General features: G+C 42.0%; 5 protein-coding genes and 10 non-coding genes across 36 annotated transcripts; 10 read left to right on the forward strand and 5 right to left on the reverse strand.

The window, feature by feature from the left end:
* The first annotated feature begins 38,021 nt into the window (after positions 1-38,021).
* On the forward strand, positions 38,022-82,035 carry VSTM5 (V-set and transmembrane domain containing 5). 4 transcript variants are annotated; one of them, XR_007121213.1, is made up of 5 exons: positions 38,022-38,198; positions 79,001-79,327; positions 79,441-79,581; positions 79,715-80,699; positions 81,421-82,035. XR_007121213.1 is itself a non-coding variant. In XM_047693979.1 (4 exons), exons 1-4 carry the CDS (start codon positions 38,108-38,110, stop codon positions 79,756-79,758), a joined length of 603 nt encoding a protein of 200 aa, XP_047549935.1. In that variant the 5' UTR covers positions 38,022-38,107; the 3' UTR covers positions 79,759-81,405. The 4 variants fall into 4 exon arrangements, 1 of the variants encoding a protein (XP_047549935.1); XR_007121214.1 differs by having other exon boundaries at positions 81,424-82,035; XR_007121215.1 differs by having other exon boundaries at positions 79,715-80,426.
* Positions 82,036-88,371: 6,336 nt separating this feature from the next.
* MED17 (mediator complex subunit 17) lies at positions 88,372-111,291 on the reverse strand. Its single transcript, XM_047692063.1, has 12 exons — positions 110,858-111,291; positions 108,583-108,749; positions 106,481-106,700; positions 102,534-102,670; positions 102,362-102,446; positions 101,845-101,997; positions 100,577-100,707; positions 99,768-99,952; positions 96,664-96,801; positions 91,951-92,068; positions 90,141-90,300; positions 88,372-88,930 (listed from the first exon to the last, which is right to left on the reverse strand). The coding sequence occupies exons 1-12, from the start codon at positions 111,105-111,107 to the stop codon at positions 88,719-88,721; spliced, it is 1,956 nt and encodes a 651-aa protein (XP_047548019.1). The 5' UTR covers positions 111,108-111,291; the 3' UTR covers positions 88,372-88,718.
* Positions 94,922-142,377, reverse strand: C10H11orf54 (chromosome 10 C11orf54 homolog). Of its 7 annotated transcripts, XR_007120984.1 has the most exons (10): positions 142,125-142,368; positions 137,659-137,808; positions 134,919-135,017; positions 130,190-130,263; positions 129,907-130,008; positions 128,775-128,951; positions 126,539-126,688; positions 118,763-118,879; positions 117,541-117,801; positions 94,922-94,973 (listed from the first exon to the last, which is right to left on the reverse strand). XR_007120984.1 is itself a non-coding variant. In XM_047692068.1 (9 exons), exons 2-9 carry the CDS (start codon positions 137,711-137,713, stop codon positions 117,628-117,630), a joined length of 948 nt encoding a protein of 315 aa, XP_047548024.1. In that variant the 5' UTR covers positions 137,714-137,808; positions 142,320-142,377; the 3' UTR covers positions 117,270-117,627. The 7 variants fall into 7 exon arrangements, 6 of the variants coding, with proteins under 6 accessions (XP_047548024.1, XP_047548022.1, XP_047548021.1 ...); XM_047692068.1 differs by lacking the exon at positions 94,922-94,973 and having other exon boundaries at positions 117,270-117,801; positions 142,320-142,377; XM_047692066.1 differs by lacking the exon at positions 94,922-94,973 and having other exon boundaries at positions 117,270-117,801; positions 142,139-142,369.
* Positions 142,378-142,488: 111 nt separating this feature from the next.
* Positions 142,489-153,261, forward strand: TAF1D (TATA-box binding protein associated factor, RNA polymerase I subunit D). Of its 8 annotated transcripts, XR_007120986.1 has the most exons (13): positions 142,489-142,913; positions 144,116-144,274; positions 145,202-145,580; positions 146,874-147,049; positions 147,569-147,629; positions 148,012-148,440; positions 149,187-149,238; positions 150,241-150,288; positions 150,511-150,545; positions 151,315-151,363; positions 151,741-151,778; positions 152,782-152,895; positions 153,145-153,261. XR_007120986.1 is itself a non-coding variant. In XM_047692072.1 (5 exons), the coding sequence occupies exons 1-5, from the start codon at positions 144,237-144,239 to the stop codon at positions 148,165-148,167; spliced, it is 810 nt and encodes a 269-aa protein (XP_047548028.1). In that variant the 5' UTR covers positions 142,489-144,236; the 3' UTR covers positions 148,168-148,794. The 8 variants fall into 8 exon arrangements, 1 of the variants encoding a protein (XP_047548028.1); XR_007120989.1 differs by having other exon boundaries at positions 142,489-144,274; positions 152,852-152,895; XR_007120985.1 differs by having other exon boundaries at positions 142,489-144,274; positions 148,012-148,181; positions 149,185-149,238.
* Positions 148,713-148,838, forward strand: LOC125080300 (small nucleolar RNA SNORA40). The gene has a single exon (XR_007121322.1). It is a non-coding gene; the product is annotated as a small nucleolar RNA SNORA40 (small nucleolar RNA).
* LOC125080293 (small nucleolar RNA SNORA18) lies at positions 150,059-150,189 on the forward strand. Its single transcript, XR_007121315.1, has one exon. It is a non-coding gene; the product is annotated as a small nucleolar RNA SNORA18 (small nucleolar RNA).
* On the forward strand, positions 150,334-150,405 carry LOC125080306 (small nucleolar RNA SNORD5). The gene has a single exon (XR_007121327.1). It is a non-coding gene; the product is annotated as a small nucleolar RNA SNORD5 (small nucleolar RNA).
* Positions 151,107-151,244, forward strand: LOC125080283 (small nucleolar RNA SNORA8). The gene has a single exon (XR_007121306.1). It is a non-coding gene; the product is annotated as a small nucleolar RNA SNORA8 (small nucleolar RNA).
* Positions 151,488-151,622, forward strand: LOC125080285 (small nucleolar RNA SNORA1). Its single transcript, XR_007121308.1, has one exon. It is a non-coding gene; the product is annotated as a small nucleolar RNA SNORA1 (small nucleolar RNA).
* LOC125080281 (small nucleolar RNA Z40) lies at positions 151,948-152,020 on the forward strand. The gene has a single exon (XR_007121304.1). It is a non-coding gene; the product is annotated as a small nucleolar RNA Z40 (small nucleolar RNA).
* LOC125080291 (small nucleolar RNA SNORA32) lies at positions 152,447-152,572 on the forward strand. Its single transcript, XR_007121314.1, has one exon. It is a non-coding gene; the product is annotated as a small nucleolar RNA SNORA32 (small nucleolar RNA).
* On the forward strand, positions 152,925-153,051 carry LOC125080284 (small nucleolar RNA SNORA25). The gene has a single exon (XR_007121307.1). It is a non-coding gene; the product is annotated as a small nucleolar RNA SNORA25 (small nucleolar RNA).
* CEP295 (centrosomal protein 295) lies at positions 153,229-208,122 on the reverse strand. Of its 6 annotated transcripts, none has more exons than XR_007120983.1 (30): positions 207,929-208,121; positions 203,629-203,756; positions 202,187-202,387; positions 194,745-194,869; positions 193,927-194,020; positions 191,614-191,709; positions 189,261-189,401; positions 185,961-186,144; positions 185,329-185,496; positions 182,643-182,864; positions 178,820-178,912; positions 178,563-178,666; positions 176,275-176,412; positions 175,756-175,853; positions 171,776-175,271; positions 169,959-170,127; positions 169,673-169,816; positions 164,671-164,823; positions 161,215-161,297; positions 160,603-160,705; positions 160,034-160,201; positions 158,696-158,832; positions 157,633-157,804; positions 156,461-157,074; positions 155,571-155,711; positions 154,127-154,223; positions 153,812-153,976; positions 153,625-153,730; positions 153,444-153,566; positions 153,229-153,353 (listed from the first exon to the last, which is right to left on the reverse strand). XR_007120983.1 is itself a non-coding variant. In XM_047692060.1 (30 exons), exons 1-30 carry the CDS (start codon positions 208,062-208,064, stop codon positions 153,315-153,317), a joined length of 7,767 nt encoding a protein of 2,588 aa, XP_047548016.1. In that variant the 5' UTR covers positions 208,065-208,122; the 3' UTR covers positions 153,229-153,314. The 6 variants fall into 6 exon arrangements, 5 of the variants coding, with proteins under 5 accessions (XP_047548016.1, XP_047548015.1, XP_047548014.1 ...); XM_047692060.1 differs by having other exon boundaries at positions 153,444-153,543; positions 171,824-175,271; positions 207,929-208,122; XM_047692059.1 differs by having other exon boundaries at positions 153,444-153,543; positions 185,329-185,493.
* On the reverse strand, positions 160,794-160,863 carry LOC125080298 (small nucleolar RNA U2-30). The gene has a single exon (XR_007121320.1). It is a non-coding gene; the product is annotated as a small nucleolar RNA U2-30 (small nucleolar RNA).
* On the reverse strand, positions 161,013-161,092 carry LOC125080299 (small nucleolar RNA U2-19). The gene has a single exon (XR_007121321.1). It is a non-coding gene; the product is annotated as a small nucleolar RNA U2-19 (small nucleolar RNA).
* Positions 208,123-238,106: the final 29,984 nt, after the last annotated feature.

Here is a 238,106-nt window from a genome sequence, read left to right on the forward strand (position 1 = left end):
AAGGAAAGGAGCATCCTTCAATGGAAACAAGGGCAGAGATTCAAAAAAAAAAAAAGAAGAAGAAGAAGAAGTTTACAAATGATAAGGAAAGGATCATGTTGTACATTCTAATGGCTAAAGCCTTTGACAATAAAAATGATTCTTAAAATCAAAGAAAATTCTGCCACATGTCAGGAGTGCTGTAACAGCAAACATGTACCAACCGGGAAGTTACGGTAAAGGAATGAATGAAATGGAAAGCTTTTGAGCACATACGCAGTTTAAAGGTCAGCGTGGACTCAGAATATGTGAGACTAATGTAATTAGAAATCAGGTGGGAGTTATTTATTTAGTCATTCCATAAATATTTGTTGAGCATCTACTATGTGCCAAGAACTCTTCTAGATACTGAGGATAGATCAATGAACAAAATGAAAGTTCCTGCTCTCATGGAACTTTGTAAGAAAGAAGAAATAGATGGAAAACAATGGGCTTACCAGGTGCTGTTAAGTGTCATGGAGAAAAATAAGCACGGCAACTGGGTTAGGGAATAATGGTGTGGGCAGGGCAAAGGAACATTGGTATTTGTACTCCGTGGTCAGGAAGACCTCTCGGAGGAGGTGGCTTTGGTCAGAGGCTTATTAAAAAAGTGAAGAAGTGACTCTTTGAGATTTGCAGATTTAAACACAATGAAAAGGCAGCCAATGAAAAATTTGAAATTTTAAAAATTTAACTTTTGTTTAAATGTTTAAATATTTTTGGTTATTTAGTGTGGACTGGGGCAGAGGACTTGGGCTGCAAGACAGAGAGTCTAGCAGGCTCAAGGCCCCTTAGGGAATGCTGTCACATTAAGAAGGCCTGTAAGCCAGCTGGGACACCAGAGCTGCGGGAATTTTCTCAGACACAGAGATTCTCAAGGAGCAAGTTTCCTGCTTGCTTTACTTCTGTGTCAGCCAGCTGCCAATGAAGCAGAAACGGGTCTATTTTGGCAAAAGACACATGACGATACAGTCATCACTAATAGATGGTAAGTGTATTTGATTTTAAAGCCTAAAATTAACTCATGTCTCTATGAGGTAGAAATGATCTGGGAAATACAAACTTCGACAATTTTTGCCATTTTGATCTTTAAAACTGACGTCTTTGGCGAGCTGCAGTGCTGGTAACTCATTCCCTTCTCTTGTAGTTCTTCGCGGAAAATAGACATTTGCTTTGCCTTCTAGAAGCTGGCAGGAAATCTTGAATGCTGTCATTTGGGGCCCTTCTGATGAGCCACATGTACCCTACACTCAGCCCCCAGGGAACATCCCTTCCAACTTCGAGAGCACATTTGTCACGCATCTGCGGGCACCAGCCTGACACAGAAACTCTCATAATTCAAATCCAGTGGCTTGGTGTGATGAGGCAGAAACAAAGCAAAGCAAAACTCAGGGGAAACTCAAAACCGGCCCAGCTGTCAGCTCAGATGGCCTGACTCATGGCCTCTGTGCCCAGGGGAAGATGGGTTGGCCTCTGGTGACACTCCCACAAGCCAAATCAAGCGCTCTGAGCTGGACTGTTCTGGGAGGAAAATGGGAACATATCCCTTAATTACTTAATATCCTAAGAGTCCATCCCTGTGATGTGGAACGTAAACTCTGGGGCCATTACCTGGGTTTCCAGCTCAGCTTTGCTGCTGACTGTGGGACCTGGGCAAACTGCCTCTGTCCCTGCTTCATAGGATGGTTGTTAGGGTAAAATGAGATAAAATGGGAACTTACCATGTGCGTGGAACATAGTAAGTTTTTAATCAATGGAAGCTAGAGGTGTTATTTCTGCCCCCTCATGATCTCTTCCCTAGATGCCTGCAGTAGTTTCTCAACTCAACTGGATTCTTGCCTCCAGTCCTCACCTACCATCCCATACAATTTTGCCAAGTCATCTTTCAGGATGATTCTAAAACCATCAGTGATTCCTCTGTCAGGATATGTCCAGATTCATGCACAGGATGTATCAAACCCTTTACCATGTGACACTTCTTCACTCTGCCATGCCACACACCCAGCCTAGAAGGCCCTCTCTCACCTTGATCACCTGCAAAACTCCCAACTCATTCCTTAAGATTCAATATAAGCATCAATTCCTTCAACCTCCCCGTGCCACTCATTGCACAGTCAGGCATCTATTTCTTTCTTTTTTTTTTTTTAAGGAGGCTCCACACCCAGCATGGAACCCAACACGGGCCTTGAACTCACGACCCTGACATCAAGACCTGAGCTGAGATCAAGAGTTGGACACTTGACCTGTTGAACCACCCAAGTGCCTTTCAAGCATTTATTTCTCTGCTTCCCGCAGAACACTCAGTGTTGGCTTTTATGATGGCACTTACTGCCATTGTTTGCCCGGCATTCTTCCCCTCTAGGCTGTTCTGTTTGGCCAGACCATGGGAGGGAGACCAGGTTCGAGGACCAGAAAGAATGGCAACTCAGACTCAAAGAGTGGTGCTTTTACCTGGATTTCCAGCACTTTAGCCAACTGGTGATGCGTGGAACACCCACAATGGAATGTCATCCTCTGCTCTACTGTGCCAAGGACTTCAGGTGTTATTCCGAAGAGAAAATTGTTGTAAGAAGGGGAAATGAGGTGATCAGTTTTCAAGAACTGATTGTAAGGACCAATGCCAGAGGCAGGAGATGAGGGAGAAGAGGTTGCAGTTTCCCAGACTAAAGAAGATGACAGCCTGAACTAGGGCAATGGCAGTGGGTTGGAGAGAAATGGAGAGATTTGAGAGACCTCAGGGTCCCAGACACAGTAACTGACTAGAAGCACGGGTGAGGAAGGAGTTGACTGGGGATGCCATTACTTGAAGTAAGCCAGAAAGTAGAATTCTACAGGAAGAGATTAATTCAGTTAAAAAAAAAAAAAATTACAGGGTGCCTGGGTGGCTCAGTGGGTTAAGCCGCTGCCTTCGGCTCAGGTCATGATCTCAGCGTCCTGGGATCGAGTCCCACATCAGGCTCTCTGCTCAGCAGGGAGCCTGCTTCCCTCTCTCTCTCTCTGCCTGCCTCTCTGTCTACTTGTGATCTCTGTCTGTCAAAGAAATAAATAAAATCTTAAAAAAAATTACACACAAAATCAAGGGTACATAATGATGCAAATGGTGAGGGAGATTCCTTGATTCCCACAGGAAGTGCCCAAATTTCAGGAGTCTCACTAGCCTGCAGGGAGGGAGGAATTTGCTAGGTCAGGGAAGCCCAGAAATGAGGGTTTTCTCCTTTTCACGTAATTTTAGGACCAGGATAAGAACCCTGTAAGATCCTGTCACTGGTCCTAAGGTTAGGTTCATAATAACTTGCTGCACTACAGTCATACAAGACATTTACTTATACAAATGCGAGGTTTCAGAGTAGTAGGCTTGACTCCGGCTTACCAGACTGTGCACCTTCTGCTGACAGAGACAATATCTACATACGAGAGAGAGAGAGAGAGAGAGTAGGTGCTCAATAATTGTTTTTTTCAAAAAAAATCAATAGCATCTATAAATACATATAATATTAACTTTGTAAGGTTATGTAAATTTGATGAGATAACTAGGTAAAGTCAGACTAGTGTTTATATACAGGAAAATCTTGCTGGCATCTATTGGAAATGAAAGTAACCATGTTTAGACTTACCCAAAGGGAGCTAACCTATTTTATCATATTCGTTCAATTTCAATATCAATATCAATTCATTCAATTTTATCAATTCATTTTGACTGAATATATAGTTTATATAAGACATGTCAAAGCAAAGACATATCAGAGACACATATAATCCAATGATCAAATGCTGTGGATATAAATAAGAAATAAAAACAGGATGAGGGAACTGAGGTCGACAGGTAAGGACGAGTTTGCGTATCAGGGAAGCTTTCCCTTAGGAGGTAATAACTGAACAGATACTTAAATGAACTGGGGTATTACACGGACATCTGAGGAAAGAGAGTTCTAGGCTGAGAGAGCAGCAAATGCAAAAACCCTAAAACATCAACAGCTATAGTCACATTTTCCTATGTCTTGTAATGTCTAGTCATTCTTTTAGGAAGCTAGACATTATAAAGTTTATATTATTGAGTGCCGCATCTTGTTCTATAAAAAGTACTCGATTTTTTTTCTGGTCAGGTAGGTAAATTACCTGGAGTTCAGCTTGATCCTTTTGAGCCTTGTTTTTAAGTTTGGCTTGTGCAGGTCTAAAGTAGTCTCCACTTTAGGATTAGTTTAGCCCTATAAATACGGCACTAGCCCTTTGAGGTTTTTACTGAATGCTCTAGGAATTCACTAGAACAACCCCTCAACTGATTAGAACACAAACATCTTTCTAGCCATAAGCACTGGGAATTTTTCAATTTCTAGGATCTAAGCATTCTCTGTTTGGTCTCCTGGCAGTTTATCCTATGCATACATAGTTTGGTACTCAGCAACAGACTCGAAGGGACACTTAGAAAGATTTCTTCCTCTGTGCGGCTCCTTTCCCCCTCTTCGTTACTCTGCTTTGCCAGTTTTAGCCACCTTGGCCCCTCCAAACTCGAATTTCTCCTCGGCTCAGCAAGGTTGCCATGTTCTGCTTGGATTCTCCCTGCCGCACCACAGTCTGGAAAGCATTTCCAGACAGCAAACTGAAGTGATCATAGGATTCACTGTGTGTGTGATTCTAGTTTTCTGATTTGAAGTTTCAACAGTTGAGTCTGGCTGTTATGTGAATAGAATGAGAGATAAGAAGAGTGGGAACATGAGACCAGTTAGGAGACTAGAAAGTGGTCTTGGTAAGGGCAGAGTAGAGCAACTGAGGAAATGAGAAATTAGATTCTGGATATATATTTAAAGATGTATTTATTTATTTTAGAGAAAGAGCATGTGAGTGAGCAGCAGGAGGGGAAGAGGAAGAAAGAGAGAGAATCCCAAGCAAACCCCCCACTGAGCACAGAGCCCAACACAGAACTTGATCCCAGAACCCCGAGATCATGACCTGAGCTGAAATCAAGAGTCAGACGCTTAACTGACCAAGCCATCCAGGCACCCTTGAATACATTTTGAAGGTAGAACCCACAGAGTTTGCAGAGAATTATATATAGAAGTGAAGGAAGAGAAAAACCAAGACTTTTTGACGTGAGCAGCAAAGTGAGTCGTGGTACCATTTACAGGATGGAGAACACTGAAGGAACTGGTGGGGTGGGGTGGGGGGAGAGAAGAAAAGTCTGGTTTCAGGCATGGCAAGACTGAGTTTCTTACCAGTATCCCTGGGGAGATGATACATAGGCAGTTGGTTATGTGTCTGGAAGGTAGCGGAAAGGTCAGGATTAAACACATAAATCTGGAGTACAGAATGAACTTAAAGTAAGAACTAGGAGAGATCACCTAAAAGTGAGTATAGGTAAAGAATAGGTTCAAAGCCTGAGGCTTGGGGACTTCAATGTTTAGAAGGCAAGAAACCAGCAAAGCAAACTTATTTTCCCTCCCATCATCATAATGTCATTTCTCCATGGCATCTAAGATGTAAGGCTTCCAGAAAGGATACAAGGTCCACATCTTAATGCAACCCTGAAGAGCCATCCTTTTTTTTTTTTTTAAAGATTTTATTTATTTATCTGACAGAGAGAAATCACAAGTAGGCAGAGAGGCAGGCAGAGAGAGAGGAGGAAGCAGGCTCCCTGCTGAGCAGAGAGCCCGACGTGGGGCTCGATCCCAGGACCCTGAGATCATGACCTGAGCCGAAGGCAGCGGCCCAACCCACTGAGCCACCCAGGCGCCCCCTGAAGAGCCATCCTTGCGTTATCACCCCAGAAAGTACAACCACCCTAGATGGCCCACGTGTGCCTGAGACCCAACTGATTTGGAATTGGCCAATGTGAGTTTCTAAGTATGACATAATCTAGTGACAAATGCATAGGATAAGCATCAAAGATAGGAGTTCCACTCCAGACAATGGCTTTAATTAACCGAACTCAAGCAAATATCAACTTCCCTTAGTTTCAATGAAGACATTGAACTAAGTGGTCCTTAAAGTCTCTTCCAGAATTTTATTTTATTTTTTTAAATATTTTTCTTTCTTTATTCTATAGAGAGAGATCACAAGTAGGCAGAGAGTCAGGCACAGAGAGGGAGGAGGAAGCAGGCTCCCCACTGTGCAGAGAGCCCGATGCCTGACTCGATCCCAGTACCCTGCCATCATGACCAGAGCCAAAGGCAGAGGCTTAACCCACTGAGCCACCCAGGTCCCCCAGAATTTTATTTTTTAAAAATCTGAGAGAAAAAGTGCTAAACACCAGGAAAGAGATATTTATAATTCCATCTTCCACTGAAGATATGACCCCTAGACAGCTCTGAATGTTCTGGAACAAGCAGTGCCTCTTCATATCTAGCTGCTACTGAGCCCTGTGCCCCCCTTCCAGAAAGGTGACTATCCAGAGAGGACCCAGCAGCCCCTACAAAGGGAGGAACTTCTCATCAGAGCTCTCAGGAGTTTCCAAGACTCAGGGTACCTGTCAGAGTGCAGTCCATACCACACCAACTACCACAGCAGTTATTTGGAAAGAGAAAATTAATGCAAAGAGTGGTTAGCTAGGTGTGGAAGAATTGAAAGGGCAAAAAGAAAAGTCTAAGCTATCACTGAGGTAACAGATGCAGGAAGTAGTTCCCACCCCTAGGCCTGGGGAAACAAATGGAAGTGGTTGGAATTAGTAATACCTAGAAACTTGGGAGGAAAGACCTGATGGGACTGGGGTTCAAACCTCGGAGGAAGAGGCACTAGCTTCCTGGCACTGTTGCCCCATGTCAGGCAGGGAAGAGTTGTGCCACGAGGCTGATTCTACAAATGTTGGGAAAACTGGCAGTTGGATTCACCTGCTGCTATTGGACTAACTTGGCCCCACCATGGTGAAGAAGCAACGTTGCTGGTGTCATGCTGGGAAGCACCAGAAGCAAAAGGACAGGGTCATGTCCATGTCCACTTTTCCTCTTCCAGCCTTCCTCTAGCACTACCTACTGGTGCTACCCAGGAACAGCCAGCAAAGGAGAAAGGTGATTTAGTACAAGAGTGCCCCCTTGTCCATGGGGCATATGTTCCAAGACATCCAGTGGATGTCTGAAATGGCAGATAGTACCGAACTCTATCTACTGTTTTTTTTCCCTATACATACATACCAATGACAAAATTTAATTTATAAATTAGGCACAGTAAGAGATTAACAACAGCTCTTGATGAGATAGAACAATGATAACAATACAGTGTAACAAAAGTAATGTGAATGTTTTCTCGCTTTCTTTCTCAAAATATCCTAGTGTATTATGCTCACCTTTCTTCTTGGGGTGATGTGAGATGATAAAATGCCTACGTAAGGAGATGAGATGAGGTGCATGACAGAGGCCTTGTGACCTAGCTTGAGACATCTACTGACCTTCTGTTTCCTGAACATGGTTGACCTGGGTTAACTGAGACCGTAGAGATAAAACCACAGATAAGGGGGGACTCCTGTAAAGAAGAGCACATTTGAAGCTGGGAGATAAGAGTTTAATTACTGACCCACTCATTTATTTTGAAATTACTAAGGACAACACTGGGTTTGTAATCTGTAAGACACAATGTAGTATTTTTTAAGTTCTCTGTTGAGCAATCGAGAGCTTCCTGTGTTTATTTTTAATGGATGTGAGTTCCTACACTTCAAGGTATGTTTTTGAGCCCAGTAAATAAATGCTCCCACGATACCCAGAAGGCATCTGCATATCACATTCCATTACACACCATCAACTAATGTTTGAGCAGCTATCATTCACTGCCTGTTATTCTAGGCACTGGTTTCTTACCCACTGGTGCCCTGGCATGTTGTTGAGTCCTCTAAACCTCTTACACGATTCACAAATCCCTTTCCCAACATCCTCTTGCCATTTACATTCATTATCCTGTTGATCCCCCAAACCACACATAGAAACAGAGATGAATATACCCTCGTCACTGAGTGAACAAAGCACGATTTGGAAAGGTGGTCAGTTTACACTCATATTTGCAATTAGCTGAGCCATTATTTACACCCAAGTCTTTTGATTTCAAATCTGGGACTCTGTGCCCACAGTAGGATGTCCTTCATGTGAATAGTTTATCAGGTTGGCTGGAGGCATAGACCTTCTGGGGAAGATTCAGAAATGATTTCATAGTCTCCCCAAGCAGGCCCAGATCCCCTATAGCCCCACATCAGTACACCCAACCAGCCCAGCCACCCCACGTGACTGACCACACATAGCATCTTATGTGAAATCCTACCAGGTGGAAATGCCAGGTGGCCTGACAACTCAGAGGCAAACTAAGGGCTTCACCTTAGGGAGAGCTTCACCCTAGCATGCAAAAGAGGAAAAGAAGAATGTTCCACTCCTCTCCCTTTTGCTACCCCCATCCCTCCTACATTCCACACATAAATATTCATGGCACCTCACAACAACATCCCCAATTAATAGAAGAGGGGTCGATGAAGAAAACCAGTCAGTAAGGAAAGCCAGGTGAGTCCCATGTTCATTAATGAAAACAGACATCATACCCAGGGCACGGAGGTGGTGAGGATGCAGGGTGGTGTAACGTGGCTTTGATGTTCACAGATGATTTAATTGCCCTCTATCCCCAATAGCAGACAAACAGATCAAAAAGTAAAGCTCCTTGAAAAATGGGCCATGGACTTTTATCTCAGAAATTTCAAAGACCCTTTACAAACATTCATTAGGACCAACCTCATTCCATTGGCAGTGAGTGGAAGGCCCAATATTAGCCATTGATTGTACTCTACCTCTACCCCTCCCAGCCCAGCCTCACACAATCGCCTCTCTAGTCGCATCTGATCAATGAGCCATTTTGCTTTACTTCTTTACTTTTATTCAGCCTTCAGCAAGATAGCCAGACGCAGTCTTGACAAGGAAGCAGCTATGTTGATGTATGGTGGCCTTCTCCCTTTCCAGAGAGAGTAGGACGATCACTGGGAGAGCAGATACAGCAAGAAAGAGTGGCAGGGACTGAGGCGAGTCTCTGGCTTCTGTCCTCAGGGCATTTGGTCATCCCCAAAAGCTAAAGAATTGTTGATCTCACCATACCATATATTCTGTTTACCACAGTTAAGTGGCTTATTTTGACCACAAGCTATACTCTCAGTATCTCATTTTCTGGTGAAGAGGTTACCTTTGGAAACAGAAAGATGTGGGTATTAATCCACTTTTGTTACATAATAGCTAAGTGACCTTCAACAAGATGGATTACTCTTGGAGCCTCAGTTTTCCTCATCTGTAAAATGGGAATGACAATAATAGTATCAGTCTCACAAAGTTGTGAGAACTAAATGAGGAAACTCACCTGAAGCACTTAACCTATGCCCAGCACAGATTAAATGCTCAATAACTATTTGCCAATATTAAAGTTCACCACAATCCCCTGAAGCAAATATTAGATATCATTAGTCCTTTTTTACAGATGAGGTAAAGGAGGATTCAGAGAAAAAGTCATTTCCCAAGGTCACCAACAGGAAGTAACAAAACCCAGACTCAGTGGGGGTGTAACTGACCTGGATCCCACACTGGTAACCACCATCATGTATGGAATGGGTCACAGAATACAACTGGGGGGCTCATGGCCTCCATCCCAACCCGGCCATGCTCCAGTCATCCTGACAGGGTGCAAGGATCACTCAGGGCAGAGCAGACACAAGGAAGCAAAAGGCTGGAAGATTTGATTGGCAGACATGAAGTTCAAACCATCAAATATAAGTATCAAAGCAATGACAAGCAAAGAAATGCTTTGGTCTGAGATACTATTAACGCTTTTATTAAAATGGAGAAACTGAGGGGCACCTGGGTGGCTCAGTGGGTTAAGCCTCTACCTTCAGCTCAGGTCGTGATCCTGGGGTCCTGGGATCAAGCCCCGCATCAGGCTCAATGCTTGGCCGGGAGCCTGCTTCCCTTCCTCTCTCTCTGCCTCTCTCTCTGCCTCTCTCTCTGCCTGTCTCTCTGCCTACTTGTGATCTCTGTCTGTCAAATAAATAAATAAATAAATTGAGAAACTGAGGCTCAGAGGGGTTAGGTGACCTGCATTAAGCCACATAATGAGTAAGTAACAGAGCCAGGACTGAAACCCAGACTTTCAGGCTCTTACCTGCTACGTGACATGGCTACAAGCCTATAGACAGCCCGTACCGTTGACTCTTTCTGGGGCTACATACAGAACATGTCCTTGCTTCAAATGAAGGAGAAAAGGAAATATATCAACCTTTACTGAGCACCTCCCATAAAATACCCTGCATATATTCATTTAATCATGACAACAACCCACAGGGGAAAGTTTAATTTTACAGAGAAGAAAATAGAAGTTCAGTCTCTAATTCAGGTTAATCAACCAAGGTCACCACTTGGTAAGAAGCAGGGAACTCGAAACTCCACTTTGGCCCACCCTGCTTTCCACATCACACTACCCCTTGGGGAAGGCTTGGGAGAGCCCATTTTCTCATGGACATGGCAAGCTCTGGATATCCTTTAGCCATCTGGATTTTTTTTTCTTCAAGAACTTGGGCAAGATCAGCTCAGGCTGTTGAGGGGAGAACTGTCGTCAAAACCCATATTACTAAAAAAAAAAACAAACAAACACATATTATACCCACTGGGAAGCTGTGTTCAAAGCTCATCAGGAAGGTACATAAAGACCCGCCACCTAAAACCAGCCTCTTAGATGCTGCAAGAGGAGTGGAGGGGTACCAGGGCTGAGATGACAGCCTTGAGGCCCATAAATTTCATGGAGGAAGATTTGTATCCTCATAGCTTCATCTGGCAAGTGACAATAATACATAGTAATGGTGCTTACGGCAGAAAGCCATAAACTCAGAGGACTGAGCTTGATTTAATTTCCAAACTAAAGCTATTTTTCTTCTATGATTACAGCTCTTAGTTTGCTCCAAGATTATTGACTCTTTTTCCTTTCTGGAGGTACATTTTGGGCCAAAAACCTCATTGCAGGCTGCACTAAACGTTATGCTCTCCAAGATGGGGCTGGAGGGGTTGGGTGGAGCTACAAAGCAAGCCTCTTCTTGCAGGGGTCCCAAATCCCAGAAACCCCAAGACCAAACAGGATCTTAGTGCAGCCCCCTCATAAGTCACTTTGGTTCCCATCTTTGGAAATTGGTCCCTTGTTGGCACACAGATGTCTGGGTTTTCTCTGCAGTCTGGGAAAAGTTTGAGCCCATGCTGGGTTAATCAGTGCCTATGAACCACAATGAGCATTTTTCTCTCCTTCCTTTACATTGGTGAAATGCTCTGGATTAAACAGGTTATTCACAATACATAAAACTGCCACTTTTCAAGTCAGGTCATGTTAAAGGAATGTCAAAAGAGGGTGGATAAGAGAAAGATTCAAATCACTTTTAGGATGTCTGTAGATTTCCAAAGGATTAAAGGTTTGCTGTGTGGCCAGCCCAGAGGGTGTGCTGTCTCTTATCTGAATGGGGAGCTGAGACGCAGCTCAAATTAAGAGGGCTGTCTCCCCGTGTGTTCGAAGAAGAAAAATACCATTAGTCATAATAATCATGTGTACTTATATAAGACCTTTCATCTGTGCCTCTCAAAGTATTCTAACCACCACTAATTATACCTCCCAACGCACCTCTGAGGTAGGTAAAAACTATTATACCCATTTTACAGGTGAATAAAGGACTACCAAGGGAGGAGGAGTGAATTATCTGGGGCCACACATAAACCAGTGGCTGAGCAAGCAATTCCTGCCCTCCAGGTCAGGGTTAGAGCTGCCCAGTTCCTGTCGGCTCTTCTCCCTGAAGAACTGAACTCTGGGAGAGAGTCAACGATGCTATTGGGATGCCACCTCTAGGGGCCAATGGAATCAACTCCTCTTAGTCCAGGCTCTTAAAAAAAGTAAAGCAGGGGCGCCTGGGTGTCTCAGTGGGTTAAGCTTCTGCCTTCAGCTCAGGCCATGATCTCAGGGTCCTAATCGTGCATCGGGCTCTCTGCTCAGCGGAGAGCCTGCTTCCCTTCCTCTCTCTGCCTGCCTCTCTGCCTACTTATGATCTCTCTCTGTCAAATAAATAAATAAAATCTTAAAAAAAAAAAAGTAAAGCAGCCTATTTATGGAGAGTGTAAAGGCAGAGTAGTCTCAGGCTTTGGTCATTGTCCCTTAGGATAGATATGGCTGGTGATCCGAGGGATGTTCAAGACTCAGCTTGGACCATGACTCAGCTGCCATGGGCCCTGACCAAATTGTTCCTTTCCAGTAGTCACAGAGTTGGGTCTCAAGGTAAATCTGAACCATAGACTTTCTGCACAACGGCTCTTCCTAGTGACCAGGGCTCTATCTTCTTGAAGTGCTATATCCCCCATCGCCCCTCACCTTCCATTCCCCGTTGTCCACACAGCAGGAACACCTAGCGGGGATAGCTCACCGAGTCTGGGGGACTCGGGAGAGCCCAAAGGAAGGGCGAGAGAATGCCAGCGGAGGGATGGGGAAGGGAAGTATTTTAGTTAGAGGTAACAGCCGCATGAGGTTGAGAGGTGAGAGAAAGCCTAAGTGTGAGGGACCCCCAAGGCATTCTTGATGGATGATGTGCAGCGTGTGTGAAGGAGGAGTGAGTGGTAAGAGCCAAAATAAGGAATTTTACAGGAGAGCATCAGTAGAGAGTGGTGAGCTGTGGAAAAACCCAGTCATTCTATATTTTTGGAGTGGTTTGCCTTTGGGGAGCCCAAGAGGAGTCCCAAGTGTGGGTGGACGAATGCTAGCTCAGCTGGAAAGTGCAAACTTCGAGGCCCCCGCGGGGCACCCAAGTGCAGATCGTCAGAGCCTGGGCTAGAGATGGCGATTTGGGGTATTCAGAGGCGCCATCTTTTGTATTTCTAAGATCTCAACAAAAGGTTTAACAGTCACACTTTGTCTGCAGCTTTTCCTGGCAGCGTCCTTGATTGGCTCTTTGCTCGAAAGCCAGTTATTAGTTTTAGCACCGTTTGCCATCTGGACAGGCTGAGGAGATTCAAAACAATCTTGTCCTGGCTTCCTTTTGCTTCGCGGTGTTTCCACCAGGTTATCCCTCTCTTCTCACGTTGCACAACAAGCCACAGGGAGAAATCAGGAGGCACATTCAACTCTTCACTTGGAAATCCCATCAAGTAGATCACCCACTGCATTCAATATATTGTCTACTGTCTACTTCCACTTCAGGCGATGGTCATTTCTGCCACTCCATAAGGATCGCCTGTCTTCAAGTTTCCAGTAAGATTTTCCTTACTCTTAAGCCCTCGCTTACGACCTCCTCAAAGTCCAAACTTCCGTGAACCATGAGCACCTAAAGCTTTCACTTAAGATTCTCTTCAAAACCCTATAGCCTGGGGCACCTGGGTGGCTCAGTGGGTTAGAGCCTCTGCCTTTGGCTCATGTTAGGATCTCAGGGTCCTGGGGTCAAGCTCCGTGTCAGGCTCTCTGCTCTGCGGAGAGCCTGCCTCCTCCTCTCTCCCTCTGCCTGCCTCTCTGCCTACTTGTGATCTCTCTCTGTGTGTCAAATAAATAAATAAAATCTTAAAAGAAAAAAAACCCTATAGCCTGCTTCCAAAGACACTCCCAGTTGAGGTTTTTGATATGGTAGTGCCTCCCCTCCAAGAACCAAAATCTGTATTAGTTACCTGCTACTTTAGAACAAATTACCCCAGAACTTAGCAACCCGAAACAATGAACATTTATAAATTCATGGTTTCCCATTGTCAGGAATCTGGAAAGCAGTTGAGCTGAGTGGTTCTGTGTGGTTCTCTCTAAGATGTTAGTCAAGTTAGTTGACAGCCAAGGCCGCTATCATCTCCCAGATTGTCTGGGGCTGAAAATTTTTCTTCCAAGACCAGTCTCATGGTTGTTGGCACACCTCAGGTCTTCACGAGCTGTTGACTGGAAGCTTCAGTTCCTTGCCTCACGGGTCTCTCCATCGGGTAGCTCACAACATGGCAGCTGGCTTTGCCCAGAGTGAGAGATTAAAGAGAGAGAGGGGAAAGACACCCAAAATAGAAGTCCAAGTCTTTTCCAACTTAATCTTAGTGGTGACATTCCATCACTTTTGCCCTATGCTGTTGGTCACACAGACCAACAAGTGTGCAGACCAGTAGGCAGGGATCACTGGAGCCACCTTGGAAGCGAACTACCACAGCTGGGAAAAATTAACTCCTCCAGTTTTGTCTCCTTTCTCCCTCCTTTGTTAGTTCCTAGCTTCACATCCCTTCTGGGGCAAAGACTGTGCTAGGCACTGGATACAAGGACCACGAGACCCTGCCCTTCCACAGGTGTTTGTCTTGTCTAGTCAGTGGAGATGAAATACGAACACAAGTAAGAAGAAAGAGAGAATTTACATCTACACTCTCACCTCTTATGGATGCACACCTGTGCATTTCATGTCCATGATAATCTGACAAGGTGGACACGCCGATGTCCAGTTTTATGGATAAAGAAACTAAGACTCAGAAAATTTAGGAATATTGCCCACATTCTCTTAATTAGTGAATACCAGGAATGGGATTTTAATTTAGGCGTTCAGGTTATGGAGGGAGGCATGAGGAAGGAGCCTGCGTAGAAACAGGAAATAGCTAAGCTATCAAGAAGCACTCGGTCGTTCAAGCACACACTATAAACTATTGGATGAAATGTTGAGACAGGAGGAGAAGCAGCTACTGGTGGAGTTGCAGATATGAGTGACAGTTACTAGGGAGCCATGAAGGAGATTCTGACCTTTCCGCTCAAGCCCTTGAACCTGGCCTTTCCTTGCCAGGCTCTGCTGAAAACCTCCTCACACTTGAGTCCCCATAGTCACTGACTCGCTCAGCTCCCACCTCGGCTGTCATTTTCAGGTTGTCACACGTGGGATTTAATAACCCTGGGCATGAAAACCTACTGGGCCTGCCTGCTTGTTCCCAGAATCCTTCACTCTGGTTGTAGCCATAAGGTACCACACACCTATTCTGCCCCCAGTGGGTCTCTCTCTCTCTCTGCTCCCCACAACACACACAGCCCATGAGGAGAGCTGAACCACAAATACAGGGTGGTGTGACATAAGAAACACAGTCACCAGCTTTTTGGTGGGTCTTCCTGCCCCTGCAAAGCCCTTCTTTTGGGGTCAAGCAGGGGCCTCCCCTAGCAGTGTAAGTGGTTCTATCAGAGGAAGTTGCCTGCTTGGGTGTGTTTAATCGGATTCCTTAGTCTTGAGGTACCACAACTGGCTTATATCAGTCATAGGAACTGAAAAGCCATATTCCCTTTTCTTCCCCCCCAAAAGGTTTTTTTTTAGAGGTCAGTGATTTATCAGTCTTGTAAAACACCCAATGCTCATTACATCACGTGCCCTCCTTAATGCCCATCACCCAGTTATCACCTTCCCCCCACTTCAGCTTTCCAGCAACCCTCAGTTTGTTGCCTACGATTAAGAGTCTCTTATGGTTTGTCTCCCTCTCTGATTTCATCTTGTTTTATTTTTTCCTCTCTTCCCCTGTGATCCTCTGTTTTGTTTCTTAAATTGCACATATGAGCAAGATCATATGATAATTGTCTTCCTCCGATTGACTTATTTCGATTAGCATAATACCCTCTAGTTCCATCTATATCATTGCAAATGGCAAGATTTCATTTTTTTTAATGGCTGAGTAATATTCCACTGTATAAAGATACCACATCTTCTTTATCCATTCATTTGTCGGTGGACATCTGGGCTCTTCCCATTGTTTGGCAGTTGTGGACATTTCTGAAAAGCCATATTTTCTTAGCACATCTCAGTGTAGCAAGAAAATGTTGACCCCACTTCCATCTAGAGGGTTGGTTATTCAATTAACAGCTGTCTCTCCTACTAGACCTCGTCGGTTTGACTCACCACTGTATTCCCAGAACCTCACACACAGTAATAATTAATTACGTTTTGAAGAATGGATAAATAAATGAAACCAAAGAATGAAAGAGTTGAGGTGGATAGAATTCACCTTGACCTAAATCAAAAACTAGCTTCATGGGGGAGAATAGTGGAAGACAGATGGGAATCTGAGAAAGTTCAAAGGCAGAAAGTAGGAAGCTGAGGGAGTCTCTGCTAGATGTCTTTTACTTTTTCTGTGAGTTGGGGGGTGAGGGATTATCTCCTAAAAGGGAAGGGTGGCAAGAAAGATGAGAGAGGGGGTGAGGAGAGAACTGAAGTTTTGAAACTTATATAGGGAACGGGATTGAACGCCCACCAGAGAGTCATGGAGAGTTGGCTAGCAGCAGATGGCTCTAGGGACTCAACCATACACCAACGCCACCAATGTTGGTGAAAGAGGGCAACAGATGCCATCAACTAAGAAAGGGAATGGACAGAGAGGAAGCCTAACTCAGGGAAGAGTTACAGGGGGTCAGACTTGCACACAGAGGTAGCCATCTCAGGTCAGCAGAATTTACCAGATTCCTACTACATGCTGGACCTTTGTATCGAGTACAAAGAAAGATAGGAGAGCCCCTGGTTTGGAGGAGATAGAAAACGCATCAGATGTGAGGGAGTCATGAATGCCCAAGTAAAAGCGCAGGAGGTCTCATATAGTGGCTCAACTGTAAATGCAAAGAATGACAAGTTCAGAGGTGTTTTCTCTTCTCTCTCTCCGTTCTTCTTTCAAACTAAACATCACAGTTCAGCTCCTTGCCTCTGTCCCCAGCATTTTTTTTCAGCAAGTACAACCTACACTAGGCAGTCTTAGAACACCACCTCGTGGTTCTTTGAGGTATTAAACATTGAGCTTCCAAAGGAAAGTGTTCTAGATTGTTAAGACCAGGAGAAAAATGTACTCAATCTGCAGTATTTATTGCCCCCAAAACATTGTAACAAGCACCAGGAGTATGAACATATGCCCTCAAGTTTCTTCCAATAGAATAATAAAAAATTTATCTGAATTGAAAGTCTATATGAAAGCAAATTTAATGAGAACTACAATCTGTTGACTGAACTATGGTTCTTTATAGAAGAGAACATAGCATCCACTGTTAAATAGAAAATAGAAAATCCAAAATTCAGCCCATCCATGTAGACTCTTTCTCTCCTGGGCCTACTCTAACTTCTCTAGCTCTCCCAGTTTTGCTCTGAACAGACACTACAAAATACGACAAAACCCAGGTCTTCATGGGGTGCCTGAGTGGCTCAGTCGCTAAGCGTCTGCCTTTGGCTCAAGTCATGGTCCCAGGATCCTGGGATTGAGCCTCGCACCCTCTCGCATTGCCCCTGCTTGTGTTCCCTCTCTCACTGTGTCTTTCTCTGTCAAGTAAACATATAAAATCTTCAAAAAACAAAAAACAACACATCTTCAAAGGTGTGAACAGGGTAGGTAACTATGCGGGGAAAGAGAACCAGACTGAAGCCAACGGTCCTGAACTTGAGCTGAAGAAAGCCAACCCAACTTGAGCAAAATCTTTTTCATGCCCCTGAGCTTCTATTTCCTCACTAGTTAACTGGAAATAAAAATGCCTACTTTTCAGGGTGGTTATAGGAATCAAATAAGATAAGAAAGTGGGAAATGCGTTTCAAAGTACTGGTCAAGTTTTGGTTATTGCTATTCTTAGTCTATAGAATGGTACCTTCCTTAAAGGAAACATGCATCCCTTTGTCCTTGGTGAGCCATCACTGACCCAGGTACCTGAGCGAAAGGTGAGGTGAATGCAGAATCCTTATCAAAGACACTTTTTCAGAGCAACTAGGTGGCTCAGTGGGTTAAGCAGCAGACTTGGTTTTGGCTCAGGTCATGATCTTGGGGTCGTGGGATCAGACCCCATGTGGGGCCTCAGGGTTCTGGGATTGAGTCCTGCTTCTAGTTCTGCAATGGGTGGGGAGTCGGCTTGATAGTCTCTCTCTCCATCTCCATCTGTCCCTCCCTTCACACTGTCTCACTAAAAAAAAAAATGAAATGCCTAGGAAAAAATGTGACAAATATTGTATCAGATATTAATGAGGAAAACTAAAATTTATTGAGAAACTTTAAAAATAACTTAATTAAGAGATATACCTTTGTGGATTGGAAGTCTCAATATTGTAAGAGTCAATTCTTCCAGATCAATTATAGAATCAATGCAATTCCAGTCAAAATCCCAACAGATTTTTTAGTAGTATTTGACAAGTTCATCCTCAAGGTTGTATGAAGACACAAAGGGCAAAGAACAGCCAAGATACACTTGAAGAAGAATTATAAAAATGAAGGACTGGCATTATCAAAAAGCAAAAATTATGTTATATTATGTTATGAAACTATAGTATTTAAATATCAAATATTATATTTAATAATATATTATTATAATTCAATATCTATAATAGATATTAATTATATATCCATAACATATATTTTATATATAATATATGTAATATGTCGATATGGATTAATATATTAATATTAACACATTAATATATTATTATATATTAATACAGATTAATATATTATAGATATATATAGAAATATAATATCTAGATACAGAGATATCTATATAATATCTATCTATATAACACCCACGTATTGTTTTAAATATTATATTTAATACTAATATATTAATGTTATTAATATACTATTATACTATGTATTATAATATAATATATAATATAATATAATATATATTATCCATAATATATAAATTACTTATCCACTATATATTATATATCTATAATTTAATATATATTATGGATCTATAATCATTATATATTTATATAATATAGATATTATCTATAATGTAATATATTAATATATTATGGATATATAATTGATATATGTTATAGATAATAATTATATCACATATTATAATGCATGGCATAATATTATATTAATAACATTAATAATATTAATATTAAATATAATATTTAAAAAAATACATGGGTCCAGACCAATAAATAGACCAATAAAATAGAGTCCAGAAAGAAAACTCTGTGTTGTATGAGCACTTGATAGAGGCAAGCAAAGGGTAGGGGTTTTTTTGTTTTGTTTGTTTTTTTTTGTTTTTAAGATTTTATTTATTGGGACGCCTGGGTGGCTCAGTTGGTTAAGCAGCTGCCTTCAGCTCAGGTCATGATCCCAGAGTCCTGGGATCGAGTCCCACATCGGGCTCCTTGCTCGGCAGGGAGCCTGCTTCTCCCTCTGCCTCTGCCTGCCACTCTGTATGCCTGTGCTCGCTCTCTCTTCCTCTCTCTCTCTGATAAATAAATAAAATCTTTAAAAAAAAAAAAAAGATTTTATTTATTTATTTGACAGACAGAGATCACAAGTAAGCAGAGAGGCAGGCAGAGAGAGAGGAGGAAGCAGTCTCCCTGCCGAGCAGAAACCCGATGTGGGGCTCAATCCCAGGACCCTGAGATCATGACCTGAGCCAAAGGCAGAGGCTTTTAACCCACTGAGCCACCAATGCGCCCCGCAAAGGGTAGTTTTTTAATAAGTGCTGCTGATACAATTAGCTACCCATATAAGTAAAACAGAAATCAATTCCAGGTATATTCAAGTTTTTAATGTAAAAGGCAAAAAAAAAAGAATAAACATATATATATATAAATATATATATATATAAAATGTGTATATATATATATATTTTTTTTTTCTTGGCCAACATTTTGCCAAGAGAAAAATATATAAATATCCAATAAACTTCATTCCAGGAAAGTACTAATTACAACATTGGTATAACACATACTCACCAATAGGCAAACATTTTAAAAGCTGATATTATTAAGTGTTGTTGAGGATATAGAACAAGTAGAATTCTCATACACTGCTGTTGGGAATGTAAGTGGTACAACCAATTTGGAAAACTATTGGAGGTGATCTGCTCAATTTGAATATATGTATATTTTTATTCCTAGTTACACTCCCTAGAGAAACACACACATGTGTGTGCATGAAAATATGTACAAGAAAGCCCAGAGCAGGGTTTTCAGGAGCCAAAAACCTGTAGAACATTCAAATACCCATCAAGAATGTAACAGAAAAGTAAATTACAGTAAATTCAAAGAAATCCAGGTCAGAAAACTTTTCCCATGAAGGGCCAGAGAGCAAATATTTTAGGTTCTGTAGGTCTCTATCTTGTAATTTTGGTTTTGTTGTATTTTTTTCTTTTATAACTTTATAAATGTGACAAGCATCCTCAGCTCATGGGCCATACAGAAACTGCCACCAGCTGGATTTGGCCTTGGGGCCATAGTCTGCCAACCCCTAATACAGCAGAAAATAATGCAGCATTGAATGGATTACACTTTGAGACCCCACGGGTGAATCTTACAAACATAACACTGAGCTAAAGAAGTGACACAAATACATGCACATAAGACAAATCACTTATACAGACACGCCAGGTAAAATTCACAGAAATAGAATTCCATTTATATAGAGCCACAATGAAACTATGGGGTTCAGCAATGCATAAATATGTGTTAAAAGCACAAAGAAGTACACCTGGGTGGCTCAGTCGGTTAAGCATCTGCCTTCAGCTCAGGTCATGATCTCAGGATTCTGGGATTGAGCACCAGATTGGATCGGGCTCCCTGCTCAGTGGGGAGTCCACTTTTCCCTCTCCCCCCAGCTCCCGGCTCAGGCACATGCACTCTCTCTAATAAATAAATAAAATCTTAAATATATGTATAAATAAATAAATAAATAATAAATGAGCTTTTCTAGTATGCAGGCTGGGTCTGGATCCCATCCGCTGACCGCAGACGCCCTGCTCTCTCCTCTCTGCTGCACCACTCCTTGTGGCTGCTCCCTCATTTTCTCTCTTCTGGGCTCAGGGGGGCAGCCTAGAAGCTAAGCTCAAGCCTGTCAGACTTGGGCCCTACAGGGCTGTCCTTTTATCCCCTCCTAATGAGAACACCGAACTACCCTTGGAAACTCATTTTTTTTTCTAGACTGCTCAACAGAACTATGTTAGGGATATTTAATGCTAAATAATGTGAATTCCTGTGAGCCATGGCCTTTCTTCTCTTTGGGCCCAAGAAACCAGCAGCCATCTTGTGACTCAAAGGTCTAAAGAGAGAAGCTTTCTCTCTCCCTGTCTTTTCACACAACCTGGCAGCCTGCATTTCAAGAACAATCCCATCAGTTCAGAGACTCTCCCTGGACTACTTGGCTGGGTATAGTAGTCACCCAACGAGGCTCTCTGAGGAAAACAAGCTTCTGATTTTTAAAATTATGCTCAAACCAACTTCTTGTGAAAGTGAGTCCCTTGCTCTGAAAAGCTAAGCCAAACCTACTTGTGGGCTTAGACCTAGCCAAGCATGTTTGGGCAACTGTTGGCCAGGGGCCAATTTTATATCAGGAACAAGTACCATCTTGGGAAATCATTCATCCTAATAGAAGAGTCCCTCAAATTTGGGGAGTCAGTGATGATGGAGGGGAGGCGTGAATCCTAATGCTGGGAGAGGTCTTCCTCTCAGAGTGTATGCTCAGAGCTGTAATAAGGGCGATGTACCAGGAAGCCAATGAATGATTTGCCTAATTGCTCTATAGGACATCTGCTCTGTGGCTTATGCAGGAAACCCAGCATAGCACCCATGGGACTGAAATGCACTTTACTCTCTTGGAGTGAAGGCTGCAGCTCTTAAGGGCGTGCAAGAAAAATGGTGCCGGTAAAGCTTGCAGAGATAGGTGGCTAGAAAAGCTTAAGGGATCAGAGGTCGCCTCAGATCAATTCCATTCCCTTCCACGTGCCAGACCCTGAGGAGCACAAATGAACTAGCCTAGCCCTTGCCTTCCCAGAACAGACCAGCTGATGGGGGAAAACAGATAACATCAACAAGATAGAGATTGGTATTGTGATAGAGACATACCCAGAATGTCACAGAAGCATGATGGAGGGGCACCCCATCTTGCAGAGAGGTTAGGCTTCCTGAAGGAAATGACACATGAGCTGAGCCTTTTTTTTTTAAGGATTTTATTTATTTATTTATTTGACAGAGAGAGAGAGAGAGATCACAAGTAGGCAAAGAGGCAGGCAGAGAGAGAAGGGGAAGCAGGCTCCCTGCTGAGCAGAGAGCCCGATGCGATGTGGGGCTTAATCACAGGGCCCTGAGATCATGACCTGAGTCAAAGGCAGAGGCTTAACCCATTGAGCCACCCAGGTGCCCCATGAGCTGAGCCTTTAAATAAGAACAAGAATCTACTAGTGAAGAAAGTGAGAAGAGCATTCAAGGCGGGGACACCAGTGTAAGCAAAGGTTCAGAGCATGAACAGGATGGGTCAGTTGAGAAATGACCTGAGAGTTCACAGGTCAGAAAGTAGGAAGACAGGCAGCAAGGAGCTAAGGCTGATGGTAAGGGAAGGGCCAGGCTTTCTATGTCAAATTAATCAATGTGTTAGATTGTATCACATAAGCTACTAAGGATGCCCAAGGGGCTTTCTGAGAACTTGACCTATTTATTGGTTCCAAATCAGAGTACGTATCTCTGATTTCTTCAAACTATCAGGTTCCAGAGCGAGCCTTCTAATGTGTGAATCCAACATTATTGCATGAATGAATGAATGAGAGGAGTTATTCAAGGACAAATTGAAAGGTTATCCGGCTACACTGAGGCTCCAGCTGAGATGACAAATCATGAATTTGCAGAGTTGCCAACCTGCACTGTTGCACCATTTTCTCCAGCAACCAACCAGGTGCAGGAGCAGGAAAGCCAGTGTAGGAGATAGATACAGAGTCAGAGTTTCACCATATCAGATCAGAGAGTGAAGGTTGTCAGAGATGTCTGTAAAATTCTTACCTAATAAACAATTTAGGACAGTCAAAAGAAGAAAAAAAAAACAAACACCAGCAGAATTCATTCTTTCTTTAAGCAAGTTTAACATGGGGTCCTATCACTTGCCGCTGGAAAAACCCCCGACTAATAATGCGCATAGCTCAGGACTCCAGTGTCTGGAGGCTTCCCTAAGCTTTCAAATGGCAGCAGGAAGGAGGCTATAAGAAAACCACTTGAGGGCGCCTGGGTGGCTCAGTTGGTTGAGCGACTGCCTTTGGCTCAGGTCATGATCCTGGACTTCCGGGATCGAGTCCCGCACGGGGCTCCCAGCTCCTTGGGGAGTCTGCTTCTCCCTCTGACCTTCTCCTCTCTCATGCTCTCTCTCACTCATTCTCTCTCAAATAAATAAATAAAATCTTTAAAAAAAAAAAAAAAAAGAAGAAGAAAGAAAAGAAAAGAAAACCACTTGAGATGTCAGAAGTCAAGTTGTTCCTGGGAGCAGCAGCAGCATAGGGTAGGTCATGGGAGCGGTCACTGAAGCAGATGGAATGAAAAGAAGAAGATTGAGCTGAGAGGCTAGGCCATCCTACATATCCTGAAATGACCCAGGTCAGTGGCAGGCGTGAGGTAGAATTCTACCTCAGAGAATGAGGGCTAATTGTTTTCTTTCCCCTCAGAACCTCTCCCATACCCTGTCCCACCTAACCTTGACTGGTTGGTCTGTCCCTGAATTTGCTTGGAAGCCCAACCACCCAGCTAATGGGAACTTTTCACTCTTTGTATCTCTGGAAAAGAAGCCAGAGAAAATCCAGTGTGCTCACTCAATAGGGAAGAAATCTTGAAGTGCCCCTGAGGGAGGCTTGGAGATGCAGTCTCCAGCCTTCCACTCCCATCCTGCCCCAGAATTGTTGTGGCTTGCCGGGAGAGTCTCAGAAACTTCAGGTTATCACTTTGTTCTTCTCTCTCCAAAATCTCAAGTAACCATGAGGCGCTGGGGAAAAAGATGTGAGCATTGAAGAGCAGTAGATCTGAATTGAATCCCAGCTCTGACCTTGGACAAGTTACTCCATATTTCTGAGCCTCGATTTCCTTCTCTCTAAAATTAGGATAATAATTTCCACCTCATAAGGTCGTTGTCAGAGTTAGATGAAATAATTTGTATCATGTTACTACATTAGTGCCAACACGTAGTTCCCACCTCCACCACCATCAGTCCCTGCCCGCCAACCCCAACTGCCTCAGAGGCCCCTCCATTAGCCATTATTGGGCATGGGGATGGCCACACGGGGCAATGGAATCAGAACTGAATTAGTTCTCAAGAGCCTGCATTCCAGATGTGGATTTCGTCGTTCAATTGGACACAACACTCAGCCTCTTGGGCCCTCAGTTCTAGCCCTGCCCACCTCACAGAATGGAGGTAATGTGATTTACAAATATTAGCAAAAAAGGACATAAACAAGTTTATGTTAAAGTACCAGCAAGAACAACAGCACAGAGTGCTACTTTCCTGGAGAGTATTGCATTTTTCTCTGCAGTGAAATGTAATCAGCCATTCATTTAATAAAACTGAACTGGGGGGCACCTGGGTGGCTCAGTGGGTTAAAGCCTCTGCCTTCGGCTCAGGTCATGATCCCAGAGTCCTAGGATCGAGTCCTGAGCCTCTCTGCTCAGCAGGGAGCCTGCTTCCTCCTCTCTCTCTGCCTGCCTCTCTGCCTACTTGTGATCTCTGTCTGTCAAATAAATAAATAAAATCTTTAAAAAATAAAAATAAAAAAAAATGAAACTGAACTGGACATCTAGTCTACCATGAATTCAATCCCTGTGCAAAGAATAATTTCACAAATAACCCTTCTTCTTCCGTGATACTAGATACGTGGGTTGAACATTCCTCATTCCCTCATTCTTTCATTCATTTAATAAATCTCTCTCCAGCTCTGAGATTTGAAATGAACCACAGTATTTATCTCTTATATGAGATATTTCAGTCTTACTAGTAATTTCGTTGACTGTCATCTCCTGGTGACTAGACTGTGAGCTTTCTGAGGATCAGTAGGATCCAGGCAAGGGTCAGTGTCCATTAACTGACCAAATGAACCCAAAAGACTGACCATTTCATAAATAACACAGCTGACATAAGCTGCTTCTCTGACCATGAGCTATATTCACAGGGGCTCATTGTCACCTTGGTCTGGCCCAGGAGAGGGAACTGGACTCATCACATTTCCATCATCCCAAGCAAACAATTCTTGCCCTCCAGATGACTCAGCAGTCTCTAGTCCCTGGCCTGGTATCAGCCCCTAGGATGGCCCCAGGCAACACCATCTCTATGATGAGCACAGCCTGGCATGTGCCCAACCCATGATATTAGCACGCCAGTCCCTTTGCAGCCTACAGGCTCAGGGGCCATTAGGGCTGTCTGGGGCTCTGATATTAATGAGTGATGCTCTCAGCACAGCTCAGCTCTGCTTCCTGGGCATCAGCCCATCAGCAGGAGACAAATCTCACTGGCAAGTATACTTCCCTCCAGTCCTGGGCCACACCCAGGCTGCCTGCTAGATGGATGACATGGGATTTGGCTTCTCTCCCTCCCATTGGCCTCCTCCCTTCTGCCATCTCCCATCTCCATCCTCCCTTCCCTTCCTTGCCCCCTTCACTTTATTTTTGTCCCTTCCCCCACACATACATCTTCTTACTCTTTAGCACTTTTCCTGCTTTCTCATTGTCCCTCTCCTCCTTTGCCCTGTACCTACCTCCCTTCCTCTACTGTCACTCTTCTTCATCTTTGTTAATTTCCAGCTCTCTGCCAGTTTGCCTCTTTCTGTCCTTTTGCTGTCCAGTTTGCCTGTCTCTGTCTCCCTTTCTGGGTTGTCCTCTTGCTCCCCACCTTTCCCACCCCTAAGTCCTCACCTTCAATCTGCAACCATTATGAGATAGGAAAGCAAGGATGGTTCAGGGCACAAGAGAAGTCCAGTTCTAAAGGAATGTGAGACACACAGAGGGGGCTAATCAGAGGAATCTGGGCAAGTATTTGAATTATCTCTCAGACAAACTTGAAACCAGGATAAAAAGGTGTCATCCCAGCAACCTTCTCAGGTCCCCTCCCTCTTTGAGAGCTTTGTACTCTCCCTCAGTAGACCTTGCTTTGTTGCCCACCACTTCGCCTAGTCTACCTCTTCATCCTTCAAAGTGCCATGACCAAGAACCGCAGGCACCAAAGGAAAAATCCTGTAACACTACTTACGTCTATTTAATTCATTTGTTCTCAACAATTATGTAGAAGTTACATTTGAAAATTTCATCATTTCAAGTTTGTATTGTTAGAAAATTTTATAACAAATAATAAACTTATTTGACTAATAAACCCAGGTAGAAGAAAAGCTTTATGTCTGTGTTACATTCAATATTGATAACTTTATAAAGACATGTCCTCTTTGGGGCACCTGGATGGCTCAGTTGGTTAAGCATCTGCCTTTGGCTCAGGTCACGATCTCAAGGTCCTCAGATCAAGACTTGAGTTGGGCTCCCTGCCCAGCAGGGAATCTACTTCTCCCTCTGCTCCTCTCTCTACTCCTGCTCTCTCTCTCAAATAAATAAAATCTTTTTAAAAAGGGGGGAGTCCTCCCAACCCCCCAAAATAAAATACAAGTTATCACTTTATACCCACAAGACAGCTATAAATTTGACTGGACATAATTTGGCAAGGAGGGAGAAGCAACCAGAACTTCCACACATTGCTGTTGGGAGTGTAAAATGTTACAACCACTTTGGAAAACTGTCCTTTACTTTTCTCATATACTCGACATACCAGCAAACTCAACATGACCCATCAATTCCATTCTTTGGTATATACCTGAAAGAAGTGAAACCTATTAACACATACAAACAAAGCATGACTATCCACAGCTAGCCAAGGTCTAGAAAATACCCAAATGTCCATCAATAAGAAAATAATCATGGCATATTCATACAATGGAATATTACTCAGCAGTAAAAAGGAACATGCAACATAATGATTAATCTCTGACATGTTATGTTGACTGAAAGAAGCCAAACACAGAAGAATATAATTCCATTGATATGAAATTCAAAAACAGACAAATTGTTGCAGTTGACCTTGACTGCAGGCTTGTGGGTCTCTGAAACAGAGAGCCATTTTTCCATGCCATTAAAACTAATCTATGGTAGGGGCACCTGGGTATCTCATTGGTTAAGCATCTGACTCTTGATTTTTGTTCAGGTCATGATCTCAGGGTCATGAGATTGAGCCCCACATCGAGCTCTGTCATCATAAAGATGTATCATGATATACCTCACCATTTTCCAGTGGCTGGACGGGTCCGTCATTTCCAGTTTTTCACTTTATAAATGGCGATGTCATGACAAACATAAATGGAAAAGTGTAGATACTGAAGTTTTTCATATTAAATAAGAAGTTTAAGAGCAGGGATTCTGGAGTCCAGACCATCCAAATGTTTGAATCTCAGTCCCATCACTTATTTTTCGCAACCCAGGCAAGTTACTTAAGCTTTCTCTGCTTCAGGGCACCTAAGTACCTCAGTTGCTTAAGCATCTGACTCTTGATTTCAGCTCAAGTCATGATTTCAGGGTCATGAGATCAAGCCCCATGGTGGGCTCCGTGCTGGGTGTGGAGACTGCTTAAGATTCTCTCTCTCACCCTCTCCCTCTGCCCTTCCCCACCTTTCTCTTCTTTTCTAAAAAATAAATAAAAACCTTTCTCTGCAGTGCTTGGGTGGCTCAGTGGTTTAAGCCTCTGCCTTCAGCTCAGGTCATGATCTCAGGGTTCTGGGATCGAGCCCCACATTGGGCTCCCTGCTCAGCAGGGAGCCTGCCTCTCTGCCTGCTTGTGATCTCTGTCTGTCAAATAAATAAATAAAATCTTAAAAAACAAAACAAAACAAAACAAAATCCTTTCTCTGCTTAAATTTCCTCACTGGAAGTGACGGTATTAATCATAACTCCCCTCATTACATTTTTGTGAGTTAAATGGGCCCTTAGATATAAACCACTTAGAACAATGCCTGGCATTTAGTAAGCCCTCAAAACGTGTTAGCTATTACTGACAGTATTGTTTGAGGAAAGACCTACAACTCGGCTTAAACAAGTGAGGTTACAAACAAATGAGAAAAAAATAATTATTGTTGGAAGACTGGAGGAGACGGGAGAGGGTTACCAATTTACTCCAAAAGTCTATGTTTGGGGCGCCTGGGTGGCTCAGTGGGTTAAGCCTCTGCCTTCAGCTCAGGTCATGATCTCAGGGTCCTGGGATCGAGCCCCGCATAGGGCTCTCTGCTTGGCAAGGGGCCTGCTTCTCCCTTCTCTCTGCCTGCCTCTCTGTCTACTTGTAATCTCTCTCCCTCTCTCTGTCAAATAAATAAATTAATTAATTTAAAAAAAAGTCTATGTTTGGTTTGGCAGAGTCTAGACCATGGAGGGCATATTCCATATCTGCCTTATCCTTTGACCTTGGCTGACAGAACTCTTCAGTTACCACACTGTTCCCACAGAGCCAGATAGAACCTTGAAATCCCTTTCATCACTCCAGCTTCCCTTAGTGTTTCAACTGAGTTGAGATAAGGGAGGGCTTTTTGACGTCCATGTTCGAGAGCAATGGTTCTCAACCCTGGTACACATTAGAGTCCCCGAGGTGGTGGTGTAGGCAGACTGCTAAGATAGCCCCAGTGATCCCCACCTCCGGTAGGCAAGCCCTCGTGAATCCTCTGTCCCTGAGTGTGGGCTGGACCTAGTGGCCTGCTTCTAATGAACAGAACATGGCAAAAGTAATGAAATGTCATTTCCATAAATGGGTTATAAAAGACGGTGACTTCCATCTTGTTGGCTGATTCTCTCTCATGCAGACTTTAATGAAGTAAGCTTCCATGTTGGAGAGTCCCGAGTGGCAAAGAACTGAGAGTGACCTTCAGCCAACAGCCAAGAAGGAATAGACTCTCAGTGCAGGGCCTGTAAGGAACTCAGTGAGCCTGGAAACAGATCCTACTACAGCTGGACTTGACAGCAGTCTTCTGAGAGACCCTAGACCAATACCTTGACTACACCTTTGTGGGAAACCTTGAAGCAGAGGATCTAGTTAAGTGTCCCTGAGTACAGAAACTGTGAGTTAGGGACGCCTGGGTGGCTCAGTTGGTTAAGCAGCTGCCTTCGGCTCAGGTCATGATCCCAGCGTCCTGGGATCGAGTCCCGCATCTGGCTTCTTGCTCGTCAGGGAACCCGCTTCTCCCTCTGCCTCTGCCTGCCATTCTGTCTGCCTGTGCTCGCTCTCTCTCCCTCGCTCTCTCTGACAAATAAATAAATAAAATCTTTAAAAAAAAAAAAAAAGAAACTGTGAGTTAATAAATATATGGGGTTTTTTAATTTTTTAATTTATTTTTTAAGATTTTATTTATTTATTTGACAGACAGCGATCACAAGGAGGCAGAGAGGCAGGCAGAGAGAGAGGGAGGAAGCAGGCTCCCTGCTGAGCGGAGAGCCCAATGCAGGGCTCGATCCCAGGACCCTGAGATCATGACCTGGGCTGAAGACAGAGGCTTTAACCCACTGAGCCACCCAGGCGCCCCTGTGGGTTGTTTTGTTTTGTTTTTTAAGATGTTATTTACTTATTTGTGAGAGAGAGAGAGCATGAGCAGGGGAAGAGGCAGAGGGAGAACCAGACTCGAGCCCGATATAGGGCTTGATCCCGGGACTCCGGGATCATGACCTGAACTGAAAGCAGCCCAGTGCAGAGCTATGCTACTACAAGGAGCTCAGCTATTGTTCCCCTCCCTCCAGCCCTTCTCTGGATCCGAGGGCCTCTACCAGACTGCCCACTCAGACAACAGGCTATGAAGAGGGTCTACAAGCTGTAACTCTAAGAATATTCCTAAACAGTTATTCTTTGTAAAGTGTTTTATGGTCCAAACTAGAAAATAGGTGTCCCATCCTTGGGGGGTGGCACCTCCCTGACACTGATCATTTGATATTGATTGGTCCCCTGTGGTTGTTAACAGGTGGCTTACATGCTAACATGGACAACCTCAGGAGCGGACCCCACTGTCCGGCCAGCCTTCACATGGCCTTCAAAGGGGCTTAGGAGTCTCCTGGGCCACACGTACAAACAAGGGTTCACAGTCAATTTACTGGAAAAATATAGTAACACTGACTTGACCAACTTATCGTTTGATAACGTAGAGAAACAGAATAATGGAGTGATGGGGAGAACAGTCTCATAAGCCAAACAGCCTGAGCATAAGTTGAAGCTCTGGCACTTACTAACTCTGTGTCTCAACTTTTCCATCTGTGAAATGGGTAGAATGATACAGCACTTTCTACATGGGATAGATTAATTGATTGAACGACTGAGTGAGTTACTACCTCTGAGAGACTTAGGACAGCCCTGACTTTCCATTGGTAGTAATCGACCTGTATCTTCACAGCAACCTTGTGAGATAGTATGGTTAATGCTCCATTTACAGAGGAAGAGGGGTGCTTGGGTTGTGTAGTCTGTTAAGCATCCCACCCTTGGTTTCAGCTCAGTTTGTAAGATCAAGCCTGATGTTGGGCTCCCTGCTTAGCAGGGCGTCTGCTTAAGAGTCTCTCTGTCCCTCTCCCTCTGCCCCTCCCCTTGTCTCTCTCTCTCTCTCTCTCTCTAAAATAAATTAATAAATCATTTTTTTAAATTGCACAGATGAAGTAACTGAAATTATTGCCCTCAGGAGCTCCTATCATGCGTCCCCCACGGCAGGTACAGTGAACAACAAGAGACTAAGGTCTTTTTTGTTTTAGCTCAGGAGAAGAGGGGAGTCACAAAAACAACTAAATTAAAAAACAAAAACAAGATTTTTTTTTTAAGATTTTATTTATTTATTTGACAGACAGAGATCACAAGTAGGCAGAGGCAGGCAGAGAGAGGAAGGGAAGCAGGGTCCCTGCTGAGCAGAGAGCCCGACGCGGGGCTTGATTCCAGGACCCTGAAATCATGACCTGAGCGGAGGGCAGAGGCTTTAACCCACTGAGCCACCCAGGCGCCCCCAAAAACAAGATTTTTAAAGAATCCTTTAAAAAATATAATAAAATAAAATAATAAAAAAATAAATTTTAAAACCCCAAGATGATATCAGATAATCATCGTGCAATGAAGACAATAAAACAGGCTGATGTCAATAAGCAAAAATGGAAAATAACCCAAATGTTCATCAGCAGGTGAATGAATACACAAGCTGCAGATTAGCCATGTAGTGGAAGAACAAGAAATGAAACACTGACACATACAACAGTGTAAGGACCTATTTTATATTTTTATATTTTAGCCAGAGGCTTCCATTGAGGTTAAACAATAACTTTGTTGCTTAACCCTTAAACTGTCCCTACTCCCCTTCCCCCAGGGGACTTACTTAAAAACAAGTCCCGGAAACCAGCCTCAGGTAACAAAGCTCAAATACAAGGGTGGGTCAGGCCAGTTGGAGACATCCGATAAGTGAGGGGGATACATACTGTCTCCCTAGTTATCAAGGAGTATGGGCCCCGCCCTTTGGGATCCTTTTGGGCGCCAATCCTAACCAAGGTGATAGGCTGGGTCAAATGTCTACTTAGGGTAAATTGTAATTCAATTGGTCACCTAGCATCACTGTGCAGCTTTCTCTGTGTGTTACAATCTCATTGGCCACCTCTGCGTGGCCAGGCCCAACCACATGGCCTTTGCTCTATAAAAGTTAGTCTGGAAAGCAGGGAGGTGTCGTCCTCTCTGTAAGGGGCGGCCCCGACCGGTGTGTTTGAAGGTCAGTCTGATTCTTGATGCTTGGCGTGAAATAAAGCTTTGCTTGACCTTCGCTTTGTATCAGTCTCGCTCCTTTAATCACGGACCCATTATTGGGGCATAACAAACAGCATGGGTGAAACTCAAAACAATGCTGGGTGAAAAAGAAACACTGCATGCTGTATGATTCTACTTACGTAACATTCTAGAGAACGCAAACACATCGGTCTTGACAAACCAGTGGTTGCCTAGGGCTGAGGGCAGAGAGAAGGATGGACGGGCTGCACAGAGAACTTCTGGAGTGACAGAAATGTTCTGGATCTCCATCGTGGTCATTGTTTCATGGGTGTATCCATATAATGAAACTCATCAAATTGCACACTTTAAACGGATGCCATTTCCTGCACATTAATTATACCTCAGTCAGGTTGGTTTTAAGACATGGGACCGTGACTATGAAGGTCAATAGGACAGGGCTCCTGGAAGCCTCTCAAAGAGAAGGTTTGTGCTGAGATAAGAAGGATGTTCAGGTTGTAAGAAATCAACGAGATCAAGCCTAAGGGCACAGGCTTCTGTTCAATCCCAGGCGAGCCACGGGCTGGGAGTGGTTGGCCCCTGAGGCAAGAAGGAGTTTCAGTGTCTAAGAGAATTTCAAAATAAGAATAAGACCCACCTAAAAGTTTTTATTATCCCCAGGCCCTGGTAATTCTAAACAACATCAGCGAGAAAATGCTCTTCCGTGAAGACTGCTCCTATGCTGGTATTTTCCACAATGGTCCACGGGATCAGAAAATTCTGTGTGGCGTGCAGTTCACGGTAATTTTTTGTTGAATACAGTGGTAAATTGTGATTGTAAGAATATGACTCTTGGGGCGCCTGGGTGGCTCAGTGGGTTAAGCCGCTGCCTTAGGCTCAGGTCATGATCTCGAGGTCCTGGGATCGAGTCCCGCATCGGGCTCTCTGCTCAGCAGGGAGCCTGCTTCCCTCTCTCCCTCTCCGCCTGCCTCTTTGTCTACTTGTGATCTCTCTCTGTCAAATAAATAAATAAAATCTTTAAAAAAGAAAAAAAGAATATGACTCTTAAACTTTGATCAGACCTATGTTACTCTGCCAGGACTCCTTCACCGGGCCCTGACTTTGTGACTTTTTTCATTGACTTTTATTGAAATTGGGCTGGGCCAGCTCAGTGCCTGCTTTGTAAGGTGGGAAACCCAGCCCATCCAGGCGCGGGAAGGTAATGTCAGACCCTGTGGGCCAGCTAGCTCACAAACACTGGCTGGTTCAGGAAAACCATTTTGTCTTTCTCACTTTTAGGTTTGTTTTGTTATGTTGGACTGAAGACCATATTCTGAGATTAAGCACATGGCATCTGCCCCAGGCCATTAACTCAATGCCTCACATCTCATTTTTACCAATGAAGAAACTGAGACCCAGTGATACAAAATCATTTCTGGAATGGAACAGCTAAGACCAGGATTCAAGTTAGACTTTTTGCCATCTGTTGGGTCCTCGATGTTGGGTCCCCCAATAATGGGTTCCGTGATTAAAGGAGCGAGACTGATACAAAGCGAAGGTCAAGCAAAGCTTTATTTCGCACCAAGCATCAAGAATCAAACCGACCGGGATGCCTGGGTGGATCAGTGAGTTGGGCCGCTGCTTTGGCTCAGGTCATGATCCCGGGGTCCTGGGATCGAGTCCTGCATCAGGCTCCTTGCTCAGCGGGAAGCCTGCCTCTCTCTCCACTTCTGCCTGCCTCTCTGCCTGCTTGTGTGCTTTCTCTCTCTCTTTCTGACAAATAAATAAATAAATAAAATCTTAAAAAGAAAAAAAAAAAGGAATCAAACCTACCGTCAAACAGAACCCCACTGATCGGATGTCTCCACCTGGCCTGACCCACCCTTGTATTTGGGCTTTGTTACCTGGGACTGGTTTCCCGGACTTGTTGTTTTTTTTTTTTTTTTTTAAATATTTTATTTATTTATTTGACAGAGAGAAATCACAAGTAGGTAGAGAGGCAGGCAGAGAGAGAGGAGGAAGCAGGCTCCCTGCTGAGCAGAAAGCCCGATGTGGGGCTCGAACCCAGGACCTGGGATCATGACCTGAGCCGAAGGCAGCGGCTTAACCCACTGAGCCACCCAGGCGCCCCTCCCGGACTTGTTTTTAAGTAAGTTCCCCTGGGGGGGTGGGGCAGAGTCAATTTAAGTTTTACAACAAAATGGCAGTTCAGCCAGGGTGGGGACCGCTCTGGCTGAATTGGCCCTTACACATCCGCCACACTGCCCCCGCTACTTATTTACTGAATACCTTTAATATGCCCAGCTCTGCATAAGATTGTCCATAGAAGATCTAGAAGAAATGGTCTCTGCCCTTTAGAAGTATCATCTTTGAGCCCAAGACTAAAAAGCAAGAATGCCTCAGGGAAATTTATTCCATTACTGAGTACCCATTACACACCTATTATGAGCTGGACATTGTGATAACGGACCCAGGGTTTTCCGTGGAATCATCCCCCTTCCCACCTGTGTCTTACTGACCTTCGCAGCAGCACCAGTAAGTGGTAATAGCGGAATCCCATCTTACAGCTAGGGAGACTGCTGTAAAGACATGTTAAATTATGGGGCGCCTGGGTGGGTCAGTCGTTAACCGTCTGCCTTCCGCTCAGGTCAGGATCCCAGGGTCCAGTGAACCAGCCACATCAAGCCCTACATTGAGCTCCTGCTCCAGAGGGAATCTGCTTCTTACTCTCTCAGTCAGAGTGTCTCTCTCTCTCTCTCGGGCGCAGGTGCGTCCTATCTCTCAAATGAATAAATATTTTTAAAACCTTAAAAAAAAATGTTAAATCGCTTGCCTAAGGTCACACAGCTTAGAGTAGAAGCACTGGGCTTTTCCTGGGTCTGTCTGACTCCAGAGCCACAGTTCCCACTGTGTCCCCGGCCTCTCTATTCTCCTGCCATCAGGACAAAAGAGAATACGCTCACCCTTAATGGGACTACTGGCTAATGTGGGAGAAGGCTTGCCTGCGTCAGTCACCACAGCTTCTGATCACAGAGGCTGCTCACTCAGGCTGCATGGAGCAGGCAGTGTGGACCAAACCAGTTCGGTGTAAGAGCCTTACTTAGTACACTATAAAGCACCATAAAAATGCAGCTCCAAGGAACCAACTTTAACACAGTTTCTATAGGTCTTCCGTACAGTAACATTCCATCCCCTTCCATCTCAGCCACCCATCTCGCACCATAACAACGTCCATGCGCAATACACAACAAACATATTTTCTTTCTTTTTTAAAAAGATTTATTTATTTATTTGAGAGAGAGAGACTCGGAGAGGGAGGGAGGATCCCAAGCAGACTCCACAGTGTGAGTGGAGTCCAACCCAGGACTCGATCTCACGACCCCCAGATCATGACCGAAACCGAAACCAAAAGAAGTCAGATGCTTAACTGACTGAGCCACCCAGCTGTCCCAATAAGAAGCCTATTTTCTTTCTTCTTTTTTTTTTTTTAAAGATTTTATTTGTTTATTTGACAGAGAGAGATCACAAGTAGACAGAGAGGCAGGCAGAAAGAGAGAGAGAGAGAGGGAAGCAGGCTCCCCGCTGAGCAGAGAGCCCGATGCGGGACTCGATCCCAGGACCCTGAGATCATGACCTGAGCCGAAGGCAGCGGCTCAACCCACTGAGCCACCCAGGCACCCCTTTTTTTTTTTTTTTTTTTAAAGATTTTATTTGTTTATTTGACAGAGAGAGATCACAAGTAGACAGAGAGGCAGGCAGAAAGAGAGAGAGAGAGAGGGAAGGAAGCCTATTTTCAAAAAGAAGCAAGAAGTTAACAGATCATCTGAAAGCAATGATCAGTTTTCCAGAACAAAACACCAGAATGTATGGTTTGACAAATTCATATGTCCTTACAGGAACAATGGAATAACATATTTAAAATCACAGCATATTTAAAGTTTAAAAATCTCACAAATGAGAACTCTATGGGGACCTACGGCTGTTATAAAGCTTGGACGATATAAACACACATCATTTATTTCTCTTGGAAGTAAAAAATGGCTCCAAAGTTTTTGAGAAAATAAGCACTGGTGGGTGTTGATTTTTTTTTTCTTTCCCAGAGTGGTTGGTTGGTGAAAAGAGTCACCAAATACCGAAAAGTGCCAGTAGCATATACTGTGGCAGAGAAGGAGCCGATATATCAGGTTAGGTGTGAATTATATCCTTCTGACAAAAACAAGCACCCTCAGTATTGAATATATGGACCCCTTCAAGTCTTAGTCCCAATCTACTTTTCTAGTCTTCCCCACTCCTCCCTCTATGCCTCAACCAGACTAAGGCCATGCCTGGGATCAAGTGGCACTTACTTGATATTGGTGAGGGTACCTGAGGGGCTCAGCTGGTTAAGCGGTTAAGCATCTGCCTTCAGTTCAGGTCATGATCCCAGGTCCTGTGATCGAGCTCCATGTGGGGCTCCCTGCTCAGCAAGGAGCCTACTTAGCCCTCCTCCACCTCATTTGTGCTGTAAATAAATAAATAAAATCTGTAAGTAAATAAATAAAACTTTTAAAAACAAACCAAAAAATAGGTATTTGTTGAAAGAAAGAAAGAAAGAAAGAAAGAAAGAAAGAAAGAAAGAAAGAAAGAAAGAAAAGAAGAGAGGGGAAAGGAAATGGTCAATGTAATCAAGTCTTAAATGGACTCGTGCTATCTCCCTCTTCTAGGCAATACTACTCTAAAGAAAAGATCTGCAATCTAAGATTTTTTTTTTAAAGATTTTATTTATTTATTTGACAGAGAGAGATCACAAGTAGACAGAGGGCAGGCAGAGAGAGAGAGAGAGGGAAGCAGGCTCCCTGCCGAGCAGAGAGCCCGATGCGGGACTCGATCCCAGGACCCTGAGATCATGACCTGAGCCGAAGGCAGCGGCTTAACCCACTGAGCCACCCAGGCGCCCCTGCAATCTAAGATTTAAGTGTCATTGAACATGACCAGAAAAAGCTTCTAACTAATGCAGAGCAGTGGTTTTCCGCCCTGGCTGGTATCAGAATCCCTCAGAGAGCTTTTGAAATATAATAATGCCAGGCCCCATCCCCAGAGCATCTGACTCCATTGAACTGGAGGCACACCCTGGTCCTGGTGCTTTACTCCCAGTGTGTGGACAGGATTGCCCATCTCTGGCCCAGGCCAGTCCCCTCAGAGTTCCAGAGAGTTGATGTCACATCTCCATGGCCAGATTCAGCGTCACTGGGTCACTCTAGCCTTTATCAGCGCTCAATCTCATGAAATTCTTCCTTTTCTCTTACCTTTCTCAGACTTCAGTTCTTCTCGTTTAACAAATAGTTATTAAGCACCTGCCATGTGCCAAGTGTCATGTGTACTCCAGTGAGCAGAACAGTCCATTTCCTCTCACCTTGACCTCAGCAGGAAGAGCCCTCAAGCCTGGACACCTTTCCCGATTGGGACCAGTCGGTCTCCACTAGTGAATTTCTCAGGACTAGGAGCCCTGCATTAGTCATCTTTGGAGCTGCAGAACCTAGCACATTGCCTGGTATGAAGGCAGATTTGATCCAAGTTGGATGAATGATTCCTAAATCCTCACACAAGTAATAAAGAAAACAGAAAAGGGTCAAGAAGATTATTTTCATTCGCCTGGACTTTCTCAATTCTACATCATAGAAATCTAGTTTACATTCTCCCAAAGAGGTTATTTACTTGCTTATAAGAGGTAAAGGCAAGTGTACAGAATCTTGGAGCTCAAATCATGTCAATAGGGCTCAATCTCTCTTGGCCGCTCCCAGCTGCCTCAGGCTGTGTCATCTTGGCGTCTTTCCTAATTCAGGGCCTCTCCACGAGACAGGCAAGATGGTCCTCCAGGAGTCCCAGGTCTGTAACCTCTGATTTTAGCAATCCAGGCACGGACTCTGAGGGCCCCAGGTGCACATTCCTGAACCAAACACTCTCTGGCTGAAACATTCCCCCAGTACTCTCTGAGTATCTATCATGTGCCAGGCCCTGTGCAAACAAGCAGGCAGGTTGTCAGCGAACAATTGTATAGATGGAGGGATGGAGAGAAGGTTGGTTGATGGATGGGTGAATGGTTGATAGATGGGTGGATGGGTAGATGACGGGTGGTGGATGGATGTCACTAGTATCGGAGCCTGAGGCTCCCTTGTTGTCCCCTGTTCTCACCCCTCCACCCCAGGCTATCCCTTCATTTTCCTAAAAGCCTCCTAGACCATGAAGCCATTATGATGATGGTCTCTCTTGGTCCTCAGGCAACAGCTGGTACTTTCCCTCCCTCCCGCCATCCAGCATCCAGCATCCAGCGTCCAGCATCCAGCTGAATCTGGAATCAATACCAGTGAACTGGGTGTGAACGGAAGGAGACTGGCTCATTATTTGCCATTGTTTACTTCTGAGTGTGTGCATTCTCACCGCTTCCCATTCTGTCTCTCCTCTTTCCTTCCCACTTCTTCCCACTGGCTCAGCCACAATACAACCAGCTCATCTGCATTTGGCCCTGGAGGACCTGCGGACTCAGGGGAGGAGGGCAGAGGCGGCGGACGGGAGCAGCACCGCGGCGGTGACAGCGCACAGCCGGGCCGCGCCGCGCCGCTGGACGCCCATGCCCGGCCCGAGCCGCCCAGGGATTGCTCATGAGGCCTCTGGCAATCGGGAGTAGGAAGAACCGCGGCGTATCCCTGGGGCTCCTGGCCCTCTTCCTGGCCGCAGCCCAGTGTCTGCAAAGTAAGCGCGGGGCGGCAGGGAGGCTCGGGGCGCAGCGGGGGCCGGCGGGGGTGGCGCTGGGGGCGGAGAAGTGGCTGTGGGGCTCAGCCCCCCGCCCCCCTGCGGGGCGCAGCGGGGAGCGGCGGAGCTCGGCTGGGCTCCGGGAGGGTGGCGGTGCGGACGGACGGGGGCGGTGGAGCAGCCGCTGGGCTCGGGGCGCAGCGGGGGACGGCGGGGTGGCGCGGGGAGTCGCGGCGAAGCTCGGGAGGGGGGGTGGCAGCGGGGAGGCTGGCGGCGCAGCGGAGGCCCGCGGGGCGGCGCGGGGGACAGCGGAGCTGGGGGGGCCGGCAGGGGGCGACCCGGAGGCTCCCAGCGCAGCGTGGCGGGGGTGGGGGGGGCGGTGCGGAGCTGCCGGCTGGTCCCTCGGGTCGCGGCCCCCCGGCCACAGGCCCTAGCCCACCTCGGGGGCCCCGGGTGTCAGGGGACGTGCTGCTTCCCCCGGGGCTGGGCGCGTCCTCTAGAGCACCGACCGCAGGCGGAGGGACCCGGCCAAGTGGAGGCTCTCCTGGCCCGGCACCCAGGGCCACCCAGGGCCACCCAGGGCCGGTCCGGCCCCGCCCGTCAAGGCGTTATCAGAGCCGGAAGCCGACGGGGATAACCGGCTCCCGGCCGGGTGGCCGTCGCCTCTGCAGTATTTTCTATTTCTTTTTCCTGGAATAACCAGACTTGCAGCTGAGGTGTCCCCGACCCCAAGGGCACACGGGGCCCCGCCCCCTACGGTGGGGATCCCTCGCCCTCCCGCAGGGTTCCCCGGTTCCCAGGACATTCTGTAGGCCTCTCCCCTTACGCAGAGGAACCCACAGCCGACCCTCTTGAAGAAAGGGGGTCTGGGGGGGTTGGGTTTGGTGTTGGGGCCTGAAGTCAGGCCGAAGGTGGTCCTCGCTACTGCGCACAGAGTGGCGGGCGTTGGGTGGCTAGGCCAGAATCTCCCTAGTTTGATGAGCCTTAATGTAACTCACAGCGGCACAAACTCCGCCGACACAAACCACAGATCCTAACACAGCTTTCTTTCTCATCTAATCATTAACATCATTGTCATTCCCGTGTTACAGATGAGTCCGCTGATTTTCAGGGTAAGGACTGCGGGGCCAGGGGAGGTGGGAGCACGGACAGTAAGAGCTGGCACTAAGCACGTGTGCGTTCACCATCCCTGGGACTCGACAAGATTTTTATCCCCGAATCCACAAGGCAACCCTCCAAGTGCTACACGATCCCTGTTTCACGAGTAAGGAAACTGAGGCACGCGGAGGTTGTTGCTTGCACAAAGTCCAAACCGGGGCAGTCTAGTACTGGACCCTTACTGTGCTCTGACCAGAGCCCCGCTTGGGAGACTCGCAGATTTCAGAAACCTAGAAGGGCTGGGATAGGACCCAGACCTCTGGCTGCCTATTGAGCTAGAAATAACCTTGTTAGTTGTTCAGGTCGGTGGGTGTGTTTGGCGTCGTAGTGGCATTTCCATTGTTTCTCAACCCTCCAAACCTCTTCCAGCCGCCATTCTTACCCAACACCTACGGATGCTGCGGACACTCGGGGACCAGCCCTTTGCCGAGCTTTCACTCATGGCACCTGTGCCTGGAGGAGGCAGGCCACTGTGGGGAAACTAGTTCACAGCCATGCCCTCAGGTGGGCCAAGGAGTGCGGAATGCAGGATGCTGTCCTTGGTGTTCAGAAACCTAGTGTTTACACATTTTGTTTTCAGTTCTATCTGCATTGACAAGCAGTGATCTTGCTCTTTCCTCTTGACTGCTACCCCTACGTCATCACAGAAATATTCTAGTTTGGGGGCTCCTGGGTGGCTCAGTGGTTAAAGCCTCTGCCTTCGGCTCAGGTCATGATCTCAGGGTCCTGGGATCGAGTCCCGCATCGGGCTCTCTGCTCAGCAGGGAACCTGCCTCTTCCTCCTCTCTCTCTCTGCCTGCCTCTTTGCCTACTTGTGATCTGTCAAATAAATTTAAAAAAAAATCTTTAAAAAAAAAAAAAGAAATATTCTAGTTTGTACTTCACCAACCCTATCTGGATGGACATTGAAATGGACATTGAAATTTTCCGCGTTTAGCCCTCACGCAGGTGAAAGCAGCCCCCTCCGGCAGAATGGCAGGTTCATTGCTAGCGAGAGGAGCGTCAGGACAGGGAAGGCTGGGGCCACCTCCAGGATGACAGGGTAGCCCCAGGCCAAACACTTCCTTTCCACAGGGATAGTGCTCAGAAAAATGCTTGGAGGAGTAAATGAAGGATTGAGGGAGGGGTAAGGACTTTCAACCAGAAAGTCATCCCGATTTTTCCATTTCTGATCTCCATGGGAGATCTGAGGAACTCCGTGCTGGTCTGGGAGGAGGCCCCAGTGAGGAGACGCCCCCTTTCTCCATTATCACCAGGACCTGAGGACGTCTCTATATTTCATTCCCTGTAAGACTTTTCCCTTTAACATTTGTGTATTTGTCTGAGAATAATTGGCATACAATGTTATAGTACCTTAAGGTGTACGCCATATTGATCTGATAATTCTATACATTACTCAGTGCTAATCACAGTAAGTGTAGTCATCATCTGTCACCAACAACATTATTTAAAAATGATTGACTGGGGGGCACCTGGGTGGCTCAGTGGGTTAAGCCTCTGCCTTCAGCTCAGGTCATGATCTCAGGGTCCTGGGATCGAGGCCCGCATCCGGCTTTCTGCTCAGCAGGGAGCCTGCTTCCTCCTCTCTCTCTGCCTGCCTCTCTGCCTGCCTCTCTGCCTACTTGTGATCTCTCTCTCTCTCTGTGTCAAATAAATAAATAAATAAAATCTTTAAAAAAAAAAAGATTGACTGGGAACTCCTGGGGGGCTCCTTCGAATAAGCGTCCAACTCTTGATTTCCGCTCAGGTCATAATTTCAGGGTCCTGAGATTGAGCTACTTGGATTGCTTCCATATCTTTGCTGTTGTAAATGATGCTGCAGTAAACATAAGCGTATATATATCTTTTCAAATTAGTATCTTTGTTTTCTTTGGGTAAATATCCAGCAGTGGAATTACTGGGTCATGTGATATTTCTATTTTTAATTTTTTTGAGGAACCGCCATATTGTTTTCCACAGTGGCTACACCAATTCACATTCCCACCAATGGTGCATGAGGGTTCCCTTTTCTCCACATTCTCACCAACACTTGTTTTTTCTTGTCTTTCCGATACTAGACATTCTGACTTGTGCAAAGTGATATCTCATGTGGTTTTGATTTGCAGTTCCCTAATGATTAGTGATGTTGAGCATCTTTCCATGTGTCTGTTGGCCATCTGAATGTCTTCTTTTTTTTTTTTTTTTTAAAGATTTTATTTATTTATTTGACAGAGAGAGATCACAAGTAGGCAGAGAGGCAGGCAGAGAGAGAGGGGGAAGCAGGCTCCCTGCTGAGCAGAGAGCCCGATGCGGGGCTCGATCCCAGGACCCTGGGATCATGACCTGAGCCAAAGGCAGAGGCTTTAACCCACTGAGCCACTCAGGCGCCCCCTGAATGTCTTCTTTGGAAAAGTGGCTATTCAGATCTGTTCAGATCTGAACACATTTCAGGCTCTTTGGTTTTTTTGGTGTTGAATTGTGTAAGTTCTTTATATATTTTGAATATTAACTCCTTATTGGTTATATCATTTGCAAATATCTTCAATAGGTTGCCTTTTTTTTTGATGGTTTCCTTTGCTGTGCAAAAGCTTTTTATTTTGGTGTAGTCCTCCTCCTTTGTTTTTTTGCTTTTGTTTCTATTGTCTGAGGAGACATATCTAGAAAAATGTTGTTAAGGCTAATGTCAAGGAGATTAGTACCTCTGTTTTCTTTTCTTTTTTTAAAAAGATTTTATTTATTCATTTGTCAGAGAGAGAGGGATCACAAGAAAGGGGAGCAGCAGGCAGAGGGAGAAGCAAGGATCCCAACCTGGGACTCCATCCCAGGGCTCTGAGATCATGACCTGAGCCGAAGGCAGATGCTTAATCGACTAAGTTACCCAGGTGTCCCCAGCCTCTATTTTCTTTGGTTTTATGGTTTCAGGTTTCACAAGTAAGTCTTTAATCCATTTCAGTTAATTTTTGTGTATGATTAAACAGGTGGTCCAGTTTTATTCTTTTGTGTATAGCTGTCCAGTTTTCCCAACACCATTTATTGAAAAGACTGTCTTCTTTCCATTGTACATTCTTGCCTCGTTTATTTTAAGTTAATTGACCATATAATCATGTATTTCTTTCTGGTCTTTGTGTTCTGTTCTACTGATCTATGTTTCTGTTTCTGTGCTAGTACCTTACTGTTTTGTAGTATATCTTGAAATCCGGGATTGTGATACCTTCCACTTTGTTCTCTCGAGTGGCTATTTGGGGTCTTTGTGGTTCCATACAAATTTTAGGAGCAGTTATTCTAGTTCCGTGAAAAATGCTCTTGGCATTTTGATACGGATTGCATTGAATCTGTAGATTGCTTTGGGTAATACGGACATTCTAATGCTATGAATTCTTCCCATGATGGTATATCTTTCCATTTGTTTGTGTAGTTCTCAATTTTTTTCATCAATGTCTCATAGTTTTCAGGGTATAGGTCTTTCAGCTCCTTGGTTAAATTTATTCGTAGGTATTTTGTTCTTGTTGGTGCTGCTACAAATGGAACTGTTTTCATAGTTTCTCTTCTGCTATTTCATTATTACTGTATAGAAATGCAACAGATTTTTGTATATTAATTTGTATTCTGCAACTTTACTGAGTTCACTTATCAGTTCAAATAGTTTTTTGGTGGAGTCTTTAGGAGTTTCTATATATAATATTATGTCATCTGCGAAGAGTGACCATTTTACTTCTTCCTTACCAGTATGAATCCCTTTAATTCTTTGTCTTGTCTGCTTGCTGTAGCTAGGATTTCCAGTACGTTGAATCAGAGCAGTGAGAGTAGACATCCTTGTCTTGTTCTTGATCTTAGAGGAAACACTTTCAGTTTTTCACCATTGAGCATGATGTAAGCTGTGGATTTTATGAATGGTCTTTATTATGTTGAGGTATGTTCCCTCTAACCCCACTTTGTTGTGGTTTTCATCATGAACAGATATCACACTTTGTCTAGTGCCTTTTCTGCATCTGTTCAGATAATCATTTGATTTTTATCCTTCCTCTTGTTATATGATGTATCACCTTGAATGACTCGCAGATATTAAACTGCTCTTGCATCCTTGGCTTAATCCCACTTGATTGTGGTGACTGACTTTTTTACCATAGGGTCGAATTCTTTTTTAGATTTTATTTATTTATTTGACAGAGCAAGAGCGCACAGGCAGGGGGAGCAGTAGAAGGAAAGGAATAAGCAGGCTCCCCACCGAGCAGGGAGCCAGACACAGGACTCGATCCCAGGTCCCCAGGACTATGACCTGAGCCAAACGAAGGCAGATGCTTAACCATCTGAGCCACCCAGGTGCCCCTGTATAGTTGAATTCTGTTTGCTAATATTTTGTTGAGGATTTTTGCATCTATGCTCATCAGAGATACTGGCCTATAGTTCTCTCTCTCTCTCTCTCTCTCCCCCTCTCTCTTTTTTCTCTTTGGTAGTGTCTTTTTTTTTTTTTTTTAAAGATTTTATGTATTTATTTGACAGACAGAGATCACAAGTAGGCAGAGAGGCAGAGAGAGAGGAAGGGAAGCAGGCTCCCTGCTGAGCAGAGAGCCTGATGCGGGACTAGATCCCAGGACCCTGAGATCATGACCTGAGCCGAAGGCAGCGGCTTAACCCACTGAGCCCCCCAGGCGCCCTTTGGTAGTGTCTTTGTCTGATTTTGGTATCAGGATAATATCTCATGGCCTCATAGAATGAATTTAGAAGTTTTCCTTCCTCTTCTATTTTTGGAAGAATTTGAAAAGAATAGGCATTAATTCTTCTTTAAATGTATCATAGAATTCACCTGTGAAGCCATCTGGTCCTGGACATTTGTTTATTGGGAGTTTTTTTATTATGGGTTTCATTTGATTACTAGTAATTGGTCAGTTCAGGTTTTCCATTTCTTCTTGATTCAGTTTTGGAAGCATGTATGTTTCTAGGACTGTATCCATTTCTTCTAGGCTGTACAGTTTGGTGGCATATACATTTTCATCATACTCTGTTATAATTCTCTGTATTTCAGTGTTGTTGGTTGTTTTTTCCCCCTCCTTCATTTCTGATTTGATTAATAGAGTCCTCTCTCTTTTTTTTCTTGATGAGTCTGGTTGATCAATTTTATCTTTTCAAAGAACCAGCTCTTGGTTTCATTAATTTTTTTTCTACTATTATTTCAGTCTTCTTCATTTATTTCTGCTGTAATCTTTATTATTTTCCTTCTTTCCACCAGCTTTGGGTTTGTTCTTCTTTTTCTGACTCCTTTATGTGTATGGTTAAATTGTTTACTTGAGATTTTTGTTTCTTGAGGTAGACCTGTTGCCATAAACTTCCTCTTGGAACCGCTTTTCTCTGTCCCAAAGATTTTGGACAGTGGTATTTTCATTTGCATTTGTCTCCGTGGATTTTTTTTCCCCCATTCCTTTTTTATTTCTTCTTTGAGTTCTTTAGTAGCATGTTGTTCAGCCTCCAGGCATTTGTGTTTTTCCGGTGTTTTTCTTGTAATTGATTCCTAGTTTCATATGGTTGTGGAAAAGATGCTTGATATAACTTCAGTCTTCTCAAATTTACTGAGACTTGTTTTGTGGCATACTATGTGATCTGTCCTGGAGAATGTTCCATGTGCCCTTGAAAGAATATGCAGTCTGTTGTTTTGGGGATGGAATGTTCTTTCTATACATATTCGTTAGTCTGTCCGGTCTAATGTGTTGTTCAAAGCCACTATTTCCTAGTTGATTTTCTGTCTGGATGCTCTGTCCATTGATTTATGTGGTGTGTTAAAGTCCCCTACTATCCCTGTATTATGTTAATGTCTTCCTTTGTGTCTCTTAATAGTTGCTTTATGTATTTGGGAACTCTATGTTGGGTGCATTGATATTTACAATTGTTCTATCCTCTTGTTGGATTGATAGCTTTAGCATTGTATAGTGTCCTTTTATCTCTTGCTACAGTCTTCATTTTAAAGCTTATTAATGTCTGATAGAAGTATTGCTATCCTAGCTCCCCCCCCCCCCCGCCCCGCTCCATTTGAATGGTTTTTGGTTTTGTTTTTTTTTGTTTTGTTTTGTTTTTTAGAAAGAGATTGTGTGAGCCAGCATGGTGGAGGGAAATCTTTTGTATGACTTTTTAACTGATTAATCTACTGCTTTGCCATATGTTTGCTTTTACTCATGAAATTTTTTCCCTTTCACAATTTTTTTACTTCTAGCGATGGCCTTTTCTTTCCACTCAAAGAATTCCCTTTAATATTTCTTGTAAGATTGGTTTAGTGGTGATGAACTCCTTTAACTTTTCTTTTTCTAGGAAACTCTCTCCTTCTATTCTGAATGATTACTTTGCCAGGTAGGGTATCTTTGGTTGTAAGTTTTTCCCTTTTAGCACTTTGAACATATCATGCCACTCTCTCTGGCCTGCAAAATTTCTGCTGAGAAATCAGCTGATAGCTATATGGAGTTACCCTTGTATGTAACTGTTTTCTTTTTTCTTGCTGCTTTTTTTTTTTTTTTACTTTTGTTCCCCCTTATTTTATTTTATTTTTTTATAATTTTATTTATTTTTTTATAAACATATAATGTATTATTAGACCCAGGGGTACAGGTCTGTGAATCGCCAGGTTTACACACTTCACAGCACTCACCATAGCACATACCCTCCCCAATGTCCATAACCCCACCACCCTCTCCTTACCCCCTTCCCCTAGCCCCTCTCAGTTTGTTTTGTGACATTAAGAGTCTCTTACGGTTTGTATCCCTCCTGATCCCATCTTGTTTCATTTATTCTTTTCCTACCCCCCAACCCCCCCACATTGCATCTCCACTTCCTCATATCAGGAGGATCATATGATAGTTGTCTTTCTCTGATTGACTTATTTCGCTAAGCATAATACCCTCTAGTTCCATCCACATGGTCACAAATGACAAGATTTCATTTCTTTTGATGGCTGCATAGTATTCCATTTATATATATACCACATCTTCTTTATCCATTCATCTGTTGATGGACATCTAGATTCTTTCCATAGTTTGGCTATTGTGGACATTGCTGCTATAAACTTTCTGGTGTTTCTTGCTGCTTTTAAAATTAAAAGTTCAATTACTTTTTTGTCATTTTAAGATTTTATTTATTTACTTCAGAAAGAGAGAGAGCATGTGTGTGTGTCCCTCCCCCCCTGAGGGACAGAAGGAGAGGAGGAGGGAAAGAATCCTAAGCAGACTCCACAGAGTGCAGAGCCCTACACAGGACTTGGTTCTACAACCCTGGGACCATGACCTGAGCCAAAACCAAAAGTTGGACGCTCAACTGACTGAACCATCTAGGCACCCCTACTTTGGGTCATTTTTTTTTTTTTTAAAGATTTTATTTATCTATTTGACAGAGAGATCACAAGCAGGCAGAGAGGCAGGCAGAGAGAGAGGAGGAAGCAGGCTCCCCACAGAGCAGAGAGCCCGACGCAGGGCTCGATCCCAGGACTCCGAGATCATGACCCGAGCCGAAGGCAGCGGCCCAACCCACTGAGCCACCCAGGCGCCCCACTTTGGGTCATTTTAATTATTATGTGTCTCAGTGTGAACCTCTGGGAATTAGTCTTATTAGGGGCTCTCTTTGCTTCCTGGATCAGGATGTCTGTGTCCTTCCCCAGATTAGCTGTTACTTCTTCAAATAAGTCTTCTGCACTCTTGTCCCTCTCTTCTCCTTCTGGGATCCCTATAATGCAAATGTTATTACACTTGATGATTTCACAGAGTTCCTTAAACCTGTTCTCATTTATTATTATTTTTCTTCTTTTTTGCTGTTTAGCTTGGTTGCTTTTCATTGCCCTGTCTGCTGTAGGACTTTCTTTTTTATTTATTTATTTTTTTAAGATTTTATGTATTTAGTTGACAGAGAGAGAGAGTGAGACAGCACAAACAGGGGGAGCAGCAGCCAGAGAGAGAGGCAGACTCCGCTGGGCCGGGATCCTAAAGAGGGCTTGATCCCAGGATCCTGGGATCATGACCTGAGCCAAAGGCAGACACTTAACTGACTGATTCATTCAGGCGTCCCCGCTGCAGGACTTTTTAAAAAAATATATTTTAAATTGTCTAAAGTCAGTATGCATCAGTATCTGGTCAATAGCTTTGCTATAATCTCTGTTGGCCCGGACTGAATTCAGGCCTTTCCTGAGAGGATGTGTGTTGCTTCTGTCCATAGCCAGAGGCAGCTTATCTGGGGAGTAGGAAGGACTTCTTGTAGGAGGTGAGGCTGAGTCTTGAAATAGGAGTACGTGTATACAATAGGGCAAGATGGAGAAGAGAATTCTAGGTATACAGCAGGCACTCAGAAAATAGGTATACTGTTCCTTCTGGGGCCTGACGGGGTCTAGACATGCTAAACAACAACAACAACAACAAAAAAAAAAAACAGAAGAGGAAGTGGGCTTCTGCCTTAGCCAGCATCTACCAGGATCTTGCCAGAAACCCCGCTCCACAATCCTGGCGATACTAAGCCTCCTGGTCCAGTGCATTCAGAACCCTGGTCTGCCCGCAACTGCGTTTTCCCTGGAAAATGGGTTTGTGGCAGGAATGTATTTACTTATCAAGAAAAAATGAGGGTAGGAGAGAGGCTAGACTGGCAAGTGCAGAGTTGGAAAATAATTTTCTCCTGTCACTGGTTTGCTGGGCGGGGGATGAATCAGTCAGCCTGTGGGCATAGGGGAATGACACAGTGGACCGTAAGGGGAGCACAGGACGTTCCTCCTTCACATGTGGTGCAGGAAGCACGTTGGCCTTTCCCTGTGCTGAGGTGCACCCTGGCGGAGCTCAGGCCTGTGCCATGCTGACCCCACAGGAGACATCCCCGGGAATCCCTAGTCGGCAGAAGAGGAAGAGTCTGGGTCCCGGTCCCAGTGCTGGCTGTAAACCCTGGATGCAGACAAGTCACCTTCCTCCTCCGAGTGCTCATGGCAAGGAGGGTGGGCTGGCTTGGTGCTTCTCTACCAGGGTTGCACATTAGAAGCATCTGGGGAGCTTGTGAGAAGTAAGGACGCTCACAACCTACTCTAGAGAGTGAAGTGGGTGTCTCCAAGGGCAGGACCCCATACTGCTTTGTTTTGATTTTAAGTTCCTTGGGTGAGTCTAATGCGTGACAAGGCTGTGCCCCTGGACTAGGCTATTTCTGGGTCCCTTCCCTTAGTCTTGTCCTAGGGAAAGAGCCTGTTACGAAGTGTGCGTAGTTTCTTCCACCTTCTGTCCTCAGGAGGCCCACCATTGTGGAACTGAGTCTCACTGACATCTTTTTTTCTTTCAAGATTTATTCATTTACTTTTTAGAGAGAGAGAGAGCATGAGCAGGACAGGAAAGGGAGGAGGAGTGAGAATCTTGAGCTGACTCTGCACTGAGCATGGAGCCTGATGTGGGACTTGATCTCATGACCCTGAGATCATGACCTGAGCAGACATCCAGAGTCTGTCAGTTAAGGGACTGCACCACCCAGGCACCTGTCACTTATGTCTTATTCATGGTTTTATCCTGACAAACCTATAGATATTTCTCACTTGGCTTAGGGTAGGAGACAAGGCTGCTTTGCTGGGGAGTTATGATTGCTCAGGAAACAGTTCCTGAAGGGCGCCTGGATGGCTCAGTCAGTTAAGCGATGCCATTGGCTCTGGTCATGATCCCAGGGTCCTGGGATGGAGCCCCACAGCAGGTTCCTTGCTCGGCAGGAAGCCTGCTTCTCTTGTAAGGGCCTATTTAGCCAGAGCAGCCCCACCTCAGTTGAACAGCCATTTTGTTGTTTATGCAGTAAAACTTAAACTGACCCTGCCCCCCTAGGGGAACTTACTTAAAAGCAAGTCTGGGAAACCAGTCCCAGGTAACAAAGCCCAAATACAAGGGTGGGTCAGGTCAGGTATCGATAACAGCCCGAATGCAGGGATGAGTCGGGTCAGGTGGAGACATCCAATCAGTAAAGCGCACATACTGTCTCCCTAGCTACCAAGGAGTGTGGGCCCCGCCTTTTGGGCGCCAATTCTCACCAAGATGATAGGCTAGTTCTAATGTCTACTATGGGGTGAATTGTAATTCAATTGGTCACTTATGTGTGACTTAGCATGACTGTGCAGCTTTCTCTGTGTGTTACAATCTCATTCGCCACCTGTGTGTGGCCAGGCCCAACCACATGGCCTTTGCTCTATAAAAGTTAGTCTGTGAGGCAGGGAGGGGTCGTGCTCTCTGTGAGAGGTGTGGCTCTGGCCAGTCGGTTTGATTCTCGATGCTTGGTGCGAAATAAAGCTTTGCTTGACCTTCACTTTGTTATCAGTCTCGCTCCTTTAATCACGGACCCATTATTGGGGGACCCAACATTGGGAACCCAGGGGTCTCTCTCCCAGTCCCTTTGTTTGTGTTCCCTCTTTCTCGCTGTCTCTCTCTCTCTGTCAAATAAATAAATAAAATCTTTAAGAAAAAAAAAAATAGCTCCTGAGTACCTACTGTGTGAGATGCCCTGTGCCCACAGCCAAGGATATTCCGCTGTAGGGGATGACATGGCCCAGGGGCAAAGTCAGATTCCAGACTGATGATTCGATGTTAGAGGCCCTGGAGGCACAGAGGAAGAGATTTACTTCTATTGGTTGGTGTTGGGAAGAGTTCTAGAAGTTGAACAGTAAGCCTGGGAGGCCGAGTAGGAGGTTGCCAAGGAAGGAGAAAGTTCTGAGCAACGGGAAATCACAAACACAGACACACCTTTGCCATCTCTTCTCCCTTTGTGCCAGTAGCAGGGGGATTGTTCTTTAGTTAAACTTGGTTAAATTTAATTAAATTTCTTCTTATTTCATCTTATAAGTTCCTTAGCAGGTAAAAGAATGGAGCTTGGGAAGACTTTGGATCTTAGGTGGAAGGTGCTGGAGTAGTTCCTCTGATAGACCCTTACCCTGGTGATAGAGACTCAGGAGGGAGGTGTGGGTCCCTTGGCACCAAGCATGACTAGGAGACCTACGTGAGGCTCCCCTGATGATTTCCCCTTCTGCACCTGTATCAGATAGATCCCTGCCTCAGGCTCCGCGGGGGAATGGATCGCAGACCCGCTCTTTCTTGTTGCCATCAATCACACCTACCACGCCCAGGATTTCAGGGGTTGTGGAACCAGAGCTTACTCCTCCAGGTCAAGGGGACTGTGACAGCCCCAGCCTGAACGAGTTGTCCACCCATCCTATCACACCCTGGGAGAGCTCACCTGCTCCTTCCAGCAGGGAGATGGGCATCATTCCTCTAATGTGAATCCACAGCAGGCTGGGAACTGTGCCCCTGGAGCACCCGGGGGGGACCTCAAGGGAGCACACACCTGAGACAGGCAGGAGCGGTCTCCCCACTGAGATAGAGGAGACAGAGTCCCAGAGTGGGCATTGGTCTGGTGAACTGGAATTGGGTGGTGCAGAGTCTTGGGATGGGGATGGAAAAGTGAGTTGAGAGCAGAGCCAGGAGAGACACGGCCAGGTGTGTGGTCTAGAAAGATCACTTAGAATAGCCTCCAGCAGACTGAAGAGCAGAAAAGCCAGTCTGTCCTGAGTTTTTCTGATTGTTAGTCACAGTCACAAGACAACACCGTGTGTGGCCGTGTATTGAGCTCATGCTTTGCGGTAAGTACTGCAGAAGCAACTTTCTGTTCACCTGCGTCATCCTGCAAACAGGTGCAATTCGCGCCCATTTTACAAGTAAAAACTGAGGCTCGGGGTGGTTGAAGAACTCGCCTAGAGATATTCATTCCATTAGGTGCTTACGAAAAGCCCACAGGGCCAGGCACTGACCTGGGCCCCCAACAGTGAACAAGGCAGACCCACCCCTGGGTTCAGAGCTCACAGCTGATCTAGAAGGATAAGCCATTCATCAAGAGGAATTACAAGGGACTGGGGTAAGTGTGTTGGTAGGAACAAATGTTATGGGAACACAAGGCTGGGAACCTAAGATTAGGGAAGGCTTCCTGGAAGAAGTGATGTTTAAACTAAAATCTTCAGGATGAAGAGGAATTGGCCCTTTAGTCTCTCTGAAGGAGCAACTTCATACCCTAACCGCGGTACCCCGTCAGGAGTGTGCCTGATTCCTGTGATTGCTCTGTACCCCTCTGCCAGGGGCCTTTAGTCATCCTAGAAATTCCCGAAGAACTGTTGGGATGTCACCGCATCTTGTCTCTTCCTTAGTCCTCTGTGCCACACACATTACCTGCAGAGGTGCCTGAGAACCCCACTTTCCAGTTCCCCAGGCTGGGCACTGGTCCAGGCCCGACCATGAGTCATACAGCCCGTGGCTATTCAGAAGAGTTCAGCGTCCCAGCAAGGGCTGCTCTTGCTTCTGGTATGAAGATTCCAGGAGGAACTCCACCAGGAGGAGTTTCAGGTCATCCAGCCTCTTAGCACACTTCCACAAGGAAATCACAGATTTACAAATGCCCATTCCAGTCTATACCTGCTATGTGATTTGGGGCTGGAAGAACCAGGCTCCTCCACCAACACGCCAGCTCCCCGTCTCAAATATATGGCTTCAATCCCTGGTCCAATTCCAGCTTCTGCTTACACACCCCTGGGGATGGGGAGCTCACTACCTCAGTGAGCAGCTCCATGGCTCTTCAAAGAATTTTCATTAATTTTAGCTGCTATTTATTGAGTGATCACCAAGTGTTAGAAACTGTGCTAAGCTCCCCACCTGTATTGTCTCACTGAAACCTCATTCTGCTGCAGGAGGTGAGCACAGCACTATTACAATATATTTATTTCATAAGTACAGTAACAGAGGGTGACAGAAACTAAGGAATTTACCCCCAGGTCAGACTGTTACTGGCAGACCTAAATTTTGACCCCAGAGTCCATGAATGCATCCATTTTACCCACACAGCCTCAATTCTGTTTATCAGAACCTGCCTCCATTGAATCTTTACCAGCCGATTGTCATTCTGGCAATGACCAGTGGGCCCACGTCTTCCTTCTCCAGGATGAGAAGTTTGACAACAGAGGCAGGTCCCCTGCGTGGCATAAGTGGTGTATGCGGGGTTCAGAAGGAGAGGAGGGGCTGGGCTACGGGGATATTGGGAGCATCCTCAGTGCCCCCTGTGCCCAAAGGGCTTGCAGAATCATAACTGCCAAAGTTCTAGCCGCGTGGTCCTGGGACCAGCAGCAGTGTCACCTAGAAACTTGTTAGAAATGCCAACTCTGAGGCCTCACCCCTAACCTACTGAAGGAGAAATGGGAGGGGCCCAGCCACTTCATTTTCACAAGCCCTTTAGGGACTCTGATGCCCTCACATGTCGAGTACAACCACATTATAGCTCTGGAGGATGCGGAGGGCAGTGGAATTCCTCCCTAACCCTAAAGCATTGCTAGAAATTATAAAGTTTGAGGGATGCCAGAAAAATTCTTTCCCCCCTCATAGCTCACTGCAAGGGCTGACGCAGGTGCCTCAAACGTTCCGCTCCCACGTGGCAGCCCGTCTTTGCTTTGACTTGAGGCTTTGTCAGTGCCCCCTGTGAAGGCCTGGGAGCTCTGGCTGCTAACCCCTTAGCGTGGATTCACTCAGTCGTTACCAGTCTTGGCTGCACAGTGGAGACTTTTAAGAACCACAGGGGGCTCGAATCCTTCTCCCACACCGCCCCCAAAGATTCTGAATTCAGTAGTCTGGGGTAGGAATTTTTTTTTTTTTAAGATTTTCTTTACTTATTTGAGAGAGAGAGGGCACACAAAGAAGGGGAACTGCGGGCAGAGGTTGAGGGAGAAGCGGGCTCCCTGCTGAGCAGGGAGCCTGACCCAGGGCTCCATCCCAGGACCCTGAGATCATGACCTGAGCCAGACACAGATGCTTAACCTACTGAGCCACCCAGGCGACCCCGGGATGGGATACTCAAAAGCTTCCCCCAGGTGATCTAATGTTCAGTTGAGGATGTCAGGGTTCCATCAGGACCTTCAGCTGTGGTGGAATGAGTAGATGAGATTCGGTGGCCGATCTTGGTGCAGTCTGCTGCGGCCAGGAGCCCGGCGGAAAGGCCCTCTCTGGGGGCGAGTTGGGGGGGCTCTGAGAGTGCCTGCAGCACCTCAAGGACCAAATTAACAATGGCCTTCCACACAGAGTGAGTGACCCAAGCTGGTGCCCTATAAATGTTACTCCCTTCACTTCCCTGGCCACGTGCTTGTAGAATGAAAGGAGAGTGGACTGAATTCACCGGGCTTGGAATCCGGGCTTTGTCTGGGTGAGAAATCAGGAAGGGAGGTCCTTCTGTGACCTTTGGAATTGTTCCTGGGTGTCAAGTTCTCACACCCACATGGTTTGGGGTTTGTTTGTTTTTAATTGGATCATTGACAACTGAATGGTGATGGTCCCTAATTATAAATGAGGAACTGGTGGGTCAGAGAGGGAAAGGGCTGTGCAGAGCGACGGAGCCCAGGTATGGTGCCATCCATACGGCACCCAGCTCTCTTGGTTACGTGGCGTATGAGGGCTCTGGGCTCCCCCACCCCACACCCTGCCCTCCTCTGCCACCCTCTGCTCCCACCGGCAGCTGTGCTCTTCCCAGCATCTGAGGAAAAGCCAGAGCTACCGTCTTAGAAAGTCGGAGACGCTTCCACGGTGTGGACCGAGAAGGAGCCAGGAGGGGACGCCAGGATACCTGGTGAGTCTGGGGGCCCAGAAAGCACAAGTGTGTTTCAAGCAGGAGAGGTGGGCCGCAGTGCCCAGCTAAGCGTGAAGAGGAATTTGGAGGTCTAAAGAGAGTAGAGGGAACTGGTCAGAGTAATCACGGAAGAGGGAGTCAGTTTACATGAAAAAAGCCATTGTGAGATTGGCAGTAGGGAGGGCCATCTTGAATGTGATACTCTGAACGTTCTGGAAACTGGGCTTTGTTGTGGGAGTGTCTGCTGTGGGACGGTCTCCCACGGTGTTGACTGCTCAGGTTTGAGCAGAGAGGAAGTAGAGCGTTGTTGACCCAGGTCTGTGCAGATATGAAAACACAGAGGACAATGGTGTCTAAGGAACTAGCCAGAGTGCTTGGAACACCACGGGCTTTGGAAGCCAGGCTGACTGCGGAGGGGAGTGAGGATTACGAATTGGGAGAGTGGCAGGAGTCAGAGAGGAAGGATTGATGAGCCCAGTGGGAGCAGTTGACCAGTAAACAGAAATGAGAGAGGGCTGTGGTCAGAGTGGCTGTTTCCTCTGGAGGCTGAGGAGAATGTTCTGGTAGGCAAGGATGCTGGATGGGGCATCCAGGGGGCTGTTGGAGGTACTTACAAAGATGCCATACCCCTCACCCCAGTAGAGTTGCTAACATGTGTGAAAACTGAAGAAGAAAGGTTGGGGTGGGGGCGTCTGGGTGGCTTAGTCTGTTAAGTGGCTGCCTTCGGGGCTCAAGTCATGATCTCAGAGTCCTGGGATCAAGCCCCATGTCAGTTGGCAAGGAGTGTGCTTCTCCCTTTTCCTTTCCCTCTGTGATCTCTCTCCTCGCTAATAAATCTTAAAAAAAAAAAAAAAAAAAAAAGACTGGGGGACTTCTCATGTTAAAAAGAGAGGGTAGAGTCCCTTCAAGAGAACAGGATTTTGTTTTGCAAGGTGGTGAGCAGTAATCCTCTAAACCAGTGCTGTCCAATAGAACTAGAATGCAAGGCCATTTAACAAGTAGAAAGAAACAAGTGTAATTTAATGATATGTTTTTAGCCCAGTATACCCAAGATATTATTTCAAAATGTAGTCAATGTAAAAAAAAAAAAATTGCATTCTGTTTGACATACTAAGTACGGTCTCTGAAATCCAGTGTGCATTTTACACTTGAAGTACATCTCAGGGCGCCTGGGTGGCTCAGTTGGTTAAGCTACTGCTTTCAGCTCAGGTCATGATCCTGGAGTTCCAGGATTGAGTCCTGCATCAGGCTCCCTGCTCAGCAGAGGGTCTGCTTCTCCCTCTGACCTTCCCCTTCTCATGTACTCTCTCATACGCTCTCTCAAAAAACAAAACAAAACAAACCGGAAATACACATCTCCGTGTGCACTAGCAAATTCCAGCTGTGCGGTAACATGTGGATGGAGGTGCCTGGGTGGCTGAGTCAGTTAAACTTCTGCCTTCAGCTCAGGTCATGATCTCAGGGTCCTGGGATCAAGTCCTGCATCGGGCTCTCTGCTGGGCAGGGACCTGCTTCTCCTTTCCCTGTGCTGCTCCCCCTGCTTGTGCACACACACACACACACTCTCTCTCAAATAAATATCTTAAAAAAAAAAAAAAAAAAATATGGCTAGCAGCTTCCATTCTGGCAAGCCCAGGTAAGGGGGACTGTTGCTTCCAGTGACTTGGGTCTTGCAAATCTCCACCGGCACTGAATCTTGTGCTATTTGGGGAAACCTAAAAGATGGGTAAATCTCCACCTCTAAACTCGGTATTTTACTTTATTAGAGGCAGCTGTGGGGCACTGAAAGCACCTTGCGTTCCAGCCTGAGCTCTGATTTTCTACTTGGCAAGACCTTGGCCTCGTGTTATGCCTCCGGGCCCCGTGTCCTCGTCCTGAAGTAATGATCAGATAAGTGAAGCAAAAAGCGTAGTTTTTTTTTCTTTTTATTGTATTACGTTAGTCACCATAAAATGTTAGTTTTTGATGCAGTGTTCCAGGATTCATTGTTTCTGCACCACACCCAGTGCTCCATGCAGTATGTGCCCTCCTTAATACCCTACCACCAGGCTCACCCATCCCCCCACTCCCCTCCCCTCTTAAGAGGAAAAAAAAAAAAAGCAAAAAAAAACAAAAAGCGTAGTTCTTGAACTCAAGTCTCTGGCTGGCCTCCCAGAGGGAGACAGCTTGTTAAGCACTTTGCTAATAGTGCACAGGTGAATGACTAACGCTTTCAAGTGCGAAACACCTGCGGCTCAGACCCAGTCTTGGCATGCATTTTACTTATTTTTAGGATTGCGCCTTTTTTTTTTTTTTTTAAAGATTTTATTTACTTATTTGAGGGAGAATTAGCGCATGAGAGAGGAGAAGGTCAGAGGGAAAAGCAGACTCCCCAAGGAGCTGGGAGCCCGATGTGGGACTCGATCCTGGAAGTCCGGGATCATGACCTGAGCTGAAGGCAGTTGCTCAACCAACTGAGCCACCCAGGTGCCCAGAGCCTTTTTTTTTTTTAAAGTCATTCCCAAACTTGCTAAAATGGTCCCAACTGTTCAGAAGGATATAAAGTGAAATGTAATGCTTTTTTCCCCCCACACATCCCATCCTTCCACGAAGACCACCACAGCCCTTGTGTTTAGGGAATCGTCCTGGAGATTTTCTGTGCATATACAGATGAGTGTGCGTGCGTGTGTGTGTGTACATACATATCATTAAACAGAAGTATCTTCTATGTACCGTTCTGCCTTGTGCTTTTTCATGATTTTTGAGATAATCTCTTATCCGTGCATATAAGTATAGTGTATTTTTTTAAATGCCTCTGTAGTATTAGAATGTGAATATTGATCATTTGTTTCACCAGGCTTGATACAGTAAGAAATACTTATTTTGTCTCCTCTGCCTGATTTCTGACGCAGAGTCCCTACAATCCTAGTAATTTCCTGGGTGATAGGAGTGCTGGGAGCCTCTCCTGTTAGAATATTTGGCCTTACTCCCTGGTTCCTGATGTAAAAACCTCCTAAGACCCTTGGAATCTCCAGAGTGCTAAATCTGATTTTTTTTGTTTGCTAACAAGGTGGCTTTTGGAAGAGGAAGGCTGGTTGGTGGAGGAACTAACTGTGGGATGAGAGGGTTGGAACTTTCAGCCCTAACCTCCCTCCCCACCTTCAGCCTCTGGGGATGGGAGAGAGGCTAGAGACTGAGTCAGTCACCAACAGCCAGTGCTGTCATCACTTCTTCCCACGTAAGGAACCTCCCCCAAACCTGAATTGGGGAGGCTCTGAGAGCTCTGGATTAGTGAACACAGCAAGGCTCAGAGGGAGCCCAGAGAGAGCACGAGGCTCCGCACCCAGTCCCACATACCAGCTGTGCATCTCTTCGACATCACTGCTCCTGAGCTGTGTCCTTTATATTAAAGATTTTATTTATTTCAGAGAGAGGGCAAGCACGTCCATGTTCAAGTATAGGGGATGGGGCAGAGGGAGAAGCAGGCTCCCCGCTGAGCAGGGAACCCGACGCCCCAGCTGTGTCCTTTATAATGAACGGGTAATAGTGAGTAAAGTGCTTCCTAAATTCCCTGAGCCATTCTAGCAAATTATTGAATGTGCAGAGGGGGTGGTGGAAACCTGTGATTTATAGCCAGTTTATGGGGGGGGGGCATGGACTTGTGGTCAGTGTCCAAAGCAGGGGCATCTTGTAGACAGACCCTTAACCTGTGGCGTGTGTGCTAACTCCAGGTAGCCAGTGTCCAACGTGTCATGAGTAGCCTAAGAACCCGTTTTCCTTTACTGGTCCCTTACCAGTGAGCATGTAGGATGTCTCCTGTCTTTCTCTGCTACAATCGACCACACTGTGCTTCAGTGATCAAATCTACATCTGTGTGCCCTTATTGTTTGTGGGATCAGTTCATAAAAGTGGAGTTTCTGGATCAAGAGGTAATTTTTCTAGATTCTACCGTATTGCCCTCAAAGAAGGTTACGCCCATCTACAATTCGCACAGTCATGTTTGAATGTGACTTCTGCATACTTCTGACAACAACGTTATCAGACTTCCATCTTTCCCAGCGGATAGTGGCCCAGTCGTTCAACTTTCCCAGCCCGGGTTTTGTTAGGCTGTGATAGTGGCCCAGAACACCTCATTCTGATCAGGCGGTTACCGACCGAAATGATGGCTAGCGCTATTTTGCAGTGATAAATAGATCTCTTTTCTGGTTGGGGGACGACGACAGGAACCTGAATAAGGGGCGCAGCCTGCCAGCCTCTGCCTCAACCTGCCCCTCTGTCCATGTTGTTTGGGTTTGGGTGACATCTGGGTGACTCCCCAAGGAGTTGCCAGGAGCTCTGTTGAGGACGAGCTAAGCTTTGGTCCCAGAGTCATGGGGCGCTGACGGGGGAATTACTACCTGAGCTAACAGGAGGGATAGAAACCCTGTAAACTGTGTGCAGAAGTCCGTCTTCCATACTTCATTGCATCTAAACCCAAAAGCTCCAACACGGGGGCTTTTACACGGAGCTACTTGCAATAATCCAGGTTTGCTTGTTTCAAGAAGGACAGCGGTTAGACAGCGATGTGGATGTTCTTGTTGCAGCTTAAAGCTGCTGTTTCTCCTCTGAGCTTTTTGACCCTCAACAGATCAGGGGCTAGGAAGGGGGTCTTGCCAGCACCTCTGTAAGCTCCACCCAGAACCCCCCTCCCCAATCCGTGATCTCTCCAAAGGGGCAGCAGTTGGACAGGGAGAGTATGCGTGTCTTTATTTGTTCTTTCGTGCCGGGCTATTGTGAGTGCCCACAAAGTCCCAGGCACTGTGCTGGGCTCTTCGGCTGAGCTGGCTGATGGGAAAGGAGTTCCAGGGCAGACCTACTCTGCACACATGCCCTTTCTCATGCTCCCCCGCCACACATCCACACCCCCCACCCCAGCCCCAGCCATCCCAGCGCAGGGTCTCCAGCTGCCCCTCCACTGTTTGGCCTCCAGTCATGGGTTCTCAGGAAGGTGATAGGACCGGCACAGGTGGTGGGCTCCAGGCAGTGCAAGCATGTGCACAAAGAATAAATCTGGGGCGCCTGGGTGGCTCAGTGTGTTAAGCCTCTGCCTTCGGCTCAGGTCATGATCTTGGGGTCCTGGGATTGAGCCCCGCATCGGGCTTTCTGCTAGACAGGGAGCCTGCTTCTCCCTCTCTCTCTGGCTGCCTCTGCCTACTTGTGATCTCTGTCAAATAAATAAAATCTTTAAATAAATAAAGTCTTAAAAAAAAAAAAAAAGAAAAAGAAAAACTCTGCCGCCAGATGCCCCTTCCAGAAGCCAGGTTCAGCTGCTGCTGAGCCTCTGTCATCTGGAGGATTCAACTCCCACACAGTCTTCAGCCTGTCACAGATCCCTCTGGCTATAACCTCCCTTCTTACTCAGCAGGTCTGGGCGCAGAGGGTCCCGTCCTACTGCCCAGGGTGGGCTCACAGTTCTCCCAGCCCAGTGTGCACCTCCTCTCTTTCCCACGCTTTGAAAATCGTACTCTGCATGCCTCCGTTGCAGCAAGTGTCCTCTTCCCTCCCCTTCCTGAGCCTTCCTGGCTCATTAGCGGGACAGCAAAAAAGTACACAGGGTTTCATTCTCGGCTCTGCCACTTACCCTGACCTGGGGCACATTCCCTAACCCCGGGGAACTTGAGTTTGCTCCTCTGTAAAATGGGGATATTAATACTCTTCCCCAGGCCAGCACCCCTGAGAGCCAGTGCCCTGGGGTGGAGCACGGGATGACAGGTGGGGGCAGCATTCAGTGACTGGAGGGGTGTGGTGGGGTTGCTGATGGTAGAAATGAGCTAGGGGATGAGCCCAACGGGTCAGGGAGGGGTAGCTTTGGTCCTCCCCCTGCCCTACCTCTACACCCCACCCCTGGCTGCCTCAGAAATCCGCTCTTGTATCCCTTCGAGTTTTCTCTTTCCTCTTTGACATTTCTCCGAGGCTCCGGGTGACCAGCTGTCCTGGTTTGCTTTCAGCACTGAAACTCCCCAATCCTGGAAAAACTCTCAGAGCTTGGCACACCTGGAGGGTTGGTACCCTCAGACCCATGGCACAGACCTGAGCCGAGGAAGGCAAGCGTGGGGGCCTATGTGCTGTGCCCTGCTGGGCCTCACACGTGTCCTGTCCCCTCAGCCTCTCAGCCTTCCTCCGGAGGCTTTCTCACCCTCCGTTCTGGAATGTGAAGGTACTTCTCCACGTCTCACAGTGAGGAGACCCCGGGTGGAACCACGCAGATCCTGCTCACCCCAGTTGTCCCGATGAAGGTGTCCCCTCCGTGATCGCGGAAACCCAGAGGCCACGTCAGCCACCTGTCTGTCTCACCATTAGCTGATGCACTTGTTCATTGAAACTGTGGTCTGAATAGTATGGACTTGCCTTGCGACTTCAGGAAGTCTATCCATCTTAAGTCATCAATTTTTTTTAAAGCTGCCAAATACAACCTCCCTAATCTGTGTGTCTGAAAAGGCATAAGGAGCTGTTCGTTCCTAGAATTCTATTTCTGCCCATTTCCATTTGTTTGCATGCTCCATTCCAGCCGAATTTACTGCTGTCACGTTCCCTCTGGGTGGTTATGAGTGGGGCTCCCCAGCGCCAGGAAGTCAGGCTTTCAGGAAGCCCCTGGGTTCGTGCTCCAGTGACTTCCCTGCTAAAATCTTTAGTTCTCTGACTCCTTCCTTAAAGGAGGCATCTGCAACTATCCAGGAAATGGGTAGAATTGAGGACTTCTCTGCTTGTCACACAGAATGCAAGTGAAGAGGTAAAGCGAGGTCAACCCTGAAACTTTCTTTAAACCACCAGATTGCTTGGTCTAATCAGCAGAACCTTAAAAAGTAAAAAAATACACTTCTTAAAATATATTTTATTTCTTATTTCAATAAATACCTGAAATCCGGAAGCATGTAAATGTGTAATTTGGAAAATAAATTCTGTGGCCATCCAATCTCTGAGGCAATCCCTTCCATTTTTCTATAGTTAACATGTACATATTTATACAAATATAAATAATCATATGCTGCTCTGTAAACTTATTTTTTAACTTAGTACCACATTGTAGGTATTCTTCCTTGTCTATACAGAACTGCTGTTGCTTAGTGGATGCTGGCATCCATTTTACAAGTAAAATCTCATTGAACCAACCCCCTTGAATAGAACCTTTGAGCCAGGTCCGAGTACTGGTGTAGCTATTAGCGTTCTCTAGCTTGTTCTGAATGATTTCAGCATGAGGTGCCTAGGTGGTTACTCATTAATTCAGCTTCTTAAACAGGTGACAAGCAGTTTGCCTTTAAGTTCTTGGAACTGTTAATTTTCCATCTTAGCTATAGACCATTTATTACTAATTATATGTGGCAGATAGATAGAAGAAAGAACTCTTTGTTCCAAAAACCTAGTTAAATGCCTGGTTAGTCTGATTAGTAGGAAGGTCTTGTTTATTTGTTTTATTTGTTTTCTTAAGATTTATTTATTTGAGAGAGTGCGGAGCAAAGAGAGAGGGAGACAAGCTTACTCGCCACGGAGCAGGGAGCTCACTGTGAGCCTCAGTCTCAGAACCCTGAGATCACGACCTGAGCTGGAACCAAGAGTCCCACGCTTACTGATTGACCCACCCATGCCTCCCTGATTAGGGGGAGGTTCTTACAGTCAAGAGAAAATAAAGAAACCAACCATCTGGTTGGCCCATTTCCAGGTGTATCAGCACCTCAGACACTTGGGCTTGTTATTTTTATTTGCTTTTCAGTTTAGTACCTAAAAGGCTTAAAATGAAGGCCTCTAAGCGTATTGAAAGGGCTGGTAGTATCCTAGGGAACTGATCTTCAATAACCTTGACCAACATGTTTCACACAGACTATACAGGAAATACACAGATTTGTCATGAGTTCCAAATGTGGTTTTCTGAATCTTACAGTAATCACTATTTCAGCTGCTGATATCTGGGATCAGAGAAATCCAGAAACCTAGATAGATAACAGCTACAAAGTAAAGTGGGAAAAACAGTTTTTGTATTTTTTTTTTATGGAGGTACAACTGACATACAATGTTACATTAGTTTCAGGTGTACAACATCGTGACTTGACAGGTCTTTATGTTATGCTGTACTCATCACAAGTGTAGCTACCATCTCTCACCATATAGCACTGGCCACACCATAGATTCTACTCCCCATGCCGTCCCTTTCATCCCACGACTTCTTCCATAACTACAAGCTTGTACCTCTCACTCCCCTCTTTACCCATTTTGCCCATCTCCCTACCCCAACCTCTCGGGCAGCCATCAATTTCTTCTCTATATTTATGGGTTTGATTCTGCTTTTTGTTTGTTCATTTTGTTTTTCAAATTTCACATATAGGTGAAAGCCTATGGTATTTGAATTTCTGGCTTATTTCACTTAGCATCATACTCTCTAGATCCATCCATATTGTTGCAAATGGCAAGATCTCATTCTTCTTTATGACTGAGTAATATATTCCAGGGTGAGTGTGTGTCTGTGTGTGTGTGTGTGTGTGTGTGTGTACCCTGCCACTTCTTTATCCATTCATTTATTGAACATGTGGGGTTCTTCCATATCTTGGCTGTTTTAAGAAAAAAAAAAATGATGGGCACCTGGGTGGCTCAGTGGGTTAAGCCGCTGCCTTCGGCTCGGGTCATGATCTCAGGGTCCTGGGATCGAGTCCCGCATCGGGCTCTCTGCTCAGCGAGAAGCCTGCTTCCCTCTCTCTCTCTCTCTCTCTGCCTTCCTCTCCGTCTACTTGTGATCTCTCTCTGTCAAATAAATAAATAAAATCTTTAAAAAAAAAAAAAAGAAAAAGAAAAAAAAATGCTGCAATAAACATAGCGGTAAAAATATATTTTCAAGTTAGTGTTTTTGTCTTCTTTAGAATTCCAGCAATGGAATTACTGGATCATATGGTATTTCTGTTCTCAGGGTTTGTTTGTTTTTGTTTTTGTTTTTTTGAGGAACCTCCATACTGGTTTCCACAGTGGTAACACCCGTTTACATTCCTACCAACATTGCATGAGGGTTCCTTTTTCTCCACCTCCTCACCAACGCTTGTTATTTTTTTTATCTTTTTCTATTGTGACCACTCTGACAGCTGTGAGGTGGTATCTCACGGTGGTTTTGATTTGCATTTCCCTGATGAGGGGTGATGTGGAGCATCTTGTCACGTGTCTGTCGGCCATCTGGTTGTCTTCCTTGGAAAAATGGCAACTCAACATCTGCTATCCATTTTTTAATTGTTTTGGCATTGAGTTCTGTAAGTTCCTTATGTGTTTTTGGATAATAACCTCTTAATGGATATGTCATTTACAGATATTTCCAATAGGTTGCCTTTTTGTCTTAGTAGTTTCCTGTGTTGATGGTTTCCTTTGTCTGTTGGTATAATCTCAATTCCTTATTTTTGCTTTTGTTTCTCTTCCCTGAGGAGACCTATCTGGAAAAATGTTGCTAAAGCTAATGTCAAAGAGATTACTACCTCTGTTTTCCTTTAGGAATATTATGGTTTCGGGTCTCACAGGTTTTTAATCCATTTCAGCTGAATTTTGTGTATGGCGTAAGAAAGTGGTCCGGTTTCATTCTTTTGCATGAGGTTGCCCAGTTTTCCCAATACCATTTATTGAAGAGACTGTCTTTTCCACATTGTATAATTTTGCCTCCTTTTGTCATAGGTTAATTGACCATATAATCATGGGTTTACTTCTGGTCTTTGTGTTCTGTTGCATTGATCTGTGTCTGTTTTTGTGTCAGTGTCATACTGTGGTTTTGTTTTCCTTTTTTTTTTTTTTTTAAGGTTAATTTGTCAGCGCACCCCCACAAGCAGAGGGAGAAGCAGGCTCCCCACTGAGCAAGGAGCTTGATGCAAGACTCGATCTCAGGACCCCGGGATTGTGACCCTATCTGAAGGCAGTTTCTTAACCCACTGAGCCACCTTGGGGCCCCAAAATCATACTGTTTTAATTACTATAGTTTTGTAGTATATCTTGAAATCTGGGATTGTGACACCTTCCGTTTTGTTCTTTCTAGACTGTGCTTTGGCTATTTAGAGTCTTTTGTAGTTCCATATAAATCTTAGGATTATTCTAGTTCTGTGAAAAGTGCTGTTGGGGCACCTGGGTGGCTCAGTGGGTTAAGCTTCTGCCTTTGGCTCAGGTCTTGATCTCAGGGTCCTGGGATCAAGCCCCACAGTGGGCTCTCTGCTCAGCAGGGAGCCTGCTTCCCCCACCCCGCCCCCGCCTGCCTCTCTGCCTACTTGTGATCTCTATCTCTCTCTATCAAATAAATGAATAAAATCTTGGGGAAAAAAATGCTGTTGGCATTTTGATAGGAATTGCATTGAATATGTAGATCGCTTTGGGTAATATGAACATTTTAATGCTACTAATTCTTCCCATCCATGGTATAGCTTTCCATTTGTTTGTGTCATCTTCACTGTCTTTCATCAATGTTTGATAGCTTTCAGAGTATGGGCCTTTTACCTCCTTGGTTGAATTTACTCATAGGTATTCTTTTTTGGTGCTGTTGGAAATGGAACTGTTTTCATAATTTCTCTTTCTGCTACTTTATTAGTGTATAGAAATGCAATAGATTTTTGTATATTTTGTATTCTGCAACTTTACTAAATTTATTTATCAGTTCAAATAGTTTTTTGGTAGCATCTTTAGGATTTTCTATATATCCTATAATGTCATCTGCAAATAGTGACCATTTTACTTCTTCCTTAGCAGTATGGACCCTTTAAATTCTTTATCTGCTTGCTGTCGCTAGAATTTCCAGTACTATGTTGAATCAGAGCAGTCAAAGTGGACATCCTTGTCTTGTTCCTGATCTTGGAGGAAACCCTTTCAGGTTTTCACCATTGAGCATGATGTAAGCTGTGGGATTTATGTATGGTCTTTATTATGTTGATGTATGTTCCCTCTAACCCCACTTTGTTGAGGTTTTCATCATGAATGGATGTTGTACTTCATCCCATGCTTTTTCTGCTTCTATTGAGATAATTATGTGGTTTTTATCCTTCCTCTTGTTAATGTGATATATCATGTTGAATGATTTACAGATATTGAACCATCCTTGCATCCTTGGCTTAATCCCACTTGATTGTGATGAATGATGTTTTTCCCATATAGTTGATTTCTCCTAATATTTTGTTAAGGATTTTTGCATCTATGTTTATCAGAGATACTGGTCTATAGTTCTTTCTCTCCCTCTCTTTTCTTTTTCTTTCTTTCTTCTTTTTTTTTTTTTTTTTTTTTTTTTTTTTTGTGGTGTCTTTGATTTTGTTATCAGGGTAATTCTGGCCTCATAGAATGAGTTTAGAAGTTTTCTTCCTCTTCTAGTTTTGGAATAATTTGAAAAGGATAGGTATTAAGTCTTTTTTTTTTTTTTTAAGGTTTACTTATTTGTGAGGGAGGGAGAGCACAAACAGGGGGAGTGGCAGGCAGAGGGAGAAGCAGGCGCCCCATGGACAAAGGAGCCTGATGTGGGACTGGATCCCAGGACCCTGGGATCATGACTTGAGCTGAAGGCAGATGCTTAAACAGCTGAGCCACCCAGACATCCCAAGTCTTCTTTAAATGTGTTGTAGCATTCACCTGTGAAGCCATCTGGTCTTGGAATTTTGTTTGTTGGGAGTTTTTTGATTACCAATTCAATTTTATTACTAGTAATTCTTCAGTTCAGATTTTCCATTTCTTCCTGATTCATTTGTAGAGGAGTGTATGTTTCTAGGAACTTATCCATTTCTTCTATGTTGTCCAATTTGTTGGCATATAAATTTTCATAATCTCTTATAATTCCTTGTATTTCTAAGGTATAGGTAGTTATTGCTACTTCATTTTTTATTTGATTCCTTTCTCTTATTTATTTATTTTATTTTATTTTATTTTTAAAGATTTAATTTATTTATTTGACAGAGAGAGAGAGAGAGATCACAAGCAGGCAGAGAGGCAAGCAGAGAGAGGGCGGGGGAAGCAGGCTCCCTGATTCCTTTCTCTTTTTTTTTTTTTGTTTTGTTTCTGGTTTTGGTTTGCTTTGGTTTGGCTTTGGTTTTCCTTTTTTTTTTTTTTTCCCCTTAAGTCTAGCTAATACTAATTTGGTTTATCTTTTCAAAGTATCAGCTCTTGGTTTCATTTATCTTTTCCACTGTTTTTTTTTTTTTTTCCCCAGTCTCTATTTTACTTATTTCTGCTCTAATCCTTATTTTCTTCCTTCTACTCGCTTTGGGCTTTGTTCTTTTTCTAACTCCTTTGTATGTATTGTTACATTGTTTATTTGAGATTTTTCTTGTTTCTTGAGGTAGGCCTATATTGCTATAAACTTCACACCTAGATCTGCTTTGGCTGCATCCCAAATTTTGAATTGTTGTGTTTTCATTTTTATTTGTCTCTATGTATTTTTTTATTTCCTCTTTGATTTTTTCATTGGGGTCTTTCACCTCCCTGATTAAGTTTATTCCTAGGCAATTTATTCTTTTTAGTGCAATTGTAAATGGAGTATATTCTTAATATGTTTGTGCTACTTCAGTATAGTATATAGGAATACAACAGATTTCTATATATTATGTATTCTGCAACTTTTTTTAAGACTTTATTTAGCATCATGATCAGACTATTACACTTAGCAATCAACAACATGGTTGCCAAAAAAAAAAAAAACTACATTAAAACTCTTTGTTGGAATGCTTTACACTTTCCACAGAACAGAAACTAAAATCACCTGTTATACAATTAATCACAAATACAGTCCTTAAGTTTTTTGCCCAGACACATGAGTATTGTTTAAAACATGTCTTCTTTTTAGCAGCTAGGCCCTGAAACCACTGTGCTTGCTGAGTTCACAAATCTTTTGTGACCTGTAGCATCCCTGTCACTTCTCTGGCTCTCCTCTCCTTCTAAGCTTTGTTTCCTGGCAGTAATTAAAACCTTCTGCTACTGCCGTAGCTATTGCTGCTGCTGGAACCAGCATAACCACCTTGGTTTTGTGGTTTGGCAAAGTATTGGCCTCCACCACCATACGGGCCAGAGTTTCTGCCTCCAAAATGTCCTCCTTTCATAGGTCCAAAATTTGAGGATGGATTGTTGTAATTGCCAAAATCATTATAGCTTACGCCACATCCAAAGTTGCTTCCATCATTACCAAATCCATTATTGCCATTACCATTGCCCCATATGCACCACCACCTGGACTGCCACCAAAGCCACCTCACCCACTGAATTTCCTCTACAACCAAAGCTGTCATGGCCACCAAAACCTCCCCCATGTCCTCCTCCAAAGTTTCCAGAACCACTTCAGCCTCTCTGGCTGAGTGAAGCTCTACCCATCTCTTACTTAGATAGGGCTCTCCTTACTTCCCAATCATGGCCATTCACAGTATGGTATTTTTGAATGACAGTCTCATCTACAGAGTCATGGTCATCAAATGTTACAAAAGCAAAACCCCTTTCTGCCACTGCCTCAGTCAGTCATGATCTCAATCACTTTGATGTTCCCATACTGTTCAAAATAATCTCTTTAGATGATGTTTTTCAACATCTTCTTTAATGCCACCAACAAAAATCTTTTTCACAGTTAAGTGGGCACCAGGTCTTTAAGAATCTTCTCTAGAGACAGCCCTCATTGGTTCTACAACACTTCCATCCACCTTATGTGGCCTTGCATTCATGGCTGCATCCATTTCCTCTACAGTAGCCTATGGGACAAGCCCAAAGCCTCTGGAGCATTTGGTGTTTGGATCTCTCATTACCACATAGTCCATAAGTGTTCCCCATTGCTCAAAATGGCTCCTCAGACTCTTTGGCTTCAAAGCTCAGACCTCCGATGAAGAGCTTCTACAGCTGTTCAGGCTCTTTGGGAGACTCTGACTTAGACATGATGGTGGTGGGAGGGAGACTTTAACAATGCTTACTCGGCAGTGACCACGGGCAGCAAAGCTGCATTCTGCAACTTTACTGAATTCATTTATTCTTTTTTTTTTTTTAACATAATGTATTATTTGTTTCAGGGGTATCAGGGGTACAGGTCTGTGAATCATCAGTCTTACACAATTCACAGCGCTCACCATAGCACATATGCTCCCAATGTCCATTGTCCCCAATGTCCCTCCCCTCCAGCAACCTGAAGTTTGTTTCCTGAGATTAAGAGTCCCTTAATGGTTTGTTTCCCTCCCTGGTCCCATCTTATTTCATTTTTTCCCTCCCTTACCCCCCACGACACTCTGCCCTACCTCTCAAATTCCTCATATCAGAGAGATATGATAATTGTCTTTCTCTGATTAACTTATTTTGCTTAGCATAATACCCTCTAGTTCCATCCATATCATTGCAAATGGCAAGATTTCAGGTTTTTTGATGGCTGCCTAGTATTCCATTGTGAGTGTATGTATGTATGTGTATGTGCATGTGTGTGCACGTATACACACACATATGTATACCACATCTTTATTCATCTGCTGATGGACATCTAGGCTCTTTCCATAGTTTGGCTATTGTGGTCATTGCTGCTATAAACATTTGGGTGCACATGCTCCTTCAGATCACTACGTTTGTATCTTTAGGGTAAATACCCAGTAGTGCAATTGCTGGGTCATAGGGTAGTTCTATTTTCAACATTTTGAGGAACCTCCATGCTGTTTTCCAGAGTGGCTGCACCAGCTTGCATTCCCACCAACAGTGTAGGAGGGTTCCCCTTTCTCTGCATCCTCGACAACACCTGTTGTTTCCTGACTGGTTAATTGTAGCCATTCTGACTGGTGTGAGGTGGTATCTCACTATGGTTTTGATTTGTATTTCCCTGATGCTGAGTGATTTTTGAGCACTTTTTCATGTGTCTGCTGGCCATCTGGATGTCTTCTTTGCAGACATGTCTGTTCATGTCTTCTGCCCATTTCTTGATTCGATTATTTGTTCTTTGGGTGTTGAGTTTGATAAGTTCTTTATAGATATTGGATACTAGCCCTTTATCTGATACGTCGTTTGCAAATATCTTCTCCCATTCTGTTGTTTGTCTTTTAATTTTGTTGACTGTTTCCTTTGCTGTGCAAAAGCTTTTGATCTTGATAAAGTCACAATAGTCCATGTTTGCCCTTGTTTCCCTTGGCATTTATTTCTAATATCTTGGTGGTGTCTTTAGGGAAAAACATAGGGCTTTGATCAGACAAAACTGCATTTAAGTCCCATCTTTTCCATTTCCTAGCTACATGGGCATGTTTGCTGACTTATGTAAAACATTAGGGAAGGATTGCTAAGTACAATAAGTATATATTCTAGTAACTGGCACATAAAATCTTGACTAAATTATAGTTCTCTTATTTGTTACTTTTTTTTTTTTGAGGATTGGAGGTTTATTTAACAGCAGTGGACTCAGACGAGGTTGTTTTCCAAAGGTCTGAGCCCCGAGCGCAAGCAGGGAGGGGGAATTTATACCCTCTACTTCTACATACTTGGTAATTTTGGTGTGCGCAGGAAACGGGGTAGGAAAGAAGAACCCGAAAGGGCTTTGAGACGGGGACTAGAATTCCCTTGCTGTTTTGGCCAGCCATCATAGAGTACAGTTTTTCCCAATCATTCCCCCCTTTGATGCCCTTTTAAACACCTAGGGGAGGGCATCATTATCGTCTATTACCATGGCCCTGCGAGACTAATATTTGGGCAGTGGCTCGCCTGGTAACAGGTTTTCTCTGAACTTCGCAATCCATCTTAAGGTTCCTAAGGCTGCCCAATAAGCAGTAACAATAACAAGTGTCTGGGAGAAAGTCCAGTCAGAAGGGGCAGCAATGTAAAATTCATCTCTTGAGGTGAGGGTGTTGGTGTCATGCCTGCAATAGCCAGGGACCACGGTGAATGGGTGTCCATCAGTTGGTGGGGTCTCGTTGAAGGTAGAGCTAGAGCAGGTCTGTAGGATCTGGTAGGGCTTCCCACTGGCGTGGTTCATCCAGCTGGTGAGATCCTTCTTTACTCTAGAGCGGTGGACCCATTCGGTGACACCTAAGACCCTGAGGGCAGTAGAGGGTGGTTAGAACAACAGTGTGGGGCACTGTCCACTATGATTTGAGAAGGTCCTTTCTAAAGCTTCTCAGGAGATGGGCCTTCTAGTTTTTCCCAGGGCTTGGAGGTGTTGGGACACCTCTAAGTTTCCAATCTGTTCAAGGTCTCCTCTAAGACTACTTACTACCGGGTGGGGGGGTGTCCTGCCATAGAGCTTTCTTGGTGAATTATAGCTGCAGCAATCTTTTAAATCCCACTGACTAGAATAAACAATATCAATGACCTCCAACAGTTATGCTCTACAGGAGTGCGACGTTCAGGTCCAGGCATAAGGGTAGCTGGATTTTTAAAGTCTGACAGGTTTTAGGTATTATTTCAGGCACCTCTATCAGTGTAGCCTGGTATTTAATAAGTTGGCCTCCATCATCCATTGGTGGCCTTTCGTTTCTAAGACAAATCTGGACCTGATGCAAAGTCATTACAGTCAGGGATTGTCCCATAGTGAGCTTTGAGGCTCCTTTTATGAGGAGGGCTGTTCTATGCTTAGCTAAAGCCTTTTTTTGTTTGTTTTGGTTTTTTTTTTTTTTTTGGTTTTTTTTTTGTTTTGTTTTTTTAAAGATTTTATTTATTTATTTGACAGAGAGAGATCACAAGTAGACGGAGAGGCAGGCAGAGAGAGAGAGAGAGAGGGAAGCAGGCACCCCGCTGAGCAGAGAGCCCGATGTGGGACTCGATCCCAGGACCCCGAGATCATGACCTGAGCCGAAGGCAGCGGCTTAATCCACTGAGCCACCCAGGCGCCCTTAGCTAAAGCCTTTGTTTGTAATTGTACCTCAATAGAGGTGGCTTCTAGGATAAATATGACTAAGGGATGAAACCACTAAGAAGCCCTTTTCTTGAGTTGTCCAGCCTTAACAATATCATAATTACAAAGGATCATAAGCAAGTGGGAGAAAACTTGTCAAGAGGTAAGGGGAGTCCCACATGCATCTATCCAATAAAATCATAAAGAAAGTGGGGTCATCTATTATCTCCACAAGTCCATAGTTAATCCTATGGGGTGGGGTATGTTTCTGGCTTTTAGGCAATTTCTTATCCTAGCCCCACAGAATTAGTTAAGGTGATAGTTAAGTTATACAGTTGTTGGGGAATCAATCCCATTTTCCAGTTGTTTAGATAATTATGTGCCCATGCGGTTATTATCCCCACACAATAATCAGCAGAAGATTATCTATATATGAGTTACTGTGGTAATTTCTCTTAAGTTTACCTCTAGTTGTCTAGCTTAGGTAAACAACAAGCATTTAAAGACAACCAAATCTAGAACTTAACATCCACAAAGGTGTGTTACTGAAACATAATTTTTCTTTCTAAAATAACCCTCATTTCCAGAGATAGCCAAATTAGGACTAATTTATTTGAAAAACAAGTCCAGTTTAAACAGATTTGGCCTAATTATTTACATAAGATCAGCAAGAACAGTGAGTGATCACACAGATCTTTTAGAATCTGCTTTGCTGGAACTTCTTATAAGGAATCTCGGTTGAACTTTCAGTAGCCTTTCCAGGACAGAAACCAAGCCATGTACTTGCCATCAGACATGCCTGCAACACCTGTAGATTTGGGTAGATTCTTCTTCGTGAGGTCCCCAAAGTATCCTGAAGTTCCTGTACCTGCCAGGAAGTGACCTTCTTTACTCACCTGGTGAGGCTGCAAGGTATCAGGCCAACAGTTCCAAGGGGCTTTATGGCTCCAGGTTTCATAAAGTCAACCTTAGTTCCTTAAAGCTGTCTGGTCATATCTGAGTCTATGTATGTCTTTCTCAAATATGACATTCCAGTCAAAGCCTTAGTAAAATAACCAATGTTTCCCATAGTGTCCTGTTACACGGAGAACAGATTCTTATTGAACTTATGCAAATGACTAATTGCCATGGAAGAAGGAATACTTACTGAGACCTTTTGAGTTTCAGAGGGTTCAGAAAGAGAGAAAAGTTGAATGAATATTTTTACGTTTCTGTAAGTCACAGGTAACTTAAGTAAAATTTTTCTTAGTCTGGAAGGGCAAACATTAGAGAGCGAGCAATGTCTAAAATAAGAGGCATAACGCTATAATCTTTTAGTTCATTTACTCCCATGTTACTAATTCTGGTTTAGTTAGTTCTGGAAGTTTTTTCCCATTTCAGTTTTAGGGTTTCCAATATATTGGATACCTGTATTTATCCTGAAAATCCTTTATATGAAACTCCTTTAAGGTGAAACTCATTTTACAAGAGAATTAAAACAATTATAAATGACAAAAACTCAGAATAGATATGGTTAAATAGCTGATGAGAGTTTACAATTTAGCTGGTAAGGAAATCTCGTTATTTCTGTAACACGTAACACTTCAATAATTAAATATCAAATGATGACTTATCGAAACATTGCAACTTTGGGAAATGTATAGAACCTCTAGAATCATATAGCATTTACCCAGATGTAACCCAAGGTTGATCATTTGTTTAACAGTACTTCCTGAGTAACTTAGCATACCAGGGAAAAGCCTAATGAGTTAAAGAGATTTCATTTACAATTTAAATCTTGTCAACATTTTCTAAAATCTTAGAAAGTCTTAAAGCATGTGCCTAAATATAATTAGGGATGTTAAACACCTGATAGGGGCAAAATGTGGAAAATGGTTTTTCTGGACAGGCAAAGAGGAAACAACTATTTACGTTTTCTTCCTGACAGCAGATCAATTAACCTGAGAAAAGTTTGTCCTTTTGAACAGAGCGAAAACCAGCTTTCTATACCAGTGTCTTTTTAAAAATTCAGTTCAATCTTAGTCCATCGTGGCCATACTTAAAATTATTTTTCTGAAGATTTCCCTTCACAAACCTTCTACAACTTTCCTTTGCATTTAGGTTTTGTCCCAAGCCATTTTCCTTCCAAAAAATCATCTCATTCAGGATAAAATTACCTTCTTTTCCTTCAACAAAATGCATTCCCATTCCTTCTATCTTTCTTACATATCTCCTACTTATCCACATAGAGTTGTTTCCCTTATTTCCATCAGTCATAGTTACAGTTAGCATAATTTTGTACTCTTAGAAACACCTTAATAGCTAGCAATGGCTAAGTATTAACCCTTTGTGAACTGTTACAACAGAATTCTTTAGATGGCAAATTTATGAATCAGTTAAGCACAAGACATATTTACCAACAGTTTTTTTGTTTTTTATCTTAAAGATTGTATTTATTTATTTGACACAGAGAGAGAGAAAGAGATCACAAGTAGGCAGAAGAGGCAGGCAGAGGGGGAGGGAAAGCAGGCTCCCCACTGAGCAGAGAGCCCAATGTTGGACTTGATCCCAGTACCCTGAGATCATGACCTGAGCTGAAGGCAGAGGCTTAATCCACTGAGACATCCAGGCGCCCCTTACCAACAATTTTAAATACTCTTAGTTTCTTTGCAGTAAGTCAAAAGCACAAACCTATGTCCAGTAATTAATAACTTAGCATTTTATCCTATTTGAAAGACCTAGATGTTCAACGAATTTCTTTTTTTTAAGATTTTATTTATTTATTTGACAGAGAGAGATCACAAGTAGACGGAGAGGCAGGCAGAGAGAGAGAGAGGGGGGGGGGGAAGCAGGCACCCTGCTGAGCAGAGAGCCCGATGCGGGACTCGATCCCAGGACCCTGAGATCATGACCTGAGCCGAAGGCAGCGGCTTAATCCACTGAGCCACCCAGGTGCCCCTGTTCAACGAATTTCATTCCATTTGTCATTCAACCAAAACTTTAAAGTTTCAGGTTACCAAAGACTTCAAAAGCTGTATTAACAATTACCCATGAAAACTTTGAGACAATTAGCCATCAGTTTAGTCATTATTTTGGTAACACATTTCAACAGAGACAACGAGCTTATTTGACCTTCAGTAAACCTTGATAGAATAACAATTTCACGTTTGCCTCTGATAACTTAAAAGACATATCTGTCTGAATTAAACCAACAAGCTTAGTTTAAATGCTGAAATATGTTCCACTAGGATCTTCCCCATGGTCAATTTTCACCTGAGATACATGGGGAAATCTGGAGTGGGTGGTGGTAGTTCCTAGGGTTGTTCTTCTTGCTCCTTGACAGTGGTGCCTAAGGCACTAAGGATGGTCTAGAAGCCAGTGATGCAGGCCGCACCCAAGGTGGTGCAGAAACAGGAAAAAGAAAGATGGGGAGGCAGAAGAGACAAAGTGCTGCCACCAGAGGGCAGGGAAAGGGTTCCTGGTTCAGGAGATCATCAGCTCCAGAGGAGCAGATGCCATGTTTTCACACCAACAAGGGCGGGGATAGACAATCCATATTAGGCCAGAGAAGACAGGGAATTCCCTAAAACAAAGGAGGTTTGGCAGCTGCTTGGGAATATTCTTTTTTTTTTTTTTTTTTTAATTTTATTTATTTATTTGACAGATCACAAGTAGGCAGAGAGGCAGGCAGAGAGAGAGGAGGAAGCAGGCTCCCCGCTGAGCAGAGAGCCCAATGTGGGGCTTGATCCCAGGGTCCCGGGATCATGACCTGAGCCGAAGGCAGAGGCCCTAAACCCCTGAGCCACCCAGGCGCCCCTCCCACTTTCTCTTAAAGGTAAATATGAGAGCTGTTATTTTTCATTCTGTTTCTGTCTGGATCAAGTATCTTATGGGCTATCAGAGCCGCTAAATTGGGTATCTCCCCACACATGCCACTTACCAGAAGCAGGAGCGCTGTCTTCCTGCAGCTCACCTTTAGGCCCCAGGTCAGTGGAGGACTGTGGTCCCCACACTTTCTGACGGGTTCTTCCTTGTCCAGAGCTCATCGCCATTGCTGCTCCTGATGCCCACTGGCCAGGGCCTCCCTGATAGGCTTTGCTTCCTTACAGACTCTGGGCTCTTTTACTCGGGTTACAAATGTCCTACTTTGGTCTTTCCTATTAGCACAGAATCGGACCCATGGGGGCAGAGTTTGGGCTATCTGAAGCCAAGAATCAATATATGGGAATTGGCCAGGGTGTCTGGGAGTCCTGACCATAATTTTGTAAATGACCTGGACAGTGGGTAAGTCTTAAGGCCCCTCAGAGGGCCATTTGACCCCAAAGGTGGCGCATTCCAATTCACATAATGTGCCGAATTTCCCAAATGTTTTGATCCCATAGTCTCCTGAGAATCGCTTCTTAAAAAAATTTTGAGCATACAGTCTAAGACCATAGGTTTTGAATCCGTCATCATGCTCACCATGATGAGCAGGGAGGTTCCCTTGGCCACCCTGTGTGTTCCCTCCCTGTGTCATTGGCATGAAGACAAACGAAGGGTGGGTGTCCCTTCAAAGGATAGACCAGTCAGATGCCCCCCTGTCCAGCATCCCAGAGGACGCCTGGGTGCCTCTTAGCCTTAGCGAGTCCGTATGAACCCCAGACTGGCACCCTAAAGGGGGGGCTCACCTTAGACCCTATGAGGTCACCAGGGAAGCAGGTTAGGGCCATTCGGACTTCATAGGCTTCTGGGGACCCTAAGGGTCCCCATCTGTGGATGGAGCCACAGAATCCATATGCCTGACAAGCCAGGCCAAACTGCACATTCACTGACACTTTCACAATAAGTTATTACAGTTCCTTCCCTCCAGAAGGCCCTGATCTGTGGAATTCCTTCTGGAAATTCCTTTCTGGGATTCCTGACCTGAAGGACCTCCCCCCAGGAAGGCCCTACCTGTGAGATTTCTAAGAGGTCTCTGGGAGGTGATCAGTCTCGCTTCCACCCTCAGGGGTGGGCCTGACTGGGTCCTAGGGCCCCAGATTTTACCAGAATCCAAAGTCAGGACCAGGTCCTCAGCTGCCAAGTCTCCTTTGAGTCTGGGTAGGAACAGCAGGGCGGGCCAGCCTGAGGCGACCAGGCAGGAGACTGCCAAAAATCAGGCAGGGCATACCTTCTCCCTGAGGATCCCTCATTCCGGCACTGCCCCACCATTGCCCCAAACCAATGGGCCAGGGCGGTTGGGTTTCCTGGTCAGGGAACCAAATGTTGCAGAACTTGGACTGGATCCTGGTGGAAGAACCAAGCAGCACTCGGAGACCTTGAAGGATCAGAGGTTTATTTAACACTGGCGAGCTCAAAGTTGTTCTCCAAAGGTCTGAGCCTGTGTGTTACCTTTTATTTTTTATTTATTTATTTATTTTTTAAAAGATTTTATTTATTTATTTGTCAGAGAGAGCGAGGAAGAGAGAGCAAGCACAGGCAGACAGAATGGCAGGCAGAGGCAGAGGGAGAAGCAGGCTCCCTGATGAACAAGGAGCCCGATGTGGGACTCGATCCCAGGACGCTGGGATCATGACCTGAGCCGAAGGCAGCTGCCCAACCAACTGAGCCACCCAGGCCTCCCAATGTGTGTTACCTTTTAATTGTGCTAATGTTTCATACCACTTCAGCAGCAACAATTCTATCAGGAAATCTCAGCCTTCTTGTTAAGTATTTTGTCATTCGCTTATTCATTCGGTCAACAAATACCTGTTGACCTATCACTATGCATCAGGGACTGTGTTTGGGGACACAGAGATGAAGAAGGGCTGACCTGGAATTTGACCTCTTTTTTTTTTCCTGAGAGAAAAGGGTAAATGTGCCAAAATGTTCATAACTAGTAAACTAAGGAAAGGATACATATTAATTGTACTTGCCTTTCAAAACTTTTCTCTGAATTTAACATGTTTTAAAATAGAGTTGGGAGAAAATGTATTTCTGTTACTTGGCAGTTGTCATTCTTGAAAACCATTACCGGGGGGCCTAGCTGGCTCAGTGGGTTAAGCCTCTGCCTTCAGCTCAGGTCACGATCCTGGGGTCCTGGGATCAAGCCCCGCATCAGGCTCTCTGCTCAGCAGGGAGCCTGCTTCCCCGCTCCCCCTCTGCCTGCCTCTCTGCCTACTTGTGATCTCTGTCTAATAAATAAATAAAATCTTAAAAAAAAAAAAAAACCATTACCACATCTCAGTTTTTCACACGCCTTTTATCAGACTATTCATAGTCGCCTCTCCAAGAGCCTTAGGAGAAGACCACTAAGGGAATGTGCTGGGGATGAGAGGGGCCAGTGAGACCTGCCTGGAAAAGGAACAGGTGTGGTTACCTGGAGCCACACAGCAGGGGCTTGGGGCAGCTGGACTCTCAAAGACTGAGGGGGAAATGGAGGTGGAAACCAAGGGCAGTGCTCCAAGTTTCAGTCCTGCCCTGTTCATTATCCAGTCCAGCCAACTCTGTCCAGTCGTCTCAGGGTGTGGGCCATTTGTCACATTCTGTGCTCGCCACCACCAATTACTGACTACTGATCCGAGCTTAGAGGTTAAACATTCCAACAGAGCCCTTGTGTGACTCTCTGCTTTGCAGAGTGAACTTTGCCAAGCTCATTAGTCCTGTGGACAGTGAGGTTTGCTCTGTGTTTGATGGCATTGCAGTAGGTTGTGGATGAGACCTTGATGAGATGATGTGTGGAACGTGGTTGGCACAGGGCTTGTGCGTGGTACCTACGTAGTACATGTACAACGGTGTACACACCTAACCTTATTCAATGGCAAATGACACATCTGCATGCTCGCACAGAAACCTCTGATGCCTCTGCCTCCCCCATACCCACATCTAGTTTGTCAGCATGTTTTGTCCTCCCTGCTTCCAAATACGTAGCCTAAATCAGACCACATTCATGCTCTGCGAGGCTATACCTCCATCTCTTGTCCAACCCCTGTAGCAGCCCTCTGATGGCTCATCCTGCTTCAGCTCTTGTCCCCTCACCCCCCAGAATGTTCTGCACAGCAAACATTGTCAAGCTTAATGGAGAATATCACCTTCCACCTAAGCCCCCCTATGGCTCCCATCAGCCTTGAGTAAAGCCCCACCCCCACCCCTCACAGCATGGCCTGCGTCCTGCCTGCTCTGCAGCCTCACTCTGTCTCTCCGCATTGCTCACTGCATTCTAGCATGCTGGCCTTTCTGTCCCTGAGACACACCAGTACTCACCCTCCCCTCAGTCTTTGTGCTTGCTCCCTCTGCCTGAGATGCTCCTCCTGCGAGTGTCCACACGCTGCCTGCCTGCCCTTCTGGTCTCCATTCAAATGTCATTTCCTCCATGAAGTCTTCCCTGACCATTCTCTAATTCTGTGTGCCATCTGCACCCTCACCTGTCAGTAGTGCTTGTCATAATCTAAAATGATCTTGTTTATTTCATCCTTGTATGTCTCCCTTATAGAATGGAGCCTCCAGGGAGGTTCACTGTCCATCGAGCACACAAGAACCTTGTGTCTTATTCAGTTTTAGTCCGTAACAAAATAGCACACGCTGAGGGGCTTAAGCACCAGAAATTATTTTCTTGCAGTGCCAGAGGCTGGAAAGCCCTAGATCAAGGTTCTAGCATCTCAGAGTTTCTGGTGAGTGCTCTCTTCCTAGCTTGTAGACAGCTGCCTTCCCCCTTCTTGCTGCAACCTCAGTATTTTCTCCCATTTCCCCCCTTGCATCCCTGTGGAGAGATAATGAGAGAGAGAGAGAGCACTCCGGTGTCTCTTCTTCTTCTTTTTTTTTTTTTTAAAGATTTTATTTATTTGACAGATCACTAGTAGGCAGAGAGGCAGTCAGAGAGGGGGAAGCAGGCTCCCTGCTGAGCAGAGAGCCCAACGAGGGGCTCGATCCCCAGGACCCTGAGATCACGACCTGAGGCTTTAACCCACTGAGCCACCCAGGCGCCCCTCAGGTGTCTCTTCTTATAAAGACACTAATCCTGCTGGATCAGGGCCCCATCCTTATGACCTCATTTAACCTCCATTACTTCCTTGGAGGCTTCATCTTCAATTATAGTCCTGCTGGAGGTTGGGGCTTCAACATAGGAATTTCAAGATTGGGCGGGGGAGGGGGGCATTGGGGACACAAATACTAGGCCAGCACCAGAACCTAGACAACAGCATGGCACGGAGCAGGCACTTAGTAAGTATTCGCTCAATAAATGAACGACTCCGGGCAGTCCACTCCTATATGTGGACTCCTATATAAGTTGCTGTCAGTTCCTGTATAAATGCCCCCGTTTTGGCACCCGGTCCCGCAGGTCAGGGCGTGTCACTGTACATCCCCCAGTCCGCCATCAATGCCACGGTGGAGGAGGACATCCTGCTCTCGGTTGAGTACTCCTGCCATGGCATCCCCACCATCGAATGGAAGTATACGTCTAACTGGGGAGCGCAGAAGATCGTCGAGTGGAAGCCAGGGACTCAGGCCAACATCTCCCAGAGCCACAAGGACCGACTCTGCACCTTCGACAACGGCTCCATCCAGCTCTTCAGTGTGGGCGTGAGGGATTCCGGCTACTACGTCATCACCGTGACGGAGCGCCTGGGGAGCAGCCAGTTTGGCACCATCGTGCTGCACGTGTCAGGCAAGACCGGGCGGGGGGTGGGCCCCCCGCTGAACTGCCAGCCTTGGTCGGGGGGAGTGCTTTCATGATACTGAAAGAGACCTTGTCTCCCCGTTCCCCTCCCCGCCCCGTAGAGATCCTCTACGAAGACCTCCATTTTGTTGCCGTCTTCCTCGCTTTTCTCGCTGCTGTGGCTGCGCTGTTAATCAGCCTCATGTGGGTGTGTAACAAGTGTGCATACAAATTCCAGAGGAAGAGAAGACACAAACTCAAAGGTAATTCTTTGGGCCCTGTGATCATCCAGTCATGCTTTCATGGTTGTGGGGGTGCATGTTAGCCTGGTCTCCCCGAGAACCCCCCCCCCCCCAGCTGATGGGCACCTGCCTGGGCTTGTCTCTTGTTTTGCAGAGAGCACCACTGAGGAGATCGAGCTGCAGGATGTAGAGTGTTAGCCAAGGCTGCGCCCAGTTACATTCCTACCTCAGAGGGAAAGTGTTATTTTTCCAACAAAAGGAGCCAACATGGCGGAACCACCCTCCCATCCTCCTGTTGCCCAGCCTTGACCAGCCATTCCTGAAGGCGCTATGGTTGTGAACAAAATCAACTGTGTGGAGTTGAGGACTTGGGTTGGACAAAGTCAGTTCTAGCACTCACAAGTTCAGGGAGGCCTGGCTGCTTGCTCACTGCGCTCTGGGGCTGAGGCCAGGGCGCATCCAGACTGAGCGTGCAGCCAGCCCTGAACAAGCTCTCTGTGTTCTTCCTTCCCAGCCTGTCCCTCCCACCTCTGCCGTGGTAGCTTCTGTGAAAAGTTCTGCCACGGTCTGCCTGCCGGGCAGAGGTGGAAGCTGCAAGGCTGCCCTTGGGCCCTAGTGAGGTGCTCAGAGCAGGGCCAGGCCCTGGGCCAGAAGCTTTAAGGCGAAGAGCTTCACTTGTGCCTGAGGGACCAGCACTAGAAACAGGAATTAGAGAGATTGCCTTTCTCTTCCTCTCTTATTCTGACATTAATTGGATTTTCCCCCTCCTATGGCCTCAATTTAGACCAGTGAGAGGAACCCGGATATTCTTAGCCACTGTGGGCAGCAACTGGTGTCCACAGGGCTTCCTGACAAGCTGGGTCATGGTGCTTGTGTGAAAGTGAGCCTGCGTGGGGGCTGGTTATGACTGGAATGTTACCAGAGGCTTCAGATCTCTGCTCCTCAGTCACCAACTCTTTGTCTCCAGTCAGGCCCTTGCACTCTCCCAAGTGGGCTTAGGGATGCTTGCCGCTCACCTACCTCACCAGGGTATCACATGAAGCCCACAGTATGCATGGAGCTCCCGGGCAGTTGAAGAAAAAGCATGAGGATTCTTCAAGGATCTGGAAAGCAATAAGCCTTCTACTGAATGCTGCCAAGTGAGAAAACACTCTGGGGTTCTGGGGCTCCAGGTGAAATGAGGGACTGGCTCAGAGCTGGCCTTGGCTCTCATTCTCTCAGCTTGTTAGTCACTGTGTTTACTTGAAAGTGTCTCCATCCCGCCTTCCATTTGGCAAGTTCTAAAGTAGGAATGAATTTATTTTCCATTCTTCTTTCTCTCTCCAACATTCTTAGCTACAAACCAAAGGAAGCACCCCAGTTACAGTGGAGGCCAAGGTCAGGAGCTCAGTCCCCAGCCTCCAACTGCAAATTCACCCATGCAGACATGAAAGAGAGCTAGAACATTCCCTCCTCTTTTCCTTAAGTCCCCAATGTCCCATCTCTTCTGCTTGCCATGTGGCAAGCAAGAAGTTGCCTGGGGAAGTTGGTAAGAAGCCTATCTCTAAATAAGCCAAGGTTACAAGAAGAGCTCTTCCTAGAGGAGTCAGACAGGAGCTTTGTGATCTTCCAGAAGGACTCTAAAAGTACTGTTTGATTCAAAAAGCAAGAGTGCCGTTGGTCCACAGGCCTCATTTGTAGCTGGAGTGCCGGTCACAGAAGGTTCTCACCTTCACCTTGGGGCCACCTTCAGTACACAATTGTGTCCTTTCCCCGGGCAGCATTCAGAGGAGCCAGGCCCCAGAGCCTTGAGGAAGCTGGGTGGAGTACCTGAACAAAGAAGGTCAAGGGTCATCTGATTCATTCATTTCTTTCACACAGAAGGCCCATCGGCAGGAAACCGGTTTGGATCTGGGCAGCAGCTGCTGGAGTTCTGTGTCCTCTTCGACACTCCCTGCTTTCCAGAACTGAACTTCTTGGAGCGTCAGAAGTCAGGTGTGGCCGTCTTCAGAATATAAGGAGGCGTGGAGAGATGCCTGGCTGGCTCAGGAGGTAGAGCATGTGACTCTTGATCTCAGAGTTGTGACTTCAAGCCCCATGTCAGGTAGAGAGATTACTTAAAAATAAGATCTTGAAAAAGAAATGGCAAAGCATACTGAGGGAGAGGCAGGCCTCTGTGGGCAAACCCAAGTGTAAAATAACGCCCCCGCCCCCCAAACTCATGAAAAGTTAGCCCCTTGCTGTTTCTTTATTTTGCACTTTTAAAGCTCCCTCCATCCAGAACATTCTTGTGGAAAGTGTTTGAGGCCAGAACCTGAAAGGTTTTTGTCTGTTTTTTCAAAAAAAGTATTAGGTCCTAGAGGGTAGCTACTGGAAATGTTAAGCTAAAGTTATGTTTTAAGCTGTGAAAATTTAAAGAATGAAATAAAGCCTGGAAATAAAAGACCTGTCCTTTGTGTGTGACCCCACTCCTGCCAAGCACTCTGAGGCCCTGGGGGAGGTTTCCGTCAGCTGTGGACACAAGCAAACCACTCAGCCTCAGCCACGGGTACTAATACTGATTCTAACTGTAAGCATTCTTTAGCAGTCTTGGAAAACAACCCCTCATCAGCCCACCATTCTGCCCTGCATCTTCCCAAATTAATTTGAAGTTTTTGCTTCCAGAATATTAATCGTAATTCAATAGAGTCCTTTCTGCTTCTAGAAAGGGCTGAAATAATGATGTGGCCAGTGTCCCACCTTGCTGGACAGCATGTGAGATGCAGGACGGAACATTCATGCTGTCAACAGAACGTCCTTGCAGATTGCGATCTGAGAAATTAAGAAGGCATATACTGTACTTTCTCATTTCCCATTGGAAATGGGAGGAGGGTGGAAGGGGGGCGGGGGCACACAACGGGTGGGGCTCACTCCGGACCAAGGCAGCGTGGGAGAACCAGGCGATCAGGTGCTGCTGTGTCCATGAACACAGCTTACCTTGTCCTTGGCACCTTTCCAACCCCTGCAACGTGCTGCTCCGTGGTAAACTGCCACTGCTCTCTAAATATCAGGTTGGTGTTTTAGCTTGGTTTAATTGCAAAGGTGAGAAATCTTTTTTTTTTTTTTAAGAGATTTGAAAGAGAGCGCACATGCGTGAGCATGGGGGTGCGGGGTGGGGGTTTGATCCCAGGACCCTGAGATCAGGACCTGAGTCAAAGTCAGACACCTGCCTGAGCCACCCAGAACCCTGAGAAATCCTTCTTTAAAATGATACCAGGGCACGTAGGTGGTGCAGTGCATTGTCAGACTCTTGATTTTGGCTCAGGTCCTGATCTCAGGGATGGGGGATCGAGCCCCACCACTGGCTCCAGGTTCAGTGCAGAGTCTGCTTGTCCCTCTCTGTCCACCTGCTTGCTCTTTTCTCTATGTGAAATGAATTAATCTTTCAAAAAAAATACTAAAATTAAAATGATACTGGAGTCTATATAAAGTCAAAAGTAAAGTTCTCCCTCCCTCTCACCTCTCCTCAGAGGAAACAATAGCATCCTTCTAGACTTAGGCATATATGAACCTGTCTCTGCATACACAAGTCACATGTTGCAGTAATCCGCCATTTTCCTTTCAGGCAAATGGGATTCTGTTAACACACGTTGTCCTACAATTTGCTTGCTTTCCCTTCATGTTTCTTGGGCAGGATTTCGTGTCTCTACTTATTCCTAAACTTCATTCTTCTTGCCTGCACCGTGTAGTCCCTAGCATCAATACATTCCACTTGTTCACCAAAAAATTACTTTTCTCCCAAATGATAGCTACAAAAATACATCTTTCTAAATACATCTTTCCTCTTCTTGTTAACTAATGCTTTTGTTGGGTCCATGGTCAAAGGAATGAGACTGATACAAAGCAAAGGTCAAGCAAAGCTTTATTTCGCGCCAAGCAGCAAGAATCAAACTGACTGGCCAGGGATGTCTCTTGCAAAGAGGCGACGACCCTCTGCCTTACAGACTAGGTTTTAAGGGCAAAGGCCATGTGGTTGGGCCTGGCCACGCAGAGGTAGCCAATGAGATTGTAACACAGAGAAAGCTGCACGGTCCTGCTAGGTCACACATAAGTGACCAATTGAATTACAATTTACCCTATAGTAGATATTTGAACTAGCCTATCACCTTGGTCAGAATTGGCGCCCAAAAGTTGCCCAAAGGGCGGGGCCCATACTCCTTGGTAGCTAGGAGACAGTATTCGCCCTCACTGATTCAATACCTCCACCTGGCCTGCCCACCCTTGTATTTGGGCTTTGTTAACTGGGACTAGTTTCTGGGATTTGTTTTAAGTAAGTCCCCTGGGGGAAGTGGCGGGGGGGGGGGGGGGGGCGGGCAGGGACAGTTTGTTTTACTGTATAAACAACAAAGTCATTATTTAACTGGATGGCATCACTCTGGCTAAATAGGCCCTGACACTTTCAGCCCTGTTCCTAGGAATCCTTCCCTCTTTCAGGACTTCAGAGTCATTGTTTTCTCATAGTGGTGGGTTTTCTGGTGAAGCTAATCAGAGACCGTTTGGGGGAGGAAGAAAGAGCATTGTTCACATAAAATAAATCTGAAGTTTTTGCTGTAGATTTGACCTTATAATGTGGACACAGAGGGAGGTTGAATTCCTTGGATGCAACAGACCCGTGATTACGCAGGTGAGTCTGGCCCTTAAAATATCAAGTCTTTAGGGGCACCTGGGTGGCTCAGTGGGTTAAGCCTCTGCCTTCAGCTCAGGTAGGACCTGGGATCGAGCCCCACATCGGGCTCTCTGCTCAGCAAGGAGCCTGCTCTCTCCTCTCTCTTTGCCTGCCTCTCTGCCTACTTGTGATCTGTCAAATAAATAAAAACTTTAATAAATAAATGCAGGCAAGACTCTAAGCAAAGTGTACATTTTTAACCTCAGGAAGCATTGGTTTCTGTTTTAATTGATATACAATCAACGTGCAATGTTCTAGGAGTTTCGGGTGTGTAACAATGACTTAGCAGTTCCATATATTACTCAGTGCTCACCCCGGTAAGTGCAGTCACTATCTGTCACCATAATGTCATCACAATATTGACTATTCCCTGTGCTGTACTTTTAAACTGTGACTTATTTTATAACTTGAAGTTTGTACCTCTTAATCCCCTTTATCTGTGTCCTGCATCCCCCGCCCACCTCCCCTCTGGGAACCACTCATTTGTCCTCTGAGAGTTTGTTCCTTTGTGTTTAGATTCCGATCCTATGGTATTTCTCTTTCTCTAACTTACTTCACGTCGCATTATACCTTCTGGGTCTATGTTCTCACAAATGCCAAGATCTCACCTTTTTTTATGGCTGAGTAAGTCCATTGTGTATATACACCATTATCTTTATCCATTCATCTCTGGATGCACACTTGGGCTGCTTCCATACCTTGGCTGTTGTGAATAGTGCTGTAACAAACACGGGTGCCCATCTCTTCACTTTCTTTGGGTAAATATCCAGCAGTGGAATGACTGGATCACATGGTAGCTCTAATTTTAGTTTTCTGAGGAACCTCCATACTGTTTTCCACAGAGGCTGCACCCGTTTGCATTCCCACCAACCGTGCACGAGGGCCCCCTTTCCTCCACACCCTCACCAACACTTGTTCTTGCTTTGGGATTTTAGCCAATCTGATGGGTGTGAGGTGCTCTCTCACTCTGGTTTTATTTGCATTTTCCTAATCATCAGTGATGTTGAGTCTTTTCACGGGTTTGTCTGTTTTTCTTGTTTGGAAAAATGACTAGATACTCTGTCCATTTTCTGGTCAGTTTTTTGGTTGTTTTGGGGTGTTTTTTTGGTGTGGAATTTTATCAATTCTTTATATATTTTGGATATTAAGCTTATTGGGTCTATCATTTGCAAATATCTTCGGTAGGCTGCCTTTTTGTTTTGTCGATGGTTTCCTTTCCTGTTCAGCTTTTTATTTTGATGAAGCCCTGATAGTTTATTTTTGCTTTTGCTTCCATTGCCTGAGGAGACATATCCATAAATACGTTGCTAAGGCTGATATCCCAAGAGATTATGGCGTATGTGTTCTTCTTGGAGTTCTATGGTTTCAGGTCTCACATTTACATCTTTAATCCACGTGAGTTAATTTTGTGTATCATGTAAGAAAGTGATCTGGTTTTCCCAACTCTGTTCATTGAAGACCGTCTTTTCCCCATATATTCTTGCTGTCTTTGTCCTATATTAATTGACTATATAAGTGTGGGCCTATTTCTGGGCTCTCTACCTTGTTCTATGTCTGCTACTTTTCTATCTCAAAATCTCCTTCATCCCTCATTTCAAGCCAAATATAGTCTGCTCTGCAATAAATGTTTTATGATCAGTAAACAGGGAAACAAATACATAATATGCAAAAGTTTTCCTGGTTCCTAATCAAAGAGAGCCAGAATATTGGGAGCAGAAAAACTCCTTGGCCCTTGGAGCTCAACTTTTAGAGACGTAAAAATGGGCACCAGTATTTGAGGCTCCCTTACTATAATGTAGTCCTTCTCCTCGTTTGGACATTTAGATTGGTCTCATCTTTCACTTTTACAGACCTCCTTGATAACCTTTTCACAGCAGTCTTTGTGAATCTGTGCTCTGTGAAGTATGCCTCCAGGAGGAATTTCTGGAAGTAGACTGGTAGACAGGAAGCAGCAAGCTCTAGAACAAAGACCAAGCTCCGGTCACTGATGGAGTGTCAGTTGCACGCACATCCCGGTGCTTGCTATTTCAGTTGGAGGGTTTGTCGGGGATGAACGACCTATGATGTCCGTTCCCATCCTAAAGTGCAATTCCAAGAGCCTTTGGCCCCAAGTACATAAGGCTGCAAAGACGTGGAGCAGGAAGAGAAGGGAGAACGAAGGTATGGAGACGGACCACACAGCATGGCTATCAAAATGAGCTGGAGAAAAAGACAATTTTCATGGCCACAGATGCACTCAATCTTTACCATCTGTGAATGTGAACAATGGAGGACATTCTGAAATGCTTTCTCCTACTGGTAAATGAAAATACAGGTGGCATCTTAACTGCTTCCCAAATTCGAAAACGCTTGACTTTTAGGAAACAGTTGTTGGATGTGTGGTATCTGCACAGCACTTTGGAATTTCATGCCCCTTACCAACCATACTGAGGGAGGCCTCTGAACCATCACTGAGGTGAGCAGGGGGCATCCTTGTCCTCGCTGTACACCTAAGGGAACTGGCTCCGAGGGGGCAGCCTTGCCAAAGGGATGCAGCTGAGCAGAGAACCGACATCTGAACGAACCTCCGGCCGGCCTGCGAACACAGGGTGAGGGACTAACTGCTTTTCTCCGACTGGTCTCCCAAGTTTCACAGCGCCTCTTTCCAACACCAGGTCACTCAGGCTGCAACATTAAGCTGGAAAATGTGAATCAACACAAGGCCCTAGAGCTGCCATTTCCTGCCCCTCCCCCACCATTACCTCAGTTTCTGTAGTGCGTCATGGCTCTTCACTACCCAGTGATTTAAAATAATGGGAACAGGAAAGCGTACAAAGATGGTGTCAGTCTTCAACTGTTCCACTCTCCTCAGATGAAGTTTAAGAGAACAGGAGGTCGTCCCTGTGCATGCGCTCTCTGCTCCGCTCAGCGTGGTCCTGTTGAACTAGCTCATGATGAGAGAGAAGACGAAGCATCCAGAAATGTTTGCTTGATAGCCATTTTATGTCTATTATCATAAAATGGGAGGGCTTTTGTTTGGTATCCCTTTAAAGTTTAATTTTTCTAATTCATTTTTATTTACCAAAATATCAGTCTGCAGTGGATGCAAATTTTTTAAAAACTTAGTCCTCTGGCAAAAGTCCATGGAGATTTGCTGTATCAGAGTGTGAGCCCTTAAAATCACGTAAGACTCCTCGTGGGAGAAGAGCTGTCCAGATGAGCTCAGGATAATTAGCTAAGGCAACTTTTGTGGGCTACCATGAAAAGGTTTATAATTAGGATTCAGACCGATTTTTTAAAAAAATTTCTGTGTAAAGAAAGATTAAAAGGGGACAAAAAAGCAAATACGAAGATGTTATGGTATTTGGGGCTTAGAAACTCCATTTTTCTTTTAAACCTTTTAAAGTTACTTCAGAGTCACCTTATACATGATTAAAAGGGTTATCTTTTAAAAAACTGAAAGTATTTCTCATAAGGAAAACACTGCTTATGTATTACTTATGGTGGTTCCAAAAGACCCGTATCCACCTAAGTCTCTTAGGAAGGAAGGTTTCTCAGGCACATTTTAGGATTGGGGGCTAGTTCCAGGAAATTCAAACAAGTCATTTGTAAAATGTAATCAATCCACCGATCCATTAGTATTTTCCCCTCAGGAAAGAACGTTAAAGGAATAAGACAGGATGAGACTCTCACTGGAAGAGAAGGCCAGGGTTCCTCAGGGGAGGCTGGAGAAGGGCAGGGGCAGGTGGGGAGAGGTGTGAGCACATCTGGTCCAAATGGGCGGAGGTCGCTCATGTGGGGGAAGAAACCAAAAGGGGACCCAAGGAAGCCCTAGAGGTCCATTACACCCTCTGTGCCTTCAGCTTGCACCTTCCAGGAAGCTCTCAAAGTACCAGTCTTGGTATCAGACCTGGCCATACCTAAGACAGCTGGAGGAAGAAGTACTTGGTTTGTTGAGACAAGCGCTGGCTCCCCCTGCAGGCACCGTGTGCTGTTCCACTTGCTTCTGGGGTGAGTGTGCTCCTGGAGGACCACTGACTCACAAGAGTGTTTAAATATTCTTACACAATCTTTTCAACAAATAGTGGAATGAGACGCGTTGGCTAAAGACACAGTATATTTAGGTTGTTAAGAGTTCAGAGAAGATCTGGAATTTTTAACCATATGCTTTATTTGATGCCAACATCAAAGCGATATTGAAAAGTTGAATTCAAACCCATAAATTAGTAACCTTTCAAGTTAACTGCATAAAAAAAGTTGTTCTGCATCTCCCCTACTATATATCCTATCACTGTACATAAGTGTCTGCATTTCAAAGCACTGTCACTTATAAAGTGAAATGTTTCAAAATGCTAGGTAAACATTTGTTGTTTTTTTTTAAAAATGCTCTTTTGGAAAATTTCTCTTCCTTGTGCTTAGAGTTCATCTCTCTCAAGTCAGTTTCTGGAAACTTCTCTGGAAAAAAATAAACTAGAAACGGTTCTGGAAACAAAAATCATAGCAGGCAAGGGCTAAGTGCAGACATAAGCAGCTCCATTTTATAAACAAAGTTTCGACCTTCCATTTTATTCCACTGAACTTCTCTGAACGGTCCACGAAGATGATTCCATTTGCTATCTTGTAAAACGTCACTTTTTGGAAGATCTTTACACTGGTTACGGGGAAACTGAACCATGATCTTGCTTCCACTTTCAGGGCCGTTACGAACTGTGGAGCAAAACCAAAATATCAATACAATTTCCTTTTTTTAAAGATTTTTTTTTTTTTTTAATTTGACAGATCACAAGCAGGCAGAGAGGCAGGCAGAGAGAGAGGAGGAAGCAGGCTCCCCGAGAGAGCAGAGGGCCCAATCCCAAGACTCCGAGATCATGACCTGAGCCGAAGGCAGCGGCTTAACCCACTGAGCCACCCAGGCGCCCATCAATACAATTTCCTAACTAGAAAACAAGGGTCCCACAACTTCATTCTACCACGAATACAAAAACCTTGTCTACCAACTTGAAAGCTCTTGTTAAAAAGAGGCTGTCAGTTTTAATATGATAACCGCACTCCCCCAAAACCCTAAAAGCTTGCTTATTTATATATACTAGGCTGGTATAAATATTCGTGAATTACTGTTTGTACCATAAAAATGGGGCAAGATGAATTCTGGCTTAGGAAAGTCAAATGTCCTATGTATTTTCACAAGACCAATCTATATTTTTTCTAAAACATGTAATACACCTGATATGAAACTCAAACATTCGGAATCAGGACTGGGAGAGATGCAGACAAGATTTTTCTGAATTAAGAACTTCAGGTTTTAATGAGGCTTCATCACTCAGCAAAGAAGAAATGGGCATTCTGAAACTCTTATCAATAAAGACCTGGCAATGACCAAGCCTGCAGATGCACAAGCTGTGATTCTGTGGGCTAAGTTTTCTAATTACTCTTTCAAATATTTAGAGCAGGTATTAGAAAAGACCATACTAAAGCCAAAGATCATTTTCAACTAGATAACACACGTGTTTATTAAAGTGCCCTGGACAGAGTGGGGGCTTAAAAATCCCCTCTCCTCTCTGTTCCATCCCTTTACCTCTTGGGGACCAGATGTGACTTGGCCTATTTGCAGCAGTACATTTCCCAAAAGCATTTATCCATCAAAGGTTTGGTTTTGAACTGCAGGGTAACAATGCTGAAGGTAGTTTTCAGAGCTCTTAGGAAAATGTGTCACCAAACAACATTTTTTATGACCACCAGAAAGAGAATCAATAATCTGTTGCTCTGAATAAGAGCCGTGATCAGATAAATGTTCAGCATAACTCCTATATGAACTCACTGCAGAGAGAAATTACTCTGAAGTATGTCTAATGAGTATAGGGGAACATTAAGGCCAAATTCCCGAAGATCTCCTCCCATTCAAGGCAGCGGCCCGTACCTGAAATAGCATAGTCCCCACTCGGGGAGGCCACGGTGATGGCAGAGGCATTGCCAATGCTCTCTATGGGCCCAAGCCCCACATGATTGCTGAAGCTGAGCACCTGCCAGCCCATGACCTTGGCGAGCTGCTGAACTGCATGCACCTGATGCTGTGACATCTGCGAATGAAGAAAAGGAAACTTTTTGCATCTTCACCATGGAGATTTCCTTTGCAGTAACCTGACATCACGATTGTAAACTTTTCTTGGGGTGCTCACTGCCTAGCACGGGAATCTTCCTCTGTGACTGTTGCGGGGAGGATCCCACCTTCCACTGCAGAGGCTAAAATAGCCTGAGACTCATCTTCCCTGTCCACTGGCCAGCTTGAGCACAGGAACAGGACCAAAGCTTAGCCAAGTGGAGACTCCCACCTGGGCCACCGAATGTGGAGCAACATCGGAAGTAGCAGGGGGTGACTATCTTCTAGTTACTCCTTCAAATCCACTCACCACCCTTCTCTGCCCAGGGAGGATCACCCGTATGGTTCCATCCTCTGGCTTTGGGTTGGGTTCAGGTAACGGGAACCGCTCAGGTAATGGAAGCCAGAAGGATGGCGGGGAAGAGAGTAAGGTCGGGGCACTTATAACCCCAGTACACTCCCCTGTGAGGTTGTATCCTGTGACAGAAGGTGTCTGCTTTTCTCAAGTGGCCTGGTCCACAGGACTCTGCTTCAGGACACCCATAAGCCCCCCTCTTATCTCTTTAGCCTAGGACTGGTGACCACTAAGCCCCCCAGGCCTGCTTACCTGGTTATTACTAGCACTAGGTCACCACGCTCTCCCAGGTGTTCTCCGACACCCACACTTTTGTAAATCCTTAGTAATACGAGCATGCCACCTACTTCCTGTTAAAATCCTGTCTGATGCACTGGGGCCATCTGGAGTGCATTCGGCCCCTACTGAGGAAGGAAGTAGCAAATCAGGATCTTCAAGCCTTCCCATCAATTCTGGGAGCTACCCACCATATATTTCTGTGTATGCATGCTTAAGGTGACCAAAGTCATTTTAGGTGTAAGCAAGCAACCAAGAGGCGCTGTACCTCACAAATGCATTTCATTTGCTTGGCACCAGAGTCAGGATAAAAGATTATTGCTTCTAGAATGGAGAGCATCAGTATTTTTTTTTAAATTTTATATGAAATATGTGAATTTTGTGAATGGTATATCAGCATTTCTACACCTATGCTTTCTCCCGCAGCTCGGTTTTTCACTGGATCATCATGACTCCATGAAGAACAGAGGAAAAATACTGTTCTTAATTTTATAGAACAGGAAAGAAAGGTCCAGAAATTTATCCAGTGTCACAAAGCAAATGTGTGGTGGAGCTGGAACCAGAACCCAGCACTTTTCATGCTGCTCCTTAATACTGAAGAATTTTTTCTTAGCGCTTAAGCAGAATATTCCACTATTATGGCAAATGGTCACTATAGTTTTCTATCTGATCTGCCCTTCTGTGGTTTTCTGGGGTTAATACTTCTTCACTTTTATGAGGTCCCAAAGGGGTTGTAAACCGTGGCAGACATCAGAAATAAAAAAGTTTGTAATCTCAGAGCTGGTCCTTCATCGTCAACACAAACTGGAAATAAATCTAGGACAGTTTATCAACATTTTCAGTTAACCCTTAAGTTGTAAAATGTGCACTAGAAATTAAATAAATGGAAGGAAAAAATGGCTTTCTTTTTATAACTTAATATACTTGAACTACTTCTTACTCACTTTGTTCTTTAAGCGCTACTAGAGGCAGAGGCTCAGGACTGCCATCAACCCTTACCTGGGACAGAAGGAAATCCTGGAGCTCCTGCTCCTGATGAGACAGTGTAATCACCCTCCCATCTCTGTGCACAACTCGGATCTGCTCAACTCCGATATTCAACTGCAGCTGGATGGACCTTGATAGACACACATACTAAAAATCAGAAATGTTCAAAATTACCTTATACAGTCCCACAAACATTAAACCTTAACATCAAAGAAACAGAAAATACCAATTTGGATAACCTGTGCTAACACCCATAGGGGCAAGGTCCATAGGACTCTCTGGGGTTCGACGTAACCATCAGACTCCTGCTGGCCTTCCCGAGGCCACACTGAGCACCAGTCCGCTCAGAAGGCTGCAAGCAAGGAAGCAGGGCTCACCACCAACCACTGACCGCTGCTCCTCTTCTCCAGCAGTCCTTCCACCTTCGCTGCAGTGAGCAGAGATCCACACTGAGCTCACGTGGGACCTGCCGTCACTTAGAGACCTCATTCCCAGAGGGAGCCACATGTTCTCATAACAATTCCATAGGCATGCTTTCCAAGGGCCCCACAAAAGATACTGCCCAATTTTAGAAGTCACCCCATCTGGGGAAATCCACAGGCATCCCTATCAGGCATTTCTAATCCCTACCAGTCCAGACCCATTTTACCAGTTTGGGATCATTTTTGCCAAAAGCAATGTTGCCTAGTAACACAGAGGGCATCCTTTCTAATCAAGTTACTCAGGGACAAAAGCTAGAGAATTAACTAAAGAGCAATTTTTTTTAAATTATTTATTTATTTATTTATTTGACAGAGAGAAATCACAAGTAGGCAGAGAGGCAGGCAGAGAGAGAGGAGGACGCAGGCTCCCCGCTGAGCAGAAAGCCCGATGTGGGGCTCGAACCCAGGACCTGGGATCATGACCTGAGCCGAAGGCAGCAGCTCAACCCGCTGAGCCACCCAGGCGCCGCTAAAGAGCAAATTCTCATACAGAAAGGAAAAAGATTTGTTAACTCTATGCCCTCTTGAAATAATCCTCAAACCAGTCAGACTATGCACTCTATTAACCCGGCTTACGTCAAAGAAACTCACAAAATAACATGCAATGACATTCTTCCAAACCAATTCACAAATTTTTAGCATAGCATATGACATGTACAAGAAACGTGAAATTCTTCAAATCTAACCATCTAGATGAATAGCGCAGAAAAAATAGCATTCTATCTTTCCATATTTGAGAGTACCTGCTTTATAGACTTTATTTTACAGTGAACATTTAGGAATAAGACATTTAAGCAATTATCTCCACAGAAGTACAATTTTAACAAAGTAAGTTTACACGTTTCTTTCAAAGAAAACGACAGAATTCAAAGGTCTTTAAAAAAAAAAAAGCTTATACATCTAACCAAATTTTAAAAATTCTGAGATGACTATTGGTAGGGGCATAGTTACAGCAGCTACTCTGAAAAAGCAATTTAGTAACATTCATGAACATTTTAAAGGTCTGTATCTTCTGGCCCAGCAATTACACCTGTAGGACTTTATCCTACAGCTAGACTTACACGTGTACAAATTATTTTGCTGGCATCCCACTAGAATGTTCAGCAGCAGAAGGCTAATTAAAAGTTGTGGTACACACAATGAACGCAATAAAGCTGTAAAAAAGAAATCTGAGGTAGTGATAAGGATGTTTATTCACCAATATAGTGCCACTGAGTTGGAAAAAAAAAAAAAAAAAAGCAAACAAACTGGGAATGACTGCTGGTATAGGGTTTCTTTTGGGGGTAATGGAAATGTTCTGGAATTAGATAGTGTTAACAGTTCTACACCATAGGGAATATACTAAAATCCACTGAACTGTACACTTGGGTTTTTTTTAAGATTTTATTTATTTGACAGAGATCACAAGTAGGCAGAGAGGCAGGCAGAGACAGAGAAAGGAGGAAGCAGGCTCCCCGCCAAGCAGAGAGCCTGATGATCCCAGGACCCTGAGACCATGACCTTAGCCAAAGGCAGAGGCCTCAACCCACCAAGCCACCCAGGCACTGCTGGTTTTTTGTTTTTTTTTTTAATCTTTTTAAATAGGCTCCACACCTAAACTGGGGCCTGAACTCACAACCCTAGACTAAGAGTCAAATGCTCTACTGACTATGCCAGCCAGGCATCCCTGAACTGTATACTTTAAAATAGTGAATTTTAGGTTATGTGAATTATATCTCAATATTTTAAGGCACCAAATATTGTAGGAAAAAAGCAGGATATATATATATGCTTGTAAATGCACAGACTTTCCTGGAAGGATGTGTAGAAACTGTTTTAAATGCTTGCTTTTGGGGGAGCCTGGGTGGCTTAGTCCATTAAGCACCTGACTTCAATTCAGGTCCTGATCTCAGGGTCCTTGGATCAAGCCCTGCATTAGGCTCTGTGCTCGATGGGGAGCCTGCTTCTCCCTCTTCCTTTGCCCCCTCCTCTGCTGGCTCATGCTCTCTCGTTCAAATTAAAGAAAGAGAGAGAAAGAAAGAGAAAAAAGAAGAGAAAAGAATAGGAAAGGAAAGGAAAGGAAATGCCTGCTCCTGGAAAGTTCTGAGAGAACAACTTCGAACTTTTAAGTAGCGTAAGTTGACCCCAGCTACAAAAGATGAGGAAAGGGTGTTCTATGACTTCCTTTCCTTCCTGATGCTATCACGGTTATGTTTATCACTAACTCTTCTTCACAGAAGTTTATAACCACTGGGTCCTGTGAACCAGTCTCACATTTGTCTGGTCTTAGATCTAAATGTAAGTAACTCAACAATGATAATTTTTTTCCTTTTCCACTCCTTTGTGCTCTTTCTCTTAACATTTTATTATGGACCTTTTTTTTTTTTTTTTAAAGATTTTATTTACTTATTTGACAGACAGAGATCACAAGAAGGCAGAGAGACAGGCAGAGAGAGGGGGAAGCAGGTTCCCCGTGGAGCAGAGAACCCGATGCGGGGCTCGATCCCAGGACACCCGGATCATGACCTGAGCCGAAGGCAGAGGCTTTAACCCACTGAGCCACCCAGGCGCCCCTATTATGGACCTTTTTAAACACAAACATAAGTATATAGTACTATAGATTCTGTATATATAGTAACATATCCAAAAGAAATATCATGAAAGTCAATGGCGCCTTCACCCAGCCCTAACAGTTAAAATGCAAGCCAAACTTCTTTTATCTTACTCAACCACTACTCTCCCACCACACCCCAAGTCACCCCAATTATTCTGTTTCTTTAGGTATAGGGGAAGAAAACCATGATCTACCTTCACCCCATCATCTTTTCCTGGAAGCTGCAATACTGATTTTGTATTCTTTTATCTTCTGTATTCAATCTTTTAAATCATGTTCATTGACTATTTTTCATTTTTAAAAAACAGTAAATTAGAGTCTCAGTATTAAAAAAGTGCAATTTAAGGGTATTATACTTGAGGTATGTGGGTGGCTCAGTTGGTTAAGCAACTGCCTTCGGCTCAGGTCACGATCCTGGGCTCCAGGGAGCGAGTCCAGCTTAGGGCTCTCTGCTTAGCAGGGAGTCTGCTTCTCCCTCTGACCCTCCCCGTCATGCTCTGGTGTGTTTGCTCACTGGAGAGACCACTGTGACTGGTTAGGTCTGCCTGAAACAAACAACTACCGTTTGAAAAATAACAGGCATTCACCGGCCTTGATGAATGTTCGCCGCTGGCTCACTCAGACTGGCCTAGGGAAGGGTGCTCCCACTATATCCCGCCCGTTGTTAAATGTCAAAGAGGCTCAAATGGAGCCCAAATATGCCTTTTGCTAATTTTATTCTATTAACTTCGTTTATTTCCCCCAGTTTTAGAGATGTAACTGACATATGGCATTAATTAGTTTAAGGCATACAGCATAATGATTTAGTAAGTGTACATATTGTGAAATGATCATCATAGTATGTTAACACCCATCACCTCACATGCTACCCATTTTTCTTCTTGTGATAAGAACTTCTAAGATCTACTCTCTTAGCTACTTTCAAATATACAACATGGTATTATGAACAATAGTCGCCATGCTATGCACTGCATCCCAGAACTTGCAGGTTGTAACTGGAAGCTTGCACCTTCTGAACACCTTTACCCATTCTGCCCCCCATCCAACCCGCACCCCTGCCACGTCTGGCAACCACCAATCTGTCCTCTGTATGTTAGCTTGTGATTTTTGAATGTAAATCAGGAACAACACTTCTCTGTGAATGATGGGGTCAAAAGTCATTTCATGCCCTTCACGGACACAGCTCTCAGCCCCATTTTAAGGGCATAATCATGAACTGGATTAGATTAAGTTTAGCACCACGCCATAGTTTTGTGGCCATGAGAGAGCCACAAAACTCAGGCCATTCTAGGCACAATATGGAGAGTATAGGCTCCACTATAAATGGTCCTACTCACTTTAAATACCCCAGCCTCAAGACCACAGCCCCCAGCCAGCAACTCAAGCAGATCAGCCTGAGGTGGTGTAGCTTCCCCCTCAACGAGGAGGTTTTTTTTTTTTTTACAACTCAGACACATGACATTTACATACCAGGGACTATTTCAGACATTCTTACCTCTCATCCTGATGCTCTACACTTGATGAAATTTACCGGAATGTTATGTCACCGTAGCAAATAAAATCCAAAAATCTCAATGTAATCACTCAACAAACATCAACACATAAAAGCAACTTAACATTTTAAATGAATGACTTATTTTTGATACTTACTTGCATATCTGTTCATAGCCTTGTGATGTGATTAAAACCTTCACGCTAGACTCATAGACATCATTAATATTTGACCAGTGAGCCTGTATCTGAGGGTCCTCAATGCGACTTGCTAAGCTGTCAATGGTCGCAGCAGTTCTTTTAAAGAGAAGAAGTCAACATTTTTAAAAAGGTACCATATAAACCAGTAAGATTATAAATACTTATCAATGTTACGGCTATGTGAAAACAAGAGGACTACTTTTCAAAAATACCACATTTGAAAAGCAGAGACTTTTCTTTAAAGAAAAAAAAAGTCAGATGAGGGGATGAGAGCCTTCTTCGGGCCGCCTGGGGCGGGTGCTCAGTGCTCCACTATGACACGTGCTCTCACACAGGCTGACTTCCTCTGAACTCCAATTTGTTTTCTCTCAGGAAGACTTACCAGAACACAGGGAAGAAAAGTACTCTTAGGGTACAAACCTCAGCTCTAAAAAGAACATACACCACTCACAGATGGCAGTCCTTGGTCCCTGGTAACATGGGACACGCCCACAACTGAGGCCTATCACTCACGTAATGACAACTGTTTTCATGAGAAGCCAGTGACACTTTGTGCACAATGAAAATCTTACACTCCAAGAAAGATAAATACTATATATACACGAGAGAGAGGATTCAAGTCTGTATGTACGCACCAATAACCCTATCAAATACATACCATTATTATCCCTATTTTTCAGTACAGCCATGTTTAGTAATGTGCCCAAGGTTACACAGCCGTGAACTGGGGCACAAAACTGGTAGCCTAACTCCAGAACCAAAAACCCAGGGGTATAACACTACAGCCAGTAATCGTCCTTTAAGCTAATCAATAGCCACTGCCCAGAAAAAGCATAAATCATGAAAGCTAACCAAACTATTGAAGGTCCTTGGGTTCCAGTTTTCTGATTCTAGCACTTGATTGGGAAGAGAAGGAAAAAGCCAGAAGACATGCAAACAGCTGCTGAGGTCAAGGGGCATTGGGATCTGCTCTTTTACTGCTTCTGCTCTGGTACGGGTTTCTTTCAATCCATTAACTTTCTTTTCCTTTCCTGGGATCATTTCCCTGAGAGTGCTTCAAAAATTCCTAGGGCAGGTTGGGCTATATCCAAGAGCGTTCATTCTTGTATTATGTTTCAACATACTGAAAATAAAAAGTATCTGGCAATTGAGAATTGGTAAAAGAAATCAGGGACTATTTACAAGATGAGATATTACGTAGCCATTAAAATATCTCTGAAAAACATTAAATGAAAAATTTGAAAACTTTACAGTATTAAGTGAAGGCAGGACATAAAATTTTATGATTCCAGATTTTCTATTTTTTTTTTTTTAAAGACACACACACCCTGGCGCACACACATCAAAACACATGGGCAGTCGGTCTTGCTGTGTATGGTATCGATACAGATGAGGCTGATACACTGGAACATCACTTTTGTAACTGGGGGAAAACGGGAGCATTTTGCAAGCTTTGCTGCTTCCAAGACTGTGACTAATACTCTGAAATGCATAATGGTTCTACAAATAGCTACTTCTAGGGGCGCCTGGGTGGCTCAGTGGGTTAAGCCGCTGCCTTCGGCTCAGGTCATGATCCCAGGTCCTGGGTTCGAGCCCCACATGGGGCTTACTGCTCAGCGGGGAGCCTGCTTCCTCCTCTCTCTCTGCCTGCCTCTCTGCTTACTTGTGATTTCTCTCTGTCAAATAAATAAAATCTTTAAAAAAAATAAAAATTAAAAATAGCTACTTCTATGTCCCTGACTTTTGGGTAAAGGTTTCTATAATTGAAATGCACACGTGGAGGGGCACCTGGTTGGCTCAGTGGGTTAAGCCTCTGCCTTCAGCTCAGGTCATGATCCCAGGGTACTGGGATCGAGTCCCACATCGGGCTCTCAGCTCAGCAGGGAGCCTGCTTCCTCCCCTCTCTCTGCCTGCCTCTCTGCCTGCTTGTGATCTCTCTCTCTCTGTCAAATAAATAAATAAAATCTTAAAAAAAAAAAAAAAGAAATGCACAAGTGGAAGGAACAATAGTAATCTACCATATTTGATTTTTATAAGGAATTTCTGCATACATTGTTTAATTTGATCTTAAGACCAGACTCCTGTATCCTTAACTGACAGAGAAACACGTAGAGGGCCACAGACATGAAAACTAAAGTTAGTTAGCAGGTGACTGAGCTCTGGCTTAGACACTTTTTTTTTTACTCCAGAAGCACCACCCTATCTTCTCTAACATGTCTTCCTAATTCATTTTACTAAAAGATGCAGACATTAAGTTTCCATTCAAAGAATACAAACTAATGTGCCATTAAAACCAGGACTTGTGTTAGTAGGAAAAAATGAAAATCAAAAACTATCACCCGGAGCAGAGTGGGCCCATACTAAAGGTCTGGAGTTCTAGCCAGGCACAATTTTGAAAAGTAAAAAGAGCCCTCTTCACCATGGACCAAAAATAAAATACAAGAGCACCTCCAGCACTTGAAAAAGATACACTGAGGTCAGATCATGCTAAGTTCTTTTGTAAATGATGTGTACAGAAGTAAGATGAGCGTGAGGTTTGGAGCTACACAGACTTGGGCGCAGATCCTGATTCTGCCACTCTCTTCAGCTGTCTAACTGTGAGGAAGCTACACAACTTCTCTAGGCTTCAACCTTCCCATCAGTGAAAATGGGCTCACACCACCTATGCCAGAGAAGGAAGAGCTAGATAAGTCAATATATGGGAAAGTGCCTTCTAAAGTCTTAGGAAGTGGGACAAGAAAAGATTAACATCAGTTGAGGAACAGGTTTCTGGTGGATGGGTCACTGAAGAAGGTGAGGAGTTCTAAGGCACATTCCTAGCGAGGTGTCTTTCAAAACTGTAGCCAGTGTCAGAAACCATCTCGAAAGCGACATGAGCCCCGGAGCTCAGACTTCTCCAAACCTGACAGGACCATCCCCAGATGCAAATGCTTTCCTTGCAGTCACCCTCCTCTTCCTAGGAAAGAAGGTCATCTCATGGCAAAAATAATGTGTATAAGGTTACTAATAAAGGAAAAATGACTGTAGTTTCCAAGAAAAATAGCTGCTTTGTTCATCCTTACCTGCTCCTCAGGAAAATATGCTTTGCTTGTTTAATGATTTTTTCTAGAAGCCCTTCACTGGACTGTAATGAATTAATTTCATTTTTATCAAAAGCCTGAGGACCTGAAAGTCTCATTCTCTTGTGACCAAAAGGGGCACTTGCTGGATGAGGCATCACGATGGAACTCAAGGTCTGTTTATGAAACTGTAACAAGAACAGCCATTTATTATTAATTTTTCTGTTGAAGTATAATTGACAACTTAGATTAGTTTAAGGCACACATGATTTTTGTATATATGGCAAAATGATTCATAACAAGTCTAACCAACCTCTGTCACCACAGAGTTACAAATTTTTTAAAAAATTGTTAAAAAACAACTACTGCTTATACGTTAAAGGCAGAGGAGACTGGAATACACACTTCTGTGAAGTTTCTCAGGGGGTTCTTTTGAAATGAGCCTAAACTGTGAGCCAGCTCCCTGGAAACACAGTTCTAGATAACCAGAGTAGAATACATCCTGAAACAACCCAACTATCCTGTTCACAGGCTCTGGAAAGACACCGTCCCCATCACACAACCAGAATCACCCTTCCCTCCCGTACCCTGCCTGCTCTTCCAACGCGCCTAGACGTAACCTGTGGTGTATTTCCACCACCACAAGCGATGCTCAGGAACAGACTGATGATCCTGCTTATCTGTGTGTTCCCCCAGCACAGAGCAAGGATCCTGCACATCACAGACAGTGACGGTCACAGAGAGGAGCTTGAGCACGTGTGCTGCACCAGACATGCCTCCCACCATGCAAGAAGGAACATTTCGCTCATTACCTCTCTAATTAGTAGATGCAAATTATGCTCTAAGACATAAAGATGGTCTTCCGGACTTGGCTTCTCAGTAGCGGACTTTTGGGATTTCTTATCATTTGAGGAATGGCACAAAGAAATCAGTAACTGCAAGCCTATTTATAAAAAGAAGCAGGACAGAGGCAAATCAACCGAAGACATAGGAATGCACGGTTGTCTTCAAAAAGTACAACCACAGGGTGCCTGGGTGGCTCAGTGGGTTGGGCCGCTGCCTTCTGCTCAGGTCATGATCTCAGGTTCCTGGGATCGAGTCCCGCATCGGGATCTCTGCTCAGCGGGGAGCCTGCTTCCCTCTCTCTCTCTCTGCCTGCCTCTCTGCCTACTTGTGAGCTCTGTCTGTCAAATAAATAAATAAAATCTTTTAAAAAAAAAAAAAAGTACAACCACAGCCCGTTCCCCAAAGATCCATTTGAAACTGAAGATCAGGCTTCATGATTAACATTTTCAGACCAAAATGACTACCCGCGAGTATAATAAACTATTACGCATTTTAACAATTCAAATTCTTTGACGTGCAATGTGGCTGTTGACCTTAAGCTATGGTTAGACAAGTGAACAGAAGGTGTATGTTAACATAATTAGTTTCTTCTTGCCTTTAAAAAGAGCAAAAACAAAACACAACACCACTTTTGGGAAAAACAATAAAATACGGGGTTGGTGGCTGGTCTTACTGATGAGAAGACAGATACTCTTCCTTGTTGCCATGAAAACCAAGATGGAATTTTTCAATTCTAAAAACCCATTCCTTTGACAAGACCCAAGAAGATACATCTCAGAATTTATATAAAAAACAAGCACACAGCTGACTACAAATTGCTCTCTGAGGCAGGTCTGACTGCTCTTGAATAATATAATTAAAATCCCAATTTCCACAAATTTAGGAATATTATAGATACTGAATAACCACTGTTATTTAGACAGCAAGACAGGATCCCTGAAAAAATCTTCCATAAATGGTGTTAGCACAGACCTCACAGCCGCTTGCTGCCAAGTAACAGCGTTACTGGTACAAATGTTTAACATACACGGCTTAAAATCCAGGAGTTAAGCTACTTAGGACACAGGACAGAATGAGATCTGTCCTGCATGCTTTACGAGCTACCATTATAGCTAGGAGGCTGCCTCTTTGCTCTGTTCCCCCAACACAGCCAAATATATAGTTACCCCACTCTGTCCTGCTCCCCAAACCACAAAATCCTATTTACAAATTTGAAAGGGTCGGCTGCTCTTACTTGGAAAGGGCTGAGAGATAATCTGGTTTTTCACCACAATGTGAGGGATCTGTGACTTAATTTGAACAGCTTCCCGAGAGAGCTGTGCAAAAATTTCTTTACACAAGAGAACGTTTTGTGCTGCTTCTAATTTCGTCTGCCAGTGTGGGGAACCTGAAAGACAGGAGACATACGTATATATCAGTTATCTAACTATATTGCACATGAATTAAATGGTGATCTGAATACATATATCAAAAGTTCAGAAAACACTATACCAGAGCATATTGTTTCCAAAACACAAAAATTTTCCTTTCTTTTACAGAGAAAATTGGTGAAGAAGTTCAATCTTAAAAAAAAAAAACAAAAAAAACACTGCACAGCTATTCACTAATGGTTAATGAACAGGTTATAAATAATAAATTTCCAATTGTTCTTACTCTGAAGTACCTATTTTCCCCTCTACATTTATCATCAGTTTATTTGGAAACATAAGCTCAGACACAACTATAAGTTAGAGGACAGAACATAACCACACCTGGTTTGGATTTGGGCAAAGGTCGTTTAAAGAGGTTGACTGTGCCCAGATCACCTATGTCTGGAGCTTGTTTCTGAATTGAAACCTATGAGACAATAAAAATATGAAAAGGTGTTAGCAAATAAACTTCTGGGGTAAGTAATAATTACTTAAAATACTTGATGACAAATACCTTGATATAGGCAGACCCTTCTAAATCACTAGGAATCTGAACATCAAGAGGACAGTAATCTTCAGGTATCTTTTTATCCAGATCAATATCTGTATTCTTTATTACTTCAAATGTACCGTGATGGGGAAAGAGAGATCCTAATGGGGTATTAAAAACAGGAAAATAAGAACCAGTTAACACATTAATTTAACATACATTAGTAAATAATACTATTTCACTGAATATAACATTACTGAATCATAAATTAAACTCTCACCCAAAATGTGTTTTGGGGGGCATGGGGGAAGGATAGTAAGCAAAGGGAAGAAAGGAAGCAGGAAAAAAAGGTATTTACCTTAAAAAAAAAAAAAAGAAAGAAAGAAAAAGAAAAAGAAAAAAGGAAAAAAAAAGGTTTTGTCATCTTGAACTCATCTTCAGAGTAGAATTCTACCTTCAGAATTCAGAATTCCTCAATTCACATCAATGCTGAAACACTTAGGTGCTCCAGTGTCTTGACTTAAACCACCTCAACTTGAGTACTACTGATGGGGTTTGGGGGTCAATAATGGCTTACTTTGGCAAATGAGTCCTTTTAAAATACGACTTTACTATTGTTATCACGTTGTTACCACAATAATCACAGCCAGGGCTCGCTCTTTGCTTCACCCCTTGACATTCAAAGCTTTAATTCTACTGAGCTGTAAATCTTGTAAACATTTACTGTGTAGCTTCTCTGAATATCCCTTAGCAGCTTACAAGCCATTACCATTGTTACCTCCAAAAACCTATTATAGCTCAACAACAAAGAATTATACAAGATGTGAATTCAAGCTCATCAAACTTTGGTACACTGCCAACAAAATATATTCCTGCAGCCTTGGCTGAATGGGAGAAAAAGGCAGCAAAGTGTTTTCACTGCCCTCTCTCTTTGCCCAGGATGTGAAAACAGCTTAGATGACTTAGGGGAGAAAAAAAGAATTAAGATAAAATGGAAGAATTTTTTTCCTTTTATGCTTAGTTTTTAAGGGTTACAGGTAAGCTCTTAATTGAGAAGATATTTAGTCTCTTGACTAAAACGTCATTTATGGTTTAATATGTGTTAACATATAAACTCAATCTTTGGAGTTTCTGCTAAATGTACTGATCAAGCGGGATTTATTCTAGGCTGCAGGAGTGGTTCAATATTCGCAATCAAGACGATGCACCACATCAATATAAGAAAGGATGAGATCCTCTCAATAGATGCACAAAAAGCATTTGAAAAAATACAGCAAACATTCTTGATAAAAAACCCTCGAGCAAGTCGGGAGAGAGAGAACATACCTCAACATGATAGAGGCCATGATCAAAAGACCCACAGCTACTATCACCCACAATGGGAAGAAACTGAGAGCTTTTCCTCTACCCTCAAGAACAAGACAGGGAGGTCCACTCTCACCACTACTATTTAACATAGTACTGGAAGTCGCAGCCTCAGCAATCAGACAACAGAAAGAAATAAAAGGCATCTGAATCAGCAAGGAAGACGTCAAACTTTCACTATTTGCAGATGACATGATGCTTTATTTAGAAAACCCAGAGGGGCACCTGGGTGGCTCAGTGGGTTAAGCCTCTGCCTTCAGCTCAGGTCATGATCCCAGGGTCCTGGGATCGAGCCCCGCATCGGGCTCTCTGCTCAGCAGGGAGCCTGCTTCCCCTCCTCTCTCTCTCTCTGCCTGCCTCTCAGCCTACTTGTGGTCTCTTTCTCTGTCAAATAAATAAATAAAATCTTTAAAAAAAAAAGAAAAGAAAAGAAAAGAAAACCCAGAAAGACTCCACCAAAAAAATTGTTAGAACTCATACATGAATTCAGCAAAGTCATGGGATATAAAATCAAGAAGGAGAAATTTGTTGCACTTCTATACACCAGTAAGCAGCAACAGAAAAAGAAATCAAGGAATGATCCCATTTACAACTGCACTGAAAACAGTGCAGGAATAAACCAAATCAAGGAGGTAAATGATCTGTACTCTGAAAACCACAGAATACCTATAAAAGAAACTGAAGAGGACACAAAGAAATGGAAAAACAGTCCATGCTCATGGATTGGAAAAACAAACATTGTTAAAATGTCTAATACTGAAAGCAATCTTCACATTTAACACAATCCCTATTGAAATACTGGGCATTTTTCACAGAGCTAGAACAAACAATCCTTAAATTTGTATGGAACCATAAAAGATCCTGAATAGCCAAAGCAACCTTTGAAAAGAAGAGCAAAGCTGGAGGCATCACATTTCCAGACTTCTAGCTCTATTACAAAGCTGTAGTCATCAAGACAGCATGTTACTGGCAGAGAAACAGGCCCACAGATAACAGAACAGAAAATCCAGAAACGGACCCATGTAATCTTCAACAAAAGCCAAAATGAACTAATGGGACTCCATTAAGATAAGAGCTCCTGCAGAGTGAAGGAAACAATCAACAAAACTAAAAGGCAACCGATGGAATACAAGAAGATATATGCAAACAACATACCCAATAAAGGGTTAATTTCCAAAATTTATGAAGAACTTCTCAAACTCAACACCCTAAAAAAAAACCAAGTAATCCAGCCAAGAAATGGGCAGAGGACATGAGTAGACATTTTTCCAAAGAAGACATCCAAGATGGCTAACAGATACATGAAAACATGCTCAACATCACTTGTCCTCAGGGAAATACAAATCAAAACCACAATGAGATACCACCTCACACCTGTCAGAATGGCTAAAATCAACAACACAGGAAAAAGCAGGTGTTGGCGAGGATGTGGAGAAAGGGGAACCCTCTTACACTGTTGGTGGGAATGCAAGCTGGTGCAGCCACTCTGGAAAATAGTATGGAGGTTCCACAAGACGTTAAAAATAGAGCTACCCTATGACCCACCAATTGCACTAGGTATTTACCCAAAAGATAACAAAAATACAGATTTGAACGGGCATGTGCACCCTGATATTTATAGCCGTGTTGTCAACAAAAGTCAAACTATGGACAGAGCCCAAATGTCCATTAACTGATGAATGGATAAAGATGTGGTACACAGGCAAACACACACACACTGGAATATTACCCAACCATCAAAAAGAATGAAATCTTACCATTTGCAACAATGTGGATGGAACTAGAGTGTATCGTGCTAAGCTAAATAAGCTGGTCAGAGAAAGACAAATACCTTAACATTATTTCACACATAAGTGGAATTTAAGAAACAAATGAACATAAAGGATTGGGGGTGTGGAATGAGAAACATATCATAAGAGACTCTTAATGTTAGAGGGCTGGTGAGGGAGGTGGGTGGAGAATGGGTTAGATGGTGATGGGGATTAAGGAGGGCACTTGTTATCATGAGCACTGGGTGTTGTATGCAGTGATAAATCACTGAATTCTATTCCTGAAACCAATACTGCATTGAATGTTAACTAACTAGAATTTAAATAAAAATCTGGGGGAAAAATCAGTATAAAAATAAAATTTTTGCTAAATGTACTCAAAGGTAACTATATAAATAGTTTAAATTCAATTCTATAAATCTATGTCTATGATAAAAGTAATTCCAGCTTATCAGGTTTATGTGTACAGAAATTAAAACTTCAAAATGTAACATGTAACCGAGAAACAATATATTATACAATATGCAACATTCTAGTCAATCCTGTGTAGTTTTTTGACACACTGTAGTTTAAAAGCATAGTTTTTTTAAAAAAAACTTTTTTTTTAAGATTTTATTTATTTGACAGAGAGAGAGAGAGAGAGAGAGAGATCACAAGTAGGCAGAGAGGCAGGCAGAGAGAGAGAGGGGAGGAAGCAGGCTCCCTGCGGAGCAGAGAGCCTGACGCGGGTTTCAATCCCAGGACCCCGGGATCATGACCCAAGCCGAAAGCAGAGGCTTTAACCCACTGAGCCACCCAGACACCCCCAAAAGCATAGTTTTTAACAATGATCTATACCTGCACTTCTGTAGCTCAGATCTCCCAGAATCTTATCCCCAACTTTTCTGAGTTTCCAGTGTTGCCGTAATCTCAAAAGCTCAGAGTTGAAGTCTCTTTGCAGCTTATTTTCTTGGTTTTCAGTAACTGATTTGGTCAGTCTTTCTGCCCCCTTCAATAGGATCTGGGCTGCTCCAGCGAGCGACTTCTTTTTCGATATCAACTGCAGTGTCTGTGGATTCTATCAGAAACAATAGTGTAGTTCTGCATTTTTAAACGATTTCAACATTCTCTTAATAATAACATACCTACTGAAGAGAAAACTGAGAAATTAAAGACAATCAGGTAACACCGTTTTTTTGAAAGATAACCACCTTAACCTATTTCTCTGATCAACTCAAATAAACTTATGTTAAACCACAAACACCACACTGGACTACAAATCAGAACTTGCACCAGCTCTGCCCAGCTTGGATGGGGTTCCCCTCTCACACTGTGCACATGCCCACCCCAACCCATGTGTACACCCTTTTTTGGCGCTCATTATACTGCTGGTGAAAGTCTGTAATCCCCACTCAAAGGTCATCCACATGACGGTAAAACCTACCATGCCCAAAGACCCTAGAACAATGCCCGGCACATAATACTTGATTTTTGGAATAAATGACCTCAGTGAGTACAGCTGTAAAATTATCTTACATTATGGCAAGCTACTAACGTGCCTTTGGAACAAAGACTGAAGACTGCATTAATTAAAATTAATGCACTTTACCGCATGCTGATTTTTGGAAAACTGATGAGAAATCATAATTATAAATACCCAAGATCACCACCAATCTGTGCACTCCAGTCAGCAGATACACTTCGAAGAAGACAAATTTAATATAAGAAAGGTTGACTGTGTGAGTCAAAATCATCAAGTCTCATAAAACATTGTAATAATCTTTTGACCATATTAAGAGACCTAATTCTAAGTTTCCGGAGAGCTAAGGAAATTCCTGGAAACTCCTGGGCGGGAAGAGCATGGGAAGGTGGCGAAGGCTGTGGGCTCGGAATAAGGTGCTAGCGTTCTTGTCTTGGCCGCTAACCACGGACTTTATTGCATCTGAACACGTGGGCCTCAGTTTTCACCCCGTAAAACAAAGGAACCAGACTGAATAGTCTCTAAGAAATCTTCCAGCACAATGCTTCTGGACCCTGAAACTATTACCACATGAGCAGTTCTAGTCAATTCATTTCACTTACAAAAGGGTAAAAACAACCGTTACTTCCTCTCTTTGCCACTACCCTGGTCATGGACCTGATGCTTGATTTCAAGAACCTCCTAAGTGGCCTCCCTGGTCTCAGGCTCTTCACGCACCAATTCCTCCTTCTGTTGTCTTTCACCTTCTAATGTTCAAACACTGAACATGCTCTTCATCAAACCTCAACAATCTTACCTAGCTTTCAGTTGCTTCCATAATGTGGCCTAATTTTTCTAACCAGGCCCCAAAAAGAGGTTGAAGGGGAAAACTGAGACTTGGAGAGAATCACTTGTTGAAGGACCCAAGGCTAGTGAGGGTAGAAGCAGGATTTGAACCCAGGTCAGTCTGACTCCAAAGGCATTTTATCATCACGTTTTTGTGTAATACACTACAAATAAATGACCCAGGCTATAAAAATCTGTTAAGAACTGGGAAACTTTAGGGGCTCCTGGGTGGCTCAGTCAGTTGGTGGCCAACTCTTTTTCACCTCAGGGTCATGGCATCAAGCCCCACGTTGGGCTCCATGCTCAGCATGGAGTTTGCTTGTCCCCTTCCCTCTGCTCCTCCTTGAGCTCCTGCTCTCATCTCTCTCTAAAATAAATAAATAAATCTTAAAAGTGGGGGTAGATTTGGTAAGCCTTAAAATATTACATTATTAATGAAATTTAACTCTTCTGAAGGTCACAGGGGCCATTAATAAAACAGTAAGTAAAGGAGATGCTATTTTTATGCCAGTTTGTTTTGAACCCATTAGTCTTTAGATCTTCATCTGGACTTAATTTTGCATGAAAGGTAAAGGAGACAGTAGGCCCATAGCCTGAGAAGTGGTCCTGGGACTTAATAAAATGGTACCATTATTCAGTTGAAGCCCACACATACCTGTTTTGGAGGAAGTGCGTCCTGAGAGACTGGATCAAGAGTCATAAATTTTTTATCCCTAACAATACTGAGGACATCGTAGAGAACACACATCTCTGTTAGGGCACTTCTCAAGTTGTTCCTCACGGAGTCCCAAGGCCAAAGAGAAGGCTGAAATTTTACCAACCCTAAAAAGAGAAAGGAAAAAAGAAATTCACAGGTATGAGTTATAATGACTAGAAGACAAATCTTATTTAGATGTTACAAGTATGAAAAAAGAAACAATAACTTATTTAAAATTATTTCCTGTTTTATCCCATTCTGTCCACCCTTTCTTGAATCTCTGTAAATATTAAGTTAGCATTTCCTATAATGCAAAACAAATTTGGTATCTAATCTCCACATACTGCAGTATTTTTTAAATTTATACAAATAACCTTTTTCTACCAGATCTTAAAACTTGAATAATTGGAGAGCATTTCCAAAATATTTTAAAGTATAAAAATACAAATAACCTATAATGGCAACATTCAGATACTAAACAATGTTAACATGCCTTCCAACCCTTGAAATCATTTTGCTAAATTTCACCACCACATGCTCACTGCCTAGAGTTCAAATAGAGTTATAGAGTAAAAAAGTAAAAGTTTTCCTTTATTCCCCACCCCTAATTTTCTCCCCTCCTGAGAGGTAATCAGTACTGACAACTCGGGTGTGCCCATGCAAATACTTTTCAATGCATTCACATATATTTACTTCCATTTTTCTATTACTTGTTTTTTTTCCAATTACTATGTCCTAGAGAGAGACTTCCATGCCAGCACATATAGATCTATTTAATTCTTTTAACTCTGTTTGACATTCTGGAGCATGGATATTTTATACAGTAAGTTTAACCATTCCTACTTCATGGACAGGTAGGTTGGTTTCACTAACGCTAGTAGTGGTAAACACGTTGAACACACATCTGTGTACAACTTTTTCTGAAAACTAAATTCCTAGCTGTGATTTAGTGGGTCAAAGGAGATGCATATTTAACACTTTTGACACATACTGAACTGCAAAACTGGCTTCCAAAAAGGTTTTACCAATTCACATTCCCAACACAGATATTGTCTTTTAAGTTGCTGCTAATGGTATGCACGAGAATAGTTTTTTAATATTTTAATTTGCCTCTCCCTACTAGTAAGATCCGGTGTGAGTTGTCTTTTTTTCTCCCAGTTTGCAGGGAATCTTTGAACATCAGGGACAGCAACCACTATGTGTCCAATAGGTTACAATAGTCTTCCCAGTCTCTCCTTTATTTTCTTTGTTGGTGGCACCTTTTATCATTACTTTAAAATTTATGTAATTAATCTCTCTCTGGCTTTATAATTTGTGTTTCCTATTTTGCTTAAGATCTCTTCTACTCCCAAAGTTCTAGGTCTACAACTTCCTTCCAATTTTTTTATATTCTTTTCATTTGCATTTCAATCCTTGTGAAAGTAATCAGGAGTGTGAAATGAGATAGTATCTATATTTTACTCCCAAATGGACCCCCAACTGTCCTAACACCACTAGCTCGAGAACCCATCTTTAAATTCCTATTTACACAGGGTCTGTTGCACATACCCAAATCAAGAATTTTTTAATCCCTGATAATAATGAGAATCCAAAACCCACTCACGCTTTTTCTACTATTCTCTCCTAATTAGCCTCCCTCTTTTCAGTTTTGTTTTCCCTGTAACCCATTTGCTACAACGGATCCAGAGTAATCTTTTTAACGTACAATCACCTGTCTCCTTAAAATCCTTCCAAAAGCTATCAGCTGTCTTTCTAAGAAAAGCCAAATGCTTATCTGGGCCTGGTGGCTCGACACGATTTGGCCCCTGCCTACCTCTTAAACCTGACCTCATATTCCAGTCAACACAGACCTCTCTCTTTTCAGCAGGTGTTATCAGCATCATCCCCATTGCTCAGGAAAGCAAAGTAACTCGGACAATAATGGCAGGAGGCCTCTTAACCAAGTGTGCCACATTACAGACTTGAGCACTTCATCAATGAGTGTCTCAAATGCTCCAACTCGAGAAACGGTGCAGGAGGATAAGGAGTATTAAGAGGCAGGCAGCGCCATAAACTGCCCAGCTGCGAAAAGACCCCAGTGAGCACGATCACTATTCCGCACCGGAGTGTTCTGACACCCACGCAACCACATCTCTCTACGCGCCGGAGAGCCGAAGTGGCATTACGCGGGCGGGTACCGGGGGGGGGGGGGGCAGACCCGCCGGCGGGCGAGAGCAGCACACACGGGCCTTACCTTCCTCATCGTCCTGGTCCGCGCTGGACCCGGCGCCAGCCCAGTCCTGCGCGTCGCCCTCGGCCCCCGCCGCCTCCTCCTCCTCGGAGCCCGAACCCTGGCTGAAGTCGATCCGCTGGGCCAGGCGCGCCAGGTTCTGCGACATGGACAGCGGCTGCAAGTACGTCTCAGTGCCATCCAGGCCCACCTCCTGGACCTGCTTCTCGCAGGCCGACTCGATGCTGATGCGCACAGCGCGCACTCCAGACATGCTGGCGGCGTCGGAGGCAGGCGTCGGGAGGACACCCGCGCAAGCCGAAACCCGAGATGGGAAGCAGAGGCACCTCCGACAAGAGCCCGCAAGCCGGAAAACCAAACACTGCTGCGGGGCGGGAAACAAAGCCCAGGGCCAAGCGGCTTTCCCAGAGTGCACCGCAGTACCCTGGCCTGCCTCGAAGTCTCCTGGGGGCGCCGGCGCTCTGGGCTTCCGGGGCATCGCTTCCGGCTTTCCCAGCGCAGCGTAGGGAAAACTTCCTGGTCTGTAGGAGGCGTGGCCGGGAGTGGGAGGGAGGAGGAGGAGGAGGGACTTTGGTGCTGAGGGTGTGGATTGACTGGTCCGCGGTGTCCATCTGCATTTTATTTTATTTTATTTTTCTAAAGATTTTATATATTTGTCAGAGAGAGAAAGTACACACAAGCAGGCAGAGAGGCAGGCAGAGAGAGAGAGGAGGAAGCAGGCTCCCTGCCAAGCAAGGAGCCCGATGCTGAACTCGATCCCAGGACCCCAGGGCCATGACTCGAGCCGAGGGCAGCGGCTTAACCAACTGAGCCACCCAGGCGTCCCTCCTTCTGCATTTTAAAGTGTTACTTGCTTCAAGTGATAGAGTATGGGAAGTTCAAGAAGGCCGAAAAGAGGCAGGGAAAAGGAAATGAATGGGTCCCTGGGTCTTCGCGATTAGAGTTCCTCTGACAATGCTGAGATTTGAGTTTACACCTACCGAAACATGTCTGAAGAGTTATGAAATAAGGACGTAATTTGAGGAAAAACATAAATCGTGCTTATCACTACTTAAAATTGTACTGCACCATTAGTTTATTATGTTTTCCTCTTAGCTGTAACCTCCTGGAGAGCGACTATCTCCAGGAAGCGTAATAGACACTGGCACGTAATCTGAACTTAATTTTTATTTCATGCCTGAGTAACTGAGAATAAGTAGTACTTTAAAAGATGAAGAAGCAATTATATAACTTCAGAGTCCTCAAGAGTATGTCATTAGTATTAATTCCACAGAGGAGGCTAGATTATTTTATATTACAAAACTCTAAGGAATTACGTGTTTATCGTTTTTTTAAGGATTTATTTATTTGAGAGAGAGAGAGAATGAGTGTGGTGGAGGGGCAGAGAGAGAGGGAGAGGCAGATCCTGCGGAGCAGGGAGCGGGACACTGGGCTGGATACCAGGACGCTGAGATCATGACCCAAACCAAAGGCAGACCCTTTACTGGCTGAGCCACCCAGGCGTCCTAATAGCATTTACCATTGATGAGGGATAGAAGCAGAAAAATGTTCACCTTTAGCCCAAAAGGCTGACCTATAGCCTATATAGCTTTGATAAGGATCAAACCGGAACTGGCTCATACATTCTTAAAGGGTCTCATTGACTCCCTTTAGATCTCACACATAGTTAATATCCAGCTGACTGACAAGCACCAGAGAACTCTTGAAAAAGATTTTTGAAAAAGAAGTCTCAAGAATTCATTAATTCTTCCTTTCTCTCGTTTCTTTCAGAGACAGAGAGTGTGCTGAGTGGGTTGATGGGGGGGCAGAGAGAGGGAGAGAGACTTAAGCAGACTCTGTGCTTAGTAAGGACCCTGAGGTAGGACTCTCATGACCCTGAGTTCATGACCTGAGCCAAAATCAAGAAGCAGATGCTTAACTGAGATACCCAGTTGCCCCTCAAGACTTTCTTCCTGACCATTTGTGGCCCCCATCACTCATGAGTCTTTTCAAGTTTTGTATTGACCAAGATATTATTTAAGTTTTTGACTTCCTTTCCTAAGATATTTAGGAAAATAGGATTGCTATGGTGTCAGTCTCTACCAAAACAATGTATGGGGGTATCTGTTAGGAATGTGAATTTTCAAAAGAGAGACCTATTTTTTGGAAGCTCAGCTGTGATTCTTATGCACAATCATATTTGAGAAACACTGTACTCTCTATGCATAAGTTTGTAAAAGGTTTGAACTTTAAAATTTGATTAATATTTATCATTGGCTCTATTTGAGCCCATCACTGTGCTAAGTGTTTTAATCCTATTTCTTATTTCACCTTTTTAAGGTTCTTGTACTTCTGCATTTTGGTCCTGGCACCTGTTTTCTTATTTGGGTTAGGGCACACACCCAAGAATCAGAATCTAGGCTGGGTTCAGCTGGCGGGTTCTACTTCAAGATCTAGGACCACAGGTCATTCAGAGAACTCTGTACCACAAGTTTCTCATTGTTCTTGGACTAGCAGGCTGTTCAGGGTATGTTCTTATGGTGATAGCAGAGGTACAAGAGGGAAGATTTGCCTGCATTACCTGACATCCACATAGCCCATGGCCATGTCTAAAAGACAAGGATGGGAGAAGGGACACTCTCAGCCTTTTCAGTTGAAGGAACTGCAGAGTTACAGGGAAAGGGGTATGGATAAAGGAACAAGGTCAACAATCTGTCACGTATGGTAAATAATCCAATTACATTCCCCATCTCACGTCATAAATAAAAATTCCAATTAAGTTAAAGACCTAAGTATAAAAACAGAGTGAAGTCTTCTATGCAGACTCAGATATATATGAGACTAAGTCCTGTTTAAAGGAAGTGTTCTATGAAAATTATTGGTCAGATTTTGAGGGTTCATGGAACGCAAATCTTCCTCGGGGAAGAAATGAGCCTCCCCAGCCCCACCATCTTTCAGGACTGAGGAGACAAGAGATCTGCTAGGATCTCAATTAAAACTCCAAGGAACACAAGGAGTAACAGGTTCTAAGTAGGGGCCTGAGTCTTATTTAAAATGCAACCTACCCCAATCCAGCTCGATCTCTGATTACATTGAGGAAATCAGTCTCTCACTTTATCTACCTTACAAAAGAAAGGTAGAGACCCTTACCAGTGGGAGTTACCTAGAACAACCAATATCCAGCTTATAATAGTAGTGGTTGTAGATACATAAAAAGGCAAGAGTGACTGATAATCAAAACCTAAAACAACAGGAACGTATCCGTGGATGATCAAAACATTGGAGATGGTAGGCAAGAACTTTAACTGATCAATACTGTTAGATGAAAATGGATGTAAGGGTTTCAACAGGGACTGGAAATTATTTTCTAGTGTCTTGGGTTGATGGTCCATCACTGTGCCAAAACCACACTCTTACTTTAATAAGTTTATAAATTTTGGTATCTATATATCCAATACCCCCTGGCCTTGTTGTCCTGATAAACCTTTGTTTATCTTGGTACCTTGCTATCCCATATTTTAAAATCAACTGGTTCTATGAAATGCCACACTGGCATTAGACTGGCATGGAACTGAATTTATAGATTTGACAAGAAATGCTTCTGATGCGTCTATGATATTGCATTTTCCTAGATATAAGTATTTATTTTGCGTATTTTAAAGTTTTCAACAGTTTTATAATTTTCTCCATGATTATATATAATCTTTGTTAAATGAAACTATTGCTATATACTTTTGATAACATTGTAATTGATATTTTTCAAATTTTACATTTTTAACTGTTTCTTACTGGTATGAAGAACTGCAGCTCATTATTATACATTGGTTTTATATTTTGGAATCTTGAATTCAGTCTAATAATTTCACTATAAAGTCTCTTGGGTTTTCTAAGAATCAATCACATCTTATGCCACAAAAATTGTGTTTTTCTTCCTTTTCAGAATAATGATTCTTTCTTGCTTGCTTTTCCTGGCTAGAACCTCTTCCAACAGTTGATATTAGGCATACTTGTCACATTTCTTCATTTCTTTCTTTCTTTCTTTTTTTTAAGTAATCTGTATACCCCACACAGGCTTGAACTTACAACCTCAAGATCAAGAGTCACATGCTCTATGGACTGGGCCAGCCAGTCGCCCCATCACATTTCTCATTTTAAAGTGAATATGGCATTAACATATAACTTTGAAATACATATATACCATTTACAAAACTGCTTCTTAGAGCATGTACTAGGTGTTAGCTAGTTATCTTATTTTGTTCAAAACCTCCTGTTTCTTTTCTTTTTTTAAGATTTTATTTATTTGAGAGAGCGAAATCGAGAGAAATCACGTGCAGGATGAAGGGCAGAGGAAGAAGCAGACTCCCCGCTGAGCAGGGAGCCCAGTGTGGGTCTTGATCCCAGAACTCTGGGATCATGACCTGAGCCAAAGGCAGATGCTTACCTGACTGAGACACCCAGGGGCCCTACTGTTTCCTAAACATACCAAGTCCCCTCCTGCCTCTGGACTTTTAAATCTACCAGGAAAGATGTTTTTCTAAATAACTTCATGATTCACTTTCTCATTTCTTTCAGATCTCTGCTAAAATGTCTCTCTTCCAGAGTCTTTTCCTGATCTACCTTTATATAAAACAGGTAATAAAGAGTCTGATGGCGTGTTTTATGTTTGACTGCCGACAGCTTTTAAGCCTCACTCCTGGGGTGCCTGGGTGGCTCAGTGGGTTAAAGCCTCTGCCTTCAGCTCGGGTCATGGTCTCAGGGTCCTGGGATCGAGCCCTACATGGGGCTCTCTGCTCAGCAGGGAGCCTGCCTCCTCCTCCTCTCTCTGCTTGCCTCTCTGACTACTTGTAATCTGTCAAATAAATAAATAAAAATCTTAAAAAAAAAAAAGCCTCACTCCTCCCTCTTCCCATTCTGTTCCATAATTGAGCAAGCTGATAAGCCTGGCTGCTCCTTCTTTGACACTTGTGGGAAGTTTAAACTGCATATGGAACCCTTCACCACCATAAAAAGCCCAAGTCAGTCTCCTTTCCCTGTTCTCTCAAGCCATTTTGGACCTGTTTGGGAGCGGTCCTGCTTTCCCCAGAAAGCGTCATTACACAAGCAGTAAATCCTTCCATACCCTGTTGGGCTGTGTGTGACTTTATCCAATATCCAAACCAAATTTTGGGTGACGAGTCCATCTTGTCACATGTGAGATGGACACAACAGTCCACCCTGTGCTTTATTTTTTTTAATAGGCCTTAATACCACTTGTTATCTTCTATATCTGTTTATTGTGAGTTTTCCCCTGTTATATAAATGACTGAGTGATCGAGCCCCACATCTGGTAAAGCATCTGGCATAACCTTCCACACACTCATTCGTTCAACAAATACTTACTTACTTTGGCCAGGCCCTGTTAAAGGCATTAGTGCTACACTGGTTAACAAAGCCCTTCCCTTCCTGGATCACATCCCAGCGGGCAGAGTAGGTGTCCAATACGCTTTTGTTAAACCAACGAATGGTAAGATTTTTTTTCCGTCTGGAGGTAAGATATTAAAAAGAAACATTATATTGTGAATATAAAATTTTTATTCAATTTTTTTTTGCTTCAGACTGGTACTTATTTAAAAATAACATTTAGGAGTTTATACTTACAGGACATGTTATAGGTAACATCCAAAGAAGACAATCAAAAAATATTTTTTGGGGGCGCCTGGGTGGCTCAGTGGGTTAAAGCCTCTGCCTTCAGCTTGGGTCATGATCCCAGAGTCCTGGGATCGAGCCCCGCATCAGGCTCTCTGCTCGGCAGGGAGCCTGCTTCCTCCTCTCTCTCTGCCTGCCTCTGCCTACTTGTGATCTCTCTCTCTGTCAAATAAATAAAATGTTTAAAAAAAATTTTTTTTGAAGATTTAGTATGTATTTGGTATTAAAGAACTCCTAAATTTGCACATGGCTATCATTAGCAAGATTAAGATTAGACAGTTGATTTCTAACAATTATTATAGAAGAATATTGAGGAAAATTTCGATAATTACAGTCAGTAAAATAGTATAATTTTTTATTTTACAAAGGACAGTGGTCATGTTTAGCAATAGCCTCATTGGTAAATTAAAGCATACTCACTTCAGTGTTGTATTTTGATGCTGTTTCTTTTCCCTTTCTTTCTGGCAAATAACCGACAAGGTACCAACTGCTTCCAATTGGCAACCCAAACAAAGGAGGCATCATGGCCTACCACCTAGTTGCCAATGTTTGTGAAAGGCAAACTGCAAACTTCTGAGTATGGTTCAGCCCCAGCAAAAGGGGTAAAGTTGCTTCCTCGGCCCACCTTATTCCATGGAAAAAAGTATACTCTGATTTCTGAAATGGATTTTTTAAATTCAGTACTAAGACTCAGCAACTATCAACATTTGCAAAACTGATTTTTTTATACCCAGAAATATCCACTTAGGAGTTGTGAGACTAATTTGAAAAATTTAATAATGTTATACAAATGTAAGTTATTACCAGTAGACAGTAGGAATAAATCATATGATTCCTGATCGTCTTTATACTTAAGGTATAAACATAAGACTGATTTTGCTGTTATTAAAGAATACAAAAATAATGAAGAACATTTTCATTATGTATCTTGGTTTCCAAAAATCTCTAAGGTAGTTCCATGAAATAATAGTGTAAATGTCAACATACCTTTCAGTTAAAGGTCAAAAAATGGGATTTAAGTAGTGAGATCATTTCTATTAGATTTTATAGTAGTATCAATTAATGAGTTAATTAGTTAACTTTAGTTAATTATTTCTTTTTCATTTGACTTAATCTCGCCCAAATGAATGGGTCTCTTTTGGTTGATCAATGCGATATAGAAACTCTGCAGGCAAGAAGTATCCAAGATATTCCACTGTGTCTGGGGTAGTATCATAATGGTAGTGTCCACCTTCTCCATGATGACTAAAACAATGAGTGTGCTCCAATCGCAAATCAAACCCCTACGACGAAAGACAAGCTATCATTAACATTCAAATAATCATTTTGGATAAAATTTGTTTGAGGGGGAAGGAGACATTTTTATTAATGTTACAATAGTTTTTATTTTATTTTTAAGTAAGTAACATATTCACTTAATTCAAAATTCAAAGGGTGAAGAAGGATAAATTCATTAAAATGTGTCTTTCCATCTCCTGCCTTTACTACTTACTCCCTTTCCTTGCAGGCAACCACTGTAAGCAGTTTCTTATAAATCCTTCCAGAAAAAGATTTATTTTATAATTTTTACTCAAATAGTAGCACCCTATACATACTGTGCTGAATATTGCTTTTCTTCATTTAACAATACACTTGAGATCTTAGTGTATCAGATCATAAAAGAGCGTCTTCTTTTTTTCACCTACATGGCATTCTATTGTACATACATAGCACTTCCCAACTGACATTTAGATTATTTCCAGTTCTCTCACAGTAATGCTTTCATGACTGACCTTTTTTAATTAATAATTTCACATACTTTTGCATATATTTAATGATAAATTCCTAGACATATATGTAATTGTTAGATCAAAAATATGAACTAGTCAGTATTCTGGTAGTTACTTTCTTTGAATTGGTCTGTATTACATCTTTTTCTAGTGTATAATATTAAAATATAATGAATAGTATAATAAGCAACAAATAAGATAGGAGACCTGAATCTTGGTCTTGATTCTACTATTTAATAACATGACTTTAGGTGTTGCTTAAAATACCTGTGCCTTCATTTGCTCAAAGGTAAAATCTGCCCTGCCTAATTCATAAGGTGGTTAGCTACCTGCTCCCTTATCTTTCATGATAATTCTGGAGACCATCTTAGCTCTTAAATAACAACACAACAGTGCCTAATTTCAAAAGAATAGCCTAAAAATTCAGCATTATCACTGTATGACACTGCAATATGGGAAACAGACATAAGCTTACTGGGTCTCTGGAGACAAAAACTGGCAGACAAACCAAAGGAGCTTTCATCTCATAAAAGCGCAACCATTTATTCACCTCTTCTTCAGAGTTCAATGGGCAGGAAGAAAATTCTGCAGGCTACAATAGAAGATCATTATAATTATATAGAATATTATTAAAATTTTATATATAACTTTATGAAGTTAAAAATTTAAGCCTTCTTATACATTTAATTATTTTAGAAACAAAACAAGTTACAAGGGTGCCTGGGTGGCTCAGCGGGTTAAGCCACTGCCTTTGGCTCGGGTCGTGATCTCAGGGTCCCTGGATCGAGCCCTGCGTCGGGCTCTCTGCTCAGCAGGGAGCCTGCTTCCCTCACTCTCTCTGCCTACTTGTGATCTCTCTCTGCCAAATAAATAAATAAAATCTTAAAAAAAAAACAAGTTATATACCCTAGTTTTCAAAAGGATCACCAATCAAGCATATAAGCTAAAATGTATGAGTGAATAAATGAAGGAAGGAGTCTATTACTACCTTTTTTATTTTTTTTAAGATTTTATTCATTTATTTGACAGACAGCGATCACAAGTAGGCAAAGAGGCAGGCAGAGAAAGAGGGGGAAGCAGGCTCCCCACTGAGCAGAGAGCCCCATGTGGGACTTGATCCCAGGACCCTGGGATCATGACCAGAGCCGAAGGCAGAGGCTTTAACCCACTGAGTCACCCAGGCGCCCCTACCTTTTCTATTTTTCATAGCCTCTCAGTTTTCCTGGAAATATATCCTCTTCCTAATTTTAAATCTCATTACTGCTACCAGTAGATGGGTGGGGGGACGGGGAAGCAAGGCATTAGAAATTGGTAGAAGCATCAAAAATAATAAAATACTAAGGAATAAACTTAATCAAGGAGGCAAAAACTTGTACTACAAAGCATTGCTGAAAGAAATTTTAAAAGATTGCAATAGGGGCACCTGGGTGGTTCAGTCTTTCGAGTGACCAACTGGATTCCGGTTCAGGCCATGATCTCAGGATCTGGAGATCAAGCCCTTAGTCGAGCCCTATGTGCAGCCCCCCACTGACCCCTTAAGCCCCCTCTCCCATGGAGCCCCACTGGGAGGGCTGCAAGGAGCTCTGGGGGCATAGCAGGGAGTCCACTTCTCTCCCTCTCCCTTTGCCCCCCACCACACTTAATATACATGCACACATGTGCGCACTCTCTAAAATAAATCTTTAAAAAAGATAAAAAGATTCCAGTAAATGGAAAAATAACATGCTCACTTCGGCAGCACATATACTAAAAAAAAAAAAAAAAAAAAAAAAGGAAAACTATCCTGTGTTTATGAACTGGATATGGTTAAGATGTTAATACTACCGGGGCACCTGGATGGCACAGTAGGTTAAAGCCTCTGCCTTCCGCTCAGGTCATGATCCCAGGGTCCTGGGATTGAGCCCTGCATCGGGCTCTCTGCTCAGCAGGGAGCCTGCTTCCCACTCTCTCTCTCTCTGCCTGCCTCTCTGCCTACTTGTGATCTCTGTCTGTAAAATAAACAAATAAAAAAAATCTTAAAAAAAAAAAAGATGTTAATACTACCAAAAGTGATCTAAAGATTCAGTGCCATCCCTATCAAAATCCCAAGGAAGTTTTTTGAAGATATAGAGAAGAATCCATCATAAAATTCATATGGAATCACAAGGAACCTGGAAGAGCCAAACTAATCTTGAGGGAAAAAAGAAAGTGGTAAGTCTAATACTTCTTTTTTTTTTTTTAAGATTTTATTTATTTATTTGACACAGAGAGAGAGAGAGAGAGAGAGATCACAAGGAGGCAGAGAGGCAGGCAGAGAAAGAGGAGGGAAAGCAGGCTCCCCACTGAGCAGAGAGCCCAATGCGGGGCTCGATCCCAGGACCCCAGATCATGACCCGAGCCGAAGGCAGAGGCCTAACCCACTGAGCCACCCAGGCGCCCCTCTAATACTTCTTTTTTTTTTTTTTTAAAGATTTTTATTTATTTATTTGACAGAGAGAGATCACAAGCAGGCAGAGAGGCAGGCAGAGAGACAGGAGGAAGCAGGCTCCCCGCTGAGCAGAGAGCCCGATGCGGGACTCGATCCCAGGACTCCGAGATCATGACCTGAGCCGAAGGCAGCGGCTTAACCCACTGAGCCACCCAGGCGCCCAGTTCTTGATAGCAAACTTACTACAAGTAATCAAAACAGTGACAATGGCATAAAAACAGACATAAAGATCAGTGGAATAGAATAAAGATCCCAGAAATAAACCCTTGCATATACAGCAAATAATTTTCAATAAGGGTATCAAGACCATTCAATGGGAAAAGGAGAGTCTTCAAAAAATGGTGTTGGGAAAACTGAATATTGATGTGCAAAAGAATGAAATTGTACCCTTAATTTATATGTAAACAAAAATTAACTCAAAATGGATCAAAGACCTAACTGTAGGAGCTAAAATATAAAACTTAGAAGAAAAAGTAAGGGAAAAGTTTCATGACATTGGATTTCACCATAATTTCTTAGATTTGACATCAAAAGTACAGGCAACAAAAGGAATAAACAAGTGGGACTACATCAAATTAAAAACTGCACTGGGCGCCTGAGTGGCTCAGTGGGTTAAAGCCTCCGCCTTCGGCTCAGGTCATGATCCCAGGGTCTTGGGATGGAGTCCCACATTGGGCTCTCTGCTCAGCAGGGAGCCTGCTTCCTCCCCTCTCTCTGCCTGCCTCTCTGCCTACCTGTGATCTCTTGTCTGTCAAATAAATAAAAAATCTTTAAAAAAAAAAAACAAAACTTCTGCACTATAAAGGAAAACAATCAACAAAACGAAAAGACCATTTATGGAATGGTGAAAAATACTTGCAAACCATATATCTAAAATATACAAGGAACTCATACAACTCAATAGCAAAAAAAAAAAAAAAAAAATTAAAAAACAGACAAAGGAACTGAATTAGACATTTCTCCAAAGAAGACATACAAATGGCCAAAAGGTAAATGAAGAAGTGCTCAGTATTACTCATCATCAGGGAAATGCAAATCAAAACCATTAGATATCACACCTCACTCCTGTGAGGATGGCAATTATAAAAAACAAAACAAAACTAAAATATGGAGAAAAGGGGACCCTTGTATGCTATTAGTAGGTATGTAAACTGGTACAATGATTATGGAAAACAGTATGAAAGTTCCTCAAAAAATAAAACCATATCATCCAGTAATCCCACTTCTCCCACTTCTGGGTATATCTATCAGTGGATGGATGGGTAAAAAAAGTGTTTTTTTGGGAGCCTGGGTGGCTCAGTTGGTTAGGCAACTGCCTCCAGCTCAGGTCATGATCCTGGAGTCCCGGGATCAAGTCCCACATGAGGCTTCCTGCTCAGCAAGGGGCCTGCTTCTCCCTCTGACCTTCCCCCTCTCATGCTCGCTCTCATTTTCTCTCATAAATGAGTAAGTTCGTTTAAAAATTGTTTTTTTTAAAGATTTTATTTACTTATTTGACAGAGAGATCACAAGTAGGCAGAGCGGCAGGCAGAGAGAGAGAGAGAGAGAGAGAGAGAAAAGCAGGCTCCCTGCTGAGCAGAGAGCCCTATACGGGGCTCAATCTCAGGACCCTGAGATCATGACCTGAGCTGAAGGCAGAGGCTTAACCCACTGAGCCACCCAGGCGCCCCTAAAAATTGTTTTTTATGTGTGTGTGTGCACGTGTGTGTGTATGATTTAATTATATATGTGCATGCATGTATATAAAATGGTGATATGTTTTTCAGACTTAGAAAGGAAGGAAAACCCATAATTTATGACAACGTGGATGAACTTGGAGGACATTATGCTAAGGTGAAATAAGCCACACATAGACAAATATTGCATGATAGCACTTATTGGAATCTGAACGGTCCAATGTAGAGAAAGAGACTAGAATGGTGGTTGCCAGAAGCTGGGGGTAGAGAAAACAAGGTGTTGGTCAAAGGGTACAAAAACTTTTCAGTCACAGGATGGGTGAGTTTTAGAGATATGATGTACATTATGGTAACTACAGGCGTACCATGGAGATACTGTGGGTTCTGTTCCAAACCACTGCAATAACGTGAATTTGCAACACAGCAAGTCGAATGAATGCTTTGGTTTCCCAGTGCATGTAAAAGTGATGTTTACACTATACTGTAGCCTTTGAAGTGTGCAGTAGCATTATATCTTTAAAAATGTACATACTTTAAAAATACTTTCTGGCTAAAAAGTGCTAACCGTCATTAGAGCTTTCAGCAACTCATAACCTTTTTGCTGGTGGAGGGTCTTGCCTCCATGTTGGTGGCTGCGGAGTGATCAGGCTGGTGATGTTTGCTGAAGGCTGGGATGGCTGTGACAATGTCTTAAAATAAGACAGCAATGAAGACTGCCACGTCAATTGACTCTTCCTTTCAGGAATGATTTCTCTGCAGCATGTGATGCTGTTCAATAGCATTTTACCCACGGGAGAACTTTCAAAATTGAAGTAAGTCCTCTGCTGCTTTAGCAACTAAGTTCATGTAATACTCTAAACCCTGTGTTGTCACTTCAACTATCTTCACAGTATCTTTTCTAGGAGTAGATCCCGTCTTGAGAAGCCACTTTCTTTGTTCATCCATGAGAAGTAATTCCTCATCTCGTAAAATTTTATCATGAGATCGCAGAAATTCAGTTACATTTTCAGGCTCCACTTCTAAATCTAGTTCTCTCCCTGGATCCACCATATCTGAAGTGACTTCTCCACTTAAGTCTCAAGACTTGACCGTAGGACCCTGAGATCATGACCTGAGCTGAAGGCAGATGCTTAAGCACACAGGCACCCCTCACACATGATCTTAATACCATCTAGAGTGGTGAATCTTTTCTAGAATGCTTTCAGTCAACTTTGCCCTGAGCTGCCATGAATCTATGGCAACTATAACCTTACAAAATGTATTTCTTAAATAATAAGACTTGAAAGTTGAAATTACTCCTTGCTCCATGGGCTACAGAATGGATGTTGTGTTAGCAGGCATGAAAACATTAATCTTGTTGTGTGTCTCCATTAAAGCTCTTGGGTGACCAGGTGCATTGTCAATGAGCATGAAAGGAGTATTTTTTTCCGAGCAGTGGGTTTTGACAGTGTACTAAAAATGGTCAGTAAACCATGTTGTAAACAGATATGCTGTCATCCAGGCTTTGTTGTTCCACTGGTGAGCACAGGCAGGGTAGATTTGGCGTAATTTCTAGGAGCCTAGGATTTTCAGAATGTTAGATGAGCACTGGCTTCAACTTCAGGTCACCAGCTGCATTAGCTCCTAACAGGAGAGTCAGCCTTTCCTTTGGAGCTTTGAAGCCAGGCACTGACTTCTCCTTTCTTGCTACGAAAGCCCTAGATGCTATTTCTTCCAACAGCGGGCTGTTTTGTCTACATTGAAAATCGGTTGTTTAGGGTGGCCACCTGTAGTAACAATCTTAGCTAGGCCTCTGGATCACTTGCTGTAGCTTCCACATCAGCACGCTCTGCTTCTCCTCAAACTTGTATGTTACAGAGACAGCTTCTTTCCTTCAGTCTCATGAACCAACCTCTGTTAGCTTCAGATTTTTCTTCTGCAGCTTCCTCACCTCTTTCAGCCTTCATAGGATTGCTCTGGATTGGGCTTTGGCTTAAGAGAATGTTGTGGCTGGTTTGATCTTCTATCCAGACCACTAAAACTTTACCCATATTAACAATAAGGCTGTTTTTCCTTTCTTATCATTTGTGTATTCACTGGACTAACACATCTAATTTTCCTTCAAGAACTTGCCTTTGCATTTACAATTCCCTAACTATTTGGACAAGAGGTCTAGCTTTTGGCCTTTCTTGGCTTTTGATATGCCTTTCTCACTAAACTTAATCATTACTAGCTTTTAATTTAAAATGAGAGAGGTGCAACTCTTCATCTCACTTGAACATTTAGTGGCCACTATAGTGTTATTAATTGGCTTCATTTCAATATTGTTGTATCTTAGGGAACAGGGAGGCCCAAGGAGAGGGACAGAGACAGTAAATGGCCAGTTGGTGAACTGTCAAAACATACCAACATTTACTGGTTAAGCTGTCCATCTTATACGGATGCAGTGTGCGGCGACCTAAAATAATTACAATAGTTACATCAAAGATTACTGATTATAGATCACCATAACAAATATAATAATGAAAATGTTTTTGGAGTGTTGCAAGAGTTACCAAAATGTGACACAAAGACAGGAAGTGAGCAAATTTGCTCTTGGAAAATTGGTGCCAAAAGGCTTCCTTGATGCAGTGTTGCCGCAAACCTTCACTGTATGAAAAATGCAGCATCTATGTAATGCAATAACGTGAAACACAATCAAACAAGGTAGGTCCATAGTTAGTAATGAAGCACTTGCATATTTAAAAATCCTGTAATTGTTTGCTATTTATGAATAGATTTATCTGAAATTCTGTTTTTAATAATTTGGAAAGTTAAGTATTTTCCCAGTGTTGTGTTTTTCTTTGCAAAATCAACTGGCTTGCTATTTAAAATTATCAGGATGGGATGCCAGGGTGATTCAGTCAATTATGCATCTGACTCATGATTTCCACTCAGATCTGATCTCAGGGTTATGGGATTGAGCACACTGGGCTCTGTTCTCAGCATGGAGTCTGCTTGGGATTCTCTCTCTCCTTTCCCCCCTGCCCCTCCTCCTGCTCACGCTCATGCTCTCTCACACTCTCTCTCTAAAATAAATAAATAAAATCTTTTTAAAAAAATACAATAAAAAATAAAATTATCAAGATAAAAAACATTAAAACCAAACAACTTTTGATGATTTTACTGAAAAAATGGAAAGGAAATTAAGTTGTAATAACTTTAATACTATTCATTCATTCACCTCCAAAAAATTATTTTAAAACCCAAATGCCCCAGGTCTTGCTTTATATACTAATACATCCTTAATGTCTTCTAAACTTGTGCAATTAGCCCATAAGATTATAAATCTCATAATGAGTGCTTTCCCCAAAACCACAACCATCTTTTTTTTTTTTTTTTGAGAACGAGACAGAGCGAGAGAGAGAGAGACAGAGAGGGGCAGAGGGAGAGGGAGAGAGAGAATCCCAAGCAGGTTCCATGCCCAGCACAGAGCCCAATGATGGGCTTGATTTCACAACCCTGAGATCATGACCTGGGCCAATAATGAGTTGGATGCTCAACTGTCTGAGCCACTAGGCACCCCACCACAACTATCTTTTTTTTTTTTAAGGTTTTATTTATTTACCTGTTAGAGCACAAGCAGGGCGAGCAGCAGGCAGAGGGAGAAGAAGGCTCCCTGCTGAGCAAGGAGCCTGATGCAGGACTTGATCCCAGCACTTTGGGATCACAACCCAAGTTAAAGGTAGATGCTTAACCAACTGGGCCACCCAGGCATCCCATCTACCACAACCATCTTAATAGCAAAGTCTATGTATGGAATTTGGAATTCTGGCAATAACAATGATAATCCATGTCTAAGGCTTCTACTCACATCTCTCTGGATCTTAAAAACAAAATGAATGAAAAGAAAGTTTTAATTTATTAACATGAAAGAAAAAAAGACCCTAGTTAGACATTATCTCACAGTGTGATTTACAGTATTGTTTGTCATTTTTAAGTTTTAAAGTTATACAATCATAGTAAAAGTATAGGTACAGGGTATCTTTAAGGAGAGAATTCTCAATGTATATTAAAAAATCCTAAGATCTTAAGTATATGCACATACATACCCACATACACATGCACGCATGTACATGAAGGTCCTTACCATTACGTGAGTCTTTGCTTTTCCCTTCTGAATTATGAAAGTACCTCCCATCCCTACAGGTTTATCTCCATAATGTTTTTCAAGAGTCTGTCTCATACAAGTCACAAAGTTAAGTTTTCCAGTTCTTCTTTTGGCTTTCACCTTAATGACCTAGAGAGGACATAAATATGCATACCATTATCCTAAGTTGCAAAACTTTATGTGAATAACTATCAAAGTGAAACACATAGTCTAATGCCATAAAGCAAATATTCACCTGTTTGCTTAGAGCACCCACACAGGAGTTTAGTGAGATGTCTCAATCCTGTCTTGATCAATGATATATATTATAAACATATATAATATATATTATATATATAGTAAATTATTATTCACTCTAATAAGTCTTATTCATGCTTTCTTGGACAGAGAGAGTTACAGCAAAAGTCCTCACCTGAGCTCTAGAGATTCTTACCTTTATATGTCAAGGTGGTAAAAGGTTGAGAATTCCTGGCTTAAAGGGGTTAGTTAACCTTTGGTAATTCAGAGAGGAGGAGAGAGTGATTGCATTTTCTCTTTTCCCTTAAAACTCTCGATTTGTATTACTTCCACTTAATTAGGTCTTTTTTTTTTTTTTTTTTTAAGAAGGCTCCACACCCTGCATGGAGCCTGTCCTAAAACTTGAACTCACAACCCTGAGATTGAGTCTGAGCTGAGATGAAGAATCAGATGCTTAATCAACTGAGCCACCCACGCACTCCTTAATCAGGTCTTTTATTTTTTTTTTTTTTATTTTTATTTTTATTTTTTTTTTATTTAAAGATTTTTATTTTATTTATTTGACAGAGAGAGATCACAAGTAGACAGAGAGGCAGGTAGAGAGAGAGAGAGAGAGGGAAGCAGGCACCCTGCTGAGCAGAGAGCCCGATGCGGGACTCGATCCCAGGACCCTGAGATCATGACCTGAGCCGAAGGCAGCGGCTTAATCCACTGAGCCACCCAGGTGCCCCTAATCAGGTCTTTTAAAGTCACTACTTTGTTTCTCAAAGTAGCTAAAGTAGCTACCTCTATTTAAAAATCTAAGAGTGCTCACAACTGCTAACACTGTAATCATCTTTTTGTGTTCTACAGGAAGTAAATATGAAGTGAAGCATTAATTTTCCTTCCCTCCTCCTTGCTATAATATTTTGCTACCACCACTTCTGTCTAGATCAACATCTGATCCATCAGGAATGAACAAATTTCTTCTAGACTAACTGTAGGTAGGCACTATCTATTTATTTCAACTGAATGGTTCATGTATTCAGCTCACTCCACACATGAATATTCTGTTAACCTTTTATTCCGCAGAAAAAAAGGTACTGCTTACTAAGTTTTTTGTTTGCTCACTAAGTATTCTTAACCTCAGTTTTATTTTATTTTATTTTATTTTATTTATTTTTTTTTAAAGATTTTATTTATTTATTTGACAGAGAGAGATCACAAGTAGACGGAGAGGCAGGCAGAGAGAGAGAGGGAAGCAGGCTTCTTGCCGAGCAGAGAGCCCGATGCGGGACTCGATCCCAGGACCCTGAGATCATGACCTGAGACGAAGGCAGCGGCTTAACCCACTGAGCCACCCAGGCGCCCTATTTTATTTTTTTTTATAAAGATTTTATTTATCTATTTGAGAGAGAGACAGTGAGAGAGAGCATGAGCGAGGAGAAGGTCAGAGGGAGAAGCAGACTCCCCATGGAGCTGGGAGCCCGATGCGGGACTCGATCCCGGGACTCTGGGATCATGACCTGAGCCGAAGGCAGTCGTCCAACCAACTGAGCCACCCAGGCGTCCCTTAACCTCAGTTTTAAATAAGACTTTCTCCTTGCCTATAAGTACCATAGTAATCTTTCATAACTGGGTTATTTAAAGAAATCTGACATAGCTAGTTTTGACTTTTCTTAAGAAAACCATATTTGTGGGGCGCCTGGGTGGCTCAGTGGGTTAAGCCGCTGCCTTCAGCTCAGGTCATGATCTCAGGGTCCTGGGATCGAGTCCCACATCGGGCTCTCTGCTCAGCAAGAAGCCTGCTTCCCTCTCTCTCTCTCTCTCTGCCTTCCTCTCCGTCTACTTGTGATCTCTCTCTGTCAAATAAATAAATAAAATCTTTAAAAAAAAAAAAAAAAAAAAAAGAAAACCATATTTGTGGCAATGAAAGTCCAACTTTTTAGCTATCTGAGAATTTTTGGAGAATACGGTCTTTGTGAACAAAAAAAATCACCTTTCCAGGTTGACCCTCACTGGCGAAAAGATTAGCCAGTAATGCACACCCAAAATCATGGTATTTCTCACTGTATTTCTCTAGGAGGCACCCTCCATCTGCAGGGTTAACACGGGCAAAGTAACTTCCATTCACTGGAGGTTTGTGTTCACTTTCTGTTTGAATGACTGGCATAAACTAAAAAGAAAAGTAAATAAGAAAAGTAAATTAGTTAACCCTGACATCAATATGCAAAGAGAATATTTGAGTAACATAACAAAATATCTTATCCTCGACTTAAGATATTTTATTTTCAGGACCTAGTATGAAAACATGAAGTATGAAATATTTAATTTGAGATTCAAAATGTTAAAGATTTACAAACATCCAAAAAATTGAAAAAATATTCTGTAAAACATTTACAGTATTTCTTACAGTGTTTCTATAACATTGTAAACTGTGCTTTAAAATGACTTTAGATTAAAAAATTTTTTTCCTATATTGAACACTGGGTAAATTATTTTAATCTTTCTACAAAAGAACTTATAAGACTACTGACTAATGGTCACTTCTGAAGAGGTGAAGGAATGGGCAGACTGAAGAGGTCCTCCACTCTTCTACTTAAGAGATGTGAAGAAACAGTGACATTTTTATGTTGTAAATATACTAACATACACAGTAATAGATAGTACCTTTCATAAATAATCATCATACCATGGGGTAGGTCCTTACTATTTAGTCCAAAAGAGGGAATTAATGAGATTATTAATTATTCCATTCATCTTCTGATTAAAATCTGTTCTCATATCAAAGGGAAAGATTTATAGTGAAACTAGGAATTCTCTGATGTGTAAGAATTAAAATCTTTCACAATCCATGGTCCTCAGTAGACCACATTAGGACTTCACACTCATCTAACACTGAGTGCAGACCCCAGGAAAATCTGAAATTAAAGGTCTGTGTTCCATAACAATTAGAGCTTGTGCTATAGTCCAAATCTGTATCAAACAATATCAAATCTGTGAAGAAAGGTGACATCAATAATTTTTAGTTCATTCAGAAAGCAGACATTCTGATAGGGGAATGAAAGAAAAAAAGGTAAGTCAACTGTCAAATCAGTAAAATAGAATAAAATAATTAAATGTATGCTCACCTCACAATTGAACCCAAGAGTCTGAAATGGGCCTGCTCCTGCTCCAAGAATAAAAGCTCCAGGAAGCTTGATTTCTTTTGCAATCTTATTTATATCATAAACCTATACAAGAAGAAAAAATATTATTTAAATGATAACTCATACAGATCTCTTGGTTTACGTTTTTTGACTGAGTCTATTAATACCTCCTTGCCATATTGGCCCATGGATCTTCTAATAATAAGAGGAATCAACCCAGTTCTTATAATCGTCATGTGAATGTGAAGAGCAAAAGGACACTTACTTTTTCTTTTTTTATAAGAGGCAATAAGTAAGGCACACCTCCTACTTCTGCAATTCTAGTTTTCCCACAGATGCCTAAAAAAAAAAAAGTCATCTTAAAAACAGGTAAACATCTAACTTAAGTATAAAATGCCAAAAGGCACTAATTTAATTTATTAAGAGTAGGTAACTTTTCCGTTCTCAGTTTTACAAGTAGCAGGGGGACAGATGATGAAAGTAGCTATGATCCCTATCCTATTCTAACTACTTATGTTTCCAGTATTGTCATAACCAAGCATGACTTGATATAGTTGGTAGCATAAAGGAAACAGAAAGTTGGTAACAGAGCAAGGCTAGAATTGAAGCCAAAGTTTGGATTGTATGAGATTTCTAGAATTAGTCTGTAATGACTTATTCCTTTAAAGATCTGTGCTTTTGGTTTTGGGAGTTGGTTAAAATTGTATTTTAATATAGAATATTTTGCTCTGTTAGAGTTATTAGTTCCTTAAGAAATCCATATTGGGGGCGCCTGGGTGGCTCAGTGGGTTGGGCCGCTGCCTTCAGCTCAGGTCATGATCCCGGGGTCCTGGGATCGAGTCCCGCATCGGGCTAGCTGCTCAGCAGGAAGCCTGCTTCCCTTCCTCTCTCTCTGCCTGCCTCTCTGCCTACTTGTGATCTCTCTCTGTCAAATAAATAAATAAAATCTTTAAAAAAAAAAAAAAAGAAATCCATATTGGGAAATCAAAGTTGTTTGTTCCCAAGGTTGTTTATAGAAATCCAAGTAATTAGAGATAACTTCAGATGCTTACATTTTTAATTAACATCATAGGTACAGCTAGAACACAATCTGGGAAAGGCACATTCTTTTATTTTTTTTCTAAATGTAGAGAGAAAATTAATTAACTTTTGTTTGAGTAAAAGTAGTCTTGTCAGTTTCACACTAACATTATCACAAAGTAAAGTAGATATAATTGCTCTATTTCTTCAGTTACGTAGAGGACAAATGTCCAAAATTTTTATAGATCCCACTTATAATTAGGGATTTTAGAAATGTCTTCTGTGGTATCAGGAGAAATTACTCATGGATAAGAATCTTTCTCATAAGTGATAGTAACGTTGAAGTTATCTTTTCGTTTTTGTTTTTGTTTTAAAATTTTAAGTAGGCTCCACCCCCAATGTGGGGCTTGAACTCATGACACAGAGATCAAGAGTCTCATATGTTCTATGAACTAAGCTGGCCAGGTGCCCCCAGTAATGTTGAAGTTGAAGGAAACCATTAGGGAACTATTTTAGTAGTCTAGGGAAAATACAAGTAATGAGCTAAAAATGGTTGGCTGTAGAGATGGAGAAGAGGAAATTAAGAAAAAGAACAAGGGAGAATAGGCAACTATGGTGAAGGAATGAGTTAAATTTTAGATATCCTTAGCACATATAGGCAGAGATAACCTGTAGTCAGCTGGAATTACTGATCCATAGCTAAGAAAAAGAGAGACCAAGGTGAAATGTGCAGATTTCAAGTTCTTGTATCCAAGTAGTAATTTAAAACCACAGGATTGGGGGCGCCTGGGTGGCTCAGCGGGTTGAGCCACTGCCTTCGGCTCAGGTCATGATCCCAGGGTCCTGGGATCGAGCCCCGCATCGGGCTCTCTGCTCAGTGGGGAGCCTGCTTCTTCCTCTCTCTCTGCCTGCCTCTCTGCCTACTTGTGATCTCTTTCTGTCAAATGAATAAATAAAAATCTTAAAAAAAAAAAAAACCACAGGATTGGATGGAAAACTGTGGAGAGATTGTATAGAATAAGAAGAGGCTAAGGAATGAATTCTAGAAAATGTCAGGACTTAAGAGCCTGCCAGAAAGAGAAAGGAGCTAGGAAAAATAAGGAAGAAAGAATATGGAAGTAGGAAAGATACCAAGGAAGAAAAGGCAAAAGAACCAAGGAGGGGGAGAGAAAATGTCAGGCAACAGCAGCCAGATACTATGAAATATGTGAGAGATCAGAAAATACTAGGGAGATGGAGAGAAGGGAGTTGAGGGAAATTGGAAGGGGAGGTGAACCATGAGAGACTATGAACTCTGAAAAACAATCTGAGGGTTTTGAAGGGGTGGGGGGGGGAGGTTGGGGGAGCCAGGTGGTGGGTATTAGGGAGAGCCGGATTGCATGGAGCACTGGGTGTGGTGTAAAAACAATGAATACTGTTATGCTGAAAAGAAATAAAAATTAAAAAAAAAAAAAAAGAAGAAAGAAAATACTAGTGAACATACCAAAGTCACTGGTGACTTCAGTAAGCCCTGAATGTAGAAAGTACCTAACTACATTTGTGAAAGATCATTCATATATAAACATACATATCTAGGTTCCTTACTGTTACAATTTAAAGGCTTACAAATTATTGACTAGAAAATTCTTTGGATGACATAATTAACATTAGCCATTTTCTCTTTTCCTTGTATTCTTCTGTGTTTTCTGATTTTTTAATTTTATTTTAACTAATTAATTACTTATGTAGTGGGGAGAATAGATTACTTTTATAATTGGAAGAAGCATGGCTATAAAAAAGCACTATGCTAAATGCTTTCAAGGTACAAAGCAAAAGGGCGCCTGGATGGCTCAGTTGTTAAGTGTGATCCCAGAGTCCTGGGATCAAGCCCCGGACCTGCTCAGCAGGAAGCCTGCTTGTCCCTCTCCCGCTCCCCCTGCTTGTGTTCTCTCTCTTGCTGTGCCTCTCCTCTGTCAAATAAATAAAATTAAAAAAAAAAAAAAAAGGTACAAAGAGAATTTGCCATCTGGAACACAAAACTTCTAGCATTTACAGGTATATTTAAAAATCAAAGACTGTTTGGGGCGCCTGGGTGGCTCAGTGGTTAAGCCGCTGCCTTCGGCTCAGGTCATGATCTCAGGGTCCTGGGATAGAGCCCCGCATCAGGCTCTCTGCTCTGCGGGGAGCCTGCTTCCTCCCCTCTCTCTGCCTGCCTCTCTGCCTGCTTGTGATCTCTCTCTCTCTCTGTCAAATAAATAAATAAAATCTTTAAAAAAAAAAAAAATCAAAGACTGTTTAAACTGCGAAGACCAAAAGGAACATGAAAGCCAAATCTCTTCATCTGAATATATCTGAGGCCCAAATACATTAGTTGGCTTAACTAGGGTAATGAAATCGGTACGTGGCAGACAAAGAAGCAGAGTCCAGGACTTCTGTGCAAAACTACTTTTTAACAAAGATGTCAGTTACGTAATCAAAGAGGGAGTAATGTAAGTGTTTATCTCAAATCACTCATCACAGATGAAGGTCAGACTTTCAAAACAGACCTTAATTTTTTTTTATAAAGATTTTATTTATTTATTTGACAGAGATCACAAGTAGGCAGAGAGGCAGGCAGAGAGAGATGGAAAAGCAGGCTCCCCACTGAGCAAAGAGCCCAATGCGGCACTCGATCCCAGAACCCTGGGATCATGACCTGAGCCGAAGGCAGAGGCTTTAACCCACTGAGCCACCCAGGGCCTAAAACAGACCTTAATTTTAATCCGGTTTATGATTACTACTGAGTTTGCTTAGCCTCTCTAAGCTTTTCATCTATAGACTGGGGCTAGTCTTGACCTTGCAGCATTACTGTCAAAATGAAGATATCAAATATAGGTTTCCATCATACAAATTATATTTACTCAACCAATATTAATACCCCTTCTTACTTTAAACATTGGCTGGATGATCACTTGGTAAATAAGTATTTCACAGATGATTCAAATACAAGGTTGTTTTTTTTTTTTTAATAAAGGTTTTATTTATTTATTTGACAGCCAGAGATCACAGGTAGGCAGAGAGGCAGGCAGAGAGAGAGAGGGGGAAGCAGGCTCCCTTCAGGGAGCCTGATGCAGGCTGATGTGGGGCTCAATCCCAGGACCCTGAGATCATGACTCCAGGACCCTGAGATCATGACCTGAGCTGAAGGCAGAGACTTAACCCATTGACTCACCCGGGTGCCCCAAATACAAGGCTTTTAAGATCCCTGCTGGTATTGAATAAATAAATAAAAACATAAAAATTTATGTTTCCATAACAGTCACTTCAACAGTTAAAAACAACTGTCATGTGGGGGCGCCTGGGTGGCTCAGTGTGTTAAGGCTCTGCCTTCGGCTCAGGTCATGATCTCAGGGTCCTGGGATCCAGCCCCCATCAGGGTCTCTGCTCAGCGGGGAGCCTGCTTCCCCCCCACCCTGCCTGCCTCTCTGCCTACTTGTGATCTCTCTGTCTCTCTGTCAAATAAATAAATAAAATCTTAAAAAAAAAAAAACTGTCGGGGTACCTGGGTGGCTCAGTGGGTTAAGGCCTCTGCCTTCGGCTCAGGTCATGATCTCAGGGTTCTGGGATGGAGCCCCGCATTGGGCTCTCTGCTCAGCAGGGAGCCTGCTTCCTCCTCTCTCTCTGCCTGCTTCTCTGCCTACTTGTGATCTCTGTCTGTCCAATAAATAAATAAAATCTTTAAAAAAAACTGTCATGTGATATCAAGGATTCTAGACTATTGAATAGCCATTATATAACCTATGAAAATAACAGAAGTGCATAAACAATATTTTTCAACAAGAATATAAAATGAAATTTGCTCAATATAAGAAAATAGCACAGAAATTCAGCATGATTTAGTCTACAATTTGGGACAATATCCTTTATTTGTAGATAATTTAAAATGATCCTTCATAATAATTCTGGTTTTAGGAAAAGATTAGGACTGAAAAAAGTGAATTGCAAAAATTGTTTACCTTTTACAGGAAATGTAAATGGCTCCTTAGTCAAATCAGGGCAATCAACCACAGAGACCTGGACATCAGCAAAGTTATCCTTTAGCCCCTTCTGCAGAACTGACAAAGACAAGGGAAAAAAGGTTACTAATGTTAACATTAGGTAAAAATTTGCCATCATATATCAAATCTTCCCTCAACATTTTGGGTATCATACTTCCAATCTAAACTTGTATTACTAAAAGTTGGGGGAGGGGTGTACCTGGCTAGCTCAGTCAGTAGAGCAAGTGACTCTTGATCTCAGTTCAAGCCCCAGGTTGGACATAGAGCTTACTTAAAAAATACGGGGCGGGGGAATGGTCTTCCTATTGAATATAATTAGACATTAGACACACAATTAATCAAATGTGTAATAACAAATGCCCCCATAAAAATACTACAAATCTGTAGAAATTTATACCACTGAAGATAAATACTGCACTAAGGTGAGGACTACCTTCCTTTTGGGGACAGAATTCCAAAGACCTATTGAAATGTATATATTTAAATGTTAGAAAGTAAGCAGTTACATGCAACAATTTCATTGACACTTGAAGACAAAATGTTAAGCAAAAGGAGTAAGACACAAGAGAGTATATATAACTTCACTTATATATACTTCAAAATCAGGCAATTAATCTAAGGTGACAGAAGTCAGAACAGTGCTACCTCGTGGGTAGAGATATTGACTGAAAAAGTAAATAAAAGAGTCTTCTGGGATGCTGGAAATATTATATATCTCAATCTGGATGGTAGTGACATGGGTGTAAACATTTTAAAGTTCATCAAGCTGTACACTTAAGATTAGTGTATGTTAATGGAGATATAACTCAATCAAAAAGATAAAAAAGCAAACATTTCAAAGTTACAAATATAGGGGCAATGTACTTCTTTTTTCCTTTTTTTTTTTTTAAGAGAGGAGGAGTGGGGAGGGGGAGAGAGAGAATCTTAAGCAGGCTCCACGCGCAGTGTGGCACCCAGCACAGGACTTGATCTCATGACCCTGAGATCATGACCTGAGCCAAAATCAAGAGTTGGACGCCTAACCCACTAAGCCACCCAGGTGCCCCTGGGAGCAATGTACTTCTAAGGGTGATAAGATTCCACAAAAATCTCTTTGAGAGTAGTCAGCCATTAGTTTAGGTTTTATAGAATCAGATTCTCCAAAACATGAAGTCATCTTAAATCTAACCACGTAGACATTCCATACCCTATCCTTTATCTATATGAAAACAAAAACCAAGTTGCCTGGAAAATTCCCCTCCCTAAACTAAAGACTCCACACTTATGAATTGATTAGTAAGATTTCAGCATATGGAAGTATAATAAAATCTATTTTTTATCAATTTCAAAGAGACCAAATTCTTGCTATAGGATTTTCTGTAAAACTAAAAATAAATTTTAAGCCAAAAAACTCAGATTCCATTTCTATTTTGTACTGAATATATCCTATACATATAGAAGACACATAAAACACAAACACTCAAGAGGAGATAGATGTAGAAGTGCCCTCAAAGAAATGATTCCTGGCTATCCTAGCATACCAGGGAAGACAGAAAAGAAATACAGGCAAAGAAAACTAGTGATATAGGTTGTTTACCAGCTGCCACCTAAAAAGGAAGGTCAGAAGAAGAAAGCCACAACCAAGCAAACCCGAGTACACTTCTTGACTTCAACCTTATCAGGAAGACAGCAAAACCATCAGGATGGGTGCACTGAAAAGGCAGGGTTGTGTAGGTATCATCAGAACCTAAAGGCTGTCAAATAAATGTTAGCTTTCTGACAGGGTATATAGTTTTGGGTTAGTACTATTCCTGGGTACATTTCATGTTCCTATTTTTCTTTTCTTTTTCTTATCTATCACCCCTCCTAATTAATCTTGTGAAGCTGCCTTAAATTCTTATTTGAATAAGGGGAAATATATAAAAATACACGCAGAGAAATCTAAGCAAGTTCATTGGCAGTCTATCGTATCAGGAGAAGGGGAAATAGTAGCAATGTTAGGAACATGATTAATACACCACAGTAGTTTACATATTTAAAGAATATTGTAACTGGTAAAAAGTTAAAATTGTGTGACTTTCTGGGCATCACACATACTTAAAGCTCAGATTATTGTATTCATTTTCACACTGTAAAGTCGGTATCTTAACAAGAATCTTCAAATGGGTGAGTTTAGTTTTTTGGGGGGGGCATAATTTTGGACTCTCAATAAATATAGTATTAAGAGGGGTGCCTGCGTGGCTCCAGTGGTTGGGCATCTGACTCTTGGTTATGGTTCAGGTCAGGATCTCATGGGTCAGGAGACAAAGCCTGAAGCTCAGCGCTACTCGGGGCAGAGTCTGCCTGGGATTCTTTCCCTCTTCCTCTCCCTCTCCATCTGCCCCTCCACCTGCTCATGCTTTCTCTCTTTCTCATTCTCTCCCTGAAATTAATAGATCTTTAAAAAAAAAAAAGTAAAAAGAGATTTCGAAAAGGGAAATGAGGGAGAGGGAAAAGCAGACTCCCTGTTGAGCAGGGAGCCGAATGTGGGGCTCTATCCTGGCTGGGATCGTGAGCTGAGCTGAAGGCAGACACTTGACTGACCAGCCACTCAGGCACCTCAGGAAAATGAGTTCTACATTGGAAATATTATTGCATAAATCATACCTTGGAATATTTTTATTTTTTAAGTTTCTCCTTAGAATAATTTAAAAAAACTCAAAGTTATTAGTGTATTTACCTCCAGCAAGCTCCTCGAGACTTGGCACGTGAAAAGAATACTCAGCACAAGCCATTTCTTTCTTCTTTAGGTATGAGGATATACACGCAAAGCTATGGTAGGCTAATGATCACAAGAGTTCACCGTGACCCACGCATGAAGAGTGTTGCTCTGGAAAGGAACACAAGAGTTCAGTTATATAAAAAGGGCAAAGGGCATTTATGTTTCTTTCCTCACAGAAGGGCAACCACAGTTCCCAGTATTTAACATTCCAAGTGAGAAATGCCCAAGTAACCCTTTTTAATACTGATACTTTAAAGTCAACACTTAAAATAGACAAAAGGAAATGCCAAACCAAGAAGGCACATGATTCATTTTCTTTAGTCATATATGTGGCTCAAACATGCAGTTTACTAATGGTTGGTTTAAGGAACATAGGTCCTGAAGCAAAAAGTAGTTTCTAAGGTTTGTAAGTAACTGTTTAAATGGTTGTAGGTAACAGTATAGGACGCTCAAGTAATTCTCTCACAGATTTGTGTTTTCTAGTCTGTATTTGACAGGCTAAAACTTAAACAGGCTTCTTAGGCTATCACTTCTACAAAAAAAATTTAAATTATTAAAAGAAATGCAAACTTATACAAATGAGTAGCTATTGAAATTCAAATGATTACTTTTACTTAAAAATAAATAAAAGTACTTTCTTGGTGGGCTGCCTGGGTGGCTCAGTGGGTTAAGCCTCTGCCTTCGGCTCAGGTCATGATCTCGAGGTCCTGCGATCGAGTCCCACATCGGGCTCTCTGCTAGGCAGGAAGCCTGCTTCCTCCTCTCTGTCTCTCTCTCTCTACTTGTGATCTCTCTCTGTCAAATAAATAAAATCTAAAAAACAAACAAAAAACTTTCTTGGTAAGTAGCTTTAATGTTCAATCATTCTGATGACCTAGCCAATTATAGTTTGATGTTTTAAAAATATATGCTAAGCAGGGGCACCTGGGTGGCTCAGTGGGTTAAAGCCTCTGCCTTTGGCTCAGGTCATGATCACACCGTCCAGGATCGAGCCCTGCATCGGGCTCCCTGCTGAGCAGGAAGCTTCCCCACTCCACCCGGCCATGCCTGGCTCTCTGCCTACTTGTGATCTCTGTCAAACAAATAAATAAAATCTTTAAAAATATATATATGCTAAGCGTATTTTACAATAGGTAGGCATAGATCCACAGAGATTAGTATCTTACCTTAAGTGTTCAGGTGATAAGCTGTGCAAGCAGAGGGAAGTAAATAAAATGAAGAAAAAAAAAACCTCAACCAAAATTAATGTGAGGTGGGCAGGGAATCTCAGCCAGTTGCAACAAAGAATGCAAGCAAAACTCTTTTAAGAGTGTTTCTAAGAGCACTATTCAGATTCTCATTAAAGTTGTTAATGGAACACCTCATTAATTATTAATCTCAACAGTCTCTGCGGCAAGCTTTCTTAGTAAGTAAAAGGTGGTCTTTCAATATCACTTGGAAAATCCCACCTGCCCCCATTTTTTTTTTTTTTTTAATTTTCCAAAGAGTCACAGGTTTCTTAGAAACTGGGTTTCTGGTTTTTGTTTTGTTTTAAGATCTTATTTATTTGTCAGAGAGAGAGAGAGAGAAAGAGCACACAAGCAGAGGGAGCAGCAGGCAGAGGGAGAAACAGGCTCCCTGCTGAGCAAGGAGACCTATGTGAGACTTTATCCCAGAACTTTGGGATCATAACCTGAGGTGTTTAAGAACACCTTAGTTTAAGAACCTAAAACCGACTGAGCCACCAGGCATCCCTGGGTTTCTGTTTTTGATGATAATTTCAAACAACACATCCTCCACAAACATGCAAATCTCATACATTTAGGACTTAACATTTACATAAGTACTTCATCAAATACCAACTTTTATTAACCTTAAATTACATTGTATGCATAATCTAGTCTCCCAAATAAAATATCAACTGTTGATAATGGGCCCAAAGTTCTATATAATCATATTTCAATGATCTCAAGCATATTTTTCAGTTGAACAATCTATAACTGTTCAGGAATGAAACATTTTAACTTTTTTTTTTTAAGATTAATTTCAGATGGACAGAAAATACATATAAATATTTCTGTATACTCTTCACCTAGATTTTTCAAATGTTAATATCTTATATTTTCTTTATCAAAAAGTACTAATTAAGAACATGTCAGGGCTCCTGGGTGGCTCAGTTGGTTAAGCAGCTGCCTTTGGCTCAGGTCATAATCCTGGGGTCCTGGGATCAAGGTCCACATTGGGCTCCCCCTCCTCTGCAGAGGGCCTGCTTCTCCCTTTCCCTCTGCTGCTCACCCTGGCTGTGCTTTCTGTGTGTGTGTGTCAAATAAATAAATAAAATCTTAAAAAAAAAAAAAAAAAGAACATGTCAAAATCTGCTCAATGGTCTATTTATAATGAGGAAAATAAAGCACTCTAGATATTTCTGTTTATAGTAGAAATAATAAAGGCAAGTTTAAATTCAAATACAATCCTAATTTTATACCTTTGCTGTCTTTAAAAGGTCAGATTTTTTTGTTTGTTTCCCTTCCCCACCAAAATAAAAACAAAGTCCAACCCCGGGGAGGATATAGTTGAATAACTGGTTTGGAAATGTAGAACTTGAGGCAAGCCAATAGCCCAGCAGGCAGTGTGGTAATGTGTATATAAATGTGTTTATGTGGGAGAGAGGAGGGGAGGTTGGAGCTGGAGTGATGAGAGAAGGGGGTTAGAAAGGTTCTAATATAAACTCAGGTGTGGCTCTAGGAGGACAGTTTTGGGCCTAAGGAAGCACAGGATATTTATCCTCCAGATTCCATTGCTGGAAGTCAGTAGCCCAGAAGGAGGGTCTAGACAAGGGAAGAAAAGGGGAGGTAGTTGGATAAGTGGAGCTGCAGAGACAGTGCCCAACAGGGTAGACCCACTCTAGCAACCAAGCTGATAACTATTTATTGACAGCTTGCTGGTCAACATAACAGGTACCATGTTAGGCACCTGATAATCTCGCAGAACCTCTCACACCAAATAGATACTATAAATCTCATTTTCAAAAGAGGAATAGGCCAGAGAGAATATACTATTTACTTGAGATCACTCAGCTATTAAAATGGCAGAAATAACTCAAAACCAAATGTAGCCCACTGTAAAGCCAGAAATGCTCACATTCTACCATGTGGGTTAACCTGTGTTGGAAAGACACATTTCAGCTCCTCAAAGGAAGAATGTGTACAGAGCCATCTTACAGCACTCAGAGTTATCCTCTGTTTGCTTTGTTTCCTCCACCTACGCCATGATTTCTGAAGAGAGGGCCGTGGTTCTGTCTTCTAAGTGCCTTCCTAGTGGGCACCAGTTCAGCCATAGCTATTTATTTAATATTTATGGTATTTCAGACTCATAAGGCTCTGGGATAGGGCTGGCCTCAGAGGTGTGCAACTAGTATAATGACACAGGACCATGTGCTCAGAATGGCACTGGTTTAGCGCTCTGTTTTCACCACCCTGAAATTCTTAACCTTTTATTTGAGCTTTTAAGGCCAATAGGACAATGGAGCATGTGCGGAATCAGAGGCCAGAGGGGCAAGGTGTCCACCACTATTCCTTGCTACCTCATTCACATAAAGCATTTGTGAAACCCCATGAGTGCAGAAATCTGGTGGACCCACCATCTGTGGGAATTCTGCGAGACTCAAAGTCCCGGGATTCCATAGTGTTGGTAGAATGAGTATATATCAAGAAGTTAAAAAAAAAAAAAAAAAGTATAGGTGAGTTAGTTTTGGGCAGTTTCCACTGTTCTAGCAGGAACAAAATCTATGTCTGTGTGATCTACAAAATACGAATTGTAGTGTCCTGGACACTGACCCTCAGTCTGGAGGGCAAGAGTGAGCTAACGAAACAAGTCCAAAGTTGGAGAGGGGAATAGGGTGTGCTATGGAGTAACACCGGCTTCCAGGACAAAGGTCACGCATTTGGGGTCACGGTCAAAGCACAAGCCCGTCACAGTTTCACAGTTTCACTATTTTTTTTTCTTTAAAGATTTTATTTATTTATTTGACAGACAGAGATCACAAGCAGGCAGAGAGAGAGGAGAAAGCAGGCTCCCCGCTGAGCAGAGAGCCCGATGTGGGGCTCGATCCCAGGACCCTGAGATCATGACCAGAGCCGAAGGCAGAGGCCTAACCCACTAAGCCGCCCAGGCGACCCACAGTTTCACTATTTTTTCTTTTTCTTTTTTTTTTTTTTTTTGACAGAGAGAGATCACAAGCAGGCAGAGAGGCAGGCAGAGAGAGAGGAGGAAGCAGGCTCCCTGCTGAGCAGAGAGCCCGATGCGGGGCTCGATCCCAGGACCCTGAGATCATGACCTGAGCCGAAGGCAGCGGCTTAACCCACTGAGCCACTCAGGCGCCCCCAGTTTCACTATTTTTGAAGGCAAAAGCAGACATGACCAAACACAGCCGGCACCACACTCACCGCCACGCACGCACCCCCGAAGTCTTTGGAAAATCCGAAGACAGTTCAGCAAATGAGAGACACCGGAAACAGCCGAGCGGCTGACTCCTCTCAGTTCACATCCACCCGGTTTAGTTGGCCCCACAATTTATTCTTGTCATTAGCGGACACGTTTTAAGCTATCCTATTTACCCATTAGGTAAACGAAATCCGCACCTGAATCCTGATTTTGTCTGTCAACCCCGCCTCCTCCGCTTTTGGACGTTCAGGCACCGCCCACCGCCCCACCCCTCGCGGCTGTCAAAATGGCGCCCTTTCCTCGTGGCGTTCAACTGTTCTCGCGAGATTTCGCTCCCACTAGTAGCTGGGTCGCGGAAGAATCCCTCCTTTCATTCCGCGAGGTTGTGGAGGTGAGCTGAGGTTTGGCGTGGCCGAATGCAGACCTCCAAGGCCTGCGTTGCGGGGTGCGAGTACGCCGCAGAGGCCCTTCGTGGGCCGGCAGTTTTGGTACAAGCCATTTGCCAACCTGGGTGGGTAGGAATAAGGTAGGACTCTTGGGCCTGGTGAGCAGGAGGAGCTGGCTTTTCCCGGGATCCCCGCATTGCTCGGGAGGCTCGAGCCGCGGAAAGCAGGCCCCGAGGGCGGAGGGCTTCGTGGCTGCACTGTGTGGCCCGCACGGACGCGTTCATGGGCGTGCGGCCTTGTGTCTGGATGCAGATGTTAAAATTAGGCGTTATGGACAAGTACACGTTTTGTGATTTTTCGTGAGTGCGAGGTGAGCATTTCTGAGCCTTCCGTGCAGGAGGTGAGGTAAGCTGATTCCTGGAGACACTCGCCCCAAGGTCAGGCATAGGAAGAGGTTGGAGGGATTGTTAGCACTGCGAAAGCGCGCCGCCTCTCCGCCGGATCTTTGGATATAGCAAGTACGCTGGTTAGCACGGTTTTCTGCACGGTTTCCGGAAAAGCGGTTTTTTGAGTTAACTCCACTGTGCTGTAATAATGTGCTGATATTTGAAAGACAGACCTAACCTCTTGGTATAACAGCAGTGCCGTTGGGCCCAATTTTTGCTAAATTTCGTTTTTGAGCAGTTATTTCTGAATACTTAGGTTTTCGTGTTTAAAAAAAACAGAACATACTGTGAAATTACCACAGTCCATCGGACATTTTGCAGATCTCTTAAGATCTTCCTGATCTTTATGATGTCTTGTATTTGATCTATTTTGTCATTTTATCCTAGGATTGCTTTCTTTACTACTCTGTTGTCATTCTCAAGTATACTAAAGACAACGCTAAAACGGAAGAATGTTGGTACCCCTGTAAGGGAGATGAAGTAGTAAAATAGACCTTTCTCCTTTTTTGCCCACTATTGTCAGATTTTCCAATGAGATTATAAAAAGACAAAGGGCACCATTGTGTGGTCTGTTAGCTTTTCATTGAAAAGTGAGAATTCATAACTTGTTAGTTGGTACTCATAATGGCAAGGAGGTAATATGCCAAGGAAGAGGTTTCAGAGTGACTTTGATGAATGAGAAGAGGCTGTAAATGGAAATCCAGTAGTTTGGATTGATCTAGTAAATGCTGATTATTTCTCCTGATACAATGAAGCAACACTGCCTTCTGACTTTGTAGAAGTTTTTCCAAGGAGTTCCCATCGGCTCTTGAAAAATGGCTTTTGGCCATTAATTGTATGTGAATACTATTAATTGTATATTACGTAGTTAGTACAATTACATTTTGTATCATGGGATGATGTTTAATCCTTTTTTTTTTGGAAATGACAGTACTGTTCTGGAATCTTACTCCACTGGATAGATTGAGAAGACAACTGAAAAATGGAAATTGGGAATTCAGTTTCTAGATTTTAGAATTTGATTTGAAATGGATGATTCTTACATAAAAATCCTTAAGGGCCTAGTATATGATTTTTGCCTTGATTTATATAAAATGTGACATAATCTGACCACATCCAATTTTGTATTACTGGGATACTAGCTCTGTGGGCATTGTTCAGAGAAACTACATCACGTTTACTGAATTGTCAGAATTCTGAAGCAAATTACAAGTGGTGAATAAACAATTTGGAGAAGGACTTGGGAGAGTATGTAACGGGAGTGAATTTTCTCAACTCTGTAATGGCATCTAATTCAGCTGTGGAAATTGACAGTGAAAGGTAGGTGCTATTTTAATCAACTCCCACTAGATTTTTACTGCAAAACTGATTAGATTTGCTGATAACGTCACTGTGTTTTTATTACTGGATAAGCAATAGAGATAATTTTCAAGAATAAGGAAAGAAAAAGAAAACTTGTTTTACACGGGTCTTCAGTTTATGCATGTAGTTAACAGCGGGACACATTCTTTTTTTTTTTTTTTTTTTTTTTTTAAAGATTTTATTTATTTATTTGACAGACAGAGATCACAGGTAGGCAGAGAGAGGAAGGGAAGCAGGCTCCCTGCTGAGCAGAGAGCCCAATGTGGATCCAGGATCCTGGGATCCTGGGATCATGACCTGAGCCGAAGGCAGCGGCTTTAACCCACTGAGCCACCCAGGCGCCCCAGCGGGACACATTCTTAATCCTGGGGAAACAGGCGAGTATTCTCTGGGCCAGTTTGGTATCTTCCCGGCTAAATCATCCTAATCTTACAACAGGAAAATAGGTATCAGTGGGGTATCTTGCTTAAAAAATCAACTTGTTCAGGTAATGCACATTTTAATAGTGCTGGCACATGTGTATACATGATGGAAATAGCTAGTTAACTGTGAAGTCAAATCAGCATTTCTGTTGTATTGAAATTAAATATGTTTGCTAGGCTACTTTTGTCTTACTTAGAGCAAGCTCTAGCAGTAAACAAAACTGCCTTTGGAAATTAAAATTATTTCTCTTGGAAGGTAATTTTTTGTTAAGTGCTATGGCATTATGGCACATGACATGGTCCATTTTAGGTGGTCAGAACAAGATCTTAGTTTAGTCCTGAGCCCATCTTAAAAATTATCTTGAGCATATTTTCCTGCTTTTGGTCTGTGGAAGAAAAGTATCTTATGGTAATAAGTGTTCAGTAATATAAAAGTACAATTAATTTTTTCCCTTTTTTCTAGTGATAGCTCTTCTTCTGGTAGCAGCTTATTTAAAACTCAGTGTGTCCCTTACTCACCTAAAAGGGTGCAAAGAAACCGTACTAGAAAGTTTGTTCATTCAGCTAAAGTTGCTCAAGCAAGGGATTCATCTAGTGACTCATCTTTTGAACCAAGACCATTGACTTTAAAAGCTATTTTTGAGAGATTCAAAAAAAGAAAACGTAAAAAGAAGAAATACAAACCAACAGGAAGACCAAGAGGAAGACCAACCGGGAGAAAAAACAGTAGACGTTCCCAGATAAATAAGAAACAAGTTCAAGACAAAGGATCTGGGTTCCCATTTTTAGAATCCGAGAATGCAAGAAAACCATTACCTTGGAGAAAAATTTTAACCTTTGAGGTGAGCCAGTATTTTATCTGTGTGGCTACGCATAGCTGAAATGTCTGAAATGACTTGTTGGCCACTTTGAGAATTTAGATACGGCTGGAGGGACATGGATAGAATCTGTAACTTCGATAATGCTCTTGTGTACAGACTTACTGCCACTTCAGGACCAATCTATCCTTTCGCACAGACTTCACCTGGGTATATTCAGTGAATATACCCATTTATGAGGTGCTTCAGGGCTGTTGATACAAAATCCCTTGATCTCACCAGGTCTTTAAATATCATCCCTAAAACTCTAGTGATTCCTAGTTTTACAGTAACCTAAGTCAAGCCCACCCATATCTTCTATGTGTAGTGGCTTCCGTGGAAGCCATTTTCTTTTAGTTACTGAATATTCGATTTTGACAGAATTGCCTGACAAATAACTTTTTTTAGCATTAGACTCTCAAATACTTGAGTTAAATGATTGCATAATTTATAATCTTTTGCTCTAGAATGGGTGGTTTGAAAGAATAGTGACCTTTTATGCTTTAAGCTGATTATATGAACATGGGATTTGTTTCTCTTTGTATTTAAAAATGTCTTTAGGGATGCCTGGGTGGCTCCGTTGGTTAAGCAGCTGCCTTCAGCTCAGGTCATGATCCCAGCATCCTGGGATCAAGTCCCACATCGGGCTCCTTGTTCTGTGGGGAGCCTGCTTCTCCCTCTGCCTGCCATTCTGTCTGCCTGTGCTCTCTCTCTCTCTCTCTCTCTCTCTCTGACAAATAAATAAATAAAATCTTTAAAGTGAGTAAGTAAGTAAGTAAATAAATAAATAAAAATGTCTTTAGAGGGACGCCCGGTGGCTCAGTTGGTTGAGCAGCTGCCTTCGGCTCAGGTCATGATCCCAGTGTCCTGGGATCGAGTCCCGCATCGGGCTCCTTGCTCAGTGGGGAGCCTGCTTCTCTCTCTGCCTCTACCTGCCATTCTGTCTGCCTGTGCTCACTCTCTCTGACAAATAAATAAATAAAATCTTTAAAAAAAAATGTCTTTAGAAATCCCTAGACAATACAAGATATGTGCTGAGTTTTTCTTGGTATACCAACTTAGGTAAATTTGATAACGTGCTAGGTAGATAGTGGATTCCTCTTGCAGCTAGCATCAGGTATTATGTGATCCATATACAGCAGAGTGAGTAATTCAAGACCGCTTAGGAGTCTGTGGTAAAGGGATCCTTTCCGTTTTGGAGCATAAGGCATCTGCTAACTCATGGAAGAAAATTCTGTATTTTGTAACATCATTACATGAAGTGTTTTTGATATTTAGCAAGCAGTGGCAAGAGGATTTTTCAACTACCTTGAAAAACTGAAGTATGAATACTACCTCAAGGAATCCTTGAAACAAATGAATGTTAGTGAAGATTTAGAAAAAGAAGATTTTGACAGTCGTAGATACAAATACTTGGATGATGATGGAGCTCTCTCGCCTATTGAAGAGTCAGAGTGAGTTTAATCATGTGACATAATTTTGGTCCTAGGTTTTTTTGTTTTGTTTTTTGGGGGGTAAATTTTATTTATTTAATTGATAGAGATCACAGGCAGGCAGAGAGGGGAAGCAAGCTTCCTGCTGAGCTCACTCTAGGACCCTGAGACCATGACATGAGCCACCCAGGTGCTCCTTGGTCCTAGATTTTATCAAATTATAAGCTTTTAAATTTTGGTGTTACTTGTTATATGTTATGTTATGGTGTTACATGTGTTACAAGATACCTGTTACTTGTTACATATGTTATGGATTTGTTTATACATTAACATTGATGGGGAGGCACAGATAAAATAAGCCATCTGGGTTGTAGTTGAGCTTTGAGCTTGGCACATGAGCCATCCATTTTGGGATGTCCTACATGACAACACAATTTTTCTCCTTAACTAATACTGCTATTTTAGTTGTAGATCGTGACAGTATATTACTCATAGGGTCTGGATGATTTTGTCGTCTGAGGGTATGTTTTAATGTTACAGAACAGAGGATGGGTCTGCAACAAATCTTGAACAAAATGACAAATGTGATATCAAATTGGTGGTAAGTGACATTTTTGTCCCATTTGATTTTAGGAGGATAAGCAGTTATTCAGGAAGAATAATCCACTAGTTTACTATCTTAGATTTTGAATTTAATTTTTGAAAGGTTCAATAGATGTGGTACAGGAAATTTAAGAATAAAAAAAGGAATTATTGGATACTTGATGAGAACAGGGGCTTTTCAGTACTGTTAATAAGTTTAATATGCTTGCTATTAGGATGTCTGATTAGGATTTTCTAATAAAAAAATTTAGCAGAATTTGGGTTTTTAACATCATGCCTTAGTCACCAGGTTATTTTAAGTAATCTAGAGTTAAGTAATGTGTAATTATTAAAACAATAAAATTTAGTAGTCATTTAATGCTGATTTTTTTTTTATGCAGGACCATAATGATTTCATTATAAGTTCTCAAGTACCAAAGATGAAGAATGTGTATTTAGAACAAGAGGAATGTACTGAAGAAGCTGCTTTGTCTAAAAAGAGAGCATCAAAGTCTAAAAACATTGGACAGAGGATAGAATGGTCTGAAAAGAGATAGGAATATGAATGTTAAATAGAAGAGAGAAAACAGCTTTTCATAGAAAGTAAAGATGATAAATACAAATACATATGTTGGTGTAGTGATAAAAGAGAACCTGCTAAGGAGAGAAGAAAATCTGAACAAGTTAGTGAAACTCCTAAAGAATTACTAGAAAAAATACTTTAAAACACAGTGAAATTATCACAGAAAATTGAGGCTTGCATAGCAGAAATAATCACTTGAGAAGTCATAAACAGAAGATCCATTTTGCCTATACTTGTTCATTTCAGGGTAAGCACTTCCAGGTGTTCGTTGTGCATTCAAATCAAGGAAGTACAGAGATTGTAATCCTGAAACCGTAATCACTAATGATGGACAACCAACCATCCATTCCTCAAGAGTACCTGAAACCATTTTGATGGCTATTTCACTCAAAAAAGTGACCTTTAGCTTCAAATGTGTAGTACTGTAATAACTTACTAGTTATCTAGACTCAACTACCAATTTTCATCACTACTGTATATTGCTGAGTGTGCCACTAAATGTCTACTCTATTTTATGATCGCACTTTTGCTGTTTTTGTTTAGTTTGTGAACAAAGACTTAGACAAAGTGCAAAAAATAAATCCTCTTTTGCAACCCAGAACTCATGGCTCAGTATGAGTTTTGATACAGATAAGAAGGAACAAGATCCGGGGCGCCTGGGTGGCTCAGTGGGTTAAAGCCTTTGCCTTCAGCTCAGGTCATGATCTCAGGGTTCTGGGATCAAGCCCTGCATCGGGCTCTCTGATCAGGGAACCTGCTTTCCCCTCCCTCTCTGCCTCCTTGTGATCTGTCAAATAAATAAAATAAAAAATCTTCAAGAAGGAACAAGAGTCCCTAAGACAGATTGAAATCATAGTGGGGGGTATTGACAAACCTGAAGGGCGATTCCAGGACTAAAATGAACTAGAAGCATATAAGGGAAATCTCAGCTGTATTGAATTAGTATTCTAATTTTCATCTTGACATGAAACAAAGATGCCTTGTTTTTTGTAGGCTTTTCACTTGAACACAATGTCTGGATTTAAAGGTACATCTTACGCTTTAGGTGAGTGGATCAGATTTGTTGAAATGTACTTTGTCAGACAGTTCATACCTCCACGGGTTTCATTACTAAAAGACCTTTTGCCAGTTTACAATTTGACGTTTCAGAAAAACGAATTTTAGGGGTCACACATTTTATAGTGGAAGGTACAAGCTTCACTTGACTTGCAGGAAAGGGTTTCCACAAGCTGTAAATTAGTTTATATTGAAATAATCAGAATACTGGATATTTCTGTTTCATGAATTTATTTTAAACTAAAGCATAATCTAAAATAAGATGTAGGATTTAATAGTGTAATGTTAGAAATGATTAGAGGACACAAGATTACCTAAATCTGAATGATGCAAAATTTAATTAAAAAGCACCCAATTTGTTTATCTTCCAATGATTTTCTAAATGGGAAGAACAACAATATAGCCACCTTAATATTTTCCTGTATTTTTTATATAAGTGACATCAAGTAATGATAGCTCTTAAGATGAGGCAAAAAATTAAACACTTTGCTGTAATCTGGGGATGTCCTAGACAAAACAAACTGTGATACTGGAGTTTGCCGAAATCAAGACTTAGGTATGGAAATCTTCCTTTGGTGGTTCTCTAGTAGCTATTTTGTACTTGACCTTCAGTCTTTGGTCTTTATTCTCAGTATAGACTGACTCCTTCCTGTAAGCATTTTAAAAACCCTTACTGTGTAATATGTGGAATGATTTCTTTTAATTTGTAAATATTTGGCTTTTTGCACACCTTTGAACTCAGAGACTTAGAGCAGATCACAGTTCTAATTGTTTTTCCTGTGGAATCTCCCAATTTTAAACTAAACAGTGTTGAGGTCTATCCCGATGGGGCTTTTTCTGTAGACCTACATCGTTGGAAACGCCTCATAGAGTATTTGTGTGGTTTCCTTTATTCACAGAACTATGTGTTAGATCTGTGGGAAAGAACTACAAGACACTTATCCTTATCTGCTAAAACTCTGACCTAATAGTCATATTTTTTAAATCTTAGGTATTGGTGTATCCCAACAATCTGTACAGTTCTAGGGTGATAGTTTAGGTAAGTTTTCATTGGGGACAGTGTAATCTTTGGGGTACTGTTACAGTTCAGATGATGAATTTAACTGTTCAACTGCTGGATGATACAGACATGAACTAAAACTTAATTCTGACAGAGCTGGTTATAGCTTAAAAAAACAGTTTGGATACTAATCATATATTTAGGTTTTGGATTTTAATCAAACTTAAAACTGTCCTTAATCTTTTGATATTTTATCTATAGGGGTTAATATGATTTGAACTCATTCACGTTTAGAGGTAGGTGGAAAATCCAATTTTTGTTGAAATTTATTAAGGATCCAAAAGTTCTGAAAAGTAAGTTGTGAGGTCAGCATATTGTTGTGTGCAGTAGTTATTTGGGTATGCAACACAAGTATCAAGATCTTGGTAGAAATATTTGCCACAATACTTGACAAACTGAAGAGACTGCATGTCTAGGGAGTAACATGAAAATGCCCTCTTCTGTATCTTTATTAAACAGTTCCTATGGTTCATCCTAATAACATATTTGGATATATTACAACAGAGATATTGAGGGTTTTTTTTTTTTTTTTTTTTTTAAGGAATTCTACTTAATAATAGCAACTAATTTTGATTTCTAATGCATCATTTCTTTTAGTGATTTGACTTAACAGTTCTGTATGTGCATTATACAGGGACAGGAAAGGTAATCAGGACTAGGTGTAGTTGTCTTATTGGAATGACAATTAGGAATAAAGGTCTAGTTACATATTACAAGAACTTAAATTTGTAGAGAGACGTTTCTCAGGAAGTAGCATTGTAGCCTAGAGGTAGAGGGGTTTATGTATCTGGCAGGATCGCACTGCATGGTATCTGCCCTCAGCAGCTCATTCCTGCTGAGTGTTCAAAGGACAGTGCCATAGAAACTCAGTATCTGGCATCGTTGGTTTTCTTGGCTTCGTGCATGTTAAACCTGGTATTTTTATTGAAACAGTATTCTTACAGTTTTTCATACTGTTCAGCTTGAGATAATTTTCAAGAGGAAGTAATGCTTCTCTTTTTCTAGGATGTTTGAAATTGAGAACCAGGCAGATCCACACTCAGACCCTAAACAGGTAAGGCTTAAATTTCAGTTGCTTCTAGTGGCTGCTTGCTTTTATCTGGTTAGCAAAACAGCAGGACTTCGGTACAGAGGCAGAAAATCTGTATAGATTTTAAGCTTGAGAGGAACTTCTATAAAGCCTCATTGTAGATGGAAATGGGCACCACTGTTCATGGTGTCCAGAAATTGTTAATGTGGCTACATTAAGACACAGGTTATGCTTCCATCAGAGCAAGTTTATTGCTGTGGTGACAATGAGGCCTGTAACATTTTCTGTTAGGCTCGTGGAGTAGAGTGGAAGAAATAAGACTTCAGCATTAGAAATAGTTAAGGAATGATTTTAGATCTGTTTGCCAAAATAGCAGTGTACTTCGACAATTTGACTTCTAGGGCCCTGAAGTAAAGACATTGGATACCAAAGATTACAGGTAAGATTTCCCCTCAGAAGCCCTAGGAGATGGAATCCATTAATTTACCTAATTTTGATAGCCACTAGTCCTGGTAGTACATTACCTCCCCACTTTAAAACAACAACAACACAAAACCCTAGATGTTGAGAGGCCGCAGTTTGTGTCTATACTGTTTGCCAGTGATTTGTGATGTTATGATGATGGGCAAAATGTTCAACTGCTCTGAATGCGCTGAATGAAAGTAGCCTTTCTGAACATCCATCTAAATGAGATCTGTGCTCTATTTTCCAGCAAAAGCTCTAAAGTAAAAGTTAACTGAAACATGAATAGTTACTTTGGAGTTAACAACCAGAGGGCATTTCATGCCAATTAGGGTATGAATGCAAATGAATATAGCTTTAGTTTAAAATACCTTTGTTCCTAACATTTAAATGAACTGGATTGAAAGCAGTTATTCCAACTTTGTAGTTTTAAGTCTGCAATTTTCAGCACATGCTAGTATAGAACTGGGTTTCAGGATACTTGGGAACCTAATTAACTGCATTTTGAAAAGTGTAGTCTAAACTTTAAAATTTTCCATAGGTGGGGAGTTCTTAAAGTATGTCCATATTCAAATGGAGAAGCAAGAAACCCAGCTGAAAGAACTCTGGCAAGTTAATTCGCTGTTGTACTGTATAATGGTATAATGGTCATTACCAAGGCTTTGAGAATGCAGTTTCTCATTTGCTGTGGACATGACCGTAAAAAAATTTTCCAACTAGGTTTTCTTTCTTTCTGCTACTTTGCTAGCATTCAGCCTATTGGGAACATTTTACCAACTCTGTTCTATTTCCATTGCCTTAGATTAGCACTGTCCAGTATAAATTTAACAGAAGCCATACGTGATTTGGTAATGGTCCTATTTCAGATTCTCATCTGAACATACATGGCTAGTATACTGAACAGTGAATGCTTAGATCTCTAAGAGACATCTTTTGCTAACTCCTTCCATATTAATAACAAGTTAGAATAGATTTAGTAGAGGGAGGCTGGCTTCAGTTTACATGATCATCTCTGGAAATGGAACCTTACTTTATGTTCCTGTTATATAGGAGTGACAGTGACAACTGTGGATTGATCAAGTTCTTTTTAAAAGGTATGTACACATTTGAAAAAATAATTTATAGGTCATTTCAAAGAGGGCTTGTGGGACTAAAACCAAGAGCTCTTAACGCTGTGACCAAATATTGGAGTTCTCCATAGGATGTAATAGTTACTCAATAGTGCTATGTTTTCCTGAGGAGATACAAGATGTATGTAGCTGCTTCTGTCTATGATTAGTCAAGTGGGAAAGAAATGTCTCCCCAAGTTTAACTAATGTATATATATATACTCTCGTTCTCAGGGCTGTTTTGAAGATTATGATTCTAACTTTGGAGGAACTATGGTGATGAGCAGTGACTGGCAGTGGAAGAATCACATGTAAAAACTCCTTAAATAAAAATTTATTGGCTTTAAATAATTTTGCTTATGTTACACATAATTTAAAAAAAACTTTACACTTTTAGTAGAAAGTCAGCATGTATTTTTGGCTCTAAGTTTCTCCAGTGTTTGCTGTGGAGGGAATAAAAAACCCAAAAATTTAGTATGTTATCCATCGTAGTATACCCTAGACACAGAAAAATTGTAGGGAGCCTAGCTCACCTTATGAAATTCTTTAGCCCTTGCTCTGTTTTGGGCGTATGCATCTTGCTTTGCTTTCTCTTCCCTTTGCTGTTTGACTTCAGCTAATTGATTGTATGATCTGTAAGAAATGTATACGCAGATCTAAGGATGGAATGTGAATTCCTATTCTCACACACACACACACACACACCACCTATACCTTAGGGTCCTTTGATGCATGAGGGCTTGTGCAGTCTTTCTGTCTTCAGGAAGTGACACTCTAACCTTAACTTTATGCACACCCTTCAGGCGATTCACAGATGAGTCTGAGCAGAGAACAAGTGACTTGGCAAATATTACAATGCTTCATTCTCTGTGAGAGCTGATGCAGATTATGTGGAACATACCTGTAGGTTTCTCCTTAGCTATTTTGATTTGAGAATTTTCAGGAATACGAATTTTATTCTTTATTTCTTTCTGTCTCTGGGAGGATCTTTCTATAAATGATTTTTTCCTCTTTATAAATGCTTCTTGTAAGCTCCCAGGTAGAGCTATAATCTTTGGAGGGGTTTCTGTTTAAAAAAAAAAAAAAAAAAAATGAAGCTTTTTATATTGTGGAAGTAGTGTACAAGATTGTGGGGCAGTGTGACTATTGGAATTGAATGGGGAACTCTGCTGGCCCCTTGGGTAACACTAACCATTTCAGATGCTTAAGGGCCTACCTGCAGACACAATCATGCGCTCCTCCGTGCCGTGTTCAGATACATCTGGATAATCCGAGGTTTCTGTTACTGATACAAAAGGTAGAAATTCACTCACCTAATTGCAAAAAAAAGGAAAAAAGAAATTATAGATGAATTTACAGCTTCATCTCTGAACAGTATCACAAGCATAGATTCTAAAACCTTTAACAATCTCTAAACCCCTGGTTTCCTCAGGTAGACAGATGTGGTTTTGGGGGGAGGTAGGCAGCAATGCCTTACTCTAATCCTTAAATGCAGTATAGGAATCTATGTCCCATAAACTTAGCTTCTATTCTAAGCTAAACTTAGCTTCTATTCTTCCTTTGTGCTGGTTCTCATAAGACTAAGTTTTCTGGGAAGGGAAGTTAAAAAAAAAGACTTTATTCCTATTAAAATGTTTTATCTGACCAGCCTACTCTAGCCAAAAGCTCCCCTTCTCCCCACCCCAATTCCTGTCAGGTTCTTCCAAACCACTTCTGCATCCGCTCTACTTGTCTCCTGCTTCCCCAAATTACCCTTATCAGTAACCACAGCAAAAAGTCCTAGGTTTGCAGCCATTTTTTAGATAAGTAATCTAATATAGTATCAGGCCATAAGAAAAGTCCTGCCACAGTACTATAGAGAATCTGGGACTTCTCTGTAAGAGGGTAAATTAAAACACTGCATCAAACAGTTGGTGGGTTGGGACTTAGATTTTCTGTTTCCAGGCTGCAGTTCTGTGATCAATGAATTCATCTACCATAACCTAGAGTCCTTTTTAATTAACTAGAATTAAATTTGTGGCACAATTCCCTCCAATGACTATCTCCTAAGCAGTGAAGTGGGCCAGGAGGAATGGTTTGCTTGCAGTGGAGAAAACTATAAAGAACCTGCAGCAAACAGAACTTAAAACCCATTTTTGTGTTTTATAACTTGAAATATATCTTCGATTTTCCTTTGGGACTGACCCGCACAAAATAAACTTATAAGGTAATAGCACTCATTTTGTATCCCCCTCGGGTCTGATTTTTACCTATCCTCTAGAGCTCCACTGCCTTTTTTGGAACAAAATATTTCACTGAATCAGTTCATTCCTGAGTTCCAGTAATTCCGGGTCCTAATGAAAACTATAGCATCATAAGATGAATGTCTTTAGGACTATTAAATGGCACAACACAATGCTATCGGGCAGTTTGAGAGCTGGTCTCTCTTCCTGTCTGCTGTCAGTTGCTTGTTCACTGTGTGAACAAGTAACCTCTCCCTGTTCACTGTGTAGTTGAGTGCATTTGCACCCAGAAAGGGGAAGGAAATTAGTTTGCAAACAATTCTAATGTAAAAAAATATCATGCAGAAACTATTTAAAAGACCTGTTGCCTTACTCTCAGTTTGTTGTGTTGCTCTATTAATGAGGTGTATTCATATTAAAGGGAGCTATGAAGTTTACCTGAGAACTGCTTTTTGCCTCATTTCCTTTCTTTTCTTCTAGTGTTAGATTTGCAAGATCCATTTCAGCAATACTGCTATCACTGGTGCTTACTAATGTAAGCTCTGGTTCTTCAATTATACCATGGCCAGACTCTGTCTCCTGTGCAATAAAATTCAAAAGGAAACCATATGCTTAAAACATTAAAAATACAAAAATAATCTACGTTACAGAGGAAGAACAACGGTGGTCCATGAAGACCACAGTGGTGCCTTCCCCCACCCCTGACCCACTTTTAGAAATACGTAGGACTTTGGGGATGGGCAAAATAATAATTGTCTCAAAGTAGCTATTGCAAGGGTTGTAAGCCCAAATGCTTATTATGGGGCTAAGCAGATAGTACAAATGCAGGTTGACTGGGAGCTGTGTAGAACCTGAGGGCGTCCTCTATCAAAAGGGATCAGTAGCTGGTGGGGTGCAGCCAGATGGAGGCCACTGCTGCCAAACCACATTTTTAGAGGAAGTATCTTTAATTACTGAACAAGAATTTGCAAAACAAACACAAAACCACCTGAAAGCCGCAAAATAAAACACAAAATGTGGCCCGGATGTCACTCTTGATGTCAGTATAATTTCTAATCTATGTTTATCGGTAAAAGAACAAACTACTAGAAAGTGAAAACCATATTCAGGTGACTGGAGTTGAACAAGCAGATCAAAGAGGCTGAAGCACAGGTCAAGCCATCGGAAAAAGGATGTGTCAACTGGGAGCAGACCTTTTGTTGGAGATTTCCAATGATTACGAGATTGACTATCTCAGGAATATCAGCAAGAATCTCAGTTGCTTCTCTTGAATTTGGTTTCAAAAGACTTGTGGAAATGAATTTATTTACATACAACACTTCACTTACCCACACTGGAATAGAGCTCTGTAATGATCCAGAACTTAAAAAGAGCTCTGACTCTGCTAGGTGAGAAAGGTTTCCTGGGATTTTTGGAGTTTCTGTCTTAGTGGAATTCTTAAAATACTTTTCATTCTCATTAGAATATGGTGCCTCAACTGAAGTTCCCCTTTCCACTGTTCTGACACAGGATTGGGAATCCATTTCCTCCGCATGTGAATTTATATTTAAAACCCCAAGGCTTTCATTTTTATCTCCATCAAGTCCTCTTTCTGATAGTTCTTCAAAGCCCAGTCTTTCTTTTCTGCCTTCGGGTTGGGCTTTTGTTGAGCACTCACTAGAGGTAGACCCACACGGTGTGCTATACTGTAGACTTAAGGGATGAAATACATTAGCCTCATCAGAGGAACTGAAGACTGAACTCTGTAAATTTCCTACACAGAGGTGGAAATGAACACTTTTTTTCTTATTTTGCATTTCAATCTGTTCAGAATAGTTCTGATTTTCCATGCCTTGGGAAGAATCTCTTGCTTCAATGCTAAAAATACTTGGTAGATCAATATGTTGGCTCCCCTCCTGTGAAGAAAATTCCGGCAGAAGCTGTTGAAAAGATTGTTCAGATCCTGAAAGAAATAAGTTAACCATAATTACATGTTGTAAAACCTGGATACAGATACAATCTCTAATAGTCTGACTAAATTGTAAATAATGAAGTCAGATTACATGAATAGAAAACTAAAAGGATGGTCAGAGTGATTTTCAAATAATTCTGCTCCCACCATGTATTTTCTCCTAGCCTAATAAAATATGGTTATTAGACATGAGGACTCTTCCCTAAGAGAGAATACTGATTTTAATGACAGAACTTAGACTAAAATGTACATGTGTATCTCAAATAAAAATATGTATGTGTGTGTATATATAAAGTTTGTACAAGAAGTTTTAGAAGAATACTTAAAACTTAACTCTAAGGGTTGAGCAGCACTTTTATCAAGTTCAGAACTGTAAAAATGCAAACTGATCATTATTCTGTTATTGAAATGAATACACAGAGAAACAGAAGCTGTGACACTGGAAATGGGTGAGGACAGGAGTGACCAAGAGGTGCTAGGCACAATTTCCAAGGAAAATGGGTATAATGGGTATAAATAAAGCAAAAGTATTTTTTAACTTAATCATACCTTCAGTCTTTTCTGTGGCAAATATCTGAGCAGCGGCATGAGCCAAAGGAGGGTCCAGCTGCTGGTTTGGGCTCGTGTTAGAAGAATTCAGGCTGGTTTTCAGTGCTGTAAAGGAAACTGTGCTTCTGGGTGCGGCATTAGTGTGGTGGCTTTCACATGAAGAATCTGAGTTCTGATGGAAAACAACGGGTTAAGGCTGAAATACGGATTTTGTATTACCAACTGGATTAATAGTCATGTTCCTATGATACTACTCTGCCTTAATTACCACTTTACTTTCACACTATTACTTTACTTAAACCCAATTCTTCCATTTCAGTTAATATGAAAGAGACTTTGACAAAAATTATTAGAAAACTGCAAATTAACCATAGTTTAGAATACAATGAGATCATTTTCAAAGGCAGGAACTATTATGTAGGACAGCCTGGGATGTCAGGGTATGGGAGCAGAAAGACCGAGGTTCAAATCTCAGCTGCTTTACTATATAGGAAGAGGCTTTAAATTTTATAAAATTAGTAATAAAAAAACACAAACCATAAAAATATTCTTGAGCATTTTATGCATGGTACTCATTAGCTAGAGATAAGGCTGACAGGACAAAATTCTAGTACAGCTTGTTTTCAATCTTGGTTCTACATCAGAATCACTTGGGGAGCCCAAAAAAAGTTTCTGATAATCTAAGCACGCCTAGGGACTCTGATTTAATTGGTCTGGGTACAGCCTGGACACTGGGATTTTTTTTTTTTTTTTAAAGATTTTATTTATTTATTTGACAGAGAGAAATCACAAGTAAGCAGAGAGGCAGGCAGAGAGAGAGGAGGAAGCAGGCTCCCTGCTGAGCAGAAAGCCCGATGTGGGGCTCAAACCCAGGAACTGGGATCATGACCCGAGCCGAAGGCAGCGGCTTAACCCACTGAGCCACCCAGGCGCCCCAGGACACTGGGATTTTTAAAAGCTTTCCATGTGATCCTAATCGGCAGCAAGGTGAGGAACTACTGTTCTTTTTTTTTTGTTCTTGTTTTTGGAAATTCACAGCAATGAAGCACCGACATTAATGTACCTGGAAAAAGTCTCTGCTGTCTTGAGAAATCCCAGAATATGATGATATATCAAAATCTGGATGTGGTTCTAAGGGTTTAAATAGCTGACGATGCAAATTTGGAAAAGTGTGCTCCAATTCCGGAAAGTCAAGGTCAACTGTTGTAATTTTGAGAAAAAAGATAAAATTTAATTTTAGGTAACTGCAATTTAATGAAAATAATTCCATTTTTTTCATTGTCAGCAGATGCTTTCATTTTTTTTTTTTAAAGATGTTTTTTATTTATTTGACAGAGAGAGAGAGGGGGGTCACAAGTAGGCAGAGAGACAGGGGGAAGCAGGCTCTCTGCCAAGCAGAGAGCCCGACGCGGGGTTCGATCCCAGGACCCTGGGATCATGACCTGAGCCGAAGGCAGAGGCTTTAACCCACTGAGCCACCGAGGTGCTCCAGCAGCAGACGCTTTCAAATTAAGTCCTATCATTATGTCCCACATACAAAAAATGAGGATACTCTCAATGGCCAAAACCTTTGACCAAGTTTTCATTTTCACTAGCTCCAAAGTCTTTTGACATTAATTAGAAGAAGCCACTATGATCACTGCTTTGGTATTAAGTGCTGGTTATTCTCACTTATTTTAGTATCTGTGATTTAAAAAAAGAAGAAAAGTTCCTGTACAGGGTGTTACTATGGGCCTGGCATTGTACTTCATGTGTGTTATCTCATTTAATCTCCAACATCTTTTTTTTTTTTTTTTTTAAGATTTTATTTATTTATTTGACAGAGAGAGATCACAAGTAGAGAGAGAGGCAGGCGGAGAGAGAGGAGGGAGCAGGCTCCCTGCTGAGCAGAGAGCCCGATTCGGGACTCGATCCCAGGACCCTGAGATCATGACCTGAGCCGAAGGCAGTGGCTTAACCCACTGAGCCACCCAGGCGCCCTCCAACATCTCCTTTTTAACAGAAGATGAAGGAGTAAGCAATGTGTTTATTGTCTCCCAGCTAAGAAACGATCAAACTAGGGACTCGAGGTCTGATCTTATTCTCAATATTGGCAATACTGCCTCAGCTGTTAAGCTAACTTTGCAATGGTAAAGGAAGATCCGTTCATCTCCGCTACATGTTCTTCAGTCTAACTCATTCCAGATCTCCTCTCACTAAATGCCGTTTTCCATGTATTGCATCAGAACTGCCGCAGCAGGCCATAAAGACATGAAGCTCAAACCATCATTCCTTAAAACTAAAAGGATGAAAGGTTATATAAAAGCGTTCAAAATAATTTTATCCTCAAGTCTGTTTTTTTCAGTCATCAAATTTGCTTCATTTCTGTGCTTGCCTCTCATCTGCTGCATGTGTGTCTTACCAGCTGTAAACTTTTCCACTGCAGGCAACAGAGGTTGATGAACTTCCCGAGAGTCCTGCCTTTGATAATGAACTTGTGATGAGGGAAGTACAGAACTTAAAATATCTCTTTCCTCTTCTTTACCAGTGGTAGATTCTTGTTCCCTTGGGTCCAGCTCTGAAAATGACCCTAAAAATTGAGTTTAATGAAAATACTTAGTGGCTGGGCACTTCCTGAGAGACAAGTTCTGGGAGAGAAGCACAGCAATATGCACTGATGAGGATCCGAGCAATTAAGAAATCTGCTCAGGCTCCCACTGAATGGGAAAATGTGACAAGAGCAGATAATTCTGAAAATACTGGAGAACCAAAGAGCATCCCTGTGGGTATGCAGGTCTGGAACTCCCAATAATGTTTAGAGTATCATACTGCCCATTATCCTCTCAGGCACAAACAGTTTATTACTGAGATTTAAAGAAACAATCCCTCTCAGCACATTGGGACAAGCTCTCAGTGTTTGCTCTCACCACTGTACTGACCTCGACTGATGCTGGTCTTTCAGTTTATTTACAAACATTCTGACTTTATTACCTGGATCTGTAAGGCTCAGATCTGTGTTTTCATAACTTAAAAAGCTCCCAGTAGAAACAGTTACTGATGATAATGGCTCATGATAAATCTCTTCTGTTTCAGCCTAAAAATGAAGAGGAATGTAAGACCACAATGTAGGAAGTAACAGCTAGAAAAAAACCCAAATCAGTGACATTAGCAGTTATCAATTCTGAGCTCAGATCAAGTGTAGAAACCATCATAGTTGTAAAGGTCAGCAGTAAAACCTTTTCATCATTGCTCAGAACTCATTAGTCTCATACACATACACACACACACACACACACACACACACACCCATCTATCAAGTCCTCCGTTATACTCGGTCACCTTTACACACACACACACACCCCTCCAGACATAAGCCCTTATTGTTCTAAGTTACTTTTGCTTCTCAGAACTAGAGAGATCATGCATCAGGTAGACTGGAAGGTCTTCTGATGCTCAGATTTGGCTATTTTCATCATTGATCCACTTCAGTAAGAGCAGATCTCAGAGAACACAGACTTCAGTATTTCACAACTTCTATAAACTAAAAGACAACATGAAACCAAACAGCTCTAACAATGGAGGACACATTAAGACACTACTAACATTATCCGGCTTCATAGTTGGACTCAGATATGTCTGTTCTTCCTCCACGGCATGATTCTCAGCCATAGCCTCCTTGACCTTGACTGAAATTAGGGGCAGAGGGGGGTAGTTTAGATTATTACAAGTCAAATTCTTAGCACCAGAGGATATCATTTCTATTTTCCTACAGTTTTCTTTCATATTTTGCTTTGTAGAATTGTCTTAGACCAAAAAGAAACAAAAACATTCATTTTATTATTCATGAAAAACATTTCCTAGTCAGCATAATATGCTTTTCCCTGGAAAACTGTACTTATATTCTACGGAAAGAAAATTACCAGTATGCTGGGAAATGCTTTTGTTATTAAGTGAAGCAAGAATATTCAATCATTAATACAGTATGATCTCAAAGTTGAGAAAAATGCATATAAAAAATATAATATATAAAAATTATTTGGCCTCACTCAAGAATTCAGCTATTCTGAGTTTATTTTTCTCTTACTCCAACAGTCAACATTTATGGGAAAGCTGGTCAAAGTGTATAGTTATCTGTGGCTCTGAAACAGAATAAGATTAAAACTGTGCCACCAAATATATAGATTAAAATTGTGTCTCATTATCACCATGATTTTATTAAGAGATATCATACACACTAAAAGTATGTTTCTTTTTTTTTTTTTTTTTTATGTTTCTTAAACGTTTTTGTAAGAAATATTTTCTCAAAGACCTAGGACACACACATTGAAATGTATTATTTTGACCTAACTGATATGACCAATAAATTGTTACTTGGGTTTTTCTAAACACAGTAAAATTTTCAGTAGAGAAACTAAGATATGGTGAAATTTTATAGTAAGTTGTTATTTTTTCCTAGGCACCTCATTTCAAAAGCTAGTTGGGGAGATAAGTTAATCTGGGGCTTACCAATTCATAATCATATAACTATACTGTTACCTGTAACATACCAAGAAGATTCCCCCAGGGAGAAGATTTGGGTAGAATAAGAGGTAGAAAATAAAAGTAAGAAAGGAACAAGGTGCTTTCTTTTGGAGAAATGTTGCAGAATTCAGTACAGAGGGCCCTGAAAGAGCTGGAAGAGAAACGAGGATCACTGGTTTGGAAAGGACTCACTGATACAAGGGACGCATTACTGAAAAGGAGAAGTAGCATCATGAAAGCAATGCCTTGAACAGAGTCGTCTTCCCATGACACACAAGAATTTCCTGTTTTTCTTCCGAAGCAAAGCACCATTTCCCACCTTCCAACAAAAGCAAAGGGCACAGAACTTGGAAGTTAGTGATCCCGTCATAAAGCTACTAAGAATTCAGGCTGAGTGATGAGGACGTGAATAAAGAGGAAGGGAGGGAACAGAGAAGTAACAAAGCTGACTCATTCTTTTCTAAAACAGAAACAATATGAATGAGGAAGAGAAAAGCAGTCCCTGGGAACCAGGAGCTGCCCTGGCACAATCAGAGAGGCCTTAGTGTTCTGTTAAATGTGAACAATTTCACAGAATACCAACAGGAAAGGCTGCTCTGTGCATATGATGGATCAAGACAAAAATCAGGCAACCAGTACTCACAGCTAAACACAGACAAAACCAGAGTATTATCCAAACCACAAAAATGACCAAGCATCTCCTTATCTTTGCCTGAATTAAGTGAGACAAAAAGTGTGATTTATATATCTTTAATATGTCAAATATAATTGAGAAAAATTTTTAAAAAGATTATTCATTTGAGAGAGAGAGAGGAGAAAGAATCCCTAGCAGACGCTGTGCTGAGCACGGAGCCCAATGCAGGGCTTGATCCCATGACCCTGAGATCATGACCTGAGCCGAAACCAAGAGTCAGACATTTAACTGACTGAGCCATCCAGACGTGTCGAGAATGATGATTTATAATAAAAGCAGTACGTGCTCATTATGATTTTAGAAAGCACCAAAAGTTATAAAGACGGAAAATTCATCCTTTTCCTACCAGTCATAAGCAACCACTTATTACACTTTGATGTTTTAATTTCTTGTTTTCTTTTTTTTTAAAGATTTTTATTTATTTATTTGATAGAGAGATCACAAGCAGGCAGAGAGGCAGGCAGAGAGAGAGGAGGAAGCAGGCTCCCTGCCGAGCAGAGAGCCTGATGCGGGGCTCGATCCCAGGACTCTGAGATCATGACCTGAGCCAAAGGCAGCGGCTTGACCCACTGAGGCACCCAGGCGCCCTTTTTTTTTTTTTTAAATATGAGTAACTGCTTCTCCTTCACTAGTTACAGCTTTCGTAAGCCTCACTCCATTATTCCCGCCTCCTGGGTAATTCCAATAATGGAACTGCCCCTGCTTCCTGATAACATCCAATACTCATAAGCAGAGCCCCATTTCCTTGAAGCCTCCCCCAAATCACCTTATTCAAGCCCAAATCTTATAGACAGTTAAGTCCTTTCTAATACCTGTACTGAGACACCTCCCAGTTCCCTGTTGTGGGCATTCTACCTCACTGCAACAAGTCAGGACACTCAGCTCTGTTCAACTACAGGTAAGTTCCTGGTCCTCTCTGACCAGAGGACACCAACAGGTGTCCACTGGCTAAATTTAGTCCACTGGCTAAATCTAAAAGAATGGTAACAGTTTCATTTTAAATTGTTGGCTCTTTCTTGTCTCTCATTCTATTAAACTATAGTGACAGCTAAAATAAAAAGACATCTGGTTAGAAAAGGTTATTGCTTAAAAGATACTTTGGAACTAAATACAGTAGAATGAACCAGAACTATGCTTTGTAGGGTAAACAGTATTACACAGGAAACAGTTTGTTAGGTACTTGCAGAAATTCAAAAGTGAAAAAAAAAAAAAATTAATGCTAGTTGTGTTTGGAAGGCAGGATTAAGTGATTTAAAGTTTTTTCCTTGTAACCCTCTTTTCCAAATATTTTAAAGATAAAGCATGTCATTTAGAATGCCACAGAATATTTTAAAGATAATATTTAATAATATTAAATTAAATATGGACTGTTACAAATAGGCTTAAATACAAAATCTGTAGAGGTTGCCAGCGGTGAAAACCTCATACCCTCATATACTTCCTATTGGCATTTATTTAGAAAAATAATTTAAAGGCAAAATTACTATTCTCTAAATAAACTTTACTCCCTCATTCAGCTTTTTGTGCAAAGAAATAATACATGCTTTTTGTAAAAAAGATAATAAGAACCTATAATACATGAATATATAAAACAGAAAGTGAAACCTAGCCTCCAACAAAGGTGAACCTATACCAACACTTTGGTGATTATCATTCCGGACATTTTTCAATGCATAAAGACAGGTTTTACCCCCTTCATTTAACAAGTCCAGATGCACCATAATGATTTTATTACCAACAGTCACTAAAGTTATTCACCATTTCTCATTACAAAGTACCACTAAATATCTTTGTACACACACCCCTGTGCACAGCAATTCCACTGCCTATTCTTTATCTCTCACCTGCCTCCTTGGAGTCATCATTACAAACGTATTCCTGGGCAATGGGGTAAAGACAACCAAATGCATCACAGTTCAGTTGGCTCCCAAAGAAACTTTGTTCTCGGCTTATTGAGACCCTTAGGGGGTCCCTGTCTTGATAAAAATCTGGTTTACCTGGAAGGAAGAAAAGATGGACTCATTAGATTTTCACTTACATTTTTAGAGTTAGTAGTTAAAACAAAAATGGCAATTTAGATTAAGGCAAAGATCTACGTAGCAAGAAAATAACCACTTATCTTTCACACAGGCCTTTAAATTATTTCACTTTGATTTTACTTTTTTTTTTAAAGATTTTATTTATTTATTTGACAGACAGAGATCACAAGTAGGCAGAGAGGCAGGCGGGGGTGAGGGTGGGGGGGGAGGAAGCTCCCCACTGAGCAGAGAGCCTGATGCAGGGCTCGATCCCAGGATCTTGGGATCATGACCTGAGCCGAAGGCAGAGGCTTAACCCACTGAGCCACCCAGCGCCCCTGATTTTACTAACTTTTTTTTTTTTTTTAAGATTTTATTTATTTATTTGTCAGAGAGAGAGAGGGAGACAGAGCAAGCACGGGCAGACAGAATGGCAGGCAGAGGCAGAGAGAGAAGCAGGCTCCCCGATGAGCAAGGAGCCCGATGTGGGACTCGATCCCAGGACGCTGGGATCATGACCTGAGCCGAAGGCAGCTGCTTAACCAACTGAGCCACCCAGGCGTCCCAGATTTTACTAACTTTTTAATGACAGTCCCACTTCTAACATTAAATAATACTTCAGGATTGACTAATCACTCACAGAAAAAAAATGCCTGGAGAATTTAACCATTAATAGTATTGTAAGATGCAGTCTGTGGTCATAAAGTCAAAAACAGCCACAGCTAGTCTGTGGTATAAGAAATCAAAGTAGAGGTTTACTCTGGAGAAACAGAGAGACTGTAATTGGGAGGACACAAGAGTGGTGGCTACCAAGGGGTGGCTATTACAGTGGTAATCACTGAAATAAACACATAGGATTTGTGTACTTCTCTAAATGTTATACTTTGATACAAAAATAACAGACAAGTAAAGAAACAGAAGAATGGGAGATACCCCAAAGCAGAAGCTAATCTACTGTGCACAACCGTAGAATCACTTGGCAATTCAAGGCACCAAATATTACATAAGGGAAGTGTCACCAGGGAACAGAAGACAGGGAGAATGTTTAGAAATATCTACTTGGAATAGATCCATCCCATCTCCTAGGATCCCTGTCCCTCAGCATCATCCCCACAGAAGACTAAAGGTTTATTCTCTGGAGAAACTGAATCCAATACACTCTGAAAACAGGGCTTGGTGCCAAAAGGAAGCAGCGGTGGAAAGCAGTGAGAATGCCATAAGGTAATTGGGGGTATTCCAGTGCGCACCTCAACGCAGATGCCCCCGCATCTGGCTCCACGATAGCAACAGCCAGACTTGTTTCAAGATTGGAGGACCTTAAATAAATTAGACTCTGAACTGCCTTAAGGAAAAGAACTCCAGATACTAAATTGAGGGTACCCGGTGAGAAACCCCCTTTTCTAATGAAGTTCAGCAGGTAACAAGGCCCCTGCTTATAGTTTCTAATTAGCCTTCAGCATCCGACTCAAATATGCAAGACATTAGAGAAACGCCTCTAAAAAATGAGAAACAAATGAAAAGGAACAGAAGAATTCAGACAAACTGAGAAAATACAGCAACCCGAACAAACAAAACACTATATACATTCAAAGCAGGTAATACATTGCACCCGTGAGATAACAGCAGGATGCTATGAAAAAAGAAAAACAAAACAGAACCAGAAAGAGAGCAAACTTTAGAAACTGCAATTTGATGGTCAAAATGAAAATTGATAAGTTAGAAAAAAATTAAGAAAATTCTTCCAGAAAGAAAAACCAAAAGCAGAAGAAATGAGCTACAGAAGAAACTGGAAGATCAATATGGATGAGTCTCTCTCAACATGACTTGTCATCGCCTGCCCAAGGAGTCTGTAGCCATTATCTTTTGTTCTACATGCCTCCTACTGCCATGAAATTTTAATAACTACAGATACACTGTTTATCTTTTTATGTACACCTGTACTTTGGTACATAAAGAGAGTAAGACTTTTTCAACTCCCCAAGAGCCAATTCTTGTCCTATTTGGAAGGAGTAACACCCTTATTAAGATCACATGACAGAGCTCCCCCAACTTTCAAGTGGAAGGTGTTTCACAGAGAAACTGGTGTGATCTCACCTTCTATTAGAGGTATGTGATAGAAGTATTAGTGTTAGAAGACAGATATGCAACAGAAACTTCAAGCAAATTAAAAAAAGGAAACGATACAAGAAAGTTTTCAAACACTAATTACCTTGGCAGTGAAAAACATTTATACATAAGCATAACAGTAATTTAGCTTAATTTTTCCTAAAATTCATTGCGAAGTCATGTGGTAAATATAAGAAGAAACTCATAAAAGACTTAAAAAGTGGCTGCCTCTGGTAAGGTTAAAGGGTAAGTGGTAGGTAGGGGCACGAAAAAATGCGGTTTCATGTTATAAACTTTTAGCACTATTTTTTTTTAAAGATTTTATTTATTTGACAGACAGAGATCACAAGTAGACAGAGAGGCAGGAAGATAGGAGGAAGCAGGATTCCCTGCTGAGCAGAGAGCCCGATGCGGGGCTCGATCCCAGGACCCTGGGATCATGACCCGAGCCGAAAGCAGAGGCTCCAACCCACTGAGCCACCCAGGCGCCCCTCTATTTGCGTTTTAAAACCATTTGCCTGTAGTATTTTTAAAAAAGATTTTATCTATTTATTTGACAGAGAAAGAGAGAATACAAGTAGGCAGAGAGGCAGGCAGAGAGAGAGGGGGAAGCAGGCTCCCTGTTGAGCAGAAATCCCGATGCAGGGCTCGATCCCAGGACCCTGAGATCATGACCTAAGCCGAAGGCAGAGGCCCAACCCACTGAGCCACCCAGGTCCCCCTGCTTGTGGTATTTTAACTAAAAGTATTACCCAAGAAGTATGATAAAGGCTAGGATAAAAGTTCCAAAGGCCCAAGAGAGGGGAGCTTGATAGTTCAGGCCCAGTTTACCAGCGAAGGGGCCCTTTATCAGCCCTATCCTGAAGGGAGGAGCAAGATCAGGAAGGGCCTGGCAGGTGAAGCTGGAGACTCAGACTCAAATTAGACTTACTCCTCCAATTGAACAGAAGCCCAGTGGAGTTTCAAACACAGAGATGCAGAGAGAGATTACTCAGAATGTACCATGGGAAAATTAGAGTTCAGCGAGGCTGGAAACAGGGAGACTTGGGAAGCTATAGTAGCCACTCAAGAAGAAATGATAGGCTGCATTCAGGAGTGGGAGTGGGAACAAGTGGACAGATACCAGAGCTGAACAAGGAGAACTGAGAACTGGTGATTTTTGTTGGGTGTTGGAGAGAGAAAGACAAGGGCAGTATCAAGATTTACATCTAAGTACTTGTCCCTGAAAAGAGAAGGCTGAAGGATAAGGAGGTGGTGGTGAAGGGTGAGCTATATGCTATATAGTTTTCCCTTTTTGCCAAGATGACATTTTTACAATCTCAAACATGACCCATTAAATCACAGGAATAAAACAAACAAACAAACAAACAAACAAACAAAAACATGGGAGTCAATGGTGAGAACTTCCCAGGGCGCATTCTAAATTAGGGAAAGCACTAATTCCCAGATAGCTGTGGTTTGCCAAAGACAGCAAAAGAGAGAGAATCTTTCAAAGCCAAGGAATAAATAAAGTCATTGTTACAACTTCCATAAGACACAATAAGGAAGCAGAAAGGGGACTGATTTTTTTTTAATTTAAAAGATTTTATTTATTTATTTGACAGAGAGAGACCAAGCAGGCAGAGAGGCAGGCAGAGAGAGAGAGAGGAGGAAGGAGGGTCCCTGCTAAGCAGAGAGCCTGATGCCGGACTTGATCCCAGGACCTTGAGATCATGACCTGAGCCGAAGGCAGAGGCTTAACCCACTGAGCCACCCAGGCACCCCAAGGGGACTGATTCTTAAGAGCTACTCTGAATCTCTACCTTCCTTAATTCTTTCAAGTCAGAAACAAAGGTACAATATTTTATGGCTTAAGACCAAAGTAGTTGTTAATATTATACTCTATGTACTTTTCAAGTGACAAAGCCAATCTTCCCCCTTAAAAAAAGATGTGCTTTGATAAGTTTGATCATTTGAGCCTGAATTTTAAAAATAATTATGAAATTCAAATAGGGCTATTTACTAAAGATCGCAGGGAGCACTTTTCCTAAATAACTACATCTAGGAAGAAGTACAGAGAAGAAATATACTTGTAACTGTCCTTAAAACCAGGATTTTAAGCAATAATTATCCTACAAAAATATAAGAAAACAGCAGTGAAGGTACTGAAGTAGAAAAGCAACCAAGTGGGGCATGTGGGTGGCTCAGTGGGTTAAGCCTCTGCCTTTGGCTAAGGTCATGATTTCAGGGTCCTGGGATCAAGCCCTGCATCGGGCTCTCTGCTCGGCAGGGAGTCTGCTCCCCCCTCTCTCTGCCTGCCTCTCTGCCTACTTGTGATCTCTGTCTGTGTCTCTCTCTGTCGCTGTTAAATAAATAAATAAATAAATCTTAAAAAAAAAAAAAGAAAGAAAGAAAAGGAAAGCAGCCAAGAAGAAAAGAAAATAGAGTTACTCCTAAAGAAACAGGTTTAGAAGGCAGACATGAAAGGAAGCAAGATTGTCAGAAGCAGAGGATACTGAAGAATTTTTGCCTACAGTAAAAAGATTTTCACTACATATGAGAAAAAACTAGTTACCTAATGCCACATTCAAGTCCAAATTCTAAATACTGTTTATGTAAACCATTATTTTCTTTTCACCAAAACTCACAGATTGTTTCTTCAAGACAAAAAATTCAGCATTGTGAAAAAATGTAGAAAACTGGCAAACTATTAAAAAAATCTTGTTTTATCAAACCATATTACCTAGTAAAGATGTTCTGCCACTTGCTGGTGACTCTACCTCTGGTATAGCACTGAGTTCATGCTGGTTCAAGTCCAATCCACATTTCACTTTTGCTACAGGTGGCTTTGAGGATCTCCTGCCCAGTTCTTTGTCCAGATGCTCACCTATCAAGTCAGTGACAAAGTTGAGCATAGTACCAATCTGTTAACATACTACAAACTTTCCTTCAGCCAGCAGGTTGCTGGAGGTGAAAGCAAAGAATAATCAGGATAGTCACAATAAAAAAAAAAATGGGAGTTATCGTACCACTTTGCTTGGCACCACTCTCTTCTGAAAGCAGCTGATTATCACCAGAGTTGCTCCTATTCGCAGAACTGATGCCTTCCTGATCGGCCCTTGCTAGGTCTTGGAGAACAGGAAGCCACTCTCTGAGCTTCTGAGCTTCTGTATCACCTTCAGCTGTGGGCTTACTTATCTGAAAAAGTGGGCAATTGAGGGTGGGGATGACACAAGATGAGGGATCACGTGAAGAATTCACCAGATGCGCATCTCCCTTCTTAAATTAGAACCTCAACCGAATAGTTCCATCAATCACAATATTACAACTTCAGAGATTTTTAAAAATGCGATATGCCTCTAAAATACAGAAAAGGTGAGACTTCCACTGAAAAGCACCTTTCACAGGGCTTGAACTTAAAAATTTAGCCTCCAGTGTATCTTCCAGTAAGACATTACACTTTGGTACTCCTCCCTAATTTTCTTTCCCCATTACCTCTTCCTTAAAATGACCAGGAAATCCCTATAACTCAAGTTCTCATGAACCCAACTCGAGCTTCTCTTGAATGTTAAAGGATTTATAGAATTCTATTTAGGCTAAATCATAGATTCAGGAAGTGGCTTTTTAAAATAAAATGGATAGAGGTACCTGGGTGGCTCAGTGGGTTAAGCCTCTGCCTTCAGCTCAGGTCATGATCCCAGGGTGCTGGGATAGAGCCCTGCATCGTGCTCTCTGGTCAACAGGGAGCCTGCTTCCCCCCCCCACTCTGCCTGCCTCTCTGCCTATTTGTCAAATAAATAAAATATTTAAAAAAATAACAAAAATAAAATAAAATGGATAGATTCATATTCAGGAGAATGCACTCCTCTCCCTACAGAGAAACTACGAATGTCAACATGACCCTGCCAGAGTCTTCTCACCAATTCAGTAAGAACAGATCTAACTGCCTATCAACCTAAAATCAAGTCAGTTTTAGAACAGACGGTGATACTGTCACTTAAGGAAAAAGGTGGTACTAATTTTGATTCAAATACAAATGTCAACAAAGTGCTATACAGAAAGCACAAGACTTGCTATCTGCATAGAATAAATTCTAATTATTTTGCAATTTAAATTAAAAAAAAAAAAGATTTATTTTTTTGAGAGAGAGAGAGTTCACAAATGGGAGGGAGGGGCAGTGGGAGCAGACTCCCCACTGAACAGGGAGCCGACAGGGGACTCGAACCCAGGACCCTGGGATCATGACCTGAGCTGAACGCAGATGCTTAACCAACTGAGCCATGCACTTGCCCTTGCAATTTAATCTTAGGGCAAGCTCAAAGCCCTTTATAATAAAACTTCAAATAACAACCTGAGTTTTTTTTTTTTTTTTTTTAAAGATTTTATTTATTTATTTGACAGAGAGAAATCACAAGTAGGCAGAGAGGCAGGCAGAGAGAGAGGAGGAAGCAGGCTCCCTGCTGAGCAGAAAGCCCGATGTGGGGCTTGAACCCAGGACCTGGGATCATGACCTGAGCCGAAGGCAGCGGCTTAACCCACTGAGCCACCCAGGCGCCCCAACAACCTGAGTTTTTAACGGTGTTTGCATTTGGCTATGTCAAACTAATGCTGAAATCAGCTGGGCTTCAAACAACTATTAACCTTATGAACACCATGCAAGGTAGAATAAACTTTAGTGTTTTAATTTCTACATTGTTTAAGGTAGAAAACTAAAGCAGTTAAGGTCAAACCGTTTATTCTCAGTAACAGAATTTATTTAGGCCCGAAATTTAAAAAAATTTCTAGCTTGTCTGAGTCGGGTTACCTCCACCGATTTAATTTCTAGGTATTCAAGTTTCATACATACCTGACTATGTTTAAAGAAATCTCTCAAAGTCTCTTGATGTTTCTGTACCTGCTGCTGCAGTGTTGTCTGTCTCTGTACAAGCAATTCTTCTTGGGCTTTTTGGCTATAATGCAGAACTTTCTTTTGTAGATCCAGCTGCTTCTGAAGTCCTAGGTTATCTTGCAGAGTTAAGACAGGTTGTGAAAAACACAAAAGTCTATCTTGAAGTCTGGGGGTCATGGAATTGCTTGAGGGAGCTGCCTGTTCATTCTTAGATGAATACAATTCACCATGGTTTTTAGATTTAACTTCAGCAAAAGGGAGTGGAATAAATGGATGCTTTTTTTCTGTGGGTAAAAACAAAGAGGGAATAGGATGCTCGGAAGATTCACTTGCAGTCGATTTTGTTTGGTTGTTTAACAGTTCCTCCTGGCCCTTCTCATTAGAATGCACCACTTCCCTCTCGAAGTCCAACCGTGCTGCCAAAATACCCTGCGAAGGCAGAACAGGCAGTGATGGACTCGGAAGTCTATCCTGGGATGCTGAGATCTCAGAGTGACTTGAGGCAACAGTACGGTCACTTCTGGTTGCAAGAGGCTTTTGGATTCTTTCAGAGTCAGCAACAGGCGGTGCTACCTGGGATACCGATGAAGAGCTAATCTGCTCAGAGGACACCCTTTTCTCCAATTTACTTAGTCTTTGCAAAAGTAATTCTTCTTGGACTTCCTGTCTAGATCGAATGGCTCTTCTTTGTATTTCTAACTGCTCCTGAAGTACTTTCAAATCACCATGGGGAAGCTGGACAAAATGCTCAGAAGGTAACTTCTCCTCAAATTCATATTGTCTGGGCAAAACCAAGTGTTTCTGGGTTTTCTTGCCACATGGAAGAGAACTGCTTCGTGCATGCAAGTGTTCTTGCTGAAGTGCAATCAAGTGATCTTGTTTAGGTAAAACAGGCTGTGATAAACCGAAAAGCCTATCAGGCAATCCCGGTTTCTCAGAATGTCTTGAAGCTGTATTATCACTCGTAGTTGAACAAGGTTCTTGGGTTCTCCCAGATTCACTAAGAGGTAATGAAGCAAGAGAATGCTGTACAAGAGGGGGTGAGAAGAAAGAGGAGCCAACATGCTCAGGAGATCTTCCTTGCTTCCACTCACTCTGTTTGTGCAGAAGTAATTCTTCCTGAGCTTCCTGTCTAGACTGAATGATAGCTTCTCTCTGTGTAGCTAACCTTTCCCCGAGCGCCTTCAAATTATCTTGCTGAGGCCGAATAAGCTGGGATATCCTCCAAAGCCTATCCTGCAACTGTGGGATCTGAAGAGGGCTTGAAAGACTTTTGCTGTCACTCTCTGTTGAAGGACGCTCCTGGGTTGTACCAGACTCAGCAGAAGGTAACGAAGTAAATGAAGGCTGCCCTACCTGGGGCTTGAATGAGGAGTCAGTTTGTTCCAAAGATACCTTTCCTTGGCTTTTCTGGCTGAAATGAAGGGCCGCCTTCTCTGTGTCCAGCCATTCTTGGTGTTCCTCCAAGTTATCTTGCAGAGGTAATGTAGGTTGTAAAAATCCCAGACGTCTTTCCTGAAACCTCGGGATCGTAGAAGAGCTTAAGGCAACTACACCGTCACTCTTGCCTGGCATAAACTCCTGGCATCTTTCAGACTCAGCTACCTGGGACAGGGATAAAGAGGTGCCAGTCTGTTCAGAAGAAACCGTTTTCTCTAATTCATGTGGTTTGTGTACAAATTCCCGAGTTTCTTGTTCAGCGCCAAGCATTACCCTGTGTGTATGCGACTGTTCTTGGAGTGCTGTCAAATTTTCTTGCCGTGGCAGGTTATGCTGTGGAAAACTACGAGGGCCATCCTGAAATGCTGGGATTACCGGATGACTGGAGGGAATAACATTCTCCTTTTCAGATAAATCAAAGTTCTGAATTCTCCTAGGCTCAGTTTTAGCAGAAGCTTGTGAAGCAACTAAACATGGAGCAGCTGCTGGTGGAAGTGAAGAACCCATTTGCCCAGACTCACCCAAATCCCTCTGTCTATGCAGAAGCAATTCTGCCTGGGCTTCCTGCCTGGCCTGAAGGGCATCGCTCTGTATAGTCACCTGTTCTCGGAGCAACTGCAAACTATCATGCAAAGGGAAGAACTCCTGTAGGAAACTCAAAGACCCATCCCGAGATTTCTGGTTTTCAGACTGGCTTGAGAGAAAACCCTTCACGCTCTCAGATGAATACTGTGGCTGGATCTTTCCAGTGCCAGCAGAAGGCAGTGAAGTAAATGTATGCTGAGCTACCTGCGAAGGGAGAGAAGGGGGTGCAGTCTGTTCAGACCATATTCTTCCATCCAATTCACTCTGTTTATGTACACATGACACTTCTTGGGCTTCTCGCCTAGCCTGAAGGCTGTCCCTCTGAATATGAAACTGTTCTTGGAGAAAGTTAAAATTATCTGGCTGTGATAAGACAGGTTGTGAAAAACTCCAAAGCCTATCTGGAAGTTGTGGGACCCCAAGATGGCCTAAGGGAACTGCAGTATCATCCCTGGTTGGAGAAGATTCCTGGATTCTCCCCGATTCAGCTCTGGCAGAAGGCAGTGTAGCAAATGAATCCGGAGATACTAATGGAAGGGAGACAGAGAGGCCAGTTTGTCCTTCCAATTCTTTCTGTTTGTACAAAAGCAATCGTTCCTGAGCTTCCTGTCTTGACCGAAGAACCTCCTTCTGTAGGTCTAACTGTTCTTGGAGAGCCTTCAAATTACCCAGGTGGGCTGTGATATTTTCTGAGGTTGGCAAAGACTTACCCTGCATGTGGCTGATTACAGAAGGGCTTACAGAAACTGTACTTTTGTTCATGGCTACAAAGGATTCCTGGATTTTTCCAGATTCAACTGTAGCAGGCAGAGAACTAAAAGCATGCTCAGCTGCCGCTGGTTGGAATGAAGAACGTTCAGTTAGCTTGGAGGGTATACTTTCCTTGTTCTCTGAGAACCTCTGCTGGGGATCTAAAGTTTGAGAAATTGTTGCCCGAGATATTTCAGCTATTTCTTTAGGATCCTGTATTACTAGCAGCCTATCATGTGACAAAGGCTTTGGAAGTGTATGAGAATCTTTATGAACCAATTTATAGCCTCTCTGTTGTACTTCACTCTGTGAGAGTTGCTTAGGCTGTTCCTTTGATTCCAAAGACTGCTTGGCTAAAACATCTGAATTGATTACCATGTCTGTTTCTACCTGTCTTTGTGGAAAGAGACTTTGTCTTGGAATCTGAAAAGGATCTTCTTCTGATCTGGAGCTCTGTATGGATGGCACAGGCAGGTATTTGTTAGGACTCAGCTTGGGTCTCTGACCTTGATCCCAATGCTCTGATATGACAGTGGGTCTTTCAGTATTCTGTGGTAGTACTGATTTAACAGAATCAGATGTCAGTGAAGTGGCTAACCCAGATGAGTACTTTCCTTTTAACATAGTCTGATATTCAAGTAATCGTTTCCTGGCTGTTTCAACAGACTGTCTGTGAAACCTAAAACAAACACAAAAAAACAAACATTATTCTTTCTTTTCTTTTTTTTTTTTTAAGATTTTATTATTTGACAGAGAGAGATCACAAGTAGGCAGAGAGGCAGACAGAGAGAGAGAGACAGAGAGAGAAGCAGGCCCCCTGCTGAGCAGCAAGCCCGATGTGGGACTTGATCCCAGGACCTGGGGATCATGACCTGAGCCGAAGGCAGAGGCTTAACCCACTGAGCCACCCAGGCGCCCAATATTATTCTTTCTTGATGAAAAAAATGCTCTATATTCTCATCTACACATTAAATTTAACAAAGAGCAATTTAGGGATGGCCATTATCATGATGAAAACAGAGTAACATTCATATTGACCTTTGGGAAACCTATATACTGTAGTTCTAAGGGAATCCTGATTGGATCTTCATATAAACCAAATAATAAATCCTGAAGAGGCAGCCACACAGTATATCACATACAAATTGTACCCTAGTGAATACCTGTTCTGCTGTAAAAGCTGATGTTGATAGTTATGAATCATCTGCCTATGATTATCTTCATCATAAGTTACAGTGCATGGCGCTGGAGCAGTGCCAACCTAATAAAAGACAAAGCTACTAATTAAAAGGCAAATCCAGAAACAAGTACTAAAGTATTTTATATACAGTGAAGTTCTACAATGTAACTTTCATATAGCTTTATTTTTCATAAAAAAAGACTGGCATTTCTGTTATTAAGAAATGAAGTAACCCACCATTCTCCTTGAGTACCATGTCCAAGAGCTCAAAATATATATTACTTATAAATCAAGGTCACATATACTGGTACCTTCTAAAAACTGAAAGATGAAAATATACATATATCTTTATCTATCTATATATGCACATACATACAGTGTTAAAAGAAAAAAATTACCAAATAAAAATTAGAAATGCATTCTACTTTCCTGAATGCTACGACTACTCATATTTTCTTATCCCCCAAGAATCCATGTAGGGATGAGATTTCCTGCATCCTACCCCAATCTGTTGCGTTCTTTTCCTCTTTTCTTCTTCCAGCTGAGCCCTGAAGCAATCAGTTTCTAATCGTAACTTCTGTCGTTCAATTTGTTCAAGTAATTCCAACTGCTTTTGCTTTTGCTCTTCTATTTCCATTATCTAAGTAACAAAAAAACTAATATCTATTAACAACAAACTCATATAAAAGAAAAGTTTATATGAATTACATTGAAAAGAAACAGATCTCATCACCAAGAGTACCAGTTAACCAAGAAGAAAGTGGTAATGTTTTATCTGTTATTTTTATTGCCACTGCCAGAGGAAAGAAGAGGGTAAGTTGGAAAGGGGGAAAGGAGAAAAAGACTGGAAAGGAAAAAAGAGGCAGAAGGGGAAGGAAAAAATAAACCCATCAACTGTTCCTACTTCCTGTGGGTGCACATGGGAGCACAGTAAATCCCAGCTCATCACTCAGGATCCAGCCCCACAGAAGAAGCAAATGATGCTCAGCCAAATTCTGTGCTCGCATCTTTAACTCTGCAGTGTTCTCAGTAAGAAAAAGGACTAAAGAAATTAAATATCAAGGCCTCACAACTAATTTGACTTCTTAGGCATACCCATAAAGGGGTGCAGTTATCTGGGGGCCAAATAACATCTGAGCAACATTCTGGGTCAGAATGTGAGGTGTGAAACAGACGGTAAGCCCATGGCAGAGGGCTGACACATAAACTCTAGTGTTTTACACACACACACACACACACACACATCCAAGTAATTAGAACATGTCAGAGGAGCTCCAAGCCTCATAAGGACAGGGACTAGTCTGACTGGTTTTGTGCTAAATCTAGCACCTACTTCAGTCCCCACAATACACATAACACAAATATTTACTGAATAAGTAGAATGAAGAATGTATGGTAAGTTTTATGAAGAGGAACATTTTTGTTACAGATAATTAAGAATGATCTTGTTTTCAGAATAAAAAAGTCTCAATCTGGTATTTTGCCTATTCCTAATCAGGCAAGAGTGGCTACATCTGAGTTCTTGTCTGCTTCTTCCCTACTTTCCCTCACTCATAAGAGCCACTGAACTTAGACCATTTACAGTTCTGTAGTACCTCTAGAACTATACCATCAATAGAATAATCACTAGCTACATATGACTCCTAAAATTTAAATGAATTAAAATTAAATAAAACTGAAAGTGCAATTACTCAGCTGTACTAGTAATATTTCAAGTAATCAATAGCCCTTGTGGCTAGGAGGTACCATAATGGGACACAGATATCGAACATTCACATAACCAGAGAAAGTTCTATTGGACAATACTGCTTTAGAATACCAATTAGAAAAACTAAGATATCTGAGAAGAAATACTGGTTTATAGAATTCTTTTTTTTTTTTTAAAGATTTTATTTATTTATTTGTCATAGAGAGAGAAGCGAGAGCGAGCACAGGCAGACAGAGTGGCAGGCAGAGGCAGAGGGAGAAGCAGGCTCCCCGCCAAGCAAGGAGCCCAACATGGGACTTGATCCCAGGACGCTGGGATCATGACCTGAGCCGAAGGCAGCCGCCCAACCAACTGAGCCACCCAGGCGTCCCTGGTTTATAGAATTCTTACTCTTCAGCTGTATTTTCATAAAAACTATCACTATAAACTAACTAGCTTAGTGACAGTTAGCCTCTTTCAAGGAAATCTGTGTTAAAAAAAAAATCTTGTATTAAAGCAGATGGGACCAAATTATAGTTAAGGAGGTTGAATTAATAATTTTGGTCTGAAATATTTTTTTTTAAGATTTTATTTATTTATTTGACAGGGAAAGATCACAAGTAGGCAGAGAGACAGAGAGAGGAGGAAGCAGGCCCCCTGCCAAGCAGAGAGGCTGATGCGGGACTCAATCCCAGGACCCTGAGATCATGACCTGAGCCAAAGGCAGAGGCTTAACCCACTGAGCCACCCAGGCGCCCTGAAATATTATTTTTCAAAAAAACTTTTGAGGTTATAAGCGTAGCTGAATTCAACATTTATTGAGCACTTACTATGTATAAAGCACTGCACCAGAAATGATGCAAAGTAAGTAGAATTTTCAAAAATGACCATCTCTGTCTTTAACAAAAGTATTACAAAACAGAATGCAGTAAGGGCCAAATGAGTAGTATAAGCAGAGATGAAGTATCTTCTATCAGCTGAATGAGTAAGACAAGACAACAGTATCAAAAGCAGCCAGACAGTAAGACAAATTTCACTGATCACACAAAATTATAGAACCTAGGAGAAGAAAGAAACCTCCAAAAAAAAAAATTTCAGATTACCTGTTTCTGCCTTGCTGCCATTCTAATTCTGGATGCTTCTTCTTGAGGATGAAGTAGAATTGAACTCTGAGCTACAGCTGTGATAGGCTGAGCCTCCTTCATTTCTGAGAGAATCCCCAAAACAAAAATCAGTTTCAGTAATTTAGAACTCTGACACCGCTATAATTCTCTTTATTCATTTATCACATATGTAATTTTACAAGGAAAAAAATGTTAAGTTGACCAAGTTTAATTTGAGAATGTGATTTAAAAAATACCTTGTTCCTTTTCAGAGTCTGTATCCAATGAAAGTGGTTTCCCTTCACTAGTAAGTGGTCCAGAGTCAATTGTTAAAGTATCACTTTCAGCAACTGTAGCAGATACATTATTAGGAACATATCATCACTGTAAACTTAAATCTGAACAAAGTAACAAAAACCTGCATTCAAATTAAAAATTAGATTTTGGTCCAACTGTCATATTCAGTTAAGATCCAGTCATGTTCCAGATGACTGCACATTTTATCCATTAAACTTGAGCCTAATGTAAGAAGACAGGTGGGAGACTAAAATTGTAAACCAAAATGAAAAAAGGAAGAATTGATTATAAAGCCTTACTGACAGTTTCAAACTCCAGGGAAATCAAAGAATAGAATAAGCAAGGCACCTAAGTTTAAAAAGAGAAGCTTAAGGAATGTCAATGTATCCCTGCCATTTTTAGATAGGATATTTACTGTTGCTGAAATCAGAACAGAGAAGGAAAGTTAAAGCAGTTTCTTGGACCGTACCCGGGTTGTCCGGAACTCTGCACTGAGCACTCACTCACTCCTGCAGCTCCTACTTATGTGCTGCAGGCAGGGGTACAGTGGTAAATCTTAAAAAGGCCTAAAGGAGGTTTGACAGGGCAAGTAGGGAAACAGAAACATTAAATAATCATTCTAAGAAAAAATTACAAAACTAGTAACTGATAAGTGCTGTTATCAGAGAAAGAAAGGATTATGTAGTAGAGTATTACAGGACAATGTGAAGTAGGCTAGGGACTCAGGTGAGATTTGTCTTATGAAATGACATTAAAGCAGACATCTGAAAGGTAAGGAAGGAGCAATCAGCCAGGTAAAGAAGGTGGGAGGTATGGGAATGAATAGATGTAGTTAGACAAAGGGAGAGAATGAATGAAGCAAAATGATGCTGGAGAAAGCCAACTCGTACAGGGCCTTTAAAAAAAATAAAATAACCTAGTTATGGAATGAAAATCAAAGAGCCTCCTTTTACTGAATTCTGAAACCATACTCTCTCCTACTTTGTTGGCCACTCTTTTTTTACCACCTTTGCTGTCTGCTCCTTCTTTAGTCATCTTCTAAATGCTAGAGTCCCTCAGATGGTCTCAGAAGCCCTCTTCTCACCAAATTCTTTCTCCTAAAAGCATTCCCCTATGCCTGTGGCTTTAAATATCGTATCTATACCTGACTTCCAAACCACTCTTAAGCTACTCAATACAGCAAATACTATTAAGCATCTTCTATGTACAAGGCACTGGTCTTGCCCTGGGAATACATACAACAATGAAGAAAACCTAGTTCCTACCTTCAATGGAACTGGAGGACGTATTGGATGAAGAAAGGGTCAAGAAGCAAATAAGCCAAGAAAGTAAATTTACGGTCCTGAAGATGCTGGTAAGAGCTATGCAAGGAGTGAAGGTAAGAGCTGTGGAGAAAAAGCAGGGTAAAGGTGATAGGAAGTGAAGGGTATGGGAGAAGGAGTGTAGAAACTTGCCATTTTATACAGAGCGAACAAAGAAGGCCTTGCTGAGAAAGCCATGTCTCACCAAGTAGCTGAAGGAAGTGACAGTGAGGCACAGAAATAAACAAAAGCAATCCATCCAAAAAGACTAGCAATTTGCAAAGACTACGTTAGTCATGTTTGGTGTGCCTGAGAAATAGCCAGGAAGCCAGTGCCTATGGTGAGTAGTCTGGAAGGAGGTGTTGTAGAAAATGAAGTTAGAGAAAGTGAGGGTGAAAGCAATGGTGGGAGAGGGGTTTATATGCAGGCAGATCATACAAGGCTTTGATGCCACTGTAAGCACTCTGGTTTTAACTGAATGAACTGGGTAGTGGTTGGAGGACTTCCCCCTGTGGAGTGACTTGTGATTTGTGTTTTAACAGGATGTCTCTGGGGCTAGATTGTAGCAGGGAGGTGCAAAATCTGCAGACAGACCAGTTAGGAAGCCACTGCCAAGAATCTATACTGGACAAGAAACATAGCTTCAACTAGGATGGTAGGTGGTGAGAACTGGTTGGACTGCAGATAGGTTTTGAAGGTGAGATCAACATGCTGTACAATGATTTGGATGTAGGATATAAAAAAGGGGAACCAGAATGCCAAGCTTTTTGACTTGAATAAGAGAATTTTATTGCCACTTACTGAAATGAGGAAGTATGTAGGAAAAGCAAGGGGAGGAAAAGAAGGGATATTAAAAGCTCACTTTTGGAAAAGTGTAAGATGTGATTACAAGGTAAGATGTCAAAAAGACATTTAAATAAATGAGTGGGGTTCAAAGGAGAGGTCAAGGCTAGAAAGACACTCAGATGTCATGAGAATAAAGATGATAATGTAAAGTCATGGCATTAGCATTCAACTAGTGAGTGTGAAAGGACCTAAGAAACAAGTTCTGGGAGCAATGACTAGTGGTTGTAGAGGTGAGAAAGGCAGCAAAAGAAATCACAAAGGAGGAGCCAGTAAGGTAGGAAAACTGAGAGGATGGTGTCAAGAGGTCAAGTGAAGAAATTAGTTCCAGGTTTCCTGTTATACTTAGGGTTAGACAGACTGTAAGTCACTTCTTTCAGAAGCCTGGTAGCAAAATACTTCCATACAAATCCAATCGCATTAAAAAAAAAAAAATACAAAAGACAAAACTCTTGGAAAGAAAACAAACAAACAAACAAAAGAAGAGAATTATGTTACCACGACGCATTTGTTAGTAACTCCAGATAATGTTATTTTTTTTTTTTAATTTTTAAAGATTTTTTATTTGACACAGAGAGAGAGAGAGGTCACAAGTAGGCAGAGAGGCAGGCAGAGAGAGAGGGGGAAGGAGGCTCCCTGCTGAGCAGAGAGCCCGACTCAGGGCTCGATTCCAGGACCCTGGGATCATGACCTGAGCTGAAGGCAGAGGCTTTAACGCACTGAGCCACCAAGGTGCCCCCCAGATAATGTTCTTGCTTGACCTCTGTAACTTCTGGATATTTACTTAACAGCCTTTTTGTCTACCAAAAAAACCTTTACGAGTGACAAAGAAACCCAATTTCTGGTGGCAATGTGAAATAAACACACAATACACTATATTCAAAAGCTGTTAACATGTTCAAGAATGCCTTGATTCAGGAATTCTTTTAAGAGTTGTTCCTAAGGAAATAAAGATATAGGCAGACTGCTAAAAGGATGTTTACTATAGCACAAAACATAACAAGTAAAATTAGAAACTGGCTAAATGTTTTAACAATAACAAATTCGTTAATTCTGATTCATCAGTTATACTGGACTATTATTAATATATACAGCGTCCCTTGAACAATGCCAGAGTTAGAAGCCAAACATACCACTTCAAATTCTGACTCTCCAAAAACTTTACTAACAGCCTATGGTTGGCTGGGAGCCTTACCAAAAACAAAGTCAGTTGATTAACACATATTTTGTATCTTATGTGTATCACATGTTATATTCTTAAAATACCTAACTTTTTAATTTTTTCTGTGATTTTTGGCTATGCAGGTTCTCTGTGAGTTTTTTTAAACTGTCACAACCTCTAAAAATCTACTATATTTATGCAAAAAAACCCTGCACGTAACTGGACCCGTGAGTTCAAACCCATCTTCTTCAAGGGTCAACCATGTATAAATACTACAACTACATTAAAGTGTGCCTGGAAGAAGGTTTATGAAGGTTTTTTTTTTTAACATTTACTGCCTTGAAGTAGCAGTACTGTGGGCTTTAAGCATTTTCCTCCTTTAGAGCACTATTCTTTGATGTTTCAGGAATGAGCATTTTTTCAAACAACTGAAAAAGGGTTTGTGTGCTACAAAATGAGACACTTGGAGAGCAGCACCTTGTTCCTGCCCAGAGGATGATGTCCTCTCCTCGCCAACAGTTCCTCCTGATTCGACTGTTGGTGCTTTACTCTCAGTTTCACTAAGAGCTGTAATCACTTCACTTTCATCCTCAGACATGGATTTAATCGTCCAGAGAGATTTTTGGCTTCGGATCTTATTTAATAATTTCTTAAAAAGAATTTTTGAAGGGACCTGGTGGGTCTTTATTGCCAAAGGAACTAAAAGAAAAGAAAAAAAAAAAAAACTTATTCAGGACCTATTATATACCAAGCAAATTATTCTATTATACTTAGCAACCGCCACAAACCCTAGTTAAGATAAAAGCACAACTTTGTATTTCTTTATATTTTTCATTTATAATTTAACAACATATACAATTATATTTGACCCCAATGGAAATTTTATAACCAGGAATAAATTTCAATTTATAGTTAAATAAAGGCATCAAAATTCAACCATCTTCCAACAATATGCATGCAATACCGATTTCAAGCTTAAAAATTTATCACAGAGAGGTTTATTCTGCTTGCTAAATGACAGAATGCTTATCACCTAATTAACTTGTGTGAAATTAGCATTCAAAATATGTTCTGTAAGGTTTTATACTCTATCCTAGAGAAGGGTCCCAAATATGGTTCTGTACTTCTGAGTAAGCTACAGAGGAAAACATTACTAGTTATAACGTTAAAAGCCTATCAGGTGCTCCCAAATTATTCCTCGTACTATCCAGAGAACTTTTTTCCCACCTATCTTCATAAAGAGAACCCTTTCAGTTAAAAATAAAAATTTTCAGTTATTTCCCCAAACATCTTTCCCTGTGGGTTGATGGTACAATACCAAAACTCAGCATAGTACAAACAGCTCTCTAAGGGGACAAAACTGTGTTGCAAATACATACTTCTCTGGCTTAATCAAGGAATAAAATATAAGAAGTCCCCTAAAGTTGAAAACTGGCAAACTATAGTTTGGTCTGACAAACTTTTAAAAAAAAAACACTTAATTTTAACTTACAAACAATAAAATACACAAAATCTGAGAGTACAGCTTGAGGAATTTTCCACATACCTATGTGACACCATCCAGATCATTATGTAGACCATTATGTAGAACACTGCCAGCACCTCGAAGGCTCCCTCCTGCCCCTTCCCGCTCAGTACACCCCTAAACCACTGTTCTAATCTCAAGAACAGATTAGTTTTGTCTGTTTACCTTTTTTTAAACTTCATAAAAATATGGTATTATACTCAGGTATTCATTTTTGCCTGGCTTCTTTCAATCATCATTAGTCTGTGACTCACTCATACTTAAGAAATTAAATTTGTTACCTATATTTAAAAATAAGGATCTTTTAAATCAATGGGATTCCTAGATTCTTCTGAAAAGTCAAGAGAGCTGACAACATCAAATGAGCAATTCCAAATGGGGTCAGCAGGAACTGAAAAGTAACTGTCCCTTTAGATAAAGCAAGAACTGCAATTCTAACAAACTAGAGATCTAAGTATCAGTCCCAACTTAAAAACTGAAAAAAGCTGGATGAAATAGTAAAAGTATCTTCCTTAAAGGCACTGCTGATCTGGTGAGGAAATCAATGATTCTTCAGAGGCCAGAAAGAAAGTGTAACTGGGAATTCTGGAGGATGTGAACCCTGAACCCATTTTCTGATGTTTCTGACAAACCACAGTAACCTTACACTGTTTAGACAGCAGTCTAGACACAGGAGACAGGGATAGAACCTACAGTCTACTAGGAGTCTCATCTGAGGAGTCGAATAGGAGACCCACATAAAGCTGGAACCTCCAAGGGCTACCTATCCACAGTGTTGGATAAAGATTTATTAAGAAAGCTTGAGTGGTTTTGAACAAAGGCAGTGTTTGTAGGTATGGGGGGAGAAAAGAGATAAAAATAAAGAGAACTTGGTCTCTAAGGAGACGTGAAGTAAAGGGGGAGTTGTTATAGGTAATGTTCACTGGTCTGGCTTAAATATTATCATTCACTAACATGAGGAAGACAAGATTTCAGTAAGCAAGAGAGGTTTAAATGTATCGTCAGACAGGAGTTTTAAGTAGCTATTGGATAGCCAAGTGAAAGAGTTAAGAATGGTGGGACAGAGGTGAAGTTTAGAAGACAGACTGAAGTTTGTGCTACTCATCATTGTACATGAAGTATTTAGCACTAATTAATACAGTAAAATCTTTGGTGATTTGATCAAAAGTCTATAGACAATGCTGAGCCTTCAAAGGAATTCAGAATTGGGCACCTAACTTAACATAAAAATCTTCAGACTATTATGTATATGTGAACAAAATGACTTTCCTCCTATGTAAACAGAAAAGATCTTTAATGAAGGAAATCTAAAAAATGGCTTCCTTCTTCCATCACTCCCATTAGTATTAGTCATTTGTTTGCACTAAAATTAGACCAGAATTTCCTGTTGGCAAATTACTAGCATTTTTTTCTAGGAAATATGGGAATGTTCAGCTTAAAAGGAGTTTTACCCTGAGGGTTGATGGGGGGAGGGGGGTTGGGAGAGGGGGGGTGGGGTTATGGATATTGGGGAGGGTATGTGCTATGGTGAGTGCTGTGAAGTGTGTAAACCTGGCGATTCGCAGACCTGTACCCCTGGGGATAAAAATATATGTTTATAAAAAATAAAATTTAAAAAAAAAAAAAAAGGAGTTTGACCTTCTGCTTCGCTGGAACATATTGTTTCGGCTTCTGTAACTGGACTATTTTCAGTTTCTCCTAAACTTTCTTGTTCCATTGAAAGGTCCAGTTCTTCATCTTGGATCTGATCAGTCACAGTGGGCAAAGGTTCCGGTTCGAGGTGCAAAATCAGGTTTCCTTTCACTTCTCAGTAAAGAAAGAGAGAGAGAGGTTTCCATTCTGAAATGACTAAAAAGAACTTGAGCATAAAATTTTAAAGGCCACTTCTTTCTTCCCTTTAAAAAAAAAAAAAGATTTTATTCATTTATTTGGGAGTGGGGGAGAGAGAAAGAGAGAGAGACAGCGAGTACAAGTAGGGGGATGGCAGGCAGAGGGAGAAGCAGGCTCCCTGCTGATCAGGGAGCCCAATGTGGGAACTCGATCCCAGGACCCTGGGATTAGGACCTGAGCCAAAGGCAGATGCTTAACCAACTGAGCCACCCAGATGTCCCGTTAAAGGCCATTATCATTCTAAGTTTAAAATATGAGGCTGTCTTTCAAACTGAGAACTTACCCCAACATAAAAACTACTTTGTTCAAATACAAATGTATTCCCCCACCAAAAACTTAGAAGCACTGCTGAAACCGTATGGAATGTGGAAGACTCTTACTCCTGTCTGCATTGTACATGTCTTCAAAGGCAAATTCCAGCTCTCTCTGCCAGTCTTCTTTCATTTCACTGCGTTTGTATGGAAGCTCAATGAGTTGTGGTGGCATCTGTGCCACAGTCTGTCTCCTACGTGCCAGGTCCTCTTGTTGGAGTTGTTTGAGTTCTTTCATTAGTTTCTCCTGAGTCTTCGAGAACAGAGGGACTTAATCAACAACAGTTCGGTCACAGACTTTAGACAATAACATTACGGGAAAGGAAAAGTGGAGAAATCATGACTAACAGGGACTGGACTTCTCTCCCTGTCCCTCCTGTGTTCTGCCACAAAAAGACATTAACTATTCATTCTGAATAGTTAACTATTCATTCTGAATAGTTAACTATTCATTCTGAATAGTTAATGTCTGAATGTTTCATACTGAAACCCAGATACCACGTGAGATGCTAGAAACACAATCTTACTCTCAGCCTAGAGAACAAGACACAGGTAGTTAGTACTATGTTAGTATTATGGAAGGATAGTATCAGGCCACAAATCTTCCAAATTGTCTGCTGCGTACAGGTCTCCTTTCTTAGGATGGCTGGGAAGGGACAGTCTCTATGAGCTGCCGTGGCTCCTGCAATGCACTTTGTTCCAGTTCTCCCTGTAGCCAGCAGCATGTATGTAACAGGCCCAGGCAAGCACCAAGATCCACAGCAGCTGGCCTACCAAGTATTTCTTGTCACTTCACACTTTTACAAATCCCCATGATGAAAGGGGTATCTTTAACCTCAAAAGAGCTGGCTAATATGAAAGTTTAAGTACAGTGTTTTAGTGAGGTTTATTGAACTATATTTTGGTGGTGAAGGACAAGTGAGGGAGGATAAGGGAAGACCTCTCACCCCTGACTTGAGGATTTAGCCAGATATGTAAGGACCTATTTAGCCAGAGGCTTCCATCCAGGCTAAACAATAACCTTGCTGTTTAACCCTTAAACTGTCCCTGCTCCCCTGCCCCCAAGAGACTTACTCAAAAACAAGTCCAGGAAACCAGCACCAGGTAACAAAGCCCAAATACAAGGGTGGGTCAGGCCAGGTGGAGACATCTGATCAATGGGGAGATGCATACTGTCTCCCTAGTTACGAAGAAGTATGGGCCCCGCTCTTTGGGCACCTTTTGGGCGCCAATTCTGACCAAGGTGATAGGCTGGTTCAAATGTCTACTATAGGGCGCCTGGGTGGCTCAGTGGGTTAAGCCGCTGCCTTCGGCTCAGGTCATGATCTCAGGGTCCTGGGATCGAGTCCCACATCGGGCTCTCTGCTCAGCAAGAAGCCTGCTTCCCTCTCTCTCTCTCTCTCTGCCTTCCTCTCCGTCTACTTGTGATCTCTCTCTGTCAAATAAATAAATAAAATCTTAAAAAAAAAAATGTCTACTATAGGGTAAATTGTAATTCAATTGGTCACTTATGTGTGACCTAGCATGACTGTGCAGCTTTCTATGTGTGTTACAATTTCATTGGCCACCTGTGTGTGGCCAGGCCCAACCACATGGCCTTTGCCCTTAAAAGCTAGTCTGTGAAACAGAGAGAGGTCGCCCTCCCTGTAAGAGGTGCAGCCCCGAACGTTAGGTTTGATTCTTGATGCTTGGAGCGAAATAAAGCTTTGCTTGACCTCTGCTTTGTATCAGTCTCGCTCCTTTAATCACGGACCCATTATTGGGGAACCTAACAGATAGAAGTGGGTGAAGGAGGAGTACAAATAAGAAATAATAACTGGAGCACAAAGGTATGGAGACAAAGGCATAGGGCATTCAGGGAGAAAACACTGCTCCAGGGCGTGGGTAGGAAGTGTATGGTCAAGGGGAAAAGACCGTTTTGGAGAAGCAGGCAGAGGCCAAATACTAGTTAAAACAGACACTAGCAGGAAACAAGATCTCATTGCACAATGGGGTCTACAGCAAAAAGGCTCAAAAAGGCTCCCACAGGGAAAAGGAAATCCTCTACCAATGGTGAGATTGCAGGTTTTGATGACCATTCTCATGTAAGACACAGAAAGTCAAAAGCCAGAGAGCCTATGTAATAGTGTTTGCCAAGGGATAATATAAACACTACTTATTCTTACATAAAGTTTTACAAATTCATTTCTTTTATATTGAGATTCAAATGATTTCAGTAAATTAACTTCTAAGTTATCTGAAGAAATATACTACTTCTGGGTCATTGAAAGTATGGCATATTATTCTATTTGAATTATTTTATAACAACTACCACCATTACCACTGACATTTGCTGTGAGCCTATGAAATTCCAGGCACAATTTGAAGGGCTTTACTAAACTCATTTCATCCTCACAAAACAGACAAAAAAACAGAATTCAGAGATGTTAGGTAACTTGCCTGAGGTCAACCAGCTACCAGCTAAGCAGTGAAGAAGGGAGAAAATTCCAGGCAGACTGTGGAGTCTACCTTCTTAACCACTAAACAGTCTGATTTATGGAAGAATGCATTCAGTTTATGATTGCTTTTCACATTTTTTCCTATTGGTTTAAATCTTAGATGAGAATTACTGGTAATAATTCAGACAATCAGTTATTTTAGTCATAATTTACTCCCAGTTTATAAAATCTAAAAAATTTAAGGGAGGTCATGTATAAATCAGTTAAAATTACACCAATGAACTTTAAGGCCTGTAATTCCCACAGAAATACTTAAAAACTCACTCTTTACAAGTGCTTGAAACATCCAAGTGCATTAATTAATCAAATACAGAAGAAATGGTCTGACTTTGAAAATGAATCATTTTTATGCTTTGTTTCAGGATACACACTCACTGAATAAGCAGGACAGAAGTGAAGCTAAAATTATAAGCCAGTCTTCATTATACATATTGTATGCTCCATGACACTTTCTCAAGGCTCCCGGAAAACCAGGATCATGACTCTACCTTTGAATCAATACTCTGCAAAGCCAACAAGTGCTCTGCGCAGTAAAGAGTTAATAAACAGAATCCTAAAATTTGCAGAGCACAAATGCAACTCATTAAATGGGAAAAGCGATTAATTTCTTTTCAGGCCATTTCTGTCTGATGAAAATATTAAACTTTTAATAAATTCATCATGACAAAAACTTTTAGAACAGCAATATACTATGACAATTGCTTCACCCAACCTGAATTTGAAACAGGAGGTAAAAGTTGGGAGTCAAAGACTGTTACTTTCACATTCTTCATACCTCTGTACTTTGAAACCCATTTACACTAATCAGTTAGTGCTATATAGTCTGTCAGACCGTCTGTCTACCAGCAGTGGTCCCAGCCAGAATTCTTACTTGAGCCAAATGGATCTTTTTCATTGCTTGAAATCCCCGCACATGAGCCTTTTGATACTGTTCCATTCTCTCCTGTGCTGCCTGTTTTTGTCGTTCTTCCAATTTTTTAGCTTCTTCTTCAGCAGCCAAATGAGGATCTGGCTAGCAGTCAATTAATAACATTTTAGACAATTTTAAAAATTGTGAAATAAGGTGATAACTAAAAAATGACCTTAAAGTCATGCTTTCCTACTTAATGTATTTTTAAAGGCCCACAATTACCAAGCACATGTATATATGAAAAATATCAAATTGTTAGTGAAAGTTTGGCAAGTTGGTTCATTTTAAACCGGATCACACTATTCTCACCCACACATTTCTCCATCGCTGTTTTGTTAAAAGATTCCAGTAACAACAGTGCTGTAAGCTCTCATAAAGCCAGCAGTTAGGAAGCCATAGACAGTAAAGGTCATTTAGGGAAGCACTGGGATTGGTCTTTTGCCTTCCAGTCAACATCTGCTGCTTGATTTCAATCTCAGGAAGGCCAAATCACCAAACAACTACTTGAATATAATTTCTAACTTCCCAAAACTTGTGCATCATCAATGATTACATGACTGTACAGTCAGCTATCATCTCACCAAGCTAACAAGAGCAAGTCAGCGGGGCAAGGGCACATAACCTGGATTAACTATTATTGCGTGAATGTTCACTTTCAAATACAGGTAAGCATTCCAAATGTAACTTAAGTAAACATCTTCTTATGTTATTTTACATGTCAAAATTCTTAGGTGAAATGATGATGATTATGAAGGCTATCATAGTTGACCCTTAACACGGGTTTAAACTGTGCAAGTCCACTTATACAAGGGTTTTTTCCAATAAATATATGGGAAAATATTTTGGAGATTTGCAAGAATCTGAAAAAACTTGCAGATGAATCATGGAGCCTGGAAATACTGAAAAATTAAGAAAAGTTAGGTATGTCATGAATGCATAAAATATAGGTAAGGTACTAGTCTAGTTTAATCATTTATTGCCATAAATACATAAAAATCTCTTATAAAAAGTTAAAATTTATCAAAACTTACACACACAAGCACTTACACACCAAACGTGGAAAGCATTCACAGTCGGGAGAAATGTAAACAAACGTAACGATTCAGTATTTAAGTCCTAACAGAATGCATTACAGTTAATTTTAGGCCACATCCTGTTGCTATCGCAGTGAGAACTAAAACACTGTGTGACACTAATCATTTCTGCATGAGCAATTCGCCTTTCCAGTAAATTGCATATGGTGGTAAAAAGTGATGTCTCATGGTTCCTGTGTACTTTCCATGGTGTTTGTATGAGTGCAATACCATCAACTTCAAATAACATCATGGACCCCTACAAACTACCACTAGTGACCCCGGAAGTGCTCCCAAGAAGCATTACTTGAGAACTGCAAAATGTAGGGTAGTACCACAAAAGCAAGTTAGCCACAGACAGAAGTTATTATTTCTATGTGATAGTAAGACTGAGGTTGTAATAATTTACGATTTTAAACAAATCAAGATCTATTCTTGTTTCTTAGAAGTTAATTCTACAATGAGAATACTCATCTTAGGTCTTGATTAATAGTGATTTTAACAACTGCCATTAAGCAGTTAACCAAAATGTGGATTTGCTGCAATCTAAACTCCACAGGACAGCTCTACTGAGAAAGTCTGTTTTCCCAGGAGCCAAATATATCCAATATGAAAAGAAATTAAAATCCAGTTACAAAGAAATAGCAATTTCAATAACAATGATTATTATTTCTCACTCGCGAGACTGGCAACACTTTCTGAACCATAATCATCCACACAAGGGAATGGTGAAGGGTATGATGACTAGTCCCCTAAGTTACCAATACTTTTCACAAGGCAATTTAATGACCCTTATCAAGTATCTGTATCAAACGTTATATAGTTTGAAGCCAGTAATTTCTCTTCTAGGAGTCTACTCTAAACGTACCTCAGAGCTGTATACAAAAATGTACAAGATTATGTTTGCATTATTTACAGAAACAAAAAGAAATGGTTAAATCTATGATGAGATATTAAGTGCCTATAAAAATTATGTTTTGAAAAGTGTATGTTTACACATAAAGGCCATAATGAATTCATTAATGTATTAATCACATTACTTTTAGGTGATGGAACTGCAGTCGTTTTTCCTATGGTTTATGCTTATATGTAAGGCAGATGTGCTAACCACTACACTATGGGACCTGGTTTATGCTTATATGTATAGTTCCAAATTCTTCACAGAGAACATGTATAGATACAACTCACTTCAATGAACAGAGAAACAAAGTAAGGATTGTAAACAACTATAAGTCAATCACCTGCTCTGTGTCCATCTCTCTGCTCACAAAAGTGCAAAGATGATGATAGGTGGATCTACCAGTTTTCACATTAGAAGTTCTCTTTAGTTCAATGTTCTGAAAAAGGACCACAGACAATGGATTATTAGGTTAACAGTATTTTCAATTAAAGCTGGACCCAATAAAAATAATTTTGTATTTAATCGGTTATCCTTATTCATTTTTCTCTACATGGGCTCTCTTTTCATTACCTGGAATCTAGGTTTAAAAGCTAGATCATAGGGCGCCTGGGTGGCTCAGTGGGTTAAAGCCTCTGCCTTCGGCTCAGGTCATGGTCCCAGGGTCCTGGGATCGAGGCCCGCATCGGGCTCTCTGCTCAGCAGGGAGCCTGCTTCCTCCTCTCTCTGTGCCTGCCTCTCTGCCTACTTGAGATCTCTCTCTGTGTCAAATAAATAAATAAAATTAAAAAAAAAAAAAAAAAAAAAAAAAGCTAGATCATATTAAGGCAAGACCAGGAACTCAGGGATGCTGTACACCGCACCACAGCAGGAGGCACAGCGGCGAATTGCTCCCCTATTACAGATTCTAAGTTTGATCACTTGGTTATGGTGCTGCATGCCCAGTGATGAGAAAGTTGTCTTTTCTTTTTCTAAACGGAAGTAGGACAATGGATAAATGTAGAAGGATGGTAGATTCCTGCCTGGTGCCGAAGTATCAACTCCCAGATTAATCGGTCATTGAAAAGAGAAAAATATACCTTTATGATAGAGATCTCTTGTAGTCACCACCAGAGCCAAATAAGAAAAATACAGAATATGAGAGACTAGTCTCTTCAAAGAGCCTGAAATAAAAAAAGCTGACTATGGTTGCGTGAGATAATGTTCTATACTGAGAGAGAGTAAGACAAGACAAGCAGAAGCAATGGGTGAAGCCCAGCTGGATTCTGGTTTAAAAAAGAAAGAAGCTGTAAAATAAAACAACTTAGGGACAACTGGAGATCTTGATTATGGACTGCATATTAAGTGGTATTAAGAAATCAATGTTAATTTCCTTAGTGTAATACTCTGGTTGCATAAGAAAATGTCCTTATTCTTATAATAAGGAGTATAATGAAGTATTCAGGGTGAAATGTCATCTCTACAATTTACATTCAAATGTATACGTTTATACTATTTGAAATCTATACACAGGTATAGATGTAAACAACTATTCACTGTGTTTTCCTTTTAATTTCTCTGTATATTGAGAATTTTCATAATGAAAAGTTGGGGAAAAAAGTACAACTACACATTTGCACATAATTCATACTTGCACTTATGCAGATGTCTTATTTGCTTTGTGGAAAAATGTGACCCTGGCTTGATAGGCACATTAGGAATTACAGCAAAGGAAATCAAAAGGCATCATGGATAAAGTACTGCTTGCCTTTTAACACCACACCGAGGGAGTGACTGAAATCTGACTCTCCCATTTGAATCTTGCATCAAATGTCGGCATGGCAGATGGCTCCACATAAAAGCAGGAAGGCTGACAAAATGAAAGGCTTAAGGCACTATCTGGTATTTATGCTGATCTTACCTACAGAAAATATACTTATATGTACAGTAAAATCAGATATCCCCATATTTATGGGGTTTTTTTACTTCCATTTTTTAGATAAAAATAACTATGTAATTGTGAGACTCATCCAGATAGCCATTTCAGTAACTACAACAAGCTATTATAAAACAAAATACCTTTTAAAATTAATTTCCACTTTACTCAATAAATGTCTTTTTAAAAAATAAGCTCAAAATCACAAAAGCACACATATTACTCCCACAGAGAAACAGACTTCTCTCATCCACTTTATGTAATCTTGTGTAAATTTATCTGACCCTAACTTCTTTACCTGTGAAGTAATGACTATTTACAAAACCCAGGTCTTGAAGGTGAAAAAGTCAATAGTGCAAATAATCTAGTTTTTTCCTCTGTAGATAAAGGGCATTAAAAAAAAAGACCAAGCCAGTTATAGTTTTTAAAAAGTCAAACATGGTTTTTGAAACAACTAAAATAAATCAAGACAATTGGTGAAAGCTAAATAAAGACTGAATATTAGGTAACAGGAATATTAGTACTGTGCTTTTATAAAAAGTACTTACACATTAGAGATATACACTAAAGAAAGGGCAAAATGATATCTAGGAATATTTTTAAATACTCCAGACATATTCATGTGTTACCTGTAAGCTTAAAAATTAAGTTTAAACAAATGAAATTTTGAGCTGCACTGAATTCTAATAGTAAAGAAAAAGTATTACAACCTAGTTCTTCTCAACATTCAAAGTAATTCACCTCAAAAAGAGCTGGGGGTGGTGGTGGCAGACTTGTAATTTTGGCCGATCTCTCTTTTTCCACAAGCAGTGCTTCCTTTCGAGCTGTTATATGCCTTGAAAGACAAGAGATGCCCTAAATTAATGTCTCAGGTAATATTAGATCACAACTCTCAGGGATCAAATATAAAAGCCACAAGATATCAAGAAATCTTCCAGCCTGATCCCATAGGCTCAATATGCTCTTTAATAAACAATCTATACACACTGGACATGTAAGAAAATGTGTACCAAGTAAAAGAGGTGTATCTTTAAAGACATAAAGACCTATGGTGAAACTGACCCAATAAACATCTAATGTTTCCTCATTTAAAATAGTGCAGTATAAAAACGAGAAATGTTGAAAAGATGGGTCACCGTACAAAATGAGCATCATGGACTGGTAATAGGCTCCACCAACTTTACAATATGCGAAAATGATTTGCCAAGAGTCTAAACCTCTTTTCATGTTCTTAATTGCACTGGTCTATCTTTCTTTCTTTCTTTTCTTTTACATCAGAGGCAGACAGTTGGAGAACATGCATTTCGAGCTTAGCTATACATTTCTCCAGAAACTAAGTAATTGCTAAAGTCACTGGAGAAGAGAAAGCTCCCGTGTTACTTTGTGCACCGAGGTAAACCACACCTCCCCTGTTACTTTTTAAACCAAGTTTAACAAACCAATGGATATACCATATGACTTGTATTTAATAATTATGTTTAACAGTACCCAGTATGCTCTCTACCTCTAGTCATATCATGTTTCAGTGGAAAATGGGATAAATTTCATTATTACTTTACCAGGTTTTTTGTTTCACTAGTTCTTCTTTTTTATTCTTTTGTAATTTCAGAGCTTCTTTATGCCTCATTTCTGCTTTCCTTCTTCTTTCTGCTGCCCGCCGTGCCAGAGCATTCAAATCAGGTTCCTAAAAATATGTATTACTTAAAATGTCATGTTAAACAAGATTAAAATGCCTGACATAAAAGTAATATCGGTGGTTCTCTAGTCAGGGCAAAATCACGAAGGTATTCAAATAACTAAAGTTTGAGAAACTGCACTGAAGCAGTTTCTTCATTGAAACTGTGTAGATGGATCATAGTTTCTATCCATTTTTTCACCCTGTCTTTTTGATTGGAACATTTAGTTCACTTACATTTAAAGAAATTATATTGATAGGTACTCAATACTCCCTCCACTCACTGAAGCACAAAGTTAATGGTGGCATAAGTAACACTATAAAAACCAGATGTCACAATCTAAGGCTATTACTAAAAACAGAGAGTAAACCCAAGCAGCAAGAACATATTTCTTAAAGATACTTATTTTCCTCACTAATCGTTTGATGTCAAAGACCTGCCTTCTTTGGAACTAGGTTGCTTATTTTGTACAACTACCTCTGGGACCACAATCTAGTCTTTTCCATCCATGACTCACAATAAACAAAACATAGTCAGGGAATAGTGTTAAAGTTCTACTTCATCTTTCTGAAAGTCATTAAAGAATTTTTACTATTTGTGCATGAAATACAAGTGATTACATAACATTCAACTACACATGTCTTAGAGGTATGAAGAATCATAATAAAATGGGAAATCTGAATTCACCCCAATGAATCTGTCCAAAATGCTTAAAACAATCAATTTTTGGCTCAGAAGGTTGTTTTATTTACCCAGATAGTTAAGGACTGGAAGAGAATAGTTCCACTTTAAACACCACATGAAGACAGTGACTCTTACTCGGAAATGCATCCAGCAGTATTACTGTAATACATGAATACACCGAAAAGTTGAGGCAGGTCTGCCAGGGCAGCCCCAACATGGAGCACCCCGGGAAACCCAGCCTGCTCCTGTTTAGTCATCTCACTAGTATGGTCCTAGCTGAGAGCACATGAGATCCCTGGTCCATCCCAAGCCCGCTCTAGTTGTCCCATCAGGGTGGTCCTATAGCGCAGCACACCTGGCCCCGTCCCATGACTGTAGGAGCTCCACTTGCTAGCCAAAGCTACCAGCCACACTCAGTCTACACTGGGGACATTCCTACCTAAGACCAGTCCCTCAAGACCAGGAGAGGGAGCTATTCCACCTAATTCCCAGAAACAAACACAGAAAGTCAGACAAAACGAGGAGATAGAGGAATATGTTCCAAATGAAAGAACAAAGCAAAACTGTAGAAAAAGAACTAAACAAAATGGAGATGGGCAATATACCTGGTAAAGAGTTAAAAGTAATGGTGAGAAAGATGCTCCCCAGGTTTAAGACTGGATGAGTTCAGTGAGAACTTAAACAAAGAGAGAAAAAATTAAAAAAAAAAAAAAATCAGAGCTGAAAAATACAGTAACTGAAATGAAAAATACACTAGAGGGAATCAACAGTAAGTTAAAGGATGCAGAAGAATCAATCAGTAAGCTGCAAAACAGGGTAATGGGAAGCACCCAAGCTAAACAGCAAAAATTTAAAAAATAATAAATTAGAAAATGAGAGTAAGTTAAGGGACCTGAGACACTAGCAAGTGTAATAGCATTCACATTATAGGGATCCCAGAGGAGAATAAAGGGGCAGAAAACATATTTGAAGAAACAGTGGCTGAAAACTTTCCTAACCGGGGGAAGTAAACAGACTTAGAGGTCCAGGAAGCATAAGAGAGCATCTAATAACATTAAACAAAGGAGTCACACACCAAGACACATAATTAAAATGTCAACAATTAAATCATCATCATGAAACCAGCCTTACAAGTAATGTTAAAAGCACTTAAGTGAAAAAGAAAAGGCCATAACTAGAAGTGAGAAAACTATAAAAGGAAAAGATTCCAATGTAAAAGCAAATACATTGTAAAGGTAGTAGAGCAATCATTTATGAAGCTAGTATGAAGATTAAAGGATAAAAGTAGAAGCATCAATTGTATCTACAATACTTAGAGGACACACAAAATAAAAAGATGTAAAACACTACCTCACATACAGAAAATATGAAATGGGCAGTAAAAATGTAGTGCTACTACAACGAAACTTAAGCAACCATCAACTTAATATAGACTGTTATATACATAGAACACTATGTATGAACCTGATAACCATAAACCAAAAGCCTACAATAGACACACAGAGAAAGAAATCCAAGCATTAACACTAAAGAAAGTCATCAAAACACAAGAGAGCAAGAGAGCAAGAGAAAGAAGAGAGCAAGAGAAAAGGAAAGGAACACAGAACTACAAAAACAATCAGAAAACAACAAAATGGCAATAAGTATGTGCCTCTCAATAAAATTTCTTTAAATGTAAATGAAGTAAATGTTCTAATCAAAAAGACAGGGTGAAAAATGGATAGAAACTATGACCCATCTACATGCTGCCTGTAAGAGACCAACTTTGGACCTAAAGACATCAGACTGAAAGTCAAGGGCTGGACAAAGATATTCTATACAAATGGAAATTAAAATAAATAAATAAATAAAGACAGGGCAACAATACCTATATCAGGCCAAAATAGACTTTAAAACAGACTATACCAAGAGACAAAGAAAGACACTACATAGTAAAAAGTGATTAACCCAACAAGAGGCTGTAAACAACTGTAAATATCTAGGCACTTAACAGAGGAACACTTAAACACATAAAGCAAATATTAACAGACATAAAAGGGAGAAAGTGACAGTAATACAATAGTAGGAGACTTAAACAGCCACTTACATTCACAGGTCATCCAGAGAGATGGACTTAAAATATACAGAGATTACATTCCATCCCACCCCCACGGCCCCCAAGAAAAACTGTAGAATACACATACTTTTTGAGTGCACATGGAACATCCTCCAGGATAGAACACACGTTGGGGCACAAAAGAGTCTCAATAAATTTAAGAAGTTAAATCATAATAGGAGCTTTTCCAACCACAACAGTATGGAACTAGAAATCAATTACAAGAAAAATATTGAGGGGAACCTGGGTGTCTCAGTCAGCCTTTGGCTCAGGTCAAGATCCCAGGGTCCTGGGATCCAGCCCCACATCAGGCTCCCTGGTCAGCAGGAAGCCTGCTTCTTACTCTCCCACTCCCTCTGCTTGTGTTCCCTCTCTCTCTGTCAAATAAATAAATAAATAAAATAAATAAATAAATAAATAAATAATAATAAAATCTTTAAGAAATAAACTGAAGGAAAAAAAACCCCACCAAACAAATGGAAAATAACATGCTATTAAACAACAAAGGGTAACAAAGAAATCAAAGAAATTAAAAAAAAATACATAGAAACAAATGAAAATGGAAACACAATGGTCCAAATTCTTTGGGATGTGGAAAAACCAGTTCTAAGAAGGAAGTTTATAGCAATATGGGCCTCTCTCAAGAAACAAAAAAAATCTCAAATAAGTAACCAAACTTCTATCTAAAGGAACTAAAAACAAACAGCAAAGCCCAAAGTTAGTAAAGGGAAGGAAATAAAGATAAGGATGGAAATAAATCAAACAGAGATTTAAGGGAAAAAACCCAATAAACAAGATCAATGAAACTAAGCTTGTTTTTTGAAAAGAGAGACATAATTGAGAAACATTTTGCCAGACTCCTCAAGAAAAAAGTTCATTCAAATAAAATTTGATAGGCTGGTGGCTCAGTTGGTAAGTGTCTGCCTATGGCTCAGGTCATGATCCTAGGGTCCTGGGATCAATCCACCATCGGGCTCCCTGCTCAGCAGGAAGCCTGGTCTCCCTCTCCCACTCCCCCTGCTAGTGTTCCCGCTCTTGCTATGTCTCTCTCTGTCAAATAAAAAAATAAAGTCTTTAAAAAGTAAAATAAAATAAAATAAAAAAATAAAAAAATTTGAAAGAGAAGTTATGCCACAGAAAAACAAAGGATTAGAAGAGACTGCTATGAAAATGATACACCAACAAATTGGACAACCTAGAAAAAAATGAATAAATTCCCAGAAACAATCTTCCAAGATTGAATTAGGAAGAAATAGAAAATATGAACAGACTGATGACTAGCAATAAAACTGACTCAATAATAAAAAAACTCCCAATAAATAAAGGTCAAGGACGAGATGACTTCCAGTGAATTCTATTGAACATTTAAAAAAGTTAATACTGACCCCTTCTCAAACTATTCCATTAAAAAGAAGAGAGAGGAATGCTTCCAAATTCATTCTACAAGGCCAGCATAATCCTGATACCACAACCAGACAAAAATTGCAGAAAAAGAAAATCAGATCCGTCTATACCTAATGAACATAGATGCGAAAATCAACAAAATATCAGCAAACTGAATTCAACAATACATTAAAAGGATCTTTCACCATAATCATGGATTTATTCCAGGAATGCAAGGATGGTTCAAGAACCACAACTCAATTAATGAGATATACCACATTAACAAAACAAAGGGCAAAACCCATAAGATCAATTTCATTAGAAGCAGGTAAAGCATTTGACAAAAATCAACATCCATTCATGATAAAAACTCTGAACAAAATAGGCTCAGAGGGAACATATCTCAACATAATTAAGGCCAATTATGAGAAACCTACAGCTAACATCATACTCAACTGTGAAAAGTTGAAAGCTCTTCCTCTAAGATCAGAAACAAAACAAGGATGTCTACTCTATTATTCAACATAGTACTGAAATTCCTAGCCACAGAAATCACACAAGTAATGAAGGTATCCAAACTGGAAAGGAAGAGATAAAACTGTCACTATTTGCAGATGACATGGTTTTACATATAGAAAACCCTGAAGACTCCTCCAAAAAGCTATTACAATAAATGAACTCAGTAAAGTTGCAGGACACAAAATTAATATACAGAAATCTGTTGCATTTCTATACATTAATAACAAAGTAGCAGAAAAAGATATTAAGAAAATAATCCCATTTGCAATTACATCACAAAGAATAAAATACCTAGGAATAAATTTAATTGAGGTGAAAAGACCTGTACTCTGAAAATTAAAAAACACTGTGAAAGAAATTGAAGATGATACGAATAAATGGAAAGATATTCAATGTTCACAGACTGGAAGAACTCATTTGTTAAAATGTCCATACAATCCAAAGCAATCTACGGAGTCAATGCAATCCCTAACAAAATATCAATAGTTATTTTCCACTGAACTAGAACAAATAATCCTAAAATCTACATGGAACCACAAAGACCCCAAATGGCCAAAGCAATCTTAAGAAAGAAGAACAAACCTGGAGGCATCACACTTGCTGATTTCAAACTGTATTACAAAGATACAGTAATCAAAACAGTATGGCACTAGCACAAAAACAGACATAGAGATCCATGTCTCTATGTCAACAACAGAGAGCCCAGATATAAATCCATGTTTATATGGTCAATTAATCAGCAACAAGAGAGGCAAAAACATACAATGAAGAAGAGACAGCCTTTTCAATAAACAGTGCTGGAAAAACTGGACAGCTACATGCAAAAGAATAAAACTGGACCACTTTCTCATAACAGACACAAAAATTAACCAAAAATGGATTAAAGACCTAAGCGTAAGGCTTGAAACCATTAAATTATGAAAAGAAAACATAAGTAGCAGTTTCTTAGAATCAGTCAGCATTATTTTTCTGGATTTGTCTCCTCAGGTAAGGGAAACAAAAGCAAAAATAAACAATTGGGACTACATCAAACTAAAAAGCTTTTTCACAATGAAGGAGAACATCAAAACAAAGAAACAAAAAACCCAACTTACTGAATGGAAGAAGGTACCTGCAAATGATATATCAGATAATGCATTAATATACAAAATACATAAGTAACTCATATAACCCAAAACAACAAATATCAAATAATCCAATTTCAAAATGAGAAGAGGATCAGAATTGTTTTCCAAAGAAGACAAATGGCTGGCCAACAGACACATGAAAATGCTCAACATCACAAATTAAAGGAATGCAAATCAAAACCACAATGAGATACCACCTCACACCAGTCAGAATGGCTAATATCAAAAAGAAATAACGGGGCGACTGGGTGGCTCAGTGGGTTAAGCCTCTGCCTTCGGCTCAGGTCATGATCTCAGGGTCCTGGGATCAAGTCCCGCATCGGGCTCTCTGCTCAATAGGGAGCCTGCTCTCCCCCCCCCCCCCCCGCTCCCCTGCCTGCCTCTCTGTCTACTTGTGATCTCTCTCTGTCAAATAAAAAATAAAAAAATAAAAAATAAAATAATAATAATAAAAAAGAAATAACAAGTGTTGGTGAGGATATAGAGAAAAGGGAATCCTTCTGCACTGTTGGTGGAAATGTAAATTGGTGCAGCTACTGTGGAAAACAGTACAGAGGTTCTTCAAAAAAATTAAAAATAAAAATACCAAACGATCTAGTAATTCTACTGCTGGGTATTCACCCAAAAAAAATGAAAACACTAATTTGAAAAGATATATGCACCTCCATATTTTTTTTTAAAAGATTCTATTTATTTGAGGGGCAAGTGCAGAGGCAGAGGAAGAAACAGACTCCTCATTGAGCAGAAAGCCCGAAGAAGCAGAAGTGGGAAGCCAGGCCTGATCCCAGAATCCTGGGATCATAACCTGAGCCAAACACAGACACTTAACCAACTGAGCCAAACAGGCGCCCCTGCACCCCCATGTTTGTTGTAGCATTATTTATAATAGCCAAATTATGGAAGCAGCCCAAAAGAAGATAAGGTGTGTATATATACAATGGAATATCACTCAGTCATTAAAAAAAAAAAAAAAAAAGATCTTGCCATCTGCGACAGTATAGATGGAGTTTATAGATAATGTGCTCAGTAAAATAATTCAGAGAAAGACAAATACCTTATGACTTCACTTGTAAAAAAACAAAACAAATGAACAAACAAAAAACCAGAAACCAACTAACAGAGAATGGTGATTGTCAAAGGTGAGCAGGCAAAGGATGGGTGAAATAGGTGAAGGGGATTAAGAGGTACAAACTTCTCGCTTTGAAATAAGTCACAGGAATGGAAAGCACAGCATAGGGAATATGGTCAACAGTACTGTAATAACTTTGTATGTTGACAGCTGGTAACTACATTTATCAGGATGAGCACTGCATAATGTATGTAATTGCTGAACCACTATGTTGTGCACCTAAAATTAATATAATACTGAATATCAACTATAATTTAAAAAAATAATCGTAGAAAACATAAAGAAGTTCAGGCTGGCCAAAACAAATCCTATACATGCATGCAAACCACAAACAACTTACTTTTTACTCATACCCACTACCAGACAGGTCAAATAAGCACTCACTCACATTTTCTTTGGCATGTTGGTGTCCCTCTCCCATACTTCTTAAACTTGCCAAATACAGCTTTTCCAAGTTCTTTATTTTCTGAGTTTGTGATTCTTTCCATTCTGTCCTTAGTTCCTCTGCCAAACGAGTTAATTGCTGATTTCTCCTCTGTTTTATGTCTTCTCTTATCTGTAAAGCGATACCCCTTTCTTGTTCTCGAACCTAAAGAATGCATATTTAACAGATTATATGAAAAGAGGCTTACTTCAAGTTTTTTTGGAAAGCTATTTGGAAGGAGGAACTTAAATGAATTCTCCTCAGGTGTATCAATAAGGCCTACGTAAAGTGGAAAATCAAGCAATGTAAATAAGTTAAAACCTCAAGACTACTTCTAAACTTCTCTAACTTATTAGCTATTGTCCTCTCCTCTTCAACCCAAGCACCAACAGGACTACCATTATCATTGTAATAACTGTAAGAGCTTAAATTGGTAAGGATGTTCAATAAAATTTATAGCACAGGGGTGCCTGGGCAGCTCAGTCGGTTAAGCAGCTGCCTTTGGCTCAGGTCATGACCCTGGAGTCCCAAGATCAAGCCCTGTGTCAGGCTTCCCTGCCCAGTGGGGAGTCTGTTTCCGCCCTCTCCTTCTGACCCTCCTCCCAGTGGTGTTCTCTCTCTCTCTTGCTCACTCTCTCTCAAATAAACGAAATCTTAAAAAAAATTTAAAAAGAATAAAATTTATAGCCCAGGTAAGTATAGATAGAGCCAGATGAAAAGTCCATATTTGCGGTACATCATCCCCAATTTTATTTTATTTTATTTTTTTTTAAGATTTATTTATTTATTTGACAGACAGAAATCACAAGGAGGCAGAGAGGCAGGCGGAGAGAGAGGAGGAAGCAGGCTCCCCGAGGAGCAGAGAGCCCGATGTGGGGCTTGATCCCAGGACCCTGGGATCATGACCTGAGCCGAAGGCAGAGACTTTAATCCACTGAGCCACCCAGGTGCCCCCATCATCCCCAATTTTAGATAGAATGGCACCTAAAACATGTTTCACAAGGGCTTAACTATATTACTCTGAAAAGACTTCTAGAAAATAATCTACAACTTCTTAATAAATGTTACAGCAACTAATAATCTTTCCAGCAAGTCTTCCTCAAAGCCATTCTTATCTTCCTACTCTAATCTTCATCAGTAACATGTAGTCTGGAAAATGTTTAAAGAACCATTTTCCAGTAATTATCAAGTCAAATAATCCCTATCTTCAAACTCTTCTTCATCTGTTTACCATTTCAGCCCATTTGTTTCAAAGTTTCCTAAACTTGTTAGTACACAAGAACCAGGGCTCTTAAACAACCAGAAAAGGGTTTTAAGTGCAACATTCAGAACTCTCTACTGTAATAAAAACACTAATAATATGGGGAAGACAAAGAATTAGAAATCTTGTTCCAAATGAATCTTACCTGTAGCAATCTTAGTTTTCGTCGTCTTTCATAATCTTCCTTTAAAATGTGAGCTTCCTCATTAGGACTCAATCTCAGCTTGCCAGCATTCCCTACCTTTCTTTTCATTTCCAGGTACTTTAAAGTTTCTGAATTAAAAAAAAAAGTCTATTAAAACAGGGCAGCAAAGATCAGAACAACGTTTAAAATACATTTACTGGGGCGCCTGGGTGGCTCAGTGTGTTAAAGCCTCTGCCTTCAGCTCAGGTCATGATCTCGGGGTCCTGGGATCGAGCCCCACATCGGGCTCTCTGCTCAGCGGGGAGCCTGCTTCCTCCTCTCTCTCTCTCTCTGCCTGCCTCTCTGCCTACTTGTGATCTCTGTCAAATAAATAAATAAAATCTTAAAAAAAATAAAATAAAATAAAATACACTTACTACTTGACATTTAAAGGACTATATATACGCAAAATAATTTGGGTAAACTGAGGCCAACTTATATTTACAAATTACAATTATTTTTTTTTTTAAAGATTTTATTTATTTATTTGACAGAGAGAGATCACAAGCAGGCAGAGAGGCAGGCAGAGAGACAGGAGGAAGCAGGCTCCCTGCTGAGCAGAGAGCCCGATGCGGGACTCGATCCCAGGACTCCGAGATCATGACCTGAGCCGAAGGCAGCGGCTTAACCCACTGAGCCACCCAGGCGCCCTACAAATTACAATTATTAACTTCAGCACTTAAGTCGATGATTCTCAAATTGGGAGAAGGGGTTAAGTGAAGGGTGAACCAGAAGTACTTGAAAAAGTTTTTGCCCCATGACAGCAGAGTATTGTTTACCTACAGTACCTGGGACCTGACTTACTTCCCACTGGGATTTCCAGAGTTTAACTACATTAAATGTAAAAAAGCACAAAGACTTAAAAATGTGTTTTAGCAAAGAATAAATGTTTTCAGCATCACAATTTTACACTTTAGAACTTTGAGAACTTGTTCACAACCAACAGGACTGCTGCAATTGCAAAGGGCTCCTAGTCCCTAGTTTGAACTCCCAGTCTATTGTTTATAACTTGATGACCAAGTGTCACTGTATCATATGGAATCACATCAACCCCTCAACAATTCTTTAATAATTACAATGGTGTGATTGTTTCAGATCCATGACCACTTTAAAAATTTCTCTGAGATGATTGTGTTGCTCACATGAGTCAGGTGTTTAGGTCCTCAGATCTATTAATGCCACTGACATTCAGATGTTTTCACTCTCCTCTCTAGATTACAACATGGATACTTACATCTTTCTGAAGCTAGCTGAAGCTCCACTCATTCATGAAACTGTCCTCTAGTAATTTTTGCTTCACCCACCCACCATCTCATTCCTGACTTGCCCACCCAGAATGCACATTATCTTCACACTCAATTTGGGAACCAATCTAATGCTGTATTGGTATTACTTTGCCCTAATTTTTCATCAATTACACTGTGACTTTTCTAGCTAGATTCCTAACAACTGAAGGACAGAGGTTATAGTTTTAATATTCAAGTTAATTTAACAAATAACAACTATCAGGCAGTATTTCACATACTATGGACAGATATTGTTTTGGGCTACGAGGACTTAAAGTTATCTAATAGGGACAATTGGACTCTTTTGCCCAAAAGAAATAATTGCTTGCATCTTAAAATCTTTTCCAGTAAGTAACAGTAGGTAAAGTGCTAGCTGTCTTCCTCATTTTATAATGAAGAATCAAAGGCCTCTTGTGCTAAAGGACTTGACCTAAGTGGCAGGATCTAATCCCAGATCCAAAAGAAGAATCTGGTTTTCTTATTCCATACGGCTCCTAGCTTTCTGATATGCTAAAACATGTGGAATGAGGAAATTTTTGTTTAAACTGGTATCTTTTGCTAGTGGGGATTGATGAATAAGGAAAGACTGAATAAAGAAGAGAAAATGACCAAGGTTAAACTCAGTCTTAATAATTTTTCTGAAGGTCTTTGAATTCATATTCAAACTAACAAAACTAATTCCTGCTAAATCTCATAGACAAAGTAACATGGGAAAAAAGGACAAAAAAGAGAACATACTATAAAATTCCATTTACACGAAGTACAAAAACAAGCACACAAGACTAATCCATGATGACATGGGTTAAAACAGGGGTCACCTTTCTGTAGGTTAATGACTAGAAGGGGGCACAAATGAGCCTGCAGGGATGCTAGAGATGATCTGCATTTTGATCTGTTATGATTATACAGCTGTATACATATGTAAAAATTCCTCAAATGATACACTTAGATTTGTGTGTTTTAAGTTTATACCTCAATAAGAAAGGGGAAAAAAACCCGTTTTTTTCAGATTGTTGTGCGTATCTATCATCTCATTTGCTTGGAATATAAGAAATATAAGGAAACATAGATTTGTTACTTTTACCTCCTGAGATGTGGTAGAATAATTTTTCTCTTGCATATAACTTCCTTAATTTTTTTAACTTATTTGGAAATAATTTCAGACTTAGAATTCCCACCTACTCTTTCCCCAGCTTCTCTAAACATCAATCACAGCACAATGATCAAAACCAAGAAACTGACACTAGCACAATACTTCTAACTAATCTACAGACTTTATTCAAATTTTGTCAAGTATCCCACTGAACATCCATTTTCTGGACCAGGACCCAATCCAAGGACAACCCATTGCTTTCGACTGTTGTGTTATTCTGGGTCCTCCAAGAAGCAGAGGACAAGACAGGATTAAACCCCGGAAGATTTTATTAGGAGAAATGCCTGTGTGAGGGAAAATGAGGGAGCTAGTAAAGAGGGAGCATTCAGACTTCCATGCAAATATGACACTGAACAGAAGAAGGGAAAGTTGGGAAGATGACTACCCAGTAAGGTCTTTAGTAAGACCTCCCAGAGTTAAGGGAAAGTCCCTAGTTTCTTAGGAATAGGCCTGCCTGAATGTCCATGCCATATTCAGTCATTGGCCAAAAACAGCCCTTGGGAAGCATCCATGCAAATGGATTTCAGAAAATGGGAGCTGCAGGTCTGTGAATTACATCCTCACAGCTGTCAAAATTGTCACATCTCCCTGGACTTCTCTAATCTGGGACAGTTCTTCAGTCTGTGCCTTTCTTTTCAACCTCCCCACTTTAAAAAAATACTGGCCAGTTACTTTGTAGGATGTCCCTCAATTTGGATTTCCTTAATCTTTTCTTGTGGTTAGACTGAGATTACAAATTTTTGGCAAGAACACCAAAGAAGTGATGACGCACCATTTCTCAGTGCACTAAATTACGTTATGGTGTCTTAACACTACTGGTGATGTTAATGTCTGATGCATTAACTATAGCATTTACCAAAAAGCATTTTCTATTTTCACTATTCCTTCTACACTTATCAATTGGAATCCTACTGTGAGGAAGAGCTTCCCCTGCTCGCTCTCTCATTTATTAAGCCATTTATTCAGATCAGTATGGATTTTTAAATTCTGTGTATTAATACTACCCAGTAACAGATGATATTAACTTATCTTTTAAGATTTTGTCCTGAGAATTAAAAAGCACTTGGCATATCACAATCACAAAATACTGAACTTAGACAATCTCTGTTCAAGACTCATCACGACCATTTACAGCAGGAAAATACTGACCAAGTCATTTAAGTTACTGTGGTGTCGCTTTCTTAAACTATATAATGGGAATCACATCTACCCCAACAGGTTGTTCTGATGATTACGTGACTTAATATGAAATTGCCAAATACTCCCTAAGGATTAAGGACTCAAATGTTCCCCACTGTTTTAAAAGCTCAGCTTGTGGCAGGACTAACTACCTGAGAAATTAAAGGTGAGAGCAAAAAAGCACGCTCGCTCTCTGCAAGAAATAATTCCAGGCAGTGCTCTTAAACGGCTCCCGGGTTTCAGGACAAGTTCGGCGGGTTGGCGGGGGGCCCTGGGGAAAGAGTGGGCTGGACGCCTCGCGAAGCGCTTGCAGGAGCAGCCCCGGAGGCCCTCCCGGCCAGCCCCGGTTAGGAAGCCCAAGGACCCCGCGCGACCCCACCTGGGGAGGGCGCGCAAGGCCACACGCGCCTAAAGCCCGGGAGCAGCCTCTCGCAGCAAGCAGCGGGTCTGCGTTGGGACGCATCTCCCTTCCGCGCACTCTTTACCGCCGCCAGCCCGACCCCAGCCAGGGCCCGGGCCGCGCCGCGCTCCCGACGCCGCGCCTTCACGGCATCCCCTCCCTGGGGAGCACACCCCCCAGCTCCTGGACTTCGGGAGGCTGTGCACGCCCGGGCCACGGGAAGCCGGCTCGTCCGTCACTCACCTGAAAACCGGGGGCCCGGAATCAGGAACCGCAGCTCAGACGGAGACCTCCCGGGCGCCCGCGACCCACCAGCTTCCCAACAGCCGTTTGTGCGCCTGCGGGGCAGCCATCGCCAAGCTCCCGTCACTTCCGTCATTCAAACAGCCCGCCAATGGCGGGGCCAAGCGGCGGGAATCGGGCTAGTCCCGCCTCCCGCGAGGGCCGCTGGGACGGCCGCGCCGGAAAAGCCCGCGCACACGACGACCAGCCCTACGTAGCGGTCCATTATTTCTCATACCTGCCGGGGCTCAGAGGTTTACTGCCTCTTTCTCACTGTGCCTGCTTTACACGTCAGGAGGCAGAGGTCCAGAAAGGGGGAAATATTTGCCCAGAGAATTGAGGGTGACTTTAGTTTTAGGCCCTATTATGAAGATGCCTTGGGATAGGTGTCCTTTTGTGCATTGACTGTAGAATTCATTTGGTTCTGTTATTCTGCAATGTCATAGCGTTCGTCAAGGGGCTCCGGCTCGTACAGCAGTGAACCATATTGTGATAGTGTGTGCCTCCTGCACACATCTGCACCATGTCACGGTTTACTATAAACTATAATCAGAGAGGGGATGAGAGCAGGTTCATATTTATTGAGCAACTAGTATGTGCCAAGTACAGTGTGGTAGGTTCAGGGGAGACAAAGGTAAATGCATTAAGGCTCCCATCCTAGATTTTGTAGGCTGGAGGTAAAACATGGCAAGAATCTAAGAATTAGAATATGGGGAGGGGGGGGGAGAGGGAAGTTGCTGACGTGATGAGATTTGGCATGGTGGTGGAGAAGAGGCCAGAGGTTATGAAGGCTGAAGTCAGGGAAACCAATTAGGATACAACTATAGGAAGTGAAAGATGATCGCAAACGAGGCCAAACATCAGAAATTGGCAGCTACCTGGTTACGGAAAGCAAAGGAGAGGGAGAAATCAACCATGATGCCTAAGTTCCATATTTGGCAACTGAGTGGATGGGGATAACATCCTGCTAGAATTCAGGAATAGGAGCAGGTTTGGGGGAAGGGGGAGTAACGAGTTAAGCTTTGAATATTTTGAATATGAACTATTTATGGGATATAGACAAAGGATGAATTGTAGAAATATTTAGGAGGTAAAACTAGTAATACTGATAAAGGATTGCATGTGAGGTTGAGGGAAAAGTTGAGAGTGAAGTTAACCTCACAGGCTACTAACAATGTTAAAGGTGGTGCTACCAACCAAGGGAGAAAGCAGAAGTGGGAGTCAGTTAAGTGGGCAAGGTGACGAGCTCAGCTCTGGACATACTGAACTTTACTTAGGTATGGAACATTTTGTGATGTGCAGTAAGCAGATGACTACAGTGGTAGACAGCCCACAGAACTGGGGTGGCATTTAGACTTGGGTATCATTTCCGTATGAGTGACAACCAAAGCCATCGTAGATAAGATCACTTAGTGAGGATTTGCAGAGTGAGAAGAGCAATGAACTATGGACCAAACCCTAAGGAACATCAAAACTTAAAGGGAGCTGGAGAAAGGAACTGTCCAAGTACCTGAGGAGATAGTGTGACCCCACCTCACCTTTGCAAACAACAAAGATGAATTAAGGGGGAATTCAGTGACTTGGCCAAAAGCACATATAAGTGAAGCGTGGAACCAGGGCTAGAATTCCTGTCCTTATCCTAAATACTAGAATATTTCCTCCCTGTGTGCCTTCCCCATTTCCAGTTCACATTTATCCTGATGGACAATTGTATTCATTCTAAAAATAGTCTTCAACATCCTCAACATAGACTCAGAGATACCCTCTTACGCTCAACAAAAGATGTGCCCATTATTTCAGGCTGTGGGCTAGGTTTAGTGTCCACCTTGTTTTTCAAAAGCACCCTGCACCTTTTCCATCATGGCACTTACCAGTTCTTATTGAAATGAGCTATTGATGGGGCTCTCTATTGATTAGACTCAGTTCCTCAAGAACCAGTAGTGCATTTGTTCAGTTGCTGGCCACATAAATCTTCGTAAATGTTTGCTGAGTGAATGATATGCTCCCCTTCCCCAACCTGCATCCTAGGCAGAAATTCTACAATTGGAGACTTTGAATTAAGGCTTGTTCTGTTTTTAATGGAAGGCAATACGGAATCAAAGAAAGCGCAGTGGACTTAGAGTTAGAACATCTGGTTTAGCATCCCAACTTAAGATTTCTAGCTGCAGGACACTAAGCCAATGAGTCCTAGTTTCTGTTTTGATTCTCTGTTGTTGTCAGTCAAACCACACTAGAATGTCCACAATGGTTCACTCTTTGTGGCTGGCATTGACTCTGTCTGTCAGTTGAAAGCTCAGCTGGAACTGTTGAATGGAATGCCTTCTTGTGGCCTTTCCTTGTGGGTTGATTTCTTACTAGCTGGATTTAAGAGGGAATATCCTCAATGTGAGCTTTCCCAGAGAAAGAAAGTGGAAGGTGCAGGGACTTTCAAAGACAAAACTGATAAGTAGTTACAGTAAGTTCAGCCTCATTTTGATAAATATCATAGGGCAAGCCCCCAGATTTCGGTGAGGGGAGATGAACCACATCCCTCAATAGAGAGAGTGACAAAGAATTTGTGGCCATCTTGAATCCATCACCATTATTTTAATACTACTTGTACTAAAATACCATGTGCCCTCTTCACAGGTGGTTGAATCATGAGAGCGTTTTGGAAGCTACCAAGTGGTATAGCCATGTTACGTAATACAGCAGCTCTGTTGTATTTTCTCTCTAATAACTTTCTCTCTTAGTGTAGTCCCAACCCTCCAGGCCAAGTGAGCTAAATTGGGCCAATCGGAATCTTCCACAGGAATTTTTCTTACTGGAGCCAGCAGGGATGAATTTTATCCTCTCTGGGCTAATCTTAGAATATGAAACTGAAGCTTCCCCAACATGCGGTCCCCCACAAGGTAATCTGAAAGAATGTAACTGACAGGCATTGCAAACACAGAGAATCCTGTGTTCAAGTCCCTGGATTCACCCCACTCTCCAGCTTACTGATAGAAGCCATTAAATCCCTCTTTTTATTTAAACTGCTTTGAACAAGAGTTTCTGTTTCTTTTTGCAAATGGAAAGAGACTATAGTTTTGTATTTAAATTCTCATAGGCAAATAACATCTGGGCATCTTGGCAAATAGTATCAAAGAATAGTTAAGATCTTGGACCTCGGGCGCCTGGGTGGCTCAGTGGGTTAAGCCGCTGCCTTCGGCTCAGGTCATGGTCCCAGGGTCCTGGGATCGAGTCCCGCGTTGGGCTCGCTGCTCAGCAGGGAGCCTGCTTCCCTTCCTCTCTCTCTCTGCCTGCCTCTCTGCCTACTTGTGATCTCTCTGTGTCAAATAAATAAATAAAATCTTTAAAAAAAAAAAAAAAGATCTTGGACCTCGAGTCCAGCTGCCTGGATTTAAATACCTGCTTTAACAACTCGGACCTTGAGCTAGTTTCTGAACCTCCCCAAAAGTCAATTTCCTCATCTTTAAAAAGGCAGTTGTAAGGTTTAAAGGTCTTTAGACATGCCTGGCACAAAGCATGTAGTAAATGCTAAGTTTTTTTTTTGGCTTTTATTTTACTACATTTATTTCAGAGCACAGGAGACAAAAACAGAGCAAAAGCAAAAAAAAACCCTTTTTCTATGTATTCATAGGTGTTCTGGGTTTCATTTTTAATTAGGTCCTTTTATATTTTGTAGGCTTAGGGAGAGGTATTTACACTTACCTTCTTGAATATTGTTCTACCATTGGGAATGAATGTTGGTAGGCAGGAATCAAGTGGAAGAGTTGCCCAACACAGTGATGACTTCAGTGTGACTGGTTGCTGTGTGATACTACCCCTCCTCAAAATGCAGCTGGAGATTTTTAAGATTGGAGCTGTTTCCAACACTTCTCAGATGCTGAGAGCTTCACTGTTCTGAGTTCACATGAGTCTTTGTCCACAACCATCCAGTATGAGCGGCTAGCATTATAGTGGTGGTCGGCGGGGGGAGGAGGGGATTCCCTCACTGACTCTTGCAGTAAAATCCAGAATAAAGGGAATCATAGAGGGTGCTTTTAGGCAAACAAGCTTGAGTGATGGAAGGTAGAGAGGGTCCACAGGGACACCCCCCCCCCCCCGGCTGAATACAGGCAGGCCCATTAGGAGACCCACCTCAAAAATATCCACAGGCCCTAACGGACCAATGGGCTACTTACAACCAGGCACAGTTATTACCAAAACAAGGCAGAATTCCATAGGTTGCCATAACTCCTCATCTTTTCCTTTTAAAAACAGCGCCTGCCCGCTGCCTCTTTGCAGACAGTATATTCTCTGCTGTCCTGCCCACTGCTCCCTTGGGGTGTATCCAATAAACGTCTATCTCCTTTGATCTGGCTCAGGTGAGTTCTTCCACCTCCCATGCCACCGACTTCCACCCAATTGTCACCCCACATTTGGGGGCCCCTTCTGATAGAGAGATGCCCCATTTAGACATCGCAGGAATCCCTGCAAGAACAGAAATAACCAACCATCTGACCATCTCCCAACTGCTCCCTCTTTCTGGCATAAACCCCACCAGAGTTTAATAAATGACAGTATCTCAGTGGGATCCCTTAGACCTGCCACCAGCAGTGAGACTAAAAGTACCCAGTGGAAGAGGAAAGATGGGCTGGGAAAGGCTTTTAAAAGCTATAAATATATATATATATATATATATATATATATATATATATATATATATATATATTTTAAGGTGTGTGGGTAATTCCGGGGTGGTGAGGAATTGGGCCATTTATTTAAGGAGAGTGAGAAATGAGGGGAGAGTTTGGGAAATTGATTGGTTTTGTTTCATATTTTAAGTCTTTCTTTAGCACATTGCTAATATATCATGTATTAATGTACTGATGTTTCTTAAGCCATTAATGTGTAGACTGTGAGTTCCATACTTAAAAAGAGAACGAAGTTCAAATGAAAAGTTGGGGTGGGGGGAGGCGATTATTTGCAACCCAGAAAAGCACATAGCAGTTGAGGAGGACTGGTGGTGTGGGAAGAGTTTTGCAGCTGGAAGAAGGTGATGTGGGTTTGAACACCTGCTTGACAGTTCATCTCTCTGAGACCCAGTCTCCATCTATAAAATGGGGGTAGAAATACCCAGCATTTAATGGGCACTCTCTGGGCCAAGAAAGTTAGTACCCATCCTACCTTAGAGAGCACTTGTAAAGATCACATTTTTAAAAAGCTAAGTTGTCAGTATTAATAACTGGAAAAAAATGATACTTACAAGGATGCCTGGGTGGCTCAGTCAGTTAAGTGTCGCTTTTGGCTCAGGTCATGATCTCAGGGTCCTGGGATCGAGCCTAGCCTTGGAATGGAGTCCCCGTGTTGGGGCTCCCTGCTCAGCAGGGAGTATGCTTCTCCTTCTCCGTCTGCCCCTCACCCTGCTCATGCCCTCTCTCTGTCTCTCTCTCAAATAAATAAATAAAATCTTTTTAAAAAAATCATACTATAGTTTGGCCACCGACACAAGCTTGGGGCAGGCAAGGTTTTCTTTGTCACTGCTATCTGGGCTGCTTTAACTGATCTAGGTCTGATCCAAAGGAATCAGGACTCCTGGGTCAGAGCTCCCTTCATCCAAAATTATTCCCATTTACCTGTGAACATAACAGTTATCCACACCCTTGCTTCCAAAATTATGGCCTGAAGGTCAGAAGCATCAGCATCAGCATCAGCTGGGAACTGGTTAGAAATGCAGACTGCCAGGATAAACCCCAGATCAGCAGCATCAGAATCTGCATTTTAACTAGATCTTCAGGCAACTCGTACACACAGTGAAGTTTGAGAAGCCCCGTGCTATACAAAGCCCCAGGTGAGGTAAAGTTAGAGCAGGGAAACGCATGTCCACGTAGGAATAGAAAAGGGGAAGCAAAGGGTCACAATATGAATAAGTCACAGAAGCAGATCATGACACCTTCTAAAATGTGACTGGTGTTCCTTTTCACTAATGTAGATCTTGGCCACTTGCTAGTCTAGGTATGTGCGTGGTAGAAGGAGTTTACTGTATTTGTGTAGTTCTTATCCTAGCTCTGATACTTACTAATTTAGGAAGTCAGTCATTCTGAGATCCTCATTTTATGAAGAGGAAACCAAGACTCAGAGAGGTCACACCCTAGGAGGAGAGCATGATGGAGCTGCAAATGAGGACTTTTATTCCAAAGCCAAACACCTAAGCTTGATGCTATTCTGTAATTTTTTGTATCTGTGGATCCGTTGATGGTATTTCCTAACGGACATTGGATTATGGCAGAATCCTTGGTGCCCATCTCGTATTTCCAGATCTTACATCAAGACTAGCGTTATCTATTGCTGTCCAAAGTCATTCTTACTAGGAATTTTTTTCTCTGGACTTCCTCCCTCTGGGCTGGCTTTCGCCATGCACCTGCTCCAGGCCTCCATCCCTCATCCTTGGGTGTGGTTCTCTCCAGCTACCTCCCTACATTTTTACCATCAGCGTTTTTGCCTTGTTCTCCTCAAGCAGGACATTTGAACCTTATATCTACCTGAAACATTATCTTCCCTTTCTCAAATCTTTATTGTCTTTCAATGTTAGTTTGTGAGGGCTCCCTTAACAAAGGACCACAAACTGAGTGGCTTAAACAACAGAAACTACTTGCCTCACAGTGCTGGAGGCTGGAAGTCTGAGATCAATGTGTGTGCAGGACTTTGTTTCCTCTGAAGGGAAGGATCTGTTCCAAGCCTCTCTGCTAGCTTCTGGCAGTTTCTTAACTTGTAGAAGCATCACCCTGATCTCTGCCTTCAGCTTCACATGGGGTTTGCCGTGTGTGTGTGTGTGTGTGTGTGTGTGTGTGTGTGTGTGCGCGCGCACGTGCGCATGCCCAAAGTTCCCCTTTTTATAAGGATATCACTCAAGGACACCACGTTGGTTTAGGGGCCTATCTTAACCAATTATGTCTGCAACGACCCTATTCCAAAAAAGGTCACATTTTGAGGTAGTGGTGGGTTAGGACTTCAACACACGAATTCTTTTTTCTTTTAAAGATTTATTTATTTAATTGGGGGAGGGACAGAGGAAGAGAGACAGACAAACACTCTCAAGCGACTCCTTACTAAGCATGGAGCCCAACTCAAGGCCTGATTTCATGACCCCGAGATCATGACCTGAGCTGAAACCAAGAGTCGGATGCTCAACCAACTGAGCCACCCAGGAGCCCCAACACATGGATTCTTGAGGGCACGGTTCTAACCCAGAGCACTTGCTCTTGAAGCTAGTGCAAGGCTGCAAAATACATGAAACAACTCTGTTCACAGGCTTGCAACTCGGGATCTCACAGCATAAAATCCTAATATTAAAGATGTGTGAAGTGTGTGGGATTTCTTGCTCCTTACTAGTGTGGAACCAATGTTGTATGACTCTCAGGGTTTCTCCCCTCTTCCTAGCATATTTCTGTGTTGCTTGCTTATACTATGAGCATCTAACCCTAACCCAGGGTGTCAAGACAAGGGTCTTCTTGATAAATAGTGGGATACAAATGTCCTTCCTTTATTTCCACTCATCTATAATCTACCCAACTTTCAAGACTATGGTAGTCTCAAAATTCTAATACCTACCATTTTATTGAGGCTTTCAGCTGCCTGGGGTTACATGGCTCAAGTCACAAGGCTGGGTTCTACTACTGGAATTTCCCCCAAATCTTCTAGTAGAGATCTACTCATCCTACACTTTCTCTCCTCAACTCTTACAAAAGCATAAGGACTTCATAATCTATCCCCTGATGTCATCCAGCCACCAGGCCCGGTCAGGAGAGGGGTACATGTCCCCTTTCCGGTATACGTTCCCATCTTCAACATTAGTCACAACATACCACATTTAGGGGGACTTAAGGTAGTAAACAAAACCATTACATTATCTATGGTTCACCAAGTATTTCCCCGAGAGTATGCATGAATGCAGACCAACATGGTAAGAGAGACTCCCCCTTTGGGCTGGGAAGTTTTGCATTCCTTTCCTTCAAGACCTAATTTCCAGAGTTATGACATCAACTTCTTTTTCGAGGTCTTACTTCTAGACAGACAATTGCAACTTTTGAGGGAACAGAGGAAGCATTTTCAGGAATCATGCCTTCTGCTTTTCACCCCTTGACTAGCCAGCAGCCCCGTTTATGTCTCACCTGTATGGATGTTTCCCACAAACTTTCGCAACCCTATTTGTATGAAATCTCCCTCCCTCCCTCTGGCTTTTTAAATTCAAGCTAAAGTGTTCTCAGGCAGACCACCCTTTGAAGGCATAGGCACAGATTTGTATTTTTTTTTAAGAGTATTTTTTTTTAAAGATTTTTATTTATTTATTTGACAGGTAGAGATCACAAGTAGGCAGAGAGACAGGCAGAGAGAGAGGAGGAAGCAGGCTCCCCGCTGAGCAGAGAACCCGATGCGGGGCTGGATCCCAGGACCCTGAGATCATGACCCGAGCTGAAGGCAGAGGCTTTAACCCACTGAGCCACCCAGGCGCCCCACAGATTTGTATTTTAAGAGGACCTTGGGGCACCTTGGTGGTTTAGTCGGTTAAGCAGCTGCCTTTGGCTCAGGTTATGATCCCAGAGTCCTGGGATCAAGTCCCGCATTAGGGTCCCTGCTCCATGGGGAGCCTGCTTCTCCCTCCACCTCCTCTGTCTCCCTCTCTCTCTCTGTCTCTCATGAATAAATAAATAAAATATTAAAAAAAATAATAAGAGGGGCTTACAAAGACTTAACACAGAATGCCTGGGTGGCTCAGTTGGCTAAGCATCTGCCTTCAGCTCAGGTCATGATCCCAGAGTCCTGGGATGGAGTCTTACATCAGGGTCCTTGCTTGGCGGGGAGTTTGCTTCTAACTCTACTCCTCCCCACTACTTGTGTGCTCTCTCACTCTCTCTCTCTGTCTCTCTCAAATAAATAAATAAAATCTTTTTAAACTTTAACATAAAGAGGTGGTGATCAATGGGCAAGTTTTGGGCACTTCCCTTCGTTTACATGTTGGTGGCAGGACCAGGTGGCAAACAGATTTTTCTGTTTTAACTCCCACTGGGGGGAATATGGTAGAGATTATTATGTCTGCCACTAGAGGGCGGATTTGTCAAATTTTGAAATGTTTGCAGGCAATGGAGAAGCTGTGGGAGTTTTTTCTTGCTTTCACAAATCCCCCTGCATTAGGCAAGAGAAGAGACCAGGGTCACCAGAAAGAGGAAGAAACAAAGGTAGTGCCAGTGTTATTGTAAGAGTGGGCTCCCCTGGTGATCTTCTTCTCTAAGTGTGTATAGCATAGTGGGCTTGCCCTAGGGAAGCAAAGAGCTCACCAGGTAGTAAGTGCCTCCTATACTCTCCACATGTTCATATGCCCTTATGCAGGCACTGTACTAGGCATTTTACCTACATTATCTTCTTTGGTCCTCACGACAGCCTCCTGAGGCGAAATTTTTTAAGTCATTACTTTACAAGAGAAGAAACAGGCTTATTAAGTTAAAAATATTGCTCAAAACTCAGTGGCTAATAAATGGCAGACTTGGGATTTGAATTGATGTCCATGGGGGAGAGGTGAAATGGGAAAAGGAAAAGTCTTGAAAGGGCCTGAAATTAAACAGTAAATCACCATTCAAAACCTCTAAGAGGGCTTCCGGGCAGGGAATTTTCTGTCTTTTTTCTTTTTTCTTTTTTTTTTTTTTAAGATTTTATTTATTTATTTGACAGAGAGAGACACAGCGAGAGAGGGAACACAAGCAGGGGGAGTGGGAGAGGGAGAAGCAGGCTTCCCTCTGAGCAGGGAGCCCTATGCTGGGATCCATCCCAGGACCCTGGGATCATGACCCGAGCCCAAGGCAGATGCTTAACGACTAAGCCACCCAGGCACCCCAGGTCATTGTCTGTGTTACAGTAGCAGCTCTAAGTGGTAAAAATACCATTAAGCAAATTATATGTGTTTTTTGAAAAAAAAAAAGTGATCAACACAGAACATCTAAAGAATAAAGTGAAAACAACCTTCAAATCTTATTATCTACATAAAGCACTTTTAATCATGTTTAGTCAGGATCCTACTGTGCTGGTTTTTTAAAAATTGTGCGTATATTATCATGTAGAGAAATATAGGATCTTTACCATCAGTATTAATGGTTTGTGTTTTATTCTATTGTACTTAGATCTCTTAAATCACTTATCCAGTTCCTATTGATCAGCATTTCATTAATTTCCATTTTTTTGTTGCCATTATAAATAATTCTGTAACTTCTATCCAAGGGATACTCACTTTTGTTAATCGAATCCCATCTTATCTCCCTAAATTCCTTTGTCTTTTCTCCCTTTCTGCCATATCACTTCTTTAGCCACCAGATAGCAGATAGTAGCTCTATCTTTCAAAAAAATTTTAGAAGATTTTATTTATTTATTTGACAGACAGATATCACAAGTAGGCAGAGAGGCAGGCAGAGAGAAAGGGGGAAGCAGGCTCCCTGCTGAGCAGAGAGCCTGACACGGGGCTTGATCCCAGGACCCTGAGACCGTGACCCAAGCTGAAGGCAGAGGCTTAACCCACTGAGCCACCCAGGTGCCCCAATAGATCTATCTTTTAAAAAGTATCATCCTCAATGTCCCTCCACCTCCAGCTACAGCGCACCTTCTTTCTTTACCTAGACATCTTGAATTCTTGAGAGGGCTGTTTATAACTTGCCAGCCTCACTTTTTATTCCTCCTGCTTTCTCCTGAATCCACTCCAATCAGGTTTTCCTTCATGAAGAGTTCTTATCAATGTCACCGTTGCTGACTGAGTGGTCTGTCCTCCATCTTTATCTTTCTCGCAATATTTGACCTACTGACCGTTCCTTTCTTTCTTGGAAAGCATCACTGGCCTTCCAGTAAACCACTTTCTTTGCTTTTCTCTTATTTTATTGGTCACTGCCCTTCATTGGCCACGGTCACCTTTGCTTGTTTCCACTTGCCCTCCTGACCTCCAAATTTTGGAGCAACTCCGTGTTCACATCTCAGTCAGACCTCTTCTCTGCCTACATTCATTCCTCAGGTGACCTCCTCTGGTCTCAGACCAAATACTATCTATAAGCCCAGACCTTTTCCTGAACTCTGGATTCCTAGTCCAACTGCCTACCTGACATCTTTACTGTGATGTCTCGTAGACATCTCAAACTTGTTGAGTAGAAAGCCCTTCATTTCTCTGACTTCATTTCATCCAATTTCTCCTTCTACAGGCTTTCCCATATCAATAAATATACTTTTTATCCCCAAACCCGAGACATCCTCACTCCGTTATTTCTCTGACAACACACATCTGTCAGGAAATCCTGGTAACTCAACCTCTGAAACATCTAGAATTCAACCCCTTTCAACCACCACTTGGCTTATTATAATTACAACCAAAGTCTTCATGCTTACACCCTTGCCCACTTCCACCCAGCAGGTAGAAACTCAGGTCGTTGACCATCACTGCTGTGATTCATCGATAGTAGAACCCCAGTGGCCTTACCATGGCTGACAAGGCCTTGAGTGGTCTTAGAGCTCTGACCTCTTGAGCTCCATGTCTTCATCCCTCCCCCACTCTGCTCTGGTCTCACTGGCCTCCTCACTGTCCTGTCTTTGCTCCTACCCTTTGCTCTGTCTGGAATCATCTTTCTGCAGGTATCCCTACACTCTGCTTCTTTCCTTCCTTCAAGTCTCTGCTCAATGTCTCCTTGTCACAGAGGCCATTCTAATCACCCTGTTAGGAGGGGTACATTCCATTCTCTTTTGCCCTTACTTTTTTTTTTTTTGCCCTGCTTTCTTTTTTTTTTTTTTAAGATTTTATTTATTTATCTGACAGACAGAGATCACAAGTAGGCAGAGAGATGGGCAGAGAGAGAGAGAGGAGGAAGCAGGCTCCCCACCGAGCTGAGAGCCCGATGTAGGACTTGATCCCAGGACCCTGGGATCACGACCCGAGCCAAAGGCAGAGGCTTTAATCCACTGAGCCACCCACACGCCCCTGCCCTGGTTTATTTTTCTTACCATTATCACCATCACACACACACACACCAAACACACAATTTATTTGTTGTCTCTCTCCCATAACTACAATGTACACTCCTTGAAGGCAGGCATTTTGTCTGTTTTCTTTTTGGTTGTGCCTCGAACTCCTAATCTAATGCCTGACAAAGATAAGGGCTCAATACATATCTGTCGAATGAATGAATAAATATTCATCTTCTCATGCAATAATCTCCTTAGGGTCAATTTCTGGGAGTGAGATTACTGACTCAAAGGGTATGAATATTAAAGATGCATTTGACACATTTTGTCATTATTTGATGCATTTGACCAATTTATATTCTCGTCAACAGAGGACTTGACAGTGTCATTGACTCAAGGCCCATTAGAAAGGGACTTGTCAATACTTATCATCTTTAGTAATCTCTTCACTTGCATTTTGGGATTATTTGCATATTTTAGGCATAGATTTATTAACATTTATACATGCATTGTTTGTGTGAATTCCCAAATTATGTTCTTTATCTACATTCCTATTATGGCTATTTCCCTTACTGATTGGTTTTTTTTATAAAATCTTTTTGGCATTGCCAAGATTTTTTTCCAGTTTTTTATTTGTCTTTCATCCTTATTTTAGATGTTTTTGAGAAAAAGACATTAATGATATATTATGCAGTCAAGTTTACTCATTTTCCCTGGTGGTTTTTTGATTTCTCCAATAAGAATAAAGTTATGTGATGAATATTTGAATATCGAGCTTGCTCGGGCTTTCTAGGTAATGCTTATCAAGGATATTCTTTGCTTATAGATAAATTTCTTGCCAAAGTATTAGGAATCCAGGTAGGAGGTGGTGGCATGGCTCTACCTGACTCCTCAAACACATAGTTCCAGGAAGCTACAGAGCAGTAACGCTGTACCAAGGTAAAATGCCATGAAACCCGTTCCCTGGGGAGTTCATGGAAGGGTGAGCTGACACAGCTGTTAGACATTTATGTGTAAAGCAGGTGCCAGAAAGAGAACTTTGTGCAGCTCCTGGAAGCCATGCGCTCATTGTTTTTGCTCCAAGGAGAGACATGCAAATGAACATCAGTACGTGGATCTGGAGAATCAGAAAGATTTCCCTTGACAGGTTTCCCAGCTCTCAGAGCCGTGTAATCACCAGCTAATTCCCTTCCTGTCGGCAGGGTTTGGCTGACATGTCTCCCCACAACATGGGGCTAAACGATGCTCAGGGCAGGTGTCTTCCCATCCACCCTGGGACCTGTGTGCATTAGCCACGAACGGTGTTCTCAGGAGCAGGAACAACCCTTTTTAGTCCCCATATAAATGATGAGTTAACTCAAGCTAGTTTGAGGATCGGCCTTGCTGTCCATGGTGCCAGAGATGTGTTAAGGTGTGCAGAGATACTTCTTCCACTCTGGACTTCAGGGCTGCCAGTATAGGGCCTGCATGGCCTGAGGCCCCAAACCCTACTCCCTAAAGTACCATCCATGCGCTGGCAATGTGGACATCATCTGGAAGCTTGCTCCAAATGCAGCATCTCGAGCCTCACCTCAGAATCTGCATTTTTGCAAGGTGCGCAGATTGCCTGCCTGTTTAACCTTCAGAAGCCGTGCCCAAAACAATGATCTGGGCTGGAACCATCCCATCCTTGAACAATCCTGTGCCGTGCATAACTACTCCCATTATCTGCTCCTCGACCGTGAAAACCTTTGGAGAGCACCAACGATCATAATCCGAGCTGGAAAGAATGTCAGCTAATGGTGCCGCTGATGCTCTTATTTTCTGGAGAAGTACAGACACCAGTCAGGGTTTGCTTTGGTTGGCCTTGTGCTCCTCTCTCCTTTCCAATGGGACGGTAGGACTATGCCATCTTGGGACATCTCTCTCCAATTTTTGGTAGAATAAATAAATTCTTTTTTTTTTTAATTTTATTTATTTATTTATTTGACAGACAGATCACAAGTAGGCAGAGAGGCAGGCAGAGAGAGAGAGACGAGGAAGCAGGCTCCCTGCTGAGCAGAGAGCCCGATGCAGGGCTTGATCCCAAGACCCTGGGATCATGACCTGAGCCAAAGGCAGAGGCTTTAACCCACTGAGCCACCCAGGAGCCCCAAATAAATAAATTCTTTTTTTTTTTTTTTATTTGACAGAGAGAAATCACAAGTAGGCAGAGAGGCAGGCAGAGAGAGAGGAGGAAGCAGGCTCCCTTCTGAGCAGAAAGCCCGATGTGGGGCTCGAACCCAGGACCTGGGATCATGACCTGAGCCGAAGGCAGCGGCTTAACCCACTGAGCCACCCAGGCGCCCCTAAATTCTTAAAAAAATATTTTTTTTTCAAGAAAGAGTGCATTTCCAAGCTGGGGGAGGGGCAGGGGGTGAGGAAGAGAGAGAATCCCAAGCAGGCTCCATGCTCAGCATGGAGCCCAATGTGGGACTCGATCTCATGACTCCAAGATCACAACCTGAGCTGAAATAAAAAATCAAGAGCCATATGCTCAACCCACTGAACCACCCAGATGCCCTAAAGATACTTACAACTTTTAATACAGTGTTTCTCAATCCTGGCTCACTCCATGCCCTCTGAAAGCATAGATTCCTAGGCTCAACTGTAAAGATACTGAATCCAAGTCTTTGGAGATGGGAGCCCATTGTTTTAATTTTATTTTTATAAATATATAATATATTTTTATCCCCAGGGGTACAAGTCTGTGAATCGCCAGGTTTACACACTTCACAGCACTCACCATAGCACATACCCTCCCCAATGTCCATAACCCCACCCCCCCTCTCCCAAACCCCCTCCCCCATCAACCCTCAGTTTGTTTTGTGAGATTAAGAGTCACTTATGGTTTGTCTCCCTCCCAATCCCATCTTGTTTCATTTACTCTTCTCCTACCCCCTTAACCCCCCATGTTGCATCTCCTCTCCCTCATATCAGGGAGATCATATGATAGTTGTCTTTCTCCAATTGACTTATTTCGCTAAGCATGATACCCTCTAGTTCCATCTACGTCGTCGCAAATGGCAAGATTTCATTTCTTTTGATGGGAGCCCATTGTTTTAAAATCACCATGGGTGATTATAATAGATGATAAGGATTTAAAAACAAAACAAAACAAAACACTGCTTCATCTTTTTATCCTTTATACCTAGGAGAAAGTTTAATTTATAAATTAGGCACAGTAGGAGATTAACAACAGCAAGTAATCAAAACAAAATTACAACACTATACCAGAATACAAGTTATGCGACGTGGTCTTACTCTCTCAAAGTATCTTACCGTACAGTACCCGCGTTTCTTCTGGTGATGATGTGTAGCGGTAACAAACCTACATGGGGAAATGAAGCGAGGTGAAGGATGTAGGCGCTGTGACCTGGTGTTAGGCAGCTCTTGACTTTCTGAGGGTCACCTACTGTCAGACCGTAGGTGACTACAGGTAGCTGGAACCCTGGAAAGTGATACGATGAATCAGGAGAGATGACTGTCACACAATAGTTAACAGGTACTCAGGATTTACTGTGTCTGCTAATTACTCAAAATGTGGACCAAGGACCAGCCACCCTGGCTTTTCTGGAGAGCTTGCTAGAAAAAATCAGCATCTCAGGCTCCAAACCACATTTACTGAATGAGAATTTGCATTTTAGGCACGTGGAGTTGGAGAAGGCTGCTTTCTTTTTAACCTCCCTTCATTTTACCTTTCCAACACTGTGGGGTAGTTTTTTGGATGTCTGGCCATTGGGGTCTAAGGAGGTTAAGAAGGTGCCTAAGGTCACACAGCTAGTAAGATTTCAAACTAGGTCCCATCTGACTCTAGAACCCAGGCTCTTAAGATACACAATTTTATGTGCCAAAGATTTTCCTAGCATACTTACTAAGAATATTGATTCTTGTACTTCCGTCTCTGAAGTTCTGATCCAGCCCATCTAGAGAAGGGCCCAGAAACCAGCATTTAAGTCCACCCATCCCAGGGATTTCAAGGCATGTGGTCACACAGAACACAATTTACAGAGCAGGGCACTTCACTCTCTGGATGTGATTTTGGGGAGAGAACTACCTTAGTAGTTCCAAAGCACTTCAAAACAAGGGCTTGGCTGCTGATAATAAAGATATTTCCCACCTAGATGGACCCAGATCCCTGGAAGCCACTGGAACCCCTCCTGAGCTTTGGGAGAGAGCAAGGAAGAGTCCCACTATAGCTGAACACATGTGCCAAAGCAGGGCTTTGCTTAGAGCCCAGACAGACACTGAGGCCAGGTAAGATCTGGGATCTATTTAAGAACCAAACCAAAAGCTTATTTTTCACAATCTACAAAATTGAACGCAGGCATGTTGGTTACCTTTTTAAATTTTTATTATGATTTCATGTATAATTTAAATCACTGGATGGCTGTAATTACTGCTAATAAATTGTGTACACTCTGAACACAATAAAAATCAACCAGCACAGCAGAATTGGTCTGTCCAACTGCTGAACCCTTGGGACATGGCAGAGTTAAAGAACGATGGACAAAAACTAGCCACAAAGTTGCAGAAGCTCTCCCTTCCAATTTTAACAGAACATGTTTTTCTTTCTAAAGAGTAGTTTATATACTCTCCACTTTTTTTTTAAATAAATATTTTTGAAGACTCCATTTTATTATTGATTTTTTAATTTATTTGAGAGTGAGAGAGAGCATGAGCTGGGGCTTGGGGTGGGGGTTAGGAAAGGGAGAAGCAGACTCTGCTCTGAACAGGGAGCCCAACCTGGGTCTTGATTCCAGGACCCTGGAACCCCGAGGGTAGAAGGGAAGATACAGAAATACATCATTTTAACACATTCACTTAGTGAAGGAAATGCCTCCTTAAAAGACATCTTCTTGGAACTTATCTTATCAATAAGGAGGAAATGAGAGCTTGGAAAATGTGGTAACAGCAAGCAGCCCCTATTTGGGGAATGCCTCCTCACTCAATGTCAGATACACCACCGGTGAGTCTCCGACAGTTACCCCAAACTTATAAGGAGCGGGAGCTCCAGGAGCTTATGGGTGTTCCCAGTGTAAAACTGGAGGAATGTGGTATCATCAATACGTATGTTTGTCAGATCCTAGAGCAGTAATCTTCCGAACTGGCCACCTTATATTCATGGTTGAGAAAGTGATAAAGAGAAGAAAGGAAAATCTATACATGAAGAAAATTTGACATGGAAAGTTAACACCTCTAATGATTACTGTTGGGTGGTTAGAAATTCATCTTTGTAGCATTGTGTAGAGTTTGGCAATGTTCTAGACAAGTGGATGGTCTGGGCAAGGCCAGGTGGGCGATTTCCTCTTACAAAGCCTGAAGGAGACCCAGGCCATGAGATCCCACCTTTGTTTACCCAAAGTGGGGTTCTGGTATCAAGAAGGGTGCTAGATTCCGGGCAGAGATTTGTTAAGGGACTTAAACCCAGAGAAACAGATGAAATCTAGGGATTTAGAATGTTACAGTACTGCTTCCCAGGCACGGAATCATCGTCGTAGAATGCAAGCGTATATTGAATAAGTGTTCCTTTTCCCCAGCTGATGGGTCTGTCTTCCTTTTCTGAACATCACAGTGTGCTGATGCTGGAGCCAAGTCTGGCAGTCTGTCTGGTAGCCTATCTAAAGTTTCTGTAAGTGGTAGGAATCCAAGGGGGTGTGAATCAGTTATACTACAGTAACAAATAAGACTCACAAATCTCAATGTTTATGGTAACAAATGTTTGTTTCTCACTTCTGTATCCTACGGGGGTCTGCTGCTGCCCCATCCCACACCTCTATCTGGGGACCAGGCTGATAGAGTTGCCTCTCCCTGGACCGTTTCCTGTCATTGAGACAGAGGGAAATGTTTTTAGGGTCACTCCTGACCACTCTTCATAGGCTAAGTGAGCCCATAGCTACTCTGGAGTTCCACAGGGCAGGCTTTTACGGTTCCCTTTCAGGGAGAAGAATCAGAACATTAGGTGATGAGTAAATCAAATCTATTGCAAGGAGTAAAGCATTCTGAAAATCAAATTTGGGATCTAAATTCAGAGGTCAAGTGCAGCTGATGAGATTAAGGCCAGAATTGGGAGGGAAGACCAACAAAGCTAGAAACCACCAGAACTGGAAGAACATGGGGATTTGGAGCAAGGGTGGGGTCAAGGGTGATCGCCATGGATACCCTGGGTTGTTTGTAGCCACTGACTAGTGACTGGCTGGGACACAGGGAAGCTAGTTGGTTTAGAGGTTCAAAAACATGCAGACCTGGGGGACAGAAACCATTAGGGTCCATCAGGGAAGTGTGAGTGATGCATTCTGTATTTACTTAGATCCGCGCTGTCTCTTTAGCTCTCCAGACACTGATCACCCTGGGGGAAACTGAGGCAGCATGCAACAGTAGTAAAGGGTTCTAGAACATTTCCCAGGCCTACAGCCTTAGAGGATCTTTTTTTAGAAACCTGAATGCTTTTTTTAAAATTTATTTTATTTTTTTTAAATTTTTTTTTTTTAAAGATTTTATCTATTTACTTGACAGAGAGAGATCACAAGCAGGCAGAGAGGCAGGCAGAGAGACAGGAGGAAGCAGGCTCCCCGCTGAGCAGAGAGCCCGATGCGGGAGTCCATCCCAGGACTCCGAGACCATGACCTGAGCCGAAGGCAGTGGCCTAACCCACCGAGCCACCCAGGCGCCCCTGCTTTTTTTTTTTTAATTGGACAAAAACCTTCTAACTCACTTCAAAGGACTTTTGATAAAACGATGGTACAGTTAGGCAAGCCTTGCAGATAATTTCTGGTCTGTGATAAGTAATGATTTACAGAGAGCAACAGTCAGGACTGTTAAATGAGCTTTGTTTGTTTTCCCATGATCTGAAGCAGTATCAAGCCAGACTCTGCTACAAAGAGGAGAAAGCAAATAATTGCTCCAAGTAGGGAGTCAGATCAGGAAAAAGAACATAGGATCCAATTCTTGTTTTAGACCTTGAGAAGAAGAGTGGAGTGAATTCAGTTCAGCACTGTCTGCGTACTTCTATTTAGCGCGCACCTCACTAATTTGGGACTTTCCCCTCCTGTGAGATACCCAGTGCCTTCTTGCACCCTACTACTCAGGTCTGCCTCTCAAGACAGGGTGTCAGCCCCCAAATTTTCTCTCTTCTCCACTATCAAAATTACCATTCAGTTCCCTTGGTTGAGAAATTTAAGAGCATTGGCTGCAGAAGCTATGGCTAGACTAATTCAGACTAAAGTGCAAGAGACTAGCGAATATGTTAACCTTTTCACGGAATGGTTCCATTTCAAAGCTTCCCAAAGACATTGCTTTGATTATGCAAACACTGCCCTAGGAGGGGAATGTGAGGCAAGGTGGCTTGCCAGTGGGGGTGCCTTTTTGATAGGGGGACTTGTCTGGATTATTCCCAGTCTCTTCTAAACAACCTGTGTTTGTGGTACCCTCTAGGATTTGTTAGCACCTAGCTTGACACACAATTCTGGCAGCCCAGAAGCCAATGGCTTCCGTATAACACAGAGCCATTTTCAGCAAGACAGTGCGAGTTCCAAGTGTCTGCACCTGCATGGTCAAGAAAAAACTAGTAATTAGGGGATGCCTGGGTGGCTCAGTTGGTTGGGCATCCGCCTTTGGCTCAGGTCATAGTCCTGGGGTCCTGGGATCAAGACCCATGTAGGGCTATCTGCTCAGTAAGGAGATTCCTTCTCCCTCTCCCTCTTCCTGATGCTCTGTCTGCTTGTGCCCCCCTGCCCCGTGTCAGATAGATAGATAAAATCTTAAAAAAAAAATGTCCTACATATTATCAGGCCCCATGCTGAGAAAATCATGAACTCCCAAGAACTTTCACTTGGATTAACATAGTTAATGTTCAAAAGTTCTGTGATGGACAGGGCAGGTCTCTTATTTCCCATTTGAAGAAAATGCAAGATGGTGGGGATGAGGTCACCTATTGAAGCCCAACCCCCTACCCCAGCCATGTCTGGCACCAGCTAGGACCTGGCCACCATTTTGCTGCAGGGGTGGGGGGTGGGGGGTGGGGGAGGTGGTGGGGCTGTTTTCTATATTGGTATTCTGCATCTGTGTGTGTCTTGATTGCTTTCTCAAAGGGTTCCATCTGCCTTCTATCTAATTATGTTACTAATCTTCATCCCAGTCCTTTGAGGATTTTTATCCTTGTTCTATAGAGGTGCAGGTTTCCAGGGTTACCAGAAATCCATAGATTGAAGCCTTTCCCCCGCTTTCTTCTAAAGGTTCTGATCAGTGAAAGTCTTAGTTTTTGTCATCTTTATTTTCTGGATGCTGTGTCCGCGACAAAGTCTTCTTTTCACTTCTACTTGCAGTCACTCCGTGAAGAACAATCCCTGAGAAGATGTTTGGACCAAAAGAAGATGTAAAATGAGTGACAGACCCCATGGCCTCAATGACGGTTAAAAAAACAAACCAATCCCTCAACTAGACCAGTATCGTGATGTGGAAAGAGCTCTGCTGTCGGAATCAGCAGATCTGGGACAGTCTCGGCTTATCAGTCAGTAACTGTGTGGTCCTGGCCGAGGCCTAGAATCGCTCCCGTCTGAGCCTTGGTTGCGTCACCTGAGTTAGGAAAAAATGGCCACATTGGTCTGTGAGGATTTGATGAGCCCATTCTGTCAGGCAGGGCTTCTCCTACTTTGTGTCATAGGAGTCACCTGTGGGAAATGCAGGTTAAAACGTCATTTCAGAGTCTCTAAGTCTGAGGCATGGGGTCTGAGATTCTAATCTGTTGTCGTTGTTGTTTTTTTTAAGATGTTATTAATTTATTTGCCAGAGAGAGAGAAAGCACGCACAAGCAGGGAGAGCAGAAAGCAGAGGGAGAAGCAGGCTCCCCGCTGAGCAAAGAGCCCAATGGGGAACTCGATTCCAGGACCCTGAAATCATGACCTGAGCCAAAGGCAGATACTTAACTGACTGAGCCACCCAGGCATCCCAAGATTCTGATTTCTACCAAATCCCCAAGAGATGGGACCAAGATTGAGTACCACTGTCTCAAAAAATGTTGGGAGATCATGCAGTGCCAACTCCTCAATTCATCTTCCTTGATATTGAAGACCCTCCACAAAGTTCTGTTGAAATGGGATGTTTATTGTTTTTCCTTATTACAGAAGTAATGAGGGGTATTTTTGTGGACACAAGGATGACTCACATCTCAACACGTTTCTTGGCTAACATTCAGACTGATTTGCCGTGCCAGGGGCTAAAGATTTGAAAACTTCCCAGCATCCTACCGCACAGGCAGCGAAATTAAACTCAACACCCAGGGCCTGTGTGATTAGAATAGTGAACTATTCTGATCTAGGTCAAAGACCTGTTGGTGGGAGAGTATTGTGGGAGCTGGACGAAGCCAAATTTGGGAAGCAGAAACTTTATTGCAAAAAAGAAATTCCCATCAACTGTTCATATATCAGATAAATTGTTGTTTGGGTTGATGAGGAATTTGCTGCTTCAATTTGCCTTGAGGTGTGATGGATTTTTGACCCTGAGAAAAACTTACTCTTTTCTTATTTGCAGAAAGTGGGCAGTCTTGTTACAGTCAAAAACATGTCCCTCTGTATTTCCGTGTGCAAACTCTCCAACCCACCCCAGGGGCTGGACGAGCTTGGGAAGGATCGTAGCGCAACCATACTGCTGACCCCAGACTTTGTTTTCTTCAGGATGATGAGTTAAAATTGAACAGTGCTTTATGGTTTCGAAAGTGCTTTCACCTATGTTACCCTTTTTTTGATCTCTAGGACTCCCCTTTAAGCCAAATAATCTCCAATTTCAATTTTGGACAATTTATATGATGTGTCCAAGGTCATGCTGAAAGTGGCAGAGCTGGAAGGCAAAACCATCTTCTGGCCACTTCTTTATTGCTCTTCCCACAATAATATATCTGTCCTTGTTCTAGAACAGTATCTTTTCAATCCTGGACTCACATTGGAAACTTTTTAAAAATACTGCTGCTTAGGTCCTATCCCAGATCAACTAAATTAGAATCTTTGCAATGGAGCCAATATCCATCTGCATTTTATTTTATAAGACTTTATTTACTTAATTTTATAAGACTTTATTTACTTATTTGACAGAGAGGGACACTGCAAGAGAAGGAACACAAGCTGGGGGAGAGGGAAAGGGAGAAACAGGCTCCCCGCCAAGTGGAGAGTTAGATGTGGGGCTGGATCCCAGGACCCCAGGATCATGACCTCAGCCAAAGGCAGACGCTTAACTGACTGAGTCACCCAGGCGTCCTAGAAGTGATCATTTAGACAAGACTGTAGTGTGACTGAAAGATTGCTTGGAGATTTAGAAAAACACCTTATTAACTCCCTGGATCCGGGCATGATCTGAGAGGGTGGATTCACATTTTGAGGAAAATAGAACAGACTTTTCCCCTGGGATTGGGTCCTGGCTCCACTAATCTTCAGTGGGTCCCTGTACACACATAACACTGTCTGGGTGTCATGGAAGAGGGGGATGTATTTCAATCCCAGGTAAAGTGATTCTCAGGCACTGTCCCATTTCCAAAGCCATGTCCACATCATTGTTGTTTTTCGAGATTCCAATTAAGTGCTTCAGAATTACTCCTTAGAGAGAAAGAAAGAGAAAAGAGTCTGGTATCTCCCCATTAGTATTCCTACCATGTTAGTAGAAACACAATATAATTTTTACATCATTGTTTGAAATTTGACCAAATGGAAAAATCTCAGTCAATTCCATTCAGTTGTTCGCTCTTGACCTTAGCTGAACATGAGACTCCAACTTCTAAATACCAGACTATTATCTGAGAGTCACAGCTCAGTGACTCCAACCTTAGAAAAGGAGACCTTAAGAGCCAGACTAAATTGGGTCCAAATTAATTTATTTTTGGCCAAAGATGATATGCTTCCTAAGCAGAAGAAGAATCATTGCTTTAGTTAAATATTTTGGGTCTCCCAAGTCAACATTTCTAACCTCTGTTAATGACATCTGAAGTTAGTTTGATGAGTGTTAATTGAAGGAATACTTAACTGGAAGATTCGAAATGGAGTAGAACAGAGTCCTAATCATTTGTTCATCAAACATTAGTCAAGCTATTACTATGTACCAGGTATTGGCCCACACATCGGTCTATGAAGATAAGTAAGCTGCAACCTCCAGGCTAGCAGCTTCCCCTGCAGTGGGGAGACTGACAATATTCCCTCAGCATCCTCCTTGCAAAGTGGGAGCAGTATTTTTATATCTGACGTACACATCAGGAGAAAGAGAAGGACTGTCTGCCTTGTTAGCTTTCTGCTGTTCCTTTCTCACGCAGAACCCAAGCCACACAATCAGACTTTAATAAGCCGAGCTTGCTGTAGCTCCCAGTTTTGGAGCTCTTCAAGGTAGTTCAAGATAGGCAATTCTTGTTGACCTCCTCCGTTCTGTTAGTTCATCTTCTAACCAGGAGGAGGCAGAGGCTCACTGGGAAGTGGTGACTCCTGGGTTGATGTCTTAAAGCCACAGAGACCTTTTTCTGGATGCCCCATCTTGGGATGGTTGGGTAATTTCACCTGGACAAGGATAAAGCATCATAGCACATTGCCCCATTTGGCCACTATTATCATATAACTCACTTAACCGGGGCAAGAATTTGGAATCTTGACATTTCACCCAATAAGCCATAAACTACGACTCCATCAGGCCAAAAGGAGGGTCAAATGGGAGGTATTTGAAGTCTGGGCATTGACCAGAACGCTAGGTGAGGGATGAGCCTAAAACCTGCGAGGGTGGCTATCAGGGGGCAGTAAGGGTCACACATCAGATGTCCCCAGAGTCCAGACAGGGGCTCAGGAATGAATGGGTAATCCTGGTTAGAAATAGGCTAAAAGGGAAAGGGCTGGGGAACTGCAAGAGACCAAGGGGTCCTCAGCTGCCAGGATCAGGGACAGGCTGGAGTTCTCAGAGGTGAGGTGAATCCACGCTATGTTGGCAGAAGTGACGTCAGCGTTTGGTTGGGTGACTGCCCAGAGCTGGGATCGGAGAGTTAAGTGGGGAACGTAGCTGCTTAGGAAGCTGTTTCTACTCATTGAAGCAGAGTGAATTCTTCCATCTATGTTCTTAGCCTTATTGTTGCATTTATAGTAGTGTGTGTGTGTGTGTGTGTGTGTGTGTGTGTGTTTATAAGTGTATACATATTTTAACATTTTAACATGTTACCTCCCCAGTGGACTCTGAAGCTTCCCAGGGAAAGATACTAGAGCTTACTCACATAGATGTTCCACATGGTAGACGTTGTTCACTTTACCCGACCCCTAATCCAGTATTCTTGACTGTGCCCCTGGAGGTTTCCACGTGCATGCTCAAACCCACACAACTGGACATTGCTAAAAAATTATCTGGGTTCTCTGGGCCACCGTTGTCTCTGACACGAGGGTCACACTGGCTTGCAAACCAGCGGCATAATGTTAGAGACCTTGCATATCTGTTCCGCCGGGATATCCTAACGAGATATTATTTATGGAGAACTGGTATAACGTTGGCCATGCGCTTATGGTGCTAACCTCAGTTAATGTACTCGAATGTCTGTTACCATCACCCCGGCTGATGAAGCAAAACCAACCCTAAGGATGCAGCCCTTCTCATCTCAGTGATTATAAATGGCTCTCTGATAGCTCCTGGTATTCTGCTTCCAGTTCTCTTATTTGGATCTCATTTTTCCTGGGCCAACAGTCTTCTAATGAGGTATGGCATTTCTGTTTTTCTGAATCCCATACACCAGGATAGAGCAAAAGCAATGCTATTTCATTACTCTGACTTAATGCTTTTTGTGAAGAAAAGAAAAAAGAGAGGAAGAGTGGGAAAAAGGAAAGAGAAGGGAGGGCATGGAGGTAGAAAAGAAAGGGAAAAATAAGAGAAAAGAAATATGAGGAAAGTAAGAAAGAAAAATAATGTGAATCTTCTGGACAGTTTGAGTTTTGCTTTGTTCAGAAAGGCGAATCCTTCAGAGTTTCTCTTTCAAGCCAGTGCCCTGTCAGAACTTGAAACATGTCTTCTGCCTAGTTACAAGCTATAGGAAACTTAAATGATACAAGGATAACTATCTAGATACTTCTGTTTAAGTTCTCTGTGGTGTGTATGTTCCTTAGTGGGGCTAGGGTGACCACTTTGGAGTTTGAAAACCGAAGATGAACTCTGTGTTTTGCTTTTTTTTAAATTCCAGGACACCAGTCTCTGCTCATGATTTCATTTCACTGTGTGAGGCTTCAGTTGGATGGCTAAGAGGATGGCAATTCAGGTATTCATTTCCAGTTCATTGATTTGTCAGGGGGCAAGGGGAGGAAGATGATCAACTTTCTTATATCTCCATTGCTTTGTACATTTTGAAGACGGAAAAAAAAAATGTCCTTTGCTCCTTCTGTCCTGCTGAGCCTCCCAGATGCTGATTTGTCCCCTCTTTCCTGTCTCAGCCCATTGCTGGCTGGCCTTGTCTCCCCAGTTCTGCGCCCTCCCCTGCTCCAGACCGTGCCTACTGCCAACCCTGAGTAGCCGTCCCATGTGAGGGGCTTCTTTTTTACTCCAGTCAGTGGACATCCACCAGCTGTGTTTGTTCTCCTTTCTGGTGCGTCTTTTAGTGATGCTCCTGAGGAAAGATGAAGTAAAAAGCCAGAGCACCAGGTCTGAGAAAGAAGAAAAGCAAAATTCTCAACAGTGGAATCAATTAAAATCAGGGCGTTAGTGTCTGTGTTTAGGTTTATGAGTGTGTGAGTGTGTGTGTGTGTTTGGGGAAGATGTGATGATGGACAATCATGTCGGGGGGCATCTGGGTGGCTCAGTCAGTTAAGCGTCTGTCTTTAGCTCCGGTCATGATCTCAGGGTCCTGGGATCGAGCCCCACATCAGGCTCCTGCTTCTCCCTCTGTCCCTCCCCCTGCTTTCACTTTCTCCCTCTCTCTCTGTCAAATAATAAAATCTTAAACAACAACAGAATCCCTCAACTGGAAAGTAGAAGGGAATGCAGGGGACAGCAGTGTTGCCCACGTTGGTGAGAGCCTAGCTGAAAACATAAATGCTTTCTCTTCTGTTGCTCCAAAGCTACCTAATCTTATATTCTTGCCGAAGGCAACTTAATCCTTCTGCCCATCACACTGTCCCCATCCAATGATTTCTCGTTTGTTGGTTTCGTGGAGACTCACAGGGCTGCTCAGTCCATTTTTTACAGTATGATCTGATTTCAGTGATTTTATAAGGTTGACTCATTAGAGACAAGTTGGGGGGGGGGGTCCCCGGAACAAATGAATAGCCTGCTAAGCCACCCATTTAAAATGACAACAATAAAAATGTTCAAAAACATCAATATTTGCACCACGGTTTATGGTCGCTTTTAACGAGCAATTCTGCTGTGATCTTTGAATGATTTCCTTTAGTAGATGATCTTCCCACTTGTCAGATTTAATCTTGACTCAATATGATTTTGCTACCCCACCTCATGTGTGCTTGAGTTAAAAAGCTTTTTGGTGAGGAGTCAAGATGGCAGAGAAGTAGCAGGCTGAGACTACTTCAGGGAGATCAGCTAAATAGCTTATCTAAAGATTGCAAACACCTACAAATCCAACGGGAGATTATAGAGAAGAAGAACAGCGATTCTAGAAACAGAAAATCAACCACTATCTGAAAGAACTCTACGGAAAGCGCTCAGGGAACAAAAGCTCCGAAAGCAAACCCAGCAAACCCGAGTGGATTACTCAGCCCGGCCCCGGTAAGGGCGGTGCAACTCCGCCTGGGGCAAAGACACTTGAGAATCACTACAACAGGCCCCTCCCCCAGAAGATCAACGACAAACCCAGCCAGGACCAAGTTCACCTACCAAGGAGTGCAGTTTCAATACCAAGGATAGCGGCGGAATTCCAGAGGAGGAGAAAGCAAAGCACGGAGCTCATGGCTTTCTCCCCATGATTCTTTAGCCTTAATTTAATTTTTTTTTTCTTTTTCAATTTTTTTTCTCTTCTTCTGCTAAATTTTTTAACTTTTACCGTTTTCTTTTTTAACGTTTTTTAAATAGTTTATCTAATATATATATATATATATATATATATATATATATATTTTCCTTTTTATATTTTTTATTGGCTTTCTTTTTTTAATAGTTTTTTTTTCTTTCTGAACCCCTTTTTAATCCCCTTTCTCCCACTCTCACGATTTGGGATCTCTTCTGATTTGGCTAAAGCATATTTTCCTGGGGTTGTTGCCACCCTTTTAGTATTTTACTTGCTCCTTCATATACTCTTATCTGGACAAAATAACAAGGCGGAAAAATTCACAACAAAAAAAAGAACAAGAAGCAGTACCAAAGGCTAGGGACCTAATCAAGACAGACATTGGTAATATGTCAGATCTAGAGTTCAGAATGATGATTCTCAAGGTTCTAGGCGGGCTTGAAAAAGGCATGGAAGATATTAAAGCAACCCTCTTGGGAGATATAAAAGCCCTTTCTGGAGAAATAAAAGAACTAAAATCTAACCAAGTTGAAATCAAAAAAGCTATTAATGAGGTGCAATAAAAAAAGGAGGCTCTCACTGCTAGGATAAATGAGGCAGAAGAAAGAATTAGCGATATAGAAGACCAAATGACAGAGAATAAAGAAGCTGAGCAAAAGAGGGACAAACAGCTACTGGACCACGAGGGGAGAATTCGAGAGATAAGTGACACCATAAGACGAAACAACATTAGAATAATTGGGATTCCAGAAGAAGAGGAAACAGAGAGGAGAGCAGAAGGTATGTTGGAGAGAATTATTGGAGAGAATTTCCCCAATATGGCAAAGGGAACAAGCATCAAAATCCAGGAGGTTCAGAGAACCCCCCTCAAAATCAATAAGAATAGGTGCACACCCCGTCACCTAATAGTAAAATTTACAAGTCTTAGTGACAAAGAGAAGATCCTGAAAGCAGCCCGGGAAAAGAAGTCTGTAACGTACAATGGTAAAAATATTAGATTGGCAGCAGACTTATCCACAGAGACCTGGCAGGCCAGAAAGAGCTGGCATGATATATTCAGAGTACTAAACGAGAAAAACATGCAGCCAAGAATACTATATCCAGCTAGGCTATCATTGAAAATAGAAGGAGAGATTAAAAGCTTCCAGGACAAACAAAAAGTGAAAGAATTTGCAAATACCAAACCAGCTCTACAGGAAATATTGAAAGGGGTCCTCTAAGCAAAGAGAGACCCTAAAAGTAGTAGAGCAGAAAGAAACAGAGACAATATACAATAACAGTCACCTTACAGGCAATACAATGGCACTAAATTCATATCTCTCAATACTTACCCTGAATGTTAATGGGCTAAATGCCCCAATCAAAAGACACAGGGTATCAGAATGGATAAAAAAACAAAACCCATCTATATGTTGCCTACAAGAAACTCATCTTAAACCCGAAGACACCTCCAGATTTAAAGTGAGGGGGTGGAAAAGAATTTACCATGCTAATGGACATCAGAAGAAAGCAGGAGTGGCAATCCTTAGATCAATTAGATTTTAAGCCAAAGAATATAATAAGAGATGAGGAAGGACACTATATCATACTCAAAGGAACTGTCCAACAAGAAGATCTAACAATTTAAAATATCTATGCCCCTAACGTGGGAGCAGCCAACTATATAAACCAATTAATAACAAAATCAAAGAAACACATCGACAATAATACAATAATAGTAGGGGATTTTAACACTCCCCTCACTGAAATGGACTGATCATCCAAGCAAAAGATCAACAAGGAAATAAAGGCCTTAAATGACACACTGGACCAGATGGACATCACAGATATATTCAGAACATTTCATCCCAAAGCAACAGAATACACATTCTTCTCTAGTGCACATGGAACATTCTCCAGAATAGATCACATTCTTGGTCCTAAATCAAGTCTCAACCGGTATCAAAAGATTGGGATCATTCCCTGCATATTTTCAGACCACAATGCTCTAAAGCTAGAACTTAATAACAAGAGGAAATTTGGAAAGAACCCAAATACATGGAGACTAAACAGCATCCTTCTAAAGAATGAATGGGTCAACCAGGAAATTAAAGAAGAATTGAAAAAATTTATGGAAACAAATGATAATGAAAACACAATGGTTCAGAATCTGTGGGACACAACAAAGGCAGTCCTGAGAGGAAAATATATAGCGGTACAAGCCTTTCTCAAGAAACAAGAAAGGTCTCAGGTACACAACCTAACCCTACACCTAAAGGAGCTGGAGAAAGGACAAGAAAGAAACCCTAAACCCAGCAGGAGAAGAGAAATCATAAAGATCAGAGCAGAAATCAATGAAATAGAAACCAAAAAAACAATAGAACAAATCAACAAAACTAGGAGCTGGTTCTTTGAAAGAATTAATAAGATTGATAAACCCCTGGCCCGACTTATCAAAAAGAAAAGAGAGAGGACCCAAATAAATAAAATCATGAATGAAAGAGGAGAGATCACAACTAACACCACAGAAATACAGACAATTATAAGAACATACTATGAGCAACTCTATGCCAACAAATTTGACAATCTGGAAGAAATGGATGCATTCCTAGAGACATATAGACTACCACAACTGAACCAGGAAGAAATAGAAAGCCTCAACAGACCCATAAGCAGTAAGGAGATTGAAACAGTCATCAAAAATCTCCAAACAAACAAAAGCCCAGGGCCAGATGGCTTCCCGGGGGAATTCTACCAAACATTTAAAGAAGAACTAATTCTTATTCTCCTGAAACTGTTCCAAAAAATAGAAATGGAAGGAAAACTTCCAAACTCATTTTATGAGGCCAGCATCACCTTGATCCCAAAACCAGACAAGGATCCCATCAAAAAAGAGAACTACAGACCAATATCCTTGATGAACACAGATGCAAAAATTCTCGCCAAAATATTAGCCAATAGGATTCAACAGTACATTAAAAGGATTATTCACCACGACCAAGTGGGATTTATTCCAGGGCTGCAAGGCTGGTTCAACATCCGCAAATCAATCAATGTGATACAACACATTAATAAAAGAAAGAACAAGAACCATATGATACTCTCCATAGATGCTGAAAAAGCATTTGACAAAGTACAGCATCCCTTCCTGATCAACACTCTTCAAAGGGTAGGGATAGAGGGCACATACCTCAATATTATCAAAGCCATCTATGAAAAACCCACCGCAAATATCATTCTCAA

Source organism: Lutra lutra, chromosome 10 (genome assembly GCF_902655055.1).
Source record: "Lutra lutra chromosome 10, mLutLut1.2, whole genome shotgun sequence".
In the NCBI taxonomy this organism is placed as follows: domain Eukaryota; kingdom Metazoa; phylum Chordata; class Mammalia; order Carnivora; family Mustelidae; genus Lutra; species Lutra lutra.

Excerpts from the sequence above, each read along its gene's own strand:
- VSTM5 (XM_047693979.1), top strand. The coding sequence starts at position 38,108 with ATGAGGCCTCTGGCAATCGGGAGTAGGAAGAACCGCGGCGTATCCCTG. Across the intron at positions 38,199-79,000 it reads CGCAGCCCAGTGTCTGCAAA|GTCAGGGCGTGTCACTGTAC; the intron begins GTAAGCGCGGGG and ends CCGGTCCCGCAG. Across the intron at positions 79,328-79,440 it reads CATCGTGCTGCACGTGTCAG|AGATCCTCTACGAAGACCTC; the intron begins GCAAGACCGGGC and ends CCCGCCCCGTAG.
- MED17 (XM_047692063.1), bottom strand. The coding sequence starts at position 111,107 with ATGTCTGGAGTGCGCGCTGTGCGCATCAGCATCGAGTCGGCCTGCGAG. Across the intron at positions 100,708-101,844 it reads TATCTCTCAGCCCTTTCCAA|GCTTGCAGTTACTGATTTCT; the intron begins GTAAGAGCAGCC and ends TTTTATAAATAG. Across the intron at positions 99,953-100,576 it reads TGCATCTACTAATTAGAGAG|TTTCATAAACAGACCTTGAG; the intron begins GTAATGAGCGAA and ends TTCTTGTTACAG.
- C10H11orf54 (XM_047692068.1), bottom strand. The coding sequence starts at position 137,713 with ATGGCTTGTGCTGAGTATTCTTTTCACGTGCCAAGTCTCGAGGAGCTT. Across the intron at positions 135,018-137,658 it reads TCTCGAGGAGCTTGCTGGAG|TTCTGCAGAAGGGGCTAAAG; the intron begins GTAAATACACTA and ends TGTCTTTGTCAG. Across the intron at positions 128,952-129,906 it reads CTCTTGGGTTCAATTGTGAG|TTTATGCCAGTCATTCAAAC; the intron begins GTGAGCATACAT and ends TTTTCTTTTTAG.
- TAF1D (XM_047692072.1), top strand. The coding sequence starts at position 144,237 with ATGGCATCTAATTCAGCTGTGGAAATTGACAGTGAAAG. Across the intron at positions 145,581-146,873 it reads GAAAAATTTTAACCTTTGAG|CAAGCAGTGGCAAGAGGATT; the intron begins GTGAGCCAGTAT and ends TTTGATATTTAG. Across the intron at positions 147,630-148,011 it reads AATGTGATATCAAATTGGTG|GACCATAATGATTTCATTAT; the intron begins GTAAGTGACATT and ends TTTTTTATGCAG.
- CEP295 (XM_047692058.1), bottom strand. The coding sequence starts at position 208,064 with ATGACGGAAGTGACGGGAGCTTGGCGATGGCTGCCCCGCAGGCGCACA. Across the intron at positions 185,497-185,960 it reads CATGTACAATGCAGACAGGA|AAGTGAAAGGAAACCTGATT; the intron begins GTAAGAGTCTTC and ends TTCTTTACTGAG. Across the intron at positions 157,805-158,695 it reads ACAGCAGAGACTTTTTCCAG|AACTCAGATTCTTCATGTGA; the intron begins GTACATTAATGT and ends GTTTTCCATCAG.